Source organism: Hirundo rustica, chromosome 6, assembly GCF_015227805.2.
Source record: "Hirundo rustica isolate bHirRus1 chromosome 6, bHirRus1.pri.v3, whole genome shotgun sequence".
NCBI lineage: Eukaryota > Metazoa > Chordata > Aves > Passeriformes > Hirundinidae > Hirundo > Hirundo rustica.
In genome coordinates, this window is record NC_053455.1 from 17,058,972 (window position 1) to 17,295,725 (window position 236,754).

Sequence of the window (236,754 nt, forward strand, 5' to 3'; positions counted from 1 at the left end):
TTACACTCTTACTTCCTAAACAATTTGAAAATTATATTTTCTGCATGGCTAGAAAAAAACTGGATGGACTTCCTGTTCTTGCATATGCAATCCTCCGTTTACACAATCTGAGTTGGCATTTATTATATTCCTAAATGTATTTATGCATAGTTTACTGTTGTAAAATTTTATTTCTTGGCAGCAACCACATTAAAGCAACATTTAGGTATACTAAAAATCAATTATCTTGACAGCATTAGCTACAGACTTGCTTTGACACTTTGATTACTACAATATTGTTTAGAACAAGGTTATATATGAAGGCTTGCTGAGACCATTCTTTAAAAGTAGCTGATGCACTTAATTTTAACAATAACTAGTTTAAGAGGTTTGTTATTTAAACTTGGAGTACAATGTTACATTTTCTGAAATGCTGTGAAAACAGAATTGAGTGTTTTTCATCCACATGGAAAGGCAATATCTTACTGGACACATGAATCTTACCTCTCCAACAAGAGGGATGGCTATGAAGGGTAGTTTAGGAAGGAGACTGTTAGGTGTTACAAACCACCTAAAGAGATTGTATAAGAACAGCAGTAGGAGGGCTGCACGTGTTTCTTTGGTTTTCTTGGCCATGTAAGTTGGAAGACACTGTGCCATTGGGTGAACATGTACTGGTCCCTGGAAGGCTGCAGGGCTGGGCAGATGGAAGCAGGAAGGACTATTCTCTAAACATGGAGCTCATGCACGGGGTGGACGACGTTGGTGTCATCAGCCAGAGTAACTTCCATGCTGCGCTGTTGTTCTGGTTTAGGGCAAATTTGGGAGGAAACCTCTAAATGGGGTCCCTCTAGAAAGCAAACCCAAGTGGCCCCTCTCCCAACTGGTCTGGGGGAAAAGCTTTCTCGGGGAAAAGCTTTCTCAGAGAAAAGTGGAAAACACTGTTTATTCAACAAGCAAAGTGTTCACAAGCACAAAAAATTGAATAATATTAAACAACAAAACCTCTTGTTGTTCTGAAAAGAGATGGCAAAATTGAGAAAGTCCTTGCTGTGGGCTGTAGCTCAGCTTGCTCAGCCTCTTATCATGCCCTCTGGCACTGGAAAATGCTGTCCTGGGTCCCAGTGGGCTGCAGGCATGAGCTCCAGAACAGGTTTAAACAGTTCCAAGAAAAAGAAGAAAAACAGTCCAGGGAACTTCTCTGCCTCAGCTAACTAAAACCAACAAAAAGCAAAGGAAATCTCTGTCCCACTGTCTGTCTGTGCTGCAGACAACACCGTCCAAGAGTGGAATGTGGAAGAGTGAGAGCAGTTTCTGAAAACAAACTCAGTGCTTCTCTTTCTCCCCACTTTGCTCTCAGAACCCGTCTCAAAGGCACAGACCACAATATCCAACATAAACAGAACAGGCGACTGGGGATACAAGCATCATAAAGTCACCCTAGGACAACTCGATGAACCTGTTCCTTGTTATCTGCTGGCTCTTCTCCAGGAGCTGCAGGTACAAGCATTTTTTTGTCATTTTAACATATTTATCTATCACTTTTAAAATGAATGAGTTGGGGTCATGGTTTAGTGGTGAAGGTGGCTGTGCTGAAGTATCAGTTGGACTCAAGGATATGAGAGGTCTTTTCCAACCCCAATGGTTCTATGATTCTCTATTAGCTAAATTTCATAAAGAGTAAGGCATTAATGAAACTGTTTTTATTTTAAAAAGCAAATAGAATAAGTTGACAATGTTGAAGTTTTTTCTCAAGCTTTCTTTGAATAAAGAAATTAATTGTAACCAACCCTTGCAATAGTCTTACTTTTGGAAAAAACCAACCCCCAGACACTTTGCAAAGAAAAATGTCAAAATGTCCAACCAGATATCCCTATTTAGGTTTGGGAGAAAGTGACATGTTTGTCCATTTTCCAGATTAACAACTGCCTTAAATAAAGTTGAGCAAACCTGGTTTTCGTTCTGTCAAAAGGACCAAATCTAATATATCAAAGGTTTACTTGAAGGGCAAATGATGCCAAGCTGAATGGCATAGAAAAAACAATTTCTATCTGCAAAGGGCACAGTTCATTCTGACATACTGTTACAGTTGAAGAAGGTATTGCACTAAAATGTGTGTATTTGAGAGAGGAAGATCAGGAAATAAGGAAAAATTATCAACTGCTGAAAACAAGAATCATAAGGAAACGGAAATATATGTTTGTTTCTTAGCTAAATAATTATTGAGGAGTACAGCAAGTGCTCACTCTCAGAGCTGTATTAATCCCACTGTGCTTAACTACAGCATAAACAGGATGGCATAATTTTTAGTTCACCTTTTTGTTCTGGGAGTTGAGGTGTGCTGGCATGTTGTAAAGTATTTCTCCCATCCTGTTTACTTGCTGGCTGTGGTAGGTGTTGATTAGTGCCACAACTAATATGTTTTTTTTTTTTTTTTGCAGTATCTATTCATTTGGATAGCTCACCCGAGTTTCTGGCTACTGACTCATCTGATATCAACTCCCACTGATATGTGTTGCTGTAGTGGTCTGATTACCACTGAAAAGCAGACTTATTAGAGCAGGAATTACTTGGAACTAGACAAGCAGAATTCAAAACATCTGAAGTGCATGGATGCTTTCAAAAATTTTGGTAATAAAATTCTTGGGAATCTTTCCACTCTGACACCTTGAAGACATGCTTTCAGAATATTGCAGAACAAGTAATTTTATTAAAAATTATGTTTATAATATCCTATGTCTTTATACAATCCCATTTGGAAGTCTCAGAACAACATACAGTTCCCCTAAGTTAGGCCTCATAGTCTTGCAGGCAGGGCTGGTGGCTGAAGGAGACTGTCTCAGTCTTACCATCCAACCGCTGAAGTGAAACTGCTTCTTCCTTAGCGTGAGAAGTATCAGAGACACCTCATTCACCTACTGGCAAATACATTCCCATAAGCGATCGCAAAGTTCGGCCCAAAGGATTCCAAGGAGTGAGAGCAGAACAAGAGCAAAGAGGAATCCTAAACCCAATGGAAAGTGAGCATAAGAAGAAAATACCTTTCTCACTGTGCAGATGTTAGCAAAATACCAGGTAGTGTGGCTTATTGGTTCTCAGATTTTGGTAAGAGAAGATCCTGTGGTACTTCAGCAGTGAGCATAGAATGATGTTGCTATGGTGACTTCTTGTTGTGTGGCAGGAAAATGCAATAAGAAATTAAATTTTCATGAAATCTAACATATTAGGTGGTCCAAATTCTGTAGAGTTTTTGATAGTTTTTGGAAAGCTGGAACAAAAAACCCCATGTGACAAGACACTTACTACGTCTGGGGCAAAGAGGAAAAGAGAAGTGATCAATTATGGAGTTATCATCTAAACGGAATAGAGAGTCCTTCACCTGGCTAATTAACGGTTGCTGGCATTGAAAAGACACCCGGTGCTCCTAAGAGCCAACCAATTGATAGCTGAGGATGGTTTTAACAAACTGAACATTTCTTCAGTAATTACATCAATATTTACATGAATTAGTTGGATTCACTTTGCAGAACTCAATCAAATGATAGTAAAATATTTTTTATGTAAAGAGAAAAACATGAAACAGGCTTTTCCTTTCATTTCAGAGAAAGCAGTATTTCTCAAGACACAAATGCTTTCTAAACATTTTACTGACTACTACTTTGGCTGAGTGAGGCTGAAGTTCCTAGACAGTAATAAGTGTTTGCCAAATCTGTGTGGTCCATTGTTTTATTAACTGATAATGATTCGTATGTTTTCTGTCATGAAAGGGCAGAGTTGTTATAATTACTCATCTAATGCTGCAAGTGTTCCTGCTTTGCAGGAAAGTCATTATGCCTGCTCCAGGTCCTCTCCTCACAGTGCAGTGCAGAGGGAGGCCAGAGGGCAGAGCACATCTGCACAAGTACACAGCAAAGCCTTCATTAAAGACAGGAGTTTGGAGGAGAGTCTTGAAGTCAGAAAGCATTTAGGTACAGTCCCAAAGCTCACTGAGGCAGACAGAAAGGCTGAATCTAACAATGAAAAGCAGGCTGAATGCACTGGAGTATTAAAGGCAGTAGAAATTGGAAAGAAGGGAGAGAACACTAAGGGAATGGGAAGTAATTGTCTGAGACATCAGGTCCCACGTAACCTAGGAGCCATTAGCTTCACCACCTTGCTGCTGGAACTGAAGACACGTTGGCTTAATTGCTCCTCCCTGAAGCACTGGTTCTGCATTAATCTGTTGACTATAATATAATGGCTCCTCTGTCATTTCCTGCAGCACTGTAATCTAATACTGCACAAGTGTCTCACCTCTCTGTTGAGTACTTGTGGCTTTGATTTCATGATGCATAGTCTGCTCAATCAGCCTGTAATTGCAGCACTATCTGGAAGTATTGTTGATGTATCTATGTAATTATGTTTATTGTTAATAATGCAAATTGAATCTGTTGAGTTAGTCAAGTCAGTCATCCTCAAGAAGCAGTTTCTTACAGATATTTCTTTAGCTGCTGAGGAGTGGTTTCTTTTAGTTCTCTGCTCTTTCACAGAAAATACACTCTTATTGAAAGATAAGATCCACAACCCCTTCATGGAAGTGTCAGCATGTACTGTAGAGGTTATGCAGAAATCTTGTCTATGCAAAATATCTGAAGAAGGCCCTGAATTTAGTCCCATGCGTGTGGTACTGCCATGTGGAGTGACAAATGAGAAATGCAAGAATCCCTGTTTTCTTTGGATATTGCTTCATATGGGCTTTTCTAATAATTGGCAGGGTAATGAATTCTGGAGTATTTGGAGATGCTAGTCTTGTCTGGAAAAGCATAGGAGCCATGTAGGTTCTGTGGCTCTGAAGCTGTGTTTTATCTCCTACAAACATGTCTGTTAAAAAAAAAAAAAAACTTAGTCCCTCCCTGATACAGATTTCTCTCCCTCCCAGTCTCACATAAAGCCAGCCCAGGCAAAGGTTTTCAGATGTAGGTTTATAGTTAAGTAATTTGTCTGTATTCCCTGCTGTAAATACAGCTCTCTATATCACTTTCCTTTATGTTACTCAAATGTTACATCTATCAGGATAATATATTTAATATTCTGTTCAAGACCAGGTTGGAGGAGGCCTTGAGCAACCTAATGTAGTGAATGACATCCCTGCCCACAGCAGAGGGGTTGAAATTAGATGATTTTAAGATCCCTTCTAACCCCAAACATTCTATGATTCGATGGTTATAGTGTGAAGTGTTTAGACTGTCTGCTCCCTAGTAGTATGTGGCACATCATTTCCTTCTGTTGAAACCTGCTTTCTTGGGAATTTTTTTGTTAAAAGGAATTACTCATTTTGTGGTCTTTTTATCTCAGGATGCTCCTTTTGTAAATGAAGATTTGATCATACAGTATGAATAACACTTGAAAATGGGTCTCTTGAGTGGATTTAATTGAGACTGAATATAGCACTGTTGTAATAAAATAAATTCAGTTCTGCATCCAACAGCTGGGAATAGTGCATTTTACATTATACAGTCACAGAGTTCTCCCCCCTTTTCTGCATTTAGGTGGCTGTTGGAAACCATTTGTTAGTCCTGCATTGTTAGGACTGTATTGTCCATGGTTCTGTAAACCCCCTGAAAACAACCCTGAGTTCAGCTATTTACATAACAGTTGTGGAGTTTTCTTAGGGTGCCCTCTAAACGTGCAAATCTCTCCTCATGTGGTCCCTCAGCTCTGACTGACTGGAAACATCACTTCAGGTTCTTATGTGATGCCAGAAGTGCACAAAGCTGTCAAAGATGGAGCATTCAAGGGGTACTGTTATTTTAGTTACTCAAAGCTGGTAAGCACCCTCAAGGCACCCCCCCTCCATCCTCCTATCTCACCACTGGCCAGCTGGGTGGGGTTGGCCCTGACTGTGCAGCAGCTCGGCAGAGTCTTGATGGCAGCTGTGGGGAGGGTTATTGAAAAGGTTGCAGAAAGCAATCAAGGGGAACCTATCAAATTTGCTATTGGTTCCTTAGCAACGCTGTCAACATTTTTATACTTCATTTTCTGTCTTCTGCTTAAGCTTTGAAGTTTCCGAGTATTTGCAGGGACTTCAGGGTATTTTACCAACCAGTCCAGGCTTCTGGCTATTCTTATTGGAGCATTGGTACTAATGGTAAATTGGAAACACTTCCAAGTTGGTGTTACTGCAATTCAACGGGAACTCTCACTGTTTCCAAGAGCCAAGAGCCCTCTCCTGTTATTTTGACCTCCACTCTTAGTCCACCTCCCCTCTACTCTGCTCTGGGGGGAGGACTTTGTAAAGACATGAAATAGTTTCCTTATCTATAATATGAGTGACAAAAAACATTATTTTTCCCCCCTCTTTTTATGTTTTCTTGATAACAAGATGCTATTTGCCTTTTTTGCTTTACATAAGTGCTATTCTTCTGGAGAAACAACCGAGACTTTGAAAGTGAGTATCCCAACAAAGGTGAAATCCCCATGCCAGGGCTTGGGCAAATGCAAACCATATTATCTACAAAGTGATTTTACAAGAAAAGTAGGGCACTCCTCTGAAACCTAGGCAGCAGTGGTGTGATCCCAGGAAACTGATAAGTCTCAGGAATCATCTGTGATCAAGGAAAAGTAAAAACTCCATTTATTTTGGTCCTGGTCTATTCTTTAAAGATACCATGATTCTTCTGTAACAGGTAGTACACAACATGTCTTAAACACAGCTCAACACTGTGAATCTTGTTTTGGAGTTTCTGACTTCTTATAGACATTTCCCACAGCCAAGTGAAGGTCATGATTTCCAAGAGGTGGCAAGAAGGAATTCACAATTATGTGATCCCAGAGGATTTTGGTGGATTTCTGATACCCAATTTGACATTTAGTCATTTGAGAATCTAAATTTATGGCCTTTATCTCTATAGTAACTACAAACTCCCCTGTACTAGTCTGAACCACAGCCAGGCAGATGAGAAGCAGGCATGGTACAGTAAGTAATTATGATATTTATGTAGAACTCTTAATAGTAAATATCTGTTCTTCAGACAGAAAAACCTGTAGCATGTATAGTCATGGTCTTTTCACTTATGCTAGATTCCAAGCTATGAACATGCTGTCTTTAAGATATAAGGAAATCAAAATGCTATCTATAAGGAAATTTAAAAAGAATCTGACTCATTGCCTTGTAAGAAGACTGTCTCTCTTCTTCTTAACTAGCTTCAGACTGGGCATCCCCAAGATATTTGGAGCAGCTGATCTGTCTTTCACCCCATGACTGGGACATTGGCTGTATTCCAACACGATAAACAGAATCAAAACAAATGCTACGCAAATGCTGCATTTGTACAGTGAAGAGGAACAGTATCAATCATGGCTTGTGTGAACTACAGTGAAAGTTCTCAAACTGTTCAATATCATAAGCAAGACAAACTAGAAGCAGGAATCTCTAGAGTGGGTGGATTTGCTAGCCCAACCAGATGCATTTTTCAGAGGTCCTACTGCCCGTTAAAAAGTGATTGGCTGTGTAATTACGGATATGATTACGAATATTAGATCAACAGGCTGACAGTGATCACGGCAGCCAAATTTTAGTCTCTGGCAGAAATGAGATTAACAATTGAGAGGTTCTTTCATGGAGACTAACCAGATTTCCTGAGCAACATAAGCATTTTTTTATTAAGGTTGTCCAATGAAAAGGCCACAAGACATCCTGAAATAGCAGTTTGTTTTATTGTCTTCCTCTGAATAGGTCAGTGTTCCCATCAGTTTGTTCTATAGACCACTGACTGTGTGTGGAACGGACACCTGGTTTGATGAACACCCAAACATAGCAGGGAAGGCAACAAAGCTGGATCACTGCTTAGGTGAGGTATTTCATCTGAATCTGAAGCAGTGCAGGTTCTGGACAAACTGTGGGAGGCTGGTGCATGGGCTGTTCACAGGCTGTTCAGGGCAGAAGTCACCAAATTCCACACCAAGCAGGCAAAGGTTTTGGCTGCAGGCAGTGCAGCCCACAGCCAGGCAGCCAGCACCATCCACTTGAGTCTGCATGTTCAGAGCACTGGGTACGTTCTGTTCCTGCCAGTTTGCAGAGCCCATTCTACCTCTCAAGGAGGCTAAACCCATTGTAAAAAGCTTTTCTCAGATTTTTCTGCTGCTCCTCGTGGTAATTTTTCTGTGGGAGCTGCAGACAATCCAATCCCATGCTAACAATTGCTCACTGCAGGGCTTGTGCGTAACATTCACAGCACTTTCAACCCCCAATCCCAAAGCCATGCTGTAAACACTGAAAAGAGAACTGCAGTATTTTCCATGATTTTTAGAAAACATTTAAATGGTTCCTCTGCCCACAGCTTTATGACTTTACAGCGTGCACCAGGATCTTGTGTTCCAGCTTTTCTTTGTGACCATGACAGAGTACTTTCTTTTATAAAACCCAGGATTCTCCCAGATGACAGTGACACAGGGGCTGGGAGTTCCAAGGAAAGTGCTCAATATGCTCAATGCATCAATAAAATCACAGTGTTGACAAATCCCATGAATATTGATGATCTCTCCAGGAGCACAGACCTTGCAAGGCAGTGATGAAACAGTAAGAACTTGTTGGTTACATAAAGGGCAACAACAGGTGACTCAGTGAAAGGAGAGGCAGGGGAGCAGAGTTGCCTAGGGGCTGTGTTGCCTGGCTGCTGGTTGCTGACACCTATAGCCAGAGAACGTATTTCTGTAAGACTAAAGTAAGAATCTGGAGGAGATGTATAACAACGAACAGAAAAAAATGAGAACATCATTTGATTTTCATCACTAGCTTGTGGTAGGGGCCCTGGAAAGTCACTGTTTATATGCATTCCAAATAAAAAGTTGGGCAGGCACAGGTCTGATGTATCCACTGAACATAAAGCCAGCAGGAATGTAATGTCTCTGTGCTGTAAAACTCCTTGGAGGAGGCAAAAATTTCTGTGAGAATCCTTAACCATTTGCTTGCTTTAATGGCCTGAGTTTGTAAACAATTTGATTCCTCCCTTGGTAAAAGAGATAGAGTTTTGGTTCTGGGCTGAGATATTCCCACAATGCTTCATGTCCCATAGAGCCAGCCTAGCCAGGCTTCCCAGTGACTCAGGGCTACTGGAGGGCTCCTGCATTCACTGCTGGCAGCTGAAAGACAGCATCGCACAGAAAGGACCAGGAGGTGTTTTCTCCTTCTTCTTTCCATTCTCCATGCATCATATGAGGCTCAGCATACCCATTGACTAAAGATCTCTATACAAGCAAAAGACAGCCTGGATTTCATCCCTGCTTATGTGAGGATATGATTCCAAACAGATACAAGTTCAGTTTTCATGACCCTATCTCTCTTAATCATTTACCCTCAGCTTAGGTGATGGCCAAGCATCCCAGCTGCAAAATATCACGAGGCAGAAGCATCAGCCCTAGATGCACTACGAATAAACAACTCACGTCCCAAAACAGAGGAACAACCAGGTGCTGAAATTATCCAGACTCAGCAGCTGCCTGGAAACTTGTAGTGACCAGCCCAGAGGGAAAATCACAGACAGTGACCCTGGTGCTCCCAGCTCTCCAGAACAGACAAGTAATAAGGAGGAATGGAATCATATACAGTAGCACCTACAGTGTGTCAGGAAGCTCCTTGCACATGCTATTCAATGATAGACATAGATACAGTTGGACCACTTGACATATTGATTTAATTTTGAATGGGAGCACTGCTAAAAAAGAGATGAGAATTTCTTCTCTTGTGGCTTGTAGCAACTGATTATTATAGCAACTCACTGTGAGAATGTGAGACCTTTGGTGCCTTTTTAGTCACCTTCATGTTACCTCTGGTGTAGCAAAGAAGTCCTCAAGTCCTTTGCCTACACAGCTAATTGAAAATTAACCTCCACCTGACCAAGCAAGAATGCAACACTCAGGACCAGAACTGGCTTTGGTCATTAGGCTAATTCAACTCTCTAAAAGTAAGTTTGCATCAGGGCTGACTGAGTCAGCCTGCAGTATAGGCAGTGGCCAGAACTAAGAGCTCTGATGGAAGTCCAGAAGCTGCAATAATACAAACACCAGAAGTTTTCTCACTAAAAATTTGAATTCTGTTAGAGGCCTATAATTCTTTCATTTAAGCTTAAGTGCATGGGACCAGAAGCATTTCATGCTGCTTGATGATTATGTCATTGAGCAGCTATTGTTATAATTAGCATTAATAGAAAAATCCTCCTGAAAGGACATTTCAGTTCATTGTCTGAATTCTGCCTTTAGCTCAACTATTCATTTCCTATCTAGTTACAAGTCATATTTCCTCTTTGCTACAAATCCCTTGCTATTTTATCCTTATAAAGACCTAGTCTAAATTTTTACACATTTACTCCTATATATCTAAGAAGTAAATTGCTCCAGGAATTCCCTTGGGGCAGTTTGTTAAGCAAAGCTCATTAATTTATTTGTTGGATTGCCTACACACTTCTCTGCAGCTGGGAGTGCAGGTGCAAGCAAACACTGGTGACCCCCCTTTACAGTCTAATCCTTTCCCTTGCTGGCACTGCTAAGTGAAACATGCCAGAGTCCTCCTTAACTTGCCAGAGTCTGCTGAAAGCAGGGCCATGCTCCTGTCTCCTGGGCTGGCAGCTCCAGCACTCATCTGCCATGAGTCAGGCATGGCCAGGCTTCAGCTGCTTCTGTCCCCAAGATTTTTAGTTCTAGAGTCAAGCAAAACTATCTTGTGCATCAGAATGAAAGAGCTAACAAGCACGTAACATATTTCAACAACTTCAAAGTGCTGGAAGGGTCTGTTTGGGTCATGAAGCCCAGTCCCTACGACCTCAGGCAGCCACACAATAGAATGCTCCAAAGCATTGCCTCTGTGCTATAGCTCTGGCCTGGAAATATTTCCCCATTTCCTGTGATAAATATAACCTCTTTTGTACCCACATCCAAAAGTCCACAAGACTGTAACATGCCACAGCAAAAAGGCACGGGAGATATGGAGAGATCCACCACAGTCCCAGCAGCACTGGGTCTTCAACGCCAGTCTGATCTAGAAACTGAGGGCAGCTCATCTCTCCTTCAATTTGGGTTTTCCTCTACAGGTTCTTCCTTTTGTCACTTGGTGACAGGGAATTTCAATGAATTTTGTATGCCTGTAAATTTGATGGTTTTGACACTGTGCTGCCATCTTTGTGCCTATGTTTCTGAGCTGTCAAACAGCTTTGTAACCAAGCATTTCTGAGTGCAAATTCCAGATTGTATACTTACACTTGATTTGGTTTCTCACACAAAGTCATAAACCATGTTGGCAAATGAGAGAACAGGGCTCTGTTGCTAATAAGTGTCCTGCCAGTTTATAATATTTTACCAAGCCTAAGCTCCAAGCATGTGGTCACATGCTACACTCTGGTCTAAATTTGCTTAAAATATAAATGGAAACTACAGTGATTCTATTACAGAAAAAGGCAAGTTAAAATTAAAATGAATGTCAAAGATGCTCTGAAGCCTTTTCTTCCACTTAACAACATAGAATTCCTACTGATTCATCTGGTGTTCATGAAGCATGTCTAGGCCACAGCATGGAGAGAATCTGAAGTCTGTCAGGAGCGAACTGGTGTGTAGAAGGACCAAAAGATGTCCAAAAGACTATCAGCCCCCATGTTCCCCAGCACTGCAAGCAAACCTCTGGGGCTTCTGGTCCCCAGGCAGTGGAGGCTGGTCTTTCAGCAGCGGCTGGGCTAGAAGGATGTGCTCTGTGTGCAGAGGGCAGAGACACTGCCAGGAACAGGGATGCCACTTACCCAGAGGAAACTGGAAGGCAGTGATGAAGTGCAAGGGCAATACTGACATTCCCAGTCTTTCAGGTGCCTTCCTGCTTTATACATTAGTCCTGCAAAGATCAGCCTGAGCTTCCCAGGGAATACTCTTTTGGCCATAGCTGAAGTCAGGGCAGTCATCACATCTCCCTGCAGCAGCTGGTTGTCTTCTTCTCATTAGGATGGAAAGAACAACTGTGGTAATACATGGGCTTTTGTGTTTTGTTGACCCCTAAATTTGCAGCAGCTGCTGCTACTGTCCTTGAGGTATTTGAAGCTAGAGATGCAAGCAGAAGGAATAACTCATTACATAACTTGGAGCAGCAACCTCCAAGCCAAATGTGGAGTGAGGCATGAAGGAAAGAGCCACAGGAGAGCAGCTCCCTGGATTTTGAAGTACTGTTACCCTGGTTTTTCTGAGCCTTTTGATTTTCTTAAATGGAGTCAGATCTTTTTAGTTATTGTACAATATTAAGAGCAGTTTTCTACCTTTTCCCACAGATGTAATATAAACAAATCCTTTGTTTTTCATTCTCTGTCCTTTGTTTGCATATTTCTAACCTGAAAACAATTGTAACTGACAATTGGTCTGGCTACTGAGGCTGAGGGGTGGAAACCCCAAAAAGCCAATTTTCTGCTAGACCCACAAATGTATAAAAAGTAAGAAATAAACAAAGGGGCTCTTCTCTCCACTCTCTCAGCTGGGAGCTGGTTCGGAAGGACCTCTGCCTTGCGAAATCTCTTGTCTGCGTGTGACTGCTTTGTGTGTCTTGTTGACAAAGTATGAGATGTCAGTTCATCTACCTGTCCATGGAAGGTGTGAGTGGTTTAGTGTTAAGTGCAGTGAACAGCCTTACATCTTTTTCATACCTCTAGAAATCACTCTGAGAAGTTAGCACAGGTAATTCCTCTCAGGTGTATGTGCCACCACTGCTCAGGGTGCCAGCTGGGGAAAGCATTTGGATTTGAAACACCTAGCAAGGATTCACTGCCTCACAAAACTGTGACAGCCATGCTGTGAACATCTCCAGGTCCCCAGCTGCTCTGCAACATCTGTTAATTCTCACAATATGCCATGGTGTTGGTTTTGATTGTTTTGTTTTTACAGGAAAAATCAACTTGAAGAACAGGTGACTGATCCCAGAAAGACTGTTTTTACATGTATAATCTTACCCAGTTTATAGATAACCTTTTTAAGAACTGAAGGAAATTTCACATACTGGTGCAGAGCTGAGGAGGTGTGGACAACACCAAAACTGATATCAGCAGGGCACAACCACTTCCCCAGAGTGCAGCAACATTGCCATTGGTAGCTGATAGTGTCATCCATTGGCACAGTGTGGAGAATGGAGGCTTTTAAAGAGAGGATTTCCCTTCTCCAAGGCAAAAGCACTTACACAGCTAAAAAGAGCATTCATGTCAATCTGATGCCTTCATGTTTAATGGAGCTAAATGTGTGACTTCTGCAAAAACAAAGTACTCCTGCAGGAGAAGGAGGAGAGAGAGACACACATTTTATATTGTAGCAGCCCCATGGGAATGAGAATAAAGGCTATACATGCTGTGAGCCTAATCACACAGCTGTGGTTATTTTGTGCATTGCAAAACATGGGATTGATATTTATATAAATTCCCTGGGAAAGCTGTATAAAGGCAGAATGTCTGGCTTCCTGGCTAGCATGGCCACAACAGGCACAAGTGTCTCTGGCTCCCTATTCTCTTCTTTGTGATTTCTCTTTTGCTTCCAATGTCATGCCACTACAGAACTTTTATCATGATGAAGGCTTCGTAAAATTACACTTCCAGTAGAACTCCCAGCTTCTCTTCTAAAAATTCAGAATTTTTAAAATGGATCAGTTAATAAATTGTTGCTTGTACTCTCTGGCCACACAGCATCTCACAGTGGAGCAATGGTTAACACGCTAAAGGGTATCCAATCAACACTGACTCCCTGGTCCCAATTCTTGTCTCAACCTGTCTTCACGGGGCTAGGCTTGTTAGCATGAGCAACAGTTAGATCCACAAAGGATTCATGTGCCCAAATTGCTACAAAAGACCACAGCAGAAAGTCTGAGATGCTAAACACAGTTGTTGCCCAGCCCTGGAGGTGCCTTCGTTGCTGTATCCTCGGAGAGAGTGTGCAAAAGGAGCTGCATTTTGGCTGAGTGCTTGGCTTACCCTGTGGGGTGTTCAGCTGCTGCTGCTGCAGCTGTTTCCCTGCAGGTGTTCCTGGATCATATCACGATTGGGCTGGGGATAGAGTGGGCCTGGGAGGAGTAGGGCCTCTCAGCTACCCTTCCTCCAAATGTGGCAGAATGTAGCCCTTTGAACACATGCTATTAACACTGGTTTGCCTTGGATGTCAGAATCTCTTTATCAGCCTACTCCCAAAAGCTTAAAAAAAAATCTGTACTCACTGAGGAGATGGTAAGAACAGCCTCTCATAAAAGTTATACAAAATCCTAGTGTTTATGATGTACAGATCATGGATATGCTGCTACGTCCCTAAATCAAAGTTCCATTCATACCCCAACTGTGGCCTTGTTTTAGAACCATGTACCTGGGCAGATAAGTAGTGGTGTTGGTAAAGTCCAGGAAACATCCCAAGCTAAATGCAAAATAGGCATTGACTCCCAGACATCCTCCAGAGTTGGAAATCTGGAATCAAACCACATGATTGGGCAATTTCTGGAGGAAATAACGTGTCTGCTGCCCAGCTTTGTAACATGGTCCACTGCAATCACTCTTTCCTCAGCGCACGTTTTCATTGTACCATTCATGTAAATTTTGGAAGAAGAGATGACAATGTAACTGCTAGTCATTTTTTCCCCCTCTCTTTTGCTATAATTATGGGTCTCTGTTCAGTTCCTTATTACTTAAGGAGTCTTTGGTTTTGTATGACTATTAAATTAACCCAATTACTTTCCAATCTTCAGTTTCTCCACTTCTCCCCAGAGTGGGAAACTGTTCAATTAGTTTTACGGCACAGAATTCTCTGAAGGTCTGATTATAGATCAGGTTCTCATCAGTGTGCTGCATCACTTGAGGCTAAATCACTTCAATGACCAACAGGAAAATGAAGAATTTTGAATTTAAATGTCATTTTGATCCCAGTTCAATCAAGAACTGGGATGCTGGTTATTCAACAGCAGGGGTTAAACAGCCTTGCAGGCTGGGCAACTGGGTTGGAAAGCCACATGCCCCAGCATATTCCCTGGTAATGTGCCTGCTCTGCCCTGGATTAGCTGTGAAGGAACAACTGTGATGCTCATGTCATGGGAGGAAACATGCAAACGGACTACCAGATATCCTACCCAACCCTGCAACACTTCCCTTTGGATCAGAGGACAGACACATAAGTTTTCTTCTGAGAGGATGAGAATTTTTTTCTTTGTTCTTTGTTTTTTGTTTGTGTTTGTTGTTGTTGTTTTGGGTTTTGGTTTATTTGGTTGGTTGGCTTTGTTTTGTTGTTTTTTTTGGTGGCTTTTGGTTTGGTTTTTTTGTTTGTTTTGGTGAGGGTTTTTTGTGTGTTTTGGGGGGTTTTGTGGTGTTTTGTTTTTTTGCTTTGTTTTTGTTTGTTTGTTTGTGGGTTGTTTTGGGTGGGGGGCTTGGGGTTTTATTTCAGTCATTAATACAAAGCTCTATCTTTTTTTCCCCCAGGGGACTCCTCACTCAACCTTGACAGGAGATGCTGTATCAGTATAGCATCATACTGATCAACTTGTATTTGATTATTCCAGTTCTTCAGACCATGGGTAAATGCTCTATCAAGAAATAAAATAGTACCTTTTCCCCCCTTCTTTATTAATTAATGGTATGACTTATCATGGGTATAAAAGCAGAACATTAATTGGCATGAAGACCTATTTAAACATTTAATCTGTATAATGACCTAGGTCAGTCTGATTTTATCCCTTGGGATCTCAGCTTGACCTTTCTTGTGAAATTCTGTCACCTCCAAGAATCACAGTGTGCTTTGCCTGGGAGCCTGTTTCTCTCATGGGGTGCACTTGTGGTTTAAAAATCACAGTTAAATGCAGAAAATATACAATTTACATACTTTATCCTGGGCCAGATCCTGCGAGGACACCATATGCTCCCACAGCTTGCTGAGATTCTCTTCTTTTTTTTTTTTTAAACTTTCAACAAAATCATAATAACAGCTGCAAATTTAGGGAATAAAAAGTCTTATCATTTGGACTCCACTGTGAGCTTTTTGCAGGTCTTGACTTCCTTGGTCTGAATTAACTCCCCTGGTTGGATGAATCAAAGTATCCACAACAAAAAGAGAGAAGCCCTGGCACAGTGCCACTGCCAATGCAGTCAGATGTATTTGGGATTAACTGGTTGAGAGCAAAGTGCTCTGACTTCTGTTTGGTTACAGTCAACACGTCAGTGAGGTGAAGGTCCTGCAGATCAAAATAGCCCCTTCTGGAGGGCTTTTGGTTTTGTCCTGGGACTTCCCAAATTGTCAGCGTTAAAGTAACAGCTGCTATGAGAAGAGTTCGTGCATCCCATGCTTCAGCAACTAAGCACATTGATTCCTGAGTGAAATGGACTCTGCTGTTGAGTCATGCGGTCTTTATTACAGGGTTTCTTCCAGAAGAGGCTGCATTTCTTACTCTCTTCAGGTCTATTTATTAGTCTTAAGAATCTCAAAATCTTCTAATTGTCAGGCAAAAGCACAAGAACACACTGGGATGGAGTAGAGGTTAATATATTCTCTCAACAATTACACTAATTTGGGAAGAAAACTTGTAATTGCTTTCAAGTCCATAAATACAGATCAAAAGCCCTTAATGCACAACTGCAGTGCATAAATGCTGTTCGCCACTGGTGCTTTCCTTTTGTACATCTCAATGCATCCTACAAAAGCAAGCTACTGCAAACTATTATAGAGGTGGGGAAAATGAATGACAGAGAAGTTACCCTTCCAAATCCCTGCTCAGAACCAGCATTATCCAAGCAAAGTCCAGGCTTCATAAAACCATATTCATAATGCAGGAAGTACTAACCACACATAGAAAAGCAGTAGAGTTGTGCTTCAAGCCACAGGTTTCCGAGCCCGGTTTGTAGCTTACTCCATCAGTTTCCCATGCCTTAGGTGCATTGGTGTGTTTGTGTGGGCAGGTGTGCTGGGAGGTAGGGTTTTGCATCTTCCCATTGCTCCTTCCTTCACCATGGCTCTGGCTCACGCAGGGTCTTCTGGTGAGGTCCTGCTGAGATTCCTGCTGCTCTAAGGGAATAGATTCTTTTCTGCAGCGCTTGGAGTGTGGATAAGAGTCCTCTCTTCTTCTGGCAGCATGCTGTTGTTCAGTCTAAGTGTTCCTGTATTCATTAGAAAAAAATTTTGAACATCTCTGCTTGAAGAACATCCAGTATTATTGGTATTGCAGGCAATAATTGCCCAGACAGGCCCAGTGGTTTGGATCAATGCAACAGCCATTACATCCCTAGGAACACTCTATAATTATTCTATATTTATAGAGTCTCAACCACCCATCATCCTGATCAAAGCTACCTGCATATAATGAGGTCTCTCAAAGTCTCCCTTCCCCCACCATACGTGCTACCAGCAAGCCTTGTCGTTCCATTTCTCAGAAGCCCAGGCACACTTGGCTCTCTTGGCATCAAGTAACAGGATACAGCTGCTGCATTGTGGCCTCTTGAGGGAACCCACATGAGGAGCTGGTACTCTCACATCCTTCACCAGTGCTACACCATCCAGCCTGTGCAACCAGCTCCTGCTGCCTCCCTCACTGCACTCCCCTCTACCAAACCTGCCCCATGTCACAGGCCAGCTCCACTCCCCATCTCAGCAGCTCCTGTACTCTTCTGGGCCATCAAACTCATTTTTGTTCTCATGGTATGTTTTAGGAGAGGTCTTCCTCAGCTAAGAGCCAAAAGGGACTGTGGCACTGGCTCACGATGCAGAGTCTTTGGCACACTGAGGGTCCTTCTGAGGAACTGGCAGTGCTGGTAAGAGTGATGGATCTCTCCCTCCCTGCACTGACCCCTTTGGTGCAGGTCACCCTGCTTGTGTCTCAACACAAAGACCACAGCAGAAGAGGCCATAATGCTGCTGCTGCCATCACCCTTTCACTTCTCAGGGCAAAAGGAAAGAGAGTAAGAGGCAAAGAATATACAGCTTTTGCTGTGCCTTACTGAGGAAGCTGTCACCATTGTAGGGCATTTTGGTGTATTTGTCTGAGGACAAGACTTCCCTTTTTTCAGATTGCCACAGAACAAATTCCCTGTACTAAACAAGGGATCACGGAGGCTTTTCTCAGAAGCAGAAGACTTGCTTCTTCCCAAGCACACATAGCTTTTACCTGCATCACCTAATTAGCTTTCTGCAATCCAGTCTGCATTGCTTCAGAACCTGATATATCCCATATCCGACAAAGTCATTCCTGTTTCTATGTCATGCTTCAATTGCACCAGTTTGCAGGAAGTATTTGGATGTTAAATTTGATTTAAGCCATTATGTTTCATTTTTATTGAGACTCTTTGACTCACCATTTATCTAGTTGCTTCAGTTGCTTGTATGGCAGGTTGCCCATTGCCAAGGCATCAGAGAACCTCATCACCAGTTTAAAAATCAACAGACTGATGAGCCCCAAATCCTGAGAGACTGGGCCAGATTTTACAGGGGATGATTTCAGTTGATATCTTTCAGTTGATAATTTCCAGCTGCTGATATTGGGAGGTTTAGTCCTCTGCATTGATAGCACAAGTGTCTCAGCCAGTCTTGGTCATTTTAGGTGATAGAGTGATAATGTCCAAACTAGCTGATCCCTGATGTGAAAGGGCCTGCCCCTGTTCATTGGTAATGTTAGAAAGGCTGTGAGTCTCTCTAGTTCCACTGATAGCCCTTGACACCACTGAGAACAGAGTAGTGGCTGTGTACCATTTTCTTCATCCATGCTATCAAGTTTAAGAATCAAGACTAAGTGTGAGGGTTCTTGTGATAAAGCAATTATGTCTGGGAGCTGCTCAGAGAAGCATGCATGGTGCATTCCTTAAAGCCTCAGAGGTCCTAAGTTAGCAAGTAGGTTGTTGGAGATCCTGGGGTTGCTTTCTAATTATCCCAATGACAGTCCCTCTAAACATCCCTGTTGAGAGGCAGAAACATTTCACTAGGCTGTAAAATGTGTGAACAGCAGACAAGACTTATGACATATTTTGTATGAGTAGTTAAGTTGTTTTGTAGTTACAAACATTGGCAGATACAACGAACAACTGAGATTTTCCAAAATTAGGGTATTTTTAAAAGTTGTCCTTAGAAAGCCTCAGGACCATTACAAGGAACTGCAAAGCCAGATTAGGGACTTCAGAGAAGCTTCACAAAGCTTCAGTGTTAGCAATTAGCTATTGATGTTAGCTTCACACAGCAATTAATGTCAAGTTTATGCAACCATATAAAAACTTTAGATTCTCAGAATTAATGTCCTGTTGCTACCCGGGACTTGAGGATTTATTAAACAGATGTAGTAAACACACAGCCCTTGGGCATATGGACAACAACCAAGGGCTGCACAGCATGCAGCTTCTCCAGAACTATCTGACCCACACTGCTGGCAGAACCTTCATCCAACAAGCTAAGAGCAATGCAGTGTCATAGGCCTGGGAAAAGGTAGTGAAAACCTTTATGGGCAATGCGTATGGCAGTCTCCATGAAGTTTTTCTACATCCTATGAGTCTGTACTTAACACTAGATATAAAGCATACAGGAACATCAGCACCCAAACTGTCAGATACTCCTGAGGCATTGCCAGGTATTTCTGCTGATTCCTGTTCTCATCAGCTGCTGTGATGGCTACACCAAAGTTGAGTCCCTACATGGGGCCATGATGTCAGCCTCAGGCTGCTCCTGCATAGCTTCCTGACCCCACCAAATCACAGTATCAATTAGGTTGGAAAAGACCTCTGATATCATCAAGTACAACCCATGACGGAACACCACTACGTCAACTAGATGTGGTAGAATGCCATATCCAGTCTTTCCTTAAACACTTCCAGGGGCAGTGACTTCACCACTTTGCTGGGCAGCCCACTCCAATATCCTCCTAATATGCAACCTAAACCTTTCCTGGCATAGCTTAAGACTGTGTCCTCTTGCCCTGTCACTGGTTGCCTGGCAAAAGAGATTGACCCTTACCTGGCTACACCTTCCTTTTGGGGAGATGTCATAGGACATGCACTCTAGAACCTTAACCACCTCTGTTACCCTTCTCTGGACTCAATCCAGCACCTCAATTTCTTTCTTGAATTGATGGGTCCAGAACTGGAAACAGTACTTGACACGAGACCTCACCAGTGCCAAGTACGAGGAAAAAATCACGGTCCTGATCCTGCTGGCTACACTGTTGCTGACACAGGCCAGGATGCCATTGGCCTTCTTGGCCGCCTGGGCACTGCTGGCTCATGTCCAGCTGTTGTCAACCAGTATCCCCAGGTTCTTTTCCACCAGGAAGCTTTCCAGCCACCCTGCCCCAGCCTGTAGTGCTGTGTGGGGTTGTTGTGACCCAGTGACAGAACCTGAACCTTGGCCTCGCTGAACCTCATACAATTGGTTTTGGGCCATCCATCCAGCCCGTCCAGATCCCTTGGCAGACCCTTCCTATTCTCCAGAACAATACTTCCACCCAAGTCAAACTTTTAAAAAAAGGCTAACAAATATGTTGGGGCTGTGTGAGAGAAATTTGCAAACTGGTATTTGCATCTGTGTCTCCCCAACAAGCTCTGAGCTCAGACAAGAGGCTGTCCTCTCTTCACATACCATTTCATCCCTGAGAGTCAATGTCATAGTGGGAAAAAAAATAGGGTGCCTGAAGTTCAGGATATGGGTCTTACAAATCACATAAATTTAATAGCCCAAATGACTACTGATGTACAAATCTGCTGAACTGTATAAATACCTGCATCAATATTTTACATTATTTGGCCCTCAACTGCCTGCTTAGTGCCAAAACACTTGTTTGTCACAAACTTCTTTTTTGTACCTTTTTTTCATAACTGTATTTAAAATACATAGGAAGAAGACACTTTAAAACTGTTTACATTACTAATTGAAGCATCTTTAAATTTGTGCAGAATAATGAAAGAGAGCAGAAACTAATCCTGATTTTGAATAAGCTAGTTTCTTAACACACCTTCAGCTGTGGAGGGAGAAAACAATTCTTTCTGTTCTATAACTTTTGATAGGGTTTTATTCAAAATCCAATTCAATCACAGTTACATCCAAGCATGCAGTTTCTGGGCCCCTCCCAGGAAGCACTGGTATAATTGGGTTGCAGGGGAAGGGTGTGCTCTTTCTTACATTTGGTTCTTTCACCAGCTATCCCTAGGGCAGCAGTATAATTTTTTTCTTACGTCTTAGCTCCAAGATTTTAAAGTTACCACAGGGAAAAATAATTTTATTGGATAAACAAGAAACAAGTAAAGTGATTGCCTTCCTTGTGATCCTTGCCTTCCTTAAATTAACAGCTTCTCAACTGAAACCCCAATACTTTCTAGTGTAAAAACCATCTATCCTGTTTATTTACGTCTAACAGGGTGAACAGTTCAGTCAGTAGGCTCCAAAGGAAATCATTGTAAGCACCATCTGCAGCTGGAGAGAGGTTGCCCGAGGGCTCTCGGAAAGTCTTTCCTGTCTCTGTCCTTCTGAGTCACCAACGCTGCCCGCGGCCGCTGGAAGGTGGCTGGCAGCGGCAGAGCAGACAGGGCAGTGTTCCCTGAGTCAGGAGGGGCAGGCTGCAATTCATTCCTTGGGTGGCCCTGGCCGAAGTCCCTCTTGTCCTACCTCATCCACGGGTTGCCTGCTGCTGGGACACGGCGTTTGTGAGCAGGGGGTGGCCTCTCCATATCTTGGAGGTGTTCACTAACCAAACACCTGGTTCATGAAGTGAGACTGGGGAGAACTTTCAATATGCTCTAGTCATTAAAGAGCACTGGCCCTAAAATTGAGTTTAAAAAAATCCAAAGAGTTTTTCAGAACTGCACAGAACACAGACAATGAACTAATTATTTTCTAGCAATCTTTACGCTACTCACTTTAAGGCAGTCTTTCTAAGCTCTGTATTAAGCTGCCTTATGGTAAAAGTCTGGATAAGAATTTCCAGTTCTTCACTGTAAGCTCAGTTGATAAAATTGACTGGCTTTGGTATGCACAAGTAGTCAGTCCCATTTTGGCTGGATTTGTTAATGCTTTTATTAATGTAACTGCATCTCATCTAGGCTGTCCTGTTTTCATGTAAGTAGAAAGGTCTGGGATAATACTCTGTTCAGAGAAAAAAACACTTATCCTTGGTGTAACCTGCAATTATTTTTATTAGGCAACCTGTGAGGAACTTGGACAAGAGAACATACCTTTGTCCTGATATTCTTCTATTTTTCTTGAGACATATAACAAATAAATCAGAGAAGGGGCCTTACACTGTAAATCTCTACTTTTTGTGCTTTTGAGTATCTTTTAAAGAAAATTGTTTAATGCAAGTTTGATTTTAAAATACGTAACTGAATATCCACTGGAGCTGCTAAGCCAAGCACAGAACTGTTAGAAATTCTAAGTTCTCTGGTTGTGATTTTTCTCTCCTTAATCAGTTGCATTAGGCTACAATTTTTTATTTTATATGAGTATTGGGAGAGTTCAATAGCCCCAACCAGAGTCCTTTCTTTGCAAATAAAAACTTTCTGTGAGTATTTATAGAAATTTTTTATAAAGACAAGCAAAGAGCAGGCCCATTTCTCAGCTCCAAGCAGATGGAGCATACCTGCATCGGTATGCTAGCCACAGATTGTGGCAAAGCAATGTAATTCCGTTCTTGAAGAGGGGTCCTTCTAGCCAAGGGAGAAGATGTAGAAACCACACACCTTTGCAAAGCTCTGATGTCATCTTTCCACAATATTTTCATAAGTAATCTAAGGAAATGTGGCCCAAATTAGACTGTTTGAAGGCAAATCATGTGAGAAATTAAGCTATGACTCGTGTCAGATAAAAATATGTATAATGATGCAAAGCAAAACTGCCATGAAAAGGAGCCAGAGTCAGCAAAGGGTGAAGAATAAAGACTCTGACCCCCCAGCGACCACCAGAAACAATGAAGAATAGAAACTAAACATCACAACGAGAAATGGAAACTAAACCTCATAACGGGGAATAGAAACTGGGAGGGGACTACTCACATGAACATGTATAAATACCTGCGAAATTAACAGTTGGTGTGCATGTTGGTAGAGTGGTACCTCCCCATGCACCCAGAGCTGTCTTGCCTGCTTTTTGCTAAACACAAAATTAATAAATTGCTTAATTTGAAAATGGAATAAAGGAGAACGTCTCCTCATTTATAACAATCAGAACTGACTGAAAACAGTTAGAGATACGGTTCACCATCAAAATGCAGGAAAAAAGCCTTGGTATAATTCCACATTTTCACCAGTGAAGAGGTCAGAGCTAATACACTGTGAAGTGTTCTGCAGATTATTAATGTTACATGCACAATCCTTGTGCAGTATAAACTCGGCAGTCCAAAACCAAACTAGGATACTGTTATATAATCTCCTCTAATTTAAAGATATTTGGGTAGGTTCTAAATCCCTAGGTAATCCAGTTATGTAAAATGTTACCATTTTTAAAGCCACAGGGAGAAAAGCTAGGTTAATTTTTTTTTTTTCCATTTTATCAGTGAGCTACTTGTGAGGCTTTGCAATCATTGACCTGACCCTACCATTCATCTAATTGCTGTAATCACTCCTGACACCTGATACACATATTTTCTCGTATTGAAAGAAAAGTCTAAAATGGTGGTCTTAGAATTATTTCTGAAATGCAGGTCTGTTCTGTTTGAGCAACTGGTACCTTTACTCTCTGCAAGGCAGAAAGCCTCATGATGCTTTTTCCAGAGAACCTGGGATTAGGGAGACACAGCCAGATCCCTCTCAGTGCTTCTGCCCTCAGGTCGTGGCTGCTTCTGCCATACACTCCTCAGAAATATTCTGTGACATCTGTAGCACTTCTCCCAGAGCTTGCCCTACACTGCAGAGCTCCTGATTGTGACTGCCACACAGCAAAGACAGTTTGGGGACCCGTGGTGTAAAATTAAGGAGTAGAAGTCCAGAGTAACAGCCCGCAACACTGATGATGCTCTGATGCACTGATTAACACTTATGATTTTGCCTACAGTAAACTACGACATGCTGCAAACATGGGACTTAATTTTAATGAACAAGTGCCAAAACCTCCCCCTTCCCTCGTGTTAAAACTGGAAAGCTGAAGTGATAAGCAATGACTATACAGTTGCTGGGGCTCAGGGGAAACGTATCATCGTATGTCTTTCCCAAGGACTGTCACAGGAGCTTAAATTCCTCTTGTTTGACTTAACATTAGTCATCTGCCAAATTCACTACCCATGAACAAAATCTGGAACAGCATGTCTTGTTGGAGTAGAAAGAAGACTTTATAGCCCAGAACAAATACAGCTGAACTGCAAATATATTTCTACTAAGAACTTTTTAGACCAAGAGCAAAAGCTGAGAAAACTTCCTTGAAACCGAGTACTGATGGCAGACTGACGCAGCACACCAGTGTTGCGAGTGTCTGTGCCTGACACAACTTCCAAAGTTGTGCTACCTTGGAGTGTCTCACACTATAGCATCAGCCTTTCAGCCTCTAAAGTAGCCACATAGTGAGTATGTGTGCATGCATTTCTGTACTTCCTGACAGTACTCAAAAGCTACCTGTTTCGGGTTTTTATTACTCCGGAGTAACACCAAAGGGGACAAAAGAGCTTCTGTAGCAGGTTACATACAGGTTGCTCCAAGAGAAATAAACACCTTCACAAGCCTCTAAATGGGTCACCTGCACCCTTTTTCTGTACGTGGAACAATGTCCTACTGTTACTTAATGTATGGCTGTGCCATACAGCTTTGTAATGAATATTTTTTTAAAAACTTTCAGACCGAAGACTTTGTAGTGTCAAGTCCCATTATCCTCAGAGTGCATGCCCAGAGAGCACCCTGGGCTGCTGGTCAGTGCACTGTAGGCACTGTTCCCAGCCATAAAGGAGGATCTTTTTTTCTTTTCTCAAATACTGTGGTGGCATTTGTCATCAGGAAACCTGACCAGTGGGAAGTGTATAAACACCAAAATCAAGTTCTAGCTTTCCTTAGCCACCTGCAAGGTTACATCCATCAGTAGATTGCTGATTGAGATACACATGAATCTAATGGTTTCATGCCTACCATGCTATTAATTTTAGGTTTAATCTGGGACAGAATGGGAACATGCAGAAAAGACTGTTTTAAAGCAATAAATCCATCCTTTCGATGAAGGGTGTGTATCTATTATACTATGAGAAGTCAGAAAGCAATAACTGAAGTGTCAGACACCTTAAAATGAAATTATTAATAATTTAGTCACAGTTCATAAAATTTAGGTAGCTTTTTTATATGAAGGATGCCTCAGAAGAAGACAATGAAATATCTTTGTTGTTTTTACTACTGCTGCTATCAATTATTAAGTAGTAACCATATGTCATCGTTGTTACCGACTTGGGGAAGTGTTTAGCTGAAAGGGATACAGGTGTTTACATAGGTGTAACAGAAAAATATTTATTAGAAATATTTGAAACATCCCAGGTTTAGGAGCACAGGCCTTATTCTGCACTGTTTTTCTCCTATGTACACTGTGTAGATGTTTAAAATATTCCACTCAACCCATGAAACCCTGATACAAGGTTTACATAGAACAAAGTAAAACAGTAACATCCATGTGAACATGACAATTTGATATTAGATGGGACAATATTCTGATTCTAATAACTAATATACACTGTACTGTTCCTGGAAATAAGCTACTTTCTAAGTGAAAGACATTAAAGAGATGGCTCCCAGATAAGCAAATAATTTTATAATTACAGATTCATAGAATTCAGTTACTCTTCTCTAAAGTACCTGGCACTGGTTACTGCCAGACACAGATATGATATACCACTCATCTGTATTCCAGTATTGTATTCTTCTCTCCCCATAAAGATAATAAACTCTAGTTGTTTATTCTGGAAATTTTTTAGGAGGGGTGACTATATGAAATGACACAAGGAGTTGGAGAAATTATGGTTTTTAAGGTTTTATTTCAAGATGCTCCCTACCACCTCTTTACTTCAAATGCCTTAAAGTTATAATAGAAGTGGTCTGTCTACACTTCAGGGAATAAAAAAACTATCCCTACATCCAAAGAATTTCTACCACTAAAGGCATTGGAAACTGGATTTTAAGTAGAGAAGAAGAAAACTGTGAAAAAAAAATCTGCTATGCAAGTCTTGACATTCTTTAAAATACAGAAAGGCATTATTTTAAGAAAGAGACTGACATGACAACAGATTTTGAAGCCAGACAGGCATCTGTTTGAGTTGGATGGGATCATAATGCCCAGGATGCCTTTATACAACTTAATTGAGTAACAACAAAGAACAACAAAGAGAAGCAAAGCTATGACAGGCACCAGCACTAACTGCACAAGCCTGCCAGAAAACTTTAATATTAACTCTTGCATCTAGGGCATACCACAATGTTTACTCTGAAATTGTCATTCAGTCTCACTTGGCTGGGAAGGGGGTTGCTACAGTGACCATAATCACAGAACTGATAGCAGACCTCAGAACCTGCAGCCCTTTAAGCATGATTCCATCATGTCCAGCAGTGAATGAAAGAAAAGACAAAGCACAGACAAACGTAAATCGGCTTTTTTTTCACCTTTCAATAACTAGCTGAAGAACAATTCACAAAGGAGTGGTGGTTCTGGAAGATCAGAGGCCTGAGATGTCCCCTCTGTTGGAGCATCACCTGATTTCCAGAAGGCAGGCTACTCTAGGGTCAACATTTTTCTCCCCTTTCTTATTGCAGTTGTATTAAATCTTCATATTTGTATGGAATATTTGAACAGTCAAGAGTGCAACCTCTTGGGCCTCTTAGGCAAACTAGCGGGTGAAATATCAGGTTTTCATATTCCATTCATGGGGAAAAAGTGTCTGTATATGAAAAATGGGTTATCAGCAATATACTCCTTGGGAAAAGGTAGAAATCAATTTGAACACTTGGGGTACAGGTGCAATGTGAAGTTAGACCTCTTTCAAGAACCATGTATTGCAACCATAGGAACTATAAACTACTATCAAGGCTAGCAGTAAGAAATTTGGTGGGTTTTATTACTTGTGACCATTTGGTCCACATCTGATTTTTATAAGTAAGACAACTAAAATGGCATTTTTTTTTTCCTTGTCAATGTACTGTTCTGTCAAACTTGCATCATCTGAGAAGATAATTTAGGAAAAAAGTAAGTATCAAGGCCCAGATCATCATGACACCAGGAGCTGGCTCTGAGCAGAGGCAGGATCAGGAAGAGCATTCCCACCCAGAAGGAGGTGTGTGGGCAGAGGACAAACACAGCAGCTGAAGTGCTCAAGTGGGCTATAAAGCTGGTGCGACTGAAGACTACGAATGACAATCGTTGCCAGCACAACACAAATTAGAGGTAGGAACATGACATTTACGTCTGTCTTAGCAACCTCCTAGTTCATACAGAGAAGGGATATAGAAAGGATTGGAACATGTTGAGAATACAACTGGCCTAAAGGGCTGCTGCAGGTATGGTCTGTAGCTGGCAAGGCCAGGGAAGGTTTGATATGCTGGCACAAGTATAGAACAGCTGAAGGAGAGGAGATGGCACCCCTGTCGATCGGAAAAAAATGGAACTGAAGCAACCAGCTGCTACTTTTTCACCACAGCAGAAAAAAAGTGTGTCCCGTTGACATCATAGAAGAAATATTATTGATCAGTAAATGAATCCTTCAAACTTGTACTTCCAGGTTGTCTGGGTTAACCATAGACAGTCTAGCACTCACCACCATAGCTCAGCTGCCTCGACATGAACACATATTTGAAGATCCAGTTACTTAATGGAACATCCATAAGGGAGAAGCAGCAATTTCCTTCTGAAGTGTTTACCTGAGGAGTGGAGAACACAAATGAGTGATTTAGCAAGAGATGAAATTACCACCCTCCCCTTATGAGTTCCATTTTGTATTTATCACAGCCAAGGTGCTCTCTGAAGGTTTGTGTCTTTTTCTCTAGATTCAGATAATTTTCCCCATGAAAACATTCAGTTGAGCCACTTGAGACTGATGAGAATTCTGAGTCTTTTCAGGAAGAGATGTAGCTGCTGTAATTGGTGAACAGAAATTGCAGGGTCTTACTTTGATAAGCAAAGACAGTTCAGGCTGCTGGGGAGAAAAATAATTTCTATAGCTCATTGGCTTCAATATAGCTTTGACTTTTCCTTGTTTCATGTTGGGAAGAGGTGGCCTAAAAAGACCTAAAGATGTTAACCAGTCCCTGTCTTTGCCATAATGTTTGCACTAGTGCAATGATTAGCACAGAGCCACTTGGCTGTTTCAAGTTCTGATCCTTGCCAACATGACCTTTAATTTTAATGTCTTAGAAGCATTTTCCTATTCTCTCTCCACAACCCTACACCCACAACCTTGTCTAGCATTTTTACTCACAGACCATATTCAGTGTGTCTGCTAGAAGTGGAGTTTGATTTAATTTAATTTCCCTCAGATGGATCATTTTGTTGGCTTGAATGATTCCCTACCAAATAGGACCACAGGTCGCCCCAGAGAAACACCATTATGACGCAAATGCAAAACACTAAATACACTTTATCCAAGTGTGGATGTAACTCATTACTGCCCATGGTTAAATTCGATTCCTCACACCCAGAAAGAAGTGAGATAAAGTGGTAAAGAGCCAATATTCTCAGAATTCTGAGATTCATTCATCATGATAACACCTAGCGCCAACAAAAGAGAAAAGTTTTTTTTTATTAAAAACATCAGAGAAACCCCTGTACTATGGTGCTTTTTAAAGCAGGTGCTAGTCTAAACAGTCTTGCAAGAAGCAGAATATCTATAAATAACTTTGCAGCTTTGTGACATATTCTCAGAATATTAGAACTATTATAGATCAAAGCTATTAAAAAAAGAAGTGCAGTTAAAGTAGTGCTGCATTAGGGATAATTGTGTATAAAAAGTGCCTGATTATACATTTAATGGCCAGATGTAATTCTTTAATATTCTTTTCATATTCTTTTGATATTGGAAACTGTATTTGAACTTGCTCTTATATTTTTGCTGCAAGTGGAGTTGCTCAATTTTGTGCTATATTGCTAGAGCTGGAGCAAAGTTAACTCCTACTGCTTGAGCGAAAGGTTAAGTCCCCGATGACTGTGACATCCATGGCGATGAGCACAAAATGGGTGGACATGGATTTGTTAAAAAGCTTACAGGTAAGTGACACTGTCATCACTTTTCCTACTACAGATACTTCTGTTACTTCTATCTTCAGAACTTGCAATTATAAAGTAATTTTAAGTACTTTTACCATCAGACTTGTGTGCTACCGAATCATTAAGAGGTAAAGAGAGATACATGGCAGAAAAATCAGTGGATGAGAGAAAAAACCATTATCCACAGTGAACACATTAAAATTTGTTTAGAGCTAATATAAAGTACACATATACATGCAAGATACATAATAATGAAATTTTCAAATGCAGTTTAGTTGAATATGTCTCTGAGACATATCTCAATTATTCCTCTTGCACAGTCCGGTCTGTGAGCTTATACTGGAGATTTTGGTTCAGCCTCATTTCCTAGAATATGAGAAACCTTACATAGTGCTACTGTTTAATCTATTTAGTATTATTCTCTTAAGATTTGGCTACTATCCCAGGAAAAGCACAGAGATAAAGGAAACATTTGCAAAATAAAGGTGAAACCTTGGAGAAGTTCATTCAAACAAGCTAAATGGGACTATTTTCTGCAGGAATTTTAGAAAATCCAGTTGCATAAATTTAAGGAATTTTAACATATAGAAATTGTTTTTACTGTAGTCATGACTACTACTTTCAAATAAATCCACTGGTAGTTGTTAATAAGCTGTCTGGACAACAACAGCAATGAAAACACAACCCATGAACACATTATCAGATTGCCTCTACATAGGGCAATTGCATAAACACAGTCCCCAGGCACTTTGGGGTTTTGGTTCTTGGCTCACAATAAAACCCAGACTGGCAGGTCTTTATTCTGGTGTTTTCCCTACTGCAGTGATTCCTGAACCTTCTCACCCTCACATGCTCCAGATCTTCTCAGCGTTGTATTTTTTACAGTTACTTTCTTCTGGAGGGCAAACAAAAATATCCATATTTTTGAAATGTGTGCATATAGACTTGCAAAGATATGCACTCCAAAATGGCATAGACATTAACTGGCAACTCCAAAGAAAAGTGCTAAACTTCTGTCTAAGGCAAAAGATTTGAGGTAAAATCCCATAATTCAAAACAACTTTTTCTTATAGCCATTCCAAGAGGAGACAGAATGAAGTATTCTGTGTTTTCAGCAAGAATGGAAAGGAGAAACATGTTTCCTTATTCTTTTTGAGGTCATAGGTCCCATCACAAATTTCATTTAAACAGGCTGCAAGAACCCTGGTGTAATAATCAGGGAGAAATGGAACCTTTAATCATTTCCTTTTCAATCAAACATTTTAATATGGAAGCAGAAGACTGAAGTACAGGAATATATGGAAACTCATTATGCTCCTGGATATTAGATAACTAATTCATAAGGGTGCCACATCTGCTATATGCAGGAGGAAGAGGGAGCATCATAAAGGCAGAGGAAACTGCCAGTGTATTAAGTAGCAAACTTCCATCAATGTCCTTAGATTTCCATCAATCTACATCTGTAGACTTCCTCTGAGCACAGCTTCTGACATTATCAAAAATAATAGTCAAGACAGGTAAATGAGACTACTTGCATTTATTTTCATCAGCAACAAGTGGCTTTAAATTATCAGTGTCACAGACATGCAATGAAAACCTCTGGGACAATCAGAAGTAACAGGAAGTAATCAGTAAGTTGGGGAGGACTAAAAAGTAAAAAAGAGGACAACTTTAACAGGGAGTGTGTGAAACTTGACACGAAGAACAATTCTCCCCTCCGATTCCCTCAGTGTTGGTATAAAAAATACCTAATCAAAAGTTAGTTTAATCTACCTGACTACCCCTTGGAGTAGGAATAAGCCTTTCAGGCATGGTTAGAGTAACCATACCAACTAGAAAACATATAAACTGAACAAAAAAACATTCAAAACTTGCCTCACCACTTCATTAGGACTTTACTAATAAGCACTAAGAGAAATGAGTCACCGAATAAATGTCAGAAGTAACACTTTGAATTGAAAAAAATGGTAGAACTTGTGATTATTGCATCTGAAGACTGAGATTTTTGGAACTTACAAACTGAAAAAAAAAAATCACAGCAAAAGAACTTGCTGACTAAAGGAATATAGGTTAGAATGCAAACAAATGAAGAGTACAAAATCCATAGCATAGCCTCCTCTATTCTCTTCCATTCACCTGGCAGTGCACTGGCCTTGTCTGCAGATCTAATCATTTGGACAGGCTTTCAATTCTGACCATTTAGTTGACCAGAATGGATGAAGACCCAGCATCTGGAAGGCTGGATACTAAACTTGGGGTCTGAACATATCAAAAGGAGTGAAAGAGCAGAGTATGAATCTTCAAAACCTGTAGCTTTCCAGCAGCTCCTCTAGTCTCCTTGGCACTGATATAAAGGAAGGGCAATTATCAGGCAGCTACAAGCCAGAGTCACGTACTCAAAGCTTCCAGCCTCAAACAAACCTCAAGGTAGAGCACAACACATTCCTAGCAGAGCAGCTGCTGGTTGGTATTGACTGCACTGGAAATGAGGAACAGGGAGAGTACAATGGAAATAATATTAAATTCAAGGGTACTGACAGTCAACGAGCAAAGAACAAGAAGATTCATTCTGACATTTACACGTGTTTGTTCTGTTTCAGCTTGGTAAGTACCTACTGGGCCTGCTGTATTATCAATCCATCATGCCATAGACAGTGTGCTACAGTCAGGGTTAAAATGGTGGGGTTTTTTTGGTTTTTTTTTTTTTTCACCTAACACAGCACAGTCCTTCACCACCCCAGCTATTTACTAAAATACATCACATAGAATTTTAGGCCCTAGAACAAACTGTTTTGGTTTAAAAAAACCCAAAAAAAGTAATGGAAGCATCCTTAACAGACCCTTCCTCCACCAGTTTGATTAATTTTACTTTGAAATAATTTGATTTTTTCACCACTGACAAATTGGAGAAATGTTCTACACTATAATTTTTGTAAGATACAACCTAAAGAAAGCAGATTATGACCATGTGACTGAGACACTAACCTGGGGTGTAAGACTGCTCTTTAGAAGAACAAAAACAAAATCATTTGCTTCCAACAGGAATTTCAATCTGAATACTTGTCTGTTTACACAAAGCCAATGCCAGCATTTTCCTGCAGGATTTATATTACACTAAGCAAAGCAGGAAGAGAGTAAATCCAGTTACAAAGAATATGTAAAACATAACTCCCAGGTTATGCTCCAAGAAAAACATTATCATTTACTGTCCATGCGGAACATGACGTCCCCCCTCACTCCCCACTGATAGTGTTTGTCAGGAGCACAAACTCAGACACAAGAATAGCTTTGGAAAAAATAGAACGGGAGACATAAAAATAATCTTAATTATAGCAACAGAGTTTCAGTGAACAGAAGCATCTGCCTTTGGGCAGAAAGCACACATGGAGCCTACGCGTGGGTGCGATGCCTCACATCAGAAGGGACAAATGTCTCAACCAGCCATTTGCTGAGACCATGGAAGTGCTCAGACAAGCTCCTTACACACTCCGAAAAGGGGTTTGGAAGAAACCCCAATGTGTTTCCTAAAGTCTGCTGGATTGTAGCGTTAAGCAGGCAGTCATTTTGGTCAGCGTTATCTGAAAAAAAATGTAATCCACACACGTGATAACATCAGTGCCTTTTACTGAATAGAAAAATATCAGTATCCTAATTTTTTAATAACTTACAGACCATTTCTGAGCAAGAAAATAAAGGGATTGCATGCTAACAATACTCTTACAGCCTCTCTGTTTGCACGAGACAAATCTGGTGAAGATACTGCTTTTATTTTACATTTACAATGTAAATTTTACATTTATAGCTTTCAGTATGCTGCACCAATCTTTCTAAAAGCTGCTTGATAACTTAATATTTCTCAATGAGAAAATGTTATCAAAGGAATAGGTGATGCAAGAAATAGTGGAAAAATCACTTTGAAATATTTGAACTTCATAAAATGTGAGTTTTGAGTGATATCACAGTTGCCTATCTTTGTGAAACATTAGCCTAATCTCTGATGCTAAGCTTATGGACCAATTCCCAGTCTCTGCATAAAACAAATAGCCATTGAATCAAAGTAAGATTATGCAATACAACATGTAAATTCAATCTAAAAGGTTCATACAGCTGCATATATTAGTCATACTGGTATTCATTTCCTCACAGATCTTTTAAACATAAATATCTTTCTATATTGTTCTCCTACTACTATTCTAATTTCCGCAAGAATCAGAAATGTGGGCACTCCAGAACGCTTTGAGGAAAGCAGGACATTGTTTTAATGGGAAAGGGCTGGCCTAATATTTAGACCCTCCAGTGACAAAGGCCAAAGAATTCTTTGGTGTAAATCTGCTAGTTTACCCACATTCAGAAGTCTGTCTGATTCCCCCTTAAACAACTCACACCATTTAGCAAAGCTGGAAACAAACGTGGCAGTTTGCATCTGATTGCAACAAACCTGCTGCTTTTCTGAGCAGTCATCAGAAGAGCAGAAAACTTTTAAATGTATGATACGGTTGCAATATGTGAACATATATTTTGCTTTTTCAACAAATACTCTGTTATGGGATCCATACTGTTTTTAGCGCAGATATACTGCTAAAGTAAATTTACTTTGCCGGTGTATTTGAGCTTGTGTACCTGAGCACTTTAGTAACATGGGAAAAGTGTTTGGGATAACTGTCGAGGCTTTGGTTATGAATCCTTAATGTGAAGTGCTAAAGAGAAAACCTTCACATGCACTTTTTATTAAAAATTTTATTTTGCAGGAGAGGACAATTTTTGTTTAACATTATCTGCCTGGAAGAATGACAGTCAGCAGCATTATTTTATATCAGATATCATCACACTTATTACTTCTGTAGACATTAATTTAAAAAAGCCTACTGCATTTTTACATGATTATTGTGCTGCTCTAACTAAAGACAGTCTTAAAAGTGCATTTTTCCTTTTATTTGCCTTTATTAGTACATTTTTACCCAATTCAATAGTTTTTAATGCTTTCAGTGAAGATAAATGGGTTTCAGTATTTATCTGTTCTGTTTCTTTCATTCTACACAAAGTAATTTGGTCATTCTGCTAGACACCCTGGGACCTGAGCGAGACATGTGAACCTTACTTCTGCTGTACCTGCACAGGGGAGGAATAGCTGCCCTCCTGGGCATCCAATGGAGCTCATGCTGAAGGACTGGCTTTTCTCAGTTGTGCCCTCTGCCCCTTGCTTTTCCTCTTCTTTTCAGTCACAGCAAAAGTAAGACTCACACTTATTTTCTTGTTTCAGATCTGGAAATATTCCTGACGTCTTATTTTCCTATGTATGTGCCTTGGACACATATAGAGATCTCAAATTTGATTGTTTTTAATTGCTTTTTCTTGGACTTTATTTACCTTTGTAACCAAACTTTTGTCAAACAATTACAATAACAACCAGGATGAGGACATATATATATGATCTATACAGCATAATAACACATCTTCTTTATACAGTATAACTTATTTCTTTTTCAGCTGCTTTGCACCTTGTGCAGATGTTTTCATTCAGATTCCTTTGGAGATACAGGCCATAGCTTCTTTACTTGCTCCTATAAATATAATTCATCTCATGCAATTTAATGTTTTCCCTTTAAAAAAGAATATATTGAGGTGGTTCGTGGTATTACATTTGCTAATACCACTGTTTCGGCAGTGTCTGTGTTTTCTCTTGTTCTAGGAATGTGAAATACTGTTCTTTGCTCAGGTTTTCTACCGACCCTGAAATATTCTGATATTCTCTCTTGAAATACTCTGATTCTAATTAGGTTTTAGACTATTTGTCCTGGCAGCTGGACTGAGTCAGATCAGATTCCTTTCCCTTCAAAATACCTATTTGGTATCAGAGGTGTGTCATGGTTACAGTGCCCTGCTTAAAACTTTTGGTGGTCATGAGCTCAGAATGCAACTTTGAAAGCATTTGAACCTCTTGGTTATTTCCAAACACATTAGATACAGGAGTAGAAATTGGAAAGGTACTAAATTTCTACAAATTTCCTGAAGACAAGTGCCTAGAAGAGAAGTGTGCCTGAGGAAAGGGCAGGACCAGCTGTCACCTGGCCTGTTAGCAGTCTGCCCAGCCACCTGGCCAGGGGGTACTGGGCAATGCAGAAGTCAGGCACTAAAAACGGGGAAAACAGGATATCCTAGTGGCTTTGATATGCTACAGAAAGATGCTAAATCTATCTGAATGTTGGGTATTGGATATCCAGTGAGATACTTGATTGGGCTGTCGTGAATAGGAAGAAAGGGGATGGAAAACCTGCCCCAGGAACGTGCAGCGGTCTCAGCACCCAAATTGCTGGTGGGACAGTGAAATCTCTGTCAGAGGCTGGGCAGATGGCCCAAGGCACAGCCTCTTCTGTTACCGTGCTGGGTGGCTGCGTGGGTACTTCGGGGTGTGGTGCCAGGGAAGCCCATGGGACAGGTGGCTGTCTGACCAGAAAGCCTGCTCCTTGGGAAAATCAGGGCTGGATAACCATGAAAACAAGTTGCAAGGGTGGGGAAAACCCTTGCAGCCCTTATGGGATGGGCTGGGCATGCATTGGAAGCCTCCAGGCATGAAAGGGTCCCAGCTTTCTGTGCAGAGAGGGAAGCATGTGGTGGCTGCTTTCCTTTTGAAGGAGGCATTTGGGGTGGCATGGGCACTTTCCCCCCTTTCTGTGGAGTTGTGAGGTAAGGGGACTGTCAAAGTGGGTTGGTGTTAGAAACATAGCTGCTGTTTTAAGGTGACCAATGGAACTTGGCAGAAAATACCTCTATTTTCAAGCTCTACATATCTAAATTATCTAGATATTTTGGAAATTTTATTTGAGAGGAACCTAGTCTGTTTAAAATATTCAAGTCCTTTTCTTCCCTTTGAAAGAATACTCTGTTCCTGCAATAACAACTCAAACACTTTGATTATCATGCATTCTCCTGCCGCAGTTTCCACAACAGGACTACTACGCATTTGTTTATGCATTTCTTAAAAACTAAGCCTAAAAATTTCCACTTTAGCATGCCATTAGAAAGGAGACCAGTACTTCCCTTCTAAAAGTCCCAATGTGCATCCAGTCTTCAATGACCAGTGTCACTTCCTAATGGTAGTATGAAGACGAGGAGTATGTTTAGTCAAATCTCATCACTTTCCTTTCAGTGGTCCTGTTCTACGTAGTCTCTGTTGTGCGTTATTATTATTAACCTCTATTTGCCTCCAGAGGCTTGATTTAGCTCTGTGCTGGAAATTGCTTACTGCAGTTATTGCTGTTGCCAAACAGTTGTGATACATCTCCTCTCATGAGCCTATTCAAAGTTTATCAGAATCAAGAATGATGTCTTTACTGTACTGACCTATTTCATACAAAGCTTATTTGTATATTTAATGTGTAACTCTCCAGGGTTCAGAGAAGGAGCAGCATAACTTCCCCCCAGCAAGCCTTAGCTCAAGCCAGCTTTCCTGCAAGAAGGATTTGCTTATGGGTACCTGATGGGAACACAAAGTACATTTAACACCTTATTTTTTCTGTCAGAAGAACAGAAATTTGCTTGGACCATAAGCCAAGACGCCTTAAACCAATGACTAATGAACTCCTCACATTCAGCACATTCATTATAAATCCACAAGGTGTGTTTAGGAATTGAAGCATGGAAGTTTCTATCATCTGCTGGTCACACAGCTCTATTCCTGCTGTCCTTAAGGTGATCAGTGTTTGAAAAAAGATCATCAGCAGCCTGACATATCAAGAGAAGAATGTTCTTGAAAAACCTTTTTGTCACACACAGAGAAATAGTTATTTTGTGATTCAGTACTTGTAGCCAGTAAGGTTAAATATGTCTAGCATGATTCCACTTCAAATAAGATTTGATGTATAAACTTAAATTAAAATAGTATTTATGGGAAAATATTCCATGCTGATCTTTGACTTTCTAAAAAATGTATTTTAATCAGTAGAACGGAAATACGTGCTGTGTTTTACACGTGTGTTGGGGGCTAGGATTTTTCCTTTTGTTTCTCTCTCATGGAATTTTGTCCCATCTGTTGCTAAGAAACAATAACTACCAATACTTAAGAGAACAAAAGGTGTGGCTGGGAGGAAGAAGACGGGGAAGGTTGCAGCTGGTTATTATCTTACCTGAGGGGTTTTCTCTTAGGAAGGGCAGCAAAGATACCACGAGATTTTGGCCGGGTGATGACGGGCCGGGCTCGGTTCTTTTCCCTCTCTCGGTTTCGGCATCGGAGGAGGCACGGACAATCTGTAGTTGCTGCCCAGTGGATTCGCTGCCACTATGGAGCCTTTGTCATCCCATTGCTTCTCCTACCGTGGGTGAGCCTTTGCTCATTAGAGCAGCTGTTGAACTGGGACTTTACTAACACCCACTCTGAATGGAAGGGACCCTCACTATGTGTTCCAGTGCCTCAGGGGAAAAACCCGGGATCCCGACCCTCTTCCCCTTCCCAGAGGACAAATCTCCCTGGTTGTGTGCGGCACTTCCTATGGAGGAACCCAGCTGCTGCTGCCAAGCCCCACTGCTTTCTGCTGCTGTCTTGGGCTTTTTCGCTGCATTCCAACCCACACTCCCTGCCTGTGAGGACACCCTGCGGCTTCTGCTACAGCTGCAGAGTCTCTGATACATTTCCTTTGCTACTCGGGGCTCTGCTGGTCCCTGCCATCCCAGCCGCCGCTCCGTGGTTCCGGCCGCAGCCCCTTTAGCCACCCGGCCCGCCCGCCATCGCCGCGTGAGGGAGGCTGGGCTTGCGTCACAGCGCCCCCTGCAGGCGCGGGGGAACCATCGCACGGCCCTGCCCTGCCCGGCGCCAGCAGCGCCCCTGGTGGCTGTGACCGGAACTGCACCAAAGGGGAAAGGGCCGGCGGCCGAGAGGTTTTTGCTGGGTTTCTGGTTTGGTTCGCCGTTGCTGCCGTAGCTGTTGTCCGTTTGCCTTGTTACAAACATATTCGTACTAGTAAAACACTGTCATTCCTTTCCCCATATCTTTGCCTGAAAGCCCCTTAACTTCAAAATTGTAATAATTCACAGGGAAGGGGGGTCATATTTTTTTCATTCCAAAGGTGGTTCCTGCCTTCCTTGGCAGATACCTGTCTTTCAAACCAAGACAATGAGTAAAAGTCAACCCAAATCCTTCCATGTATTGCCAAAATACTATTGTATTTTTCAGACTGAATTTTTCCAGGTGATCTTTCTGTTAGTTTTATCTATTTCTGTAGCTCTGGGAACACAACTGTTTCATAATATGTGACTGTAAAAGGACAGAGTAGGGTTTTATGTTGGAGACTTGGCAAATCAAGGCTTACTTTTTTATAATTTTAAAATTTAACCACTTCTCCATCAAATAATCAGTTTTGCAAATTCCCTTGGAATATGAAACCTAATCTTTTTTAGCTCATATCTGACAGCTTGGAATAAAAATATTTCAATTGCAGCTCTCATTTACACTTGATGAAACAAACACAAAATGAGTGTAAAATTGATTGAGAAACAGTGTTCAGACAACAGTAGGTACAGACCAATAGTTTTGTTTCAAATAGGAAGAAAGTATCGACTAGGTTTTGCAAAAACACTGGGTGCGTGTTTTTATTACGAACTTGATCATGGAATACAGGACACAGTTTTAGGTCTGCAGATAATTCCAGGCAGTCAGGGTGGCAAAGATGCAGAAGGACTAGGATTCAAACTAATATGGATACGGGAAGGAGATCTGAAAAAAGCAGAAGCAATTCAATAACAATCCATGAAAGATAGTACATCGGAATAATCACCTGCATAACTGGAGGCACTATAGTTCAGGTAACAGTTTTGAAAAAAAGAATTTGACATTGATATCACATGAAAAACTGAAGATGAATCAACAGTGTTTTAAAATAGCAAGCACCAGTCCATAAACAGGAATAGCACAGGTAGGTTAGATGAGGAAAATAATCATGCTGCTCCATGCTCTATTAACAAGATATTTTATCTGTCACTGTATCTCGTTTTGAGCACTGTACTTGAAAGGAAAAGTGACCAAGAGATGAAGAACATTCTGGAGCACAGTAGAGCAATGGAGGAAAATGTCATGTAAGAGAGGGGATATTTCTAGCCTGAGGTAGCAAAGACTGAGATAAGATATTGTAAAAAATACCTTCCTTTAAAAAAGGAAGGGAATATTCTGTTCTCCGTATTCAGCAGGGCTCAAATGCAAACAATGTGCCTCAGCTGTAGCAAGGGAGAATTAAATTAAGCGTCTGGGAAAATGTTTAAAATTAAGATGCTCTGCAATAGGTTTGCAATAGGTTGCTGGGACAACTGTGAAATCTCTAACACTGGAAATTCATTCGAAGCATGACAAAGTTCTCCATTTTCTTATCATCATGGGCTGTGGTTTGTGTTTTGCGTTTTCTAGCTTTTGCTATTGCACAGGTCTATTACATGGTGCCAAACAAGGACCAAATCTTCTGCAAATAGGGTGAAATATTTTTGTAGTTTCAATTGTTCACGCACTGGGCCTTAAAGCCTTAGGCATCCAAAGGAGGCAAAAAAGCGAAAGGCAGAGATAGAACCACGAATAAAGAAGTTAAAATCCTGGCAGATTAAAGGGATCTTTTTTTTAGAAATGCTAAAACTTCACAACACTTGCTGTTTACCCTTTTCGTCTGTGTTGCAATCTGAGGAGGTGTAAGCTCTGTTTGACACCTTCTCAGCTGATGGGGCACTCAGAACTCTCTGTGCCTCACTTGCTTTTCCTCCTGACTTGCTTTGTGTGGTATATACCGCGGTATATTTGGCTAACAGAAGAACTTGATGAACTAAGAAAAAAGATAATGGAAAGGAAGTAAAAGAGGGAGAAGGGTCCTGCAGGTGTGGACTGAGAGCAGAAAGCTGAGGGAAATGGGGGATGTTTATGGATATGAAAATACAGGATTCTAGAAGCAGCTTTTGGTGATTTTGTAGAAGCAGAGAAAACGGCTTGTACTGAGAACACATAGAATATTAGCTATTAAGCTCGGTTGTTGGTAGTTACCGGGTAGAAGTCATATAAGTAAGATGTATAACATTGAAACTCAGCAAAGTGGGACCTAGGTGTTTGTCAAAAAATGATAAAGAACTTTGTGGCTTGTGAGCCAGCAAGAACCAGGCTCGTGCTTTGGCAAGGGCAAACTGACCCGAGAACTAGCCAAATACTCACTGCGCCTGCCCAGAAGGAGGCGTCAAGAAGAGCACGTCAGGAGAAAGACTATTCACTTCATCAGAAGACCCCAGCCCATGACCACCAGAGGGGACTGCACAGCCCCAGAAAGATCTTCTAGCCAATTTTAATATGAAGCAAGGCTAGGCGGGGCTAGGTAACGAATATATGTATAGGCGTATTGTGAAATTTAATGCATATGTAATGCTTTAGAAAATAATAACTGAGAAAAAGTTACCGGAGCACATGTGGTTTGGAGGAAATAACCCCCCTTGTGTCCCAGCTGGAAACAAAACATACCTGCTTTAGTTTTCTAATTGTAAAGTCCTTATTCTACACTTCAGAACAAGCTGACACAAGCAGTCAGCACAGAGCAAAATCTACCCTTGCAAAACTGCGGGAACTTTCATGGAAGATGTGTTATTTGTTAGAGTTTTTTCAGCTGAGGAAATGAATGACTACTAAACAATTCTCAGAGATAATAATCTGGGTACTTTCAATTTTGAATTGGTACAAGTAGATTATTATTTTGTAGACCAGAAAAGTGTTCCTGGGCAATAACTTATTGCAGAATACAACGTTGCATGAGTAGAATTACCTTTTGCACAGTTGGTGGTAAAAGCAAAGCAAAAAGTTAGTCACATTTCTTTGGATTATTTTGTAAAGTGAAATTAATTCTTGTGCAAAATGCCAGATAAAGAATCCAGAAGCAAAGTCTCCACTGATTTCAGTACAGCAGAATCCATTCCTGAGTGAGAATCCAGCCAAATCCAATGTGTGGAGCCGAAGTGCCATGGGCTGCTTGCCAAAAGCGTAAAACCCCGGCCTAGGAGCCTAGGACAGACAGACTGACCTTTTCAGTCTCTGCCATCTCAAATAAGACTCCCAATATTAATGATACGTAGGGATCAAGCTACCTATCTGCTATGTAAGGCTGAGAAAAGCAGCTGTCTGGATGCTATTTACAAAGAAATGTGTTTAACTTAGAGCTAAGTATTTGCCCAAATGCAATAGTTCAGAGGAAGGTCTGTCACTTTCTCTTGGTAGGGGTGTTGTTCATTACTTCCTGCAAGAGGGGCATTGTCAGTATACTGTGAATGGAATGCTGAAGAAGCATCACCAGCAGATTACAGATATATCCACTGAGATGGGCAGGAACTAGCTAGCCCTGCTTTGGAAAAGGTTGACAGGGTGGCATCCAGAGGCATCTTCCATAGTAAATTATTCTGTGGATCTCTGAACTGGTGGCTCTGGATAGCATTCTCTGTCTAGTTCTGGCCCTGGGCACTAAGCACAGACCACAGGACTCCCAGAAGTTAATGGCCAGCAATTGCTGCTACTGCAGCGCTAAGGACTCTTCTGAACACTACTCAGTGTCTCCCTGACCATTGCAGAGATAAGAACAATGATGATTCCAACCTTCTGAATGCTAACAAACTTAGAACAGCATCCACTGCTCAGACCATCAGCTCATTGCCTCATTTAAACAGATGAACAAATACAACTTTAAAGTTCTTTAATTTGAGCTGTGACTACTCACTAATAAGACGAAAACTCTTTGGTAAGCTGGAGAAATTACTCTAATGTAAACCTGAGGCTTTCTGCAGCTTCAAGCAATACATGTGAAGGTTATGTAAGGTCATTTTAATTTTTCTTCATGTGCATCTTTTTCTTCTAAAGTTATCAAAAAGAAAGGTTAAGCTTTCTCAGATAAGACAAACAGACAACACAGACAGTGGTCTATGGCTTTAAAAGGGGGAATAGCTTTGAAAAACATTTTGAAAGATAACATTTTTGAAAACTAAGCCATCTTGCCCCTTTGGGAGATTCTGCATGTACCTAATAGGAAATCCATTTGAGTCCAGAAATTGGACCCTTGCTTGAAAAGAGTTGATTCTGCCTTTCATCAAACTTCCCCTTTATAGAAAGCTAGGCAACCTCTGGAAAATAATATTTAATTTAAAACATATCTCACTATTGTGCCTCTCAAAATCCTTGTGAACTTATATTTATTCTATTTTCACAAATAATTTCAAACAATGACAACTGAAGGAACATATTAGAATGAAACTGTAGAAAAACAAAATTTAACATAGTGTGTATATTCCACAAAGTTATTTTTAGACTTACTTATGGCCTTAAAAGTCTGCAGTGATGTGGGTTTTGTCTGGTTTGACATAAAACAGCTCTATAAACACAGACTATATCAAAAAGCTTCTCACTACTTGGACATGAAGTGTCATTCTTTGTGTTCACAGTTTCTCTTAAATCTAATAAAAATAAGACTATGTCGGTCCACCTTGATGAGCAATGGCTTTAATTCTCCTAGTGAAATGTGACCTTTTAAGCAATAAGCAGAGTATTGTGTATATACTGTTGCCAATAGATATTTGGAAAATTAGGAGTAGGGAAGGGATTGTATTCTTATTTCCTGGATTAAGCAAAAAACTACTGTGAACATTCTCAAAAGACACATTGTACTTGTGTATTTGGCAGTATTTTCTGCCTAGGGGAAAGTAAACACTTGGTGATTCTCCCCAGTTTGTACATGAAATTAGATAAAATAACTTTACTACTTCTTGAAGACTAAGAAAGGGCTGTGTTAGCCCAGTGTTTATAGCCTAAATTAAAACCCAGAAGATTCCAACTGCATTGCTTAGAAATGCTGACCCTTCTCTAAGCTAAGGCTCACTGAGCTTCTGTTTCCAGTGTGGGAACATCAGGGGGTCACATAAAAAGTTCCACTTCCATGGCTGTTGGAGAGGAGTCATACAAACAACTTAATACCTTCCATCTCCAGAGAAACTTTATTCAAATATAATGTTGATCAAGAAGCTCTTTTCCCAACCTGACCTCTTTCTCTTGATCAATTTAGTCAAATGGAGCTGTTTTCTTTTCTTTTTTTTTTTTTTTAATGGCTATCCCAACCTTCTCTTTGTTCTTCAATTTGTAAATGTGCCAAATATAATTAAAACTGACAGAGGCCAAGATTAAATCAAACAAAATGTAAACATTGTTTGTGTTATTTGGTTGATGCAAAGCTTTCACCATAAAATGCTTTTAGATAAATCAATTCATCTATTAAGAGTGCTGCAGCACTGAAGCTTTGCTCCAACTGTTTGAACTTTTCAGGGACACTGTCAGGTCATCTTAGATTCAAAACCTAATACATGGCTGGGGTTCTGAAATTGCCTAAGGGAATCAGGTATATTTGACTTCTACTGAAAGTCATTGTGTGGTGGGAAGTTAATTGACTTCCAGCAGGAATTAAATGCCTTTGAAGAGTCTGTTCGTGTCCTTGCAAAAAGAGGCCCATGTCCTTCATGGAGATAAATGAATGTAACTGCTTTCACACCTACCTACCAGCAAAGTGCCCGATGCACACATTTTACAAAACCTAAACTAGCAAGAAAACCCTAAGAGCAATCTCTACTTTTATTTGTATTTTGGTTAGCATTAGCTATTTCCTTTCAATGTAAAATAATTATATGTTCTATAATTAATTGTGGCAATTATAATTAATTACAATTAATTAATTATAATTAATTGTAATTAAGTTGTGGCATAACTATAAGGTTAAATTTCAGCAGATTCCTCCATTAAGGACTTTTAGTTTCAGCCTGGCAGGCTGCAATCTGCAGTTTAACCCACTGATTTTAGTCATACTCCTCACCTTTTAAAGTGCAGATTCAGAATCTCAATGCATCCATTTTCCCCCAAGCATTTTTGCCTTAAAAATCTCACTCCAATATCTCAATAGCCACCATGAAAATTCATGGCAGACAGTACAGAAATTCAGTACTTTTCAAAACAGATTTCTGTCCTGTTGACTGAGATTTTAGTGTTAAGCAATATGGCATTAAAATTTACGCAGCTTTGAAAATAGATTCTTGACTATATCCTATAGTTCCTCATTGCAACTTTACAAAGTAATGCAAGAAATGTGATGTTATCTGTATTTTTATTGTAATTTACTTTTCACACAGGATGGGCATTTGTGTTAAATTCTGCTCTTTCTTTGGTATGCGTACATTTGTATCTCAACTTGTTTTGTAAATTGAATATCTTGATACTACGTTATGAACAGAGCTTCTAGGGACTTCTCTCTTCAATGCCTTTAGAAAAACAACTGTAGTAGTACCATGGGAATGTAGTCAGAAATTCCTCTCTGATCTTAAAAGTCTTGTTTATTCACAGATATTCTCTAAGAATTCTACAGTCCTCTTTGCAAAGTTACCTCATTTAATGCTGAGTACAGCTGCCATAAGGGGAACTCAATAACAAAGTCAGAGGTCTCTTAGGGACAGGATGGCATCATGGTACAAGATGGCACAGGGACAGAATATGCTGATCCTTCATGTCTGGCAATTGACATCTGAATAAAGATGATTAGTGCAGATATTCCCTTGTTATCTTCAGTGGACATGAAATCCAACCACAAACCAGAGGAGAGATCTTGTGCCTGGCAGGCTTGGGTCACGAGGAAGGCAGTTCCTGAGTGAGCAGAAGGTCAGGGCTGATCAATGAAAACAGAGCTAGGGTACACCAAAGATCCCTCACAGCCTTGTCAAGTCTCTTTGCTAAAGACTATTTATTAGTCCCTTGCTTTCATAACCACAGATGTTTTCAGACCTACTGAAAATGGCTGACAAAGATTCCTCTGTGGTGATGAGAAACCGGAAAGAACAGAACAGAGCAACACAACTGTCTCAAGTCTTGAAACCATCTGAAGACCCTCTTAATGTTTGCTGAAGCAATGGGTTAAGTCCTATACTATTTCTGCTAGCTGGCAGAGGAATACATCGGTAACAATGAGATCTTAGGGTTACAGGCGCTGAACAGAGGTGTTTCTGAATGAATTTGGAAAGAAGGCTTCAGAGCAGTACTTCTCTGTTTTTATAGCCAACTATTTTTATTCAGTGAGATTGAGACAAAGGCAGCCTTGGGATTTAAAAAAGAAAAAACAGGAAACAGTGTAATGGAACCTGAATATTTTAATTGCATCTGAAATAACTCAGTGGCAATTTTGCTAATACACAACCCCCCTCAAAAATGAAATAAAACTGCTTTTCTCACAGAAGTTAGGATTTGGAAACTGATCCAGATTTTACATGGATGTAAATATGAAGGGATACTGTTAAGACTATTCCATTGCTGCACAGATGAGTTGACAGATATCAAAATTTGGACTGATGACTTCAGCTTGAAGCTTTCCTTGTAACTAAGAACAGCAGGATTTTATTTTAAATCAGGATTTTTACCCCTAATAAAGTCAAAGGAGCTTGCAATTTTTTCAGTAGTTAAGTACATTTGTTGACTATCTGGGGTTAGCTTATTATATGAAAGGATTCCAAGGTTTTGTTTTCAATTTCAAATATTGATAAAATGAGTATAAAAATGTTATTCTACAATATTAGAAACCTAAGTAAAAGAACTTTAGGCCAGAATGTAGAAAAAGGCTATGATATTAATTTCGAATACAAATTAAACTGAAAAGGCTATCTGCATGGTTCTGTATGAGAGAACAGCATAATTATGTTCTAAATTTCCTAATATTGCAGTATTCTGAAAGGCTTTCCAGCTGTGAGAAAACATTTAATCCTGATGCCTATACTATTCTTTCCAGGGGATGGGGTCCTTTGTGACCAATTCTGCTTATTTACACTCTCATATATTGTTTAGCTTTATGGTGTTGCATGTTTAAAAGAGAATCAGGAATTCAGCCCAGTCTTCCTTAAATTCTTGCTAGATTTTATGTTAATTTAATCCCTTATTTCTCTAGCTACCTAATACAAAGGAAGATTTCACTGACATTAAAGATCACTTTTCCTGTTTTCACAATCGTCTCACTGTTATTATTCTTCTCGTTGAAACTTCCTTTCTAGTCATAATGAACACTCAGAGCATTTCATTGAGAAAAACAAGGAATTGAAATACTTTCTATTTCCCTAATCAAGACCCTGTCATTATTAGCACTGAAAGCCAGAGAAACAGATGAAGAATGACAGAGTTACACAAAAGAGAGAAAGGACACTGCCGAAGTGATTCTTTGATCACAATCATTTATAATAACACTCTGGATGCTAACATGGCAATCTAATTGCATACTAAAGCCTGTTGTGTAAATTCAGTTACTAGTTGCATTACATGATGCTGATGCTTCAGTCACAATTGAGACAAATATGAACAGAAATTTGGAACGTCTTTAATTCCTATTGCGGAATAATTCATACCACTCATCAGTATGTCAATTTTCAATTTAATTTGACATTTTAGAAACAGAAAGACACAGTGATTCTAGAACAAAAAGTATCCTTGGAAAAGAATCATGTTTTGCAAATGAAGAAAAGAAAACAAAAGTAGGATAAATTTTTATTCTATCACTTTTGACAGTATTCTCTTATAGGAAAGACTAAATAAATTCTAAAGAAAAAATTCTATCTCTGTTCACATTACAATAGCTCCAGAATATACCTACCAACTTTCATACTATTTTCCATTAAATTAGATCTGCAATATCACAAAGGCTGATTCACCTTTTTGTCTCAGATAAGTCACTTCCAGGAAACAGGCATGATGAAAGTAAGACAGAAAGCTCCAAACAATTTCTGAATTAAAAATGTGTTCAGTAGACATACTTGGTTTCTTCCCATCCCACAGATTTCTTATCTTGAAATCTGTGTGTCACATAATGGAGAAAAACGGGACATAGAAATTTTACCCGAAGGCTAAATTAAAATCTCCCTGCAGTAACCTCCTTGAGGAGCAGAATGATGGAGAAGAAAGGCCAGGACTGGTACAATGCAAAAACATTAAGCGACAGCCCCCAAAAACCTAAAGAGGTCTTCTATCAGGAAGCATCCTGAGGCTCTTCACATCATCCCACCCTCTGGTGGTACTCTCTCCTTGGCTATTTCACTAGATTCACGTTTTTTCAGTACCTGTTGAAATGGTTCACACTGTTTCGCTGTTATTGCTGTTACTATTTTACCTATGCACACTTGTCTCTGCCAGTCTGTTATTCATAATTGCTAGGGCTCCAACCCCACCAGAGAATCCATTTTGCTTCGAATTAGAGCTCATTTGCCGTGGATACCCATTAGCAGTTTCTGACAGCTGTTTCTGCATGATGGCCAGTGACACTTTATTGGAGGCCAGGAAGTCTTTCATGGAGATCATCTCTCCTGACAGACGGCGTCCATCTGTGTCACTCTCATTGACAATGTCAGTCTCGATGGAGATGTTTCTCCGGCTGCGCACATTTCCTGGCATTACCACATTCCTCCGTGAACGAAATAATCTTCTTTGGCATCTGTGGCAGCACTTGCAGGCCATCTTCTTTAATATCCAGTTTATGGACTGCTTGATGACAATAGAGATCACATTAAACAAGGAGTAGATGCAGCACACCCCCATGAGTATGAAGATAAAGTTGCCAAAGCGGTAAAGGCCTTGGCTCTCGTACCTGATGTTCTGGCTACTGACCAGATCACCAAAACCAATGGTGCTGAAGGCCACAAAGCAGAAGTAAAGTGAGTCAAAGTAACTCCACCCTTCAATTGGTGTGTACATTGCAGAGGCACAGCAGGAAATGATGAGGGATGCTACACATAAAATCAGCATAACATAGTACACAGAGGGCTTCCAGCCCGCCAGGCTGTCCACCTCAGAGGTCCCCGAGCCCCGCCGGCCGTTGTGAGGGAGAACCCCTTTCCTCCTCAGCTGTCTTTCGTGGCAGGACTTCATGACGTAAGCTATGACAGTGATCAAACGCTCCAGGAACAGGTTAAAGAACAAAATGGTCCCTGCACATCCTATAAGGCCGTAAAATATCAGAAAAATTTTGCCTCCAACGGTGGCTGGGGTGGTCATACCAAATCCTGGAAGACAAAAAAGAACAGTTGAAAAAAATAAACGTGTAGGTACCGTGTTAGGACTTTTCACCACGTGCAAGATGAATGAACTGGTACCAAATCCTTGTGGTACAGCTCAGCTTTGAGAAAAAATACATTCTCCTCAGATACTACCCACTTGTGCTTGACTATATCTAAGCTGTAAGGGGAAGAAGAAGCACATGCCAGCATTTCCTCCAGAATCAGAATGAAACAAAAAGCAGAACAAAACACATGGACAGGAAAAGAGAGTTTAGAGGAGGTCTGAATTTTGGTCTGGTTGCTAGGTTCACTCTTCTTTCTTTGTGCTTTGGATCGCTCCCAGGCTTTGGGGTTATCGCAGCTGGTTTCTTCTGTCTGATGCTGTTTTGCATCATGGCTCTGTCCCAGGGGTGGATCTTGCCTTCCAGAGATCCATCTGCACCAAATCTTTGGAACACAAAGTGAAATTTCTCTGAGGCTCACTTGACTCCTGGTGTTAGTGCAGGTGGCATATCACCCAGCACTCAGCACCCACTGTAGCCTGGCTGTGGAAGCCCACACCAGATGACATAGCCCCTGACAGGACCATCAGCCCCTCATGAGTGTCCCTGTAGGAGTTTAAGATGCCCTGCATCTGACTCGGCTGTCTGTCACTCATTATCAACCCCCTTTTAAGTCAGCGTTGCTAAAGTTCTTCTATTTCTCTGCGTCCCACTCCACAGTTCAAGTCTGCATGTGGATCTCATCAAAAGTGTCCTCTGGTCTGATTCCCTGTCATGGGATTTCTCAGGCCAGAGGTGCTTCAGTCTACTCTCAAATATTTCCCATCCTAATGCCTGAAAATAGTAATTTTGTTTTGGTTAAAGCTGTTGATAAGACAATCTTGCTTTAATAAGATATTACTAAAGGATAAAAATATGTCCGGAACATCATTGAACAAATTGGAGTAACACTCATGACAAATCTTTGCTGGTGTTTTATCAGGATTAAAGGACTACATAACTGACCAACTAAGCAAAAACATTTTTGTTGACAGGACAGAAAAATAATGGGAGACACTGGGTTTTTTTCTTTCTCTTTATAACTGTGAAATAAAGACATTAGGCTCTGAGAAATAAAGCAAAATGTATTCAGTATGGTACACTTGAACTTCAAATATAAGAGCAACGTGAAAAGACCATGTTTCCAACAGTGCCAAACTGCACCCCTCTTCCCTTCACTGGCAACCTGCTGCCAGCACAGATTCCTCTCTAACACTGGTGCTGCCTTACACTGTGAAGTGTCAGCCCTCAGCCCCACCCCTCCAGCTCGAGCGCCACTACCAGCTCCAAGCGTGGGCTCTCCAGGGTCACTGCACTTCTGCCTGCATCCACAATCAAACATCAAGTGGTCCTACAGGAGGCTCCAGCCTCATCATTAAATTTCTGTGCTGGAGAGAGCTAGATTGCAGCCCTGTGGTGTGGAAAACAACATGACAAGTGACAAATCAAAGACAAAATATTCTTCACTACAAGAACTTTTTCTTGTTGTTGCCTTTGGCACACAAATATTTCCTCTTGCTTTCCACCCTTCCTTTCTGATCCATGACTTGATCCCTCTAAAATTCCAGTTTTAATGCTTATTTTCGGTGCAGGCTGGCTTATATGCAAGTCATGACCTCCACCCTGTGGACAGACACAAAAGAAACAAATGACAAGAGGAATCTCTCTGCAGCTGGTGAGATCTACCCAAGGAAGCTGTGGGGAGGGAAGTGAGGGGTGCCATGTCCCTGCCCCAGCCTGTTCCTTGAAGAAGGGAAGCAGCTGTAGGCTGGGTAGAGATAGAACGGTGGGGAGCCCCTGACCCAGGGTGAACTGTGGGGACTGGCAGGCATCTCCTACAGCATAAAGCAAATGCCCTGGAAAGAGAAATGCAGTTATGGCTCACAGTCCCAGGGCAGTTTTATGCCTTTGGGCTGCTTCCCACAGGTCCCTTTCGGGATCCTGCTGCTGGCATCATAGCCAGAGCCTGAACTCCTCAGGTTGTTTCTTTAGCTGACTGGATTTTATTGCTGGGTTTGTTCTGTGACCCACTAGCAAAGGCTTTACAAAGGCACTCAATAGGCATTCCCGGGAATCATGGTGGACTATGAATAAAAAACTTAGTGAGCAATTAGAGCACCAAGGAGACCCACTGAGCACAACAGCGAAGAGCAAGAAGTTACATTGCAGATTGGGAAGCAAAACCAGAATGAAATTATGAAATCATACAAAAGAGGAAATGAATGCAGTGGCTGACACTTGGAGACTATTTGAAAATACAAAATTGCTTCTTGTGATGGAATTAAAAAAAGGACACAACTGCAGAAAAAAAAGCCAGTGATTTCATGGCATGAGAGAATGCTGATTAAGTTTAGTGAATGATGTTTTTAAGATACTAAAAAGAGTTTCAATCAATTTGTTAGACATGTCTGCAGATATGGCATAGGATTATCACCACTGATAGAAATGCATGACAAATCCTAACTTTACCAGCCTAGCAATGAAGGCAGCATTCTTAGTAAAACTTTCAGGATCCTATTTTGAATCAGTATAATACTGATTTACCTGTGTCTCATGATCCATTGACTTCCATAAATTAATGTGATCTTTCTTAACACTCAGCTGAACCGAGCAAGTACCTTCCTTATACTTCTGTTTTCCTCCAAGTATTGTAGTTTGTTTTTTCCACCTAGTGCTTAAGCAAGAATTCTGGAATTTTTTTGGTGAATATTCATATTAATTCTGAATTTCTCTGGAGCACATTTACTTTTTAGAAGCTGGAAGAAATTTAAACTCCAAGTAGAGTGAGCAAAATTTTTCTAAACACTGCACATCTCCTATGGGAAACAAATTTTTGGATTTTGTTTTGGCAGAAAAATTTCTATTATGAAGTCTAGTACTGCAAAGCATTCTAATATTCACCTGTGTTCAGGTTATATTTTGTGGATATTTCAAAAGTATACACTTATATTAAAAAAACAACTAAAAAGATAAATCACATTGACAGTATAATATAATCACCCTTCATTATTTCTTGAAGTAAGTACTGGGTATAAATGGAGAAAAGCAAGCAGCTGTAATTCTTATCAATAGCCAGTTTGATAAGAAGCACTAAGGTCCAACAGGAAATTCTCCTGAAGCAGAATCCTCTGACAGCAAATTGTGAATAACATCAAGCAAACATCAATCTCAATCTAACAGTAAAAAGATTATATTGAAATCTATGAAGAGGACACAGGCATCAACTGACTATTTCAGGCCAATATTAGGTAATTTCATCTTTTCTGTTGCAAACTGCTCCAGTGCTACCAACTGCTGTAAGAGTTTCTTGTGGGTCATTACCCACACTCATCTCCCTCTGCCTGGTGACACATGGTTTGGCATTTTGTGTTTTAATTCTGGATGTCCTGACATTCACAGGTTACATTAATTAAAACTTCAGTGTTCATTTTCTGGTGCACCTGGTGCCATGGAAAAGTATGAGAAATAGTTCATCATTCCTAATCCCTCACGAATGAAGCCTGGGGTGCCCCATACAGCGTGTGTAGGGAGACTTGGACAGACATACAGACTTCACAGTTAATTTTAGATCATGCAATTGGGTCTTTTAATTGTTCTGAAAAACACCTCTCTTTTCTGAGAGGTCTCATTTCCTTTCTGAATGTGTGCAGTTCACTGCTCCTGCCCTTCCCACAAAGAGGAAGTAGGTAGAAAGAGGCGGCAACACTGTAGCAACGAGTCATTGTGATAGAAATAGAAATAGAAATATCAACACAAAACAGTGTTCCAGTTTAGCCTACAATGAAAGCTCTTTGTGAGGTTGTGTCTGTGTTCCTAACGCATTTTCTATTTATTTATTTTTCTTTGTCAGTTTGCTTTAGACACTCACAGGGGAAATGATGTATTTCCAGTGAAGCAGACAATGGATAATAATTGAGGTTCATGACAGGTGTGAACCAAACTAAACAGGACAAAGACTTTCAACTGCAGAGAAAAAAAATCAAGAAAATAGTAATCAGTAAAGAGAAATACAGAAGTCTTAGATACCTGCAAAAATGCTGACCCTCTTTTTTTCAGACATTCTGTACTGAACTATCTACATAAGGATGTTTTGTGCTTTCAGAAGAGACAGAAAAAAAACCAACTCTAACAGAAGCTGTACTTCAAATGTCCTATACTTCACACTGGTCCAATAATGTGCAGACACCAATATTTCGGCAAAATTCACTTCTGCCATGATAACCTCCTCTGGTGTTCTCTGAGCAGGATAGGTACTCCTAACAAAACTACTTCTGCTGGAGTAATTCTCACCTGTAGAGACTCTTGTAGGAACAGCTAAAGGACCCTCAAATCTTGTCACACCACTGCCCCCATGACACTGCACGCCTGTAAAAGTGTCCTGTTCCAGAAAGGAAGGAGGACATTAAGTCCTTCTTTCCAGAAAGAGAAGAAAAACACTCATTTCTGTGAAGACTTCCACTGTCTGAGAGGACACATCGATAGAAGCAGGCATGGTGCTGTCACAGCTAGCTGATGGCTACAAACCTGCACTCCAATTTCTGTTATGAAAAAACATCTTTAGTGTTGTTGATTTTGCTAAGTCTATGCAGAAAACCATGCACACACACACACACACATATGCATGCAGACACCTCTGATTTCCCATCAGTGGAAGATCAGCATCTGAACTGTGTGGCTGGCTGGTGAGACACACATCCATGCATGCATGTTGTCTTAAATATTAATTTCAACATCCTGATTTTGTCTCTTATGAGGAAGGGAGAGTGAGCTAGCCAGGAAACTTTCCTTTAATGCAACAATTATTTGACAAAAGAATATTTTATCAGAACAGTCTGGGGTGTGGTATCTTTTATTTAATTGCCCATGGTGTTTTCTTGTGCAGATGGCTAAGTGGTGGGCAAAGGCAGAGCCTGCCCAGGAAGGAAGGGATACATGGTTATAACAGCATTTTTTTGTGCCCTCTGCTCTTCTGTTTCTGGATTTGTCTGCCTGAGCAACCTCTGCACCTCCTGCCCAGCATATCCAGCACCCCAGAGCTGTAAAACCTGGAAATGTCTCCAGGGCTATTTGAGCTGAGTCATAACTGCAGACTGCTATGATGAGTGCTCAGCTGCTAAGTGACCTGGGACCTGCCCTGAGTGCTGCTGCTGCTGCTTCCATCTGTGCCACCGCGCACCTGCTATGTCATGCACAGGCAGGATGAGAGGAATGTAACCTCCTGCAGACCTCCTGGCAGGGTTCAGTTCATTCCAATAGGTCAAACATGGATGCTGGAACTAATGGTGTAGGATGTCTTGATGAAACAATACATATATAGGATGTTTTTCCTTCTCAAACTTGTTTGGAGACCCATCACACCTGACGGACAGCACTCTTGACACTGCTTCAATGAGGCTGAAGGGCTGGTTGGAGATAATGATTTGAGGACTGCACGAATGCTGTGCTTGGTCTGTGCCATCACTGGGATAGAAGCCTGTGTAAGAGATTGGGCATAAGATTTCTTGCCCTCTGAGAGAAGGCTTCTGTAAACCCAGCGCTGTGACACAGATGTAGGTTAGTGTCACACCAAGTGTGGGAATGGGACTTCAAGGTTAGAAATAGCAAAACCTTGGGCTTTCACCTGATTTGTTCTGGAAGGCGTAAGAAAACCTGGTTTTGTGTTGGTGTGTGAGGCAATGTCTACGTAACACAGCAAAGTTCAGCTCACAGAGAGCCATTGTTAAACCCTGTCTGGAGAGCTGATGCCTGTTACTGCCCTCTCATTTCACATATGGAAATGCATGTTCTGCCTTGAACACAAAGCTACCTCAAGAAAAGCTTCCAGTGTTAAGGAATCTAAAACACATAAGTATAAGGAATGCTAAAGGGACAACTTTAAATGAACAATGTCATAAAAAATCAGTTTTAACAGACATCTTGAAGGGCCTGTTGACATCTCTGTTAATCATGTCTGTGTAGTCCTTCAAGAATACATGACTGTTATTTTCATTATTGCAAGATTTTCACATAATTTATTAAAACCTTGCCGTTCTGTTTTATATAATTAAGGCTATATTTTATTTAAAGTTCACACCAGGTATTCTATAAGAAATGTACACAGCCTTATTACAGCTGCTGTGGAATCGTAAATTCAATGTATAAATGTTTTATGCCTACCTTCAGGTAGGCATAAATGTTTATAATTTTTATGTAGTTTTTGATGCTGGAGGTGCTAGGCTTAGTGCCTTTCTATCACCCCTAGAAAGATTTGTACTGCTGTAAAACTTTTGTGTTACTATACGGATAGAATAAAGATCAGTTTTGAAATACCTTATTACTATTTTCAAACTTCATAACTTGTCAAACAGTCATTTAAACATTTTTATTTTGCCTTAAAACATATAAACATTTATCTAATTAAATAATATACATTGAATATTAAATTCAATTTTTGCATGCAATATTCAATCACATTTTCTTTTCCGTATGTTGTATGAAAAGGCATTTCTGCCTCCATGTGCCTGGCTCCAAGACAACCTGAAATCCTGTGCTCAAAGGTGCTTAACAGCTTCTGCCTCGGTATGGGTACAGTAGTACTGACAAGTGGTAGTTCCGTGGACAAGATTCGTGTGTGTGTGTATATATATATATATATATATATATATATATATGCAAAACTGAAAAATATACAAAATTATATCTGAGTCAGATACATATACATATATAGAAATCTTCTTTTTTGTTGAATATAAACATTTTTTTCCTGTTTAACAGTCTACCTTACTAAAAAATAGCAGTAACTTCCAACCATAATCATCTTGGCAGGATAATAGTTTATCTGAATCATGGATCTAATTAACACTGTTTCAAGGGTTTGTTTGCAGTCATTCACTCTGTGTAAACATAATAACCCCAACTATCACAGAATAGGAACATAATACTGTGTACTCATTAAGCTGTAAGTTCATCTACTCTAAAATTTGCCTTTTTAAATCATACAAGGCTGCCTGTATTTCATGAATTTTCAAAGGTTAGTTTAAAATTACCTATTGTTACTTTATTGCTGGCATATTCAGCTTTTCTCTGGAATAAAGTTTTAGCATACCTTCTCATTTAGGGGTAAAGCTATGGGAAATAAGGCAGGCTTTTTGGCCCCCTCAGGGTGGTGCCTGCTTGAACCCTCTTGATAACCTGAACTTGGGGACATACTTGTAGAGGTGATTTCCCGGGGAAGAAGAGAACCCTGGAATAATGCTTTGGAAAACCCCATCCAAAATGCCATAAGCAAGAGCTTATTCACATGTTCAAGCATGCAAATGTTACTAGAAGGTTCCTCATTCTTTGTGTTACCATAGGTTGATTTTTGGTGCAGGAATTTCAATATTCCTAACCGTTCTCTCCTATTGGACCCTTCCCTCAAACCCCAACTTAATGCCCCATCCACACCAGGGTGCATAAGTACCCCTGTCAGACTATAAACCCTGCCATTTGCCCCTTGTTACTGCCTTGCCCCAGTTTGTTTCAATACAGTGGAGACCTTATTGTTTGTTTGGTTTGTATTATTAAAACTGCTTTTCGGACAATGGATGGAAGCTGTCTCTCTCTCCATTGAGTTGCCATCGGGCTGAGTCCCGAGGAAACTCAAAGGGGTCTGAACGTCCAGGCTCGGACCCCTCAGGAGTTTCACACACTGTTAGGGGCACCTCAGTGGAGGGGATTTTGTAAAACTAAAGCTCTTCCCTGGCTTTATATACCAACAATTTTAAACAAAAATGTCACTTGCGATTCAACTAAAGCAAAAATATCTCAGCTGTGAATATTAAGCTCAAAAAAATAAAGAAAAAAATCTGCAATATTACAGACTGTAAGGAAGCTGGACAATGAAAATAACTTATTTTTGGTAAGCTGAAGAAACAGTGTATGTGCAGGTGTGTTTGTGTGTGATTACATTTTCCTAATCAATTTCAAGCCTTGTCTGGATGTCAGAGAGGAAGTTTGGTAGCCATTGCTACCAGGACCACTACGTGCCAAGGGCCTCAGCATTGCTACTCCCCAGGAAACAAAAACCTCACCCAGAAAATTAGGCTGGCCTGATGCTTGGATCCAACAAACTAAAGGACAGATCAAGAGACCATGGAATAAAAGACAGTATAGATACTGCTTTAGTTCCCTGGAGACTGACAGCCCCAAAAAGCTAAGAATAAATGAAAAAAAAAATCATAGTACTCAAGCAGGTGCCGCAGGGGCTACAAATATGAAGCAAAGCCCATGAAGTCACATCATATAGAAAAGGCTATTGGTATTGCGTGTAATAAGGATTTTGAAATATTCCATATAAAAGCAGAAGCAGATATTACTATTGTAATTAAAATTATAAAAGCTGGCAGATGATGACAGACAACAGTATCAGAGATTTCAGCGAATATTCATCCCTGGTCAACTGGTGATGGAGAAATGACAAACGTGAGAGTGGTTCTGATGAACGTAAGATGATAAACTTCAGCTTTGGTTTTAGTAACTCTGAATTTCTTATCCATTATTCTGTGTCTCAAAAGCCAGGAAGGGGCCAAAGGCTATTTACCTTTGTTTTACATTTTGAAAGCAAACATTTTTTCTGGGGTGGGGGGCACTGATCAATGGTCACTTGGGAAAAAAATCTGAATTGGTCAAGCAACCATAGAATTACAGCATAGTCTGGATTGGAAGGGGCCTTCAAAGATCATCTCATCCAATCCCCCTGTCATGGGCAGGGACACCTTCTGCTAGACCAGATTGCTCAATCTGAATAATGCTGGGCTTCTCCAAAGACAATACCACCTACCAAATAAAGCATTTTTGGCACCAGGTGCAAAAATGTCAAGACAAACTTAAGACACCATAACGAAGGAAAAGAAATCAAAGGGATGTGACAACAGTAGAAAGCACAGTGAATTTTGGCTCAGTGAAAAGAGTTACTCATTGCTGAAACTTGTGCTGGCCTCTATCCACACAACAGCAAGGTGTTTACCTTTGTTTTTGAAATGTCTGGCTTTTTCAAAATGCAAAAGAACTTGCTAAGTCCCTGGCTCATGTATGCCCTAAATCTAATGCGTATGTCCCTTCCTGTGAGGCCAGAGATGTTCTTTTAGTGATAGCTCTAGAGGCACATGTCTGTAAGAAAGGCATAAATTCAGTGATCAAGTCTACTCACATGATTTTGGCAGGTCCAAACATTTATGTAAAACAGGATCCATTTGTAAGATATGACAGGGAGGTTCAACACTCCGCTACTCCAAATCCTCCACAGTAACTTTGGCTTGCTGTCAAAGTGTTGTGCCATTACAAATGTAAAAACACCCACAACACAATACCTATTTCAAGGGCTGAATCTCTTCTCACCTATCTGGGTGATGATCAGCCCTGCTCTCTGTGCATCAGGCATATTCAAAGTCTCAGCATTTGCGTTACCCACGCAAACAGTTAAACAAGGACAAGACAGGCATGCAGAGGCGGGGAGAACTGAATGAGCTTATAGCAAGATGTTAAGGAGTAGTTAGAAGCTACAGAGCTAGGCATTTTCTGATATAACTGGACAAGTGATGTACTATGGGCATCCCAAAATCAGACAGTGGCTAAGGCTGGAAGGGACCTCTGGAGACTGATCAGTCCAGCCCCCTTCCTCAGCAGGGCCTCCCTTGCTTGGTAGGTGCCCAGTCTGACGGGAATTCATCTAGAGGATAGCAGGGACCTCTGGCTTTTCAGTAGGATATTTATAGATTTGTGGAAATAAAAATCATACTTTAACGATGTCTGGAAAGAGAAACGTTCATATGTGCAAAGATAAAACTGCAATGAATCCTTTCAGAGGTAAACTGTGAAACTGTTTCTGAAACACATTTGATTAAAGGTTAAATGGCCCATAATAGCTTTTGACATTTTTATTTAAATTATTAATTTATTTCAATAATTTTTTTTTACTTTCTCTTTGCTTTATGAGATTTTTCTATGCAAGTGGGTTAACTGAATTAACAGCTTTTTTTCTGGTGAACAATCACCGCACTGCTGTTGGAAGTGTGAGCCATTCTAGAGGAGCTCTCCCCTCTGCCCAGAGGTATCTGCAGCTACTATTTCCAACAAAATATTTGAGAGCCTCCAGGGTAAGTGAACTCTTCTCTGATGACAATCCCTGAATGGAAATGATAAGGCTGAAAAATATAAGAGTAAAAACTTTGTGGGTGAAATGCCTGGCTGAACTTTGAAGAGGTTACATGCACTCTGGAGTGCAACGTAGCGTGCTGTTCATTTTCTTGAAGCCTGCAGGCCGTGTCCTGGCCTTCATGCTAAGGAACAGGGACTTTAGAAAGGCCTGTCTTTTCAAACATTAGTGTTTAAAGAAGGAGACACATTTTAAAATGCACAGAGAGAAATTTATCACAAGAATCATCCCAGAGATTTCAGATTATTTTGTAAGATAGCTTTTCCCAGTCTTTGGGAAGCTGTTAAACCTGGAAGCAGGAAGGTTTAGTGGTTGGCAGCTTATGTACAACACTCAGCTTTGTAAATACTCTTTTCACACATGTGGCACAGTTTACTTGATACTGTTAATGCTGATCAGTTAAATAACTAATTTAATTAAACTTTTGTTTCACACTCTGCTTATGAAAACAGTGAAGCTGAGAAAGCTTTTACTAAATATGTTGATCCAAAACCATAGCAACATCGCCTATTTAATTCATTGAGTATTCTTCCAGAGGAGGAAAAAATGCCCTATTTACTCCAAATACAATCTACATGTAAATTTTAAAACCCTTGAAAAAATGATAAAGTCCTGGCTCTTTCTAGAAGTTTTGAAGATTCCACCTGTACTAGTAATAGGTTTAAAGGCTTCCAACCTCATAGTTCACAGTACTTCTTCCCCAGTTGAACAACACATTTTGCTTTGGTAAAGAAGCACATAATAATGGGATTTCTTATGAATCTAAGTGTCCAGTGGTTAACTGTGTGAAAAGAAATCTGAAAGTTTTGAGGCCATTTATCAAGTCCTTTCTTCACTAAAAGGACTCTGTGCCATTTTTTGTCTCTCTATAATGGCTTCCTGGAAGCCAAGTCCAAAACAGTTTGCCATACCTGAAAAAGCAATAGTGCTTTGATACAGCATATAATGTACATGCTGAAAAATAGGTACAAAACCCTGTGCCACAAAGGATTCTCTTCTAAAATAAAAAGCTTGTTAGTGAAGTACTTGAAAAGATGGAGTCTATCAGACTTGTGAAAGAAAGGTTTTTGAACTACACAGAAAAAATCACCTAGCCAGGAGCTGAAGAAATTAATGCTTTCAAAGTTACAGCAACTCTTCTAACAAGTAGAGAAGTAAGTCACATTCTCCAAAGGAGTTTTAAATGAAGAGGAAAAGACTATGCTTTTATGTGGAGTTTTCAAAAAACTCTCAGCACATATGATGACGAATGATGTAGACAGAGAAAAAGTAACCCTGTTTCAGCAGCATAGGCAGACCACAGATACCAAACTCTGACAAGTGCAGAATATAGGAAAAAACCCTAAAAACAAAACCATACCAGACTGTTGTCAGATGTATAATATGACTTAAGCATATATTAACATTACAATGTTGAATGACCAAATTAACTGGTCCAGTACAAAAGTGTTTTGTGAAATAGCAAAAGGACCAAAAAATAGGCTAGTAATTATTCCAAAGTACTCAGCTTTATCAAGGCTATTAGAGCTCCTCGGGTGCTGAAACTTTAATGAAAACTATGGTTGACCTGGTGATGCCACATTTTGCTGTGTGCAGTGTTGCTACCTTCCAGGATCTTTGAGAATACATGAAAATCGGTATCACACATACTGGATTTGACAAAATCCACCACTGTCCTTTTCTTTCTGGCCTCCTATAAAATGAAAATTGGCTAAAGTACTTTTTGCTCAGTGTATTTTTAAGTGTGTGTATATATATGTGTATAGATACATTTTTTAATATATAGATCCACTTTTATATATATTTAAAGATGTGATTTTAAAGCTTGACTTTGAATAAAATTTTGCTTTTAAAGTGTCACAATGAATAAATATTTTGTTAAAAAAGGTTAAAGAAAACTAGCAACAAAATAAAACCAGCCACCAGCTGTTTTGCAGTACCAAGAGTGATGTTTTGCTTACAAACATCACAATAACATTCTTTACCAGATGTGTGTCTGGGCTTGCTAAAACGTGTTTTTATATAATCTTGACATATTTATGGCTTTATGATTTATCTTTTTCAAAATGCATTGCTAATAGTTCTCCTAACAAAAGAACTGGAATGACAAGCTTTAGGTAAATCAAAAGACCACTTAAGAGGTGGGTCTGTGCAAACTTCATGAAGTTCAACAAGGCCCAGTGCAACATCCTGCCCATAGGTCAGGGGGATCCCAAACGCAAATACAGTCTGGGCAGAGAATGGATCAAGATTAACCCTGGGCAGAAAGACCTGGTGGTTTTTGTGGATGAAAAGCTCAACATGACCCAGTGATGTGTGCTTGCAGTCCAAAAAGGCAATCAGATCCAAGGCTGCATCAAAAGATGCATAACCAGCAGGCTGAGGGAGGTACTTTTGCCTCTCTGCTCTTGTGAGACCCCACCTGGAGTGCTGTGTGCAGCTCTGTGGTCCTCACACAAGAAAGACATGGACCCAATGGAATGAGCCCCGTGGAGAGCCATTAAGTTGATCACAGGGCTGGAGCACCTCTTCTGGGAAGACAGGATGAGAGCTAGGGTGGTTCAGCCTGGAGAAGAGAAGGTTCTGGGGAGACCTTACAGTGCCTCCCAGTACCTAAAGGGGGCTTACAAGAAAGCTGGAGAGGGACTTTTTCAAAAGGGAATATAGGGATAGGACATGGAAGAAAGGTCTCAAACTGAAGGACAGCAGGTTTATATTAGATATTAGGAAGAAATGCTTTACTATAAGGGTGGCGAGACATTGGACAGGTTGCCCTGAGAAGTTGTGGACTCCCCATTCCTGGAAGTATTCAGGGCCAGGCTGGATGGGGCTTTGATCAGTCTGGTCCAGTAAAAACTGTCCCTGCCCACGGCAGGGGGATTGGAACTAGGTTCTTTAAGATAATTTCCAACCCAAACCATTCAGTGATTCTATGAAATGATAAATCCTTCTGGTTAAGAAATAAAGCATCCAATACTGTCCATCACTAAAAAGCATTTAGAGTATCTAGTGCAAAATCAAACATAAAATCCATGTTTGATTGTTTGAACATTATTGACTATTCTGGTAGAACACGCATAGTTCAGGGAAAGAACAATGAAGATGTTTTGATGAGTGAATAGCAAATTAAATCCCATCCACCTCCATGAATGTGCACTAACAGATGAGGACATTAAGACGCCCTGCCACCCCAAAGAAGTTTTGTTTTGTGTAAGATCTGTTATTGCCCATATAATACTGACGATAAGGTGTCACCAGACAGAAGCTCTGAATATACCTGAACAATCTTTGGCTAGTAAGGGCAGCTGTTTCATGTGCATGTTATAGCCTATTCATGTTCTCTTCCTTCTATCCTTTAGTATGCAGTTTTCAATATCAGGACCTCTTCAACATCCATTTACAAGACTCACAACTGATAACATAATGTTTAAAGCTGAAAATTTCTTAGCAGACCTTTTACTGAAGACATAACTTACAAAACCCCTGACACCTAGATTCAAGAAGTACCTCAGGAACTGGTCCAGCTGCTTGACCATCTGTGAGTTATTACCATATATCCCATGCAGTATTTGGCAGTGCAGAAGGCCTAGCAATACTTTCACCTCCTTCCCAAATCCTGGTATGGGTGCAGCCTGTAGATTATCGAGTTTGGTTAGATCTTCACTGCACAGGTGAGCTTATTGGAAGTAATATTAATTTCCATTTCCATGTCTAGCAAACTTGTGTTGAAAAAGATCTGCTGTTGGTCAAAGGGTCCACGAGCAGAGGAGATGCTTTCTAACATCCACATCCAATGACTGTGGATGCTGAGGGCATGCAAGGGGAATGGACTGATGACTTTGACCAGGCTTGCATCCCCAAATGGCACCACCTCCTGCTGCTGTTGGAATGGCTAGAGGACTAAGGGGACCACTGATCTGGCTTTGCTGGGAAATTTTTAAATTTTTATAGGAACCCTGCTTCCTTGCTTGCTCTGTCAGGATTTGCATGTTATTCCATCTCTGCTGCACATTCTGTCCTTCTTCCCTCCTATCTTCTTTCATTTTGGGTTAGATGTCATATTTCTGTTGTGTTCCTTAGCAAAAATTCAAGCTCAGAAAATATTTTTTACCTTGCTTCATTACTTAATAAAGCATGTATATTAGAAAATAGCTACTATGAACCTTCTTAGCATTATCTCATTAATCAGCTTCCAGCATTTCATAGAGATAACGCAGCACATACTTACTTAAAAATAAAAAACACAGACATGAGGGAGGCTGGGCTAAATGACATCATGCACATGACTGAATTTTGGGTACCTCCTCCCAAACAAGTTTTGATGTGAGAACCAATCTGTTCTCTTAAAATGATTAAGGGATATTAGCAAATCAGATTTACTTTACTGCATGTTAATTTAAATTTGAGAACAAGAATCTGTGGCTAAAATTATATAGTTTGAATGGCAAATTACTGTATTTTCTCCACACATTATTAGGGTACATATTTCTCTACAACACAAAATTATCTTGACTACATGTATTTCAGTTTTTTATTCACAACTCAATTATGAAAACACACAGTGCTCTGTAGATTACCTCCTACATGTCTTGCCACAGCTGAGGCCTTGGAGCTTGTGGGGAAGAGGATGTGCAGTTCTTCCACTCTTGTGTTTCTACAAAACATTCACAATTTCAGTTTAAGACTTTGCCATTTTTACCTTGGAACCATTGTGTCCGAGGAGATCTCTGATGATTCAGGCAAAGACACCATTTGCTTGGCAGCCCATTCAGCACATGGAATTATTTTTTTCAGGGATGTTGCTCACCTCCAGTTTACTGAAAACATCAATGCTTATGGTATACTACTTTTGGTACATTAGAAAATGCAACTTTAAAAAACCCCAAACTTCCACCACCTTTTATATACCATCATAAAAAGCACCTTTTAAAGGAGACTGTACTGTTCTGCTTCTTTTAGTACAATTTAATATTGCTTTATCTGTTCTACTCAGTTAGTAAATTCTGAGCTTTTATTATGGTATCCTCCAATGAATTTTATTTGAAATAGGCTGGAGTGACTGTTTTTAAAGTCAGCAGTGTGAGGGCAGGTAATTCAGCATAGTCACAATGTACTGATGTGAGCAGGTGTGAGGAAATGACACATTTATTCCAGTGCTGTAGGAGTAAGCACATGCCAACACAGTCTGCTCAAGGATCAGGTCTTCCTCAACACAATGATACCAAATGATAGAGCGCAGATGTCTTTAAAAATGAAACGCTTTGCTGCTCTGGCTTGTGAAATGTGAACACATAATTTTAAAACTTTTGCATTCCCTGTTTTACACAACTCTTTGCAGCAGTGCTCTCTTTGGAGTGAGCCAAAGCATACGGTGCTGCCTGATCCCTGAGAGGTGGGTCAGGCACACAAACAGTTTGACAGGCTGAACAAATTTAAAACCTTAAACCATGGGTTCACTGCTTTGAGTAAGAAGGTATCTTGTGAGTAAGCTTTCCTACCCACTGCATCGGCTAAGAAAAATCTAGGTTTGCACTACTGTGTCCATAAGATTCTCTTCCAAGATTTACACACCTGGTGTGTATTTTTAAAGTCTCTCTAAAACCCATGCTTTACATGACCAATAGGAATTCACATTCAGTTTGAGAAGCTATAATATACTTCTATATCACCATATTTATTAGAGATCTGCCAAACACACTTCTTTTTTAATTTGTATTTGGTCATGAGAACAGCAATAGCTGTAAGAACAGTAATAATATAACTCCCTCCTATTAAGATAAATTAAAGGTAATGCACACCAAATAAGAAGATTAAGGCATTATTACCATTAATGGGGGACTGTTGGGAGTCCAGGGCATTCCTTTGGTTGCCCTGGAGGGTCAGGAACCTGGGCAGGAGGGTCTGGGACCCCAGCCCGGAGCCCAGAGCTCAGAGAGACACTGGATTTGATTTCAGTCCATGGGAGAGGCTTCTCGCACTGCAGGAAGCATTGCAGGCCACAAGAGTGTGAAAAATAGTAGTTTAGTATATCACAGAGTGAAAAAACAGTGGGTTTGGGATTTTTGGCATTGAAGTGAATGGGGCAAGATGGAGAACTTGGGGCGTTGTCTCCTTCTTCTTCCTTCTTGTTCCCTCACTCCATTTCTGCAGTGACGTTGGCACAAAGTAGTTAGTGAGGATTGGGTCAGAGTAAAGATGACCTTTTTAGTAATAGTGATAGACACTGGTAAGAAATAGTAAATAAAGAATACGTAGCAATTAGTATAAAAGATAAGGACAGCCCAGAGACAGGGGGAGTCACCAGATGTCCGAGCCGCGGCAAACATCTTTTGGACACTGAGAAAATTGTAAGATAAGAACTAATAAACGAAGCATGTAACCTTGAAGACTCCGTCTTTTCCTGCGTTTGGCACAGAGCTTTGCAGAGGGCCAGGACTCTAAAACCACCTGAATGCCGGGGAATTTAAACTCCCACAAAAGAAACACCGACTGGCATCCCTGAGTGAGCAGAAAGAGGGGACAGACTTGAGGATTTTGAAGCCTCAATGCCCAGTTTTGAGCTGCACCACTGTTCTGAGTAACAATATACCAGCTTCAGCTGTTCTTGATCCGAGACATTGCCACCTCCAGCCTTGTGCTGTTGCAGTTCTCCTATTTGGTTAAATGGAATTTGTGTAATCTGATGGGTCAAAAGCTACAGATCCATGGTTTCATAAGAACAAGAATATGTTGGGGATGAAGAAAGAAAAGAAGGAGAATGCAGAAGGAGCTTGGAGTAAGGATAAATGACCTGATGTAGAGTGCAGATCCAAACATCCCAACAGCAATGTTGAAAAAGACTGGGATTTCAATCTCTGAAAACAGACTTGAGAGATACTGGCTCTGTATCAGCATTGGGCACCTTATACCAAATCCTTTTAGGTGATGGCAAATTTGAGTGCAGAACTCCAGTGGATCTCACTGTAAGTGGATCCACCTACCAAATTCTGCTTGAGCCCTGTGGCTGCAGTTATGCCAGCATCACCACATAAATGCAGAAGTTGCCAGCTACTCTGATAAAAAAACCATACTTTTCTCAATTTACACGGAAATTTGATAAGGCTTTATCTCGGTAGCAATGGCAGCAGAAGCAGCTCTTCCCCACCTCACCCTGGCACTGGCTTTCTTGTGCCAGTGCAGCTGCAGCCTCTCATCGATCCAAAGGAGAGGTTAAAAACCACAGAATGATTTGGGTTGGAAGGGACCTTAAAGACTACCTCATTCCAATGCCCCCACCATGGCCAGGGGCGCCTTTCACTAGACTGGGTTACTCAGAGCCTCATCCAACCTGGCCTGGAACACTTCCTGGGATGGGCCGTCCACAATCTCTTGGCAACCTGTTACAGTGCTTCACCACCCTCACATTAAAGAACTGCTTCCTGATACCTAATCTAAACCTACTCTCTTCCAGTTTAAAAATGAGCCTTTTGTCAGAGTATTTTTAACCAGTTCAGTCTTGATCCAGCTAATTGTACAATCCCACAAGAAGCAGGCAGGTGTGAGAGAGGAGGTGGTTCTGGATGTGGAAGGGTTTGGGACAATGGGGAGAAACACTGACTCTGAAGAACATCAGGGATAGGGTGTTTCCACCAGAACAGCTCCTAGTAGGTAAGTGATTCATCAAATGCTTTTGGTGTTGGATATGCTGTCCTTTCATTCCTGGAAGCTGTTGTTTTCTGGAGGTATGTTTCCCTCAGTCCTGCTTACCAGGAGAGGCCCAGGGAGCTGAGCTCTGCCAGTGCTGCTGCTGGCACTGTTGTCCTCCGGGGGAGGTGACAGCTCCGGGGGCCTTTTCAAATGGGTGTTGCTACGGGCAACTGTATAGCAGAACACAGGCAGAGGCTGAGAAACCCAGGGGAATGGAGCAGAGTAGAAACAACAGCCCAGCAGGAACAGCTCTCAGAGCAGGTTGTAAATGCTGATAAAACATTATCTCAAGCAGTCTTTGGCAATTCCAAAAAACTACAGCCAATGTACCAGCAGTCTAAAAGTTACTTTATTGCTCCTGGAATAAATTCCTCCTCATCATTCCTAAAATGAGGGTGCTAAGGATGGGGAGCAGACAGAGAGGTGCAGAGGCACAGCAAAGCAGTCAGCTCTGCACCTTCCTCTGCTGCCTTCTCTCCTCTTGTGAAAGATAAGGAGAAGCTGACATCTGCAGATGTCAATGTACTACCTTCCTCACATCTAACAGGTGTTTGTCTGGGTTTTGTTTGTTTGTTTTTTTATAAGTATTAGGGAAATTCACATTTAGGTTCTTTTAGAGAAATTTAGTTTCTCTTGCAGAGCATGTGACAGGCATTTGTACAAGCCAGTTCAACCTCAACAGTTCAGCTGTTCAGGAAAAGAGCATGTTACCCTTCTGTTGAAGAAAAATTTTCATTCCTTCCATTACTATTATACATCTGAGTTTAAAAGCTGACTTTTATCTCCAGTTCTTTTCCAACTGTATTTATTAAGATGGACAGGTCCATGCATGCCACCATGCCTCAGCTTTGTAATCTTTCCATGACTATAGCAGTGAGCCAGAAGGCTCTGTGAAAGCAAGGTAACAGGTATGTATGTCAGTGTTACTGCTGGAAACCTGTGACAGTGTTTTTCCTCTCTGTCCTCTGGTTCGTCTTTTCCTGCTGTCCTGGTCTCTCCTGTGGATACTGGTGTGGGGAAACCAGGAGTGCAATACTGCTGCTTCCACCTCAAAGGCCACCTGGACAATCAGGTAATTGATTTTTATTATTTTAATATTCTATCCCATTGCTGTTTCCTTTTTTTCCCCAGATCCAAGATAAAGCTTAGATTAGCTTGTTTGCCTGCTTTATTTTTCCTGAGGCACTTCACTGTCAGAAGTCCAGGCAGTTCAGGAGGAGGGGGAGGAACTAGGACATTACACAGACAGTCACCTTTGGGACACGCTTGTTCAGATTAGACTCCATCCACCTCTGCTTTATATGATGGCAGTTCAGCTAAATCAACCCTTTTTTCAAGTATGGCAAATTAGTCACTTTTAAACACAAACTCAAGTAAGACTAAAGTCTCCTGGAATCTTATTCAGCCAAACCTTATTCATGTGCAGATTTGAGTTTCATGCTTTATTAATTTATTTCTAAGACAAGAAATTGACTGCAAAGATTAACAAGAACTTATTCTGAAATTTGCAAGAAGGTCTCTAATATCATATCATCATATCATATCATAATTATTCTTCTATTTCCCAGATGATAGAATAAAGCTCTCTGAAGAAGTTATAGTTAAATAGTCATTGACAATTTATATTTCATTGCCACTTTTTCAATAAGGGATGATTTTATCCAAACCAAAATTCAATAAATTGAACTAAATCACATCAGGAACTGTTGCATCTTCAGGTCTCCCAACACTTCCCATCATCATTTAACAGACACAGTAAAAGTCTGCTAGCAGCTCATATAAACCTGAGACAGCTTCTAAGTAGATGTGATTCTGCCTGAAGATAACATTCAACTTTCCTGCTCCTATTTTTTTCTCTTCTCACATTTGATACAGGCATAATTTGCTAGAAATCATCAATCTCAGATTATTCACATTTTAAACTTCTCCTCCTACTATTTATGTGCAGGTAAACTAACTGGATCATTGCAAGGGGTAATTACAGCTTTGTACACAAAATAAAGAACAGAACAAGATTTCATTTTAAAGCAGGTGCACAGCACATGTACATCCACAGATGAAGTGCTGTGTTTAGCATACGAGAAAAAATGCAATATTGACACCAATAATTAAGAAATAATTGCTAACATTTCCCACTGTAGAACAAGTGAACAGTTCCATCAATGCAAGCTTGGTCTTCCCAATTTAAAGTAACAAGATGCAGGAAATTGCCACATTTACTCTTTAAGTATCTCTTCATGGGCAATGGGTACTTTTGAGTTCTTTGCACACATTCTAAAATTTCCTCTTTTCTGACAAAACTTTCTCCTGCCTTCCAGGATGAATCCCACTGAGTGTCAACATGCAATATTGTACTGCTCTGAAGGAAGGGATGCTTCATTTTAGCTTGACAGATAGAAATTAGAGCCTTTCAATGGAATGTGCACAGATGGTGTGCGGCTTATGCCTTGAAAAAAGTGAAGACAGGAAACATGAACTTCAGCTCTTTTCGAAAGAAAAGCAGTTGTTGATGGCATGTGCAGATAAGAAGCGGGTGTGCAATATGCGCCGTGAGGCTGCGTCTCAAATACGCACACTTTCCCCCGAGCTTCTCACCAAAATGTGAATGACTGAAAATATTGTCACTGCTTTTAAAAACTTGCATATTTGCATAGTTTATCATATGGTGACATAGGCTTGAAGCCATGACAAATTGCAGTGCATGGGTCTTTGCTTCAATAAATTAATCAAACGATGGACGGCCATTCAGTCCCACTGGTGATTCTTCACTGCACTTTCAATTACGATGGGTGGATCTGACATTTTCTCTCAGTGATACAGAAGCCTGATCTTCTGTGCTCTTTATATTTTTTAGTGGTTTAAAGCAATCCTGATTCTCTCAGAGATAACTTTTTTCTCCACAAGAGAAATCAAAACCAACGCAAGCATTTATTTTTCTTCTTCATTGTTAATTACACAGTCACAGACTACTGAAAGTGAGAAAAATAACAAGAAGAAAGCATTTCAGTAATTGCCATCTGTGGTTCTCTGGAGGATTTTTTAGTTAGTTTGCAGTTAGTGAAAGCAAGTGAGTTCTGCTTTTACACCTGGGCAGATTCCTGGGCAGCAATATACAACGCCATAATATTTTGGCTGCAAACACTAAAAAAAGAGTGATGATTTAAAAATATTTCCATGAAATAATCACCATGTCTGCTACAATAATGTGTCTATCAGCAGATGGAATGGTAATTAAAGGCTAGAATAAAACATTAGACTAACATTCTTTCTACTATTTAGACTTCTGTTTTAGAAGCTGGAGTCAAATACCTGCCACAGAGCATCTTCTCATGTAGCTTGATGCCTAAAATGCAGAGAGATATGGGAGGAGTAACTTTTCCCCTTTATATCAGATGAAGTTCAGAAAACATGACAAATAAAAAAGCAAAAGCTGTTCATGTCTGAAAGGAAACACATTAGGTAAGATGGGAGCTTTTGTTTAAAGCAACAAAACTGTTGAGATTAAGAAAAGTAATAGTAATTTACTTGGAATGATATCAAAATTCTTACTGTTAATACTTCTTGACATGGGAAGGTAATGAAATTTTCAGCAGGTAAAAGAACCCTCTTTTTCATAAATTCTAAATTAATGAATCTCTGTCAATACTGATGGACAAATTCTGCCATAACTTCAACAGCTGAAATGAAAGAAATACTAAAAGTCTAAGCTGGTCAAATGATACGAACTCAACTGCTAGACCGGCTGTATCTAAAATCACATTTCTGTTCCTCATGCAGGCACAAAAGGACCACAGACCCCTTTTTCATAAATTAGAATGACCTCTATACTTTTCTTAGAAAACAAATCTCATGATACCCTATTATTTCCATGACTTTTTTCTTAAAAATTTATCTTTTCTCTCGACTTTGTATGTCACTTGAAGCAAGAAAGACAAAGAATAAACTTGACCAAGGGAGAGAACCTGGGCCTCTCTAACATATTTCAGGTGTCCTATTAAAGAAAAAAAGAAGACAAAGTGGCAAAAACCAAGCAATGAAGCAGGATATTAAAGGCAGTCTGTCATAACAAATGTTTCAGTGCCCCCACATTACTTACTCCCAAACCAGGTGAGGTATAGAATTTCCAAAATATTTCCTAATAATTTTAAACCTGTATAGGGTAACTTAAAAATCCATGCCATTGGGTTAAGTGTACAAACCCCCCTGCATCTGGAGTAAAATCTTGGCTTGGTTGAACTCAATGGCAAAGAATCACTTTGAAAACTGCAGAAGCTGATGAAATGATGATTCACAAGGCTTTCACACTGGTATTTGCTTTTACTTTTCAATGCAAATATTATATTCCACTGGAATGGAAATGGAATGTATATTGCATTGTGATTAAACTGACTCTCACTGCAGTTGTATTAGATTATTATGCGTTTGCCTAATTTGGCAGATGTTCAGAACTAAGACATAGGAGAACTAAAGTCTATCCGCTAGTAGCAAAACTTTGACTCCCTTTTCTTTTAACAACTTACAGCACTAATTCCTTGACTAAACAGATGTACCAGGAGTATAAAACCAGCACTTCTCAGGAAAGCATATTAAAGTACTAAAAGCAACAAAAACACTGCATCTCACAGCATCTAACAAACTGATCCCATTGGCACAAGGCATCTGCATGGCTGACCCTAACTGACTTCCCATGGACAAGTTACTCTACATGTGACTGCACGTACACTTCCAGAGTTAAAGCTGCCCTATGCTGCTGCTGTGGGGGCACAGAGGATGTACTGCAAAAGGCCACGAACAGCGACAGCCTCACATCTTCCTGGCCTTTCCCACATTTCCAACCTCCCTAACGTGGCAGCATGTTAACCATGCAGCCTGCTCTAGGTTTGTTGGCTGCTTTCAGTGGTTGCCCCCACCCTTGTGTGCTGTTCCCCATGTTAGCACCACCTAAGTAATTCTGCACTTCCCAAAGAGGCCCAGGACTGACGGTCAGACACTGCCTGCTACACAGTACAAGGCAACACGCTCAGCATGGGGGCCCCGCGGCACCGGCTGGAAAAGATCGTAAATGGCATGATATAAAAGCAAAAGCATGTTTTCAGAATTACGTTCACTTCACCACTCCAGTGTTACTGTTTGGTTTCCCAGGGAATATAGATATGGCATTATGGTGTTTGCACGCCCAACATGGTGCTTCCCACCTCCGAAAATAACCAGGTAACTAGCCTTCGTAAAAGGGAAGGACTGCTGCCAGTTGCCTAAAAGACAGTATGTCTATATCAATTAGAGAGGAGTTTAGTCCCTAGAGCATAGCTATTTACACAGCTTATAAAATGATTAACTCTATTTGTATATATTCTCATCCGTCGTGCACAGATGCTCACAGAAGAAAACTTTACACAAGCCAGAGTTTGTCTATACCATGTCACTTTTTCTTATGCCTTTGTAGCTCCATTATAAAAAATCTGTTTACACTGGGGAGCACAGTGATGAGTCAGACATCAAGAAAATTTAGTGACATATAAATATGTTGTCAACAACAGGTGTAAAACTTTGCAGAAATGACTCAATATCTAGAAAAACAAATATTATCTCATAAGGCTGACAAAAATTGGAGGAAAACACCAAAATCCCCACATCATTTCAACAGCCTAGTTGAGTAATAAGCTACGTAGTATTTCAGCTACATTACTTTTATATTACATAGAAAAATATGAAAATATTTAATATTCTGAAAGCTACATATTGGACATATCTTTTCTGTTAAAATAGAGTTACATGGTATTTAAAGTAGGATTCTTATTATTTTAAAATTTCTAACTAAATGGAATTATTAAATTGGCTAAAATGTAACATGCAGAAGGATCTGCATAACATCTAACAAAATATCCCTCACTGATTCATAATATAATCAAAAATATTTTCCTGTGCAAGAACTGCATCTTACTAGAAGAGATGTTACATAGGTGCCTCTTCTGCTAATGGCTGAGCATGTCAGTTCTCTCAGCGTCTGCAATTGTAGTCCAGCTCACACTCTGCTTGGCACAATAAAAACTCATAAGGAAATAATAGGAAAATATTCACAAAAATTTTAATTGACTTGCACATAACCTAACAGACAATCCACGTAGCTGGGACACTTAACACTAAGCATCCTCTAGATCACTGCTGATTCAAAACCATAATCTGATATCTAATGATTAATAAAATTTCCGGGTTTTTTCCCTGATATTTATCTTACACTTTTTCTTGCTTAATATTAGCCCATTACTATTAATCATACTTTTTCATGTTAACTAAATCCACTCCTCCCATAAGGTTATGTTTTCAAATACCTGTAGATTGTCACCAGTTTATCTTGTACTATCAAATATTTACAGGATGTTACATAATGGACTCTTACCATGCAGTTAGTATTTGCCTTTTTTAAATCCTGTCATCTATTCACACCTTGACCTGCTGGAAATCAGTGTAGCTCTCCCTTAAGCTCTCTTTATTTGCTAACAACTTTGTTTCCAATAGGAAAATAAACCATAGTAAAAAACTCAGTGTGTTTACCCAGATGCAGTTGTGAGAAAGCACTTCAGGGCCCCAAAAGCCTCCTCCACTTTGGCCAGGTGTGAGGAACTGGGGCTGGTCGAGGCGGGGAGCTGCCCCAGCTCATTGCCCACTCTCTGGCACCATTTGTCTGTCCTCTGCCTGCCTCCAGACAGGGATGGTGGCAGATGATCTGTTTGCTCCACTGCCAAACCCTGTGCAGCTCTCTGGAATCCAAACAAGCTTCTAGGAGGCTTCAAGAGGCATCAACTCGAGGGTTTTCTAGAGAGGCTCTGTGCTAGAGGCAGTACAAGAGCTGGCTCTACCTCGCTACCTAAATGAGGGAGGCAGAGCTCTGACAGCAGCCATCTGCAGAGCAAGGAGAAGGACATCTTTCCTCTAGTTCCTCGTCACCTTCACAAAACTCAGTGAACTGACTAAGCAATAACTGAGTTTTCTATTTTCTAGAAGTACAGTGGAAATACATAACTTGACTTGCAAAAAACCAATTGTATTTTCCTTGTCCCTAAAGCATTTATCTTAAGGACATGCCATTAGTGCTTCTAGTGATTGTGACTCAGAGAGGGAAGGGAACTACTGGGCTCTATTTTAAAGAAAATGCTTTCTTAGAAAAGTGTGGGCTTATTTTTAAAATCTGTAAAAGTCACTTTGATTCCTTAGAGTTCTTTCAAAATTACTGGAATGTGTGATGTATCCAAATCTACAATTGCATGAAGATATTTGTTAGGAAACTCATGCTTAATAAATACTGTTATTTGCTCTAAAACTCAATTTCCATGGATGTTCATGTTCTGAACAATGGTTTATTAGAGTTAACTCAGGACAGCTCTAATGAGCACTTAGGAGAAAAGTCAGTATGTAGGCCCCTGTTAAAGCTTGTGCTGACTCTCCAAAATCCAGTTTCAGTGGTAAACAGCAGTAAATTTATCCCTCCAAATATCCTGTGTTATAGATCAAATGGAATTTTTTTCAGTTTTTTTTTTTTTTTTCTGATGAAGACAGACTGAATTAAAACTTTATTTCTAAGCATTATTCCAAACCACCATTCATATTTATGTGCTACAATGACTAACAAGGGCTACTTAGACTGTGGCCTTTCTGATTTCATTATATATTCTGGCCATGGGCAAAATTAAAAGGCATACCAAATGCAAAAAATGGCAATAATACAAAGTACAGAGAGGCTGAGTTAATTTTATCACTAGTAATTTTGCTGTTACTATGGCAAGTGTGAAAGCATTCCCATTATTTAAGGCAGGATTTTGCAGTGCTACAAGTCCTCATCTCTGAGATACATAAACCTTTTATTTTCATATATTAATCACTTCTGCTATCCACCTTTGACTTTTCCCTTGTAGAAAAACATTGCCAGCCCATAGCCTCAACATTTGCAGCTTTCAAGACAGTTTCAACACAGCTTATGGATTTGATTCTGTCTAAAACTGCATTTATAAACTGGCTCTGCTCCTGATTTTATCCTTGGCCTCCCTGAAAAAGCAAAATTTATCAGACCTTGGGGTAAAAAAAAGAAAAAAATACATGGAATAAGCAGCATAAACTACAATAAAAAACTTTTAATGCATCAGTGTATGTATGTCTCTTAACTAGCAAATGATTTCGTCAGCAAACTATGCCAAGGTGTTCCCTAAGAGTTTAAGTCAAACTCCATGCTTTGTCTTCCAGGAGAAGAATCACAAACTACTTTCTCCCTAATTTTCTGGTGCAGTGGACAACTTCACACTCTTTCTGTCTATCTATTGTCTTTAGTCTCCAAGTGATTAAGTGGCTAATCCCTAAAAAGCAAGCAGCAAAGCCATTACAACAGGTAAGGAGCAAACCTCCCAATGCCCCGATTTGTCTTACCTGTTGTTTAAGGGCATGCTGTGAAAAAAATGCTTCATTCTTGCAGGGGAAGACATGGGACAACCTCATGAGGGTGAGAACTTTTCTCCTGATTTCTTTTCATCCTGGCAGAATATCACAAATGATTTCTATTTGTTAGAGAGCTCCTTAGGAAAGCAGGGAAAAGTAACACCAGCAGACCATTCATCCTACTGCGGTAAAGGCTGGGGGCTCAAATCAACAGCATTTATGCATGTTTCAAAACATGAAGAATGTGTATATAACAGCTACCTGTTCACCCCTCACAAATACATCATAAACACCAGATACACATACATATGTATACTATCTTATGTATCTCTTACATATTGTGCCTTAAAATCATACAAGCCTTTTACTCCTGCTACATTTCTGTAAGGCCAGGAGGCAGTGAGTGCTTCTCCTCATGCTGAGACATTATGCCAGTGTTTCTTCTATTCATGCATGGCTGCTGTGGGAGTGGGATGTAAAGATCCCACAGCATTTAAAGGGTGTGGGGAAGTCCTCTGCCCTACCCATAACCCCACCTTCCTGTCTGCCAAGGCACTCATCGCTTTCACTCTGAGAAGGGTATGCCCCAAATATCACCGTAGTATGAGATGAAATTTGGAAATACAGGAAGATCTGCAGGAAAACATCACTTCAGAGATAACTAATTTTCTGCTACTGCTGGCAAATAATTTCTGACTTATATAAACAGAAACTCAAAGGTGACTGAAATTCAGATTATAGCATAGTCCACTTTAATTTTAATGTTCAAGACCATCTGTAACAAATTGACGGCAACATCTTGGCAGTCACATCTGCTTAAGTGTGAGAATTAATTTTAGGGTTTAGTCTCTTGCACTGAGATAATCAAGTCCATATAGTCCAAATGGGAAATTTTATTCTAATTTTCTACTTAAAATACCTTTATAAGGGAGGCATCTTTGCAAGATGACACTGTGTGCAGTATTGTAAAGACCTCAATCAAGTCACCCCTTTGAGCACTATTTGGCAAGTGTAGCTTGCTGATTTCTTGGCACGTTTCCCATTCTAAAGCACTGAGCCAATGTTAAGATATTTCAGAACTAAATACAAATCACCACAACTAACACAACTGGATTCATCAACATGAAAATATTAAATTAACCATTTCTTAAATGCATTTCTTTCCTTCCAGATTCATGTTTATTTTTAAGAACAAAGCACCACTTCTCAAGGAATATATCCAGTAATGCAGAGTTTGGGATAAAGAAAAAAATACATAATCCAAACTCATGTAGGTGAGAAACTGAGATATTTTCTTTTCTCCTTACCTATCCTAAGCTGACTAGCAAGAAATAAAAGTGTCGCTGAGTTCTCAAATTCAGGACTTCTAGGTGTAGGTAATTACCATCAGGCTCTAATCTAAGAAAATAGACTCCTGACTCGAAACACACTTAGCTCCCAGCAACAATCAGTGGCACTGCCTCTGTAAGAGAGGAACTAAAATCGCCATTAACAGCAAATTTCCTATCCCAATGTGCTAAGCAAAAACATTACCATTGTAAAAGGTGCAATCACCATTTTTTCCCTAATGGCAGAGCAACTAATTTCATTGCAATATGGCTCCTGATGTGAAGACAGAGGTCTTAGGATGATTTGCATTTCAATATGGAAACAAGAACCTGAGAGCTGCAAACTCAGCTTCATATGCTCATATTATTAGCACTGCATTAGCAGCGATCTTTTCCTAGCAACTGACAAAATTACAAGGACAGCAGGCTTTCATGCCTATGCCTGCAATACTGCTCTTTCTAGTTGGTATGTTATGTTGGTTCTAAATGGTGGTTCCATATTTTTAAAACTATAAATACCTAGGTGAATTGGTGTCTTTTTTTCCATTCTTTACATTTCAGGGTTTATTATTTGTCCTGGATTTTCCCTACTGGGTACTGAAAGCTCTGATAATTTACGAGCCTGAGGTTTATACTGGGGGATGGAAGAGTGAAAATCTCCCTCCCAGAATTTCTCTCAACCGACTCAAAGGCTGCTTTCTCCGGTAACTCTTTTCTCGCAACTGCTGAGGAAGATCCATCGTGCCCTTTTCATTAAATGTGATCATGAGCAATGTATAAGAGTGAAAGATGATTCACTGGATTGTATGGAGGAGAGAAACACAGCTGTTCCATTTTCACACAGCAAGGTTTGTCATAGTTGCATAACAATGAGGAGAAATGGAACATTTCAGCAGAAAAAAGGATGAAGATAACAATAAGAATGCCATATACCAATATGGCATTCTTATTTCCAAAAATTTCCAAAAATGAAAGTAAGTCATTGTTATAAAAGATTTCAGTTTTGTCTTACCAATTTCCTCTTCCAGCTTAGAAGCTGTTTAAGTTTTAATCCAAGTATCTGTGAATATCCAGTCTACATCCTTCCTTCTTATTCTTTATATTCTAGTGTATTTAGATGATTATTATTTACAATGCAAAAACATTTTTAGACAGAGATCATGGTTTCCCTGCCTAATCCTGTCATGAGAAGCCCTCTATAATTCTGCTGAACCTATATGTGTACATTTACATACTACATCTGAATAAAAAACTATTCTTTTCATGCCTAGCTTTGTATTAAAAAAAGCAGTTACATCCACAAACATGTTGTGAAGCTCAAAGTTTTCAGAAATATAAAGAAAAGCTTGGCATAGGAAAATCCAGTACTGATGGCACCTTAAAAAAAAGCCTATCTGTAGTATTACTTGGGCTTTGCAATAAAATGGAGCATATGTGCCCACTTGTCCCCATCTCTCTGATTATCTGTCACTCACACTCTGCTTCAGTAATTTTTGGAGTTGTTGATCAGTATCTGTCAAATCTCCAAGATAATTATGATCCTACACATTTTCTGACAATATGAGTTTAGGTGGCAGACAGAGATACTAATTCATGTCATTCCAAAACAAGAGCAGTCTGATAAAACTTCTATTTTTGACAGAGATCAGCATATTCACATTGCCTAGCATTTAGCAATGTAACTTCATAAGACCCAGCATGTGCTGACTTTTGTGAAATGAAGGGGATCAGAAGATACTTAACAGTTTCTGTAGAGTGGGTTGGCTGAAGGAATGAAAGGAATAAATCAAAGGAAACTCAGTTCAAGTAAAAATTAAACATAAAAAGAAATCTGATTGAACTGATACAATCTAAATCAAGTTTCAGTAGATCCTCACAAACATCACGCCATTTGGGATCTTAACACATCCACAGTCCAGATGAAACATAAGTTACAACCCTGCTTTCTTTCCTGAGGTTATTACCAGATGTGCGAGTGCATCAAGTACAGATAAAACTAAAATCACCCCTAAAATCAGCTCCTCTACATAGACCTGACACTCATCACTGATCTCTGTATGACTTCGATCAAGTACACACATTTTGATGTTCAATAGAGGGTATTATTCTTGCATTTTGATTGCTTAACACAGAAGTCAGCTATGTTGTGTATATGGTTTCTACATGAAAACATCCTATCTGAAAACAGGAAAATCTCACATCAAGTACTGATAAATTTGAGGAAAAAATTTGTAGGTTCGGTTAATTTTTTCCATTATTTTCCTTTTTTGTGTAGGTGTGTAAATAAATGCAGGTCTACAGCATGACGGGTCAAATACCCATTCACACAGAGGTGTCACGATAGCCTGGGCAGCCCTTCTCTGTAGCTTCAACAAGGAAGCAATCTGTAAGATTAGAAATCTTCATTTCTAAGATGCTGATGCACTGAAAATAGTAGTTCCTGCCCAAGACGAAGCCAATCACAGCCCTGCACCTGCAGATCACCATGGTTTGTAAGCATGGTGGCCTTGGCACTTTGGCTCCTGGTGGCACGTTCAGGCACCCTTGGCAGCGCGCTGCCTTGTGACCTAAGGGCCCAAAGGCTCCCAGTTTAGGCTTCACACTTCAGGCACAGAGTTTGATGAATGACCGTGACACTCTTATTGCCATGGTTCATTATGTTATGTCACAGGGGACAATGATGGTTTTTCCAACAAAATGCTCTTAATGAAACTAAACTGGTATCAGTTACAATCCAGAAAGGTTCAAAGGAGATAATAATCTCTCAAATGCTGCAGGGTTATTATTTTAATTGCTAATTTGAGCATGTTTTGACAGTAATCACTGAACCCTGTGATGATCCCAGAGGTGCCCATGGTGCTGCTATAAGAAGTTTTGGCAGATTTTGCAGTCCTCAGATCAACACTAGGAGGATTTACTCAAGAGCATGTACTGGGGTTTTTCCTTTACTTCACAGAGAACTTCAAGCCTATATATTTTTGTCATAATACTTTGAAAATTTTAAATGTAAAATTAAATGGACACTAAAGACTTGAAATCTAATAAATCTAAAAAATAGCTACTTTTTTCTCCTGAGATTGAGGTTTTACAGAACACTTCACTTCCTCTACTGTTTCACCTTGCTGTAAAAAATGCCAGTATGAAGAAAATGAACAATACTTCATTGTCCTGTGAAGAAATTAATGGAGAAAAAAAGGCAAAAAAGAAATTTTAACTAGAAATTTATGTTTTGTGTGTAACTGCAGAAGGAAAAATTAGAACTCATTTCTGAAGAGACCTGTTTATATATTTTACTTAGCCCAAGTAAGACAACAAGAAGTTCTGTTACTTCAGGGCCATTATTAAGGATGCATAAGATTAAGCATTTGCATAAATTTGATGAGTATTTCAGATTGTATTACATTTTTCCTCCACAAAGTACCCAAAGTGCCTATATATCAGCTGCTGTGAATAAGCTACAGTCATTCAGCTAGACTATCCAAATCTTGCATGCTAGGAGTTATGTAGAGAGATGTAAAAACTCTCTTTGTATCCTTGACTTATATTTGTTGACTTTACTAGGCACTAGCAATTATGGATTCTGTTCAAAGTCACTAGTGGTGTATTTTATTGTATTGCAAGGACTGAAATAAACAAACACTTGGAAAGTCAGAAGCTTCAGCTCTGAGTCCTACTTGGCCACAGGGAGCCTTGAAGCATTGCTTTCATTCAGTACCTAAACCAACCAACTTGAACACAAGGCCAGGACTGAGCCTTTTCTGGTCCTTCTTAGGGAACCTGAGCCATGGTGCCAACTTAACAGGAGGACACATGAAGCATGGACATAGAGCTGCCAGGGAAGGTAATTATTGTGTTGCCTTCTCTTTCATTTTACCAGTATAGCAAAGTTCTGACACTGACTGTAACCACTTACAATTGCTAGTAAGCGGTCATTTTCATCCTTGCTCTAGGAAAATTAGGTTATTTACACGAATCTGCTTCTGGAAAAACCATTCCTGTCGGCCCCCTAGCTTATTCCAAAAGACAGCTGGCTCAGGTAAAAAGCCTGAGGGAGCTTCTCCAGAACTCTGTCCTAGAAAAGCACTCTTCAGGGAAGCCAAGATACAGTTCAAAACAGCCTGAAACCCTCAGTCATGACTGTGTTGTCATCAGGGGCAAGGTAATGCTCAGGAAAAATGAACAAGTAAACAAAGAGGGGGAAAAAAGGAAGACTGACACAACAACCACACAAAGTCTGTGATTGTTGAAAGCAATTTCATATTAAGTGGAAAAAACATTCATAGCAGTGTCTGTTGAACTTCTGCTGACTTCAGACCCCAGAGCTTTACTGAGTCCTGAAACTAAAAACAAGACCAGGTAGGCTGAGAGGGATATGTTTCTCTGAACAAACTAATGGCAACACAACATTCTCCTTTTTAGAAATCAATTTCTGAAATTAAAAACCCTACTGCTATTGCTGCTATTTGACACAAACTGAATTTCATTATTTTAGAAAACAAAACCTAACCAGTTTGTGTTTTTTTCTGAGTCTGTTCCTATGTCTGAGACTCTTTTTGTTCTACATTGCTTTGTTTTGTGGTGTCTTGCATAGATTTACTTTTTTGGATTTCCTCTGAAAGGGCAAGTGCTTGAGACATGGCCGTAAAATCAGTAGTCATATGCTTCAAAAGTATTTGTCGTTCTTTTGATATGGCTGTTGTTCCCAGTACTTAAAAGATGTCTTTGATGTAATTGAAGCTTTTACTCTTCTCTATCTATAGGGCTTTTGTTCACCTCCTAATTATGAAGTAATGACAACCAATTACATTTACATCTAACACAAAGCATATTGTTAAAGTTTGTCATTACCACTTTCCTTTCTTGTATGCTACCACAATGTTGTAACCTTAACATTTTCTGCCTCATTGCTGCTGGGAGCATTAATCAGTAAAGTTATTTACTCCATTTTAACATTCTTATTAACTGTCAATTATACATGAAGAGATTAAATGTCTGTATAACTCATGACTTTCATGATGCTTCTTTCAAGCCAAGTAATTTCTTCCATTTTAATATTTTTATTAACTAATATTTTTATTATTATATATGAAGAGATGAAATGTCTGCATAACTCATGACTCCCAGGATGCTTCTTACAAGCCAAGTTTACAAAATACTTAAATGTATCAGAATTCTATTGTTTTGCTTTGGACAAAGCCTCAGTAAAGCTATGGAAAGGAGCTACACACCTCTCTGCAGATCTACATGAATGTTTTATCACTGGTTTGAATTATCTGAGTTAGAGCTCTGCAAGAGCACAAGCCTCAGAAACAGTGGGGAAGGCTGGCTTCACTTTCTTATATTTATATTGATTAGCACTGTTGGGTTTTTTTTGCCAAGGAGAATTTGAATTTGGTTCTGTATTTAAGGCAGAGGTTTCTGACATTTTCTATGTAACGAAAAGCTTGTTTGCTTTCTCTGGATTTAAGTAGGATTCTGTTGGCCACCATAGATAACTTCACCAGGCAGAACAAACTGACTTTTTACCAAGTCCCATAGTAGTGAACATGAAGAAAAGCCCATGATGCCAGTGGCTTGATTAATTTCTAATTTTAAAAATAAAGCATCTTTGAAAAATGAAAAACAATAAGAGAACAAAGAAAGAAAGTTACTTCTATTAGAATTGTTTCTGTGTAGTAGAATAAACTAGGAATTTTCTAACAAAACATTTTTTCATGGAATATAACAAAGCTTCAAAGCCAAGCAATTCACAGAAACATTTTGGTTTTGACATATTTGTCCCAAAACAGAAACAGGATTCTGACAATTGAGCAGCCATCATCCTTAGTTGTCTGCTAAAGAGCCCTGGTTTTCTTGCATGTGGCTTAGGGACAGCCCCGGTCTGCGGCTTGTCCAGTCACAAGTAACTCATAACCACGACACGAGTTTGTCACAGAGGTTCATGACAACCCAACTGTGCTGGCAGTTCTCAGACACACAGCACTTCTCAGGCTCCCTTTGGCACAGGGAGAAACTACCCTTTTTCTAGGAAAATGTCCCCAACTGTCCCAATACCAGAAAGGTTCCAGAAACCATGCTCTTTTTTAGATTCAGCAAGTTAAGTCCGTGGAGCACTCAGCAGAATCCCTGGAATTACATATCCCTCTGCTCCATGCTGCTTTGAAAAATGAGGAAAACCATATATACCTGCAGATAATTTTTGTGTATGATCTGTAGAAACTTCTGGAGTCTCTGTGTGAATGGTATCTTGAGCCTGAACTAGCTCCATGAGGTCACCTGCTCCCTGTGACTCCTTTGAAGACACAAACTGTCTTCATTGCAAACTATTGCAAACTGTCCTGTGGCACTCTGAGCACCAACATTGTGTCCTGGAACAGCTGCAGAATCAAGGACTTCACTGGGCCAGTTACCAATTATCAGCCCGCTCCTTGCTCAGTAACTTGAGTGTGTGCTTTGTAAACAGTTCTGCCAAGAAACACTTCCATTTGATACCTTGGTCTGTATTATGCAGTAGCACCTCAGAAATGAAGTCACAGATATTCTGCAGGTAATTTACCATTGATGGGTAGACAAAAGGATGACAAGATTTTTGGATTTACAAGAGATAAAAAGTAAAATTCTTTATTCCAGGTCAGAATATTAAATTCAGCTGGTGTCAGGAGGAGATTGCCCCATAATACCCACCTCTTTGTAGCTGGTTACCTGCATCCATGATTTTGGCATTTTAGTGGAATAAAGTGGGCCCTGGCCCACTAGGCATTACATGGAAAATAAGACTTGCAGAACAGAACTAAAGAACAAGGAAGAAAATATTTTTGCCAAAACCAAGTACTTCTTCAGCTACAAGAGGCATAATCCTGAGGCAGTGGGGGAATAGTGTGCTGCATACCGAGAGCCAGTAAGACAGATCTCATATCCCTGATTACAGAGGGCTCTTACAGAGACAGTATTAGATAAATGCCTCTATATACTGCTTTGCTGAGAGCAGCTTCCTTCTCACAAATCCCAGGCATCAATCAAGGCATGAGGGTTCTGTTTTTCCAGTTACACAGTTTGGGCACAGCTCCAGTTAGTAGACAGGACAAAACAGCAGAAGGTGAGGAGAGAGAAAGGCAACTGCATTTCCAACCAAGATGTTATTTAATATGAAAGGTAAATAAATGATGTGATTTTAATGCTTCAGCCCAATCAGTCTCTCCCACTGTGGATACTCATTGTTTTCCTGTAAATTCATAGCACTTTACATTTATTCCTTTCTTCCACAGCCATTTTACCTTACCACTTAGTCACCCAACCTTTCTAATGGCATAGCAAGGCAAAATCTGGCTTCTGACCACAGAACCTCCTCACAGCAGAGAGCTGTACCTCAGACACTGGCTTGCACTTGGAGCACTCCTGAGAGTGCTTATGGAAGTCAGAGCAGAACTTCTGCTCACCCATATTTCTTGCTTTCATTTCTCTTTATGCTGATAAAATGCTAATTATCTGTCAACTCAAAAATATCTCAAACTAATACTTAAATGTATTTTGCCCTTTTTTTTTTTAAAATTACTCATTATGTCAGGAGTTGACATGATTTTGTCAGGATTGCAAACACTTGCCACTGCTCCCCTTTTAATCTGCTGGGGAGGTAATTCTAGGTATGAGACTATTGTTAATCTGCTGGGGAGGTAATTCTAGGTATGAGACTATTGTAACTCGCAGCTCCAGCAGCAAATAAACACAGAAAAATGAGCTGGTATTTTTGTATGTTTTTGAGATGCTAGATTTAGACTACTCCCTGTTACTTTGTTCTTGTGAAACACGTTCTGTCATGGAAAAAAATTATCTGTTTGTAATTAAAGTGCTGCTGATATTGGCCAGGAAAAGAAAAAAATACGAAGAAACACTACTTCAAGTAATTTATTCAATCCAACTTACCCTAGTATGGACAGTTACACCCCAGATGGTCAGAGAGATTGCTTTACTGCAAGGGAATTTTCTCCTGAGCAGCTGAGTGGGGTGTGGGTATGAGTGTGTATGGGTGTGTGTGAATGACAGCAGGATCACCTCAGGGACCCCACTGAATCAGAGCAGTTTTGAATTCCAGCTAGGATTGCACAAGAGACTGACAAAGGATGACCCAAAAGTATGCAGAATCAGTGAGAGTCAACACACTTGTGCCCTTTCTTCATCAGCTTTGGTGACTGCTTAAACACCAATCTGGCTGTCTCAGAATAAAGTGACTCCTTAGACTGGAGGAAAATTTTCTGCCATAAGATAGATCCTACCAGTGGCACTCATGGTGTAGTGTAGCAATGTGAGCTGTATCTCTGCAACAAGGATTGTGCAGAAACTGCATAATTTTCTACATCCTTAGGAAGGTTCCCGACATGTTTGGGCCAGCACAGAAGAAGGTTCTGAACAGGAATTCCAAGCTGAAGCTGACACAAGAGGGAAATGATATATACAGAATGATCACTTTCATCCTAAATATATGTTCCTGCATCACAATTGTTCAAGACATTCTTACAACAGCCATAGGATGGGTCTCTCCCCTATCCGTACATACACATGAAGTTTTAAGTTCAGAGCTCTTGTTTACAATATAATCTCAATGCCAATTTTAAGCCTTTGCCACAATTAAAGAAAACATGAACTGCACCTACTCCAAGTGATGATATGTTCTGAAAATGCTCTAAGGGATTAAAATGCTCCCCACTGAATAGTGAGAACAGGCATTTCCTGCGTGAAATAAATGAACAGACATCATTAACAAATGGATCCTTTCATTATGTTAAAGGTCTTTTCCTCCTTAGGAAGCTAGCACCAAAGCCTCAAGCTCAAGGTCATTAATAAACAAATTAAATGTTGTAGGAGCCAGCACCTGTGCAATGCCCTAATGGTTATGTGTAAGGCACAAAATCTATCTTAGGACTGATTACAGAATCACAGAATCATTCTGGTTGGAAAATGATCAAGTCGAATCGTTAACCAAACACTGCCAAGGGCACCACTAAACCTTTAAAGCAAGTAGTCCAGGAATACACAAGGCAGAAGGTTTTGGAGCATAGCTTCATCGTTGGAAGGCCACATGCTCTTTATCCAGGCCTATGTCTTCAAAATATCTGAAGCACCTGTGAATGAGGGACAAAGTCATTTAACCTGGACAATATTCAGTGGCACTAAAAGACAGCAGTTTGAGCAAGGTGTAGTGAGTATCGGTGCTGCTGCTGCAGTTCAGCAGCTGACTCTTATCTTGTGATCCTCATCCTTAACACCTGTCTGCCCACTGCCCCATTACAGGGAGGTCCTTTTTTTCTGCAGTTGCCTTGATCTACTGGTTCTTCTCTCCTTATTTCTGCCAGCTTGCTGCCCAGGCATCTGCTTTAAAAGAGTGATGATATTCAGATGACTGCAGCTCTGCCTTTAAAGTGGACCAAAGACTGAATGTAGGATTCACATATTCATTTATGATGGCATATTTAGGTTGACGAGCCTCAGTGATAATGGGAAAGAACTTTAGGAAGAGCAAATACATGAACTAGTATTAATGGATTATATTGGACTTTTTTTATTTAATGGGAACCAAATTAAAAGTGGAAGTTTGTTATCAAACATGACTGTAAAATCACCTAGTAAACAAAGAAGATCTGTGTGTATTTTGAGTCATACTAATGTTTTCTTCAGGATGAGAAGGCTCTTCAGACAGGTTGTATGAAGCAGTATTTATCCCTTTGCATGCTGGTAAAATTAAAAAAAAATCTTAAAATTATATGCAATAACCTCAGTGCAACAATGTTCCAAGATAAGACATAGACTCAAAGAATAAATAAAATCTTACATCCAAACTCAGTATTTTGTCCTTGATTTGAGTAGTGAGACACTTTACAATCTGTATAGAAGTACAATGCAATAGATGGCTTTTAAAGTGATTGAAAACTCACCCACTTTGTTATTTACAAGCTCAATTTTAAACACATCAGGAAAATCAAAAGTTTCTACAATTAAACCTCATGCAGTTAATTTCTTTTTCCAGTACTCTCCTAAATCAGCTCTTGTAGCAGGAGATAACTCATCCTAGGGGAGCAATAGAGAAAAAACACCCCTAGTAGGAATATTTCTCCTTATGAAAGGACAATTTGCAAAGCATTTTTTAATGCAGCTTCAGCTGCATAAATTACAAAATATTTAGTATTTTGTTATGATAATACTATTACTTGCTATCTTCTATTGTTCTGCTCTTTCAGATTCCAGACAAAGAAATTGGAAGGAACAAATGCAGGCATGTTGAAACTGTCACTAATGGCCCTCAAGAGTAACTAAGAACACCCCTCAGTAAATATTGTATTTCTTTTTGCAATACTTCAGTGCTATAACTTCTTGTCCTGGGTTACAATATAAGATGTGCCCAAAGTATGTATTCTATCACCATCTATGTGAAATGTTGAAACTAAGTTGTGCACCACTGTTTCCCGTGCCCCCTCCCTCCAGACTATCTTCTGTTAATGGCCCATCAATGCCGTCCTGCATGACTCATAGATAACTCCCTCCAGGAGCTATCTCTGTTTAATAGGCAATCAAGGACCCATTACAAAACGGATAAAATTATATCAGTCCATTGTGAGATGCTCCGCCCAGGGGGAGGAGCCAAGCATTCCCACCTGGATATAATCTGGGCCTTGGGACAGCACAGGCAGCCTTACCCACTGGATTCCCAGAGGACAAGAGCTACCAGACCTTTCTGCAGGAACACTGCTTCAACAAGACTGCTTCATCTGGACTGCTACCACCACGGTTTTAGGTTGTATTCTGTCACTCTGTCAGTGATCTTTTGAACCATTGCATGTGTTTTATTTTATTTTATTTTACCTTTTTTTTCTCTCCTATTAATTTTTTTTTTTTTCCTGACTTGGAGTCTCTCGCTGGTTTTGCCTTCAAGCCAGCACACTTCTGAAAGCTGTACACCCTGGGGTGTCAGAGAATAGCCAGAATACAGTATCCAGCAAAAACATGGTGAAGATTCCTTTTATGCACCTTTACCTGGAGGATCAAAATTAAACCATGGGCAAGGCTAAAGTTTTACAGAGGGTGCCAGGACTCTTCTAATGTCGCAGGGTTTTGGTTTACAGCTTGTCTGAAAGGCAGTACCTGCTTCAGGACAAGGATGTTTACATTTGTGGCAAAAGAGGAAGGAATAGTCAGTACTGCTCCCTGGAGCATGCAGATGGTCTTAAGAACCTTCTCACGAAGCCACACCCCAAGCTTGGACCTGCTGACTTGATAAACTAGGACTATTGCAGCCTGACAGGGACGAGGCAGACTCTAGCTCTTTGAGCAGATGAGAATTTCTATTTAAAGCATTTTACATGAAAAATGAAAGGAAGAAGAGCAGCCTGTATAACAAAATTAACTCCTACTTAGAAAAATAAGAGAAACTGGCCGTTACGAAATATTTTTCTTAGAACAAACAGCAAAACAGTGCCAGTGCATAGCACAGAGGGAATGGAAAAGAGATGTGATGTATGATGACTACAAAAGGAAAATATATTAGAAAAAGGACTTATTCTGCAATATGAAAGAAAAGTTGAATATATATATAGTGAAGATTTTACCCTAACAACAGTATCCTATTTATATCTTTATGAAAATAACTTCAGAAAAAATATTTCTGCCTCTAACTGGACTATAATATTTCTTTATTTTCCATGCCATTAATGGGACATGCTGGTTTTGCTCTAAGTTGTTTAAAATTTTTGAGCTTGACTATATAATAAATAAATAACTTTACATGTGTGCATAAGAATACGGAATTCAGTATTGTGCCTGTTTGGTAGGCATTATCCTCTACCAGAGAGAATCAGCGAAGCTCAGCTGCCCCTACAGGCAGGTATGAATGAGAGAATCACTAGCACAGATGTGCATGAGGAACAGTCTATTTTAGCAAGAAGGCTGAACAGCTGTTGCTGTGAAATTCTGACCAATTACTGCAAAGAGACTTGAGGAAAAGTACAAAATGGATCCGAGTACATGCTTAAAATAGGAAACTGGGGTTTTTTAAGTCCGCACCTGCCTTTAGTACTTTTAAACTCAATGTTTTGCTCGCTCTGGAGTTAATTTACAATGCTATATTTTTACACTGAAGGAATGTATACCTTCCACTTCTTTAGTTTTCTAATAACTGATAACTACCAAATTCTCAGCAGAACTACTTTCTATTAAAAACAGTCACATTTAAAATAGGCATATGGGTTCAGTGTGGATAAAATCCCATTTAGGGACTTATTATTATTCTCACTGTGAGAACGAAACCACCTCAAACTCAAAACAGGTTTGAAGTTGCAAAAGCCTGGGCTGTATTTGCAATCGACAGCACCTACTGATATATTGAATTTTTGCTAGTCAAGAAGTCTGAAACACTTCCACAAGCCATATTCTGCCTTCAGGGATGACGGTGTGAAGTCAATGGAACACTGAAGTCTCACGAATGCTATAAAAATCTCCATGTTATAATACTAAATACTTTTCCTGGAAATTTAAATTATAGAATAATATTTCAATATTTAGCTACAAAAGTTCTTTTTAAAAATTTTTAAAATTATTTTTAATATTGAAACAATCCTGGTTTTAAGTATTCTTAATGCGCTGAAAAAGCTTTAATATATGAACTGCTGGTATACCAGTCACCGGAATCTTTAACAGCAGAAACAATTCCACCGGACAAAGGTACTATCCATGAGTAAACATAAATAGTACCAAAGTTTTTATCTTCAGTATTTTATACCCTGACCAAATCATTCTAAAACTCAGTTAAGACAGTCAATGACAGTCAGATAATACTGGGATTTAAGTTTGCAAGCCTTCCCCCAGCATTTTTGATATAATTTAGAACAAATTTCTCTTTGTATATATGGATTAATCCAAGTAAAAAGAATATTTTTTTATTAATAACTATATTATAGTTCATTATTTAAACTGACTAGTTAGTAATCACTTAAGTCAATATAGTCTTTTTTTTTTTTTTTAACCAGCCTCACTATTCTGCATACCCAGACCTTCTTTGTTCACAGAATTCATCCATGGGACAAATTAAGACTGCTCCTGTAACCAGCAAGTAATTTGTTTAAGTAAGTGTTTTTCTTTTCTCCATCCAACTTATCCCACTTCATGGGATGTCTAATCTTCTCAGCCCACAGTAAGTTTTCCTCCAGGAAACAGGAAAACTGTGTCACCACTATAGTCAGAAAGCCCTCTAAGTGCTTTACGCTAAGTGCTGCAGTTCACAGAACTGACCTCCAGCTCAGTGTGCAGCAGGCTGCTCAGGAAACTTCTGGTTGGAAATTTAGAGATACCTTAGAAGTAAGTATTAGGCAGAAGGAGTTGGATTACAGCAGGACTACCAGTTCAAGGGGCGAGGAGGCTTGAGAGTGGCCTGGCTGGGGAATGGATGCATTCTCCAGTTGGCCCATCTGCAGGAAGGCAACATCTCCTGGAGCTTTCCTTGGCCTGGTGTTTGTACGCCCAGTCTGCCAGGGAGATGCAAAGGCCCTGATCTCCCCTTTCTGCCAAGGGCTGCAGTGCAATAGCCTGGGGATGGAATCTCCTTCCCATGTTCACCCAGAGAAATGGCAACATTTCCTGCAGACACACAGGGCTCCTACGTGGTCCCTGCTGCACGTCACCTGAAGGACTACATTCAATTTTCAGCAGTGTTTTGTGCAAAAAATGGACAATAACAGTACTTTCCTCATGCTCTTTGTCTCCAAGTCATACCAGTATATCAAATACAAGCAGAAGGAGGTACAGCTGCTGGAACAGAGCCTTCCAGCAAAGTACTTAACTCCTTGCAGGACCAAGTTCTTCAAAGTAACGTTCTTTTTATTTTTAGCTGGTTTTCTTCATGACTATTTTTCCATCCAAGGTTTTGTTTTGTTTTTGTTTTTTAATTCCAGCAGCAGTAAAGATATTATTATATCTAATTTCACTGCTTTAATTAAGTAAGTACTTTTCAGTCCATGATTTGTTCTATTTTAGGCTGGTTTAAAGTTTATTTAATTTGAGATGTATACCAAGCAAGGTAGCATAATTGAACATCTGAAGGCCTGCTTGATCCTAATATTAAAATTTTGTTTTATTTCCTGAAGGCTTAAAAATATCTACGAAGTTCAGTGTAAATTTGTCAAAAAATTCTTTTTATCTGCACTCTAAAAATACAAGTAAAAACCAGCACAGAACAAGGCTATATGCAGTGTGATTAACACCTTGCTTTTTTATTTTTTTTTTTTTTTTAAATAGGATAACAGGAATAATGAACACATACTATCATGGAACCTGGGGAAAAAAGCTGTGGCAGAGGCAGAAAAAGGTCATCTTGTCCATTGACTGCACAATGAGGGAATTAAGGATTCTGCAAAACTCTTGTGGGGTGTCTGGTTAACCTGAGTGTAAAGGGCTCCAGTGATGAATTCTCTATGTCATTCTTAGGCAGATTGCATATTTGCTTCACTTCATTTAGAAAACTTTTTTTCATATATTGTCTGAATCTTCTTTTTGTGATTTTAGCCTTTTTTTTTGAAATTTCCTCCTGTCTTCATTCCTTTTTTAAAGACTGGCAAAATGTTTGTCACTTTAACTTGCCCGGAATTTCAAATCCTTCTGTGAGTTGCCAAAGTGCTCATTATTGCTTTAGTAGTTTCTTTGCATATTCTAGAATGCAGTTGAATTACCTTAAATGATTTAAAAAGATCTGACAGATTTAGGGATTCTAACCTGCTCTTTTACTTTCCCCTTTCTTACAAGTGTTAATTGTACCACACAACAGTTCAGAATTGACCTTTTCAGAAGACTGATACAGAAAAAGCCATTACACATTTCAGCTTTCTTGGAATCATTTGCTGGAGCAAGAGCTCTTCCTCTTTTCTGTCCAGCACACCAATGTTTTTCTTAGACTTTCCCATCACTATTGTGCTGATGAATCAGTTCACATTACCCATGACACCCCTTGCTAATAGCATAATTTTGTATCTGTTCATTTATTTCCATCTTGTTTCTTTTATTTGTCTTCTCTGAACTAATTTTCTATCCATTTTCTGTACATTTCCTTCTTGTGACAGAAATTAACTTAAAATTTATAGGTTTGTCTTTTACTATAGTTCCTGTCCTCCTTCTATATTTCACATTTAGCCAGCCCTCGAGCCAGCATCATTCATATCTTTTGTCCAGGAAACTGACAGTTGCCCTGAAATAATTTTTCTTTCGTTTTGGTTCCTCTGAGATTCCAAACTGCAGAGCTGTAGTTAAAGTTTTGCCCTTGAAATCCCCTGGTTTTCTGTACTTCTTCCTTTCCCTCTAAAGAATAATGAACTCTGCCACTCCATGGTCATAGAAGTTGCCTTCTACACTTGCTAGGTTAAAGTCAAAGCCAGAAAGTTTTTTTCTTAAGCTGCTTATATGTTTCAAAAACTTTCAAGGAAATTTGTGCTCAGCTCTCAGCATATTCACCTGGAAACAGAGAAATCCCCATATTATAATAAAGTCATGCCCTGGAAAATGCCAGCCCCTCACACAAAACCTAATCCAAATCTTAAGAGAGTGTAACTGATGACATTATTTCCTTTACAGAGTTTGAGTGCTTTTAGCTACTTACTGATCTCGTTTAAATGAGAGAGAGAGAGAGAGAACCTGTGGCAGAGGAGTTACAATCATTACTGCCAGCAGTGGCAGGCTGATTTGCTGCTGCTGCCTGGGTGTCCACCTGTAGATTGATAGGGTGGGATTTATTGCACCAAAATTTCAACACTATTAGTAAAAGTATGAACCTTTGTACTTGACACATCAGCTATTTTATTCCAGTCAGGGAAGAGGCACATTAGAACATATAAATTAATGTGATTTATTTTAGTTATCTTCCATAAAACTGGATGACTGGCATTAACAGAAGTAAGAAAATTTACATGTGAGACCACACCTGGCCTTTCCCCTAACTTTGTGGATTACAACCATATGGCTTAACTTTTATTTTAACCGGTGTCCAAGAGAGAACATGCTAGGCTATCACACACGTACTTTTTTTTAGATCTTGCTTATAAAAGCAAGATTTCCAAGTTGCTTTTATTTTATACTTCCTTTCTGACATGATTTAAGTTTTCTACATTGTTCTGCATGTAGCAGAGACTGGTAACAATCCTATCATTATAACCAATGTTCTCCTTTTCACATTTTCTCTACATTTTTGTTTTATATAGATCTGTCATATATTATAGAAAGCTTTTGATAAAGTTAGAGTAAACCCGCCACTTGAGCATGTCATTCAAAGATGGGCAATGTTCTAGTTTATTAACAGATGCAATCCAAAGATGGTGGCAATTATAATTTCAGAGAGTTGACAACTACATGGTAGTCTCTGTAAGGTAAGTAAATGGCCTCAGTATACCTGCAGCTTCCCTAAAAAGCCTTTTGCTCTCGAGATACCTTTCTTGCTCTGCTTATGGCTCAATGACTAAAGCAGGCCATTGTGAATTATTAGAGCTCTTTGCAGCTTGTGTGCGCCACAATATGAAAAAGACATTAAGCTGTTAGAGAGCATCTAAAGGAGAACCATGAATATCATGACGGGCCTCGAGGGGAACTACATGAGGAGCAACTGAGGCCACTTGATCTGTTCAGCCTGAGGTACACTGAGGGGAGACCCCACTGCAATCTACACCTTCCTTGTGAAGGGGAGGGGAGGGTCAGGCACCGATCTCCTTACTCTCATGACCGGTGACTGGACTGAGGGAATGGCCTGAAGTTTTGTCAGGGGAGGTTTAGGCTGGATATTAGAAAAAGGCTCCTTACCCAGAGGGTGGCTGGGTGTTGGAGCATGCTCCCCAGGGAAGTGGTCACAGCCCCAAGCCTGACAGAGTTCAATAAGTATTTGGACAATGCTCTTGGGCACATGGTGTGACTCTTGGGGCTGTTCTGTGCAGTGTCAGGAGTTGGATTCAATGATTCTTATGGACCCCTCTCAACACATGACTTTCTACAATTCTATATTCTGAGTACTTCAGGCATTGTACTCTTAGGTAAGAGCAGATTGTCTGGTCTCTGTTACACCAGGAGTGAGCTTGGCCGTGGCCCCAGGTGGAGCATTTAGTATGGCAGCCACTCTTTGCTCAGTCTATACACAGGAAAGACACGGTGATCTCAAGACTACACTTTCCTTCTGCACAGCTGTAACTCCACTTAGCAGGAACTGCACTGACAGGTGAAAATGAGGAAACAGGCACTTCCTAACACTCTTCAGAACCCCTTCCTTCACTCCATTATACGGCTGTAACATGGACACTGCGGTTGTTTTGCCCAACACAGACTTTCCCATTAGCAAACAACACTTTCATGAGCAACCCCTTCTAAGAGCCTGCTTAAAGATGCTATGACTCCTCCTATCCCTTCTGTACAATACACCATGTGGCTGTTCATTGCTGTCTATGGTAAAAATCCCAGCCTTCACTCCAGGCAATTTTGCCTTTTAGGCCTCAGGCAATGTATCAGTTGACAAATTTCTTTTCTCACCTTGTGCCAAGACTTTACACCTCCAGCCCAATTTGCTGTAACTTTTTGCAGAGAGGAAAGATGCAAATTTGGACAATTTCTGCAGGAAAAATCTCATTTTGTGAAGATGATATAATTTCCTCCTTCGCCTCACTGCTCCCACAGTTCACACAGAGAAGACAAAAAGCGACAGGAGTAAATTGGAATACAAGAAATTCCATTTCAATAGGAGAAAAAGACCCTCTTTTAATGTGAGGTTGGTCAAAAATGGCTGAAGTTGTCCTGAGAGATCGTGGAGTCTCCACCAAGAGAGATACCCAAACTCCGACAGGATGCAGCCCTGAGACCTGGCTGTCACTGACCCTGCTTGGAGTGTGGGGATTGGACCAGACAACCTCCAGAGATCCCCTCCAACTTCCAGTGGCCTCTGAAAAGGGCAGGAATAACATAAATCAGTTTGAGAAGTTGCTTCATGTTATGTGTTTTTAACAAGATACACTTTATTCCAGCTCCCTACTTCTTGGAAGCACTACTGTGCCAAGGTACCACAGAAGCCCTTGGACATCAGAGCACCTGATGATGACTGTGATCCTACAGTAATGCTGCTGAACACCCAGAGCCTACCTGATGCTGTATGTCTCTGTATAAAACACATAAACATTCACTGAAGTGCAAATTGGGACTTAAATCTTGTTTTATTTTCTGGTCTGCAGATATTTTATTAGCCTATGCAAAGTGGAATAGTTTCAACAGAAAACACTGAGAGTCCCACCTTAACATTATTCTCCAAACTGGTGGACAGGGCACTTGGATGAGACACAGGAATTGCTTCAAGTCCTGACTGAGAAAGGAGTTGCTTTGATCTCTCACATCCTGAGATATTACTACTGCCATTTGATTTCTAGGTGAAAAGGGACATTACATTATGTGACAAAGGGGCGATTGAAAGCAAAATGAGCTATTGGAAGAGACCACTGGACATATGTGGATTAGTTAGGCACCTCTCTTAATGGGATTGAGAGGTTTTGACACCATCTAATTCCTTGGGATCACTTCCTGGACAGTTTAAGAAATCTCCTATTTGGGCAGGTATTTGTGATTATGTTCTTTCATTCCGAATGTTTCCACTGCAAAGGAAACCTTAGTACTGGGTCACACTGGACGTCACTGTGTAAAACTCACATCAAGATTAGGGGTTACAGGCTGAGCACTGATAGGAATAAACATTTTTATGGAACAAACTCTTAAATTACTAATCTGAGAAATTATTTTTCACTAGTTCAGTTCTGCTTAGCTTTGTATTTTCTTGACAAATGAAAATAGGCTGGTTATATTTTATTTTGACCTCTTGATGCACTGATACCATGTTCCAAAATCCAAGTAACAAACATTTTATGCAAATCCTAATTAAAAAGACAGGCTTATTTCCTTAGTTACTGCAAAACTCTTTACTTTCTTCTGAAATATGTGATGGTATTTCTTTCTAGCTGAAGTACAGGAAGCAGTTGATGCTACAAGTAATGTCTGAGTGAGGCTTTAGCAGTAAATCAAAATGGCTGGGTTCATCTTACTGCAGAATAAATAAATTTATTCTGGTGGAGTAGCAAAATAATTCCTATTATGCAAAAGAGAAAAAATATACATAAAGTTTACAAAAGAAATAAAATTATTGTTTTTACAGCAACTTACCTGCTAAATATAAAGCTTCTATACCAGCACATAGTACTGAGTGTAGAAGGTGAGCTGATATTAAGAATATGTCATAAGCACTTGTCCCTAAAAAACTGCATTTAACTGATGACACTAAATTTTGTTTAGGTGTAGGAATGTACACAGCCACCAGGAGTATAGACTGAAAAGCACATGAAATAAGCCTTCATACTTTCCTTAGAACGAGCAAGGCTGCATCTAGAGTAATACATTAATATTGGGGCACTGTACTAGGGCATGGAAGAAGATCTGGACCATTTGGAAAGGGCTGAGAAGAGAGACAAGATATTGATTTTAGAGGTGTAAAACAAAATCTATTGTTAGAATGCCAATATGGTTGATACAAATGAGAGTGTGGTTGCAGAGCCTGCAAGAGAACACTCTTGAGTGGCACCTCTGAGGAGACCTGAGAATGCCTGGAGAGCCCAGCCTGCAGTACAAGCCAAATTAAAGCATTGAAACGCATAATCAGTCCCACAAAGCAGAAGTTCTGCTGAGAAGATTGAAAAAGAGACGTGCCATCGATATGATGAAAGAGTGCAGTGCTGCTGACTAGATTAAGAAAGAATGATGCAATTCATAAAAGATACAGAGAAAGTGCCATCACTGATAAGACTGAGAAAAGCAATGTCAGGTCAAAAGAAAGGACAGGATGTCTACTGCCAAAGCCTACAGACCATACACACTGAAGGAAAATGGAGTCTTGAGGCTATTTCTGCAGAAACATTAAGGGAGCTGTAAAATGCGGGCAATGGAAATCAGCAAGTCATAGAAATTACCAAAAAGTGAGTGGATAAGTGGATACTTGTGTTTGTGATCATCTGCAGTTAACAGGATCACAGATACGCTTCTCTTCTTAACAATCTTTTATAAATATAAGACCTACCTTAATGCAGAAATACTGGCATCAGTTAACACTTGTGAGAAGTAATGGTATCACTGCAAAGGGGGTTACAACACTGTAACTGAATTGAGAGAAGGCCGAAGGTTTTCTGAATTGAGAGAAGGCCGAAGGGACACATTGACAATGGTCTTTGAGTACCTAAGAGGCTACTCTCTGAGTACAAAGGATGGCAAGTCACTGAGCTGCAGTAAGGCAGACATCAGGAAAACCACGGGGTAATAATGCACAAGGCTGGGTTCCTTGTTGAAGCTGTGGAACCTCCAACAGTGAAGGTTTGAAATGGCATCTTGGACAAACACCACGAGAAAAAGGTCCCATATAAGTGACCTCCTCTAGGAATAGAGGCAAAGCAGGTGGACTTTTGAGATCTGGTACAACCTGATCCTTTTACTACAATTTTATGGCTGTAGCAAATATTAGCACAAACTCTGCTTATTTATTTTGATCATACAAGAGTCACACTTCAAGGGAGGTGTTATAATGGCAAACAAACTACAGCAATCCACAAAAATGGGCTTAATAATGTTATAAATTACTTTAAATTGCCAGTTCAGCAGAACACTGAAGCACAGTTCTTGGGTCTTAAAGACTTCAGGTGTAAGAACACAAACCACTCAAATCTTGAAGCCCTGAGGAAATACAAAACCAGCCCAATGACACCTTTAACAACAGAATAACCCCAGACTTAAAACCCCTCAGTATTAGAGAGGGGTGTGCTGCAGGACAGGGCAAACTCTCATACATCCCACATAAAGCAAGGTATCTCTAATCTCCTCTTTGTAAAAAAAAACCCCAAAACAACAAAACCTGTTTGTGGAGATTTCCTGAAGAATTAAATACCTCAATGCACATTTCATTGGTGGAGAGACTGATGTGAATTGGCTATACCATTACTAAGATTCAGTGATCCCATCTGTCACAGTGATAACTGCATACAGATTGCCTGTCTTTAACTAAAGAAAGCTCCCTTCCTCCGAGGCTTTTAGCTGTCTGCAGATGCTGCCTAAATGAGGCCTTTCTGTTGACACCCATGGGCTCCCTGGGGTGCTTATGTCAGTTCCTGGTGCTATCCCTTTTCATCTTAATGTACACCTGTCAGACTGCTTGGAATTTCTATTTAGTATCACCTTCCCCTAAAGGCTCCTTCAGTCTGAATAAACTTGGGTTTATTCTCAAGTGAAATAAGCTGTGCCCAGTGACTTGATGGTTCTGCATTGAAAAGCCTGAAGGAGGCAAAAAGCCGAGTGGTTTAAAACCCAATCTTTCCAAGTAGTACACTTTGCAGCCGGACACCACCAAATCTATTTAATTGTTCTTGATAAGACCAGACGATCCTCGGAAAGGGCCCTTCTGAATGTACAGCCTATGAAACCGCCAGATCTAAGATTTTCTATAATATTTCCCAGAATTTAAAGACATACGGAATTGTTTAAAGATTTTGGCTTTGGATGCGACTGATCTCTTACAAACTCTACCACCGTATCCCGAGGACAAGTTGATCCCCGCAGGCAAATGACACCCGCGAAGAGCATCCTGGAGTCCACTGCCCTGCCTGCCCGGAGCTGGCCCCTAGAGCCGGCCGCGCTGCCCGGCGCTTCTGGGGCGCTCCCGGAGCTGAGCGCTTCCCGCGAGAGGCGCGCCCGCGGCAGCGGCTCTTTGACTGGAAGAAGGCAAAAAAAGGAGCAGCGAAGACACAGGACCGTGCCCGGGCACCGACACGAGCCCGCTATGAGCCGGCGAGGAGGACAGGAACAGCGCATCCCCGGGTCCCCAGCCCCGGCCCCGTCGCCGCCCCGGTGCCCGCCCGTCCCGCCGCTTACCGATAGTAGAAACGACGGTGCCCACGAAGTAGAAAGCGCCGGTGAAATCCCATCGGGGCCGGATGTCATCGACGCGGATGCCGGCCACGCTCGCCTCCTCGTATTCCCGGAGGAAGTGCCGGAGCTCGGCACGGCTGAGGTTGTGGCGCCGGGTGAAGTTCTCCAGGCGTTCCTCCCAGCGCTCCTTAGCCTCCCGCTCCGTGGGCAGCTCGATGGCCGAGAAGACGGCGGCGCCGCACAGCATGTACAGCACGATCAGCACCGCCAGCAGGAGGAACCGCGCGTTGTCCGCGTTGAGGCGACCCGCGCTGGAGCAGCAGCAGGCGCCGCGACACGCCATCCTCCGCCCGCGGGACCGGGCTGCCGCGCCGCCACGCTACGTCGGGGCCCTGCTGCCGCCGCCGGGCATCGCGGCACCGCCCGCCAGCCGTACGCGGGGCCGCGGGGCTCAAGGAGCCGCGGAGTCCGGCGGCGGCGAGCGGCGCTCCCGGGAGCCGGCCGGCACCTTCGCCCCGGGGGCAGGGCGCGGCCCCGGCACGGCCCGGCGGCGGACGCGCTTCGGGCTGCCGAGCATCCTGCGGGCGAAGGAACCGCTCGTCCCGTCCCGTCCCGCGGAGCCCCTCAGCCCCAAGGCCCGCCGCGCGGGGCTCCCGTCCCCGCCAGTTTCATATCCCCTTCCTGCCCCCGCCCCGAGCACGTCGGAGCGGGGCGCAGGGACCGGCACCGCCAGGCGCCTCCTGCCTGCCGGCGGGGGCGAGGCGGGACCGGCGGCAGCTCGCCCCTCGCCCTCCCACTTCGCCGCGGGGCTCCGCCGCCCCGTCCAGCGGGCGGACCGCACCATGTCCTCAGGGAAGCCGCGGGCCGGGTCGGGCCGCGCCCCCGGAGCAGCTCCCCTCAGCGGAGGCGCGGCCGCCGCCCTCGAAGCTCCGTGGCGGCGGCGGGCAGGGCGGGCGGGCAGGGGCGCCCCCAGAGGGGCGGCGGCTGCCCCTCCCCGCCCTCAGGTACCCGGCCCGGGCTGTGGGGCCGGGGAGCGCCCGAAGCAACGGGGCCTCTTAGAGAGACCGGGCGCGAAACACATCAGTCGATAATATGGCCCGCCATCAAAACCATAAAAAATAGCACCCTTTCTTAAAAAGAGAGCACCTCTTTCTCTACAGGTCTGGTCACCCACTGCCTTACCGACAAGGTGTTACATCTCTGTCCCCCAGCGCATGGAAGTCGAAAGGAAATTGTGTAGGGAAGACAGAAGCAGCCTGCTCCAGCTGCAATGTGGTTTTAAAACGTGTTATTTGCAGGTTCAAAGAGCAGAGCTCTCGATCCAAATCTTCTGGAAACATCATTCTCACTGTAAGAAGAAAAAGCTAAACTCAGCAATATCTGGTAGTTGTTACAGTGCTGAATTCGACTTTCAAATAATTGGGGGCTGGAATTCAGCTCCGCCGAATATGATAGTATACAAGCACATTCTTTCCAGGGAAGGACAACCTACATGTATTTTTGAGAAAGCAGGTCAATAAACTAAAACATCCACTTCCCTTCCCCCTGCCCCCTCCCCCCCCACGTTTTTCTAATAATATTGTACACTCCACATAAGAGCCATTGATTGTCTCACAGCCTGAGGTATATTTGAGTATTGGTCTGAGCCCCAACGGTGCACTGTGAGCAGCTCCAATGCCAGTGTTTGAGAGAGGATCACCACATGTGTGGCAACAACTGCTAGAGCAGTAGACACAGGGAAAAATAAGCCCCTTTCTTATGTTTTACAATAAACCAGCAGCAAGGGATGAATGTTTAATTTTTTCCTAATTGTTGTTATTCATAGGTGAAACATCATGCTGCAGGTTTTTATTCCTTCCTAATTAGTCTTTAGCATAGACTTTAGCATGGAAATTAAAATTAGCAGCAATACTGGAAGACATTAAATAGCCAAAAATAGGAAGATGTGATGCCAGCCAAACTAACCAGACTGTGCCAAGTGCTAAAGGTAACCACATGCTTCCATAAAAAAATGCTAGAATATTTTTAAAATTATTGGCAGTTCCTATTAGAGGAAAAAAAAAAAACCCAAAAAACCCAACAAAACCCAACATGTACTTCCCTGCTTTGCCAGTCAGAAGGAAGACAGAACTCAATCAGTGCACTCTCAACCAGCAAAGGCAGCAGAACTGAGTGAGGACCCTCTGTCCACACTGAAGGCTCCATCCATCAAACCTGTTCAAGGGTGGCTTGGATTAGCACAGTTGGAAAAAGAGCCTTTAGCTGCTTGCCACCATGACATCAATGTGGCTGCTCAAAGGAATACGACCAATAACACTATTCGTATTAGTAAAAAGTCTTTTAGGAGAAAGTTTTTTATGGAAAGAGTGAGAAGGTACTAGAAGGGTCTGCCCAGGGAGGGGGTATAGTCACCACCCCTGGATGTGTTAAAAAAAAAAAAAAAAAAAAAAAAAAAAAGGATGTGGCACTCAGTGCCATGATTTAGTTGAGGGGTTAAGACATGGGTTGGACTCAATGATCTTGAAGGTCTCTTCCAACCCAGTGATTCCATGATTTAAGATCATTTAGTTCAAACATTAACAAAATACTACCAAGTCTACCCCTAACCCATATCACTACATGTTAATATCCACACATCTTTTAATAGGTCCAGGGATGGTGACGCCACAGCTACCCTGGGCAGTCTGTTCCAATGCCTGACAACCCTCAGTAAAGAGTTTTTCGCTAATATCCAATCTAAATCTTCCCTGGTGAAATGTAAGGCTCTCCTCTTGTCTCCTCGCTTGTTAGCTGGGAGAAGAGGCTGATTCCCACCTGGGTACAACCTCCTTGCGGGTAATTGTAGAGAGCAGTAAGATCTCCACTGAGACTCCTTTTCTCCATGCTAAACAGTCTTAGCTCCTCCAGTTGCTCCTTGGAAGACTTGTGCTCCAGACCCTTCACTAGCTCCATTGCCCTTCTCTGGACGTGTTCCAGCCCCTCTATGTCTTTCTTGGCATGAGGGGCCCAAAACTGGACACAGCACTCGAGGTGTGGCCTCACAAGTGCTGAGTATCACTGCCCTGGTCCTGCTGGCCACACTATTTTTGATACAAGCAATGTGTTCCATTAATGGGATACTGTTGATTTTATAGAACACCCAGCACCACATTTGCAAGATACAAGTTCCAAACCAATCTGAAATGTACACATTTAGAAGACAGAACAAAGGATATATTAGCAAGATTACCTTTGTTTTTATTTGTATTTTACACATAGTAACTTTTATTCCAGCTACTGGGGTCAACTGACAGTCTCACAGAACAGTAATTTTAAATTTAATTACAACTAAAAATGCAGAGAGACTCTCTGAGAACAGTTCTCATCCTGAAAACCATATTGGGAACCACAGTAAAGAAAAAGCATATAAAAAGGTTTTCAAAAAAGCAGGTTCACTTGTAATAATATGGTTATAGATTCTCCAAGAATCTCTCCCTTATTAACATTTTAATGTTTCAATTAGACATTACAGCTTACAGAACAGAAACAAGCAGATTTTGCAAGTAGCATGGCAGGCTCAGTGTCAGCAAGTGGAACATCACAGAGTAGTGGAAACATTTATGACGGAACCCACATATTTCCATGAGTATCAGGGGCATCAGTGTAAGGAATATTCCAAATCCATGGTTGATCTGTAAACCAAAACAAAGACATACTCATGACAAATTAATTTATCAAATGCAAAATTTGGTTCTCTTCCTCTTTTCCCTTTGGAGGAAGAGGAAGGCCAAAACACCCACTGATTTTCAGATAACATCATTTGCAATTCAGCTTAGTGGAATTTTTTTTTTTTTTAACTGTAAGATACAGAGATTTCAAAAGGCTTTGCTTTCCCCCAGATATTATTTTAAATATAGTTATAACTCAACATACTAACTATATAAGAATTGTATTTCAGACAATATACAAGTACAGTAATGCAGCCAAATTTTGGTTGGCTTAGTGCCAGCAAGTTCTGTGCTGCATCTCTCTTAACCCAATGGAATTATAAATAAGCACTGTAACATATTAATATTTTTCACAGGGACAGTAAGAATTCAGTACCTTAAGAATGACACTGCCTGACCTCTGAAAGGTTCACATTTACCCCTCACATCTTCAAACATTACACCTTCAGATGAGCAACAAGTTTGCACCGCACAGTCCCCTCTCTCCCACTTCTCAGAATATAGAAGCTCTTTCCACTTTTGAGAAAGAGAAAAGGCAACACACCAGGAGTTAACTGCTAGCCCTGCAACCTGTTCTATGCTCTTCCTCCTACCATATATGTGGCAGAAATGCAGCTGTTCTATGAATCCAAGGTAGAGAAAAATCCTTTAACCCTTTTTTCTGTTGAGCTTTCTTAATTAAGAAATTTATATAAATCCATCCACAAAATGAGCCCTGAAGGAATACAATGACATTAAACTGTAATATGCATAGATTAAACTGAACTGTACCAAGGATGACAGGAACAGCTATTGATTGAGATTTCTTTTATCCAATTTTAAATTTACAGGATCCAATGACAACTGTGACAATACAGGAAGTGAAAATTACTGTAGCGAGGAAAGGAGAGTAAGCAAGTGACAAAAACAGTAATGAAGGGTTATATAAATTATGCAACAGCACACTGTGACAAGTACCACAGCAATTAAACATGGAGCAGAGGGACCGTTGCTACTAGGTACTCAGAATTACTTGATACTAGACTGTTCTTAATTCTGGTACGGTAGTTCTGTATGTTGCGGTAAAACATATCCCAGCTATGCATATGCTTTAAAACGTGTCTGTTTACTGAAGGAAGAGAACAGTAGGGTAGTTGGTTGGTATTTTGTTACAGTGGACAGGTGATTTCAAAGCATATAAAAAACTATAAGGCATCAGAAACCGGAAGAAACTATAGCGCTTAACTCACAGTGCTGCCAAGAAAGCTCTCTAGGTTTCTGGCTCATCTGCAGGATATCTAGACTTTGAGTCCTCTCTTAAAAAGAAAAAAAAAAGTAGCACCAATATTTCCCTAAGCTTGTTTTATCAGTCTCCTGCTGGAGAGCCATGTGTACCTTTTGTATTTTAAGTGAATACCTTACCAGATTAGTAAACATTAACAGTTAAAAAAATGGGTAGAGAATAAAGCAAATGTTGGGAAAAGAATTGAGGATTTCAAACATACATTCAGATTTAAACACTGACCTCTATCTAAGACATCAGAATAAATCCAGTCCCACTCAGGCACTGGAATCCGTCATTCAAGAGTACATTATGCAGCTTAGACCTATCCTTCTTCCCTACCATCTGGCAGTTACTCTGCTTAATTCAGCAAAACATGCAGGCAGAGGAAAACTTAAGATGTACAGAAATAACTTCAGTCACCCCCTTAAAGCATGCTGAGAAGCCTCAATACCTAATTTAGTTCTTTCTAATTGTAGCTATCCAAATAAAATTTGCTCAAGGTAGCTATTATTGTGCTTGGAACTTTGTTCCATTAATGGGATGCTGTTGATTTTTATAAAATAGGCAACAGTATTTTAATAAATCATGTGTAGAACTATTGCTGATACAAATTATAATTATTTATAAAATGTCAGGTTCATTTTAATATTATTCATCACTTTTAATAGGATCTATATCAGCAAGAGAAAGACAATGACCGTGTGCAAATACCATATCATATCATGGTAGCTTACTGTTACTTATGAATGTGACTGCTAAGGTTCTCAAAGTTAATTCCTTTGATCTTCTTGGGGGAGAAAACAAAAGCCCCATTAACTAATTTTTAAAGTGTCCTTAACATACCTACCTTCCACACATTTCAAGATTAGTGCTTCATTTCTGATACCCCAACTCTGTCTCAACTCCACCTAACTGGAGTTAGTGTCATCTGCTAGGCTGGTACCACAGCTTTGCTCTTGCCTCATTTACAAAGCAGTAGAACTCCAGCAGTAGACTCGGCACTCAGTAAAATAAAAGGGGCTACTCAAGTCCCACTGCTACTTAAACATTATCTGAAAGCTCAGACAGAACATTATTTCAGTTATACTCTGATTTTTGAATATTCTCTCACAACTAAATAGACTACCACTTTTTACTTAAAGGTAGAGAGGCTCTGGAGAACAAGTCAAGTTCTTTTTGAGTAACATCTGAATATCACTCAAAGAATCCATGCTGGCAGGCCAACTCAAGCCTTCATTTTCTCAAAAATATGACAGATGGCAGTACAGTCAAAACCAGGAACGTGCAATTGAATAGTAAAGTATAAAACACAATGAAAGCACCCTTGTGATCCACTTCCTACGGGTGTCTTTTGCACAAAGTGGAGATCTGGATGAGAGAATTCCTGGTCAATTTCTAAACCCAGAGACTGAATTCTTACCTATTCTTACCTCTAAAGCCACAAGTATTCACATATATAGAAAGGTTACAAATAACCAGGCTTCTTCAAGTCATTCTACATATACAAGGCAAACACACTCTCTGCTGCATGAATCTGGAAAGTTCTTCCTTAAGCATTTGCAAAAGGCGCACACTACACTTCAGTCTCTCTTGTCCCCTCCCTCTGGATGAGCATGGCATTTGAAAAGGAACTAATCTTGTTCCTCTCAATGCAAAAATCATACTTAAAGACCTCAAAAAGGAGGAAAGGCAGATGCAGAATAGATGTGGGATCTATATGAATATTCACAAACAAAGTGATGATTTCTGAAGGCCAGGACAATGACCACTTGTTTGGGGGAAAAAAAAAGAAGAAAAAATATTTCACTTTTCTGAGACCTCCCCCAAATTGTTATAAAATAACCTTGATATACTTATGAATTAGAAGTTTAAAGTTCCCTCCACACAACAGATGATTTCCTCAGTCAGTAAACTGTGTAATATCTAAATCACAAATGAACTGAAATTCCTTTACTACAGCAATCAACTTGTAATGGTAAGAGAGATAATAACAGTATTGCAACTGAGATGTGATGATGGCAGCTCAATAAGATAACGTTATACAACAAACACAGTCCTCATTTAAAAGACTCTACAAGAAAATAAAAATCTGAGTACTATTAAAGACACAAATTTTATTTATAATGATACCTTGCTAAGTAAGATAGCCTATTGTGTTCATGACTCCCAAATACCAGACTGGATAATTTTCAGCTTCCCTTCTAAGGAACTCTTGAATCACACTGCTGGTCTATAGGCTTTATTTTTCTTAGTATCATTGATACATTGAGCTTTGCAATAGTCTTTATTATGACAGCCTGAATCTTAACTACAGAGGCCTTCAGGAGATTGATGTATCTATATGATTTATTTATCTAGATATTGAGTAGTACTGTCAGCTACCAGAAGTCTTTTTTTAATTCTTTTAATGTTTTGCCCTGAAGATACATCTGCTGCCCACATATGGCCGCCTGCTGTTCAGCTGACTATTGGAAGTGATCAACTGCAATTGTTCAAAACAGCAATGTGAAAAGTTAATAATGTACATGTTGCACACAACAAATGTGATCTGCTAAAAATTAATGAGGTCCCTTGTCATGTCAGAATAGGAATGATCTTGTTTTAAAACTGCCAGATGTAAAATATGCATGTTATTCCCTGCAGCAAGGAAACATACAAGCTATGCATATCATGCATAATGCAACTCTTTTGTGCTGGTAATTTAAAAAATTTGTGAAGAAATAGTCTAAAGGACAAATGCCCAGGTAAAACTCCTCTGTGCAACCTTAACTCCAATCTGTCAGGATGTCATACTGTTAATTTCCTCAGACTTCAACTGCAAGTCTTGCACTCTGCACAATATAGCTCAAATCACATATAAAATTCCAAAACCAGACTGGGCATCATACATCTACCCTGAAAAAGAATACCCAAACCAAACTGCATTTAAAAATTCTTGAACTGACCTACTATTGAAGCAAAATACTGACCATATGGTGAATTTGCCATCTCACAGGAGTGCTCTCACCTAATAATCTGAAGCGCATCTCCCTTAGCCAAGCATAAGCTTTGAGCTCGAAGAAGCTGGCTAGTAATGTGGTAAATCAGATAGCTGAGTGACTCCTGGTCTTCAAGGCTGCAATCTGATCATAAGACGACAGAAGTGGCCAAACTAAATAGTGACTCTAACTCGAGTTTCTTCTCATGCAAAGTGTTCATTTCTTCATGATCATTATAAATAGCTGGTAGAAAAAGTGTACTCAAATGTTGTACTTGGGCTCAGAGGTCCTCTGAGGCAGTGTCTGACGTCAAGCTGCATTATGAGAGCTTCAACCTCAAACTGCAGGTTTACCAGTCAATAATAATGCTTTTGGTTCTGCTGAGGAAGGAAACTGAAACCAACACGAATGCCATTTCTTCCAACTCTGGCTTCCTCAACCTGGGCTATGATTTACAATGACAATATACACTTGTTGCTTGAAAAACTGAAAACTAAACCTCTAAACATACTCTGATTTATATTTACCATTGCTCTAAATGTTAAATAAGTGAAGTATTTTCTGTTCAATGTATTAGAATCACTAGAAACTGGACTAGTTTCTAGTTGTCATCTCCTAAGAAGACAGGATATTCTCTTAGACTTTGTACCATACTAGGCACACTGAAAGTACTTGAAGTGCTCCAAAACTTCATACAGGATGTTGCTAGTCTAGTTCTTTAAAAGCCTAGAAAGTACACAGGCTTCAAGCAGCTATGCAACCTTAATTAGAAAAAAAAAGGTGGTTATTGAAAAATATTAGTTACTTTCCCAGAAGTCTTCTATCTTAATTCTTCAAAAATATTTTAACTATTTGACAGAGAAAGTAGTGGAACATTCTAGGAATTAGAACAAGAAACAGAGGTGAGAGAAAGGTAGAAACCACATACAGTGACATTTTCCCTGAACTTATATGACCCGCTGAGGATACAGCAGGTCCCTGTGAGGGAACTCAGACTAACAAAGAACTGTAGCTTTGCTGGACAAAACACTGATCTCTTCTTCTAAGCACTGTGCCACTAGCACAAAGCAGGATGGATGAAAATTCTTTCAACTCTTTAGGTAACAGGTTAAACACAAATACCTAAGCCTACCAGAGCTGGAGGCAAGTGTGCCATAAAGTCTTTCTTCCTTTTATCCAGCACAACACATTATATGTAATAAATGAGATGCAGTGTTACTATAGTTTCCTGAAATCACTATAAATATTTGCCAAATGTAATTTCACCACACTCCCTATTCCCACTCACTGAAAATCAGACGAAATATCAAGCACTGAATATCTGAAGTCACAAGAAAAAGGTCAATTTACTCTTCCATGTAAGTGTGGCAATGGAACATTGAACAGCGAGCAGGGCCCTTCACAAGGGAGAGAGCTGCTCTTGTGAGATATGTTAAAGATCCTTTTGTGCATCCTTAACGAAATCATGGCTGTCAGAGGTTCAAAACTTCAGCCAGAGGACTAATGAATTAAGTGGACTGTCAATTTCTGCACAATGCCTGAACTTGTATTAAAGCTAATTTTCATCTCCTTTCCCCACCATTTCTCCAGGCTCCTCACCATTTTTCCAGCATGAGATTTGACAGCTTTAGCCCCCAGTTACCAAGGGTAAAATAGATGTTCCCACTGGAACATAATGAAATACATCTTAATACATTTTTACAAGTTGTGAGAATTGTTCAGGAAAGAAATCTTCAACGAAGGGCAAAACAACTGAGGTAATTAATGTAATTGGCATGTATAGAGACTAATATGTAGTTTCACTCTACTCTCAACTGAGTTGGAACTTGTCATTTTCTTGCATACACATTTATCTTCTATATACTCTTAATCAACTAATAGTTTATTTCTTTGATCTCAATATATACACTTAAGAGAAAATTAAATGAGAAACAACTTGTTTAGTAGAATGCATTTACCCCCCTATTTTATAGGGTTCTCTTCCAGAGGGTTTGTGAAGTTTCAGAGCATTTTGAACTAAGAGTTCAGAAAAAACTTTTATAAACTCCTGCTTGTAACCTAGTCATAACACAAAGAACTGCTGACAGATCTTTTTTTTAGTTCATCCCCTTTTCAATAATGCTTTAAGAATTCTGCAACAAATATTCATGCTTAATAAATCTAAAATCTGGCAGAATAATAATGCAGAGAAATGTTTCACCTGCTGAGATCTTCCTAAAAAAAGCAGAAAACAGAGCCAATTAAACAAATCTCATCACACTTACCTATAGCTACAAAGTTAAGTGCAACTCACTAGGAAAGCTCAAATGAAGTAGCCCAAAATAGTGCACTATAATACAACAATATATTTTACAATACATATAAACCATAGTTAATTGATTATATAATAAATTCCTAGCTATTTTTAGGTCCAAACATATTTTCCCAAGCATTATAGTGTTTGCTGATAGCTTTGATTGGGTGGTTGGGTTGTTCTTTTAAAATATTCTCTGTAGTCAAAATAAGCTACTTAAAATATTTCTGGTATGATTTCCCTCACAGATATCTTACAAACTCCCCATCACAACTTCAAGTGCCTATTCTGCTACCAGCTATGGTTTGAGACTCAGGTAAATTTTATTCTTCGTTCGCTTCAGGGAGATCAAATGGCTCTGGCTGGCAGAAGCAGGTAGAGTTGACCTGTTCATGTATTATACAACATGTCTCTGTGCAAGTCTGAAATACAGCTGGAAACTAAATGAAAGTACTGCCAAGATTTTAAATATGTGTCATATTATAATTTTAAATATTATAATTTCCCTACTGGTGACATCTTAACACACATCAATACACCCTTCAATGAGTACACCTCAGCCTATGACTATGTTTCAGTGAGGGACAATCCATCTCTAGAGGAGAGGCTACCAGTACAAATCCAAGAGGTTATCTGTCTCACAATGACCTCAACTTACACTCCTTAGAAATCTTTGTAAGAAAAACAGGAAGAAAATCTTTATGACTCTTTCTCCAAGACATCCTATTTTTCTGTTTTGCCTGAAACTTGAGTTTTAGAATGAAACCCACTGACTAACGAGGCAATCCAGGCAAAGTAGGATGAGACTTCTTTACCTCTTCCCTCCCTGTTATATTGGTGCAAGAAAAGTAGGACAGGGACCAAATTATTGCAATACTATTGAACTTAATGGACTTTAAAAGTTTGTGGATCAACCTCATGAACTATTATGGCTAAGACAAATTACTTACATAATTTACTGTTAAGTTTATAATTGTATGTCCTGAGATATATTTTATTACTTTTCAAGATGCATTTATTTCGCCGTAGCCATTTTCATGGTGACGTCCTGTCCAATATGATAAACATCAATTAGTATGACAGAAAGCCTCTGTGACAGAATGACAAAGAATCTCTGCAATTAAATTATTTCCACAAACTAGGAAACAGCTTTTCAGCTTTTCTTTCATTTTGTTACATTATATAATAATAGAATCCTCTAAGTACATCTGATCCATTATTATAATTTGTACAAGTACAGGAAAAAACAACATATTCTCAAAATTTTGGAATCTTCCAAGTACAACTTTAAGGCAAATGCATGGCCCTGCTCCTGACCATCTCTTCACTATTCTGCCTAGTTCTCCTTCCTGATGCCCCTAATAGGATTTTTCTGATTATATGAAAGTGACGTGTACTTTGTTTTCCCATGGTTAGAGAATCTGAGTTCATGGAAAATCCCCCAGAGCCTTTTCTCCTTCAATTATAAGGATCAGTCGGTATGGTCTCTTTGGGGAAAGGATAATTACTTGCATTTTTGCTTCTCAAGATTTTATTAAAACAAATCTATTTATATCACACTCCAGAGAGTTTGGGAGTTGACAACTGTATTGTTAAGGACAGATTATTTTATGAGTCCATCTCTCAACAGGGGAATTCTTTCAATATCTTTTCCACCAGGAGGCTGACAAACTGAAACAGAATATTCAGGAAAAAGATGTGAAACAGCATAGGCAGCTGACTTCATTTCCACTGCCAAAGCCTAGACAACCTGAACTCTGACATCTGTGCATATCACCAGAGAAAGCTAAGATCCAAAACCAGAACTACAGTCAAACCAGTTCTCCAGAGAAGTAAGTTTTCCATGCAGAAAGTGAAAATAGTTACTTGGAAAAAAATCTTCACATTTAGATGAAATATGCATAAAATTCTCTGACACAACAGCTTAAATGTTGGAATTAAACCAAGGACAGTAACAACTATACAAGTACATTAATGCACAAGAAGATAGCATATAAAATATTTGAGAATACACACGGATTCTGTTAATCTTTGTTTTAAAATCTCCAAAAATTTAAGTATGACCTCTTAGAAAAATCTTCCTAAATCCAGCTTGAGCACTGGTTAACAAGCAGTCAGTGCATATATACCCCAGAGCACAGCAGCCAGCTGATGTAGTTGTAGTATATTCTTACCCTGACATTAGTGCATAAGCCCAGCACAATCCCTGCCTCCATTCCCTGACACGACAGTAACAGTACTCAGTGTGTTTCATACTGAATCAAACAGCTTAACAGTCTGTGTTACCACTTCTACACTGGACACTGTGTTTTTTCTGGGAAAACTAAAACCACTTAAGAAGTCTTTCAGGTAAGTAGTAAGCTCTTTGAGCAGAACAATCCATCCTACCAGAGGATACAGAACATGCATCATACTGAGAAGGTGAATGCCTGGCTGTATTTAAGGTTTGGACTTGTATGACCGTGTCTACCGGTGAGAAGCCAGGCTTGTTGGAAACTGAAGGGATTCACCTAAGTGAGGCATGTGCCTCTTAGTCAACAAGCTGGCATGTGCCTCTTAGTCAACAAGCTGGCCAGAACTTCAAGCAAGAGCTTTGATCTAGATGTAGTAGTGGAAGAGGACAGAGTTTTGAGCAACACATAAGAGCCAAGGGCTGCTGCTGCATTAGGAACCAACAAGAAAATACCTGTGAAATGCTGCAAAGTGCTTGGGGCTTGTTCCTCTAAAAAAGTGACAGTCAACAGCCCAGCTGACATGGCTCTACACCAATGCAGGCAGCATAGATAGCACACAGGAGCTAGGAGCCACTGTACAATGAGAAAGATATCTAATCAGTATCACTGAGACTTGGTGGCCCGAATCACATGACACTTCAATCAGTGGCTACAAACTGTCCAGAAGGAAGGAAGACCAGGGGCTTTCCACTGTCTAAAAAAAGTGGATCAACTGCACAGAGGGGTGTTTGAAAAGCAGCCACAAGTGAAAGTATACAGGTGAAAAAACAGAGGTCAAGCCAACAGAGGAAGCCTCATGGTTGGTGTTTACTACAGTTCACCTAATATAGAATATGCTGGCAAAGCTATCTTACTTCAACTACAGGAACCAGCATCAAGCTCACAGTCTGATCCTGCAGCAGAGCTTCAATCACCCCGTGCCTTCACTTTTATTTACTACGTAACTATTATAAAGTCCATTGACTTCCTAGCTTTTAAATGTTCTTTCCCCCCATGTCATTCATTTGCTCAAAGATTTACTGAAACGTTTGAGTTTCTATAAACTGTGTTGCTCCTATTTGAAGCTCTGTTCGAGATGCTGTCTTTCTTAGATCAAGGCTTCTCAAAAAGAAGTTTGACACTCATTTTAAGGACAAAAATATAAAAAATTACTCTTCCCAAATATTGCAGGTTGCACATCAACATTACCCTCAATATATTTTTATATTTTTCAGCCATCACCACGCAGCCGCACTCACTTATCACTTTCCTGATTTGCATGTTCTACAGATGATCTCAGAAACTGAGACAGTTGAGATTTTGTACACTTCTTCAAGTGTTATGAAATATAACCTAAGAAATACAGAATGGAGCAAAAGCAACTCTTCTTTCTTCTGATTTACAGCAATTCTTTCACATTTGCACTACAGTATTTCTTTCACACTCCACTTCCAGAGGACAGTTTTTGTCCCATGCCTCCTCTCCTCCAAACATTCCTTTTTTTAAACCCTTTCCCCTATTAGTTTCGCAAAAAACCATTTTGATTCCATAAAGAACATCTATTCTCTTAATGCATATAATAATCACAAAAGAGGAATAAAAACTAGCATTGAAGTTATTGATCCAAAACTTAAACAATAAAGAAAAATATTAGAATAAGGTACCTTAAAGTTGCTTTCTTTGAAGTCGCAAGCAGAACACAGAACTGTTATCAAATCACATACAATCACACCACATAAAGTTAAAATAAATCTTTGGAACACAGCAGTTTTCAACAGACTCAGAGTTACTCAAATAGCTTGCTTCATGTAGAATACAAGCTTACTTTTCTTCTGAAGTCACACCTTACCTTTGCTTCCATACTGTTCTGGTGGCAGGTCATAAGGTACAGGAAAATATGTTGCTGAATCTTTCTGTTCTGCAAGCTTTTTCTGTCCTGCATGAAAGTAACCTTTGTCCAATCCCTATGAAAGAAGGGGAACATACAGAAGAAAAGATTTATTAGTTTCTGGGGAAAAAGACAATCTATGATAGATGCTTTCTCAGTGAGCTATTTTAATGAAGAAAACCTTTTGCCTCCTATACTGAGATCAGACAGTTCATGAAACACTTTCATGTCTTAAAAACTCAGCTCCTCTTACTTCTACTATTTATGCTCTTCTCTCTTTATTATATCCATTGGCTTGGCCCCACATGTGGGTCCATATTTGATATATTCTGCCTTCTCAGGCCCTTACACATACACCAACTTAGTTCCACGTTCACTAGGTGAACTCCTTCAGTGTTTAATATTTAATTGAAGTGAAAAGCTTCAGAAATTTCTCTTTGCTGCTTAGTTTCATTTTGACCACATTAATCGGATGCCCAGTATGTTTCATAGACTAAACTAGAAACCACCTTTTGTTATAGAAGCAAGTCTTCAAATCTGTGCTTTTCGGACACCTTCAGTAACATCATCCACGGACACAAAATATTTAATGAAGATTTGAAACTGCTTGCACAAAAGCTTCAAAGGCTACACACTTATATTAGAAGGACAGCATTACTGCCAAACAAGGTTAAGGACTATAAAAAGAAAAAATGCAATACAGTACAAAGGCAGAGATTTAAAGTGATTCAAGTAACTTGGGCAGACGGTATTGCTTAGCTACTTCTCCAGAGAAATTGAATCCCAACTGTAGCGAGTTACACAAAAGCAGAAGCTCTTAGTTCTGAGACTGAAAAATAGCTTACCTTCAATCAAGGAGAGTTTGATTAGAACAGACTAGAAATTTAGAGACTATCAAGTTTCTTATTTATTTATAAAATATTACTGACAACTATTTTTCTTTCTAAAATCATAGAATAGTTTGGGTTGGAAGAGATCTTCAAAGGTCACCTAGTTCAATCCCTGTACACTGGACAGGGACATCTTCCACTAATAGCAGGCTGCTCAGAGCCCTATCCAACCTGATCCTGAATGTTCCCAGGGATGGGTATCTATCACCCCTCAGGGCAACCTGTGCCAATGTTTCACTACTCTCACAGTAAAGAATTTCTTCCTTAGATCTAGTCTAAATATACCCTCTTCTAGTTTAGAGCCACTGTCCCTTGTCCTGTCCCTACAGTTCCTATTAAAAAGTCTGTCCCCACCTTTCCCACAACCCCCTTTAGGTACTAAAAGGCTGCAATAAAGTTTCCTTGGAGCCTTCTCTTCTCCAGGCTGAACAACCCCAAGCTCTCTGTCTTTCCTCACAGGAGAGGTGCTCCAGCACTGACCATTTCTGTGTCTCTTCTCTGGACTCAGTCCAACAGGTCCTTCCAGTGCTGGAACCCCAGAGCTGGAGGCAGCACTGCAGGTGAGGTCCCGTCTGAGCACAGCAGAGGGGCAGAAGAATCCCCTCCCTTGCCCTGCTGACCACGCTGCTTTGGATGCCGCCCAGGACACAACTGGCTTGCTGGGTTGCCAGTGCACATTGCCAGCTCGTGTTCAAATATTAACTTACACTTTATTCAAGCTCTCTGGTCCACCAGTCTGGGTTTTACACCACAGGAAGGACCTGTAAGCATTCTAATTACCACTAAAAAAATCCTGTGGTATTCAAACAGACACACTGTCTGAATGGAGAGTCCCATCTACGTACAATACTGCAAGTCTTTCTTCAGTGAAGTTTTACACCATCAAATATTATCATTTTAAGATGCAGACAGCAACATCCACGTGACCACACACAGCATGAGAATCAGTGCAGCCTTGTGCCTTTAATATTCGAGAAGAATAGTAACCTAGAAAAAGGAGAGCTGTCAAAGACAATGTCAGACAGCAGTTCTAGCAAGTCAGTTCAAGAATCTCCTTTAGAATACAGATGCATCTTTTGTCTCATGACCCAAAGTAAGAGCAAACTATAGGTTATGATGTAAGAAACACTATGTATTATTTCAAGGACTAATACTGAGGAACAAGGACTGAGGAACGTTTGAAGGAGCTGGGGTTGTTTAGTCTGGAGAAGAGGAGGCTTAGAGGTGACCTTATCACTCTCTACAACTTCTTGAAGGGAGGTTGTAGACAGGTGGGGGTCGGTCTCTTCCACCGGGCAGCAACTGACAGAACAAGGGGACACAGTCTCAAGCTACGTCAGGGAAGGTACAGGTTAGATATTAGGAAAAAATTTTTCACTGAAAGCATAATAAAGCACTGGAATTGTCTTCCCAGGGAGGTAGTGGAGTCACCATCTCTGGATGTGTTTAAAAAAAGACTGGACATGGCACTTAGTGCTATAGTCTAGTTGAGGTGTTAAGGCATAGGTTGGACTTGATGATCTTGGAGGTCTCTTCCAACCTCATTATTCTGTGATTCTGTAAGCAAAAGCCACTGCCTTTTAAATGAAAGAACAGAGGAAACAAATAAACAAGGTCCATGCTAAAGGACTGCATGAAAGAAAATCCAGTTTGAACTTCCCTTTCAAATACCATTTAAGTCAGATATTTTGATAAGCCTTCATTAAAACCAGGCTACAGCATTTTGTGGAGCTTAGCCTTGAGGTAGCAACAAACCAATGTGAATATACAAGATTATTTTTTAAAGCTCATAAACATCTAAGGGTTTGAAAATCACTGGAAAAAATTCGTAATTACTTCGACAAAATGCAACAATCAAATTGTATAGCCTTACTGCCAATGAATTTGAGTCACTTGGGGATTGGGAGAAATTTCATGTAAAAATCAAATAACCATACTTCTGTTTGTAGTGGAAAGAACATGAAATATGCCAGGGATTCTATAACTCACCAACAACAGGAACTGTGTAAGTGGTGGTGGTGCCAAGAGATTTTTTTTCATAACTCACAGCAGTCAGGCTGCAGTTGGTGGGAGGGTCTGAGTGGTGTGTATTCCTAGACACTACTCACAAGATGACATTTAAGTTGTCATATATTTAAATGTATGTGACCTGTATGAGATTTGATTGCCCAGACATCCAATGAGCTCTTCTATATCATCTACAGAAGAAATGTGAAGCAGCAGAGAAGGTTTCTCTGTTGTATTGTGAGATGGTTCTTATGCTACAACAAGCTTCATTTGCCTGATCAACAGCACCAAAATTACAAAGCCGCTGCTTGGCACCATTTGAGCTGGACATTTATGAAACCCTTGCTATCACAAAGCACAGTATAAACCTGTTTCAGCCTCTACCTACAAAGTAAGGACATTTTTCATCTTTTTTTTTTTTTTTTTTTCCTGTTTTCCATTATTTTCTTCAACCTAGCAATATTTTTGTTTCTGTTAAATTTCTTCAGCATCTTTCTTTTCAGGCATTTTGCTTCCTTCTCTTGTTCTACAATTTTGCTTTTCTCTGTCTTGTTCTTCCTCAGTATTCAGCAATTTTATCTTCCTCTCCTCTGAAAGACTCTGATGCTGTCCTCCAATGCTGCTTGACTCCACCAGTTCATCCCAAAACTGTTTTATTTGTCTGTCAGAGTTTAATCTACAGAGATCTTCCATTCAGGAAATATTAATCTAAGAAAAGACATTTAGTTTTCCTCAAAACACCCTGGAGTAAGTGTCTAGTTTGTGGAATACATTCTTTAACAAGGCTCTCTGAGGAGATTCACATGCTTTTAAAAATAACTCATGTGTCTATCTTCACACAGAAATTGAAGTAAGTCACACACTTTGTCTGTTTTGAGCATTTCCTGAATGTTGACAGCTCTCATTGCTGTTTCCAAAAAACAAACCAGCAGGATCTTGCCTAAAATAATTTCGTCTGACTTGTAAATTTTCCTCAGCCATATTCTATTCTTTCAGAATATTTCCCTCTGCAGCTTGATTTTGCTCTTTGACTGCTGCTTACAGCAATACATTTTGAAATGCTAATAAATACATATCTCAACTGCGAAAGATTTTTTTTTTGTACTAATAAAGCTTTAGGTGCTGATATGGCTTCTATTAGTGCCTCAGCATAACACACTGAAAAAGCACTCATTGGGAAGAATGGGAAAAAAGACGTTTAAGAGCTTTTAAAATACTGCCTTCCAGTTTTTGAGGTGGTTTCCCCCTCCCCCCCCAAATACAAAGCAGATTGCAGGCTATAAAAAAAGAGATCACATAAGATAAAGGTAAGAATTGCTAGCCCTATTAAGTGGGAAATCAAACTGATACCATCACAGCATTTTGATCCTACCAAGGTAACTTTTAACAGGAGACAATTGATTACCCCACTGGATGATGATGGGACTATTGTTTCCAATGCCAGTAAACAGAAAAATAGTCTTCCTTGGCAAAACTATTTAAAAACTTACTAGTTTGGGCAGCAAAGAATTAAGCATGCACACAAACTTTACAGTGGCCATGCTCATCTGGCCAGCAGAATACACAGCCAAATCCTTCCTCAACACTGGGCACAATTATTCAAAAGAGGGCTTTATTCAACTGTACCAGATCTCTTTTTTTTTTTTAAGAAGCCCACACTGACAAACTCAGGTATCTAAACCCAGAGTTTCTTGGTTTGGAAAGTATACGTCTGCGTGTCTTTAACAGTGGAACCTGAAAACCTTGTGGCAGTTAAAGCAAGGCTTAACATCCTGAAGTTGACATATAAAATCTTGGTTTACTTACACTGTATTAGCTTTCCCACTCTACATTCCACGGGATGAAAGACTTCATCTAAAACTAGAAGACACCAAAGAAGAAAATGGTACTACATTGCTTTAGAAGTTGATGTTAAGAGTCAGAGAACTTAACCAACTTGATTTTGGTTCTGCTCTAAGTTGAGCTATGACTGAAGGTGCCTGGCTTTAATCTTTATTTGAATCCAGCAAAAATTTAAGCAGTTCAGTTCTGAAAATCACATGCATAATGCCTGGCTGCTTTCTAATCCAGATTCAGCTCACACACCCAGCCCCAGAGTCAACTACAAAACAATACTTCACCAGTATTCACCATCAAATACAGCACTTCAGAATCTGAAATACTGTTGTTAGTTGCCTGAGTTTGATTATCTAGATTTAACTGTAGGGTTTGGTAGCACTAGGTAGGCAATGATGGGTAAGTTTTCAGTTTAGTAACATCTGTTTTATTTCACCGAGCTGGTACTTCTAAAACCTGACTGAGCCAGTACCACATTCAACAGATCTCTAAAATGATTTAAGTATTTCACAAATTTTTATACTATTTTACAGGTGAAGCTGAATTTATCTTAGCATCATATCAGACACAGAAGCTGTGAGGAAGAACCATTTACTTAAAGGCTTTCCATTAGTCACTTTGAAGATTTTTCAAGCAAACTAATTATGGGAACATGATTCCCAGAATTCTTTGCTTTTTGGTCATTGCCTTCTCACTACATGTTTTACCTGTTAAAGATGTACTTTATCTCAGCCTCTGGAAAGGAATCCCCAGCAGCTGAAAGAGCAAGTTGAAAAAGAGAGTGTAGATGTAGGAGGTGAGAAATAGAGATAGAGATGAAAATGGAAATGTAGTTCAAACACAGGACAATCTTTCTTATGAACATTATTTTTTACCCAATAGAAGCTTGTGATCTAATGCTAGCATCAGCTGATTTTTCCCTGAACACTAGAATGTAAATGATAACAGCTGCTGCTATATTGAGAACAACCATTCAACATAATTCTGAGAGTATGTATTAGCACACCAGGCCAAGACCCAACCTCAAAGCATAATTCTGGAAACACTTTTTAAAAAAGACAAAAACTGGCAGTCAGCTGATAACAAGTGAGGAATGATCCACTTCCAAATCTGTATTCAGCAGAAAATAGAAGGGACAAACTGCAGAGCTACAGGAGTTCTCAAGATAAGTTACATTAAGTGTGTGCTATGCAAATACACCACAATAGCGTGGCCAAGTAGTCTCAAGTGCTGGATGTTAAGGCTCCAGTCTCTTCTCGGACATGGGTTCAACTTCCACCACTGCCACAGATATTTTAATGGTTAGATTATATGATTGTAAAGATCTTTTTCCAGCTGAAATGATTCTGTGATTCTATGATGCTAAGTCTTCTACCAGATCTGGGTTGTGAACTTTGTAATAAAACTGCATGAAATAACCTAAAGAAACAGAACTATCAGAAACTGACAGTATTATTTCAGCATTTCAATAGCTAGAGCATGTTAAGTCCCTCAAGGCCTAGGAGAGCTCAGTTATGTTTCAAAGCACTTCATGTAGTTTATACTTTGCTTTTATATATAGTTTATACTACACTTTTATAACTTCAGTTGTAAACAAACTTTCGTGTTTCTAAAAATTTTGGTCTATTCTCCCAGTTCTCTGTTATCTTCCCTTAAAACTACTCTGACACATAGCATTCTAAAACCACAATGAACCAGTGTGACAAGCAGACTAAGTTATCAAAGAAGCACTTTTTATGCAGTTAACTGCAGGGTATATGCATAAGAAATTCATCAACTAAGCAGTGCAATATGAATATCAGATGACTGCATGTACATGAGCCCAGTATAGTATCTGCCTGACTACCTCCTTGTTACCAAGAGTCTCTGCAGGCAGTTACTTCCCAGAGAAGAAAGAAAAGCAGCTGCAGTGTCTCTCCCTGCTTTGCTCCCACATACACCGTATCATGTGACTAATCAGGTGATTGTTCTCTTCTGGTTGCCAGCCTTCACAATTTATTATCAATATGTAGGAAACTGGGAAAAAAAGTATTCTCTTCCAATATACAGTTACATATTCAAGTTTGAAATGACTTTCAATTAAGCTGTGCTCTGAGAAGTCTGAAACTCAAACATAAGACTATCTTGTGCACATTGACAGGTTTTATTACAGCCATCTAAAAGCTGTAGAAATTATAGTAAGCATAGGAGCTTTCTACAATTCACAAGGACAAGAGAGTTGAGGGCTGTAGAGAGAAAGCAGTGTATTCACACCGTGGCTAGCTAACCTGTTACACACCACTTTGTAAAAATACAGCAGGCCAAGCAGATCCTGTGAGAACCTTGAGAACATCATTGTATAATAAGTTTTATATCTCTATCTGTTTTTCTAGAACCGTATTTTCATTTTAAGTACAACCTTTGTCCCTCTTCTTACCACCCTCCCAACCCAAATGATACAGAAGAAAAAAAATTGAGAGAAGAGTAAAATTGATAAAAAACCCCCTCCCCTCTAGGAACAACTGAGCAGGATAAGAACTCTTCAGTCTAGACAAAGATAAAGGTATCTGGAAAGAGATGTATGAAAAGGATGACTAGGGATCCCATGGTTCTTGCGTCTTTCAACGCAAGAACAAAGAATATTCAAAATGAGCAACTTTCAGAACACTGCTCCATGTGACATTATTACATTGCGGAACTCAGCCAGAGCAGATTGTGACTGCCAAAAGCCTACAGACATTTAAGAGAAGTCAAGAGATGCTCACAGAATAAATCTCTAAGTCATGAAATATGGAGGGACAAACTTCTACATAAATGCCTGGCCATTATACTTTTCCACAAGCATCTGCTTTTCACCACTGAGTTTTGAGATGCTCCTTTGATATGATAAAGTAAAGCCTTCAACTCCCCCAACAATGGCTATTTCAAAGTAACCAGAGTGACAAAAAGGGAAAGATCCGGAAACTTGGCTCTACTTCATACTGCACATCAGGTTTTTCTTACCCAGATCCATTTATTCCTATTTTCTATCCAAAACTTTATGGACCATCATTCCCCACAAGCTCTGGTTCCAAAACCAGGCCAAAAAGTTACCTCAGTATGACTTCCCCACTCACCTTTCTGTCCCTTGAATTTGTCCTTCCTACTTCTTCCTTACATTAGCCCTCACCTGATCATGTTGAGCTGGTTCATGGAATGACTTTGGAAACCTGTCCTGTTTTGCTTTGGCCAGTCTGAGCTGGTTTAAGGGATAGAGAAGCCACTGAGCACTGATGCCAGTACAACTAAGAGAGTGAAGACAGCCACAGTTGTGGTCAATGGTTCTATATCCAGGTGGAGGCTGGTGACAAGCAATGTCCCCCAGTGCTGTCTTGGGACTGGTGCTCTTCAGCACCTTCACCAATAACATGGACAGCAGAACTGAGAGCTCCCTCAGCAAGTCTGTCTATGACACCAAGATGAGTGGTGCAGTTGACACACCTGAAGGATGGGATGCCATCCACAGGAAGCTGGACAAGCTCAAGCAATGGGCCCACAAGAACCTCATTAGCTTCAACAAAATCAAGAGCAAGGTGCTGTGCCTGGGTCAGGGCAATCCCAGACAGAAGCACAGATTGAGAGAAGTCACTGAGAGCAGCCCTGTGGAGGAGGACCTGGGGTACAGGCCAGACATGACCTGGCAATATGCACTTGCAGCCCAGGAAGCCAATTGTGTCTTGGGCTGCATCCAAAGCAGCGTGGCCAGCAGGGCAAGGAGGGGATTCTGCTCCTCTGCTCTGATGAGACCCCACCTGCAGTGCTGCATCCAGCTCTGGGGTCCCCAGCATGGACTTGTTAGAGCAAGCCCACAGAAAGGCCACAAAGATCAGAGGGCTGGAGCACCTCCTCCTACAAAGACACACTGAGAAAGTTGGGGTTGTTCAGCCTGGAAAAGTGATGGCTCCTCGTTTCAGCCTTCCAGTACTTAGGAGTTTATAAAAAAAGCAGATAGAGAGAATCCTGTGTAGAATGCAAGATTCAGGATAGAATGAAAGCCAAATGTTTCTCCTGGGGGTTTGGAGGAGGGGGTAATAGTGGGAGGGGTTTATGTTATTTCAGTGGGGTTTTTTAAGTGAAAAGTTTGCAGACTGGCAAGATCTAAAACAGGTATGGTCATTCTTGGCAAAAAGACTAACTGAAATATTCCTGATTTTCTACTCATTTGAAGTATGCACAGAAAAGCCAGTTAGAACAAGAACAGTCAAATTACGTTACATGACTGTGTCATCTGGTGATCAGTTATCTTTATACAAAACCCATCATTTACTAGGTATAAATATACCAGTACAATAAATTTGTTGTTTGGCAACACCTGGAGACAGCCAACTGGAAGTTGGAGTAGCCAACTTCCAAGAGCATTAATTTATCCCTTTCAGGCCAGTTGCTGTTAAAAGTCAAATTTTTGCATGACTTTGTTTGCCCAAAGGTTCATTATTCTGCTGCTAACAGTTGTTTACACAAATGGTGTTTTCCTTTTTTGGAGTTCATCGATATAAAAACCAATGATTCCTACTATAAGAAGCTGTAGGATTTTTCTTGTTTCACTTTCTGATAAATATGTTTTCTTCCACATAAACCATGCTGGAGAAAAACATCTAAGGCTCATGATATCAGAGACCTCACTGCTAGGCAAACTCATTATAAATGCCAAGAGTGAGATACAGGAGTTCTTTAACTACAGTCAGAAACCATCCATCTTAATATGCAATCTCAGGAGACTACAATTATCCAGTTATGGTAGGCAAACATTTTTACAATGTCATAATAGTAGAAAATATTCATTTGAGACTATATCATTAATCAGCGGAAATTACAGAACATTATGTGATCATCTGTGAATGTTATCTAGGAAATAAATACTCTTCATCAGCAAAATATTTCTAAGGACTTTTACTATACAAACACTTTTTCAGAGAAACTTGCAGTTTCTTCCCTGGAAAGAAGAAACATCACACAGGAAGAAGTTTGAATGGTTTGTGATCACAGACTAACTGCTGTTGAGAACATTTTGGTACTATCAGCTCACCAGAGAGAAGAAGGAATCAACCACGTAACAAAAAAATTGCATCTCCCCCCCATCAGGTAATAGAGCAAATCCAAACTAAACAAAGAAGGGAAGCTTTTTTCTTAAATATAATGTACAGTTAAGGACTTTCTACTACAGGTTTTTGTAGAGGGTTAAACACCAGTAAGTGTAGTTCAATAAGGAACCTGATATTAGGAGACAGTCACATGACTGCAAATGCATTTCAGAGAACGAGCAAGAACTGGTACAACATTAGGAATCGTTTCTCAAGTTATAACACATTCGCGTCAATGTGAATCTGCACTCACAGCCTAGTTTTAAAAAGCACAAAAAAAGACATCTGATCATCCTTTCCAGTAACACTTAGAATATATCTTACAATTTTAAAATATTATTGTCTGTCAGTAAAGTCACAGCAATACCAAATCCATACCTGCTGTGTAGGAAAACAAGATTCTATGAATGCCTCACAAATTCCATTTCCTATTAATTTCTAATCTGGAAATACAGAGCCTACTGATCGGATTCTCAGTTACACTTGTATTCATAAATATTTGCAGATTTTGGTCATATCCCAGGATTTGTGCTTGAACTGTGAACTTACAAATGCTGAAGGCAAGAAAAGAACTCCAAGTTCATAAGAACGGATCATCAGTTGGCTGCCATTTTTCTCCAGAGCTCCCCAAGCTGCTTTAGATAGATTGGCACTGTGAAGAGAAACAAAACATCTTAGCGAGGCACAATCTTCAAGGCAGAAAATGTTTAAATAACAATGTAGCAACATCCTTCTAGCAGGAGAACTTAAATTCAATCAGAATAGTCTTCTCACAAAAAATGACTTGGTTGTTATCCCTTACTGCTATTTTTACAGCGCAGTGGGAGCAACAGAGACAATATGTAGAAAGGCATTCATACAACACATGTGGATAATTATACAAGCCTATTTCTGTCATACAGATCTACAAGAAATTCAGCCTTTTGAATCTTCTCTGCACATTTCAGAAAGAATTTGGTACTGGTAAATAGCTTCAATTTGATGACTTAAAAAGATTAAAGGCTAGCTCAATTATGACTAGTTACAATACATTTAGTACAGAGTGGGTTTGCATTTTGCAGTTTAGTACATAGTGTTAAACAGTATCTTTTGCTCTTGGCATTTTGTTCTTCGATCTATTTATGAAAACATTTATCAAAGAGGTTTGTTTCAATTTGCTATTCAGCACCATGCAGTAGTTAATCTTTCATCAGCATCTACTACAAAGTAGATAAATTTGGGAGTCAAAAAATATATGCAATTCTGTTGTCAAAACCTACTTCTACAGCACAATACAAAATTTACACATTATGTTTCAACGGATGGACATACTGGATGCTGTTTGGCAACAGCAAATGGTGGAACAGAAGAAACATGAAAAGAAAATAAAGCAACCATAAATTTCTGTATTAGGCGGAATGAAGATCACATTTAAATGACTCAAAACCTTTTAAAAAGCATATTAATCACCACCACTATTGCAGGCAACAGTATCAATGAGGGATTTAATTTTAAGAGAAGAAATATAAAGAGAAAAAAATATTAAAGTAACTGAGCATTTAAGAGTAAGGACAGATCATAATCTGTAGAATATAGGGTTGTATAAAAATCAGTTTTGGTAAAACTGAAATACATCTGTATTTTTCCTTCACAACAAGACATTCTCCCTTCAAGTCAAGGAATTTCTTGCTTCCTCCTTTCACGTCTTTAACAACCAACAGAAATAAAGCTTATACTTAAGGCAGACTGCTAAACAACTCAATCTGACAAAAGATCAAATTCCAAAATCTAGGCATCTGCATGTTTTATAACAGTAGGGCAGCCCAAGGGTAACTTCAGCTAACCCAAGCTCTACCTATTCTGTAGAAACCAGACATTCATACCATACCACAGCATATCTTAAAGAAACTTAACCCAAGATTTAAAAATATTTATCACTTTAGTTGGTGTTGAACCCCAAAACTGGGAGTCATGACACAGACAAGATTTTAGTGTGATTACCAACAGCTCCTGACAATCATTTCTATCTGCAGCTTCAAATGGGGCAAAGCAATGGAGAAATATTAAATACGGACAAAAATTCATATCACTAATTGAAGTATTATGAAGGTTATGGAAGTAACTCCCCATGGCTTGCAGCTGACAAAAAACCCCATATATAAAGTTCTTAAGTGAGAGCTGTACTGGTTAGATGTTTACCTTGTCACCAAGAACCATGCAATCTTCTGGAAGTCCGGAGAGAGTCTCATGTATGTCTTAATGTGAGGTATAGCATGAGTTCGACCTGTGACTTCTGCTGACCACTTGCTAGGGAAAGCAAAAAGAATTCTTTTCATAAAGGTTTTTTTTTGAGGCTCAAAAAGTACTCGCCATACTACAGCACCATGATTTCAGGAACACTACTTATACTTGTCACACTCAATACTTATTTTTCCTAGAGAAAAATCTTAAAATACTACATTTAACTGAACTGTTAGCAATTATACTAGTAGTCAGAAGGGCAGGTTTTTTTTTTTCCTTACAATCAACCCAGAGAGATATTCTCCTCAGTGTGTAAGGTTCTCCTAACAAGTTTTTTTCCAGTTTCCTTCATTCCAGATAGCCCTCAAGGAACTAAGTCTAAACTTCTGGCCAATATATCTTCTCTGAAGACTATCAATGGTTATGACTTTAAGCAACTCAGTTTGCCACCAAACTAAACCTCAGAGAATTTCCCAAGTTTATTACAATTTATTATCCATGACATAAAGACAGGGAACAATTGGTAGATTGTTGCAACTACTCTTCCTCTTCCCCCTTCTGAGCCTCTAAGCCACTGAGAAATTCGAGGATTTAAGAGAATAGAGGTCATATCTATGTGTATATAAAAAACTAGTTTAAAATAACAAGCCATTGCTGGATTAATTCAGAATCAATGTTACAGAACTAAACTGTAAGCAAGCAGAAAATAAATGTGCATAACTGAAGGTATATAGTCACAGCAACAAGCACTTTATGTTCACAACTGTTAATCCTCACCCAAATTCAGGAAGAAAACTTCTTAACACACCTTCCCTCACCCAGAGAATTTTCTTTCCCCTTCCTTTGAAGGAAGACTGGTTTCAGTTGTCACAATCCCGTTTTCCTAACTTAGCATTCTCTTCTAAGAGGCAAATCAGAAAGAATTAACTCTGACAAACTTAAGTGCACTGTGTTCCTCTAAAAGTCTGAGCAGACTGACTCAGAAGGGCTGGAATTATTTACCTATGTTGACTTTCAGGACTAACATTTAAATACAATGCACTTAAAATTAAGAGGCTTTGTATTTCATGGGTGAAGACCTAGTTACTTTAACAACCCTATCTCCCAGATGAAGGAAAAAAATCTCTGAGAGCTGGTCCTGTATTCTTAAAATTAAAGGGAAGTGCTGAAACATTCTGCATGTTTGGTACAAACCAGACTTTATATTTTGATGCAAGCTGCATCAAAGCCTGTTTCTATAGGACAGATTAAGATATATATGATACAGAATTAGCTAACTAAACTTGTCTTCCCCTAAAAACTCCACGCTTTTCATACATACAGATTGTAAAGCTGAATCATGACTCAACCACCCTGGTTAATAGCTTCTCTCAACTGACAGTTTAGGCAAGCATCTTTAAGTTTATGGGACAAAAATAATTCAGTAACTCCAATAAAATTGTAAAAATGAAGAACAGGAAAAATAGTAGAACTAGGAATTTAAAATTGATTTTCTTTAGATTTACCTCACTGCTTTACTCTGGGACAAACTTCTCCCCTCACCACTAATTGCAGTTGTTCTGAGATACTATCTCAGTCTACTGCCTTTTTGCCTCCTTATCTTAAGACAGATACAAGTAGTGTGCTTTAGCAAGAGTAATACCACTTCTTAACTATCTATTACCCACAGTACTCTTAACTGCAGTTTGATTTCATCAAAAGTGATTGAAACTCCTATTTTAGAAAGTTAAAATCAGAAAGGGGAACATGTATTTTGGCTGTGTTTTCCCTAGTAGGACAGCACAAAGATGTAAGGATTAAAAGGGGAAAATGCATGCTAGTTTTGGCTGGGATAGAGTTAATTTTGGCTGGGATAGAGTTAATTTTCTTCATACGGGTCTGTATTGAGCTATGTTTGGATTTGTGCTGGAAACAGCACAAACACAGAGATATTTCAGCTGTCCCTTGCCCACAGCCTTTTCTGCCTCTCACACCACCCCAGCCGCAAATAGGCTGGGAGGGGACCGGGGCAGGACAGCTGACTCCAGCTGACCAAAGGGATATTCCAGACCATACACCATTCTGCTCAGCACACCAAGCTGAGGGAAGACGGGGGTGATGGGGGGGGGTCATTCAGAATGATGGCCGCTATATGCCCAAGTAACCACTAGGCACGAAGAGAGCACTACTTTCCTGGGGAGGTCTGAACACCTGCCTGCCCATGGGGTGGGTGTGGTGAACGAACTAATTTTGCTTTGCTTGCATGAGCAGCTTTTGCTTTATTAATAAACTGTCTCTATTTCAACCCACAAGCTTTCCCATCTTACTCTTAGGATTCTCTTCCCTATCCCACAAGGGGGGTGGGAAGGAAGGTGGAAGAGCCCAAGGGTTCTTGATGCTGAGCTGCAGGCCAGGACTAAACCATCACAAAGTCCTGGAAATTTAACTGTACAGACATACTCAATGCATAAACAGAGACAGGAATAACTAATTTTCTACCACACCGCCTCTTTCAGTATTTAGTTCTCTTACTTCAATTCTGTCTTAAGATACTGGCAACAAGGCCTGAACAGAATTAAAACAACTAATACCATTAATTTCAACCTAAGAGAACACTATCTTCTCTGTGTAGATGCTCTGTTTCTCATCTTTTATGATTTTAGGGGAACAACATTGTCCTTCTGCAGACTGAGAAGAAAACTCAAAACTTATTCAAAATTTTATAAATCTAAAGAACATACGAAGCTCTAATACAACAATCATTATGGACTTGTCAGGCACATGTCAAACAAACTATCATGAAACCAACTTCTTCCTCTCTTTGAAAATAAAAATTTTACAAAGTAGCTAAACAAACATAAGGCACATGGTATTAAAAGCTAATAAATTAAAAGGAATTTTAAAATACAATACTTTACTACTAAAGCTAATTTAATGTTCTGAAAGCAGCAATTAACAAAAATTATTAATCATTGCAAATCAGTCCTCATAAATTAGTAATACTGGAAGGAAAAACAAGCAATAATACCAGAGAGAACACTCTGCCAATTACACTGTATACAAAATAGCTAATCCAACAAAGCAGTCCAGTAATCATTTACTACAATCAGAGAAGTAAAAACAACATTGAGTTTAGTCACACTATTTTTTTGAAAAATTACAGTTTAGAGCTGCATTATAGGTTAAACACACTCAGCTGGCAGGAGAGAGAAAAAAAGCCCAGAGACATAAAAGTCACATGCCTGGGGCAGACATCCCGGTTCTTCAGTTGAAAGGCTACAGGACAGTATTTTCCAACTCCATTAACGTCTCCCTACTTGCAAAAAGGAGTTAATCATTCTCCTTTACTTAAGCATAAAAAAATTGTTGGGTTTTTTTTTTCCCCTCGCAGCTCTGGTAGAATCCCTAGTTTTCTGCTGGTTTCATACTATTTTCCAGTATGAAGAATTTTCTAAATTCCTCTAACTCCTCCACTGCCCCAAGATTTGCATTATAGCAAGTCTTTCAAACAGCTCATCTTGTATTTCCATATATTGAAACCTGCTGTTTTCTGCATCTCCCAGGCTCCATGGATAAAAAGCTGCTGTCTGTCTCCCGCCCTATGGTGAGAGTTTACATGCAGGCTCTCCTCAAGGGCTACTGTCCTGCATTATTGCAGGGTAAGGGCCTGCATCTGGGTAGTCACCACAGAGCAATTATGCAGGGCCACTGCTATCTGCAGCTAATTTGACAGATGAACTTGAAACAGCCCTTCTGCTGCCAGAGCAGGTCCCTGTCTGTCCAAGGAGACATACATGTGGGCATTTTCTCATCGAAATGGAATAAATCAGTGAATTATATCAAGTAACATTCTGTTCACTAAATAAGAGACTAACTGAAAAAAGGTTACATCTTTTTTCTGGTTAGATTCTGATGAGGTATGACTACAGACACTGAATTAAGACTGCACAAACACCTCCAGATTCATGATTTTTTTTTTTTTTTACTTTTTGAATCATGACTGAACAATTTTGAAAGCTTCAAGCTGACTGCAGCTTTCTTCCTTTGCTGAATGTGTGTTCAGAGGACACAGTTTAAAGGCAGGACACAAAGCCTCGCATGCTTTCTGCCTGAGTTCCATTCCTTAGACATTGACCAGCAAGGTTCACAACAGCAATCACCTTCACTCTAGAATGGAGGATGCTCTCTGCCATTAGCAATTCTATTTCAGTCCCCTGAACATATATCCAGCTGAACACAATCTTACTTGGTAAGTTTTCTTACCAGAGCAACTTTCACCCAGAAGAGTTAAAAGTTTCTGATGAAAGGAATGGGAAGTTGTGGTCTTGTAAGAGCTTACAAGTTCCACTAATTTTTTTTTATCTTTGCAAAACAACTTTTCCCATTGTTCTCTAAACATGCATAAGTTTTTAATGATTCAGCCTGAGGGAGACATCTGGTATGGAACGTGCCAGACTGTTAGAATTCAGCACAACTAGTAGCACATGGAAATATAAATTCTTAATAGAAAATGTCAGGCATCTTTAACAAAAGATATTGCCATAAGGGACTGAGAATTTTTGCAGCAGGACTGCTGCACTTAGAAGAAAAACAAAGCAACCACCAAAAAAAGCCTTCCTAGTCCTTTTGTGGCTCAGTTGAAATCCCATTAATACAGAGGCACAAGTGGGGAAAGTGAAATACAACTGAAAGTTAAAAAAAGAAAGGAGTAACATTATTCCTGTTAAGAAAAGGAAACGTTATATAGAAGTTCACAGAAACCTAAACCCAGTAGCAAGATTATCCCATATAATCTTTATATGGGATAGCATGTTAGCATGTTTTCTACTAACTGTTGGAGATCAGACCCAGCAGATAAGGAACTAAAGGCCTTTATTTTAAGGAATTTAAGAATATTATACTTGTAACTACTTCCATTTATTTGCTTTTAACACTCAAACATTAGAGCACTCACTAACTTTAAACATACAGTCTGGGGAAAAAAAAAAAACAACAAATTGAATTTTACTTACTGAAAGTAGGAATGCAACCACAGCTGTTTCTGCGCTGTCTGTATACTGTATGGAAGTGAGCCACCAGCTTAAGGAAAAAATAGAACATGTACATTTATTTTTTTGAAAGACATTCTAAAAGTAGCAAGCTTGGGGAATAAGCTACCTGTCCTAGCTTCATGAGTTCCTTTCAGGAAATTGTCAAATGCTCCAGTAGTATAAAATCATATATACCTGCTGGGTTTTTTTTCCATTCTTATAACTCAGCAAGTTCCTAAACACCACACAGCACATTTACACTTGGAAAACCAGAAACTGTATATAGGGAGAACTATGGGTAGTTTTTTTATATGATACTACTTGATATCAACAGATTGGAATCACTACCCATACAAACTAGAGGAAATAAACCAAGCAGCTTTCAGAAGAAAGAATAAGCCTTCCAAATCCCAAACAATGTTACTTTAAAAAGCAAGAACTTCTCTGAGGAAATGATATTTGTATTGATTTGGTCTTTGGCTAATGTACATTGTGATTTCTTGAAATGGATTTCAGAAAAATCAGCCTGACACACTGAATTATATTTGTGTTGTGTAGTAAAAGCATGATACAAAGCCTACTGTATTCAACGTGTCCTAGACGGCACAGTAAGAACCCTTTTCAAAAGCTTTACTACTCTCAGGAATGCACTAACTCAGGACTCCACAGAACTGTTCATTTGCACAGTCATGCAATTCACCAAGTAATTCCACAACAGGAAAGAAATTACAGTAAGAAGTCACTGGGCTGTGGATAACCAGATGTATTTAAAGACACTGTAACTTAATTCTGGGAAACACAGATCCCTATAAATTGACTGGCTGCAATTTCTATGTATGTCCAAACACTAACCAGAGGAAAGACAAAAACTTCTGAAAACATTCATGCTAGCTCCATGTTCAAAATCCACCAGCTCCTCGAATTCAAAAGCTACTCTCATACATAGGAGCGTAGGTATCCAGCTTAGAACAGGAATGCTTTTAATGATTCAGCAAAGCCAAAGAATCACTGAATCGTTGCTGTTGAAAGCACCCTCTGGAGATCATCTAGAATAACTCCATGCTCAAAGTAGGGTTAAACAGAGCACACTTTTCAGTACAGTATCCCGTCAGGCTTTGAGTATGTTCAAAACCAGGGACTATACAGCCTCTATGAGCAACCTATTCCATTTAAATATCAGAAAACAATTCTGCTGTAAGGATAAATTGAGATACAGGAGATTCCCATGTACATATACTGCCTTTTGTTCTTTCCCTGGTCACCACGCAAAGCATCTGCCTCTACGCTGCATCTTCCCATAATTTATATTTATACACACTGATAAAATTTCCCGGGAAAGCATTCTTCTCCAAGTTCCAAGAATTATCCAGCTCTGTCAGCCTCTCCTTCTATGACAGATGCTCCAATCCTTTATTCATCTTTGTGGTTTTCTACAGTACTTTGATTCAGTATGTCCACATCTGTATTGTACTGTGACATTAACAGCTGGTCACAGCACTCCAAAAATGGTCTTACCAGGGCCAAATAAAGAGGAGAGATCACTTCCTGGCAATGTACTTCCTAACACAGCCCAGGATTCTGCTGGCCTTCTTGCTACAAGGATGCACTTTGCTGGTTCATCTTCAGCTTAGTGACCATCAGCACTTCCTGGTCTTCTGCAAAGCTGCTCACCTCTGGTTAACCCCAGCCGCTCAGTACTTTGCACTGCCTAAGGCTGCACTTCAAGCGGTTGCTGTCTGCCCATTTCTGCAGCCTGCAAAGTTCCTCTGACTGACTGCATGATCATCCAACACATGAACCACTCCTCCCCAGCCTGCATTATTTGGAAACTCCCTGCAGGTGTACTCTGCCCCACCATCCAGGTTACTGATGAAGACATCCTGACCTCCTGCTGGCCTTTGTGCCAACACTCAGCCCCTGAGGCCTGGCAGCTCAGCCCATTTCCAATCTGCCCCACTTTCCACTCATCAGCCTGTACTTAATCACATCGTTATAATGATGTTAGAGAAAACAGTGTTCAAAAACAAAGGTAAGCTAGACAACATCTAGGGGCATTCCTCATTCATCAAGTCACTTATCACAGAAGGACATCCAGTTAATTAGGCAAAATTTCTCCTTTAAAAATCTATTCTGACTACTCCAAGCCACCTTCTTTTTTCCATAATAGGTTTGGAAATATTTCCAGGATTCCTTGTTCCATCACCTTCCAAGGGATCAAGGTGAGGCTGGCAGGCCTATGGGTCCCCAGATCATTCTTCTTACCCTTCCTACAGACAGGAAAGAATTCTTTTCTTTCAGTCCTCATGAATCTCTTCCAACTGACTTGACCTTTTGAAGACTTGTTTTTGAGTAACAGAAGCTTCCCTGTACCAGAATACTATAGTACCCATTCCTGTTTCAGGCTGGTTGGAGCTATGCTTTTACAAATATGACTTAATGAAAATAAGCATGGGAATAATGAACAGAACAGCTGTACATCACAATATTAAACAAAATAGATCAATAACACCTTAGCCTCCATAGTATCTGACGTGCAGAATGACAATGCAATCAAAACAGAAAGAGAACTTGACACACCCAAACCAATTTCCTGCCAAAATGATATTATGACTGGAGTAAGAGCAGTGGGCAAGAGCTGTTGGTTTCCTATACAGTGACATATGAACATGGCTAGGACAAAGGTTATATACCAATGCCCACAAAACCTTTTCTATTCAATCAAAATGGAAGAGCTGGAGTCAGAGCTCCAGCAAAAACAGTAAGATTCCACTGCCACTTATTCTAGCACATTCTCAGCAGGATGAGAATTTCACATTCATTTAACATCAGCCACTGCAGTGATTTTGCAGGACATTATGACCACAAAAAGCAAATAAATAGGGATTCATCTGCTTACCAGGATAGCCTTCTAGACTTTGCCTCACATTGTTCACAGTAGGATAAACCTTAATGGAAATAGAACAAAAAGTAACTTTAATTACACAGCTCTAAATAGACAAAAGCTGTCAATTTTCAAACACCTTGAAGAAAACTTGAGAAAAATAAGTATTAAAAGCTTCATTTTTCAGAATTAATAAATTTACACAGCAGCTTACAACTACAATTGTGCCAGTAACACAGAAATACTAGTATTTTTACCACTCTTACAGAGCTAACCAAAATTAGCTAGCAAGTCTCAAGTCATACTGCTTCATCCACTTCCACAGTAGCCAAAGCTAGTTCTTAACATTATTTTATGAGATTTTAGTCTCACACCTGAAATATGAGATATGAGTATGCAGGGGCAATAAGCACATGGTAATGGCATAGTTTTGCCATCATTTTTTCTTGATTTAACAAACTCCTGCCACAAACCGTTCTGCTTCTCCTATTTCTGCACTAATAACCAAAGGTATTAATGACTAAGAATTCAGTTACATCTCAGTAGGAAAAACAGCTGCATCAACAAAACCCAATGGAAGACAAGCAATAGAATGAGAAGCTAATTTTGATAGGATGATAATACAATAATGATAATGACATGATAATGTCACATAGATGGAAATCATGGTACATGGAAATCATGGTGCATTTTTATAGCAAACCATACACAACTAAACAACATTAAGTGGCATATATATAATTTCATGATGAAAACTCCATTACTGTCTTCCAAACGTTAATAGCAAACCAACGACTAAGATTTCCAAAACAAATGAGTAAGTGTTAAATAAAGGTCACCAGCATCTGAAAGACATACCAAATGAATGGGGACATCACATCTACGGAAAGTCGTCACACTGCTGCCTGCAGCCACCAGGCTCTCCTGGAACTCCGAGCACAGCCATTTGGACCCACCAGTTCCCATTGAACCAATGCTTGAGAACTGTCCCACAAGAGGCCAGGATTCCTGCGCTGGTATTGACAAAGTATGCTCCTTCAAAAGCTGATGAGAGGAATTAAAACACTGTTAGACCTCAACATGCAAAGAATAGCTTCATCAGTTTGATATCCCTTGTGATCCCTCTATAATTCACTCCTGATAATGAAGGAGATTAACATTCATAGTACATATTTAACTTTGCCAGAAAATAAAAAAAAAAAATCAGGCTTTCCAAATAAACTCACTTCAAGAGAAAACTAAACATCACAACTTTATCCGAAAGCACCAAAGCCAACCATTAAATAATGGGAGAAAAGAATGTTAGCAGCCCTTTCTAAAACCATGAAACATTAACTTCAGAAGTCACGATAAATAAAACAACTAAATATTTTTTACTTGGTGGTTGTTGGCCATAAAATTCCCCTTGTATCCTAAAGCTATGACACCCAGTTACAATAGAATCCTACAATAAGAGGGGGAAAAAAGAACAATTGAAGAGAAAACTGAAATGATCCTTTTAGAGGAGTTCTTCAGCTGTGAATGGAATTTAAAGCCACATTAAAAACAGATGGATGTAGATAGATATTAAATTTTATGTAGCTTCCACCTTTACCTCACTCTAGAGCAAACACACAATCGAACAGCTTCAGTCATCAATGTAGTATCATCAGGTCTACCTGCATTGTTACTAAAAACCTTTTTAAATCACAGAAACATTTGCCACAAGATCATCTTTCTCCCTTACAAGCTTTTTCTGGTTTATTTTTCTTCATTCTATGTGTAACTAGGCAAAAAACATCAATGTACTAGAAAGGACAAGCTCTTAAATAGCAAAGGGACATCTATAAGAGTAACCTCATGTTGAAATGCAATGTGATACATAAATATTCTGGATGTCACAGAAGTTCACCACAGACAACATTAGAATCTTACATAAAATTCATGACAGTATTTGAAATAATGCCACTTCAGCAGGAGGTGCAGGTTAAAAATTCTGCAATTATAAGAAGCATTTAATAGATGAAATACCTCACCAAATTCTGGGGGGAAAATAAATAAATAAATAAAGGTCCAAACCAAAAAAGAAGGGTCCCTACAAACTTGATACATGCCATCTTGAAGATTTACCATTATGGCTTACCTAAATAAACATAAGACCTCTAAAGGCAAGAGAGTTCAACTATTGACATAATACTATTGTATTCATACCTAACCATATCCTTAAGTCCCACATCTACACAACAGATAAATATCTTCAAAAATGGTGACTCCACCACTTCCCCAGGTGACCTGTCCCAACATTTTACTGACTTTGAATGAATTTTTCTCAATATCCAAACTATACCTCCCCTGGCACAACTTGAGGCCACTTCCTCTTGTCCTACCACTTCTTACTGGGGGGAAGAAACCAACCCCCACTCAGCTACAACCTCCTTTCAAGTAGCTGTAGAGAGTATTAAGGTCTTCCTGAGCCCTTTTTTCTCCAGGCTGAACACCTCCAACTCCCTGAGCTGCTGCTCATCAGAACCATGCTCCAGAGCCTTCAGCAGCTCTGCTGCCCTCCTCTGGGCACACTCCAGCACCTCAATGTCTTTCTTGTCATAAGGGGCCCAAAACCAGATACAACACTCACGGTGTGGCCTCAACCGTGCTGAGTACAGGGGAAAATCCCTGCCCTGATCCTGCTGGCCACAGTACTGCTGACACTGGCCAGGATGCCATTGGCCTGCTTGGTCACACACTGGCTCATGTCCAGCTGTTGCCAATCAGCACCTCCAGGTCCTTTTCCAGCAGGCAGCTTTCCAGCCACTCTGCCCCGAGCCTGTAGCGCTACATGGGGTTGCTGTGACTCAAATGCAGCACTCAGCACATGGTCTTGCTGAACCTCACACCGTTGGTCTCCACCCACTGATCCAGATCCCTCTGTTGAACCTTCTCACCCTCCAACTTAGTGGGCTCAATAAGGAGCTCTGAGGAATGCCACCTGTGACTGTCTGCTAGCTGGATGTAACTCTATTCACCACTCTCTGAGATCAGCCATTTTTCTACCCAGTAATGAGTGCACCCGTCCAGACCAGGAAGAGACAGTTTCTCCAGGAGCATTCTGTATGAAGCAGTGTCCAAGGTTTTAGTAATATTCAGGTAGACAACATCTCACCCCTTCTGGTAGCCTTTCCCTCACTCACTAGGCTGTCACAGAAGGAGATCAGGTTAACCAAGCAGGATCTGCTTTCATACCCATGCTAACTGGGCCTAATGACCTGGGCATCCAGTCAGCTGGGACCTCCCCAATTAGCCAGAACAGCTGATAAATGATTGAAAGTGGCTCAGTGAGCACTTTTGCCAGCTCCCATGAACTTGTGTACAATTCAGTGTCGCAGCATGTCGCTGACCAGTTCCCCTTGGGTTATGGGCATTTCATTCCGCTCTCTGTCCTTGTCTTCCAGCTTGGGGAGCTGGATACATGGAGAACACATCCTGCTGCTAAAGACAGAGGCAAAGAAGGCATCAAGCATCTCAGCCTTCACCTCATCCTTTGTCACTGTCTCCCCCTGCATCCAATAAATGATGGAGATTCTCGTTAATCTCCTTTTGTTGCTAATGTACTTACACAAACATTTTTTATTGTCTTTTTCATCAGTAGACAGATTAAGTTAAATTCTAAGTTGCAACCTTATACATGTTATTACTATCTTTAACTGTAACAATGTATTAAAAGACTGATGATGACAGCCGGAAAAAATGGAAGGAACGGAAGAATTCTGTCCAAAATTCTACTTGCATTTTAAAGGATATTAAAAAAAGATTACAGTTTTGGTACCTTTCTGAGCCTAAGATGACCCCACTTTTCTTTATCACTGCCTTGATATCGTCCAGGAGTAGAACCAAGCAAATACACTCTAGAAGAAAAAGACAAAGAGATTTTTGGAGATCTCAAGTGCTTTGGTTTGTCACGTAACAAGGTATTAAAGTAAAACGTACCAGCAAGACCGAACACTCAAATGCAACCAGTAATATTGAATGTCTCTCATGGGATTTATAATACAAAGAAAAGTGGATTTTCAGCTATACAATTTATTATCAGCATCCTATATGGCTATCATGCATCACCAGGCTGTTCTACAGCAGAGACAAGAACTACATCTTTTCCAGTGTACAAAAATGCAAAAGATAGAGAACGTTAGCAATGCACACAAATAGCTCATCTGGTGCATAACTGGGCACGTCATTTTGAGTAAAGGCAATCCACTGCTACATCCAAATCAGCAGCTTCAGGTGTCAGTTTTCATTTGGGCACCCCATATTTCAGAGGCAAACCACAGCTTTTTCAACACTTCCTAATAATGGGCTTAGTAACCTATTTGACTTTGCCCTGAAAACAGGGAAGAGACCTGCCTAAAGTCAAAACAGATGCTTTAAGAAGCTGTTCTCTACTGCATACATCTCATGCCTAACTTTATCCATGACTGAATGCCCCCTACAGCACATCAAATGGCAATCCTTACCCTAACAAGTGACTTTCCTAGCCCATATGTAAACTCCTATCAGCTCAACTCAATCTGTTTAAACTCATGCTGATGGTCAAAGCAATCAGAGCAGCTGTTAGCTCACCTGATTATAAAGTACATACCCTTTTTTTTACCCTCGCCAATCTTTTAAGACTCTATGTAAAGATAAAAGCACTTTTTATTGTATTAGTTAGGCAAGGTTTCATTCTCTATTTCCACCACAGCCTACGACCATTTTCAGCTTATCTTTTCAACAATTTTTGTTCAGATTATAAAACAGCAATTAAGTTGCCAGGGAGATTTTTTTAAAAAAGAGAGTTTTTTTAAAACTGCATAGAGTCATGTTTAAACACTCAAGCCTGAAATCAAGATTACCTTACAAAATAAGCACAAGGTCTAACAGATCCTAACACAGATATTTAAATTTTAGAAAAACAAAACAAAAAACCCCACATGTGCAAGTTACAAAAAACTTAAGGTTATATATACCTAGTTTCTGATAAATCATGTTCTTGAATCAGATCTATCCATTCCTTGAGTGCAGGAGAATTGTAAGCTTTCAAGTAACTTATTAAGTCCGACTTAAAATGAGTTGCAGATTCACCAGCAGAACCAGATGCTCCGTTAGGTAGCCTTGGATATAAAGGGCTTAGCCATATTCTTAAGAGAAAGAAAAGAGAAAAATCAGCCATATAAACAAGCACACCCCACATTAATAATACAGTATGTGAGTAAAGCACATCTGAAGGTCCTAAACAAATACTTGACAGATTCATTGTGATACGAACTATATGTATCTTGTCTTTACATCCACAGAATCAGCTCATACTTGAAATCATAAAAGTAATACTTTCAAATGAAAACAGCATTCTCATAATTTACCCACACATACATTTACAGCTTTCACCAGTGTTAAACTAGTCAGGCTCAGACATAGCAACCATCAGCACTTTCAGCAACATTTTCTATAGGAACAGAACACTGCAATGTGTTCTGCTAAACTACTGGTTTGTGCAACTGCATAGAAAACCACCAATTAAAGCATCTGAAAGATTTATATAGTTTGAAGAGTAGCCCACAATAATAGGTTGCCTCTCAAGAACCTCCATCAGAGTAAAATAGGATGGGCACCACACAGGAAAACATCTAACATTTCTTTCCAGTCACACATGATTGCAGCCATGTGAGCCAAAGATTCTGCATTACCAACTTTACAATGTGTTGACACTATCCTTTGAAATTCAGAACCACCATATTGTGATACTGCATAACACTGCAGTATACAAATGCTAAAAAAGAAAACTATTTCTCATATTTGACAGGTAGGGGAACTTGTGAAGTGTCCCAATAGGTATTATCATGCCTTCTCAGCTCTCTGAAAAGCTAACTGCCATAAGATACTAAAACCACCCATAAGATTTAAAGGCAAAAAAACCAGTGGCTATTTTTGCCAATCAAAAAGTTTGTCTCATACAAGTAAAGTCTCAAACCCCTGCCATATTTAATGGTAGCAAAATGGATGTCAAAGTGACAGTAACTTCTGAAAAGCAACTTTCCATTAGTCTGAAGAAATTTTATACCCTGATTTATTGTGGTCATCTAACTTAAAAAAAAGCTCCCATAAAAATAGCCAAAAAACTGAAGAAGTTGAGGACCCTTATGCCACTTAATCCTGTTCTTTTGTGCTCTCAACAAAACTATGTCCTAAGCTGGTCATTACATTTAAAAACTCCTATCAAAAAAATGTAACAGGAAAAATTTCCTTCCCAGGAAAGGATACTGGGTAAATACTAGGTCATCTACTGCATCATGGAACCAATAATGCCCAACACGTATCAGACTACATTCTAGACACTGTCACAACAAAACCAGAACATCTGCACATCCACCTTATTCTCGCAGTATTAAGATAATTTTTAAATAGCTGCTTCAGATCCATATAAATGGTACTTTATAGCTGTCAGCCAACTGGGAACATAGTTTTGTTTACAGGAGAAAGGCAAGTAGAGTTCAGACATAGACAGCTACCAGCATCCTAAGTCCAATTTTTAAAATAGCTCTATCTTAAGAGTGTAAAGCTTGCAACACTAGATCACCTAATGTCTCATCTCCAGCAGTAGCAAATACCTATGGAAAGTATTAAACATGTACCTGCTAGGGGATTGCTGCTTACCCCTGAGTTTTCTGGTGCCAGTCTTCAGCAATAAGATTGGATGTGTGTATCACAACTCGAAGACCTTCTTCATATAGCAACAACATCATTTTCCTTTAAAAAAAGATATATAACTCTTCATATATTTCAAGTACACTAAGAGTAGGAGATAAATTAGCAATTCATTAAAAAGCTCCAAGGCAATTATTTTCAAAAATTTGTTCTGCATCATTCAAGCACTCAGACTTCAATCCATGTGCATGCCAAGCTCACACGGCAATCATCAGACTATCCTCATATATTTTATTCCTGAGTACAGCTTAACATCTCATGCAACTAATTAGCCACAACAAAGCGAATACTTGCAGAACACTTTTTCTATTTGCACAGTTCTACAGATAAACTCATCCCTTTGCAGATAGTCAGAAAAAGAACTAAGGAACACTGAAAGGTCTTTACTTATAGCTGAATTTATTAAAACCTAGTTACTTCCTCTTAAACTGACTTTTACTTTAAAAGAAGGTATGTATATAGGTAACCATTGTATTGGCAAAAAATATATTATCATAACTCTTAAGCTACAACACATAGGAATTTTAAAACTAGTAACTGAGATAAACATTCACATCTGTATTTTTTGTAGAAAAATTGCTCAAATGTTCATATCCAAGTTTTAATTCGCTGTGTAAAGACAGCCTATCCATGTGATCTCAAATGATGAGATCTGAAACCCAAACTGAACCCAAAAATCTTTGCTAAAACATAAGATCTGCTCTTATCTGTATATTTCTATCTACAAAACTAATTTTGTGACTCTTCTATTATATCCAATTCAAGTGTTTTCTTTGAGAAGACCCCCAGATTCACTAGTTATTTCCAGATCCTCTATATGAATTGAAATCATGATCAGTAAATCAGTGTTGTGTCAGTCCTGCCTATGACTGATCATGTTTGCATTATAGTTTTGGTATTAAGGCATGACTTAAGAGCCAGGATCTGCAGTTCATCTGTCTTAGACCAGTTCAACTTCAACTGTTTAACTAGCACATCTCATATCTACTCAAGAGCTAATTTGTCTCATTAAACTAGAACAATCCTGTCACCTCTAAACAGAAGATGTTTACGGAAGCTTTAAGACTCAACAATTTCTATAAAAACCAGTTTTGCTGCAGGCCTTTCTGCTTCATAGTGCTACTTACGTATGGTGAGTTCCAAATGCAATATCCAGTTTAGCCTACAAAATTAAAAGTTGATCATTAAAAATTTCTGTTGTGCATTTTCTTCTTATTTTGTTTAATTTCACTGCTCTCTAGTGGACAGATCACAAAGTACAGTAACTTCCTTCTCAATAATTCTAATGCACTCTCCACTTTCTACAAGCTAGATTTTAAATGCTAATGCAGCTCTTGCTGGAACTGTTCCAGAATTTTTGCCTCCCATACTAGCAGCATTTTCAGAAATAGTCAGCAGAAAACAGCTCAAGGCTCCTGCAGGACACCAAGCTGAACAGAAGCCAGCAATGTGCCCTTGCATGAAAGATGACTAACAGGGTCCCAGCCTGCATTAGAAGGAGTGCTGCCAGCAGGTCCAGGGAGGGGATGGTTCCCCACTGTTGAACACCAGGAGGACACACCTGCAGTACTGGGTTCACATTCAACAAGAAACACAGGATTACCAGACTATTTCAGAGAGAACAAAATTCCAAGATCATTCTCCTCCTAACAAAGAGTACAGTGTCCCCATGATCATTAATATACTTCACCTGACAAAATCTTTAACCACTGGCAAGTTGCAATAGCCACACCCTCCCCCAGGCTGAAGCCAATGGCTTCATCACTTAGGAACAGCAAAACAATGAACATAGCATCAGAGATAAAACGGCATGTGCCAGGAAGTGTGCTCACTGCAATTTTAACAGCACTATGGAGATTATTTGTATCAGCATTTTCTTGCTTAAAACATTCAGAATTATTTTCCAAATCTTTTCCAACTCTTTGAGATTTAAGATTACAGTGACACTAGGATTAAGTTTCATGCTTTACAACAAAAATAATGCTTCCTTTTCAGCCACTGTAAGAACTTGAATGTAACATGTGAGTGGAGAAGATGAACAGCTCTTCTGTGAGCCCTGTGACATTTCTGTGGGCAGCTGTTCTGTACAAACTTTCATAAATAAAGCCTACCACAATCACATCTGACCAGGATCATCGTTACCACATTCCTATGGTTCTGGTATGGATATTTCTCAAAGTGTAACAAAAAAATTTCCAACATAAGGTGTGTCCTTTCATCAGTAACAAGACCTTTGAGTGTAAGAGACAGCTTAACTTCAACCAAAGGATGATACAAATATTAATTACCTGACAAAAGCTAATATTCTCATAAGGCTGTGCTTGTGCCATTAGTTCAGCTTTGGATTCTCTCTTCTCGCCGTGAACTATCAGCAGTGGCTTCTTCCTTAAACAAAAGGAGATGACCATTATTACATACAGTGAATCAGCAATTAGCCTAAACCATTCCTTCATGCAGCTATGACATCTGGGCCCGAAATCTGATAGCCCAGCAGAAAGTAACAATATGCTTTATTAACTAACTCAAAATAGCAGTAACTACAGTAGAACCTCTAAAGAATGAACACTGGAAAATTGTAACAGAAAAAAAAAAGGAAAACAGGAAGTATGGAGTAAAGCAGACATCAAAATAAAAACACTAAATACAAAATCGTGAAAGAAACTCTTGTCCCTATAGCTGGAAACAGACAAATGTAAGGTCTCAAAAGCACCAATATACACAGTGTGGATCTAAGACAATTTAGCAATGATTATCTTACAAAGATGGAAGATTGAAAGGGAAAAGGAGAGGGTCTATTCTGACAGTAATTTGGTGCTCACTTCCTAAAACTAAACTCCTGATCCTGCCAACTAGACCTAATTTGTAGCAAGGTGTGCTGCCTCCCTGGGGTAAGAGACACCACCAAGAAAATTCCCAGCCTGGCCCAGCTCACTGATTATCTCTGGTTTTTCAAGTGAGTACCAAGAAAGTCCCAACAAGACTGCCGATAAGTGAAAGGGACCTCAGGGCCTTGGGACAACTGGTCAAGACATCTGGAGCACAAGTTGTGTTCTCTTCCCTCCTGCCAGTTACAGGGAATGATGGGACAGGATGGAGATAACTGCAGAGAGTATAAGCAGCCAAATACATAACCACAAGACCGGACTACGGGGCATCCCTCTGCACCCCCACTGGGATACTGGCACACTCAAACACTTCTATAAAGCACCTGCATGCCATAGTACAGGGAACAAACAGGAGGAACTGGGGGTGTGTGAAGTCACTGGCTTTGAGCTCATTTCAGTTACAGAGACATGGTGGGATAGCTCACAAAACTGGAATATTGCCATGAAGGGCTACATCCTGTTTAGGAAAGACAGGAAGATGCAGTAGTGGATTACCCTCTACAAGAGGCAACACTTGGAACATATCAATCAAGATATTATGGGTTAGGATAAAAGAGCAGATGAGTAAGAGTGACTCTGCTGTGGGTGCTTGCTGCCTGCCATCTGATCTAAGTGGATGAGGCCTTCTACAGCAGCAGTACAACTGCCTCAGACCCTAGTTCCTGTGGGGGACTAACTACTCTGACATGTGCTGGAGAAGCAACATAGCTAAGCATAAACAGTACATGAAAGCATTGATGACAGCTTTCTGACACAGGCAGTGGAGGATCTCACAAGGAATGGTGTGCTGCTCAACCCAATGTGGTCCCTTCCAACCTTACCCACTCTATGATTCTGTGAACTCTGGCTCTACTGCACTTCCAGCAAAATGAAAAAAGAAAAAAAAAGGCACACTATATACTATATGCTCACTTCATCTGCAGGAGTCTGCCATTTTCAGAAAGGAATTTCAAGCAAACAAGAACTGCTTTTATGACAATACCCATCAACTTAGCATATCATATCCATGAAATCATCCTGATCCTTTTCACACAGTTTTCTTGTGCCCTTCCTACATTCTCTCATTTTTCTTGACTGTCTGGCTCTTGACTCAGCAAACTACATGGCAAAAAACTTCTGTCTTTACACATCATCTACTGCCATGTCATTGTGGCCCACAATGGGATTTCCTCAGTGCTAATTAATAAAAATCAGGAACCAGCTATCCTGAACTCTGACCATTCTTGAAAACAGCCAGGAAATCAGAGAATTACAACTGTGGAATAACAGTAGAAAGAAAACTAATAGTCTATGCATATCCAGTTGGTAACAATCATCTGCACTGCAAAGTGTTTATCATTCACTTATAATGGGACCTTGTATGAACAGAAGTGATCTGGAAATTTCATCATTTCACCTTTGTAAAATAAACATACCTGAATTCCTGTGGGTACTGTCTTACAAGCCATCCCACATCTATACAGTAGTTAAACTTGTATGTAAGAAAAAGAAAACAGACTCATTAAAAAGAAAAAAACCAGCCAGATCAATGAACTATAGCAAAAAAGCCTTCTATGTAAAGTCATCACACATCACTACTTACATAATAAATAGTATATTCTAAAAACAGGTGTGTTTTGACTTTCACATCCTTTCTTTCATTTCTCTTTAACAATTCAAGAATGAATTTAAGTTTCTCAAAAGTGTGCATTAGTGCTCATAAAATTTAACATCCAGGAAAAAAAAGAATTACATGCACATAACGTAAAAGCTTAGGCTCAAAGATCATCTCTTTGCCATGTGTTTATATAATGAATCATAGCAAAAGCTGCTAGGCAATAACAGCTATCATTCCTAGATTGCAAAGTGCTCTTTCTTTCAAAAAACCTCATTCTTATGAACATAAATACACATTTCTCAGTTGCACACTCTTCAAAAACAGGAGAAAGTAGTCTTACAATTGAATTCTACAGCAGAACATAGGATGGTGTTTATATTTCAATAAATTGCTCAATAGTTGAAAACATTTAGATTTCTCTCAGTATTTTAACAAGGGATATCAGCTATGTGGCACGTAAGCATGGATTATCAAGTTTAAGATTAATGAAGCGAAACAAGCAAGTAAAATCAGTTTGGCAAACAGGAAACTCACCTGGGCAGAAGATATGAGAGTTCCAAAAAGAGGAGACAAAATATCTATTAAAAACATTAAAGCACAAATAAATAAAAAAGACTTCAAGTAAACATTTTGCATCTTGAACAGCTTGATAATTACCACAGCACAAGGGCCATAGACCCAGTGTAACAGAGGCATTCACAAGTTTACTCTTTGAAGTATTTAAGTCATTGACTCTACTGTGAATCACTTAGGATCATATGCTCACAAAAATTAATAATCCTCTCAAAGCTGAAAACAAGTTTTAAAAGCTGACTGAAAAAGTCTAACATCATATTGATAAAGGAACATTAAACTACTCTCTCCCTTATTGAGTGTGCTTGAAGAACTGTGGCAGGGTAGCAGCAGTAAGGGCATAGTTAATGCTTATTTATCTGCTGCAGACTGATTATGGGATATGTGTATCCACAGTTCAATCACAGAAATATATTAGGAAAGTAATCCAACTGAGAGATCTATAACCTCAAAAAAACATGGCACCAACTTGAAAACATACCCTACAAGTAATTCGCAGGATGCACAAATTATAGAGCCCTAGCTCTATAGAAATCTGGTTTAGCAGGTTAAACAAAGAATACTGCCTGTCCACCAGCTCAACTAATCACCTGCCAGGACTCCCAAGAAAGGACAAGGCAAAAGCCACAAATTCACAAAGCATATAAAAACATCCTGCAGTAAAGCAACTGAAGTCTGACACCTGCTTGTGCTAATAGGCAGTAGGCTGAGGAAAAGTTACAGTCTAACTGTATAGGTCTTGAGTAATTTCTTCTCCCTCAAACAGCTACAATTTTTTTTCTGCCTAAATTTTATTGTATTTCTCCACACAATTCTCTTACTAATATTTAGTCCTGATTCTGCCTTGTGATGTATAAGATTTTATTTCGAACTACAGAGATGTTTACAGGTGCACAAAGCTCTTCCACCTTACATCAAATGACAACTAACAGCATTCCTGAAGCATCAGTATCATACACCAGAATCTCCACTCCATCCTGACTGATGGACAGCTCTCTCCCAGCTGAATTTAAACGGATCCATGAACCCCAGACACAGAACTTCAGAAGTACTGCATACAGTAATACTGAATTACTAGGTCCAAACCACTCAGCAGCATGAAGGCAAACGCAAACAACCACTCAGGGAGTCATGCACCCAAGAAAAGCACCCCTTCAAGTGCCACAAAGACAAGTGGTTTTCTCTGGATTAGCTCACAGGAAAAGCAGCAATAAGACCTGCCTTGGCTAAATAGACATTAGATTTCGGCAGCCTAACTCAAGTTACAACAAAGTATCACCAAATAATGCTTTGTAACGCTTCTAAAAGAGAAAGGTCCAGATAACAGAACTAATTTCTACAAGCTTGCATATTTAGAATATTAAACCTCATTGACACCAAGAAATACATGCATTTAAAAATAACCCACTAATTAAAAATAAGCATTCTCTTGCTTTCTCCTAAAACTACTCTTCTAGTAGAAACCACTTGTTCACCTTTTATGTGCAGGGCTCCAGAATTATAGGTCTGTTCAATTCCACTGACTTTAGTGAGAAAAAACCTAAAAGGATTGCCTCCAGTCACCAAATCCCAGGTATCTTGGGCTTCACTGGGTGTTGTGTTATACTCCTCTTCTTTCAGATTCTCTGAGAGTTTGTCATCTTTGCAAAGATGCAAAGGATGTTCTTTGGGCACATCGTATTTTTCTTCTTTCACTGTTTCTTTGTGGGCAGGCTTTTGCTGATCTTCAGGCTCTTCATCACTGCTAGAAAGACACCAACCTGAGCCTTCTTGGCTTGGTCGCTGTTTTACCACTGGAGGTGTTTCTGTAGAAAGACTTTTATCAGTAAGCTTCAGGGGAGAAGCTTTTCTCTTGTGAGCAACTTTCCTAGCTTCAGAGCACGGATATTGTGGTCCACTTGTTCTACCACATGCAGCATCCGACAGTGAAGATGTACATGGTTTTTCATTATCAGAATTTTCCTCGGCACTTTCATCGCTGCTAGATACTGTCCATTTACCGTGTGCACTTTCCTGAAGCATGGTCCTGGGGATGAAAAAACACCAAACAAAAACTGCATGTTTTTTATTATGCTCAAGTCTGTCTCTCTTCCTAGTTCCCATTTGTTTATTACTAAGGAACTGTGCTTTGGCATCTAGCAGAATCCCCGGGAAATTACATAGTGTACAAGGCTTGTTTCTGTGCCCGCTAAACAAAGAAACACGTGCACTGGGGGCAGCTATCAAACAGGAAGCAGCAAATGTGAAAACCTGCACATGGAAATCAAGCTAAGATAGAGGCACCTATGGGACACTATTCTAAAAATCTGAGTTGTGAGTTGCACGATACAGGTATTTGCACGATACAGGCTGAGCGCTCCAGCGCGCTCTGCTGAGCGCATTCAGGAGCACGGGGCCGAGCCGGGGCGGCGCTTTCCGGCAGCCCGCGCGGGAACACTCCGGGACCGCGGCCTCCCTCCGTCACCCCCGTGCTCCCGGCGAGCCCCTCCGCCGCGCCTCCCCCCTAAACCACGGCGGTAAACCCGGCAAACCCGGCCACCGCTGCCCCCACCGCCGCCGAGGGCCGTGCGGCCGCGGCTCCCGCCGCCGCGCCTCAGTGAGGGCAGCGCCCGCGGCCGGGGAAGGCGCCGCGCGGGCCACGGCACCAAGGAGCCCCGGCAGCCGCTCCGGCCCGGCTGCCCGGCGGGCCCCCAGCCGCCCGCCCTGCCCGCCGCGCTCCGCGGCCGTCACCGTTCACTCACTCACGGACCAAGCCGCCGCCCGCCCGCCGCCCTGAAGCGCCCGCGATGGGGAGCGAGAGCAGGCCTGGGCCCGGGCCCGCCCTCTCCAGCGCGGCCCCGCCTCCCGAGCCGCTGGCGCGCGGCCGCCCTGAGGCGGTGCGGCGGCTCCGGGGGTGCAGCGGCTCCGCGGGCACGTCTCAGTGAGCCGGATGGTTCTAACGAGCCTTCGTTTGACCTTAATATCAGTTATGGGCAGGTGCGGAATTTGCATAATGGTTCGTTCGGTGCGGTGTTAATTACTGTGTCTGAAGTGCCCCGCTAATGAGATAACTGCGTGAGGACTTGGGGAAGGAATGGGAGGAAAGCAGGTGTAAAATTAATCAAAGGAGGAGCGCGGCCCGCGTCAAAGCGCACTTCGGCTGTGAACTGAGCGCTCGGTTCTCGTTACTCTAATTTATTGTAAGTTTGTGGCTGCAGTTAACAAATTCTGAAAGTACCAGCGCACAATGAAACCGGCAGGCTACTCTTGGAAAAGCCTTCTTGAAAATTCAGATGGTTTGTGTGACTTTTCTTATTGCTTGTCCACAGAGTTGTGTATGCTTCAAGAATAAACCCTTCGCTATTGTAAGATATGATGCTGTATTATCAATCCTTGCTGAAGGTGTTCTGTGGGAAAAGCTCTTAGGAACGGTGGATGGTTTTGTATGTTATGTGTGTACTCGCTATAGGCTCTGGAAATGCCTTTTTGTTTTCTACAAGTACTTCAGAAAATTTGATTCTGACTACGCTTTCATTGCACTCTCTCCTCATAGTTCCTGTCTGTGTGGTGACTTAACTGAGAATTAAAGCTTATCTAGTATTTTTCAACAAAAAAATTATGGGTCTGGTAAAAGCAAATTTCATGTGATTTGTTTCCTAGAAGTCTGTACTATGTATTCTAAGTTTGCAAAAAGCTCTTTCATCATAAGTACATAAAATGTAGCAGTATGATTTTTTTTTTTAACCTAAAAATCCCACACTGAATGGATTCAGCCCATTTTCAGTTTTACTGGAACAGAGTAGATGAATAGAGGTGATTCAAAAAGTGCCTCTTTTATTTGCTATAATAGTTACACAAAGTAAAAAATCTTAGGTTTATTGGGTTTTAATGCAAATCACTTTCTTTCTGTAGGTTTTTGAAGTGTGCAGTGAAGACAGCAAAGGCTGTGTAAGCAAAGAAGACTCTACAGTTGGTCTAGTAATATTTTTTTGCTAGAAGCCCTCCAAGGTATATACTTTTTCATTTGTGTTCTGAAGGTCCAGCTTATAGATGTCTTACTATTGAGAACACTGTGTACTGACTGGTTTACACTAATTGGAGTGGATTGCTGTAGGTGGGGTAAACAGAAATACCTACAAATCTTAAAAGTAATTTTCTAAATTGCAGGTATTTATTTCAAAAGAAAATAATCAAACTCCTGGCTTTGCTGAAGGCTGTGATGAGTAGAAGGTTGTATTCTATTTCATATGTGTACAAGACATACAAAGTAAATGACTTACTGAACTTGTTATTGGTTTTTATTAGTGATAGATTCAATTTCTTTATTCAGTGGTTTCAGTAAGTGTGAAACTGCTTCATGTCCCAAAAATAAACATGTATTCTCAAAAATATATCTGGTTTTAGTTTTGAGTAGTAGCCATGACTTCTCAAATGTAAATCTACAGAAATCTTGAGAAAGATTGAGAGAAATAATGTATTTCCATATTTCCAGGAAAATGGAGTATATTGTATGGCTTGATGTAATTTTGGAAGTCATATTTTTACTCAAGTAAGTACAAGTGAATTAAGAAAGAGTATGAAGAGCACAAAAGATTTCAGAATACACACAGTATGTCTGTGAGTGTCTTTCTCACGGCATGTCAATAAATGAGACCAATCTACTATAAAGTGTATTTTATATATATAAAGTAGAAAGGATGAATCATCTTTCTTCTCCAGCTTGAACAATCTTCTTCCCCAATGACCACTTGTAAATATTTTTTTTAATTAACCACATATTTAACGAATACTCTCTTGACAAGGTCATAAACAATATTGTGTCTATGATAGTTTAGAGTAAAACCCACACAAATGTTTTAGTAAACTATGAAAGTAGTAATTTTTTGATGCATTTCAGCTGTGGATAAACATTTTCTCAATGAATTATGGCCAGATCTAAAAATGATTAAGGCTTCTAACAATCTTAACTGCTGAATTGTGAATCTCAAAATGCTCAGCTTCTTCCTTATCTATCTTTTCCTAGCTATTTTTACCATATAAAAATTAAGTGTTCTGTCAAATTCCCTGGATGTTTCTTCCAGCAGAAGTACTCAAAACCATGCTTAAGGCATTTAAACAAAAGCAGGCTCTGTGCATGAGTCACTGATGAAATCTCCTTGGAAAGAGAGTGGAAGTAGAGGACTCCCGGGAAGACAGGAGATGCAGGTTTAGTTATTTCTTCCTGAGAAGGTGCCAAGTCACACCTGCTGTGGCTTTAGGCACTACCGTGGCCACCTGTTAGACCATTTAGTCTGTGCAGCTGCACAAAAATTAATTAAGAAGCCTTTCTTCTAGGGCTGATTCTGTCATTTGGTGGTTTTGCAAGCTCCTGAAATAGGCCCAATTCTAGCAACTGTTGCCCTTTACCTAATCACTGCTCATTGTGAAGAGCCCTAAAAGGTCCCTTGGGAGCCAGATACTTTTTTTTTTTTTGGTGGCTTCTGCTAGTGTGCATTGGGTAAAGTTTGTAGCCCAGCCACGTTTTCCTTTTGCTGCTAACTAGGGTCCTGTGTGTGTTCCTTTCAACTTGTGTGTGGTTTTTAATCCAGTTCTGAGAAACATAACATAACTCTGTGCACCAGAGAGGAGCCAAATGCAGATGCTGCGATCCTAAAAGTTGATTGTTAGGCTCCAGTTCTTGGGCATGTTATTGTGCATATTGCTTTGTTGTCAAAATTCACTAAATCCTAGGCTATAGAAACAGCCCTTCTATCTTTTTGGAAACCATTAAGAACAGCCTTGGCAAGGAGAGTCTTTTCAATTGCTTTTGAATAGTGTGCACTTACTATTTCTGAAGGTGAAATTGTTTTTTAACTGCACTACATACTAACATATTTTTTTTTGCAGTAGAAATGGCAATTGCTTGACCTCATCAACAGCAATCAAGCAACTGAATTTTTAGTAAATACTTGCTGCTTTTTTTTTTTTTTTTTTTTTTGGGTCATGTTAGCATTTATTCTATAAATTAAAAGTCATACTCACTTTTTCCACTAGATGTCACGAATGAACTCTTCATTGGAAAAGGTGAGCTCTAAAAATTTGAATCACATTCCTATTCCACTTGATTTTTCGAAATAATTTGTTATAACAATGCTATATTGTTAGTAAAATATTATTTAGTGTGGTTATTAATAGAAATTTTGAACTTTATGTAATTTTAATGTTTAAAATTAAACCTTCTGAGCCAAATAACTGGGAAAAATGTAAACAGAAATGAAACTCATTGTTGAACTGATACTGTATGTATATTTGCACATAAATGCTATAATTTCTGGGAACTAGCAATGTTATAGGAATCACATCTATGTGATTGATTTTTTTTTTTTCTTTCTCTGACAGTTTTGTCGAGTGATCCTCTTTTCTCCAAAATTATTATCTAAAATGCTCTTATATTTCAGCAACCATTCAGCTAACTAGCTGCTAGCATTTAATCTTCCAATGAAAAAGGCGGCTGTGGGAATTGCAGTTGTTAAAATACGTCATTTCCCAAGCTGAAGTTTGCTTCCTGGTTTAGGTCTAACTAAAAGCAGTCTCTACACTGTTCCTGGGAGGCCAGGCCCCCAGTGTCCAGCGCTTTTCTTGACCCAATGCTGTACGTTCACGGGAGGACACCAGCAGATCGACAGCTGCTGCTGAACAAGATGCCTGCAGCAGGACACCCTGACATCCAGGGTAGGGAAGGGCAGTCAGCACAAGGCTGCTTCCAGCTGCTCTCTTGGCACATATTATCAAAGCTTTCTAAACAGGACTCCCTAGTCTGTTTATATACCTGGCATGGTCATGGGGAAAGTGCTGCAGGCCAGGTGGAACATACAGCCCTAGCTTAAATGGTCTCATTGAGTTTGGCTTGTCCTTTCTCCAGAGTGGAATAAGCTTATGGTGCTCTGAAATCTGCTCACATGTCTCCCTTCCGGTGGATGTCTTAGTGCTGCAGCTATGTGCAGTCTTGTACTCTGATAACACAGATGTAAGGGTTTAGACTCATGAGCACTTGGTCGTGTCAAAAAACTGTATAAATATAGCTCAGAGTGGATCTTTCTGCTTTACTTGGCTATATGCTCCCTTTCTATTCCTTACATTGTTCAAAGATGTTTTGCAGGGATCTCCTGGTCACCTCCTAAATCAGTTCTGAAAAAATGGGGGTTTTTTATGGTTTTTTTCATGTAATTTAGTTTATTACTTTTGTACTATTAATGAAGCCTGGTAACACACTAATATTAGTGAGTATTGGAAATTTGCTAATCAACATGTAGGTGTCACTCCAGTGTTCCTGTCAGATAAAGTTGTGAGGTACGAACCTATTGAAAGACACTAAAGGAGATAAATAGTACATAAAATAAGATGGGTTTCAGAAAAGCTGTAGAAGCATAAATGATGTAAATATTTCTTGCATTTCCTCTTCATTTTTCTATATTTTTATTTAGACAGATTTACCAAATTAATTTTAATCCAGCTAGTCTTCAGTAAATGTGGTTTCCAATCTGAATATTAAAACAGAAATTTCTTCCATTGTTTTGAGGGAAATAATAGATGTGGGTGCTGATGCTCCAGAAGTTAGATTTGAATATTGTGGTTCCTTTGTGTATAAAGAATTCAAATTTCTATAAAGTTAAGCATGTTTGTTTAAACATACTGAGTTTGAGATTTTGATATTGATTAGGATTCTATTTGGACTATATATATATACTTCTTTTTTTGGAAAAAAAGAGGTGTTTTTATTTTAATTAGAATAAAAAAAAATTCTTGCTTAGATGCCCTAGTTGCTACTGTTGTATAATATGTACAAATCACAAAGCTGGTGAAGGGGCTGGAGAGTCAGTCATAGAAGGAACGTCTGAGGGAACTGGGGTTGTTTAGCCTGGAGAAGAAGCAGCTCAGGGAAGACCTTATCAGTCTCTACAACCACCTGAAAGGAGGTTGTAGCCGGGTGGGAGTCAGTCTCTTCTCCCAACAACCAGCACAAGTCCAAGAGGAAATGGCCTCAAGTTGCACCAGAGGAGGTTTAGACTGGATATTAGGAAAAATTCCTTCACAGAAAGGTCTGTGAAGCATTGGGACAGGCTGCCTGGGGAAGTGGTGGAGATTGTGGAGGTATTTAACACACGTGCAGATGTGGTAATTAGGGACGTGGTTTAGTGGTGAAGATCTTAAGGGTCTTTTCTGACCTAAATGGTGCTATGATTCTAATCTTTAATTCTATAAGTGACCTGACCATGGCTATTGAAGAGATTTCATATAGTTTTGTAGTGCTTTTAGTGCTTCTATGTTACGTTTAGCTTGAACTTATTCTTGCCACTCAAAGTGGTATTTCTTAATAGCAACATTATATTGATTAATGACAGAGAAAAGTATTTAGTAATTTTTAGTGTTCAAGCTGGTAAGTGGTGAAAATTTCTAAGAGTTTTTTGATAATGGTACACTATTAACTGGAGTCCTATACCATAATTCAGTAAGTAAGCTTCTCATTTATATAGTACTGCTTGGGTTTTGTTATCCTTGATGTTACCAATTACACTCAAACTTCTGTTTATGGGGTCATGTGGCAAGTCTTATTGGATAAATTATTCATATAAAAATGAAGTGGCAAAAAACCGAGATTGCTTTTATCAATAAATTCCATCTTCCCTTTTGCACGTAGCTCCGCAGGTATTTGTATCAATATATTTGAAAGGCATTATGGAAGCTGATTCTGTTTATTCTAGTGTTGATGCCAGAACACATGCTTATTAAGCCACACCCTTACTTGTAAATCTTTAATTTAGGCAACAAATGTAAAATAAAGTTGGTTTGGTTTGGTTTTTTTTTTCCCAAGACAAAAACCACATGAATGTCTGAACCAGAAATAGTGAACTAAGACATAAAGATAGATCATAGATTTGCTAATACCTAATGGATTTTATAATTTTTAAGATGTCTTTTTTGTCTGTTGACATAGCTTTTACAGCCTGTTCTAGTAGCACATGAATTGGCAGCTTTCCAAATCAATGAATAGGCGGGACTCTATTATAGGAGTCATTCTATAAAAGGAAAATTGTATACTATAATTTTCTGGGCTCTTATATTACTCTGAAAGAGAAGGAATAAATGGATGGAAAGCTTATACTGCTTTTTATCGTTTCACTTCCATTGTTATCCAATTGAATGAAAAGCTGCTCATGCAGGCAGGTTCAGCATGTTTGGGCAACCTCTGTTATTATAGAAATGGTGCATGTACAGAACCAGCAGTTGAAAGCAGCAAGACTGTAATCCTGGAAACTGAGATGGTAATAGTTCTTAATATATGATTTCCAAGAAGTAAGCAAAGAGGCACTAGAAGTCTGTACACTGGTACACAGGTTTGAATTGAGACAGCAGGTGGAGCTGAAGGAGCTGTGCTTTTGAACCACTGCAGAAAGAATATGAATGAATCAAAAGAAAAAGAAGTGCAGAGCTTTTGTTAGGTTATTAGATAAAGGAAAAAATCCTGTAGGATACATCTTGCCTTCTCAAGAAAATGAATTTGTTTAAAATGAACATAAGTCATATATCAGAAATTATGAGAAAAGAGTATTCATCTGTGTTTACATATCGAGCTGAAGTGGGATCCCTTTTCCAAGAAAAATGCACCTGCTGATTTTTTGTACCAGGATTTTAGCATGTTTTATGGAGAGGCCTTAACTTTTGGAGGTCAGATTTTTGTTTCTTAATTTTTATGTTTTACTTTGATTTTAAAAGAAAGAGTCAATGAAGAACTTACAACCTTGATTTACATTTTGATTTCTTTATTTTTCTATTCATTAGAAAGGTAAGATAAATGTACAAGTAAAGACTTTCATATAGCACACAGAAGGAATAACTGATTCAGTTTTACACTCAATTTTATTATGGCTTTCACAGGAATCTGTAGCTGGGGTTATACGTTATTTCAGACTTGGCTTCTGGGAATGATGCCAGATAGATTGTTTATGCAGCATGGATCTTTATCCATGGCATGCAAATGCTATTGGCTTAGAAAAGCCCAGGTTTCTCTCCAGTGTAAAGAAACATGAGATGGCAGGTAACAAGAAAAAAGTAGAGGTAAACAGAAGCATTATACTGAAGTATAGAAAATAAGTGAGAAAAATTAAACTATATTGAAATGTTTTCATGATTATGCTCTAACTTCGAAGGTTATTATTTCAGTTTTATTTTTATTTGTATAATTGAAGCTATTCATAATGAGTACACCTTAGTCATGTGTATTTTTAAGGAGAAAAATGAAACTGGCTCTTTTTTTTTTTTGGCAGGGAGATTTATTTAATTTTACATTTTTCTAGGTCCATTAATTGAAAAGTTTGTTAAATCTTGTGAGCGCAAAGAAGGTTGCACAGTTATACAGTAATGAAACAAGTAAATATTTACAGCTCGTGATATACAATGTAAGGATTTTTTCTTCTTAATATTTGAAATATTAATTTAATTCTGAAGCAATTAAGCAAAACAGAACATCTGAAAGAAATAAAAAGTTGACATGTCATGGATGCAACAAAATTAAATAAAGCAGAACTAGGCTAATAACGATGGTGTTGATGTGACTAATGAAGTCAGGGTCAGTGGACTGTGGTGTTCTAAACTGTAGCTATGTTTGTGGTAGTAGGAGCTCCTCCAGCTGTTGAAGGAAATCTCTGGCTATTCACTCCACCTATTTGCTGTTATTGCCTCTCGTTATCTCTCTATGAATCTTATTTCCCTGCTCATTTATGCCACAGGTTTTACCAGTTTCCTGGTTGTGGCTATAGATTGTTTTTACTTCTCGTAACAGACGGAGGAAGGGAAACCAAAGCAACAAAGGGTTTTTTTCTCATTCTCATTGGGAAGTAGATGTGGAGATTCTTTCTCATTTCTGTTAAACATCAGAGGATGTTCCATCACTGTTGGGGAGGATGATACACATCACCAAACTATAAAAGGGAAAACTTTATCAGGAACCTCTGAGCTGATGGATTTTCAGATCCTCTTCCTTTTTCATCCTGATCTTAGGACAATGGTCCTTGAAAAGAGGGAAAGTGAAACATATGGCTGATCAGATGTTGGGATGATCTGATAAGCATGGATTCAGCTTTTTGACATGAACTAAAAGTAGCTTTTCAAGTGTTATTTTTAGTGAGTTATTTCAGAGGACTTAACTGTTGCAAGGACTATGCTTTTGTTTGCCTCGCTGTCTGCTGCACACAGTCTGCAGTAGCCTTGCTTGAGATGCTTTAATTTCCAGATTACTCTGGAAGTTAATTCATAACCTAAGTGATTGATCAGCTGATATTGCTCTGATATAATGCATTTAGCAGGATTAAACTGAATTAATAATTTGTGTAAATGGATTGTAATATTTGCGGGAAAAAAATTGAAACACAGTGTTCAAAATACCTAAGTTGTCAACGAAAAGGGTAGATTTGAAAAGTAATTTTGAATATCTTATAGTCTATATTTTCAAAGCTTTGCAAATTTGAAGTTTTCAGTTTTTCAGAATGTCTACTTCTAAAATGAAAACTTAATAAGAGAGTTGTAGATGTCGGCACATTACTTTTGAACAGAGTTCACAGTGAAAAAAGAGAGTAGTTAGTATAAAATCTGGTTTAGATTGTTCATCCTTATATTTTAGCCTTTCTAAAACATTTTGCTAATGCAGTAGTTTAGAGTATATCACCATTTTCGAACTGGGAATTTATTAGCTTACATGCAAACATTGTATTAAGTAGTTTAAAAAAAGCCATGATTTACATTATTTTTCTCTTGCCTTATCTTGATCTAAAAAAATAGAGGATTTTTGGCTTTTGAAGACTTCAAGAGAGCTTTCAATTCTGTTTCTCCTAAGTTATCTGAAAAATAATCATATTTGAAGCCACCAGGTAAGATTAACAAACTGATCCATATTCCTGGATAGCAGTCTTTTTGTTGTTTCAGTTGATGGAATTATTAGATTCTATCATGCCACTGAAGATAAAAGCTTCAGCACCACCACTGTTTCAGTGCCTTTATTAATAAAGATTATATATAAATTAATGTGTAAATAATGTAATAATTAATATAAATTAATAAAAATAGGATTAAAATAATAACTAAATAATAGATTTAAACAGGTACAGAAGGTGATTTGTTGCATGTACTGTTTCTTAAGAAGCTGTGCTGGTTTTGCATTGATTGAAGAAAAGCTCTGGCAAAAGCAATTAGTGACTAGTTTTGAATATTGCAGCATAAAACTATTTACTTTTAAATTTTCCTCCTCTAATCAGGAAATCCATGTTCAAGAGCTGTCTCAAAAAAAAAATTAGTTAAACAGGAGTGCATATTGCAAGGTAGTAGTGGTGAGACTTCTTGCAAGGTGAGACTGGCTCAGAAGTATGGATGTTGAGCTTTATTTAGGGAAACAGGGCTAAGACTTTTGCCCTAAATTGATCTGTACTATTGGATTAAAATTACAAAAAGAAAGCAATAAGAAATATTTTGGACTCAGATTTGTCAGAAGTTTCATAATTTGTGACACAGAATCTTTATTGCAATAGATTGTTGTAACAAATGAAGCGTATATATTTTCATATTTGTAGGTACATTTCTTGTTCTTCCCTCTTTTTACCACGGAGATCAAAATTAAATTTTGAGACTGAACATAATTTAAAAATATTTGTTCTATGTTAAGTAAAGTAATGTAAAATACTTAGATGATCTTTAGAGTTTTTAAATGTAGTGACTGATCAAATGTGAGTTCTGAAATTATCTGTGTATTAGTAATAAATACAGGACCCAGGGATCAGGTCTGTAGTGCAAGAAGTTTATGATGGGAACCCAGTATCTGTATTGAGGGGGTTACTTCTGGTCAATTCTTGTCAACAGACTGAATGACCCTAGAAGGTGGTGGAGTCCTTTGGGTGCCTGCCAGGAACATAGCCTTCAGTTTCATTTCATCCTGAATAAATGCAGTTTGTATACTGTGAGCACTGTGGTGTTCCCCGTAGTTCAGTCAATGATGAAGACTGAAAAATTCAACTTAAAAAAGCATTCCAGGTCTAAAGTAAAACATGGGTAAATATTGAGACAAGGCGAAAAATCTTAATTTGTATATTTCAGAGGCCTGTAATATCGTTAAAAGAAAAGGGGGTTTGTTTACTTATAAATTTTTCTCTTTGGTGGAAATGCTGTCTTCAAACCTTGTCAACTACTGGTTCCTTTAATTTGGAATGCATCGTTGCATGCATTATTTTCTTATACTTTAAGTAAAATGTTGCTGAATAAGCAAAGCCTGTGGCTAGTGTCACAAAGGCAGGAATGGAAGGGAAGTAGGAAAAAGTTAAAGGCACATTCATAATAGTTAGCTTGTCTACTTACCATACAGAGCTGGGAATTTTCTGCTATGGAGTGTAATTCTCAACATAGTCTGAGATGTAAAATTGAAAACAAGTGCGTTCAAGCTATGCAGAACACAAGGAAGAAACAATACCAGTAATTGATTTGCATGCAGAATGAAGGGCCCCACCAGAGTAATTTAGCTTTCAGAGAAAGTAGACTTGATTTGTAGGTATGCAAAATGTCTTCATAAGGGCATCCATACATGTTGAACTAATTATAGCAAACTTGAGGCTTGAAAATCGAATGCTTTTATTTGTCATTCATATATATGCATTGTTAATATTAAAAAAATCTTTAAATGTTCAATATAGCAAGAAAGAATAATAGATTATTCTGGATTATTCTTCTAACCTACCTGTAAAGAGCTGTTATGCTCAAAATCTTTATGTGGTTACAAAGGAGACCCACCTGATACTTAAAGCCAATATTTGTGGGAGAACAGACAGTGATAGTGCTGAAGGCACTCTTGCTCCTAATGTGTTGCAGCTGTGTTAGTTACCAAAGAGTGGGAACAGCTATGGGTGATAAAAGAGTGAGTGAGGTGGTGGAGTGGTCAGTTAGTTGGAGTCTGCTGGCCGTGCTGTGACGAGGAAGGGACAGGAAGCAGCGAGCTGGAAATGCAGAGAAAAGGAGAGAAAGAGCCAGAGCTGTGTGGGGTTGTTCGTAGGACTGCAACTTAGTAAAGGTATGGAAGACTTTTTAAATAACATTGGACTGCAATGTAGAGAAGGTATTTTAGGTAATGAGGTACTGATGCTTGAGGCCCCCTGAAATTTTTAAAGAAGCGCTCTTGAATGCTGTGGCCATCTCAATGATGAAGACAACAAATATTTATCTTTACTATATACTCAAATCTTAGCAATCTAATAAAATAATTAATTTTAGTACAGATTTAATAATTAAAAAAAAAGGATAAAAAATACTATGCAGCAAAATGTTTCAATGCAGTTAATTATGTTATGCACCTCCTAATACCTATCCCTTTCTCTGTAGTTACTCTCAATCTTCCACTGCCCTCTCAGTCCTGAACCTGGCAGGTTCAGGGCAGGCATGGTAGAGTGAATTACGTTATTCCAACTTATTTACCAGAACGAGTATAATATTCATGTTTTCTTCTCTCTCTAGCATCTGCTTTGGGTTATTTAAATATGTTTGCCCACCCAGTTTACACCCTCTTTCTTCTGAGGTCTGCGTGCCCACATTGCATCCTAATTTCCAAAATATGACCCATATATTATATATTTCTGATATTTTTTTGCTCTGTCACCTATAAAAACATTTTTGTCCAATTCCTGTTGTCTGCATGTCTTTAACTCACCCTAAATGAGTTTTTAGTCTTTGGTCCTCCAGTGTTAGCATGTGCACTGTATCTTAACATCCCAAGCCTTTGCTACTATATATGCCATGTCTTTACACTTGCTGTCGTGCCAGGCCTATATTTCTCTACATAAATATATCATTTTACATACAAGAAATTCTTGCTACTACTATCTGTGTAAAGCTGTGTTTATCCTGTATGAAGTTAAGGAGAACAAATTAGACGTAGCCGCCTGCTCCTTGAAAGAACTGTTGCAACAGATAAAGCAAGTAGAAACTCCAGAGCTGGTCAGACAAGTTCAGACAAAGCTTGATAAGCTTCAGTCCTTGGAAACTCACTGCAGAGTTTGTGGCTTGTTACTAGTAGTGGCTGTACTGAATTTACTCAAGTCTCTTGAGGACCATATCTAATCTCATCTCATACTGGTAAAATTATATTTAATGTAGATGTTCTTTCTCCTCAGGGGTTGTTTTCATACAAATGTCAGTAATACACTGCATACAGCTGTTGCTGAAGTTTGGAGAATGTGGGCAGGTTTTCAGTTTTTATTGGATTGTATTAACTGACTGTAGTCTTGCCTGAATAGTAGAGTCACGTTTGTTTCTGATCTAATATTGCAGTCATATTCAATAAAACGGTCAAGGGTTTATTATGCACCTGATTAGAATGCCATTCTACCATAAATATCCAACATTCTTGACACAGGACTTGCAGAAGTGGCTGTTAAGGTAAATGGTATGTTCTTTTGTCAGGGGTTCTCTGTAATGGGTAGCACCCAGAAGAATTGCTTTATACTGGTGCTGCTGATCTTCATGTAGCTACATGTATATGAAGTGTGTCAGGTCCTTTGCAACAAGTATTTGTGATAAATAGCTATCTATAAGTGAACATGTCTTTTAAAGTGGAATTCAAATTCTTAAAAAAAACTACTTTAAGTGTTTTTTCCTTTCTTGCTACGAATATTAATGCAATATTTGAAATATATAGTATTATTAATTACAGATGCTGAAAAAATAGTTGTCCTAGCTGTAACACTTGCTCAGAAAAAGAGTTTATTTGTATGCTAAAGCCTCACAGAATGATAATGGGAATAGTAACAGAAGTAAGCTGAAAACCAACCACATGTGAATGTGGATGAACCTATAAATTATGAAAAGTGTCTTACAAACCAAAAATGGACAAAAATCGCCATACAGTTTTTAAAGCTAGCAAGCATAACTCAGATCTTAAGGAAGAAAAGAAGGCATTCATGATCTGTTTCTTATGCTACTGTGCCTTTAGATTGATAGTATCTCACAGTAGAGGTGTATTAGTACTTTTGTATGTATTGGTACTTTCCATACAAAAGAATGACCTAATTGTCTCATATTTCTTTCATGTAATTATCTAGTAATAACAAAATAACCTGTTTTTCAGAGCCACCCCATGGAAGAAATCTTATGCTCTTTTATGCAAGTTTGATTTATAGACATGTACTGCAGAGCACAGTGAATATGAGACATTCATCTTCCTATGGCTAGTTGCTATGGAAACATAGTACACAGTACAATGTCATTCCAGCTCTGGTGATGCCTGCAGTAGTTTATCCCTTTGTTGTTCTTGTTTCTTAAGCGACTGTCTTGCAGCCTTTCATATTATCACACTTCATCACCTATACAAGTCTTTTTCCTTATCTCTTGAGGACCATATCTAATAGAAAAGATCCATTTTTTCTCTACCTGTGCATGTCAGCATATTTATTTTTTTTTCCCAATTGTGGGTTAAAAGCTTGTCCCATGCCCAAAAATAATTACCATTGCCCTAACACTGGTAAAATCAGAATGTAAAGGACCTGTCTCAGCATCTTGATTTACCATTTCCTGTCAGGGAGTGGACTTAATAATGATTTTCTCTAACCAGTATCCCACCCAAGGAAGACAGAAAGGAAAATTAATCCGACTGTCCTACCTGTCTTTAGCTGGTATTTGTGAAGTGGACAAAAATCCAACAGCTGTCTAAAAATACCAAATCTGTTCACCCTTGTGAGGGAGGAATTGTGGATGTAAAAGGAGATCCTCATAATATACCTAAAAAATACTAAGAGTTTTATGGGGAACAAGAGTCAAATTGAATGTTTTTTGTATTGAGAGGCTGTACCCTAACACAAACTCCTTTTTGAGGCAGTATCTGTTTCATAATTCATTGCACAGGGAATCAACACATTAACTGTGTATGTGTCCCAGGTTCTGTGTAAGTGAGGTGATACTTTGCAGGAAAACATTATGAGTTAGCACCTATAGATAGATCTTTTGGGTAGAAGTAGTACTAATGTGTTTTGTTTTGCTTTTCCTGTCTCTAACTCTGTTGCCAATTCTGTCATCCAATTACTTAACAAAACACTTTGCTATTTGTGTTGGGTTGACCCCAGCCAGTGACTCACTGAGTGCCCCCACAGTGGGGCGGAGGAGAGAATCAGACGAGTGAGAGCAAGAAATCTCATGGGTTGTGATGAGGACACTTTAATGAGTGAAGCAAAGCTGCGCATGCAACAGAGAATACAGAATTTGTTCACTACTTCTCATTAGCAGGCAGATGTTTAGCTTCTTCCTGGAAAGCAGCACAGCTAATCATTACTTAGGAAGATAAACTCCATAACCACTAACTTCTCTTCCTTGCCCGTTCCCCAAATTTTAATTGCTGAGCATGATGTCAAAGAATCATAGAATGGTTTGGGATGGAAGGGACCTTTAAGCATCGTTGAGACCAGCTCCCTGGACATGCGCAGGGCCACCTTCCGCTAGACCAAGTTGATCAGAGCCTTGAGCATTTCTAGGTGTGGGGTATCCACATCTTCCCTGAGCAATTGGTTCCAGTGTCTCACGACCCTCACTGTAAAAATTCTTTCTTGCAGCAGATCTTAATTTAACCCCTTAATAGTTAAAACTATTGCCCCTATCCTGTCACTACTGCTATAGATAAATCTGGCACAAAATGATCCTAACAAAAATTTTAAATAGAATTTTTTAGCAGTTATAACCCAAGTCTGTCTGTTATCCCAATCCTACAGAAAATTGATTAAAAATCTGAACTTTTTTGCTTATCACTTTTACTGAAGAAAATTTTGTGTAAGTACAGGTATGTATTTTTTCAGGTTTGAAAGCAAAACCTAGCATGTGAGTGTTACACAATGTGCCACACATACATTTATTCTTCCTAAATAGTTCAACATGCATTTTTCTAATTTGGGAAAGATTACTACATGAAATAAATATTTGAATATTTTAACTTATTAATTTAAATTAAGTTCACATTTTAATTTAAAATTTGTGTTTTTTCTATTTTTGAGGATATGTCCAATGAAGTATTCAAAATTATGTTAGCAAATTTAAATAAGTCACTGGTTCTTACCTCTTAGTTATCACTCCTGCCTTTCATACTGACCTTCTTTCATCGGTCCTTGAGGTTCAGAGTAAATTGTTTTGACAGAGACCATTCTTATTTAGCATGAATCCTTTTTATTTTGTATTGCTGCAAATAGGGATATGCATGTGGTCAGTTACCATAATACATTCATGGTAATACAACTTATTAAAATGTTAATGTCATAGGAAGTGCTTAGCTGGTCATATCCTCAGGACTCTTCATTCAAGCTGTTTTCTTTCAGATTCGATAAAACTATGACTTATAATAAAACTATTAGAATGTGCCAGACATCAAAGATTAATTTTTTTATTATGATTAACATCTGTGGTAATAGCAGTACACCTGCCAACATGCCTCAAATGTGAATCAGTTCTTTTAGCAACAGTTTATATTTATTCAGTTTGGTGATGTTTTTACAGGAACTACCCACACAGATGTTGATGATTTTTTAATTGCATTGGATGATAGAAACTGGAAAAATGACTGACCCAACCAAACTAATTTCAAATAAATGATTAAACAGCCATTAGATGACAACAATTCATGCTCATTTTCATGCAAAGCTGAACCTTTACCCTGAATGGAAAATTACTACTTAAGCTCTTTCAGAGTATACATTTTATTAAAAGCAGATTTTTCTCCAGAATTAAGAACAAAAGATTTCTTTTCAATATAAACTGCATCTTCTGTTTGAATTGCAATTTGTGATGTATGCTGATAGACTGAAAACCTGAGCCGTCACCTTTCTAGGAAGCCTGTTGCAGGGTTTGACCACTCTCTTGGTTAAGAACACCCAGTCTGAAGTCCCCTGATGGAGCTTTGAACCATTGAAATGTCCTATCACTGGATCACAAGGAGAAGGGCTCAGCACCTCCCTCTCCATTTCCCATCCTCAGAGAGCAATGAGGTCAGCCCTCAGCCTCCCTTTCTCCAAACCAGACAAGCCCAAAGTCCTTAGCTGCTCCTTACAGGACATTCCTTCCAGCTTTTTTGTCCTCCTTTGGACACATTCAAGGATCTTCACATTGTTCTAAATTGTGAGGCCCAGGACTCAAGGTGAGGCCAGAGCACCGCTGAGTGCAGTGGTATAACCATCTCTATAGCAGCTGTTTGTGCTGGGTTTGATGCACCCCAGCACGGAGCTCACCCTCCTGGCTGCCTGGGCACGTGGCTGACTGACACTGAGCTCCTGCCAGCCAGCATGCCCAGATCCCTCTCTGCAGGGCTGATCTCCAGCCACTGCTCTCCCAGTCTGTGCTAGTGCCTGGCCCTACTCTGTCCTAGTGCAGAATCTGGCATTTTGGCATGTTAAATTTCCTCCCATCAGTCATTGTCCAAAGCCCCAGTCCAGCTAGATCCCTCTGCCAGTGTCTTCTGTTCCTCAAGAGAATCAATAGCACCTCCCGGTTTGGTATCACCTGTAAACTTGCTAATGGTGCATTCAACTCCTGCATCCAGATCATTGGTGAATATATTGAACAGACCTGGCCCTGGAATAGAACCTGAGGCTCACCACTGGTGACCAGGCACCGGCCAGATGCAGCCCCATCTACTACAACCCTTCAAGCTCAGCCCTTCAGCCATTTCTTCACCCAGTACACAATGAAACTGCTCAGTCTAAATTGTGAGTTCCACAGTTGGATAACTTAGCTGGAAGGAAGCTGTGGGGTGTTGCTCTAGGACACAAAAGAAAGACGAAAGACTCCAAGTATTTCAGAAGGCAAAGAGTATAGAAGGCTTTATTGTCTAATTCTTACTAAGGTGTTCCAATACAGGCTTAAAATGATTGGTGACTAGGAACAACACCTCTCTAATCCCACTGGTGAAACTAGAGAAAAAGCAAAACACCACCTGGAGAAAGATTGTTTTGGGAAGGGATAGTTTTTTGCCAAGATTGTTTTGAGAAGAGACTTTCTTGAGAACTTTTCTCTTGGGAAACAGTTAGCACTGCTTGCAGGCTAAAATCTCTTCAGACTTAGAAATGTCAGACCCACAGTGAGGGACAGTATAAAAGGCCTTATTAAAATCCAGAAACACTACATCCACTGCCTCCTCTTCATCCACTAGGTGGGTGACTGCATCATGGATATAAAATTGTTTAAACAAGACTTTTGCCTTGTGAACTTGCACTGACTGTGCCTGATGATTGTGGCATTCTTTAAATACTTTTCACTATCACCCAGTGTGATGATCTCAATAATTTTTCCAAGAACTGAAGTTACGCTAAGTGTAGTTTCCTGCACCTTTCCTCGCAGCCTTTTTATAGATAGGAATAACATTGGCTAGCATTCAGCCAGCAGGGACCTCCTCAGACTCCCAGTATCCTTGGCAGATGCCAGAGTGGGATCCTGCCATAACATCTGCCAGTTCCTTTGGATGTCTGGGATGGATCCCATCAGGCTGCATGCACCTGTGAACATTCAGCCAATACAGCTGCTCCCTTACAGTTTTCATGTCCACAAATGGAAAGTCACTGTTCCCACACTCATGGTCATTTGAGTCAAGGGCCTGAGCAGCCCAAGATCCACCAGTGTTATTAAAGACTGTGGGAAAAACCCACAGAGAATACAGTAGAATAATATAGTACAAATAGTATGAATAATATAAATAGCAATTACTTATTTGCTGTAGCAAGGAAGTGTTTGCAAAGTCCAGGGTCCCTTTATAGTAGGGGAAAAAAATGACAAAAATAAAAATGAGCCAGTTTATGGTGTAATAAAAGAACAGTCTTATGTCAAATAGTTAACTAGTTTTCTTTGGATTTAGATTTTTTTCTCTTCTCTTGCAGTCTCTGCTGTATTTTGAGAAAATGAATTGGCATCAGAAATGTGACCCAGTTAAAAAGAGGATATTGTAATACTACATCCTAACAAAACTTAAGTGGTAGTTTAAAAAAATACCCGGTGACAGCACTTGTTTTTAACGTGACAAACTAAGTTATTATTTAATTTAATACACTTAAGTGGCAACATGTACTCTATAACGCAGCTGCACTCTGTCTCTTCATCTTTAGTATTTTGTTTAAATTAATGGTATTATTCATAGCATTGAAATTATGTATGTGCTCTTAGCAATCTTTATATTCCTGAACTGAACAAAGTTTATTAAAACATTCCTGTTTCAAATATACAAGAATTTCTGTGGTATTTCTAATTGTCTTCTTATGAGGCTTATAGAGTAATGGGTGTCCACTAAGTGATACCTGTGGCGCTTACAGGCTGGTTTCAGTGAGAGCTGAGAACAAAGAAATATTTTTACTTCTGAAAGTTTTATAAAAATGGGTGAGCAAAGAAGAGAGACATGCTGTGAGTGCCCCAGTGGAGGATAGGGATGTTATAGGAGTTAATGAATCTTAGCAAACTCTACAAAGTCTCAATGGAAACAAGACCTCATGAAGACCCAACTGTGGAGAAGCTTTAGACAAAGATTTCATCTGACTCTATACTTTGTCCATCATAACATACAAATATACAAGGAATCAGGACTTGTTAGTTCAACTATTCCCAGAATTGTTTGATATGATCTATAACTTTACATCCTTTTCTTGTAATATTTCCCTCATGCTTGAAAAGCATGATGCCATAAATCCTGAAAGTTTAAAACAATATCTGAATTTTTTGAATGTATGCACTGATTTTTTTCCTCCAAATCTCTTATACCTTGCGCAGATTCTCTTGAAATAAACTTATGGTCAAGAAAAGATTCCCTTTTAATCATGGATTCCTAGAAAAAAAATAAGATTACATTTACACTTGAGCACATTCTGCATCTTGCATTTTGGTACATTGATAGTACAGAGGAGGAGTCTTCAGTATGTGGTGATGCACCATGACAAGAGGCAGTGTCTCCACATAGTGTCGGGGAAAATTCTGTCTGAATGTGAGAAAAAAGAAATATTCATTGCTGAGAATAGCCTCACTCTAGATTTCCTTCTCCCAGGTGGAGCCAGAAATTGGGTCAGATTTCTTCAATACACTGCAGTCATTGTAGGAAAAATAACTTGTAGCTAAAGTTGATTCACACAAAATTCTCAATTCCTTTGCAAAAAAGATCTTTCATGGCAATTTCTCACCCTATGGACCTTTGGTTTCTAATGTCTTAAAATTTTTTAGTTCTTTGTCCCTTCCCACCCTGTCCCTTTGAATTCACAACTATTTTTTATGATATGTATTTCTTTGTCCTTTTTGCTATTAACTAGGAATAGGAAAAACTTTTTAAAGAGTAAAGTGCTTCATAATTGTTCTTTATTTGGAACATCTGATGATGCCGACTGTGATAGGTGGGTAATGGGGGAGGAAGTTACTAATCAGATATCCTGTTGTTCTTGCTATGCTGCTGTTGAAATTTTTTTTTTTTCCCTAGTTCCTCAAAAGTCCATTGCAGTTAGGAGCTGTCCCCGTTCAGGTTCTGTATCCTAGAACTGAACAGCCGCTGAAATTGTACTCTCTGCATAGACCCTTGTAAATAAATTCTTTTTATTTGTTTATTTATTTATTTTCAGACCCTGCCAATTCTGTTAGAGGTTTAAGTTTCCAATTCTATCATTGCATGATACGGCATGGCAATAATCTGATATGGCCTCATTACTTAAATTTGACCTAGATAGATACTAACAAGACAAAATTAACCTTTTCTAAAAATCTGATGTACCACCAATGCTCTGTGTCCTCTGTCAGGACTGAGAGGCATGACATGATCTTTTTTCTTGATATGGGATCTGCCTTGTATATACTGTATGAGTATTGCAGGGGTATTCCTGCAATATATACCTATGTTTAACGAACTGTAAGTGTTGACAAATTCATTCAATAATTTGGATCTGGGTTTTTTCTCTTTCAGGATGTTTTCTTCTAAGATAATAATCAAGTACCAATAGGCTTAGAGCTTTAAGGCACATTGCTGATACCCAGACTCTTGGTTAACTTAGAAGCAGAGATTCCCCTCTTTTTTTCCTTCTCCAGCTCCAAGTGGCTACTAACAATCTAGAATTCACCAAGACTTCCTTGATAAATAGGATATTATATTATAGGATAAATAGGGTTGTGTGTTTTATCCGTTGTGGAGTCTCTTGTACCACTCTGAGTGTTTTCTTTATAGAATTTGATTATAAGAATTACAGAATAATTGGTTTGGAAAATTTAAACCAATTTCAACAAAACCAAAGTTTTAGTTGTCATGCTTCAATCAATTGCTTGATTGACTGTTGAAAGCCTGTTGTCAGTATTATTAGAAGGCATTAGAATATGTGTGCACTGTAAGCAGTATAGAACAGCCCTGGGGTTGCTCAGACACATGCAGAGGTTGTATTTCAACATCAAAAATGCATACAGAGACAAATTCAGATCCTACTATCAGACAATTCAACACTTCATATTGCCAAATGGCCTGCAGAAACAGGTAAAGAAATTATTTCAAGTTCTTCATGATTCAAAGTCTTATTCTCCAAGCTATTTATAAGTATTGCTGAAAGCAGGCCAATTCTCATATTCAGAATGCTGTTTTGCTGTTGAGAAAGTAATCAATGATATCTGTAATTTCACTAGCAAGTACATTTACCAAAGCAAAATAATGATTTTTTAGGTAACTACCTTGTATTAAGGATTTTTATTTTTAGCATACTCTTAGTCTCTCTACCCATGTTATATGTGTGTGTCTTTGTCCCCTGATTATAAACTCCTAGTACTGTTAATCTCTTTTGGAATCAAATAATTCTAGGAAATGAGCAAATTAACAGCTCTTGTTTTCTTGACAGATAGCTTTGATTTGTCTTGTCTGCTGCAACTAACTGTGTGTCTTGCTTAATCTGAAAAATACTACGATGTTTGTCTTACACATCTAAATTGCAACCTTGGCAGCAAATCTCTTCTTCCTTCTATTGGTTTTTATCTGCTGGGTTTTTCTCCCCTGAGTAACATTAATATGGTAAATGCATTACAATGCCAAATGCAATATTAATTCTTTACCTAAGTTAGGGAATGTAAATACATAGTGGCATTATCTTCTGCTTATGCATAAATATACATAATACACTATGACTGGAATTTTTGGCCATGACTGTTATTCCCATTTAAGGACCTAATAGATTTTTAAAATATTGATATTAATTTTATAGTGAAAAATAATAATTCTGAAAAAACCCTAGCATTTTATTGTCATTTTAAAGGACATGTTATGTTTTATTTGAAAGAAAGAGAACATCTACTCTTTGTTTTTTTCCTCCTGGCTTCTTGTGTTGGAAGGTTATTACATTCTTCAGACAAAGGTTTTCATGCTGACAAACTGTGCTTCATAAACACTTCAAATGGAGTCATGTCTAGAGTCATCTAGTAAAATGGTCAGTAAGGAGTCAAAGATGCATTTCAATAACAAGACTTAATTAAATAATTTCTTCTCTGGCCCTCACCTTAGTGTTCTTTTTTCTATTTATCTTAGTAAGTGTGTGCTATGCTTGTTTTCATGGATGTACATAGCACAGCCATACTGTTTTATAGACTCATTCCTCTGTTTCTCATGTGTTTAAAATCCTGACTGTTTGGGACTGCAGGATTTTCACCATCAGCCCTCTCTCAAAGTGAATTTCCTTTTGCTTTTGTTTATGTCTGTTACTTAGGAGAGAGTGAGCAATAGTCGTACCTCACGTATATGCCTACAGATAACTTAGGAGGGTATGAATTTTAGTAGCTTCTGAAGTCAAGTGACTAATGTTATCAGTACTCAAGGATCATTGATTTCCCCTGAGCAGTGTCCATAGTTAGAGTTTAATGGATTTAGAAAATTACGTTCTTACATGTTGAGAGTTCTTCATAGTAATGGCCTGTAATAGTGAACATTTTTGTGTTTTATCTTGCTTTATAATTGCACTTGTAGGAGTGGAATACCTACACAGAAGCTGAAAATAACTTCTTCCTATTCTTTTGTTAATTTAGGTTTTGGTAACAACAAATTCTAATTCAAGTTCAGAACTCAATAATTAATGTCAAGGAATGTGGTGACAATTCCATAAAACTTTATCAAAAGGTTTTTATGAAACTTGATTAGGAGTTTTTTACTGGCTTGAATTGAAATGATATTATCTTCCTGAACTGAATGGATAATGAAGCCTACAGAGGCACTTACATGCATTTATTGCTTATTTAGTGCATGTGTTATTTCATTTTCAAATTTTCATGAACTTTCATTGTAACAAGATATTATGTACAGCCTCTTAGTCTCATGTGATCTCCTTCATAGTCTTGTGGCTTGATAACTGTCATAGTTTAATGCCAGCTGGAAACTATGTACTCCACAGCTGCTTGGTCACTCCACCCCCAGTGGGGAGATGAATCAGGTTGAGACAAGAACAGTTTGGTTATTGAAACAAAGTAAAATAACTATAATAATAATAAAAAGGAGAAAGAGAGGAATAACACCAGAGAGGAACAAGTGATGCTCAATACCATCACTCACCACCCAGTGAGTGACACCAAGCCTGTTCTTCAGCAACGATTGGCCCCTCCCAGCCAATTCCACTGGTTTATGTACTAGGCATGATGCTCTATGGTATGGAATATCCCTTTTGCTAGTTTGGGTCCTCTGTCCTGCCCATGCTCCCTTCTGGCTTCTTGTGCTCACTGTCAGAGCACAGGAAACTGAAAAGTCCTTGACTTAGGGCAAGCACTGCACAGCAACAACTAAAACATCAGTGTGATAACAACTTAATTCTCATACTGAATCCAAAAATACAGCACTGTACCAGCTACTAGGAAAAAATTATCTCTGCCAAAACCAGGCTAATCACGTAAGGCCTTTCAGATGTTACAGAAAATATCTACGACTGCAGCTTTAATAAGGAATCCTGAAGCATTCTTGATCGTTTTTAAGATAATTTAGATTAAGTGAGTTTAAACTTCTGAAAATTCAGGAAAATCCAGCATGATGGCAGATGTCCAGCCACATCCAGCTGTGATTTACCTTTGGTGACCAGAGGGATATGGGACCTTTGGTTTGGTTGGCTTTTTTGCTGAGGCTGGTGCTGCAAAACCATGTTCCCATATGAATGGTATAATGTATTAGAGAAAATCTTAGGTGAAAATGTTGTATTGATGGAATTTCTGGTTTCTACTACCTTCCTCCTGAGCCCTTTTAATGTTTTAATGTTTCTTAGTCCCAGGAATGCATGTATAAAGCGAAACAAGATTTTTTTATTAAACAGAAAAAACTTGGTTGAGATGAAGTTCTGTGCCAAAGAATAAAGCTTTCTTCTTTGTGTCAAAAGAGAGGTTCAAGACTGACATATCATATAACTGCAATTTATTAAAGATCTTGCGCATTGCCTGCGGATGGTGCCATTTGGCATACTTTCACAGAGGGGTACAGAATACTTTTGTCAGTGCTTGAATATAGTATTGATTTAAGAGGTCAATCTTTATTGTATAATTCAGTCCCAAGTTAAAGGCCAAGTTAAAAGCCCTGTGAAGGGACTGTGTATGTGCTGACATGTAGAAGAAAGACTTAAGAGCAGGTAGTTGGAGCAAATTGCAACGTGCTGCCTACTCTGGAGGAGGGAGCCACCTTTTCATTCTATATGGTGATTTTTGATCAATACTATTTTTTCTTCCACTGTATACAATTCTGGTTTTCTAGAGAAGTAATTTTAATGTGTTCACACTTTCTGCCTATCCTGCCTTAATTATTTTTAACACATTGTCCAATTTCAACCAGACTAGAGACAAATAGAAGCTAAACCTTCCTAAGTTTCTGTAATTCAGCAACATGTTTTGTTTTCCCGCCGAGGCAGAATTTCAGTCTGAGAAATACAAGCAAATTATCTATTAAGCCTGTATTTACTCATTTCTTGCATGTATATAATTTTTAAACATAGCTAAAGCTTCAATCAGTTATGGCATATAGTGGCTCTTACTCAGCCAAACAACAAGGAAAAAGAAAAGGGAGAGAAACATGAAAAGAACCAGAAATATTGCGAAGTGGGAAGTCACTGAGGAATCCAGTTATTGTGGTAGGTAGATGAAGCAACTCTGTGGAAGGCTAGATTCACTACTTCTTCACTCATTAAACATCTTGTTTCTGCTCCTCTAAGTAATTTTTTTTCTAGAAGATAAAATTGGATTGTTGCTGACAGCATCTGTTATTGGCAAGACTAATTCCTTAGGACCTTATTAACCCTTTTCTAGCCTGCTATAACCTTTAGTGGCTTTTGAAGAGAATTTATTAAAATATTCCATTACTCTGAAAGAATGTCAGAGAACAAAAATTAATAGAGTTACAGGAGAGATGATTGAATTTCTTTCATATTCTGTAATAGTTTATGACCAAGATTTTTTCAGTTTTTAGTGTTAATATGAATGCTTGAAAGTTGACACCTGTGATGTCTCTATAGGAATTCTCAACAGTCTTCCAGAGAAAGCTTTTTGAAGTTAACCTCTTTGCTTGCTATTCTTTGTATCTTAAAATAAACATATGGTACCAAAGTCTTCTATTCTGCTAATGGATGGAGGAATTGGTTCCCCAAAAACATCCTGTATTTTAACTTCTACATTTGCTTCTGTGTCTTACCTACATCAGATTTACTCTACTCTCTACCTCCATGACCCTGTCCTATTTATGAAACAAGGTCTGTCTTGGTATCTTTACCCTTCCTGCAGGTCTATTTCTGAAGGTTTTTCTCTATTTTGTATTCTTGACTTTGCACCTGTGTCCAAGTTATCAGCTACATTTCTTCATACAGAATATTTTGTGCATTAATTGTGCTTTCTTTTTAATTAAATAAAGATAAAAATCGAAGAAATACCATCAACACTGCATACTATATTATATTGGCTGTTTAAGAATTATTTTTTAAATTCTGTGGGTATTCTTAGGCAAGTTACTCTGAGCAAGGTGTGAAAAAATGTGGAAATAACAGCAGGATGGAATGGGATAAAATACTGGAAAAGAATGACACAAACAGGAAGTAGAATGTGTTCAAAGAGAAATGAGTGTATATCGTAATGTTATGCATGTTGCTTAGCAACAGGCAGTAACAGTGTGGATGAACAAGTGAGTACAAAAAGTAATTAAAGGAAAAAGGTATGTGCATGGAATGGTATGGATAATAACCAGAAAGACAAAAGAGATGAGGAAAAACAAGGATGGAGAAAAAAAACAGATTTAAAGAATGTTGAGAGAAATACTGAAACTTTTTAAATTCTTTGTAGACAGATTTTTTTCCCTGTAACATTAGCTAGAAAGAAATACAGCAGCAACTTCCTCTGTAATATTACCTCACTATAATACTCTAAGGAATAATAAATTTGAAAATGTGAATTGACTATTAAAAAATGTAAGACACTCCCACAAAATAATAAGTGGAAAATACAATAAAAGTTTATTTGGCAACATAGAATTATCACAGAGTTTTAATTACTTCAATTACTTAGGAAGTGAGCATTTGAAATACTACCATTCCTTTTTAGCAAGAATCCAATTTGCCTGTCTCTGAATCACTTCTCCCGAGCGTGTCCATGTTTTTTCTTCTAAAGCCTTATTTCCTAATGCTTAGATAAAGTTTCTTATAGTACAGCTGTTCACTTAACTGTCTTCAAATATGGTTAAGACTTTTTTGTAAAAAGTCTATCAAATATTAGCCTTTTTTATTCTCTGTAAACATTAGTGGAAGACACAGAGTATTTTTAATCAAATGTAGAATAGAGTTGTGGAGGGTCTGATCAGTGGAAACTTCATTAAAAAATGCTTGATTATTATAGTACTTCTCATCAGCACATCACAAATCCCTTTGTATAAGAGACTGTCATTCTTTCATTTCATAGAAGTAAAATGTGATGATCTCATGGTAAAATATCTGTCATCTTTTAAGTGTTCTTTAACTGAAGAAAGTATTTTCTTTTGCTTTGTTTTCTTTTTGCTCTTGTTTGCAGATTTGGAAGATGTAGGAATGTTATGCTATGAACATTGAAACAATGATTCCCCATATTTAAGGATCATAAAAGATCTTAGAGTTGGCAGCTAGCTTTCAGCTTTCCTGGATATACTGAGAGAATGGCCAAATGTCAGCACTGACATAGATGACACAGGGTTGTCAATAATATTTTCTATAGAAAACTTGTTGCAGTTGGAAAACCTGAAGGTTTTCAGATGTAACAGCTTTTACTGAGGTCATAAAGCCAAGCTTTTCTTTACCAGTCTTGTGTATAAATTCAGTCTTTATCTGAATTTGTGCCAGAATCCATGAGTTGTAAATGGATATCTAGTTGCTTAGGCTGCTCTACCAAACCTTACCATCTCACACTCATGTGTTGCCTAGAGAAAATGGCAAGCAGAAAATTGTTTTAACCTAATGACTATCTAGTTTGGATTTGACTTCTGATCTTGACTTTTCAATCTTTCTTTAAATCTTGTACAAATATATATTCCGATTGGAGGCCTGTATGTAGATAAATCAGTGATGCACTCTTGACTGAGATCCATCGATTTTAACAGCTGCACTGGGACTTCAGCATATGCTGAATCAAGAATCAATTGGTTAACAAATGCTTCTCTGAACTTCAAGAAACATTAAGAAACACAGGCAAGACTCCATTTTCACAGGTACAAAATAAAATACCAAGACCTTTGGCTCAGGTTTAAGGTAAAAATTCTGTAAAAGTGTTAGTTCTTATAGACTTGACAAGAGGAATTTAGACCAAAAGCAATTCCAAATCCTCACATTCTCTTTCATTTGCCTTCCTTGGTATTTTTTTAATAGAAAAAATATCTCCAAAAGTAACAAACTTCCTGTTGTAGAAACAGTAGTTCTAACCTGAGAAGAAAGAGATTCCTTGAAAATATGTTTGTTAAAGCAGACACAGCCATGTGCTTTGCTTGAAGGGAATAATCAATCCTGTGATAATTGCAGCTTATGAAAGTTCTTACCAAAGACACAATAAGTAGAACTGTGATGCTTCTGTGTCAATTCCTGGACCCATGTGATAGTTAATTTTTTTTGCTGTTGAATAGGAAAGTAGCCAGTGAAGTTTTGGGTTTTGAATGGGAATCCAATTTTATATTACTCCCAGAGGGTGATTTCAGTATAATATTATCGTAAAGAACTCTACCAGGTACATAGTATACCATGTTGGAAGGGACCTCAAGGATCATCTGGTCCAACCTTTATTGGCAAAAGCGTAGTCTAGGTAACATGTTCCAACACCTGTCTACCTGGATCTTTTAAGTGTCCACCACTGGGGAATCCGCCACTTCCTTGGGAAAATTATTCCAAGGGTTGATTTTTCTCATTGTGCAAAAATTTTTTTTTTGTGACCAGTTGGAATCTCCTTAGAAGTAACTTGTACCCATTACCCTCATTTTTTCCATGTAATTCCTTGTAAAAAGAGAGTTTCCATCTTGTTTGCAGCAGTCCTCTGTCTACTGGAAATGATAATAAGGTCTCCTCTAAGCCCTCTTTTCTCAAGTCTGAACAAACCTGGTTATCTCAGCCTTTCATCATGTGGCCAGCAGTTCCAGTAGCAGAAGGCAAGTTATTAATTCATTTTGCTTTTAGAAACACTTGTCATTGGTCAGATTAATTTATTAATCTCTGTGATAACCCTCAGACAGCCTATATAGGTGTGTGTAACCATGTACCTAGCTACTAAGCGCATCCATAGGCATTGCTCACCATTCTCAGAGAATGTCTTCAGGATATTCCTCAGGCCCTTTTTGCAGGCTCACAGAATGATGTAGACATATAGCCAAGACCTCTCTTAGCAGCAGCAGCAGTGTAAATGATACTAGTGAGACAATCCAGTGAGATGCAAAATTTCTAGATCTGGGTCAAACCCAACCATCTGCTTTAAATTCAAGGTCCATACCTTGAACGAAATATAAGTGCCCTTGAGGGTTCCCATCTCATGTAGCTCAAAAGGAATGACATTTAATTATAGTTTTAATAGTACTCTTTGGTTAACAAGTTTCTGAAGTGTCTGGTATTCATCTTTGGCTCAAAACGGAGCTTTCTGGACCATTATAAAGTACCATTGGTATTTTTTGTAAGTTACAGGAAAAGCTATGCTTTTTACAGCTACAATTTAGAGGCAATATGAACTATGACAGTATATCCAGGTTCTTTACATTGTTGTATTCTCAAATGTAATTATAGTAGAGGTGAGGGAAATGAGAAAGAAAATAAATATGGAGTTTAATTCTCATTTGACAGATCAAAAACTGAGTCACAGAAATGAGACATACAGAAGATAACACATAAAATCTGTAGGTGAAACATAAACTGAACACACAGTTTATGAGTGTTGACAGGTACAGGGACCCCAAAGTCATTCTCTTTTTCTTGGACAGGTCTTTTTCCCCCCTGTTTAACCAACCATTACAACATCCATTTTCAAAGACATTCAGTATCATGGTTCTATTACTCAGCGCACATGGGTCTATGTCTTTTAGCGAAAGGAAACAAATTCAGAGCTACTGCATGGTTTCTGCCATCTTTTTGAAATAATTACATGGGGGGTTGTATTTTGCCTCAGGTTCTGTGTGTGCCTCACCTTCATTAACTTTACTCAGAAAGCAAAGTGCAAACTGAAATTACTGCACCATAGCTGCTAAAATTCGGCAGTTTGCAGTTTTGTCTTTGGAGACCTGGTACTAACCTGCAGTTAGTTGTGCTACACAGTTACTAAAGGTGGGCACTGAAAAAAATCTGGAAACACCGAAGACCCAGGAGAAAAGGAAATAATTACCCATTTTTATGCTAACATTGAAGAAGAAGTAGAGCTAGAGCCAGCTGCCTTCTCTTTCCATCTTCTTCTCTCTACAATTAGTAATAAAACACAGTTCTCTCCAGAGAGTCCTGAGTCTTAAAACATGTGTTGGCAGGGTGATAGGTGATATGGTAATTATTTAAAGATGAATCAATTATGGACACTGAAGCTGTAGGCAACATGTTACTTTGACTCATATTTCAGAATTTTCCTAATTTTCATTGTAACAATTGGTCATATAATGCCCATGATATGAGTAGATTTCAGAGTTTTTTAACAAGAAGTAAAATTGTGATAACTTGATCTTTGAGCTCTGGAGGTCAGAAATGTAACCTTTTTGTAGAGCTCATTAAAATGAACGTGATAGATATGTGCAGCCATATAAGAAGTTCAGAAGACTCTGACAGTAAAAAGACTTTCTTTAACTAGAATCTCCTACCTGCCCTATGTGTGTATTTTTTGGAGGATTACCTGACAGTACTAATTATCTTACCCACATCTTCTGTTTCATAAAGATACATAATCAGTAGCAGGAGTTCTGCAAGATACTTAAGAAAAATACGGAGCCTGAAACAGTTTCTTTTACATGTACTGAGTATGGCTGAGGATCTTAAGTTTAATATGTGAAATTTCTTGTCCACATAAACCTATTTATATCTTGTATTTATGCTTTTTTCTTTTTTTTCTGTAAAATAAAATTTTCTGTAGAATAAGTGCTGGGAATGTTAAGCTGACCCAGAAGCATTACAGTTGAGTTCTTTAAGTGCTTAAAACTGTAGAACTTTTATCGACTCTGCTGATCCTGGTAACAGCTTGAAATTCTGTGCTCCAGTTTTGAAAATTAAAATCATGATGGTATTAAAGGTCAGAAGAAGGTGTTTCAAAACCACGTTCCTAGTATACATTCCTTAGACACTAGTAATATATAAAAGCTTACTGGATAATAGTTTAAATTGAGTAATATTTTATCATAGGAATCACAAAATTATTAGGATTGGAAGGGACCTCTGGAGATCGAATTCAACCAAGGCACTGTCACCTAGAGCAGGAACTCATCCAAGTGGGCTCTGAATGTCTCCAGAGAGGAAGTCTCCGCAGCCTCCTGGGCAGTTCTTCCAGTGCTCTGTCACCCTCAACAGAAACAAGTTTTACCTTGTCTTGAGGTGGAATTTCTTGTGTTTTAGTTTATGGCCATTGCTCCTTGTCCTGTCACTGAGCACCAATGAGAAGAGTCTGACACTAACCTCTTGGCACCTTCCTTTGAGATGTTATAGGCATGAGATTCCCTCTCTGTCTTCTCCATACTGAGTAGACCCAGCTCCCTCTGTCTCTCCTCATTAGAGAGATGCTCCAGACCCCTCATTATCTTTGTGGCCCCTGTTGGACCCTCTCCAGTAGCTCCTTGTCTTTGCTGTACTGAGGAGCCCAGAACTGGACGCAGCCCTGCAGATGTGGCCTCACTAGGGCTGAGTAGAAGGGTAGGATCAGCTCCCTTCACCTGCTGGCCACAGTCTTCCCAATTCTACCCAGGATATCATTGACCTTCCTGCTGCAAGGGCACTGCTGGCTCATGGTCAACTTGTGTCATATAAATCAATGAAAAATAATTCACAGCTCATGTTTCTTTATAAGCAAATTAAATATTCAAAAGTGATTCCATGATCTCAAATTATCCATGTCAGGGCATCTCTGTCTCTTAGATACTCAAGATTTTGCATGAGCATACAGAGATGCCATAAATATATGGCCATGCAGAGAGACCATATCTAAACTTACATGAAATTATGTTTTATTTAACTGAATTATTTACTATAGGTATAGTTCCACTGTGTTCTGTTCTACATTGCCTGTTTCTTGTGCTTCAAGCCTAGGCTGGTGGAGCCCACTGTCACAGTAAGAAAAGAATTCCTTTTTGTGTTGATTTTATCACTTGATTCCTGTGTTTTCCTGGCTATTACTGACTAGTTTCTTTGCTGAGACTGCACATAGAGCTATTGAAAGTGGTAGGTTTTTGGCAGAGACATTAACTTGAAAGAAACTAGATTAACACTGTAACTGGGTAATAATTGTTTAAATGGTTTAAAGAATTTTAAAGAACATAGATAAGATCTGGTAAATTGAAGGTGGAGTCCTTTGTCCAATTATAAAGCTCTTTGAACAGAGCCCAGTTCCTCCAAATATACAGTTGTTCAAAGTACTTACTAGTATGAAGAGTAAGAAAAAAAGCAGAAATTCCACATTTTGTTGCATTTTTTAGGTTTTTTTGATCAAAATTGTGTTATACACAGCAGTTTTAGAATTTTTTGCTTTTGGAGCAGGTTCTATTTTAATATGAACACATAAAAGTTGTTACATGTGAAGAGATGTAATAGCTAATTCCATCACAGTTATTAATTCCTATTCTATTTGTGCGACAGAATTTCATCCAAAGACACGGAATGGAATCACTTCTGTTCTCTTATCTCTTTAGATAAGCTTGGGAAGCTTTTTCTGGTTTGTTTTTGTTTTAATTTCTATGACAGTTTCTAGTGCTTTTGAGGTCAGCTGACAAAAGGGTCTTTCATGGTGGAAATCATTAGTGGAGGCAAAATGAGCATGTTCTCAACAGAATCTCTTAGGTGTTTTTTTGGACTTCCTTTTACTAGAAATGAAAATGATGTTCCATAAGGTACTTCCTTTTGGTGCAAGTTCCGCTTAGATATTTCATTATGTAAGTCTAGATTCATAAAAGAATCCTACATATTTCTACTATGTAGTTGCAATTATTTGGTCTAGTCTATGCAACCTTTTACTCTCTTTCTGTTATTCTATTTAATCTTATTTACTTACTCCCATAGATCTTGAGATTTGGCAGGGTTTTTTTCCTTAAAATTTAATCCCAGCTTTTCTTTTATCTTCAGTGAGTGGTCTGTTGAAAGCTCTGAATAGCTAAGAATATATGCCTTCAAAAGTAGATTTGCCTGTCCTGTTCAAAGGCAAGAGGCTCCTCACCACACTCACCATACCCCATTTATAAAAATATATCCATAAAACAGGCCCATTTAGCTATTGCCGCATTCTGTTTCTTCCTTGTTTGGACATTTCTCTAAGCACCTGAATCTGTAAGACGAGCAATGAATTTATATATTATAATGTCTAGAATGGTCTGTTTAAATGTTTTTACCAAAAACCTGTCTCATCAGTGGTTAAAAAGAAGCAGCATGCAGTTCCCCAGCATTCTTAAAATCCTTATTGAAAATATTGCTTTGCTAAAATTGTTGTTTACTAAAAATCAGTGAACTCATGTTTCTGGTGAAGCACAGCTATTTAAATATAGAAAGACTGGTACATGGTTTACACAGATATTCTCCAGTTTGATTCTCTTCCTGAAGAAGCTGTCAATATCCCCAGAATTTACATAAACAGATACAGGAGTTCTGACTCTTATCCCTACATGTGTAATCTTGATTATATTTTCTGTTATTTCAAATGTGTATGCGAAAGTAATGTTGAAGTGTTCATTTTATTTGTACAGATGCAACTCTGAAAAGCAAAGCTGGAATTCAGTTTTGGATACATTAGTAACTTGAAATTATATAGGTTAACAAATCTTATGAAGATTGGAAAATGTAGTTCATTGCCAGTAGCTCACTGCTTTTTTTCTTCTTGAAACTGTTCTTTTTTTTTTTTTTTTTTTTTTTAACATATTCTATTGCACACAGGAAATAGATTTTTCAGAGTCTGTGATTCTTGCAACATGCTGCTTTCCATGCCTTCCTTGTATTTACATCCAAAGTTTTCCCTGGCTTGGGTGTATCAGCTATTTATGACTAGGTTGGAGGATTTTTTTCACTTAGTTGAAAACGCAAGCAACCTGTTTCCCCTGGAAAACATATTCAGTGAAATTACAGTCTTGTTTGCCATATGGTGCATCATACAGATGGATGATTATTATGCAAATCTTTTGATTAGTGAGTTTCTGCCATTCTAGGAATCATTTGCTTTATGTGTGTTGGCTTTGTACACAGTTAGTTCCATTCTTAGGATGATCTGGGACTGTGCCAAATCTTTGATACAGTTTTTTACTTTATACTTTTTTCTTGTATTTATGGTTTGTTCTATTTTCTTTGTTCATCAGGCGAAAGAAGTAACTTTTGCTTCAATTTACCATATGAGAGATATAATGCAAGGAACATCATGCCATGCTGAAAAAAATCAGTAGCAAATTTTGCACCTTTCCATCATAGACTCCTCCATAGTTATAGGCATGTGAGACTGATGAGGGGAGTAGTCAAATAAAATATTTCATTTTGTTTGCAACCGGAATCTAATCCGATGATTCCTACTAGCTTTTCTCCAATAAGCAAGTTTTGTAGTTGAGCTCTGGACTGATATATAGCGCTAAGAGTCTGTTTTTTTTCATTTCTACATGGTTCACAAAGATTCTGGGTAGGAATTGTATCTTCAGTTCCTCATCTGTGACCATGATAGAAGAAAATGATACTTTTTGTAGCTAGGTCTGCAGCTAAACCTACTGATAAATTTAGATTTCTTAGTTACAAGGGGCTGTGAGGGATGGAGTGCATTAAGTATATGTTTAGGTAAGGCCCTTACTAACTTAATCTACTCTGTATTGCAATTTGTTATAGCTCATAGAAAAAATCAGTTTTGTCCACTGTCTCAAGCAGGTATAATATTAATAAAAATTAAAAATAATTCCTAAATGATGTAGTTGATTTGCATGGACAGGAATATCCAATTCCTTATTTCTTGTGAGAGGTAAAAATTAGTCCTTAGTACAGCTGAGACCCAGAGGGGTATGAGTGGTCATCTGGGCTCTCCCACAGAATGGTAAAGTGCTTGTCACAGGATGTGTTCCAGGAGTGGATTTTTGTAAATTAGGCTAATCCTTTATCTTTGTCACAAAAGTTTCTTACGAGTGAGTCTCCTAAACTGAAATTTAGGTTTTTAAATGTTTTATTCCTTGCAATATATTGATGTTGTGGAAATATTTCAGACATAAACAGTATAAAATTATACTGTTGTAGCTTAACAAGAAAAAATGTAAAGTGATATTCCTTAACTATATAATTCGAGGTTATAGGGAAGGAGATGGTTTCCAAGAGCAAAACTGTATTTTATGATCAAAGCCAATGTCTTTCCTCCATTTATCTAAATCAGCTCATTAAAACATTTAATGAATATATAGATACCTATCCCATGGAAAGCATCTCTTATTTCTTCAAAGCTTGCTGAAAAGAAAGCAATTTTATCTAAGATAGAACCCAAAATCGACGAGCTATAGAGGCAAACTGTGTAATTTACTTCATCAGAGGCAATATTGGTTGGAATTTTCGGGGCCTAGATAGTTAGAGCAAGCCATTTTAGCTTTAATCTCATTAATCTATTAATAACATGTCTTTAACCAGTTGAATTTTAGATTTTTTTAAAACACTGAAAGGTGAAATAATAATTCCACTGTTGTCAGATGGGGAATCATTTGAAACACTATGTTTCTGCATTTTGAAAAAATGGGTGTAGGCCATTATACTTATGTGAAATAATACTCAATTCAGTTCTGAAAATGTATTTAAATGCCTTCCATAAATAATGGAAGTGTTCCAGAAATGGGTTTTGTTTTGAGAGAGTATAAAACCTTCTTTGGACCTTCTTTTTCAGTCTTATTTTGTGTGTCAAGAATTTTGTCACTTAAATCTGAATATTTATCACTTTTCTTTCTCTCATGAATTTTTCACTGCCTCAAAATGAGGTATTTGCTTTAATAAGGACCTTCTAAATATCCTATCCAAGCAATAATCATATAGAGCAACAACTGATAAATAAATAACCAAACCAAATCTCTTGCTAAAAGGTTCAACATGAAAGCACTTAGAATTCAGATAATTTCTCCAGTAGGGAAGTACACAGGCTGGATGACTTTCTCAGCAGATGTGTGTCTCAGTTTCTTCTCTGAAGCTTTTAGATCACGATTCCTTATCCCTCCTGGTTGCAAATCTCAGTTCTGCTGTCAGTTTCTCTTGAATCCTCTTGACAGTTCTATCAGTGAGTGTTGTGACCCTCAGTTCTGGCGTGACACGTGTCCTACACTCACATATTACAGCTCTACTCTGTAGTTCCTGACAAGGCTTACCTTCAATACTGTGTGGTGACTGTTCAGTGTGTAGTCAGGATTGCAAGGAATTCCATTAATAACTGAGAATTTTCCTATCGTAAGAATATCCTTCATCAGAATCTTCTGAAATGGAGGGAGGGAGGGAGGAAGGAAATGTATTTTCTTTAACAGCATTGATGATTTAAGCAATAGTCTGGAAAGATGAATACTAACTTAGAGAAAGGAAAAAATTAAAGAATGATAATGGGAATTGTGCTGCAAATGCCACTTTATAAATGGAAGAGAATCAGGTAGCATATTTCTTCAAGCTGTGATAAAATTTTAAACTGATTTATTTTTTATTAGTTTGCATAGTTGCTCTCTGGACCATTCATACATGAGAAAGATTGTTTTTCTTTCTCTAAAATAATTCATACAAAAAAAATATTATTTAAACAATGCTGTCTGCACTGAATTACTTTATAAGTACTAGAAGTATTGGAAAATATGGTGAGCTTAGGACCTGTGAACTACCTACTAATCAGTAAGGTCACAGTAAAGGATTAACAGTATTTTAAACTTTTTTTAATATCTTAATATGTATATGAATTTAGTTTCATTGTTCTCTTTCATAGTTATCAGGTTAAATGTGTATTGTGATGCCAGTATCACTAAAGTTTTGATAGGCAGAACTTTTTCTTCGATACAAACAAATTTATTGCTTCATTGGTTTGCGTAATAATAATGTGAGGATCTACAAATTAAATGCATGACTCGCCTCTGTAAAAAAATTGGTTGGGTGGAATGAAGGTAAGTATCATTTACTACAAATGTATAATGTTCATCTTGCATAATTACCCACCTGAATTCATACACAGCTATATGCTTTAGAGCACTTCAATGTTTTGTTCTATTGGACTGATGATCTTTGAAAGTGTAATTTCTAGAACACTGAATGCACTATGTTCTGCACAAATGGATAAAGCTGGTCAGATGCAATGGACAAAATTACTTTTGTAGAATGAAAGTAAGCAAACATTTTTCCTTCAAACATTCCACCACTATTGGCACATACTAACAAAATAAAAATTCAAATGTAATTTCTTCATAGAAATTGAGAATTAGTATCTTTATTTGCTCTAGTAAGAGTTGAATAAGTCAAATATAGTTGATCTTTTAACATTTACACCATTATTTCTCATTGTTTTTCACTATAGCTAAGCCTTTTATGTACCACTGCTGTGTAGATGGATATTTAAAAGAAGTTTCAGTGGTGGACTCTGAATGTGCTAAAATCTGGCATGTGCTACTTTGATTTTTAAAAATTTTTTAAACTCCCTTTTATCTTACTTCTACTTAAATTATTATCTTGAATTTAATGTTTTGCATATGTGTGTATGTATATATGTATAAAACTGAACTTATTTAAATAAAAGAAACAAGATAAAAGATTTGGAGAACTTGTATGCCTGAATTTTGGCCTGATTTATCCAGCTGTCTGCTGAAAGATATCATCTTTTCCCATAAAGTTTTCAGGTTTTGGACTATCTGAGTTGGGACAATATTACACTGATTTTATCATAACTGATATCCTGAAATGAAGAAGTTCTTGGTCTTACAGCAACTGGATGTTGGAGTTCCAAATTAAAAAACTATCTACTCATTTGGAAATGCAAGGGGAATCATTCTTGTACAAACATGACATTCCCTTCATAATGTGTAACTTTGCAGGGAGAATTGGGCAGCCAAGCCATTCTATATTTAAATATACTGCCTTTCAAGCAGATGATCAACAATGAAGTAAAAAAACAGAGTGCACAAAAGCTGCATTAATTTTCTATAAATATCTTCCCTTTTGTCATTAAAAACAATGAGCAGTTTCTTCTGTGATCGCTAGAAACCTGCCTCTGGAATTCAGAAACTTCATTTTCTTGCATTTTTAGTGCTAAGATTAGGCTAATTCAGGCTATTGAGTTATGAATTACCTTAGTGTTGAGTGTCATAAATTCTTTAAGAACTTTTATGTCCTCAGGCTATTAGCCAAGTACCTTCCAGCGTCTCCTAATGTGTATTATGAGAGGGGTTTGGGGAGGGAAGGGTTGCATTCTCTCTGTGTTGTAAACAAGAAGGTTGAAACAGAAAATAGATGAACTGGCTTGGCTGGTGTCACGCATGGAACAAATAGAAACACCAGAAACTGAACACAAACCTCCAGTTCTAGACTAGACCATCTGTTTGCTGGCCATATTTCTTCTTTACGATTCTGTCTATGATAGGTTATTAAATTCATATATCAGTTTTTTAAATGGAATGACACATTCACTGTTCAGGCAGTGCCTTTCCAGTTCTATGATTTCCTTTGAGAAACAGAAATTTAACTTATTTACAGAGCAACTACAAACCTACATGGGAAAGAATATAGTATTTATATCTAAATACTAAAATAGACATTAATTACCACTCTGCTTTCATTTGATTTTCTCTTTTGCTTATAGGGCTGTTGACAATTGTTTGCAGTATTTCAGCGTAAAATAAACAGTTGCATCTGATCAAAGAGACTTTTTGTCACTGAGAAACCAAAATTCTAATAAAGAAACATAATTATAAATATATTTACATATAAGCTAATCATACAAAATAATAGAAAATGTAAAAATTTTCTAAAACTTTGAGCATTTGTATATGTCCCGCCCTTAAGAATATGAGAGCACCTAAGATTCGTAGATGCTCATGGTTGAAAGGAATGACAAATGTGAGAGGGTCCACAAAACCTCAAAGTTTTATTAGTAAATTACACACTTAGCATAGAATTTTAGACCCTGACCTCATGTATTAATACATGTCAGAGGTAAGGAAAAAAAATAGAGTTGGGGGGAAGGGAGAGGGAGAGAGAGAGGAATAAAAGAGGAGGAGAGAGAAAGGGGGAAAGAAAGAATGGAAGAAGAAAGGAATGAAAAGAGGAAACCACCAGTCCTGGCTCCAGTGTTAATCCAGCTGATGGGATGTCCAGGGTCCTGGGAGGCACTACCCAGGCTTGGTGGGGATCCCTGTGTTTTCCCTGCCCTGGAGAGAGGTTTCTTCTTTTCTATTCAAACTAGTTAGCGTTTGCAGTCTGCTCTTTTAGACCTGTCTGGAAATGGTGTGAGGGCTTCAGAGCTCTTGTGTGGTCTTGATCCCCCCCCACAGTCCATGTCCACTTCTCAATGTCATTCCTGTGCTTGCACTGGACTGTGTTGTGCTTATCTCCAGGAGCAAGAACGAGGACGTTTGCCCTGGAGAAATGCTGCGCTCCCTCCACAGAGCCTCTTCTCCAGCTACATCTTGTTCTTTCCCATGACAGTCCCTGGTTATTGTCAGCAATCCTTGATTGTTGATACCAACAGCCCATGGTTGGCTTCACAGCCAAACAGCTATCAGTATTTGGGACTTGCACATCAGCCTCTTAGCTTCTGGGCTTCTGCTCCATTGCAGATTGTCTGCCTCCCATTTCACATGATCTTTTTACATCCGCACTGCTAAATAATGGGATCTCATTACTTGGGACTTTTGGGCATGGGGAAGCCAGTGTACGTAACTGCTTTTATGTATTTAAATCGGTTTTTACCTGGCCTTGGCAGATGTAGAAGGAGAAGAAGCACACATTCAGAAAGGGACTTTAGGATGGAAAAAATATGTTTCTTTCCACAAAGATGCTACAGATCCTCTGTGGACATTTTACTTTTTGCCCCATACATGTTTCCATGTTGACAAGAGCTTTGGGCACCCTCAGGATTAGGACTATGCCTATGTCTGGGAAACAGACACAGAAGAGTATACATGTGAGACTTGAATAGTAGGATGGCGTATTATTAAATCCTGATTTTTAATATAAAATTATTAACTAAAAGGGGAGAATAACAAAATTTCTGCTCAGTAATGAATACCAGATAATATATGCTGGTTGAGACTGTATGAGTCTGTCAAGATATCTAATGGAAATTTCAGTGCAAAGGAAATTGTTAGCCCAGTGTGAGATGAACACCTTTACCTACAGAATTATGGTTTATATGTAGCTAAGGAAAAGGTTTGCAATAGTCATGTTCATTCTCGATTCTAAATTAATTCAGCAACTTTCAAGGAAAGTAACTCCATACCATCATAGATGTAATTTAATATTTATGCTTGTATTCAGCAATATCAGAAACATACGGAGATGATGGGAAGTAAAATGAGCAAGAGAAAAACCTATGTTGGAATATCTGTAGTGCAGTGTTGTAAATTGTTGTTATTCCTTTCCTTTGGTTGCTCCATGTGTTTCAGTGCAAAATGATGGTCTCATCTCTTACCTTCCTTTAAGAATTATTTACAGGGAATGATTCATCTCACCTATTTTAGATGCCTGTCAGAGAATGGGATCATTCCCTCTCAGAACGTTCCTCTCCTTCTCTTCGGTGGCTAGATAAAATTGAGATAACTGGTTTCAGCTAGGCAGAGATCTTTGATGACAAGTTAGGCCACAAATTATACCTCTTGATGTTTTTAATGGAACAGTTACAGAAAGAGGCAAAAATTATTATAGATAAGGGCAAACTTGCATGTGAGAAGAACTTAGAAGGATTGGGATCAGTCATCTTATTTAAGAAATTAATAATAACAGGTATGATTAAATGAAACAAAAGAGAGGATGTTTAAAAGTCAAGGAACTCCAAAGTAGTACTTATCTTCTGTTGTAACAAAACAACAAACACCTTGTGAAAAAAAAATGCAATGAGGCTTGCACAAACACAGAACATGTTATATAAGTTCTAAATTCAATAGTAGTTAGAAAGGGCTCAGGTCTTTTACTCCTATGAGTACAAGAAGTTATATTAAGTAGATTTTTACTTACATGAGAAAATAGGAATACTTAGAGTATAAGGAAGCCACATACCAATGAGCACTGGGAAGAACAGTCCTCTCTAATTTCCTGTGTCCATTCTTAGAACTATTGAAATGTTCTAGTATATTTTCTTGAAGGATCTGGCATTGATATCTGTGAAAGGCTGGGTACAAGCCAAAACAGCGATTTGATCTAGTGTGGCAATTTTTGTACGTATGTTCTTTGTTTCAAATGTGAATACATATGGTTAACAGGAAAGCTAGTTCATTTCAGATGCCATACAAATGGATTAGGTTTTGCATTAAATCCTTTTGTGGTTTTAGAGGGTGCAGTTTTACCAGAACATCTATCCATAAAATGTGAAGTAGATTTCTATAGATTGCTGTAGGAATGCATGAATTTTGCAAAACTCTGAATTGCCAGTGAAAATTTAAACTGAGTCTAATCAGATTCTGATTTTGAAATCATCTGGTTATTTCTACTCTTTCCCAGTACCTTTCTTGTCTATTACAGTCATAGTTAATAAGAGCCAAATACATAAAAAATTACAACATCTCATATGAATGCTGATGTTTTAAAAAGAGGTCTTGTGGACATTTTACTTTTTCTACTAGTCCATGTAAGAAAATGGTCACATTCTTCCTTTTTTTATAAAGCAAAAATTCTGTGTCTGAAACTCAAAACTGTATCTTTAAATAGTATTACAGGTCATGCAATGTTGAAGAAATCGGTTATATAAACCTGAAGGCAGAAGATGCAGTGGGAGAGGTCTACCAAGTGAAGTATTAATAGAAATCTATTATAGTTGTGTCTCTGTGCTTCAGTCAAGAGGGATGTACTAATTCCAGCTGCTGTTGACACATGGCAATATTAAGAACCAGAGCTCTATGATATCTACTGTTTCCTTAATGTAGCGCAGTAACTGGTATTAGTTCCTAACTTTTTTCCCATTGGTTTTATTTTGTTCTTTAAGGAAATTGTGTTATGGTTTGAAAAGGATACAATCTGTTGAATGTTGTCCTCTCTAGATCACATACACTATTATAAAAAAGAAGTTGCTTTAGTTATAAATGTTTGGTAACCTGTATGCAAAGCAGATCTTGGAAATCAAGCTTAGTCAAATGTTGCTGTGCCAGTTGCTTTAGTGGCATTTTTATGAGTTTTTTTCTTCAAACTGGTCTTTTAAACTGCAGGCAAATCTGATTAAATTTCAATGTTAGTTCTCTGTTTATCCAACCACTAAGGAACATCTGGTTAAAATATAACATTGTACAGTAGTAGACAAGTTTCTCCAAAGTATTTCAGAATTGAATTCGAAAATGTAAAAGCGATCTCAGCAAAAACTACTTGGTAGGTATACAGTCATTTTCATTCATTTTCATGGTCTTTTAAATTGTAGAAAAAGGAATTCCCTATAGTGAGTTATTTCTGAAATGTGTTCTGCTGCTCACCATGGAGGAAGGGGTATTAATGTTCCATAGGAACAACACTTAGAGTTCTGGCAGACCGCAGGACGTGCCAGACCTGACTTTTCTCTTGGGCTTCATCACAGTCTGTGAGCAGCAAGGAGTTCCAGCTAGGTGACAGAAAGGTTGTGCTTAGCCCAGCATCCTCAGTGGGTCCTTGAAACTCCCTCTTGAGCAACTGCATGGCCTTTTCCTGCAGTCCACGTCAGAGCTGCTTAGGTATTCGTGTGTCACCTGCTGCACCCTCAGTTTGGGGATCATGGATGGGATTGAATTTGAACGCATCAATAAATGTGCAGTCAGTGCCAGTCCTGTGTGCTTATATCCTCAGCATCCAGGATTGGCAAATAGGTGTTAATCTCTGTGACATGAGATCAGAAGCTACAAGTCCTTACCACATCTGATGGTATGAACTTGTCACTGCTGAGGACTGCATCAACGCACTCATTTAAGACTCTGTGATCTGTTCAAGTGATCAGTTTTCCTGTGTTACTTCTTTTGTAGGACTTCATGTTACTGTGGAAATTCTGTTGCTGGAAACGTGATTTTCCTCATCATTATATTTCTTTTCTAGCTGGATCATAGTATTCTGGAATACTGTTGTGGACATGGTGAGAAGCTCTTCAGAAGAGCTGTTCTTAAGGGATTAAATGATAATCATCTCTGTCATGTTTCTTTCATCTTATAATCAACTTCAAGATGGTACTGGATAACTCAGTTTGAAGTGATTAGATATTTAAAATAGAAAGTATTTGATCTCCTTTTTAACTATGTTTAAACAGGTGTATTTCTTTCCATTAATGTTAATATACTTCTGGTTCCCTGTAACTGTTCACTTACTCGAATATTCAAGTGACATTCAGAGTATAAATCTATCTAACAGGAATTGATATGCTAGGGGTAAAATATCAAACTCTCTTATTTACATTGATACTAATAAATAAAGTTAAGAAATTACAAAATGTTTCTGTACCTGAGTTAGGTATAGAGAATGGAAGCTTAATGCTTCAGAGGAGGCTTAATGGGAGACATGACCTTTCACTTGAATAATCACCAGTTTTCAAAAGCTTTTATTACATTGTGATTATATAATTATTACTGTTCCTAACTTTAATTGATTACAGAACAATTTTTATTGATAAAACCCAATATTTTAGTTAATATTGTATGGCTTCCATTTTGGTAATTTGTTGCTAAGATCCTATGTCCCTGAAGAAATTTTCATTTATATTCATTCTTTGCTGAATATAGTGTTTCTGGATTTTCAGTCCTTTTAAAAATTTAATCTTTGCACATGAGATGTGGCATAAGAAATTCAGCTTTTTCATATAATCTTAAATATATTACTGTCTAATAAAAACTAAATGGTATTATTAAAAATGCCTAACACATGCATTACTTTCTTAGTCTGTTAAGCATTTACAATTCTGTCTCACTGAAAATAAATTGCACTTTGATCCTCAAGCTTTTTAAGTGTTTTGAAAACTTTTACTACACTTCCTAATATTTTGGGTCTTTTTCTGAGGATTTCTAGAATATTTTGCTTTAATTTGTAGGATTTTTTTTTTTTTTTTTTTAATGATTCAGTTAATCATCACTGATGTGGAATATCTGGATGAATGTAAGACAGGTAGTGCCACTACATTTGGAAGAAACAGTGAATTCTCCTATATTTAGATATTTTTATGTACTTTATTATTTTTGTAGCTGAGTCATTTTCAGAACAACTAGGGATAACACTTAAGTGTGATTCTATTGTCCTTCATTGGCTCCTATTACAGCAAGCAAATGCTGTATTTTTGTGAATTTGTTTCAAACTACTGTGCTGTTATTATTACTTCACAAGAATTAGTTACTGAGATTAAGATCCAAAAAAGTACATCTTTTACTCAATAGTAAGAGGTGATGCTTTGGATGTTAGTCATATTTTCAACATTCAACTGCTTTAACTATTCTCTCTCAAATCTCTGTCTGCAGCACAAAATAAGTATTGTCCTTAATGGAGCTGCAGGTTCGCAGTTGATCCTTTAGGTATTCTGCTCCTGGATTATTGGACACCTTAAAGATAATGACAGAGACATAAAACTTGGCCCAGTATTTCATAGGAGCCAGTGCAGAAGATGAAAGCAGATTTGAGGTGCTTACAATACCCTGGGCTGCAGAGGAAATGCACTGCTGTGTTCTGTACTGTTTTGAGTTTCCCAAGGACTATCAGCTTCATGCCCAATATAATGTATTACTGTAGTCCAGCTGAAAGGTGACAAAAATGTGTACTACAGAGACCAAATCATCAACAGTAAAGATGGGATAATTTCTTATACCTGTTTCATTGTCAGAGAGATGTCCAGGATCAGTTCTAAATTACAGACTGACTTATCTAATTGGGGTTGTGTAATATCAGCCAGTAGGTACTGTGTCAGTAGTACCTACAGTCTCTTTGAACTGTTTCTTCCAGCTACCAAGTGTAATGTATCTTTTCCTCAGTTTCTGCTTCTATTTTCTGCTTTTTATCCATGAGCTCAAGTACTGAGGCAGTCTACATAGTGTTTTCAGTGGAGTTCATTAGATCTTTCTAGTTCTTTCAGTCTTTGTGTATTTTAAATAAGTTTGAAGGAAAAGGGAACCACAAGGAACATTTTCCTACTGTTCCTCTCTGCTTATGACTCCCTTGAAATAAACTGTTTCAAAACAGTCAGCCTCTTTTACATGCTGTTCATAGTTCATTGGCTGTGTCAAATGTTGTGGAGAGGCTGAATAAAAAGGAGTGGGGAAGACTCCAGTGCTCATAATGTGGATTGTCTGACAGTGAGACTAATGTCCTTTCTAGCCCGTGTCCTGAAATGAATTCAGATCCTGACAGGTGATTGGTAGTACCCAGCTGATGGTGTAGGCAACAAGAATATAATAATCGAGATCTAGCAAGAATATATTTTGAATGTGATGTTGGATAAGATGTGTGCTTATAGTGCTGTCTTTACTTGTGAAGTTCAAAACATAAACTCTGCTGCAACGTGGCAGCTGAAGAGCAATGAGCAGATGTGCATTTGAAAGCATGAGAACCAAGGAGGCTGTTCATTAAAGAGAAACATTTAACAGAGTGAGAAAAATGTAGTGTTCGTCAGAGAGGATGTTTGCCACTTCTTTCCAAGTTTGCACCATGGGTTTACAGCCTTGGACAAATACGAGAACTTGACTGACCACCTCTCAGCCAATTCATGTGCCCATGACCTTCAATACTCAACTTTTGATCTTTTAATAAAAGCAGAATCCTGTGTCACTGAGTATCTACTTAGTCCATTCTAGAACATTTTCTCAAGAATGACTTAGAGGAGTATTGTGCTACTAGCAGGACTCTGTTCTTCTCCAGAGTATGTGTTTTATTTGAATCTTTTCAGATCTGATTCTACCTAGCCTGCAAGATCTGAGAGTGCAGCTTTAAATAGTAAGGCAAAACATGAAATATATATGTGGGGGGGTCCTACAGTCTGCACGTTAGCCAGAGAATAGTATTCTTTTTTCAATAATAGAATAAAATATATTAAGATATGAAGGAGGCAAAAATTATACACAATTTAGGTACAGTGAATTTGGTTGCTTGATGATGTTTAACTATTTGCATTTCGCCAGGGAACATGGGGAGATTGCAGGTGATCATCTGCTCAAACTGGAGCTTTAGGTGTGTGCATGCCCTCCTCTGAAGCTACCAAAGCTGGGTGAGTGAGGTAAACAGTGGACCCTTGGCTCAGCCAAGTGATGTCTAATGAGCAGTCTTAAAGATCTGGCAGCACTGGAAAGCGGGGTGACCATTTGCCTCTTAGAGTTTAAGGAAGTTTTAAACTAAGTTCCAATTTAGACAGCACTTCAATGTACTAATCTACTCATCTATTTTTGATTTGGTTTTTTCATACCTTTTCTTATAGGTATGAGCTCATTTCTTTCCCAGGTTTTGCCTGTTGAATTTATACTTCCTTGTTAAATGTCACCTCAAGCTTGACTGGAACTTTAAGGCAACAGCAGTAGATGAATACTAATGATAAAAAAAGTTAAATATGTAAACCATGAAGTAAGGCATTTCATGTTTTCAAATAAATTTATTCAGAAGAGATAAAAGGATAAAAAAATTAAATACTTTTTATAGATCTAAAGATTTTATTTTTAAATTCCCTTTTTTATTCCTCATCAGGCAAGTTAGTACCATGGAACAAATGCTCTAAATCAGCCTCAGGGCTTTTACTGAGTAATTAAAAGCTCTGAAGTTAGTTAGGCATCTAGTTCTCAGCAAGTATGATGGTTTTAAAGCAGTTACACTTAGTGAAGTGGGAAGAGCTGAGGAATTATGTGATCTTTTGACCTAAGTACAGTGATTAAGATTTTTTAAAAAGGTATTAGCTTGAATATTTGTACATTACAGGCTATATAGTTTTACTCAATTTTTTCCTAAACTTTTTGTTGTTGTTGTTTTGTTTATTCTTAATTTTATCTCTTCTAAACCTTTGTTTCTGGTTCTTGTTCAATAGCTCCTTGATATTAGGTAATAACTCTGTGGAGCTACACAATGGTCATGTTAGAAGGGCCTGATGGAAACAGGAATTTCTATTTCCAGATAATTTTTTGGCAGGTTAGGTTTCTACATCACCTAATATTTTATGTACTCTTTTTAAAGAACAGATACCAGGATTGAAGGCAGTATTCCAGTGTTGGTGTTATGCAGGGCATTTTGCATCTACAGCATAAATAACGCTTCTCCCTTATTTGTGTAACTAGAAATAAGTTCACTCTTTATGTCAGCACAAGATTCTTAAAAGTTCATGCCAGGTTGTTTTTTCAGTAAGATTGCAGAGCTCTGTATGGTTACCTTTCTATGAAAAACCTCCAATTTGGGACACATTTCTCTTCTCCAGGCTTCTAGTTTTGACTCTACAAAAGGTATTTTGTTTGAAGAGGCAAGCTTAGTGCACAATTCAGCCCATTGTATCCAAGTGCCACGCCTTCCACGTTACATACTATTGCATCATTCTCTGACTAATCCATAAATATATATTTTTAATAATATGATGTAGCATTTTATCATTATATAGTTATTATATTCTTTATTACACAGTAAATATTTCCTAGTAAGAATTATAGAGTGTATTATAGATTATGTGGTACATAATATAATCAGATTTTATTATAATACATATATTATTAGTTCTACTTAATTCCAAATCAGGGATTAAAATATTTATGAATTATATTGTTCCAACAATTGCTCATTAAATAAATCCACCAGAAGCACATGCTTGGTGGTTCCAAATGGCAGTTCTATCTTTAGGTCTGCAAGGCATTTCTTATTTTACCTATAAAACTTGGAGATCCTTGTGGATTTCAGTAGATCTGGTCTAAAAGTCAGAAGATTACAAACAAGTAGTAAACAAGACTCCCATAAGTAAGGGTCATTTGTATTCAACAGCGAACAGTTTTTACTAAGTGAAACAGAATGAGAAGACATGAGAAGACAAACTGCAGGGAGCAGTCGCACAACCAAACAGTTCAGGATGAGCCAGGAAACAGACACAGAGGCTCAGAGGTTCTTCTGTAGAGTTTTCCTTGTCAGTAGAAAAAGAAGGCAGAAGTGATTGAGGGGAGAGGGTCTGGAGTAATTTGGTCACTGAGAAGGAGTCACAGAAAGAAACTGAAGAGGTGTCTACCCAAATACCACTGCTGGCACGATGGGATCAACTGTGGCATCAGCAATAAGGAATTCCGAAAATAGGACCAATTGAGAAAGAAGGGACAAAATTTGGCAGGTCTAGGGTAAGATATAAGTGCAAGACTATTTCCATTGTTCAGAGAGAAGAAAATCAGGGAAAGTACACATCAATGGGTAAGGTATATTGCAGGTAGAAAATAAGTATCAAGAACAAAGTGTATTACAGTTACTGAAAGCAGTAGTCAGGCAGCACACATTAAAAAACAGTATTTATTAGAGAGAAGAAATAACTGAATATATATATTGTTGGTGGAGTTCTTCCCTCTGTAAGTAATTAATTTGCTGTCTACTTTTCAAAATAATTGCAAAAAACTGAACAGCATAGAAGGTAAAGGGAAGTGCATGTCTTTCTTAAAAGCAACATAATTTATGACAATTTAAGTGCTTCCTGATGCTCTCCTACCTAGCTGAAACTTCTGACTGCCATTACTCTGATAGGAAGTGCTGTTTCAGGAAGCAAAACCAGGGGGATCTTCATAATTTTTCTGTGTTTCCTAAATATCAGAATGGATTTGCTCAACATTTATGTTTTTAAAGAAGTGAAATTAATATACACATTAGTAACAAAGCAGCTGTGAAGCTCTGCAGGAATCCCATCAACAGAGAAGCAAGCAGGATGGGTAGAAAGAACCAGCTGGTTAATCAGAACAGAAGGCAGCTTGTTGAAGAAGCTGTCATCCCTGAATCTTCAACTGGTGGGTCATTTTGTCCTTGGCAGGGACTCCTTACGCTGAGTGCCATTTTTGGTCTCACTGCTCAATCGGTATGACAGCTTTAGTTCTAAATGCAGTGAAACTCTTGGCCCTAATTTAAATAATTCCCTGATAATTTATTTAGAAATATCAAATAAATGGAAAAGCAGTAAAATTCAGTTGTACCAGATATAACCAATTTTTAACTTTAGATGTAAACTCTATTATTAAACCATTGAGATTATACATTTGGTCAATTTCTGCAGTCTCTAGCAATTGTTTTCAGGTTATTTGGTGGTGGTCGTTGTTTTCTGAATAGTTTTCATGTTATGAGTTTCTTAGAGTAATTCCAACTGAAATACAACATCTCAGGTCTGTGTCATCATTCTGTAGTTCAATGTATATTCAAGTGATGTTTCTGCTTACTCTCTGGAGTTATATCACAATAATATGGAATTTTTTTTTAATAATTTGTTTCACAGGCAGGTTGCTATGAGGTCTCCTCACAACCTCTTCTCCAGGCTGAACAGCCCTAGCTTTCCCAGCCTGTCTTCATAGGGGAGATGCTCCAGTTCACTTCTCAACTTGATCCAACAGTTCCATGTCCTTGTTATTAGGGGGCACCAGAAACACTTGCAAAAAGGACTGCAGGCCTAAATCATCCATAACATTTGAAATGTGGAAAATATTTAATGAGACAATGAATGTATTGTGAAAGCGGCAAGGCAGTACTGCTGAATGGCTCACAGTACTCAAAAGCAGTTCAGATACAATCTAGTGTGTTAATTCAGGAAACTGCACTCCTTAGCAGCTTCCTGAAATAATTTAAAGAAAATGCACAACTTTTCTTTACTCACTGTATACACCTAAATAATGAGATAGCAGGGAGCTTGATATATATAGATTTAGGAGAGTTATGATAAAAATATTTATGAATGCTTAATCTCATTTGCATGACTACAATAAATGGGGGAAAAACTCTATTATTCATGGCATGTCCTAAAAGCAGGGAAATGTAAATTGCAGGGAACTCATGGTTTGAAGACTCAGTCTGTGTGCCTGGCATGCTTCTGTCTCTAAATCAGGACTAATATATAATATTGCTGAGCCTTGCAGTGTGGAAGAAAAAATATGGACAATTAAGAAAATCACTTAGTTCATGGACTACTCCAGAGACAGTTTACTCATACATTTGGTATTTATATTTTTTTGCCTTCCTCTGTTTAAAAAGCAAAGCTTAAAAGGCCAGGTATTATGCCTCCGCGTGTAGTAGGTATTTGATTAATTGCACTGCATGTGGAAGATAGGGGCCTCTGTAACTTCTTGTTTCTCATAAAACCTCAGTTAACTAGAACCCAAAAGTTTATAGAAACAATATATATGAAATTCCTCAGATTTCAGACTCTATGACTTTTAAAGAGAAAGTAGTCTTTTTGGATTTAGTTATGGTAACTTTTAATGATATTTTACCCAATTTAAATGTATCATTACAGGTTTAAAGTCATATATTAAACAACAAACTATTTGGAAAGCCAAGTAGCCATTTCTAGGACTTTTGAAGAAATATTCTGTTTATTTGTTTGGATGTGTTTGAGTAGCAACCAAAATAAACCGTTACTCATGTAGAAATGCTGTGAGAAAGAACCCTGATATTTTCATTCTCATTGGTTCTCATTTGTCTTCCTGTATTTAATTTATGTGATATACCTGACATTTTCTCCTGAGTGGTCTCTATAAAAACTTCTGCCTGCATAAAAAAGGCTAAATGACAGCTTCCTTCCCAAGGTCAGCTTCAGATTCCTTAAAGTCAAAAGTGAGGACCATCCATCTTTAGTAGTAAAATTAATTGTTGCAGAGAATGATTGCATAGCGGAGAAATCTAAGCTAATTTGAAGTTACCTTCTTCGCTTATAAGTATCTGGTGTATGGCCATGGCATCAGAGATCTGAGCACAGTTTAACTTAATCCTGTCTCTTATTTGGCTTTAGGGACTTGTCCTACTGAACAAACCTGTTGAAAGCCAACTCAACGGCAGTCTCTGCTGGCTCTGCAGTGCATTCACTGCTCTTCTTTTTAAGTAATGGAAAAGATTGCTTAATTCTCTGATTACCACTTAGGATAGATACTGAATTAACTAGATAAATGCTGGGTAGAATTGTAATCACTACTGTATATTTTTGACAGCGGAGGTACGACTGACGCTGAAGATGGCTCCAAGCGTCAGCACCTTGTTATCTAAAAGTTTCTCATAACTTTTCTATGTAGCCTCCCATGGACAGCTCCATGCAGCTCTGGCTCTTTCTCTTCTTCTGCTCCCTTCCTTCTGCAGTTCCAGCTCACTCCTTCCTGTCCCTGTCTGTCCCTCGTACGATGTCTCACCTTTTCTGTCCCTCACACGACCTCCTGTCCCTTCCTTCTCACAGCATGGCCAGCAGACAGCAGCTGACTCCCTACCAGCTAACTCACTCTATAACACACAGCTGTGAGGGCAAGGCTGTTCCCACTCTTTGGTAATTAACACAGCTGTAATACATCGGGGGCAAGATTGCCTTTAGCACTACCTCTGTCTTCCCACATATTTTGGCATGTTTTATACTGATATGGATTAATGAAAAAATATTATTTATCAGATAAATACAGTATATTTCTAACTGCATGCCTAAGAGATAGTGCCTATGAGAGAGTCCTTCCATACAAAAAGAAGAAATATTATGGCCAAATTCTGTATTTTTGCTTTTATTTCAGGAACTTCAATATCTGACTGTATGTAAATAGTTGTGGGGTTAGTTGGAAAAAAGCTGAAGTGACTGATGAATATATACAGCTGTTTATAAAATAAAAGGCTAGGCTGTATTTGAATGTGGATTCCTTTCTATTAAGTACTTATTTCGGTGAACTAATAAACATAAAACCTCAAAAGCAGCCTGTATTAAACATCAGTCTTTTAGGTTATTCATTTACTCCATTTGGATTTATGGTTAAAATATTCCTGTCAGAAGTAAAGTGCCATTTATCTAATCCAGTTTCCTATGAAAATACACTTAGGTGATTTTGGAAGACTTCAATTACCTAAGTGTATAAGAGAATAATTTATATCTCACAGTCAGTAACTTGAAATGCTGATTATTACTCAATTTTCAGTGTAAGATCAGACAGCCTACCCGAGGCACTACATATCTTGAAATATCTCTGTATATTCTGCTAAGAGTGTCAAATGAATAGTGACCTGTGAAATAAAGATCAGTATGCTGTGACATAGTATTTTCATAATCACAAAGATGAATTTATCATTTGCTTGAGCTAAATGAAAATTTAACACTCCAAGGCCATCTCACTTTCAGATTACTTTTGGCAAGGTTCCAAAAGTCCACAACTTTTAAATAAATGTAGCATTTGTTCAGATTACAACAGCTAAGTACTTACCAGTTTATTTGTCATTAACTTCTCACTCAACATATTTTGCTAATCTTTGCTGAAAGGCTGTTCAGAAAGTGACTCTTAATTCAAAGAATCAGTGGCTTTCAGGGTGTTGAACAAACACCATGTAATGTTGCGGGCCATTTTGCAAGAGCAGCATCCAAACATTAACGGTGTGTGTCCTGGTTTATTTATGTCTGTAACTCAGATATTTTGGAGAAATCTTTTCCTTCTGAAAATTACTGGCAAAACTCCTGTTAACTTCAGTTTAGCCAGATTATCGGCATTAACTTCTAAAACATTCATGAAGCGATCTTCCAGTGCTAAATTCCGAGAATTCATCATAATATTAAAAAAAAAAAAAAAGCTATTTGATTATTGTGCAACCTCTCAGGTATTTAAGTCTGTAATTTTTCTTTGAATGATCTGAATTACTTGCAAATAGCATAGATTATAACAAAATCTTAAAAAAAAAGTTTTTCAGTGGTTGATCTTTAAACATAGATGTGTTTTATGCACTCTTTGACACATAGAGTCACTGAGAAGGGCACTTCAACTATAAAGACCAGCAAATCACTTTTAGGTTCAAAACAAATAAGATGTGGTACTTAATCATAGAGCAGGTGTTCAGGCCATGGGCACAACAGTTCAAAAAGCTGGCAGACAAATCCATGCAATAAATATACATCATAATGACCTCGTGTAGATGTACTCGTGTGGTTTAGAGACTCCTGAATGTACCAAGGAAAGGTAAATAAAGGAATTATAATTTCCTAGGTCCCTGGTAAGTTACTGTAACAGCCCTCTTTAAAAAAAAAAAACAACCAACCCTTCCTATTTAAGTTCAGAGTTTTTCTAGCTTTGGCTTCAATTTGCACCTATCTGTGTGTCATTCCTTGAAAGCATAAAAAGGTATTTACTAATCCAAAATACGTTTCCTAGAGAGATACTTATAGTCTTGATTTGAATGGATCAGTCCTTCAACTTCTTCAATTTTTTTCTTTTTTTTTCCCACAGAGTATTTTAATGTCTTGTTATAAGACATTATAACAAGACATTATTTCACATGCTAGGCATGTTTTTCGGAAGTTGTATAGTTACTATTAATTTTTTTTTCTCAGTTTTTTTAAGTTCCTCAGTGTCCTTCTTGAAGTACAGGCACCAGAAAATAGACACAGAATTTCCTTCCTAATTTTTCTAACACTGTATTCTGAAATAAAATCAGTCTTGCATTAGATTTAGATATTATCCTGCTTATACATTCAAGGATTGTATTCACAGTCTTAGGTAAAACATCAGAGCAGATGATCTTCATTTGATTACTTTCTATGACTCCTCAGCCTTTTCAGTTCCTGCTACCAGGACAGCGTTTCCATCTTGCAATTATGACCTGCATTCATCCTTCACTGATGAATTAGCTTACATTTCTTTGTATTATGATATGTGGTATTTAAAAGAATCCTTTTCATCAAGAAACTGTGTGACTGGTCTATCCCCAGCTAGCTTGTTTTCCCTAAAGACTTGATTAAGGATGACCACATCTCAAACTTGTCCTTACCTTAAAAGCAATAGAATGTCATCATGTTTTAGTCTTATGCCAGAGCCAACAATGAGCTGAAGGAATTCAATTTCAATATTTCCATAATGTCAGGCTGTCATTCCATATGTTCATGGCCATGTAAGGTTCATCATTGCACCTTGAGGCTTGAATTCTGTCTGATCAAGTCTATTTCACGAGAGGTTAATAGTTCATTGGTGATGAAATTAAGTACTGGTACGGATTTTTTCTTGCCAACAGATGAAAGGAATCTTACCAAACAATGTTAAAATTTCCAAAGAGGTGGGAAGTTGATAGTTTGAAGGATTCTTGAAATAAATGAAGATTAATATTTATTGAAGGAGAGAATAATGAAATTTTAATCTAAGTAAGACTTCTTCAGGGAAAAGGGAAGGACATAGCACAAACTGAATTTCTGTATTTTAGGCTGTTGTATATAGATTAGTTTCTTTAAATTTTCCTAGGTTTTTCTCAGGAGTATTTTTAGAATAAGAGTCTAACAGGACATCCTATCCCTTTGTGTAAGGCTTTGTTGAAAACTGAATTACCAAACTACTTCTTCAGTATAGAATTTCTTTGAAATTTCCGAAGCATCCAAAGGATAATAGAATATGCCTCTGCTAAAGAGCATGGATCATTTTGGAATTTTCAGTTTTGTCTATTTAGAAGTTACATGCTGCAAGATGGCAGGAATACTACCATTCAATGCTAATGATGATGGCAGAGTTTGCACTATAATTATAGCAATCTTTGTGTCACCTATAATAGTGGACAGTAATAATAATAATAATTTTTGAACTAAATTATTAATAAAATCAAATTATTAAATTAATTGAATTGTTATTAATTATATTATGAATAAAGCTATGGTCAGGATATTGGTATAAACCAATGAAATATTTTTCTAAATGATGAATGAATGTTGAGATCCAACAATTAATCAGTTTTTAAATTATTTAACTTTTGTATAAATGTATTTCTAGCAAGAAAGCTATGGAGAACTAAGGCATATACTTTGCAGAATACCATTAATACAATTTTGTCAGCCTAATTTTTCACTGCATCAAATAATATTGCCAGGTGTATTTAATAAAACGTACCCCTGTGTGCTAATGTCATTAACTGAATTGCTGTCTTCTACCAGCTTCTGTCTCAGAAATAAATATTAATAGTTTTTACTCTTCAGAGACCTTTTTTGACTATTGGAATATTCACTTTAGGATATAATAACATATAAATTAGTTTATTTTTCTTACAATCACAAGGAGTAGGTCTTCTGTTAACATAGTCTTTGTTTCAACACAAGCTTGCAGCATGTGGAAGGTCATGGGGCACTTCGGGAAATTTTAAATGTCAGCTTGACCTATCTTAAGGCCTAGAGGTTTTGGGTTGCATGTTGTACTATGAAACTTTGAGGATCTCTGCCACAGGTGATTGAATTTGGGGAATTAGGCATGAGGTGTAGGATCTAAATTAGTGCTAGAAGTGCTAAATTTGCACAGGCCATACTATAATTAACTTTTACCTCCCGTTGAATATTTATCATGATACTTGTTCTTCTTTTTAAAAAAACTGAGCTTCTCATATAGATGCACTACACAAAAAATGTTATTTACTTCATTATTTCTTTGTACAGAATTAAAATTTTAGGACTCTTGAGCTCTTCAAAAACAATATTGGTGTTGGATATCTAGAGTTAAGTATGTCTGTTTTGCATAGTCTTTTGGGTTTTAAATACCAAATCTGTTCCCTTACAGAGAAGTCGATCAAGATTCTGACGGCTGCATCAGCTTCAAAGAGTTTGAATCTGCAATGAAGTACGGACAAGATGAAGTATCACCAGTGTACTTTGCCTAAGGAATATTTTCTGGTAAAAAGACAAAGTGAAAACTTCAGATCTCAAGATATTTAAAAATCAATGAAACTTCATTTGTTTCAGCCAGCATTTTAAGAACTTTGACTGTAAGTGTAGCTCTGAAGAACAGCCTTTGAAGATTTACTGTTGACAAGTTGGGTGTATTAATTTACATGTGTATATGTGTGTAGAATGCTTAAAATATTTGAAATCTCAATTGATTCACAATCACCCTACTTAGGAACTTTAACTCTGTACTTTTTCTTTTTGACTGAACAGACAAAAAAGGAACAATTATAATTTCCAGTTATTGTGAAATTTACTTGTTCATTTTTTCAATAGACCAAAATATCTCACATGTAGAGAAACATGTAGATTAAATTAATGGTAGAAAATTCCTGTTGGGTTGGGGGGGGTATTAGTAGTATATTTTTCTTCCCTTTACTGTTTTACGTACATATATTGTTCTTTTTTATACATTACAAGTTGGTTTTAATTTAACATTTATTAGTTAATTAGCTACAGGGTTTAATTCTGAACAATTACCAAGTACTGTGTATGTAAGGAAGCAAGCCTAAATACTTTTTTGTTTGTTTGTTTGTTTTAGCTTTTTAATAGATTTTAAAATAATATTTTAAGCTCAGTCTTGCAGATGAAAATTCTGTGTATTCAAACCTTCAGCTGACTTTTAGGGAAGAATTTGGAGATATACCTATGAATGTACACTAGCAAGATTACAGAATTTGAGAGACGGTATAAGGTAGAGGCTTTCATTGGCTATGAAGTTGTCTTTGCCTCTCTCTCTCTCTCTCTCTCTCTGTCTCTTCTGTCCAGTAAATGGGAGATGTTCTTACCTGCTGTAACTTTATATACATCCATCCAAGCTGTGCTATAATGAGAGAAATCTTTTTTATTCTATTTATTTTATCTGTGACCACTTCCTACTGTCATCTCATGTTCATATTAATAGTAACAGAAAATAGGGATTTCATTATGGGCACTGTCTCTGATCATGTGCCCCATGCTATGGCTTCATTTCTGTTTACCTGCCAGTTGTTAAGTTGCTTATGGTAGAGATTTTTTTTTTTTTTAAATTGTCCAGAAGCAATAATCTCCTCAAGAGAGCCTAGAGTCTGTAGCATATACTTAATACTGCTGAAAATAAATAGCAAAAAACCAAATAATAATAATGATCAGTAAGAGGAAGAGAGTACCAATTTTACCCTTAAGTCAAGAAAATCTCCATCTTTTTCCAATTTTCAGTGAGGCATTCCAGAGTACAATTTATAGGTGAAGTATTTATAAAATTATATCAATGTTTTCTGATCCTGTTACATGTATGTTTCTCTCTAGGTACAATGAAACTGGAATCTTTCTCTTTTTTAATCCCAAGACAGGTAATATGTAAATAATGGGAGGAAGTTGGAGACACTGAGTATATCAGCAGATATACCTGATTCTGTATATAAAAATAATCATATAGATGAAATGAGCTGCAACTCAAATATCTTGCTTTATGTGCTAATCAGTGGGAGCAAACTGGTGTTGCCTTTGAAAGGTGATGATAAGACATGCTAATTGGAGCTTTGCCTTAGAAATGCCATTTCCCAATACATGAATGTTTTCATAAGAGAATCATCACTATAGATGTTAATTAGCAATATCATCATATGCTCTTCTGAGATGCAGGAGATTGAATTATTATCCCACAGGGACAGTTGCTACAGATCTGTGCAGTCATGAGAAAATGTATGGCAGTTTGCTGTATTATTACTTAGACTATATTTTTTTGTTCAGTAGACCTCAGGTTTTTTGGTGCCCAGATCCTGTACCCTTCCTAAACACTAAATCCGTGCAATATTATTTTATTGTGATATATTATTTTATCATTATTTATTATTTTACTTATTTAAAAATAATTATTTTGTTCATAAGGAGCAGTTAAAAATGTTATGGCCGCCTGTTTATATTTCTTGTATACCTATGATTTGAATAGCCAACAAAATATATGCTATATTGTATGTGCATAGTATTCTGTTAAATATTTTACCAAAGAGAAAGATCAATGCTTTTAATAGTAAGAAATGTATATGTCTTGTATATATGACAAGGAACTCTAGAGTGGAAAGTGCTCTTATCTCCTTTATTTCCATATCTTCTCGATCCTCATTTTCTCAAGGACTTGGAAAGGTGCTATGAATATGAATTGCTAAGTCAACATAAACTCCAAGAGAGGCCAGTGGCATTTTCTCACCATGTTGGAATTTTTTTAGAAAAGAGCAGATCTGTATGGAAGAATGATAAGTGCTCTCATTTCTCTTCCCATGGGGACTGACAGAAAGGAACTGCTGATGACTACAGTGAAGTGGAACTGAGTAGGCCATGGTCACACTCTTCCTTTTGAACGCTAGAATGGAAATTAATTACTAGCTACTGCTTGTCTGGGTTTTGGCTAGCAAACTGCAGAAACACTTCAGCCTTGGCTAAAACCAGATAAAATTAGGAGTGACATTTATTGGGTGATGGCCTATTCTTACTAACGGTTTGGGGAAAAAACCAAAAGGAGTAACTACCCAGCTAGTGGGTGAAAGAGGCTACATGCTCCTCAGTTTTTGTTTTCTGCTGCTGGTGCTAGAGCTAAACATCAAATGTCAACATGGAAGGATTGTCAGAGCTAAGAACTATGATCAACCTTAGCCTACAAGCTGCAACTCTAACAACTCAGTTTAACTTCAGAGTGACATAGAATGAGGCTATTCACTCGTTAGCAGGTTACATTCTTATCTGCAACATTTCCAAGAGTGTAAGGACATCAATGATGCAAGTGATATGGGCTGAGATAATAATTTTTTTTTTTTGTTTGATTTCTGCCATCTTTGCCCCTGGGAGCCATAACTGTCTGAACCTCGAGAAGTGAAAAAAAAAAATTAGTTCCAGTAGCTAAAGAGCCATTGCTCCCTAGCAAGTAGTTATTCATGTACCTTGTGGAACAGGGGATGTTCGGGATTTACTTAACAGAATATTATACTATCTTTTCAAAGTTAATGAGTACATTTGCTTTTATACTACATAAACCTTTTCTTGTTTTCTGACACCTCATTTCCTTAACAAACAGGATTTCCTTGTTAAAAGTATCCATTAAAAATATTTACTTTCCAAGTGAGTGATCATCTGTTAAAATTATTTTCAAATGTATCCTTTATATGCTTAGCCAATTGCCACCATTTTATAGTAAATAAATTATATAACCATAAGATGTTATCAAAGTATATTTGATTTGTTCCCTTGGGGCTTCAGTAATTCCCTACAGCTGTTGAAATATAGTAATGTGTAATTTCCTTTTAAAGGATTTGGATGGCTTTGACTTTTTACTATGGTCTGTACAGGCAGCAGAAAGGGGCAACCTGTTTTAAACTGAAAAAGGGTAGGTGTAATTTGGACAAGTTTTTCTGAAAAGCTGTGAATGCTATATCACTGGAAGCATTCAAGGTCAGGCTGGATGGAATTTCGAGTGACCTGATCTTGTGAAAGATATTCCTGCTCATGACAGGGGGATGGACTAGATGAACTTTAAATATTCTACCCAACCAATCCCATTCTATGTTTCTATTTTTTTATTTATTGAATGAACATTTGTAAATCTAGGGTCTTTGGGCAACATGACATTCCTGATGGCCTGGCCAGTGTAATATACTGTAATCTGGAGAGTTTTAATTGAAAAATAATTCAGACAATTAAGTCAAATATCAAGATTGGCCATGCATAAATATTTTTGTAGTTTTTACTTTTTTCCCCGTCAAATAATATTTTATCCATTTATTCATTAATCAGAAGAATAAAAATTAATTTCGATGTGCAGTACATCACAGAATAGGCAGTATTCCCCTATAAGGTTCCCAAAATAAAACTTTGTGTAAAGATAGTACATTAAGTTTGTGACAGTGTTACTGTGTCTTCTATCTTTAATCAGATGTGTGGGTGGTGGCTGACTAGTCAGAGTAACTAGCTGACACACGAAATGTCACAGTTCAAAGAAAAGCTTTGGCATGACTCTCATTTACTATAATATATCAGCTTTACACTTCTCTGGCAATGAAATGCTGTCTTAAAATCAGGATGAATTACAACTGCATTCTGCATTCCTGCTTTGATTCCTAAACACTATTTTTTGGGAAGGCTGCCCAAACATGAAAAGGAGTCAGGCCTATTTGTTTAACATTTTGTGTAGAGATTCCCAGCAACAGTCTGAGAAAATACATTGTACCATTGTCTAAAAGAAATAGTAGGAGCAACTGGGGGTTTTGATCATAGTTATTTAAGGATCCATATTTGAGCCTCTTTATCTTCAAGAGGTAAAAAATTAGCGATGAATTTTAAAAGAGCAAAGAGGTTGCACATGCATTAAGATTTTGTCTCAAAGCAGTGCAGTTCTGAAGAGAATATCCTGATCTTCCCCACTTTCTGTGCATTGGTTTAGTTAGTAAAGTCGTTTTGGTGCATGCAAATCAAGATTTGTTCTGGATAAGAACAAACTAGAAGACCATTCTGGGCTCACATGAAACATGCAGCAATACCCCATGGAGACGTGAGTCTGAATAATGTCTACTTTGCACCACCATGAAGTTCTCCATGCCTTCCTACATATGTCAAGCAGTCCAGCTGACCATCAGTAGCAAGGCATCCCATTCTTCATGTCTGGTTTTTCAGTTGAAAGAAAAGCCAGTGTCACTGCCCTCAGTGTCCTCTTGGATTTTTTCCATGGCTCAAGGTCTTTCTTAGTCCTTTCAATGGGACCTTTTGATGTTGATCCAAGTTAGAGTGTGGGCAGACTTTGGCAATCTGTTCCAGTGTCTAACCATTCTTACAGTAAAGAATCTCTTCCTAATATCTAATCTAAAGCTACTTTCTTTCAGTTTGAGACCATTTCCCCTTGTCCTGTCACAACACTGTCTCATAGAAAGTCCCTCTCCAGCATTCTTGTAGGATCCCTTCAGATCCTGGAAGGCAGCAATTAGGTCCCCCCAAAGCCTTCTCTTTTCCAGACTGAACAAACCAAATTCCCTCAGCCCTTCCTACTAAATTACTGGTTTTGCGCTGAAGTATTTGCTAATGTAGCATTAGTCAGGAAGTCTGGTGTTTAAAATTGCTTTGATACCCATGCTGTGGAGAATATCTCAGCCTTAGTCAAATGGTATCTCTCACTGACACCAGGGAGGAATATTTATTTGTGTGCTCCAGTCAAGTTTGTATTTGTTTATAAAATTCTTTTAAAGAGTCATGCTAATTTATTTAAATTTCATTTACCATTGGCTTTATTATATGCAAAAAAAAGTTGAATAATGTGGACAAAGATGGCTTACAAACTAGCTATTAAAATTAAGACACCTGCAATGGTACATCTTAGAATGAGTTGCTGTGTTAAAATATATGAGATATGTCTCCTGAGAAAAGCCTAGTAGCTGCAGAATATTCATGCTAGAAAGGAAAAAAAACTTTTAAATACTTAATCTTTCTTGGAGAAGAAAGCTGTGATAGATGTTAAATAATTGTGAAATATTCAGTGGCATATTGAGATGTAACAGATGCTATGGAATCATGTTATAGTCAAACATTGTACTAATTTTGTAAGTGTCATATATTTGTTAGCATTCCTATTTCTAGCTAAGGGCAATCTTGAGAGTTAGTAATATGAAATCTGGTGATAAAAGAGTACAAATAACAAGTCATTTGAAGCTCTGCTCACCCACTCTGTTGGGAAGGCAGCATACAGGCATATGTATCTATCTTAAAAGGCCTCAGAAGTTGAATTAAATGACATTCTGACTTTTTGACAGTACTGTCTTGGAAGAGGAAGGCCCTATTCCAGTACTGACATCTTGTGCCAAAAGAAAGCAGCCCTGAGATAGGACCACAAGTATCCTAGATTTTTCAAGTCCTCATTTGGAAGACAGGTAAACCTGACCTCATAAACTAGCATATACGTTAGGAATATGTTTTAAGATTTCTTTTTATTTCTGAGGGGGTCTTGGTCTGAATCAATACATTTAATTAAATGTTTTGGGAAGGGCTATCTGTTTTTTTTCATAGTTAGCTTTGTGAAATGGACACTTTTTTTGGATATTTTAATTATACCCTGAAGTCAGACCTGCAAGGAAGGAAAAAATTACAGAACAGAACAAATGATGGAGCCCAAAAAGCCTCTCTGGACAGAGACAAAATTTCACCACATGAAAGATTGAAAACCGCGTCCTGAAATTTAAGATAAATGCAAGACTATTTATAATATTTAAGCACCTAAATAAATAGGAAGGTCTTTAAAACAAAAAGGCCTTTTAATCTGCAAAATGATTGCGGCAGCTAAATTCTAACTTGTACTGAAATGTAATAGTACATCGCTTTGAAAACCCTGCAGGAATTAGCCTGCAGCTAGGGCTTTTTAAAAGATTAGACACTTTACATGAATAAATAGGAAAAGGAAGAATTTTGAAAAACAGACACCTATCATAGAAAGCCATAGTCACACAATTTACTGAGAACATGAGGTAGATCCTCAGACTGGTACTTGACCAGTGGTGGATTTATAGACTGTAGAGCAGTATAATGCAGAATGCTGCCTAGAAACAAGGTTTGATGTCTGTGCTCTGCTGTGGTGATACAGTGTGCTGCTCTGGGTGGGAGGAGTCCTCCCAGCATCTGCTGAGAACCCTTTGCACTGCTGTCCTATGCTCCATCTGCCCTGTTAGGCGAGGAGTGTTCAAATCTCTATGCGGTGCCAGAACCTGTGTGTATTATGATCAGACAGAGACTGATAGAGAGATTTGCTTCATAGAGAGATTTGCTCTGTTCACAGTGATCCATGAGAACAGCTACAGATTTCTAAACTTAGCAAATTACCTAAATTTACTGGACCTTAAGAAAAGTGAGTCATACAGATTTATTAAAAAATCATTTAATACTGAAACTTTTTAGGTGCTTTGACAAAAACTGTAATTATAATGTTTTGCTCCTAATCGTGAAAACTGTCATGATCTACAAGTTGGAATGATGTTTTAAAATTTAGATCAGGAAAAGACCAGTTTTTAACTGGTCTTTTTTCCATTTTTACAGAATGGAAAGCTGTAACTCAAGGGTGAGAAGTCATGTTGGATCTCTACCTGAGAGCTCGTCACGACAAAAAGAACAGTAGAATCACAAGAAAAATCTTTTATTTGTAGCTCTTTGGCTTGTACCAGTTGTCCATTGCAGTGATTCATCATTGCAGTTCTTTGTCCTCTATGAGAGTTCTCTACCTATAATATGGAACAAAACAAATTTAGAAATGGTGTACACAGGGCAAGGGACATAAAGAAATTCAGGCACCTCTGTCCTCCTGAAATAATATGAACTTCAGAAATGCCCTGGGGGTCAGGTCTGTGGTCCATTAAGTTCAATAGCCTGCCTCCAACTGTGCTCTTGGGAAACACTATTTGGAAAGGGCACAGAAGCCAGGGTGTTGCCTGCAGTTCAGTCTCCTTATACTCCTTCAGCATCCACAGACACCAGATGAAGAAAGCTGGAGGGCGCTCTGTTAGTCTTAAAGATATGGAGCAAACCCCCCAAACGTTTACTTTTACCAGAATTGCTAAACACAGGCTAAGCTAAAGTTGACATGGCTGGGACCCTTCCAATCACAGTTGAAAAAACAAATCTAGACTCTGTCATAAGAAAATGTAAACAGTCAAAGACTTTCAAAGCATATTTATGAACTTTTATATAGATATATCGTTCAGTATTCTTTTACAGCATGATCCTTTCTCCTAGGAAGCATATAAATGAGATTATATTTTAGCTGCTAATTAATAGTGTTCCACAGCCTTCTGACAACAGAGGAAATTCTTCAGTGTCAGCTTTGCTCTCCCTTGCACCTGCTTTCTTTGAAATTACTTTCATCATGCTTTCAGCAAGACTATAGCTGTTAACTGGGGCCTTGGTATCAAAGATGGAAAGATTCAAAGATGAACTTGCACACAGAAATCCTTCAGTTATATTTTACTTCAAATTTCTATCTATTTGAGCTAAAAATGAGAAAATTATTTTCTCAGTGACATACCACTGTATTTCACAAAGATGTTCCCAATGCAGCTTGTGTATCACATTAAATGTGTTCAAATGTGATAAAAAGCTGCCCACTTAATTATTTGCAGGTCTTCAATAATCTGCAAACTCACACAATCATTAAAAAGTAACAAAAAAAAATTAAAATATAGATCTTCTATAAAACTGTTCAGGAAAGATTCCTCATAAATTTCTAAATGAAGGTATACTGCATTGCTTCTAAACCATAATTTCAAAATCCAGTGCCATTTATTATGGGATCAAATCCGTCACAGAGGCTGTCATATCAGACCCACATAAATAGTTGGTGATCTTAAAAGTCTTTTCCAAAGGAAATGCTCCTGTGACTCTATGATTAATACAGCAGATGCATAATTCCAAGTTTATTTAACAAAGTCTGATTTTTAAAAATGTGTTGATTGACATAAATATAGTACCATCCTCTGATTTCTATTTTGGTGTGGTATTCTCTCATGCATTATCTACATTTCTTATTTATATTTGGACCTTTTTGTGTCATTCTTGCACTGTAAAGAGATGTTAGAGTGAGTGTAAATGTGCTTTATACCCCATTTATATTCCTCAAATGGTATAAAATGAACAAATTAAGAACATAAGCAAGGTTATTTTATGTAACTTTGTATGTGTTTAAAGTTGTGGGCTTCTCTCTGAGATTGTACAGAGCATCTCAGATTCCAGGAAATATTACATCTTCCCAAGTGAATGGCAATAATTGAAGTACCTATCTTCCATCTCTCACTTTAGAGGTTTTCTTCACTCCCTCTGTTACACAATCATTATGGATGTGACATCCTGTTATTACATGAAAAAGTAAGAGATTTCCAGGAGATAAAATCTCAATTAATACAAGGACCCTTTGAGCGTACATTCCTGGGAAGTCTAGCTAAAAATTCTTCTGAAGCAGAATCTGAAGCCAAGACAAATGTTTAACAGTTTGCATTTCAGTGTTTTCCAGAGGTAGCCTGAGTCTTCATACTCTTACATGAATGACTTCAAATTAATTTCTTCTTTCTTTTCTATTTACTTTTAGACAGCATGAATTTAGTTTACATTATTTTAAACAATATTTGGACATCTGTTGATAAAGTTGTTATATACAAAGGGGAGGTTTAAACATGTTACTGTCTTTAACAGTCCTGCTGATTGTATAGCAGAAATGCTGATAGTCACTGCTTTGAAGAATTGAACTGAAAAGGACCCAGAAACAAAAGCAGACCAAGCCTGTCAGTGTCACATCAGGCTGACCAGAGTTCTCAGGACAATTGAGAACCTTGGAATATGACACTAGAAATGCATTTCAAGTATTGAGAGAGATATACAAATAAATTAATTTGTGGGTTTCATGCAAAAGACATTATAGTAACATAAAACAAAAAACTATTTTGGGTTTACACATGATTGTAATAGTAATATTATTTGTGTCTGCTGATTTGTATTCCATTTCACCCAATGTGAATCCAACACTGGCAGGACTACATAGGCACCAGTGAAGGTAAATGTGGAATTTTTAAAAGTATGAAACAGAACCATGTCTCACTGAAGTTACATACAACACATTGCTGAAGACCTTAGGGCTTCACATGGGACAAAAAAATACACATGAGCTAATTTATATCAGTGAAAAGTAGCTGAAACTAGGATGCTTTCAAATACCTGAACTAATTATTCTTTTGCTGACTGTCGATGCCTCTATGCTGTGCTCCACAGCGGAGAAATGCCCCTCCACATTTTTCAATATCCCATCCGTAGCCATTGGAATCAGAGGTGTCAGAGAAGATTTTATTTTGTCAGCATAATCTTGAATGCTGATGATATGTATGAAAACAGTAATCTAGTTACATGTCAACTGTTGGAAGTTTTGTTGGAAGATTTGCAACTCCACAAACCATCTTTTTACTTACAGCTTACATTTCATTCAAAACCCATTTCTGCCCAATAAACAAGAAATACCATGATGCCATTTTGTAGTTACTTTTCAGAGCATAGCAGTTAATCTAACTCTACAGTTACACTATTGCTGTATATTTGAAAATATACGTGATATTCAGTTACCTGCAGTATAGGGCTAGGGTTATCTTAAACTTGGCATTTTTTTGCCTTTTAAAGCCATCATGCTGTAAACTGCATGCAATCCAGTAAAAAAAAAACAGTTTTCTTTCCCTTAAATACAGTTGATCACTATTTCAGGAATATTTACCACATCAGCATCTATCCTTGCACAGGAACCTAGTAGGCAAAGCACTCTGCAACCATGTCTGAGAGGGTCTTTGCCTCTCAGAATAGGGTCCATAGTTCCTCTTCCCTGCTGGTGAGATAAAAGACTTACTCCACTGTTTTATGACTGATTTTACTTATCTCCAGCTATGCAAATGCCACATTTTTGCATGTTTTGCAAAACCTGTTAATGCTCCTTCCTGAATCAATCAACAGCAAACCTGAATATTTCACCTCTGTGAAATAGTCTCTGTTATTATCATAAAAATCACATGGGCAACAGTAGTCTGGCAATCTATGTTTGATGTTTCTCCTCCCTGCAGCAGATAATATATGTGCATAATTGCTCAAGTGCCATCTGTTTGCAACTTAAGATGTGTTGCTCATTGATAATGAAAGCACTGATTTGGTCCCCACACATAAAATGGAAGTCTGTTTCACACAAGTATGCATGATTTTATAGGACCCTGACATAAAAAAGGAGCAATGCCTTGTCAAAACCTTTTAAGAAATGTGTATTTAATAATAGTTTTTCTAAATAGACTGAAAATATGGCTGAAAGAAATGTGATTGTTTTGGAATGGAAAAGTTTAATTGTTGCTATGAGCGTGGAGTGACAGCATGAATCTCAGCCTATTTAATAACACTATGGGGTACCCATAGGTTTTCCCTAGTACAAAGGAAAGGACAAGGAAGAGTGAGGTTAAAAGGTGGTTTGGGCTCAGGCCAGAGTGAACTGCAGTGAATGGCAAAACTCTCTTTGATACCTGTGTGTATGGCACTGCCCCTGTCTGCTCAAAACATGCGGTGGTGTCAGAGCAATTGGAAAAAAAAACCCAAGAAGAAGTGTCAGCTGAGCAAAAATATTATTCATATGCAGGAAAGACTTGCAGATACGAGAAAAAAAACACTAATAATCTTTTTTTTCAAGTCCATTGATAGTAATGTGATTAAACTGTGGCAATTGAGATTTACTTTAAAGCAGGGAAAACTCTTTAATGAACAGGGAGTTACTGGCAGTGATCTCTTGCCTGAAGCAGTTGTCAAGTGGCCATTAGCAGGGAAGCTCTAGAAGAGGTTGAGCACCTACCTGCCAAGATAAATGTAGCCCATTCTGCCATGGGGCAGGGAGATGAAAGAATGACCTCTGAGATCCTTCCAACCCCTGCTGTGGTCCTCTGTATTCTGCATGGAGACTCCTCATCTTGCCTGCCTTTGTAGCAACGTTTGTGCATAACTTGTCATTTCAAGGAGCAATGCCCTTAGCAGCTCTTCCCTTTGACCGGTGTTTGAGACAAGAAAAAGGTGAAGTATTATGTATTTGGGTTTTTTTAAATAATTTTTAAAATTTGCTTGGCTATCTGATAATGTTCATTTTAAACACAGATTATTGCCATTTCAGATGTGCGCAAAAGTGATAAGGGAGGTGACTAGCAGCTTATTATTAATTTGCTGCTTTTATTTTCAGGAAATTAACATTCTGGCAAGAAATTTAATTGGACTTTTGTTAATTCTCACAGTGATGCTTTGGTTTTTCCTTTTGGGACTGGAGAGAAAAGCCAGCATCTGGTGTTTGAGCATGCTAGGGACTTACACGATATTATGTCTAATATCTCTACTGTGAATAAACAAAATGAATAATTAAGTGAATTATGAGGTGTCCTGAACGAAGATTCTCTGACGGTATCTATGGAATGTTTGTACTCCTGTCATTTGTTCTCTGTTGGGCACCACATTGCCCATGTGGATATTTGCAAGGTATTTTTTTAAGCAGAATCCAGAAATAATATTATCAAAGGTTGTCAGATATGCAGAGACACTTTTGCTCTTCTGAGCTTTGTCTGTCTGTATGAAAGGGGAAAACAAAAGAACAGGAGAATTTGTGTCATGGCCCCAAGGACACTGACAGGCCTGACTGCCCCTGCCTGCTTCCCCTGGGCCACCTCCACCCTGCTTATGGCTCAGGACCCCATGTCAACCCCCAGGGCCATCAGCCCCTGCCCCAGCAATACCATGGCAGGACTGGTCTCCAGCTGCTCACAGCCCTGCCCAGCCACGGCAAGCCTGGCATACCTCTGGACTCGTGTTCCCAGCTGGTGCCCGGCCTGAGCCCGGCCTTATACCCAGGGAATTGCCAGGGCTAGTGCAGCCCCTGGTGCCACCAGCCTGTCCTGCCATCCAGGGGCTGTCCCCAGTGTCCCCAGCCTGCCCGTGGCCCACTGGGAGCCACCAGGGCCTGCTGCCCCACAGCTTCTGAGGTGGTTTAGCTCAGACAAAATGCAGACAAGCTACATTAGAGGTGTTGTATAGTCTGTCCAAAACAATCCTGTGAATTGTTGGGATATTTTACTGTTCTTGCTGCAGGGACAGACCTGGGATTTTGTTCACCTTCTGGATGAAGATGTCTCCCCCACTGGGTCCCCCTGTCCTGCTTGGCCACCTGAGACATCACCAGGCCTCCTCTGGGGTGGAAAGAGGCAAGTCCCCATCTTTATATTTTCAGGACTCCTGATAGAATGCCGCCACTTTCTCATCAGCTCCTCCCAAAACACCAAGACTTGGCAGTTTGTCGAACTTGGATGTAGTACTAGATGGAACTGAGACCACACTCTTGTGAGGAGCAGCAGAGGGAGCTGATGCTGTTCAGCCAGGAGAAAAGAAGGCTCAGGGGAGACCTTACTACTCTCCACAACTATCTGAAAGGAGTTCTGTCCAGGCGGGTGTTGGTGTCTTCTCCCAGGTAACAAACAACAGGACAATAGGACATGGCCTCAACTTGTGCCAGGGGAGGTTAGATGGGATATTAGGAAAGCTTTCTTATGGAAAGGGCGGTCAGGCATTGAAACGGGCTGTCCAGGGAAGTGGTGGAATCACCATTCTTGGAAGTGTTCAAAGGGCATGTGCGTGTGGTTTAGTGGTGAAGATGGTCATATGAGGTTAATGTTGGACTCAGGGACCTTAGAGGTCTTTTCCAACCTTAATGATTCTGTGATTCATGTGTCTGTACTTTTTGGATGCAGATGGTATCTTCCATACATAACAATTTTGCAATGGGTGGAAATGTTCATCAGTGGCACAAAGGGCAACTCTTCTCACCGTCCATGCAGCAGCTAAGGAGAGAGCAAGAAATAGAAACTGCTGGCTTCAGCCACAGACCTGCTTCAGCCATTGCTGAACAACTGCTTATTTTGTCTGTTCATTACATTATTTTTAAAAAATTGGAAGTAATTTAGTTTGTTGATTTCATTTGCTTTTACCAAAAAAAGGTGACAACATGAGTGATTACTTGATACCTCTCTAAATGTGTGGTATCAGTTTGGGTTTTTTCCCCTTGAATATTTTATTAACATTCCTGTGATTAGCACTGAGCAAGCTGAGACCTGAATGTCTAGAATGTCTGATGCTGTGCTGAGGCAACAGAAGACACCTCCCTCAGCCAAATTTCTAGTGAACTTTCTGAAGAAAACAATGGGGTAAGAGCCACAGGATCCCACAGAGGAACACCACCATCTCCTGACAATCCTTCAGGCAAATTACTGGGGAAGCCTGACACTGAGGCAGCTGGATTCTGTGGAACTAACCTAATCTCAACTTCAGCTTTCCACCTTGAATGTAGCTGTGTATAGATAGAATGCAGTGATTTTTTTTTTTTTTTTTTGGTATATGCAATATGATAATTAAAGTTAGTATTTTCTCTGCACTTGCTATTCTGAACTGTAAAGGAAAGCTAAATGAATTGTCAAGAAGACAGTGGGAAATTAATGATGGAGATAGAACTCCGAAGGGCTCTGGACATCTGGGCTCAGTGCTCTGGTGAATAGCAATAATTGGTTAAAATCTGTTAATATTATCTTAGGTGAATGTTCTGAGCTTTCCCTGACACCTCTGCTGGCTGCTAGCTATGTTTCTGTGCCTTCATTTCCAGCCTAGGGCCAGACATGCTCTTTTCTGTCTTCTTGGGAAGACTGAGTGGAATTGGCAGATGACTGCTGCAACTGTTATCACCTCTTTGCTCTGTCCCTTGTAACCTGTGCTCACTGCCAGTGGTCAAGTTTCCTGGTCACAGGTATGTAATACCCAGCTTCCTATCATCTCCTTAGGGAGGAAACTTTAACACCTGTGCTGGAAAATGGGTAAAATTGTAAGAAACATTGCCTCTGTCAGTGATGGAAAACCACAAAAATCTCACTCTGAACCACAAATGTGGAAAAACAAGTTTAAAAAGCACCAGTACTCTGCATGACATCACTAAGATTTGACAAAACGACAGTTCTTAAAACAAACAAAAAAACAAAACAAAAACCCCACACTAAAAGGATTTTTATGTCTGCCTTCAAACACAATCTTGAATAACAACTCATATTCCCACTATCATGGCATGAAACCCTAGACATTGCAACTACACAATGTATAGCTTGTCCAATGTTAAACCACCAGCAAGGACAAACTATTTTTAGAATTGTCATATATTATTGCACCAGTGCTTTATTGGTCTTCAGATTAAAAGAGGTTTTTCTTCAGAGAAGTTCACTTGAATTTTACGCTCATTTACTGAGCCTTATGTTACTATTTAATTTATTTTAAAGCAGATTCTTTGGGAAAAATTAGAAAGCTAATTTGAATTGATTCTTTGGAGATTCAGGCTTAAATGAAGTGCCATAAAATTGGCAGTCAAAGCAAAAAAATAGAATTGAATTCTATAGTTGTACTACTCAATGGACACAGGCACCTTGCTCTTTGCTGCTGCAGGTTTTGATCCAATATATTTCAGACAATTTAAACATACCTAAGCGTGACACTTCACTGAAGTTTTGGTCACTAAGGAACCACAGAGTATTCCTTGTTCAAATGTTTTTTATCAGATAAATTTATGGCTGGCAGGTTCATAAAATTCCTTATTCTCTCCAGGTTTTCAAAACTAATTTTATAAATTCCTAGTGGCAGGAATCCTAATATTGGGTATGCAATGGTGCTTTAGCAATTAGTTGTAGACTTGCCAGAGCAATGTTCCTCACCAACAACCTCCCCTTTTTCCGTTTCTAAATGCACCAGTTCACATTTGGATAAGAATGTTTTGAGTGTCCAGCAGTTTTAACACCCAATTTAGAACATTCTGCGACAAGTTTGAGGTTTAGATAGCAGATGTGTGTTTTGAGTTTTCTCAAAAACAACACAACTTTTAGATTTTACTATCCCATATTCCAGGGCATCCAAAATTGTTTTCAGACTATTTAGGCCACCATGGTAATTTGTTGTGAAATGAGTAAACATTTTTACAGGTTTTTGGTCAACAGGTCAAGCCCATAGACAGAAACATTTTAGACATCTAGAGATATTTTTCTCTAGAAAAATGAGACTGTCTGGTTAACAGAATTTATGCTTTTCTGTAACTGTTTGATGCATTTACAGCTTGGGAAATTCACAGAAATAATGGCTGAGGAGATGGTTGTTCAATTTCCTGTCACATAAATTACCGAGTAGATGTTCATTACTCCATCTCTGTGCTGTGCTTCCAACCTAATCAGAAGAAGAAATGAGGATTTGAAAAGACATGCTGGAGAAAACTCCAGTACATGCTATTATTTGCTCTGTACATATGGTCCCATATTAGAAATTACTGTTATTTTGTATGAGTAAAAATGTGAAGAAATATTTAAACAGAAAAAAACCCATATATTGCTTTATGTGAAAACAATTTTACTGAAAGAAGCCTTCATTCTCAGGATTATTTTCTGATGTGCCCAGCTTTCCAAACAGTATTAGTCAGGAGCAGACACGCTTATTTGCTTTAGCACCCATTGTAAGTGGACACCTGAAGTCAGATACCAAAGTTGATATTTAAATGTGGAAACTAAAATCCCCCAGTCTTTCACACATGCTAACTTTTGCTACAACCCTCAGGAATCTCAGTAGGAGCTGTGGCTGCTCAACATTTTGAAAATTTGGCAGTTTTAAGTGAGGTGCTTTGTGAAGGAGAGAGGTGTCTGTCTTGATCCAACTCAAATCCTCCTTGGAACCAGCTGGAAATGAGGGGGGCGTGATGCTTCCCTTGTTTGCTGTACTGCTGAGCTGACGGAAACCTACAGATTGCTGTCCTCTGTGCCCCTGGCTTTCTGAAAGCAGAGCTTGCTGTTCAGAAACTTTCTTCTACTCCTTTTTGCTCAAGACATTAAGCAGAATTTGCCAACATACTGGCAGCCACAAGCATGTCAAGCTGTTTGGCTCTGGGAAGTGACATGTGGTGCATTCTCTCATTCGAAGGGCAGAATTTTGACAGAGCTGATCTCTGGATCCCTGGAAATCCTTTAGCATCTGTCATGCTTACAGAAAGAATAACATTTGCTCAAAGCCAGAGACCTGTCCTCGGTGTATCTCAACAGCTAACAATCTGAAATTTCCCTCTGTTGAAAATGGAATTGTTTCTGAATGCTGCATGCAATAACATAACAACATGAAGGATAAAGAAAAAATAAAAGTAAATTTCATCCAGTCCTCTCTGCTTTGTATTTCTGTTCTTACACCACCAGAGTCTTTCCTCTCTGTGCAGAGCAACATTTTGGGAACAAGCACTTACCTGTGATGCAGCCCTGAGGCAGACATGTCCCTCTCTTACAAGTGAGCATGTGAAAAGACATTGGCACTGTCCAGTCTTTAGAACTCTGTCTTATTTATATGTTAGAATATTAAAATAAGCCAGGATTATCTTTTTGCATAGATAAACAGAGCTTTCTGACACCAAATGAAACACAAGGTTTAGAAATCTGCCTTCTTCCTACTCCCATCTCCCTGCAGGGTACCTCCTTCCCTCAAGCTTGGCTTCTCCATCCTGTGGTTTTCAGTGGCTGAGTAAGTTCATGAAACACTTGCCGTTCCTTGAAGAAACCTGCTGCTCCCTGGGTCACCGCAGCTTCAGGTCTGCTCCCTCCTGCCAGCCTTCTGGTGTACCCCAAGGCTTCCCCATGGCCCTAGCCAGTGGTCCCAAGCAGAGGAGACTCCAAGCAAGTTCTTCAACCAACTCATTTAAGGGAAGCAATGATTTGCTAAGAAACCTGTTTAATTAAGGATAAACTACAAGCTCTGTGTTTTACCCATTGATCTCATTGGTGATTTTTTTCTTGGAGAAGGAAGCTGGCTAGCAGTTTTGGTTGTTACTCAGTAATAAATAATGATGTAAACTGTTAACTACATATTTGTTTATTTGCTAAAGATTAGTAAAGGCCTTTTAAGAACCCCAGCAGATTTTGTGGGTTTATTAAATTATATGGTAAAATGATGGATCCATGCCTGGTTCTAAATGGCAAATTGATTCCAGGTAGAGAAGTGTTGCAGCAGCAGGTAGATGCGTAGAGGGCAAAAACGAGCCAAGGCGCAGAGTTCTTGTTTATCACGGCATTAAAAGAGGCCTGGTTTATTCCTCTTCACAGCTTAGTCATCTTAACTTCAACTAGTCACTGACTCTGGCTGCAGCAAATTCCTACTGTAGGTTTCCCTTGCAGCCTCTGACTGCTGGTTATTTCCTGCTACACTATAACTCCATGTATTTTTTTTTTTTTGCAGACTCTGAATGCAGGCTTTCCCTTAGCTAGACTATAACTGCAGGTTCCAACAACAGGTTCTAACTGCAGACCCAGACTGACCTCCCAGCAGTGATTCTCTCTCCCCAGGATCCTGCTTCTGGAGTGAGTCTTTGTTTCATGCGCCTCAAAGTTCCTCCTCCATAATGATCCCCCCTTAACCACCCAACCCCCTCTTTTACCTCACTCATCGTTATTGGATACGTCTATTACTCATAAGGGGCAAGGCTGTATTGAGTAATTAACACAGCTGTTACTTATTATGGGTGAGGTCACCTGTATTCCCTTCTCCCACAGAAAATGTATGCAAAGAAAATGAAAGACATTTCTTGCTTTTTAGCGAAAAAAGCTGCATGAGGACAAGAAATCATTGCAAACCATTTAAATAATTCAAGCTCTTTTTTTTTTTTTTAATTGGACTTTGATAATTGCAGTGAATTGTCTCTTTTTCGTAACTGTGTCTGAGTCACTTTGTGATCTCAGTGCTGTCCCTCAAACAGGAGGTCTTGGGTCTCGTTTGTATTAAGATAAAAAATCAGTTTTCTCAGGTTTATATCAGAGTTTAGTTACAATGACGACTATCTTCTAATTATAAATAAATAAAGGCAGACTTATAAATAAACCTGACTTTATTTAGGTATTTATTAGATCTTGTTACCAGGAATAGTAACGTAGTAAAACCAGATTTGATTATTAGCTAAACCTTTGACAATATAACTCAAACAATAGATAAGTTTTCTCTTTGAGTTAAGCAAAAGAGGATGCAATTTCCATTCTCTTAGCCAGCACAATAATTTTCTTTAGAAAACCTTTTGGAAATGTTCTTTTAGAAGATTCTGTCCTTTTTTATTCTCGTATCTTTTAGGGGCAATGTGAAGGAGGTAAAGGATGAAATTCAAGTGCAGGAAGCAAAAAAAAAGGATGAAACTCAGGAGAGAGTTTTCTTTTCAGAAAAATGAAAATGGAAAAAATCTACCAAATCTTTTTATGGGAAGCTGAGTAAGTAGACATTGTTTATTTCAAAAGTACGTACAAAAATAGTAGTATAAATTAAAATATTTGCCATCATTACAAGCTGCCCATAGGCAGTCTTACTGTAATTATTTTTCTCTGTGTCTAATGCTGAAGTGTCACACCATGGAGATAAGTGCTTTAGGGGTGCCAATAGATACTTTCAATATTAAATACATAGTATTATCACACAGTAATCCAAGTGATAAATAATACAATGGCAAGGGAATTACCTTTATTTGAGAGCTGGGAGCACATGTCCATAGCAGAGCTGAAGGCAAAGCAGAGCATGTGCTGCACAGTCCATGTGTCCTTTCTGCCTGTCCTGTCCCTGAGCAAAGCAGAGAGCCTGGCTGAGGAGCTGCTGGCACCCAGGGTGCTACCCAGCAGCTGCAGTGCCCTGCACCTCTGTGGGTGTATCAATAGCTCACAGCCTGTGCAGAAAGGGCACTTCTGCTCTCTGATGCTTTCCAGGTATAATTTCAACGGGACATCAATATCCAGTTCCAGACACAGCTGCCCTTGCTTTGCTTTAATTATCAGATGACCATGGTAACTCCATTTATTTCATAATATTTTCAAGCTATCAGAAAAGTAACATCTAAAAGATATATCCAAAGAACCAGAAAATGTACAACATAGACATCTTTATAAAGTTGTATTTGTGGAACAGCTACAGAAAACTATCTATCACAACATTTACAAAACAAGACTTAAGTCAAGTAAATTAATACTGAAAGAATTTACAAGCCTCACAGTAAATCTTGTTTTTCAATATATACAAAAAACATAAAAGCATTGTCTTGCCAAGTAACAATTTCCATTTTCCTCAGCGCATAACAAGACCTCTGACTGGAGCTGTCCCCCAGAATGGTCTGGCTTTATCTTTGTTTGTTGTTCACATCAAATCCAGCACATATTTTTTTTACTTTTACAATCAGGTTGACATTTTATTATTAGTGTTACTAAGCAGAAAATATTGTCAATAAAGTTTACCTTAACAGTTACTTACATTGTCCCATGTGACAATGAAGACATAAGTTTTAAGTATCTATGCATAAATGTATTCCAAGAAGCAGAACATTTGTAGTTCCATAACTCTGTTCCTTTTCTTGATGAAAGATGTAGATGAACAAACTGATCTCCAAATAAGCCAAGTCACTTCAATGATTTTACAGTGAAGGTAAGTTATAGCTTCTTCTAATCTGATACATTCTCTAAAAGGCTGAAGAGATGAAAGACCATTCACTAGACTGAGGTAAGTGCTTCAAGGAATGCGAAACTCAGAAAACCTACACATTTCTGTGACAAAATGCTACATACTTTGTATTTTCTAAATTAATAATTACATCATTATTAGACTGACTTTATTAGATACACAACTAAAATATTTTTTAATCACCATTTTTAATATGCTTCACTCAGAAAACTAAATATAAGCTGTGCTTAGGCATATTTCAAAACTTGCCCTGTAATTATAATATCTGGAGGATCCAGGTGCCATCCCCCTTAAACCGCCTGTCCACTGCACCATATAATCGAGGGCAGAAATGAACCAGGATCCATCTGCTCATGTATGTCAGCAAGGAATTATCTATAATGATTCTTTGCCCATTTATCATTTGGTAGAAGATTTTGCAATAATTTCTTCAGCTCTCATGCATGCCTACTCTACAGGCACGTTTGCACTGTGTTTCTGTGGCATGTGTTGAAAACAATTATTAGCACATGCTGAGGACTATCAAATGGGATGTTTGCAGCTGTCATTTCCTAGGATTATCTTTTGCCTCCCATTTGGGCTGATTATGTCTGTTGTCAACAGGCTGTTGGAGGATCATGTTAGCGGGGGCCAAATGCAAGACTTTTCTCATCAGACAGCACTTAGGGATAGGAAATGCAAGGGAAAGAAATGCAGGGGACATAGAAAGACAAAATAAGCACAGAGAAGGAATAACAGTTTTGTTCATAGCTGAGTGATGTTTCATATTCAGCATAATTTGGCTTTTTGATGAAGCTAATGCTTCATTCAATGCAATTTTATTCTTAAATTACTCACAAATTCAAAATGATCTTGTGACTGGTCTGACTCAGGCAAATACAATATGAGCAACTCCATGTCACTAAGGCACTGGACCCGCAGCTGGGGAAGCCTGAGACATTTCCTCAAATTCCCATTGAAGCTGCTAGAAGGTTTTCCTAAATAAAGAGAGAAGTGCCTGTGATCAGACTGTGTTCCTCAGAGGATGGTGATGTGCTGGGAAAAATTCTCTGTACCTAAAGGCTTGTCAAAAATACAACACTCAGCACACGCAGCATTTCACAGCTGAGACCCAGATGGATGGTGGATACTCTTCACCAAGTCCCCTTTCTCCACCTTTTCTTTTTTCATATGTTTAAGGGAGAGAGAAGTGATTAATGATATGTGGGCTGGGAGAAGTGTAGGGTATTACACTCCAAGAGCTAAAATACTCACAGGCACTTGATGCCTTGTTGCACTGAGAACTACTCACAAGTTGCTGCTCCTAAAGTCCAGCCATATGTGTTAGAAAAACTCATGTGAAGTTTTAATGTGCAAGTAGATAGTTAGACAGGCACATTAATATTTCATGGAGAATTGTTAGACTCAGATAAATATGCAAGAGGATTTTATTCAGATCCAAATTTGCCTTTACTCAGGCATTGAATTTGGTAGACAAGCAGTTCAATATTTGACACTTGAGTGTAGGTATCCACATGAGTTGATACTTCTCAGTTAGATAGCAGGCGTTTCTTTAAAATAAGTTCTCAATCAAATAAAGGTTAAAGGAAGTCACTGGCACACATGATGTGCTGCAGGTAGGAGAGCAATAAAACAGGTATGGCTCTGCATAACATGCATTTTTTAATAGTGTACTCTTCAGATTTTGTCTACAAGAGGAGTTTGATGCAATCAGTCACAGCTCTTACAAGAAAACAGAAATTCATTGACACTAATTATCTTCCTTAAGACAGAGCTTTGTATCACTTCTCCATCATCTCCCCCTCCTTGTCTGGCAAAATGGGAGTGAACATCAGTGCAGGTTCCTGTGGGGAGTTGTTTTGGCTGGAGCCTGGCAGGCGCAGATGGATGACTAGCTGCAGTCCCTGGTCTTACTTGGCTGAATAACCACACTGGGTCATCTAATGGATCCTCAGAGCCATGAGAGCACATGTTTGCTCTGAACTGCAGCTCTCCCAGTTTCCTTGGATTGACAACTTGCACACTGTAGTCACTCTCAAAAAAATGTCTCTCTGATGTTCATTTTAGGTTTGTGACAAGCCTTGTGGCCTACTTCTCTTCCTTCTCCCACACACAGAGCCATGAGAAAGTCTCTACCCTTTGTACACACCACTCAGCTTCCAGGCACTGGTGCTCTGTACAGAACATGGCTCCTTGGGCTCACTCATGGGCCTCCCGCTGATGAGAGGGCCCGGTCCTAAGAAGCCCGGGTTGGCAGCACAGGCACATGACGTGGTGTGTGCAGGTGCCCCAGGCACTGCTGATGCTTGCCACCCCCCAGATCTCCCTGGTAACACCTGCCTAGGTGAGGGTGGCTAGAAAGGAAAAGCCATGGGATAAGGGAAACGTAGAGAAACACAGGGCTCCCCTAGAATTATCAGGGTGAGGGGAACGTTGGCACTGTGGTGAGGCCTTCAGTATGGGCAACTGATGACAGGAAGAGGAGCAACTGGAGAGAAGGGCATCAAGGCCATTTAGAGCATGGGACATCAGAGCTCAGGGTAGGCCGCTGCTGCAGTGGCTGTATCTGCTCAGGGTGTCCTCTGCTGCTGTCCCAATGCCCACACAAGCCTGCTGCTGTCCTGCAGGCTCCAGCTGGGCCCCTTTTCTACCCTTCTTCCTGGAGCTACATTCCTGCTTTGTCCCTTCCTGTAGACAGTCCTTGGACCCTGCTAGGCCAAGCTCTTTTTCTTTTACTCATTCCTGCAATCCCACTTGTTGTATGAACTGAGACTAGTTTCCCTGCTAGCCTCCATGAAACCAGTGATGCTGCATCCATCTCTCTCTTCCTTGCAGCCCCTGGTCCCCTCCAGACTGACAACATGGCTTCTGCTTATCTGAATTCCTTCTGTGTGCTCTGACACCAGGGTGTTAGATAAGTTTCTGGGAAGACCGGCTTCGCACCCAATGCCCTGAAGAAAGCTGGTCTGAGGGTATGTCTTTCAAGTATGCAGTGTGGCTCCACTAAAACCCATGATAATCATGTGTAGTCAAAGCAATCATGTCTAGACAGTGGCTAAGACAGCAGATGCTTGGACTCTTCCCCAGTATTCCTTTTTTCCCCTAATTTTTTTTTTCACTCCCTCTGTTTTGTACTTATCTTCCCACCATATCTGGCCCTTCAGTCTCCTTGCCCATACTAGAAAAATGAGGGATCTATGACAAGAGTACAAGAGTGTCTCGTGACTATGACACAGTGGTAGATGGCTCTGACAGCACAATTATGTTGAAGCCAGTGGAATTGAGCCTTTTTTATCCCACAGCTAAGAATCTGACTCCTATTTTCAAAAGAGTAATTCTTTTCAGATTTACAGAAGTCATCCAATGTCTACTTCTTGCTGCTCCTTCTTCTTGTCAAGGCACTTTACTTTTCTGTTCTCACAACAATCTATTTTCTGAAAACACTAAATGAAATTTATAAGAATAATGGTCTTGTGTGTGAAGCTCAATCAATCCAATTTTCAAGCCTTTTCAAAGCTTCCCAAGCTCTACAGCTTAAAAATCCACACCAGTTTCTCACAGCAAGTGTGAGATGCTTCTTAAATTTTTGGGCAGTTGGAGCATTTGCTGTCCTCAGGCAACATCAATTTGTACATTACCACAATGAGCCCAAATTGCTCTCCATGGTTTGATTCAGTTCCAGAGGCAAATTATAAGATTTAGGCACGACTGGGAAAATATAGGTGAGAATTTCAAAATTCCTTCCAGCACGTACAAACTCAGCTTCCTTGAAACTGCTAGCACTTGTGCTCCAGGTCAGTCAGTATTCAATGTCTGCTCACATAACACTTTATTATACCTCTGTTAAGGTGCATTAGGAGAGCCCAGCAGGCAGACTTCTTATTTCTGAATTGACTTCAAGCTAGTGAACAGATGTGATTCCCTCCCTCCACCCTCCTGAAGAGTCAGGCGGGTAATTTCACCTGCAGACATGCAGATGAATATTTACTCAGTGCAGGCAAACTACTTACAACTGCTACACTGTTTTTCTTGGTTATCTTTATGACATTGTCAGGAAGGCCTTTACATTTCTTAGCTGAAACACCCCAAACAATAACTCTGTGAATAAGCTGAGAATAGGCAATGACCTCATGTGAGTGATTTGTGACTGTGGCCTCGCTAGGACTAATAAGAGTGCACATTTCTGCCATGTGGCCATTGCTCATTTATGTATATATTCTTCAGAGGTACTCAAAACCTGTGTTTTGCAATAAAAAAACCCAAAACACTTTGGCATAAAACACATTAAAAGGAACAGTTCCTTAAGGTTTATGCAATGGAAATAATAACTAAAAAAAAAGGTACTAAAAAAAAAAAAAAAAAAAAAGGAGTATGTATGAAAAAAAAAAGATAAAAAATAAATTGCGACTGTCAAGCAGAGGAAATACTGAATTTTAACCTAATGAATTCTAAAATAGAAATTTCTCTGTGTTTCTGTGCTATGAGAAATAATCATATCAGACAACACATTTTAGAGTTCCTATTCTCTTTTATTGTGATACTGCACCTTAGAAAACTGAGATCAGGTCTTTTGCTTAACCCTTTTTTTTTTTAGTTTTTACATTTTTGCATTTAGTAATATTTCACTTCTGTTGTATCTGTTCCTTGTCAACATTACTTCTAGGCTTTGACGTTTCAATAACATGATGTTTTCATGTTCAGTTCAGAAAATGCTATCAGGACATACTTGTGTTTAAACACATTTCAATGGAAAGAATTATAAAAGAAAGCCCTAAAAACCATGCCTGTTGATCTCTGATTATGTGAAGCATCTTTTATCTTGATTATTTGCTAGGTTTATCTCTTTAGCATTGCTTTTACATGAACAGGAAATAATACCATTCAAAACACATTAAAGAATAGAAAAAGAGCTGATTTTTTCTCTTATTGTTCAAATGACATCTCAAGCATAAAACAAAATGTGAAGAGTGAGTCAATATCTTGAAAGCACAAAAACACAGAATTGATCTTTTTATTTAAGTGGTTCCATGTGTTGAGCTGAAGTGGAAGTCCCAGATACTTTCCACTAACAAAAAAAATCAGACCATATCAGATTAACCTAAATACCCAGGAGTGGATTTGGTGGCTTGGCATCTTTGAAAGCTCATCAGTGAAGTTCAGCCATCTCCCCAAAAGGTTCCATGGAGGAGCAGCACTAATTAAGGTCTTCTCACCCTGTGCTCTTGCTTTTCCTTGTTCATGTGTGTGTCTTTGCCTTGGGAACAAGGCTGAGATTTGGTGCATTGAGCACATTTCATCCCTTGGCCAGCAGCACCATGAGTCCCTGCTCGGATTGGGGAGGAAGCGAAGGTGGACATAGCCACGTAGGAAGTGAATTGCAGGACATGCCACATGGCCTGGGAGCCCCATAGAAGCTCCCCTAGCACCTCAGAACCCAGGAGAGGTCTTCCTCCTTGCCAAGGAAGGCTTGCCATGAGCTCCTCTTTCTAATCTGACTTGTAGATGTCCACTGTAGGGAGAGGTGGAGGAAAGAGACATCCCAAGACAACCTAACACTGAAGGCAGTGATGCTGAGCATGTGACGCATGACCTGGATGCTCTGCAAATGCTGTGCCCATGCTTTTAGGGCTGAACAGACTGAAACAGCTGCCTTGTTATACCCAGAAGCACCAAGCTGGCTTCATCCGACTATCCACACCTTCTAAATGTGCCTTCAGAGGCGACTAGAAACACCTGCCCTGTTTGTGAGGGTTTGAGTGTTCTTGCTAAAGCGCTATCTCTTTAGCAGGGCATTCAGTACTGAGCTCCAGTTAAGGTAACTGTAAGCACCTTGTACACTTTTATTACTAATGAAGTTGCTGTTCATTTTCTTATTTCATTGGTGTTTTCAGTAAATTGTTCTTATCTCAACCTGTGATTTTTGCCTTTTGTAATTCCAGTTCTCCTCTCCAGCCCCAGCATGGTTTGGAGTTTTGATGGGAATACTAAATGGGAGAATACCATTCCGAAATCATGAAAACATAGCACTGGATTCTTCTGGGCAAGATATAACAGGCCACTGATAAGCACATGCTGCTGCTAATGGAGTTTGCAAATCTGTAATCAGCGTAAACACTTTGTGTCTGGCAATTGCCTACACTGAGTGGAATGGTGTGTCCCAGAGTTTCAAAAGCATCTTTTGCAATTGTGATGGGGTTCTTCTCTCCATGCTGGGTATTGCCAAGTTGAGGGTAGCTATAGAGGGAAATAGAGGAGTCTGGTCTAGAGGAGACAAACAGGAATGCTTGTATGCTGAACCTTGTTCAGGAAAATTGTTGTGAGCTGACCTCTCAGTTGAGCACCTTTGCGTGACAGGGTACCTGTTTGTACAGAAAGGGCCATCTGTACAATGAGAGCCCAAAGTGAACAGAATGCTTGTCAGAGGCTATGCTGGAGATTTGGGGCATTACACATTCTGGCTGCGTATCTTCAAAAGTTCCTGCATGCAGAGACAAGGGGAATGGGAGATGGGAGCCAGCCTGTCAGAATGCTGAATGCTTCAGCTGCCAGTGTGTGTGGCTGCCATGGGCCTGAGCCCTGTGATCCAGTGACCCTGAGTCTGAACTTGGATGATTTTTATGGCCAGAAGAGATGTAACCTGTGGTGTTTCTGGGTAGAGCTATTTGCTGATTAACCTTGATGATCTTGGATTCTAATAATGCACTAATTTTAAGGCTAATGTAGCAAATTTAAGCAGTGAAGACCTTTCAGGTGACACTTGTGTAAAGATTCCACTTCAAAAATAAAGTAGGATTAGAAAGAACATATTAGCTAAAACATTTGGCAGCTATTTTGGACTTGGCATCATAATTCTTGTGAATTAATGAGGGTTACCTGTAATATTCTGGCTTTTCCTTCTCTGTTCCTTGTTTATCAGCTCTATTATCCCATGTCATGTTCTTAGTCTAAGCTAAGAGACTAATCAGAGGCCAGATAAAATACCCTGAAAGTTCTCTGCTGATTTCAGACATCTCTGGAGCAGACTAATGCTAGTAATCTCTTAGAGTATGAACCCAATTTTGAAGGTATTTGTACTGATGGAACAACTGCTTGCTCCAGGAAGTTACTCTGCATTTCCATCATTTAAATTCTTCACCTCTTATTCACCTGTGCACCACCAGAAAATGCCTCTGTGCTTTATAAATAACAATGAGTAACAGACAGTGGTTGTATCCTCATGCCCTCTTTCTATTAAGTTCTCAGCAGATTTGGATGAGTAAAAGCTTTATGCTTCAAATTCACCTTCTATTTGTGCCACTTAAATTTTTCATCATATAAAGTTATTTTCCCTTTTCAGTCCTTCCCTGTCCTCTCCTGCCTCTGGCTGCTCCTCAGCATTTTAGTCAATAGGAGCTTCAATTGGTGCAAGCACATTAGGAATTAGCCCAAGAGCAAGTGTGTTATGAAAAAAGTTTCCTATTATTTCCTAAGAGAAGATAAAAGCAAAGGAAAGAACCAAGTATACTGTGCAAAACAAGGACAACAGGCAAGTACAGGATCAAGGAGGGAAGATCTATTAAACTTGCATTCAACTCGGTGGAAAGAGAAGGGGCCAAGGCATGTAGTGTGTCTGCAATTATCATACAGTGCTTTGGGACAGTGATTTCCAGTGTGTTCTTTCCCATTTTGTTTAATTTTTAATTCAAATTGTGTACTAAAAATAGGGAGCATTTTGGGGCTGAAAAGATGTGAATGGCATAGGAATAAAAACCAGAAACTGCATGAGGAATGCTGCTGTAGCTGGAACAGCCCTGCTGGGATTTTTAGCTTTGTGTCTCAGACAGTTAGAGTTACGAAATGCAGATTTGCCTTATGTAGGTCATTTTGGCTGAGAGAACACATGGTAGTCCCTTTGTGAAATAAACAGTTAGCCAGAGCAAGTGGTCATCTGTCTAACTCTCTCTCTGTAGCTACTGCTATTCCCTTCTCTTGTGTGAATTTATTTGGACAGATGATTATTAATAGCAAGAAGCTTTTAATTTTTACAAGTTTTATAAAAAAAGCTGGAGCCTCTACTTTTCAATTTGTATCACTGCAACATGGCTTGTTTGTCCAGAACCGGAAGGTCAAAAGACTTTTGTCTAGATAAAATTCTGAAACCTTATGCTTATATATTAGTCTCCTGTCCAAAGAAGACTGGAGAATTTTTTGCCTGAAGTCCCAATTCATCAACTGCTCTGAAAAGATCCCTTTAAAAAGTGGAGCTATTCCTTCTTTAGGCAAAGAAACAAAAACAAACAAACAAAAGGCTGAAAAATCAGAAAGCAGTTTCATCTAATTCTTAAGCAGCTGTGCTTTACAAGCCTCAGAAGTCCTCTGCCACAACTGTATGCATGTGGTGTAGGCACCACTCTTTCCAGTAGCCACTGGAGGTGATGCTGCCACCTCTGCCTTTGGATGTCCATTACATTGAGACTGGCATTAGTGAATTTTCATGAAACAGTCGATTTGATGGGATAAAGACACAAACCAGGAAAATTCCACAACTTCAACTTTTTCTTTTTTTTCCCCCCAAATTACATGTTTTTTGAATTACAATATTTGTAACATAATCTCATATGTTTGTTTAGATTTCTGTGGACTTCTTGTTTGAAGGATGAAATGCATTTGCCTAATTCACATATGAAATCTTACACCCAGGGAGGCTAAGAAAAGATAATTACCCTGAATTTTATGAAGTCACATCCTTCTTCCCAGGGCTTTTCTAAGGTTCTCCAACCATGTCCAGCTGGAAGGATTGTTACACCATAATGACCCAGCTTATCCTTAAGAAAATACTGGTTCAGCCAAATAGAGCAAACAATATTTTAGAAAAAAAATTATCCATATTCTGCCATTTTAAAATCTCATAATCAATTGTGGTTCAGAGTAACCAAGGACAGTTAAAGGGCTTTAAGTGCTTAAATCAAAGTGGGGCTGGAGTTTTCTCCCTTACAATAGTAGAAACTGGCTTCCAAGAGATACCAACAAATATACCACCTGATGCCTGCTTCCAGATCCTGTTTACCTTTGTAGAATCTAACCCCTCGAATGTTAAGGATTAGGGGAATACTTGAAAACCCTCCATTGCACTGTCAGTCAAGGAATTTTCTTGCTTCTCCCAGAAAGCTTAGAAAAATGTTGGGTTTTGTTTTGATTTGATTTCCCCCCCCCCGCCTCATTTTCTTTCATCAAATGTAGTTCCCAGTTTCCAATAAGCTTTGGAGCTGACAGTTAGTTGATCTACAGTTACAACCAATGTTAAGCGTACAGGGGTCAATGAGGATTAATTTCAATTTTAAAAGAATTTGAGCTCAGAAGTGAGCCGGGTCATATTCCAAAAGCAGTGCCTTGTATCCAGCCCCAGTGCAGTGGAGGACTGGCATCTGACCTGCAGCTTACATGTTACAAATAGTTTCTGATTATGTGTATCTAGGAAGGGATACTGCAGATTGGTACCCTTATCATTCCTTGAAGTTTTTATATGTTTTTATAGGTGAATTGTTTGCCAAAAATGGTTTGCCTGAAAATCTCTTGTTTTCTGTTGCTGTTGGACAAAAGATACTAGAGACAACCGAAAGCAAATTATTGTTGTGTGGCATATAGCTGGACCTGAGCAGTAAACCACAAACCAACCTCATTCCCCAGAAACTGCTTCACAGAGGTGTCTGTTTGGACTAATACAGCATGTTGTTGCTGTGGAAAAGGAAGACAGGGCTAGATGTCCTGCATCTGCTTTTCTTGACAAACCAGCAGTGTGATTTCGCCTGCAGTAAAGTGTTTTGGAAAGCTTAAATAAATCTTTTAGGAGCTTGGCTCATGACACAGCTTGGGGCAGTAGGAACATGGCCCTTGTAAGTGAGGGGAGCCTGGGTTTGAGAAAGAAGCATCTTTCACTGAAATATTTCCCCAAACAAGTTTAAAGTTTAGAACAAGTGAGGAAAAATAGCTTGTGTAGGATCACCTGAATGACAGTGCCTTGCAGAGCAGGATATCCTTGATCTCCTTGATTTCCTGATGACACATCAGAACAACAGTTCTTTAACAGTTACAGAGTATATCTCATCTTCCAAGCTCCATGAACATTAGCTAATTAATCCCCATAAAGCCTGAGGGAGTTACATACGTTAGAAGCCATGGACCGACAAAGGACTTCACAGTTGTCACCGTGCCTCAAGCTGTGGCTACTGCTGGCATCATCCAGGGCAGGAATTAAGATGATCTTACTAAAAAGCATTCCCCTTCCCACCGCCAACAAGTGGCAGTTCAATGAGACTGTCAACAGTGATTTAGAAATTGTGATCCACAGTGAAGCTGCACTACTTCTATCTACTGCAGTGTAATGTAGCCATTCACAGCTAATATCTTTAAGCAAGCAGGCTGTGGGCTGCAGCCTGGGGAACTGGGCCATAGAGCATCCAGGGGTGTACTCAGTCAAAATCCGAGCAAGCCAGTGCCAGCGCTTGAACAGCTGGAGCAATGCTAAACCCCTGAATGTTCATCTTCACACCTCAGGGAAATGAAGAAGTAGATCCATAATAGACATGCACAGAGAAAGCGAGCAGCATTGTAACTGCACAAAGTGTAGCTATATAGATATATGTATGTGTATATATATACACATATATAGTCTTGTCTTTCTTGCTGCTTCTTCTAGAGCCATGATACCAGGGGTGAAGTGACTGTCTTGAAGCATCATGTTTCTTGGATAAAAAACACCTGTTCCCCCTTAGCACAGATGAGGCCATCTGTGCACAGTAGAAGTGAGATAATATTTAGGAGCGTTCCAGGGTACTAAAGGCTGCACTTTCCTTGACATCTTGTGCTGTTCAAGCTCATGGCAGTGCTCCCTTTGAACTTGCTTACTTGTTATGTAGTTCTCCCCACTTGCTTAAATTGCAGTAGAGTGCAATTATGCATGTAAATAATATGGCCCAGGGAGGGCACATATAACAGAATCCATGCTGATGCTTGGACATCACAGGTCTCTGCACTATGTACCAGTGGTCTGACATCTGTGTTGTTACATCCATCAGTCAATAAAGCCCATGCTGCCCACCTTCAGAGAGTGAGTTACATGTGAGAAACTGTTTTCTCTGTAGTTACTGGGATTGTGGGGACCTGCATGAAAACCGCTGTGGTAGATATGCCTTGCGGAGCAGAGATAGATGTGGCTGCAACGCAGCAGTTTTCTGCTCGACTGGAAGTAACACCATGCACCCTGAAGCATGTTTGCTTTTGGCCTGTTGTTAAAGACCTACTTTAATGGCAATTCCACTGCCATCTCAGTGAATCTCTTCTAGTGAGTCTAATTCCTCTTTATGTTTTCCTAATATCTAACCTAAATCTTTCAAATTATCACTGTTGCAATTGCAATCTCATCTGTTACTTCTCCACAATTACTCCCTCTCCAGTCCATCGTGGACATGGAAATTATTTCCTTTCTCTGTGTGACAGCTTGGTTGTCCTTTAAGGATGCTGTTGTGTCCCAGCTGGGACTTTTCTTTGATTTAAACAGCCCTGGTTCATTCAGCCTGTACTTGCAGACAGCGGTTTCTAGAGAGCTGATCTATTTTGATCCTTCCATCTTGTATGCCCCGGTTGTTCCAGGTCCTCCATGGGACATACTGGGGATGTGACCTCACCAGTGCTGAACCAGCAAGCAAGAATTACTTCATATGTTTTTAATGTTATCCAGTGAGAGACTCTGCTTTTTGGGTGTGTCAGTGTTTACAGGGGGCCCAGGGTAGTCACAGACACAGGTGTCAGTGCCACAGCATTTCCCAGTGGTCCAGAAAACAATTAAAAGATATATTTAGCATCTGATCTTCACTTCTTCCCTTTTTCATTGTACCAAAAGTAAATAGTAAAGGAAACTTACCTCTGTTAAGAAATTTCTTCTTGTAACTTCCTAATTTAGGATTGCTAAAATGAAGCAGAACTAGTGATATCACAGCTGTACTAGAAAATTAATTCCAAAATTAACATACCCAAGACTCGACCAAGTGAAGCAAACTAATTGTAATGGGTGAGTCATGATAAACTGTAGAAAAAAAGTTCAGAATATTTAGCAGACATACCAAAGGTCACATGAGAAAGATACAAAGGTCAGTATGAGAATTATTATGTTATTAACATCTTATGTTTTGCTCCTTCAGAAGCTAAGTCATCTAATCCTAATTGAAAGTGAAATACTACTATTCTTATGGAGAAAGACAAAACAAGCCAACTAGATGGACACAAGTATATATAAATACATATTTTTTACCAAAATACTGAATGTGTCCTAGGGGTGTTGCACAGGCAAGTGGCTGCAACTTGACCGATGTTGATTTCCATGTGAAATGGAAGCGTATTTTGACTTGAAAATGTAAAAAGGAAAATAAACTTCACCATAAGAGAGAGGGGATTGTGTTTCATCAAAAGTGAACTGGTGTTTTGGTGACAAGAAAATTTTCTACTTTGGAAACAGTAAAAGGGGTCTTAACTGTAGGTGAATGACCTTCATGTTTCAGCTACTTCTTCCACTTCCCCAGTCTTGACAAGGAGGCTGACGAACAGGAGCTCCTCCCTACATTTGCCACTATGTGTTGCAGGAAATGAACGTAACAAAATTTGGTGCAGGACCTCGTGAAAAGGAAAGGTGATTTTATTTATACAAATCTATTTCCAGTCCTTCAAGTTCATTCTTGCAGATTGTTCGTGTATGCACACACACACATTTCTCACATGTGTTCACACTCACTCAAGAGCCTTGTGCTGTCTGTGCTCAGGGAGGCAGGGACAAGCGATGCTGAGCCTTGACCACTTGACCACGCAGTGATGAACTCCTCTTTGGCTAATCCCTTCATACTATCTAGGAATTGAGAAATTACTGTAGTGTAATAGTTTGACCTCAAATCTTGCTCAGTCCTTGCTCCAAGGATGTAAAGTAGGGTTACTCCCCTTTGTATTTGTTTCTGTTCTAAGATTATAATCCTATTTCCTGTTGAGACAAAAGGAGAACAGTGGCAAAACAATTGAGGTACATCCTTGCTCTCATCTTGCTGTTACCAAAGTGCAAGATTTGTGCTGATGAACCATCTCTGATGGGCTTTATTGCAGAGTCGACAACTGGTCTTCGTGGGAATACACTCCCCAGCATCTACAGCTCAATGTTTGCCATTCACATCCTTGGTAATCAGTGTGGGTTATTCTTTTAAACCTCGCTCTCATTTCTTATAGTGCTCTGACACAGGAATTTCTATCTGTAAGTCAGCTAGGTTAATCTTAATAAATATGTCACAAATGTCCACACAGATGATAGTCCGCAGCCAGGACCTTGTAACTTGAGAAGTATTTCTCCAGGCTCCCAGAAGCTCCTAACTCAGCAGAGGCTGCCAGATAGAGAGAGCAGGCTGATGCAGCCAAAGCACACCTCTCATCCCAGGGAAGGAGATTCTTCCTGCCACAGTAGTCACTGTTAGCCTCGGCATAAGACTGGATAAGAAGGGCATATGTTTATTTTATTTAGATAAAGCAAGGGCAAAAAATGTGGGTTGGCAACAGTGAAAGCTCTTACTAAGGAAAGAGCTGTAGGAGAAAAACGCAATTCTGAGTTATCATTGAAGACCTTCTTAAATTGTTTCACCGTTTCCTGGCACAGATTTGGCTCTGCAGCAGCCCACACTGCCCAAGGATGAGTGTATCCTGGGGCTTTCTCACGGCCACAGCTTTCCCCTCCGCTGCTGAGGGTACCTCACCCAAGGCAGACAGGTGAAGAGCTGTCCCCTCTCTTCTCTTCCCCTCATGCAAGTCAGGCTATTTTGTCTTTTCTCTATACTTCCAGGCTTCTTGTGTTAAGGGTACACTGGCAAAACTTTATAAATTGCAGCTCTTGAAAGAAAAGACATTTTATAATCACTTTATTAGAGTTATGCTATCCATCCTACACTGAGCCTTTCTTAAAGATCAAATATGATGTAGCTGTTGGATTAAGCATCCATCTCTCTATACATATGTAGTTGGTTTTAGGGTGACACCCTTAGTCAGGTCTGTGAGGAGGAAAAAGATAATACACTAATAAAGTTACAATTATTGTGTTGAGTCCAAAATATAAATCCATGTGCCAGTTGTTACAACCTAGCTAAAGAGAGGGTAGGAAGGAATCCATCAAATTATTTTCCTGGAGTTTTATATAGCTACTCATAAGAGTTAAATTAAATGAATGTGTGTGTGTGTGTGTACTAGCTAGATTTATTGACTCTCCTTAAAATATAAGTATTTCAGGTCCTGCTGACAGAGCACAGAAACAGAAGCCAGGATTGTTTCACCCACATAGCTGGCTTCAGCTCTCATTTATTTGGATGTATTTGGCAGTACTAGAGGGACTCATGCATGCTTCACACAGCCATTTCCCAGGACACTTGTGAAAATTTGGGGATTTCAGCCTTGAAACACCATGAAGCAGGAAGGAAGCTAATGCTGCAAAAAGCATTTCCTTTGGCAAGTGCTACCCCTTCCCATGCCAGGACCCCTTAGTGAACCAGAGCCCTCAGACCACCTCCTAGCTACCACACAAAGCTCTGGTTAATATCTGTGTATTTTTCATGAATTTTCTTTGCTCTGTTAGATATTTTGCACTAGATCTCTAGGCAGGCCAAGCTAATGTATCTTTGCTGGTTTGGGGTACTTGACCATGTAACACTCAGTCAACAGAAATGAAGTCCCTTATTCAACTGCCAGTACATTATTCAAGTGGCAGGACAGTGTATACCTGTAAGTATGCACAACAAGCAAAATAAATTATAAATGCACTAAACTTCATTATCTGGGGGCAGGGAGGGAAAGGAGAGATTTTGGCCGGTATCCAGTCCGACCAGGGTCCGCAGCGGAGCAGGCATTGCAGAAGCATTTCTGTCTCTTTGCAGGAATCCGCGGTGGGCTCTGCGGGTCCTGCAGCTTTGGCTTGGGCACCGCAGCCTCTGTGCCAGGTGCCACCTCCCAGCCTGCACAGACCCTCTCTGGGGGCTGCTGCCTGTGATGCACCCTCCCCGTGGGATGTGAAGTCTGCTTGGGCTCAGCGAGACCGGTGGCAGTGAGCCCCATCCTGAAGGGCTTTTCCTGCCTCCTAGGCATGCAGCCCTGCTGGGTCTGTATTTACCTCCAGCTTTGACCCATGCAGGACTGATTTACTTTAATGTGATGAGTTCTTTTAGTGCCTTCATATTTCACTTCCTTGCCGTGTTCATTCCTCCCAGCCTTGCCTTTCTCTAAGCAAAGCAATTCCTTCTC

At 39.0% G+C, this 236,754-nt stretch overlaps 2 protein-coding genes, 2 long non-coding RNA genes and 1 other non-coding gene across 10 annotated transcripts; 2 read left to right on the forward strand and 3 right to left on the reverse strand.

The window, feature by feature from the left end:
• Positions 1–46,681: 46,681 nt before the first annotated feature.
• Positions 46,682–98,088, reverse strand: KCNK13 (potassium two pore domain channel subfamily K member 13). Its single transcript, XM_040067545.1, has 2 exons — positions 97,749–98,088; positions 46,682–48,156 (listed from the first exon to the last, which is right to left on the reverse strand). The coding sequence occupies exons 1-2, from the start codon at positions 98,086–98,088 to the stop codon at positions 47,264–47,266; spliced, it is 1,233 nt and encodes a 410-aa protein (XP_039923479.1). The 3' UTR covers positions 46,682–47,263.
• On the forward strand, positions 86,491–90,357 carry LOC120754199 (uncharacterized). The gene is made up of 3 exons (XR_005701341.2): positions 86,491–86,586; positions 88,814–88,909; positions 90,078–90,357. It is a non-coding gene; the product is annotated as an uncharacterized LOC120754199 (long non-coding RNA).
• Positions 98,089–100,959: 2,871 nt separating the features above from the next.
• On the reverse strand, positions 100,960–146,644 carry TDP1 (tyrosyl-DNA phosphodiesterase 1). Of its 4 annotated transcripts, none has more exons than XM_040068016.2 (17): positions 146,541–146,644; positions 145,275–145,825; positions 143,761–143,804; positions 143,045–143,100; positions 141,033–141,129; positions 139,872–139,906; positions 138,694–138,786; positions 137,010–137,180; positions 135,833–135,911; positions 132,889–133,074; positions 132,046–132,094; positions 129,132–129,198; positions 124,099–124,206; positions 122,470–122,572; positions 112,050–112,164; positions 101,829–101,970; positions 100,960–101,416 (listed from the first exon to the last, which is right to left on the reverse strand). In XM_040068016.2, exons 2-17 carry the CDS (start codon positions 145,819–145,821, stop codon positions 101,383–101,385), a joined length of 1,926 nt encoding a protein of 641 aa, XP_039923950.1. In that variant the 5' UTR covers positions 145,822–145,825; positions 146,541–146,644; the 3' UTR covers positions 100,960–101,382. The 4 variants fall into 4 exon arrangements, with proteins under 4 accessions (XP_039923950.1, XP_039923952.1, XP_039923953.1 ...); XM_040068018.2 differs by having other exon boundaries at positions 146,545–146,608; XM_040068019.2 differs by having other exon boundaries at positions 146,549–146,587.
• A 244-nt stretch (positions 146,645–146,888) lies between these two features.
• Positions 146,889–208,616, forward strand: LOC120753863 (uncharacterized). Of its 2 annotated transcripts, XR_009208003.1 has the most exons (6): positions 146,889–147,074; positions 147,691–147,786; positions 201,233–201,345; positions 202,684–202,727; positions 207,165–207,281; positions 208,438–208,616. It is a non-coding gene; the product is annotated as an uncharacterized LOC120753863 (transcript). The 2 variants fall into 2 exon arrangements; XR_009208004.1 differs by lacking the exons at positions 201,233–201,345; positions 202,684–202,727; positions 207,165–207,281; positions 208,438–208,616 and adding an exon at positions 147,946–148,052.
• A 5,043-nt stretch (positions 208,617–213,659) lies between these two features.
• Positions 213,660–219,376, reverse strand: LOC120754454 (uncharacterized). Of its 2 annotated transcripts, XR_009207995.1 has the most exons (4): positions 219,297–219,376; positions 218,234–218,318; positions 217,134–217,176; positions 213,660–214,769 (listed from the first exon to the last, which is right to left on the reverse strand). It is a non-coding gene; the product is annotated as an uncharacterized LOC120754454 (long non-coding RNA). The 2 variants fall into 2 exon arrangements; XR_005701445.2 differs by lacking the exon at positions 218,234–218,318 and having other exon boundaries at positions 219,297–219,372.
• Between the last annotated feature and the right edge of the window lie 17,378 nt (positions 219,377–236,754).

Coding starts and splice junctions, on each gene's coding strand:
- KCNK13 (XM_040067545.1), bottom strand. CDS start 98,088: ATGGCGTGTCGCGGCGCCTGCTGCTGCTCCAGCGCGGGTCGCCTCAAC. Junction 48,157..97,748: donor CACCGTCGTTTCTACTATCG/GTAAGCGGCGGG, acceptor TTTGTCTTCCAG/GATTTGGTATGACCACCCCA.
- TDP1 (XM_040068016.2), bottom strand. CDS start 145,821: ATGCTTCAGGAAAGTGCACACGGTAAATGGACAGTATCTAGCAGCGAT. Junction 143,101..143,760: donor CTCTCATATCTTCTGCCCAG/GTGAGTTTCCTG, acceptor CTTACATACAAG/TTTAACTACTGTATAGATGT. Junction 101,417..101,828: donor CAGGCAGTGTCATTCTTAAG/GTACTGAATTCT, acceptor TTTGGTTTACAG/ATCAACCATGGATTTGGAAT.